The sequence below is a fragment of the Cavia porcellus genome, unplaced genomic scaffold (assembly GCF_034190915.1).
Source record: "Cavia porcellus strain 051 isolate PalLab524CR breed Dunkin Hartley unplaced genomic scaffold, mCavPor4.1 scaffold_21, whole genome shotgun sequence".
NCBI lineage: Eukaryota > Metazoa > Chordata > Mammalia > Rodentia > Caviidae > Cavia > Cavia porcellus.
The window spans coordinates 6,090,169-6,333,961 of record NW_026947504.1 but is presented as its reverse complement, the minus strand read 5'-3'; the positions used below and the strand labels follow the sequence as shown (position 1 = coordinate 6,333,961).

General features: G+C 39.1%; 2 protein-coding genes, 2 long non-coding RNA genes and 2 other non-coding genes across 8 annotated transcripts; 4 read left to right on the top strand and 2 right to left on the bottom strand.

Annotated features, from left to right (window-relative positions):
• Window positions 1-6,095: 6,095 nt before the first annotated feature.
• On the bottom strand, window positions 6,096-178,278 carry Ctnna1 (catenin alpha 1). 2 transcript variants are annotated; one of them, XM_003477407.5, is made up of 18 exons: window positions 178,147-178,278; window positions 146,684-146,790; window positions 144,602-144,797; window positions 105,062-105,228; window positions 104,410-104,529; window positions 98,628-98,894; window positions 96,535-96,738; window positions 41,743-41,823; window positions 40,298-40,450; window positions 25,176-25,268; window positions 22,765-22,921; window positions 16,035-16,235; window positions 15,242-15,393; window positions 10,785-10,895; window positions 9,511-9,692; window positions 9,297-9,402; window positions 7,925-8,059; window positions 6,096-7,236 (listed from the first exon to the last, which is right to left on the bottom strand). In XM_003477407.5, the coding sequence occupies exons 2-18, from the start codon at window positions 146,786-146,788 to the stop codon at window positions 6,949-6,951; spliced, it is 2,718 nt and encodes a 905-aa protein (XP_003477455.2). In that variant the 5' UTR covers window positions 146,789-146,790; window positions 178,147-178,278; the 3' UTR covers window positions 6,096-6,948. The 2 variants fall into 2 exon arrangements, with proteins under 2 accessions (XP_003477455.2, XP_063088243.1); XM_063232173.1 differs by lacking the exon at window positions 178,147-178,278 and adding an exon at window positions 177,611-177,783.
• Window positions 27,781-32,948, top strand: LOC134471898 (uncharacterized). Its single transcript, XR_010041601.1, has 2 exons — window positions 27,781-28,110; window positions 32,752-32,948. It is a non-coding gene; the product is annotated as an uncharacterized LOC134471898 (long non-coding RNA).
• Lrrtm2 (leucine rich repeat transmembrane neuronal 2) lies at window positions 51,003-64,753 on the top strand. Its single transcript, XM_005006944.4, has 2 exons — window positions 51,003-51,550; window positions 51,889-64,753. Exons 1-2 carry the CDS (start codon window positions 51,547-51,549, stop codon window positions 53,433-53,435), a joined length of 1,551 nt encoding a protein of 516 aa, XP_005007001.1. The 5' UTR covers window positions 51,003-51,546; the 3' UTR covers window positions 53,436-64,753.
• Window positions 172,317-172,425, top strand: LOC111753785 (U6 spliceosomal RNA). Its single transcript, XR_002788571.1, has one exon. It is a non-coding gene; the product is annotated as a U6 spliceosomal RNA (small nuclear RNA).
• Window positions 178,279-178,325: 47 nt separating the features above from the next.
• On the top strand, window positions 178,326-197,385 carry LOC134471897 (uncharacterized). 2 transcript variants are annotated; one of them, XR_010041600.1, is made up of 2 exons: window positions 178,326-179,641; window positions 190,295-197,385. It is a non-coding gene; the product is annotated as an uncharacterized LOC134471897 (long non-coding RNA). The 2 variants fall into 2 exon arrangements; XR_010041599.1 differs by having other exon boundaries at window positions 178,326-190,184.
• A 37,681-nt stretch (window positions 197,386-235,066) lies between these two features.
• LOC111753720 (small nucleolar RNA SNORA2/SNORA34 family) lies at window positions 235,067-235,203 on the bottom strand. Its single transcript, XR_002788514.1, has one exon. It is a non-coding gene; the product is annotated as a small nucleolar RNA SNORA2/SNORA34 family (small nucleolar RNA).
• Window positions 235,204-243,793: the final 8,590 nt, after the last annotated feature.

Here is a 243,793-nt window from a genome sequence, read left to right as displayed (position 1 = left end):
AGCTTATGATTAAGTCACAGGTTAAAAAGGAAAGGTAATTTAGTAACAGGTAGTAAGAGAAAAACCCAATGAAAGCAGAAGGAAATAATGAAAAGTAGAAACTAATAAAGTTAAAGATGGATAAATTTGAGAAAATCAGTAAAATTAATAGATGGTTCTTTGGGCCAGAGGAAGACACACATCACCGGCATCAAGAGCAAAAGGGGACCGCACTGTAGACTGCAAGCATCGAAGGGTAAGTGAATGTACTACAAGCAGCTCTAGCTGATAAGTAAGTTGTAAACTCACTATGATAGTGGAAGTGGTAGGAGACTGGTTTTTCACTGTATCAGTTTTATATTGCTGCTGTAACAAGTCACGATGAACTCTTAAAACATCCAAATTTATTATTTTACAGCTCCAAAGTCTGACGCAGTTCTTGGCATCAGACAGAACTGTAGTTCTTTGTAAGCTCTGGGCAGGGTCTGTTTCCTGCCTTTCCCAGCGTCTAGAGCAAATTCTTTGCCTCAGAGACCTTTTCACCTTCTAAGCTAGAAAAAGCAACTCAAATTCTTTTCATATCACAGCACTCTGAACTGTTATGCTCTATTTTCCTTTTTTTTTTTGCAAGCTGAATTCCTCTTGCCAGGGAACGTGACACATCCACCCATCCCATGGATTGGGAGCTGGGCATCGTGGAGGAGCCACTGTCCTGCCTGCCACAAACATGAACTATGACAACTTACTGAAGAACAAATAGATGATTTCTGGGGTCCTATAGCTATTAAAGGTACTGGATTCATAGTCTAAAAATCTTCCCACAAAGAAAACCCTAGACCCAGACGTTTTTACAGGCAAATTCTCCCAAGTTATACAGATTCTACATGATCTCTTCCAAAACAAAATTAAAAACATTTCCAGAGTCATGAAACAAGGTTAGCGTCACAGATACAAATATCAAAGACTGTGAGAAAAACACTCTGTAGACCAAGGAGGGCCAGGAGGTGACAGGAAGGGAGATCCTGGCGACCATGGTAAGGGTCCCAATATCCTCAGCGCAGTAGGGTCCAGTGAAATAGCAAATCAAACACAGCATAACCACGTGGGGTCTACGTCGGGAAGTGAGACCGGTTTTGCTCAAGTCACCTATTGCACAGACTGTAGAAAAAAAAGCCAGAGTCATCTCAACAGATGCAGAAAAACTTGGGGGGCAGAATCCAATATCCATTCATAATAAAAGCTCTCAGCAAATTCAGAATAGAAGAGGGCTTCCTTAACCTTGTGAAGGGACACTGCATAAAACCCTGCACCTGACATCAGACCTAATGGTGGAAGACTGAATCCCTCCACTCTGAGGTCGAGAACAAGGCAGGGATGTCCACCCTTGTAATGCCCTTTCAATATTGTACTGGAAATCCAGGCAGTTCCTTAGGCAAGAAAGTGAACAAGCATACAGGTCGAAGAAAAAAAGACGAAATCCTCACGTGGCAGCATGTCAGCGTGGAAAATCCTACTGCAGCCAGGTATAGTGACACACACTTCTAGACCTAGCACTTGGGAGGCTGACGCAGGAGGTCTGCTGTCAGGTGGCCAGGCGGGGTCATGAACTTGTTGACCCTTGTAAGTCACTGGAATAGCAGGTGTGTGCCACTGTGCCCATCCTGCCTTTTTTTTTTTTTAATCAACAAAGTACTTTTAGTGCACTGTGGCTGTGACTTGCTATTTTAAGGCATAACAGCAAATTTAGCATATATATCTTTTGATTTACAATTTCTCAGAAGATTTATTCTTATAGTAGAGCTTTGCAAAACTTATCCCATGATTTTTTTCTTCCTTTATCAAGTGAAGAACTTTTTGCCTTTTCACTTAAGGGGAGACCCTCACAGAGTCTCTCTGGCACGTCAGAATTGCTAGTGTTACTGCTCTTGCATCTTGGGGTCATCATTAAATAGGCTCTGTGATACCTGATAGCCCCAGTGGCTGCTGCATGACAGACAGGCGGTGCCCGCAGCATGCATACGCTGGGCACGGGATGCTCCTATCGTCAGCAGGACAGAGGTGGATGGTGGATGGTGTGAGTTTATGCTACCCAGAATGACACGTGGTTTCAAACCTGTAGGGAAGAAGTTTGTACAGAATGTAAGGTAGAGATGTCCTGATACAGGAGAGTTCAGGGACCTGCATGGGGCCGAGGGGCGACGCTTTCTTGCTTATGGGGGGTTCCAGGGCTACAGTGGTCAAAATCATAGGCTTGTGCAGCTGAGTATGGATTTTACTTAGTGCAAATTCCAACCTAAATTTTACAAAGGTACTGATTCTGAAGACGCCCCTTTCCTACTTACCACGTCCCAGCGGGACCTGCGCTGAGGCGTCACATACCTGCTGTCCCCAGCTCCATGCTAGGGGCTCTCCATCTTGGCTTGGAATCTGACTCAGCAGCTGACAGGGAAATTGGGATAAGCAATGAAGCCAGGTTTAACATGTTTTGCTGATAGTCTGGATTTATGTAAAGAAGAAAATGTTAATAATACCAATTAAACTTTTGAAGTGTTGTTTATGGTAGTTAACATCATCAGTAGCATTGAAAACGGAGGGAATTGTATGCTTATTTGACAGTTGCTGTCTGCTTTAGCAAAGTGGCCACCGCTAACAGGTGTAACCCCAACCTAGGTTTTGTTTCACTTTCAGCTAACTTCTTAAGGTAAAGCAATCAGACTCATTTGTCAGTGGCAACCATAGGTTGGCTGTGAATACAAGGGTGCGACAAAATTCAGCGAACACCTTTGAGAATCAGTGATCCAGGTGGCTAGATGGGCTTTATGGTAGAGTATTCTAGATTTCAATATTATTTGTAAATTTTGTTGCGATTCTTTTACAGCATAACATGCATAATAAAAAGTATCTCGGCATCCTTTCCTGGCCGCTCAAGGCTACATGCAGAGCAGCATCCGCACCCAAGCCCTGGTCCCCCACCAGCACCTGTGTCCAAGGAGAATGTGCCCCTGGGAAGGAAGAGCAGGCCCGGGTGAAGGGGTGGAACCGTGGCCACCTAGAAAGGTGCAGCAGGAAGGAAAGTGGGCACACACATCCCACTACTTAGGGCTCCGACCTGAAGGTTGGAATCACAGGGCATTAGAGGGACTGGGTCCAAAGACAGCTCAGGTGAGGGGTGTCACCTCTCTGGGTCCCCTTCAGCTGGGAAGCTCCAGGTGTCCTAGGACAGCAACACCTTTCTGGCTGTTCAGAGGAAGTGGGGGGCTGTAGGACTCCGTCCTCATTCCTCTTGGTGGGGAGGGTGCTGGCCTGGGTGGAGAGGCGTAGACTGGGCCGGAGCCTGGGGCATGAGGGAGGCAGTGGGAGCCCTGCAGGGTGTTAGCCAGAGGTGAGCAGAGCTAGCCTGGCGGAAGGGGCAGGTGCACGGGTGGCGGTGAGAGCAGGCAAACTGAGAGGTGCCACAAAGCGGGGGACCTGGGACAACTAGATTCTGTCCCTTGCCCTCACTCCCGCGCTTCATCCTGGGAGGGCTCGGGGCAGGGCTGTCTGCCTGGGCCAGAAGCAAGCAGGGTCCAGATGCAGAGGCAAAGTGGGCCCCTCAGGGGACGTTGCGGAGTTGTGTTCCCCTCATCTTCCACCCAGGCTGTGCCGCATTAGATCTTGGTTCATGCAGACAGCAGGACCTCAGGACTTCGGGGCAGCACCCCCGCTTGCAGCTCAGGCTCTGCTAGCCCTCTAGTGCCTCCCTGGCTGCCAGCCTTTTGCCCTCCACTATCTTCAATCACTTCGTAGTTTGAGACACTCAGCTTGACTATTTGTCAAGCATATGCTGGGCCTTTCCTGGGCTCCAGGAGCAAACAGGACACAGATTTGTTCCCTGAGTGAACATGTGCTTTCTGGGTGAGTGAGGCCACACTGTGAGGCCATAGGTAGGGCACTGAGGACCGGACAGAGGCCCAGGAAGCAAGTGTGGCCCGGTATTCCTGATTGTGGCAAGGGGTGGGTTTTGGCGATCCATGAATATTTACTAAAGTTTTAATATGAGAAGAATGTACTTAGCATGTCAAACAATTTAATAAGACTGCTTCAGAGGAAGCCATCCTGAAAGCCTTCTTACGCAGGCGTGGTGATACATCTCTGTAGCTCCAGTTGCTGGGAGGCTGGGACAGGAGGATGCTCAAACTCAGGAGCTGGAGGTCAGCCTGCACAGTGCAGCATTAAAGTGATGGTGCTTGAGGGAAAGACAGGCCACAAGGCTTCCTGTCACAGCACGGTGCCTTGGGAAATGCCTTCAAAGGGCCAAGCAGGTACAGATGACATGGAAGAGCAGCACATGGCCAGCAGGGCCAGGGGGCAGCCAGAGGACTTTACAGAGACAAGACCTGGCCAGAGGTCAGAGCCTGGAGAGCCCTTCAGAGACCCCAGGGAGCTGCGGGGCCTGGCTCTGCTGAAGGAGATGAGGGCAGAGTCCGGGAGGGACTGGTGGGGGGCACTGTGGCCACATCAGGGGAGACAGCAGACAACCAGGTGGATCTAGCGCTCAGGCCTCGACAGTTTTTGCAGTATGACAAATGGAGGGCAAAGAAAGCTGCGAGAATGTCCCAGAGTCAGCAAGGCCCCAGCGGATGGCAGGTGGCTGGGACACAGTGGTTTCTTCGTGCCCTCCATGCAGAAGTCCCAGGCATGGCTGCGGCAGTGAACAGAGTAAAGACACTGGTTAGTGTGAGGCGCACATGACGGTGACCAGAGGGGCGACAGCAGCCGGAACAAGTCGAGTGTTTCCAAGGAGGTAACTTGAGACGTAGCAGGAGGTGCTCAAGAAAGTACCAGGACTTCTCTGCAGAAGTGCATTCCAGGCAGGGGCGCGTGATGGGACATCATGCTTAGCATGCTCAAGGAAGGACAGGGCTGAGGCACAGAAGCAGAGTGACAAGCAATGGTAAGAGAAGCCAGCAGGAAAAAGAAGCTAGGCCACCGAGAATTGTGGCTTTTACCGAGAGACATGGAACCTGCTGGAAGCTCAGGGCGGGGGAGCCACAGCTGCTTCCAGGCAGGTCCATGTCCTGGAACTAACCTGGGCGGGTCTGCGGGACCAAGATGGGGAAGCACTTTCTAGGTCAGCTCTGAAGAACCCTGTGGCTCCCCTCTGGCTGCTGCATGCTGATCACCACTAACCACCAGCACCAGGGAAGCCAGCGTCTGTGCACTATGCGGCCATGGAGGCCTGCAGGGCTGAGCCAGGCGTCGGCAGCCCTGGCAGTGACCACCACATCACGCCAGAGCTGCTCCCAGCTTCTTCACACCCAGAACTCTGAGGTCGCGCGTGTTAGAGGTGCTGAGTTTTGAGCCAGTTCCTTTATAGTAGAACACTGATGTGATGGCTTCTGCCAGGTGATGGCAAGTAGTGAGATTACCTATTTTTAGTTTTTATTTCCGGTACATGGCCACAGAGAAATGAGAGGCCTGACAGTAGCAGCGCGCAGTGAGTGGGGGACCTGGGGAGAACAGTGGTGGCCGTGGTGCCTGGAAGGGCATCTGGAGGGTTCAGCAGAGACACTTAGCCGTGTACAATCTGGCCGAGTCACAAGATAAAGCACAGGCAGGAACAGCACCAACTACTGACGTGTCTCTTCACAGATGGGCAATGGAGACACCTTCACCGCCACCCTGCCCCGCCTGGGAAGACAGGAAGCCAAAGTGGCTGTGTTTAGGCCCTCCGTGGTTAGGAAGCAGTGTTCCCTGGCACCACTGGTTTTTGAGATAGGGTCTCCTAAGTCAGAATGGGAACAGTGACCACAGGACAGCCATTTCTTCAAGGAGTTTGCCTAAGACGGGGAATGGTGCTGAGAAGGGACTGTTCTTTGTCCCCTAAGGGACAGGGGTTGAGGAGGGTTTTGACTTTTAAGGCGGCTGACTCATGGCACAGTTGATGCTGAGGGATAACACAGAACCAAATGGGGGTCACATGTGACCCTCCAACTTCTGATACAAGTTGGGACACTCAACAGGGCAAGGGGCCGTGCTCCTATGGGCTGGCAGGAGCCCACAAGGCTCTGCGGACACTGTGGTTAGTGAGTCTAGGACTCTTCCTAAAAGGCAATGATGACTCTGGACACTTAGACTTGGCTTCATAGTGGACTTTATTGAGAAAGTTAGTGTAAAAAACACTGGAATTCATAAAATTTAAATAAGACAGCAAAATTATACCTTGTAGCTATAATAATCGCTATAGTAATCACAAATAAGGAAAAGTCTAAATTATTGCCTAAGCAAAAACTACTGTCAGGCTTCAGTTGCAAGCCCACGGCAGGAAACACTGCGATCATTAGAGTGAACCCAAGGATGAAATTTGCATTTGGAGCCAGAAGAAGGGGGGTAAAAGCAAGATCTGACTATGGCATCACAACAGCCTAACCCAAGAAGAGTAACTTTATTAATGTCCTGCGGCAGAGTACATTAGTAATTGTAGCCATGCATTATGACTCTCATTTCATAAAGAGTAATCAGTTTTCTTTGTGATACATTATACTGCTTCGCACAGCTTATCCCTTCCTTACAAGGCCTACCTCTCTAAAACATTCCTTTCCCAAAGACTGTCTCCTAAGATGCCCCGGGTCACCTTTGGTCATTCAGCACAGCATCGCTGACCTCGGCTAGTAGGACCCTCACTCCTGAGCTGCCCAGCGAGCAGGTTCCCAGCAGGGTCCAGAGTGCTACTGACCAACAAATAATGTGGGATTCTCTTTGGTTGTGGAACTTTAAGTTTATAAAAATATAGCTAGAAATGTTTCTGAAGTCTAAAAGCCTTTTGTGACCAACTTACAAACAGAATTTACCAGCGGGCTGACTTCAGCTCTGCTGCTTTCTCTGTGGGAGCTAGCACTAGTGTTAGGTTCTCTATTTAGCAAATGCACTGGGTGCAGAACAGTAACTGATCTCAAGGAGCCCGGGGGCGGGCAGCTGGCAAGCACGGACTCAAATGCTCTCCATGGCTTTGAACTCACTGAGCGCCTGCACAGGGTTCACGTGCTTCTTCTGTGACGCCCGCTTAATCTTGGTCTGTGTCTCATCCTGCTTTTCTCTCTTCACCAATGGCTTCTTCTCAGGCGCCTTCATCTTCCATGACACGGCAGGAAGGTTGAGGGAAGCCATACCCTGAGACTTTTGGTATTTGGTGGAGGCTACGTAGGATGCCTTCACAGTCTGCACCACGGCGTTCATCAAGTTCTTGGCTGCCTGAATCAGGGACATGGCACTGTCCACCTGCAAGACACAGGCACAGTGAGGTGGGTCTGGCAAGAACACTTCCTCCCAGCCCTGACTCATTAGCTAGGCGGGGGCTGTGCTCATCTGAACAGCCCACACAGTGGCGCTCAGATCCTTTGAAGGTAAGATGTTACTCCTGTGCACCCCACTCAGCCCTCAGGTTTCAGTCACTGAACAACCGGTGATGGATGGGCAGCCTCCACTGTGAGCCATCAGCATTATGAAGAGGGAGAGAACCAGGTTCCCCCAGCACTGGATCATGACACGCCCCTGCCCCAGAGAACCCAAACTGCGCTGAAAGGAAATCCTATGGAATGAACAAACTTGGGAGGACTCAGCCGACCACCCTGTTTCCATCTGACTGGGCTAAGAAGGGCCCAGGCTGCGGCCTGACCACCAGGAAAAGGAAGCTACCACCCTGGGTAGGATAGAGAAGTAGGGAGAAAACGGCCTGTGTATGCTTCGCAATCTTTGAACCTAAAGTTAGGATAAAAACTTTTCCCCAGTGAGTGGCCAGCCCTGGGAATGATACCTGTCACCAGCCACACCAGGCTACAAAGATGCAGTTAGGCAGGAAAGCACACGGGCTGCAGGCACTGAGACGGAGCCAGGAGTCCCACACGGCAGCCCTGTCCGTCTGGTGCCGCGTCCCTCTCCGACCACCCGCCTCCCCACTGACACTCACCCCAGAGACCACGAGCTCTCCACCGAGGTTCTGCACCTCAGCCTTGACCTTGCTGCAGATGTTGAGCTGATGGCAGTAGAGGGCTATGCGCTGCAGGTACGCCAGCAGGTCTTGCTTGCAGGCGGAGTCCGGGCACTGTTGGGAGAACAAGCTGAGCACCAAGCCCTCCAGGCTGGACCTAGACTACATGCTAGGCCCAGGCTACTGTGGAGAGAGAGACGGGGGTAGCAGCACTAACTCGCTTCCTCTCTCTTGCTGGAGTGAAAGGCCACAGAGTTGACCATCCCATTACCTGGGGCCATCACACCCCGGTCCACTTTGTTCAGGGCTGGAGCTAAGATTTCGCAGTGACTACTCTCAGAGCCCTCTTCTCACTGGCTCCATAGCAGGGAGGAAGCCGGGCCCCACAGATGAGAAAACACGGCCACAAGCAGCAGCCAGGTATGCAGAAGTTGGAATATTCTGAGCTAGGAACACTGACCATCCAAATCAATGGCTCTACTGTCTCAAGGCACTTTACCTGTCTAGTTATGATGCACACACTAAGCATCTGATGACAGGAGACCAGCACATCACACAGAAGTGGAAGCTACACAAACCAAAGCAACAAAAAGAGAAGCACCTTGGGGGATGACAAACTTGCGCCCAGTCGCAGGGCTGGCTTAGAAGGCCGTGAGTGTTTCTAGCTCTGCACTCCTGCACTGAGCCTGGAGCCTCAGGAATAATGGAGGGGAGGGGAGGGAGGAAGAGCTACCAGGACAGGCCACGGTGGCGCAGGCAGGTGGCCTGGGTATCTGGATTAAGTTGTTGATTGAGGAGGGACCAGAAGGTTTCATGAGAAGCAACCCCATCTCTTACTGGGCTGTCCCCAGGATGACTTCAGAACTTTTGCCGTAAGTCCTGAGAGACAAGTCATTCACCCGAAGCCTAGAAGAGGCTGAGTCTGGATGACTCTCAGGGAAAAGAGCAGGGAGAATTTGTAGCACAGAGAAGAACTATGACAAACGTTAAGAGCATCACAAAAATGTGCTGTGAAGGTTCCAGGAAGCAGGAACCAGTCAAATGAGGAATAAAGGGTCAACTCTTGGTGGCTGAGGACACAGAAGCTTGTCTCTAGAGGACAGCCTTTGAAAACACTGGCTGCTAAAAGGACTGCTGACTCTCAGGCAAGCGGTGACCCTTCTGATTTCAATGTGTGAGGGCCAGGAGAGGCGGTCCTGGCTAGAATGTTTGTTCCAAAGACGGAAGTAGGTAACTTGCCAAAACAGACACAGGCATTTAGAAATTTTTAGAGGAGTGACAGTGTTGTGGCCCATAAAAATGATCATCATAGCCCCCTCAAACAATGGTCCAGGCTAGCTCTGTCACTTACATGGTCTGCAATGGTTCGGCCAAGCTTATCCATCCTCGATCCTGCCTCAGCAATTTTCTTGGCAGCACTGATCACATCTGACGTGTTTTTGAGTGGCCCTTTACCTCTGGAAAAAGACAGTAAAGATCCGGGCCCATGACCTCTCTGCCAGTTAAGAGGGCGGACAACAGAAGATATCTACAACGTAGCCCTCTCTGCACAGGGTGCTGCTCACCGGGTGAAGTCTGTCATCTCCATCATGATCATGCACATCTGCTTGGCCAGCACGATGATGTCGTTGCCACTGTCGTCCCATTTGGACACTTCGGCGTCCAGCTTGCTCTTTTCTTCCTGGAAGCTGGCCACCTGTTCCGCAATCTTTGCTTTTTGCTCCTGGGGAAGCTGAGCCATGATTGCCTACATCGGAAGCACAGAAAGCTCTTAAAGAGAGTATGAAGTTCTCACAGTTCTATTAGCAAGGGTGTTTCCAACAGGCCATCTATGACATAGGTAGGGTAAAGCTTTAATAGATTTCATTTTGCCAGAAGAGCTGTTTCTTATTTCTCTTGGAAGCTTAAAAGCCTAAATTCCTGATCTATTTTCAAAAACAAGTCTCACTGTGGAGGGGAAAGCACATATGAAGGGCAGAAGGCTCAGGGACGCCTCACAGTCACATCTAGGGGACGGAACCTGGCTGACTTCATGTTCTAAGTTCCATCCTCTGTCTCCTGCGATGGAAACAGGGAAGGCGAGGAGGGCCAGTGAATGTTTGCATCCTTTGTCCTGCGGGCTCTTGGTGGAGATTTCTGAATTTTCAAGGTGAGCTGAAGTGGTCCTAGAATGTAAATTCCGAAGACAGAAGGAACAGACCTCCTGTCAGGGCACTTAGCACCTGCAGCCTGACTCTGGTCCACAGGCCCAGGCCGGGCGCCTCCATTCAGCCTCCCAAGTGCTCACGCCCAAGCAGGGTAACAAAGGCCTGCTCGCTGTTCATGATGGATTTCCAAGGAGTGAAAAAACAGACTGCTTAGGAATATTGCTCGGCATTCTTCCAAAAACATAAATGCTATTGATTAAAGATTTAATGACTCAGATGAGTGCAATGGTTCTGACTGGTTTTCTTGAATGTACCACTGTTATTTTTTTAAACCCATGAATAATTAAATAGCTCATGCCCATAGTTTCAGTGAAATGGGCAAAGGCAGCAATCTTTTTCAGATTTCACAATCTTTTTTAACAAATGCTGCATTGACTAAATCCTAGGCTTCTCCTGACCCAGGGCTTTATCAAACAGCAGAGCATCAGGGCACAGCTGAGCCAGCCCGCGTTCCTGCCCTGCTTGGGCTGAGGACAGTTTGGGAGACACCCATGACTGACTAGCAGCAGGTGCCTCAGTGTAGGCTGCCTTCAGTCCTGCGGCCACAGGGAGAGAGAAGAAAACAGTGCCCTGAAGGCACAGTGTTTTTCTAGAGAGAGTCTACAGAATAATAACTTAAGTGTGCTTCTTACCCGGGCACTCTGGCCAGCTATGAGCTGGTCGTCTTCTGTCTGGACGCTTGTCCTACTTCTAACATCAAAGTCTTCTGTCTCAAAGTCGGAGTCATCCAGTTCCTCAGGGGTCTGCCGCCAATGAAAGAAGCCGTGGGTCAGACACAGTGCTGAGCCCTGAGCCATAAAATTCTAGGATTTACGGTGCAGGGTTCCAAACACTTGTGGGTAAAATCACATTACTGATGCATGGACCCCACACCAGCACTTATTTACTTTTGGAGACCCTCAGTGTTAGGTCATAAGTGATCCTTAGCCTCCGGAGTAAGAAGTACATGCCACCAAGCCTGGCTGGATTTCACTTTTTAAACTTTCCTACTTTAGGACAAAAAGACAACTATACAGTCCTGGGCTCTCTCTTAATGCTGCTTTGAGTCATAAAAAGCAGATATATAGTCTGAAAATCTGGTGGCTGTGTGAGTACTAGGGATTGAACCCAGGGCCTTCACACTGAGCTACATCCTCAGCCCTTTTGAGACAGTCTTGAATTTACAGCCCTTTCGCCTCTGCCTGCCAGAGTGCTAGGATTACAGACGTGCATCCCATGTCTAGCTTTTATTTTTTCAATGTTTCTATCAAAGGAAAAGAGGAGATACACAGGTCAGCAGATTAAGTAAATACCAAAGATCAGCTGCTGGTTCTAGATCTCTGCTCTAATTATGAAATTAAATCCTTACTTTGTACCAAGTCCCAGCCTCTCTCGATTATCTACTGCTTTGAAACACAATGTCGTCTTCTGGCAGTTACTGGTAAGGGGGCAGCAGGCAGAACAGCTGGGGCTGGCTCTCAGCCCGGGTGGCCTGTGACAGGAGGGCAGTGAGGCGAGGCCCCTGTCCAAGCCTGGCCCAGGGGCTTGCGGTGGGGTTCAGATGGGAGGACGTGGGGAAGTGCTGCAGAGTCGCTCAGCATCGTGGGTTGTGAGACGAAGTGAAAACAGCAGGGCACGTGGGGCATGCGTGTGTTGTGTGATGTGAGACACCGGAGAGCCACACATGGGGTCCTGCTGGCTGGCTGGAATACACAGTGCCGTCCCTGATGCTGCCCATGTGTTAAGTGTTGGTGTGTACTGTCTTTAGGGAGCTTCCCAAAGGAGCACCCCCAACATCTCTACCCACCACCCCCAGAACCCTTTCAGTCACTCCTGTGCTTGTAGTCACTCATCCAAAGATCTGCTGTTGAGTGTGGTGTGCTGCGCACTGTTCTGGGCCCCAGAGACACCAAATGACTGACACGGACTTTAGACTTCTGCTCTCACACGTACTCTGATGGAAGCAATGGCAGCGCACAAAATGCACCCTCGTGGGTGTCAGAAAACGAGCCATGCTGTGAGCAAGCAGAGCAGTGAGGAGGAACTGGCTGGTCAGTGAGACCTCAGAAGGCAGCTGGTGGGGAAAAATTTGTCACTGGATGAGGATCAGGGAGCCCACTGCCAGGTGCCATAGAGGGGAAGCAGCAAGCAGCTGACTAATGACAGAGAGGCGACGGCTATGGTGTTAGAGGGTCTCACAGGCCTGTAAGGACCAAGAGGCGGACACCTTGGGAGACAGAGTGATCAGGCTGAGGCTGAAAGACACTGTGCTGCTCTTTGGTACAGATGAAGCTGCAGGAACTGAAGGACAGAAGGAAGGAAGCGAGATGAGGGACACTAGGGTGGGCTGCACTGAGTTTCTCTGTCAGAAGGATCTCCAAGAAGACCGGTTGGAGATCAGATCTCAAGGATGACAAAGATAAATCTAGGGAAATCCACAGTTTGAGCCTGAGTAAGCAAGGGAGTTGCTATCAACCAACACACAAAGATTAAGGGAAGGGACCAGGAGCTGGCTCATGGGCAAGTCCTCTACACAAGCGTGAGCTCAGGAGGGTCACCTCAGGAGAAGTTCTCATTTTGATACACCAAGGTGAGCACGCAGGCAGGACAGTGAAGGGGCCAAGGCCTTCCCTACAGCCACCACCACTGGACAAATTGGCAAAGGAGATGGGGGCCGGTGTTGAGAGGTGTTCCACCTCCTATGATGGGGAAAATAAGTAGGCATAACCCACAGTGCAGGGGGTTAAGAGGGGATCTTGTGGCCAGCACAGGCCGTGGTCTCAGGCCAGAGCACTGCAGGGAGGTTAGGGCACTAAGAGCAAAGCAGGCAGCAGGGGACAGATATGCTGACTGTGTTGATGACTTTGGTGGAATAGCAAGAAAGTGGGACAAAGAAAGAAGAGCTTGAGGGTGGGAGAGTGGAGGAAACAGTCCCAGACTCCAGGCCCAAGGTGGGGAGACTGTTCCAGGACCCAGGGCCCACACTCAGCCACGGCCTCGGCAGCCTCCATCAGCGTGGCTGTGTGGGTCTATACAGCACGGAGCAGCACAGTGGGACTGCATTTGGGCTGCATTTTGCAAGACAAGGACAAGGGCTAGAGGATGAGAGCTGGGCTCGAAGGTAGGACAGAGTGAACTTAGGACTGAGGGGCCAAGTTAGAGACGTGTAGAAGAGCAACCTCTGAAGACCCTGTTGGACTCGAAAGACGGTTGAGAGTGACAGTGCTAGAAGGAGCAGCTGAGCACTAGATGGGGGGGGGGGGCAGGCTGCAGACTCCGGGAGACACGGGGCTACGGGGGTGAGGCTGAGGAGGAGAGGACAAGATGTCAAGAACCCGAGAGGCCCAGGTACCAGAAGACAATTCTGAGTGGGACACTAAGCAAGAAGGTAAACCACAGGTGTCTCCAAAACCCCGTCTCTCTCCTGTGTAGGCACTCCTGGCTGGCTTCACCTCTGCACTAAAAGGCCTTCTCCCTATGGCCCTGCTAAGTCTTTACACATGTCTGGTCGTCCAGACAGAGCTTCTGCTAAGACCTTTGTTTTTCTTCAGTTCCAGCACAGCAAGTAACACGGTAAGAAACAGCCATCATATGCTAGGTTCTGTGCCAGAGACATTACCTCCATTTCATCTCAGAAAAACCACCAAAGCCACACTGTTCGCATAGAGAATGAAATGGCACCCCTTGCTGGAAGAGGAGCCCAGCTGCTCTGGGCCTGAAGCATCTCCTACATGAATATACTTCCAGCTACCTGGACCCTCACTGCCCTCACCTCACACACCAACCACACCTCTGTATGAGTAGGGCTTTTATTTTCTTTCTATGTGTTTGCCAGCATGGAAAAAACTCTGTAGAAACAGCTGAGTGCATCATCATTGGAACATGTGACTCAGGCCCCTTTCATCCCACAGTCACTGCTCTGTTTGTATTTATCCATCCCAGCCCTTTCCTGAACATGAATTCTTCCTAGGCCAGCAGCAGGGATACAAAAGCAAAAGCCTCCACCATCCCTAACCCTGACATGTCCAGGAGTGGCGAGGAACAGCCCACACACAAGGCTTGACTGGATCTCTTCCCCAGCAAGAACAGCAGTCTTGCCCGAGTGTTTTATACTGCAGTGTATTAACCAGATCCAGTCTGGTGAAACTCTCTTAGAAACGGCCTCTTTCCAGCTGACTTCGTGGTGAGGTCTGCAGGCCAGGCTGCAGGCATAAAAAGTGTTGCTCCTCCTTGGCAACCATGAAAGCATGAAGGGAGCTTCCTTGCATGGACTGCACAACAACACAGCACCATCAATGTAGCAGGGAGACCCTGTGCTCCAGAGGCTTGCTGTGCAGGGCCTGGCTATAGACCTACAGCGTCATGTAGGTGGCCTGAGGAGAGTGAACGCAGGCTCTGTCTCCAAGCTCCAGAGCAATACGCGAAGGATCAGTGCACCAGAAAGGCAGCTGGGAGTCACAGGCTCAGGACCCTGCAGATGTATTATGGAGTGGCTGGGTGTTTCTGAAACCCCTTATGATAATCCAGAAAGGGTTAAGGACTTTTTTTTGCAAGCAGTGACAAGTGCTGCCTTCTCAGAGAAGGATCAAATAAGGTCCACAGGAGGCCACACTCCATTCAGTCCTTGGAGAGGAGCTCAACACTTAGCCATGAGCCAGGGAGCATCATGAGGGATTGCCAGTCCCTGATCATGACCCCAAACTCCTGGGGATTCTATCTTCTACCTCAGAATCTAGCATCTCCCTTTAAGGAGAAGGGTGCTCCAAGTGAAGGATGACTTCAACCAGCATTATGAAATACTTCTCTGAATTAACTTAAGAATCTGTATTTTCTGTAGTTAAAACTGAGGTCCGACGTTGAAAGAATTGTTTGCCCTAAATTAAGTCATCAAGACCAACTCTTGTGCTAGCTCCCTTTCTTGGCCCAAGTTTGGGCTCTAACTTGCAAATAACAGTTTAGACAACATAATAAAATATATCTCCTCCTAACAGCTTTTAGATTCATGGTTTTAATATACTGCCACTGCATCTGCCGAGTTCCAGAATGACGCATTGCTCAAGTTTAGCAAATGATAAGAAGCTGTTAAAACGTCTGGAATGCAGTTACTCACCCTTATCATCAGCACGGCTTTCCTGATGTCCCGGATGCCATCGTACACGAGGCGGGAGGCATCAATAAACTCATTCTCATCCATGGGCTGGGCAGGATCTGAACTGAGGGCTTCCACGGCCGCTTCCACTTGTTCAGTGAAACGAGGCATGACTAGAGATAAGAGGCAGGGCAGGCTGCACTGGTGAGCAGATGGCATTCCACCAGCCTCTCCAAATCCCCACCCCGCAGAGGCAGCAAGGATCAGAATGAAAGGCTTACACTGCTTCAATGCCAACCATATTCATGGGTGAAATACATAAGGGTAATATTTTATAAAATCTCAAACTATCTTATTTGTTTCTCATCAGGCTGCAATGTAAGGGTTAGAAGCTTGAGAATTTGAAGTGAGACTAACTTAGGCCTTGCTGAACTGTGGAACCTATCTTTTCTTTTGGTCTTTTTCCTTTTTATCGGTACCAGGGATCGAACTCACGACTGCCTGATTGCAAGGCAGGCGCTTATGCTGCTGAGCTAAATCCCCAGCCCCTGATTTACCAATGAGAACTTAACTCATTTCACCGTAAGTACAGAATTTGTTCCATGACCACCGGTGAGCTACACGTGAAAGAAATGTGCTTGTAAGGCTGCCTTTGGCTAGCCAACTCTACACATGCGTGATGTACCACCCAGAACTATGACAAGAGCTGAGTTTTCTTATCCCTGCTTCCCAACTCAGAGTCTGGGCTAACAGATGGTCTGCCCTATCTGGCCCTGTGTTGGGAAAGCACTAGGAAAGGAGACAGTCCACACACCTGTGTTGGAAAGCAGCTTGGTGGCTTCAAGTACTTTTTCTGTGTAGACTCCTGGCTCATAATTGTCCATCTCTGAGGTTACTACATGAATCACCCGGGCTGCTCGACCTCGAATGGCACCAGCTGTGCGATCCAGCCCATCCACATCTTTCTCTTGGAGAGCAATGACACATTTGTTGACATCTTCCAAAATATGATTTTCTGAGGAACAAGCAAAAAGGTTGAGTGAGACAGGCGGCCTTCTACCAGGCTGACCCTGGAACTTGACCTTTAGTATTTACTTAGTGCCAAGTATTGTTGGCATCATGAGTTTGTTCCACAGAAACAATCTGTGATCACCCCAAGTACAATGAGATCAATCAAGAGACTCATATTTGAGCCACCATTTTCCTATAAACCAGGCAGAAAATTCTAATCACAGAAACTTCAGTAACTTTTCTTCCTTTTACATAACTGCATTGCCTTATGTCTCAAAAGTATAAACAAGAAGACTTTCTCACCCAGTCTCCCTTCTCCCTCCAGGATGTGCCCCTGACACTCAGAAGCCCAGACACCAGAGTGAGAAGTGCTGAGGGCACACACTCAGTGAGATATTCAGGACCCTCTTGTGGTATGCAGATAGGCCTGCTGTTACATCTGAAGGGTCCAGGGGAAACCAGTAGGTGCCATTAAGCTAAGTGGCACCTGCTAGTCATAGGGCTGGAGGTGGAAAAATTACCAGACTTTTTCTCCTAAGAGCAAAAAGCCTGAAACTGACTTTCAGAAACACCAGAGCAAAGAGTTTGCTTTGAGCCTCATCTGTAAAGTAGAAGCAACCCTAATGTCCATGCAAAGAGTGGCTAGATGAATTATAGGTCCTGTACAGCTATTCAGATAGCTGAGGCACATCTTTATGGTGGACTCAGAAGAGGAAGAGGGATGCTCTCGTTGAGAGCTGCACAAATGACCAGAAAACAGTCCACGTGAAAAGGCCAAGTGATAACATGAAGTAAAATCCAAAGGCTGTCAACTTGGCCTTCCTGCTCCAAAAAAGAGCTTTCTTTTAGGCATCTAAAAACACATACTTAGAAGCAGCATCTGCTACTGAAACCAAGACAGTGTCTGCCTAACTGGCAAAGACCAAAGGTACTAGCTCCTCTGGAAGAGCCAGAAGAATGAGGATAAATGCAACGTTTAAGAAACATTCCTGGGCAGCATCTGTTGACTTGCTTGTTTGTTTATGCCAGCTCTGCCTATCTAATGCTTTAAGCACGTGTGTCATATCCACGACCACTTTCTGGTTTAACCCACTCCGAAGCTGCTGCCCTTCTCCACAGCCCCGACTAATGTGCTCAGTCACGTTGCACATGGCAGTGTCTGGAAGGGAAATCACAACTTGACTTCTGAAGATGCCCAAAGTAAGAAATTAGCTGTGGTGTGACTTCTGACCACCTCAAAGTGAGCCAGAAGCAAGTGGAACTTAGATGACCTAGAAAGACTACAGCCACTTTGGTACCAGATTGTAGGTGGCATCACCCCTGTGGGCTAAAAGAACCTTTCTCTTTCCAAGAGGCTGCAGGCAGAAACTCTAGAAAAGTCTCTGAGGCTACAAGTATGATGGAAAAAGACGCAAGAGATCTGGTTAAAAATAAAAAACAAACACTTTCAACAGAAAGCCAGGAAGTAGTAAGAATTCCTATTACAGAGGGGGACAATGATTGTCATTAATATATATCATATTTTAGCCTTAACTTAAAAACTGTGAGACATGCTAGGGTTTACAACATTGTACCCTTGAAAGAAATTTTAGAAGGGTATTTGAACCAGTTGCACAAATAAATGACTTCAAGTTCATCACAAACTCTCAGTCAGACACGATGGCACTTGCCTATAATCTCAGCACTCTCGGGAGGCTGAGGCAGGAGGAATGTCAAGTTAGAGTCCTGCCTGGGCAGAAACAAGGCCCTGTGTTCAATCCCCAGTAATACTCCATCCTCAAACAAAACCAAACCACTCTGCATTCTAATCCATACTAAATGAACAGGTAACCAAGGCTGCCCACCACAAAAACACCTTGGGTTAAAACAGCTGCTTTTACTAACCCTAACACAATCCTTATTTATAAGATAAATCTGTGTATTGCAAAGCAAAGAAACCATGTTGCTAACTATGAACCTGTTTTCTCATGCCATTGATTCTTTTTTTTTTTTGTTAAATCTTCAAAGTTAATGCCATTGATTCTAAGACTTATTTCTGTTTCAGGATTATTAATACTTAGGGGGGGAAGATACATCTTCAAATCAATGAAACATGGCATTCTTTTTTGTTCATTAAATACAGTAGTGCAAACCTTTATTCTAGAGACCTATGTTTTCAAAAATTAACTTAAATCTTCTTAAATCCTTACTTTCTTCCAGTAACCTTGAATCAGAGAAAGGTGTGCCACTTAGCAGCAAAGGAAGTCTGCTTGATTGATTGACTGATTGATTGACTGAATTGAGGAAGACTGCTATTTTAGGAGACTGACTGAAGTAATATTCTCTCCCCTTACTAAAAGGCTGTCTTTATGAAAGCCCCAGCCTAGCTGAGCCACCACATATCTGGGACATAACAACAAGCCTGCTCTCTCCACTTGAACCCTAGAGGAAAGGCAGAGTCTCCTACTCATGTGTACATGTGGGAAGTCAGAAAGTACTCACAATATCTGAAATCATATATTCACTTTAGCTTTAACTGAATTTTCATGGAAATTCTGTATAGGTCGTCCATTATGGGTAGACCCACCAAATCAGTACCCCCTTAAAAACTTTTTAATGCAGTCTTATTTGAGATTTGCTTCTAATAAGGAAAAAAACCCAAATGTACATACATACAATAGTCTGTCTATACAGGTGTCCATGGCTATGTGTCAGTGGACACCAAAGGGAATCCTATCATAGATACTACTCTTTGTCACCTGAAAACCTTTCTAGGTCTGCAACTACTGACCCACCCCAGTCATTCTGATGGTTACACAGGACTCTGCAGAATGATGGAGGGACCTTAAGTCATTTAGCCACTCTTTGCCAAGAGATTCAGGTTGAAGAAAGCGTGTGTGTGTGTGTGTGTATGTATTTTATTTACTTATTTATTGAGAGTGAGTCCCACTCTAATCCAGGCTGGCCTTGAACAGTGATTCTCCTGCCTCAGCCTCATGAGTGCTGGGATTACAGGCACATGCCACTACTCCCAGTTTAAGGAAAACATTCTTCTTATACAAGTATTTGGGTAAACATTTGTAACTTCTCCCTGGGGAAAATTTCTAGTAAAGAGATTTCTGAGTTAAAAGTAACTGTACAGTATCTACTTTCTCTCCAGGAATCACACCAACTAGCATTTTCTATAAAGTATACAAGAACTTCAGTCCCCAGCATGTGATGACGGGGCCTACCAATATTCTTCATGTTTTTTAGCCTGGATAACTTCATTGGTGCCAGCAAGGCATCCACAGGAAATGGTACTACTGGTTCACATTTTATGTAGACTTACTCTGAGCCAGGCACTATGCTGAGTGCCCGACACTGAATTCTACTTGTAGGTTTTTCTCCCCCCTCAATCATAATTAACAAATGAAGAAATCAATGTACAATTATGAGCGACTTGCTCAAGGTCACACAGCAAGTGGGCAAAGGAAAACTATCCTATAATTTTCCTTTTTACTATGAAATACAAAACCAAAAATTAAGTATGATAGCTCTTTTATACCCAAATCAGGCCAAAATATTTGGATGCACTGACACTTAAGGAAGAAACTTACAAACTTACAAACTGTTAATGTAACATATTAGTTGTTTCTAAGAGCATTTACTAAGAAATACAATAAACCCATTGCATCTTTTAAATCAAGAAGCCAAACCTACTGTAAACAGAATAAACAAATGAAATAAATTGCCTTTTTATGGATGTTTATAGAATACAACACAAATGAAACTCTAACGGTCCTTATCACTTTGATGAATTTCAAACTACTCTTCTTCAAGGATCTGTCTGCTGAATGCCCTCTAGTGCCCTAAACCATCCCCTGTATCTACAAGTCAGGCCTCTAAGTGGAGGCCTAACTTGGGAAGAAGGGACTCTACTTCCTCCCTAAGGGTAGCAGAATGCTCATCCCTTGCTTTGAAGCACTATCTTTAAAGACAGTGCTGTTATCCTCTTTATTGTATTAAACATGTAGGAAAGTCCCCAAACATGTAGGAAAGGACCCAAGTCCCCTCCTGCCCTGCAATTTCATGTAAAACGCTAGTACCTGCCTAGCATGGAAGAGATCCTGGGTTTGATCCCAGTACCAAACAAACAAATATAATGAATGAATGAAAAAAATGAATGAATGAATGAAAGAAATGCCTGTGTTGGGGCTAAGGGTGTGGCTCAGTGTTAGAGCACTTACCTAGCATGTATGAAGGCCCTAATTCCAAACTCTTTCAAACAAAACAAAACAGAACAAAACAAAAAGCTAGAAAAATCAAGAGCGTGCTCAGGCCTATCTCATACATATTTTCTCCTTAGATGGGTTTTCAGTAAGTCAGCAGGGCTGCAGCAAGTATCTTGGCCTGTTGGATTCTAAGAGGGAACTTGATGATGGAAAGTCATTAGCAGAAGTATTCTATAAAACTCCTCACACTGTCCAAGGAACTCAAGGCTCAAGTACACAGCAAAAAACAACCAGTTCAAGAAGTCAACCAGCATCCTTACTTTTAGACAAATTCTATGAAGTCCATCCACCTTACCCCAGATTCTGTCTGGTAGGCCTCCTTAGAAAAAAACCCTGTCTCACTGTGGAACACTGTGATACCAATGCACAGGGAGATCGGCACATAAAGCAAGTGTAGGTAAGGCCAAGACATGGCTTCTTACCTGCCGCAGCTGACACCTACTCAGGATGTGTGGTAGGTGAGTTAGAAGACATCTCTATACCCCCACGTAGTGAGTTCTAGAGCTGCCATGGGGAGGTAAAAAGTCTGAGGGTATAAAAAGAGTCTGAGTGCTGGAAATCAACTAGAACTCGGCATAGATTTCTGTTGCTTTCTGCGCTTCATCCCATGCCTTGAAAAAGCAGAGAAATTGTGAATAAAGCCTTGCCCTGCAAATTACTTAACTGACATTCCTCAGGAAGCTTGTGACAAACATTAGGAAAATCATACAACTTCTGAAGTTCAGAGCCTATGAAAACACCACTTCCTAAAAGAACAGTTCCAGGTTTTCATTTGCTAAATAGAAACTGTCTAAACTCTACCATCAAGTCAACCCTATCTTAAACTCTCATACATGTACATAAAAATTGAACACATTCACCAGACAAAATCTGTCTGCTAAAGAATGTGATTTTTCTTTACTCCTATTTTATGTCATATACCCTACTGCTAGGTCTCACTAAATGCTGCTGCAGAGTCCCTTTTTTTCTTTGATTTGAAGAATGTTGCATGAGGGACATTTGATTCTATTACATTTTATTTTTCTGTAAGAAGGACTGAAAACCCCATGAGAACAATCCTGAGCCATATCCAGCTAATCTCAAAAAAGGAACTATAAGAATGTGATATCCATCCAGAGGGGTGCTTTACATTTAGATTTCAGAATTTGTTTGCTTAGAAGTGTGCTGTGAAGGTGGAATGTTTTTCTCTAAATCTATGAGAAAGAATAATTCAGTATTTCATTGGGAAAAACAACAGAAGGCCAAGATTTCCCAAAAAAGCCATTGCTGCATTTTTGGCACCTGTAAAGATGTGCTTGCAAATGAGATTTTTGTTTTAAAGTACCAGCACCTGCAATTTGGCAGTCCTGCAGCAACACGGTTTAACCTAGCTTTTTTACAGTTTACAAATTGCCTGTTCCCCACTATCTGAATTAAAGCTGAAGTTACCAATCCCAAGGGGAGCACACAAAGGCAGGAAGCATTGGTATTCGGAACACACCGGCACCCTTATATAGGTCACTGCTGGAGGACTGTGCTGTGCATGTACTAAAGCCCCACCTCGCTTTCAAGTTCCACTGCCACTCACGTCTCCCACACGCTAGCTTGAGGTTCTCTGGGGGTGACAGGTGGTTTTAGCCCTGTAAGAACCCAGCCACTGACTGCTCACAGCCACTGGCCTCAAGAAGCCTGCCACTTCCAGAGAGCAGCCAGGCAGCCAAGGGCTACAGAGGCCTGGTTAAATGGAGAATGCATTTAACGTTACTGAACTCTAAGCAGACAGAATTGAAATTTATCTCTGTGTGATAAACACTGAATTGCATTTGACAGACATTTTCTATATGAATGCAATTTACTATGTCATTACCAGTTTATGTTTATATAATGAAATCAACTGTTTTTGTGAGGTGAATTACACAGATTTATTTTTTGCAAGTTCATAATTAAACGGCACTTAAATATTTCCTCTCTGTTTTCTATCTACATATTGAGCAGACAGAGTCTTCAGAGAAGTAGGCAGTTAAACTATGATTGCTTCTGAGAGACAGAGGAGAGGCTTTCCAAGAAGGAAACAAAGCTTCTGTCTCTAGGATCAAGAGCAGCATTGCCACAAGGGATACAGCTCCAACCTCACCTCCTACTGCTCAGGAGGCAGTGGGAACATTTTTTTGGAACCATCATATTATTACCAGAAAAATTTACCTGTGCATACTTGGGAGTGTCTGATTATTCATTACTGTAACTTAGATGAAAGTAATTATGTACATTCTTATATGTTTCTCTGGGGAACCAGCTCATTACCTGAGACAGCCAAGAAGTCATCAATGGAAGTAATATCATCAACAGCATCCGTGAGAACACGCACTTGTTTTTCCCACTGTTCTTTAAAAAGATCCATATTCTCTTGAGCCAGTTTACTCTGAGGTTTCGCTGCTAAAGCCAATGCAGCATTAATAACCTGCAAAAGATAGTAAGTTCATTTATTAGTCTTTTTCAGAGTCATGCAAATGAAACAGGACAATCTGATCATAGAGCGGCAATGGCTTTCTCTCACAATCACTTCACTAGGACACATGACACCATATGACTTGACAGAAAAATTTGAATTGATGGCTATCTTTCAAAATAAGGAAGGGGTCTGGCCATAAATGGGCTGGAGTGCAGTCACAGCTCCCTTACTGAGAAACAAATGGCCCATGCTGCTCAGTCTGCCATTATCAGACCTATCAACACGGACTATATTTGCCATCCTGACCCTGCCCATTTACACTTTGCAGAGCTGTTTGTGAGCAAGTGCAAGAAGGAGCCCAAACAAAATGTGGAGAATAACCACACCTGAAGAACATCTTTCTACCCAGGATATATACCTAATACCAAGAGTTGTAGAGCAGTGCCAACTAATGCCCATTCCACTTGAGGTTCATTTAGTAGAAGACATGAAACAGTAGCAGGTAGAGGGAGAAAAGAGTTTCTGATGGCAAGGTCTAACCTGTGGCACATGGCCTTGTCAAACATGGTTTATGTAAACCAGTTTTTCATTAGGATCTACTAGACACTTCATGTGATTTTCCCCCTAGATCATTTATATAAATACTCTTGGTAGGTGTGATCAGTGTATGTTACCATCTGTTTCTGCAGATATGTGGAAGCATTGTCATTTTTCAAGCATTTCAAAATCAAACAAAGAACCAAAGATATTAAAAACAAAGTGTTGATAAGGTAAAATGACAAACTTAAGAATGCCCAATTTTTAAAAATCCACTCTAAATCTATTTCATATATTCAGTTATCCATGAACTTTCTGGAGGTGGTGGTTAAATCCACTGCACTTAATATTTACATAGCTAGCAATCACTGGCAGACTTCATAGCTAGGTTAAAATTATGGAAATATCCATCAGGTGATGTGGATTCACAAGCTTCTCATCAAACTACCTAACACTAAAGTAATCACTGACAAACTATATTGGGGAATATTTGTATGAAAAAGCTGAATTAAAGTCACACTATATTTTAAGAATGGTTGCAGACATAAACATGAAAACTTCATTCCTCTGACATCTAGTCTCACTCCACTTCTGTGACTGACTTGCCTGTTTGTGGCCGCTGCCATCTGGCAGGACATGCAGAAAGAGGTTAATGTAAATCGTTAGGGTGTGTCCTAAACACTTACTGCTTGGGAAAATGGAAAGGAAATCTCTTCTACCAAAACACTGCCCATACTGATTAACAATCTCTGGGTAGCAGGGAGGGTCAGGCCACGCAGACAGTGAGCTCCCTCAGGGGCATCAGGAAGCGCTGGGCACTTAAATGGTATTCACTGTCTCACACACTTCAGGGTATATGTCCAGAGTGCCACAGACTTACTACAGTAAGCAGGCTACAGCCTAATCTTCCAACATACCATTAGAGAAAAGTACTCTAGATTTTATTGGCTGAATTATGTTACACCTGTATTATCAGCTTCTTGAGGACATTAGGGAAAGGGTACTAGCTCTGGACTATGGCTTCTTCCAACAGAGACCCCAATACTGGACATTAAGATGGGGTGCAGAGGACATGTGGTCACTGACACTCATTTTCTAGTAATGGAAGTCACTATGCACTTTTACCAAAGTGCAGGAAGTTAGTAACGTGTGATGGCAAAAAGGGGCATTGGCACTGAAGCTTTCTCAGGCAGGTGCAGTGGCACAGCACCTATAATCCCAGCTATTTGGGAAGTAGTGGCAGGAGTATCCAAGTTTGAGGGTAGGTTTGTCTTTTTATTAGCAAGACCCTGTCTCAAAATTAAAAAAATCAATCAATCAAAAGGGCTGGATTTGTGGCTCTATAAAAAGAGTGTACTTGGCTCAATCCCTAGTATCACACAATCAAAATAAAATAAAAAACAGCAAATAAAAAACCACAGAAACTGTTGGATTTTCCATCAGTGATTTGTCTCCAAAATGTCTAGTTAAAAACAAAAAACAAAGCCAGGTATGGTGGCATGCACCTGTAATCCCAGCACTTGGGAAGCTGAGGCAAGAGGAGCATTGTGAGTTCAACACCAGCCTGGCCTACAAAATGAGTTCAAGGCCATCTCAAACTGCACAGCAAAACTCATCTCAAAAAACAAACAAATGAACATCCCAAACTTAAAAGAAAAAAGCTACATCTGCCCTCTTACTTAAACCCAGTTTGGTGGGGCTACAAACACTGCTGGAGGTACTTTACCTGAGGACAGAGGGCTTCTAACTGGCTTGCAGACATCCGAACCAGCTTTACACCTTCTTCATTATTTGAGATGGAACAGGCCAAGTTGGCAACCTATGAGGAACAACACAAAAAAGATCTCTTGAGGATTTTTCTTTTTTGACTAAGGAAAATAGTTATAAATCTATTTATAGGAATATACTCCAACCCAAGAATTTCCAAAGCAGATTAAGCATACACCAGTGGGGCTCCACTTCGCATAATCTGCTTATGGGAACACATTTTAAAACTGTGTACTAACAACCTATACAGACTCAAACATATACATCACATTGTAGGGTGGTGGCCAGGACCACAAAAGATTCCAGAACCTGTGCCTCAGAGGCTGTGTAGGGACTTTATCTGCCTGTATGCTAACTTCAAAAAGAGGCTCTCTGGTATTGGCAGTGCTGTGAGAAAAAGTGAAGGACCCAGGGCATTAAGAAAGCACCAATGGCCCAGAGTGATAGCACACACCTGTAATTCCAGTGTTCGGGAAGCTGAGGCAGGAGTATCACTGCCAGTTCCAGGCCAGCTTGGGTTACATAGTGAGTTCCAGGCTAGCATGGACTACATAACAAGACTTTATCTTTTTGTTAATTATGTTGTTTTTGGTACCTGGAACTGAACTCAGGACCTTGCACTTGCCAGGCAGGCACTTATGCCTCTAAGCTAAATCCCCAGCGCTAAGGAGATCTTATCTTAAAAAAGAGTAAGAAAGAAGACGACAGAAGAAAGTATCCTTGGTATCCACAAAAAAAGAATTTTTAAGCTGTTCTTGAAGGAAGGAAATTAAAAGCCTAAGTTGCTATTCTCATTTTTCACTTGATAGGTGTATGAATGCTGATTTAAGTCAAGATAAGCTTTATTTGAACAAAGGTCTGTTTTGCAAATAAAAAGTATGAAGATGACATCAAGACAGACCCAGGGCCATCCTCAAAAACTGGAAAGAGGAAACAGGGATGATATTTCAGAGAGAGCAAAATTGTCCTTCATCTGGGTTTTCCAAAACATCCATAGCTTTATCCTTTCCTGACCGACAGTGTTTAATCTGAAATAAAATCTTTATCTTCTAGCTAGCATCTCAGTGATACAGCTAATGGAGCCAGAAACCATCTTTCCAAGTTGCGTCACAGTTGTTTGGTTAAAACCCTGGCTGCGCTGAGAATGGTGCTGTGGAGCGACTGTGAAGGTAGTGATCACTTATCTATGTCTCTAAATGAACAGGCTTGTCAATTCTATTAGCAGTGCTAGGGCCCAACTGACTATACAGCACTGAGACACAGCTTTACCCCAGGTGCAAACTGAGTTATGAATGATGAAGGCGTAGGCAGTGGAATATCAGAGGCATTTTCCAGAATCTAATATCAGAGAAACAAGGGCAACGACAATAACCTTTGATTTTTACTCCTCCACCAAACTTGAGCACATACACGCACAGGAAAAATTACACATTATTATGGCTGTTTGCAGTGCCACAGTTAAAGATTATCAGCTTCCTGTGAGATTCTTAACTATCAAAATCCTACAATGCCTGTAACAAAGAGCAACAAGTAACATGCAATTTAAACATAAAATCAGAAAGAAATGGCAAGTCAGATCACTAATGTTTATGGGGCCTTCAAAATAACATGAAGAAGCAACATCTATAGTCTTCCTCTATCTTCTACTGTCAACCTGAACAAAGAGGCATTTCTTTTAAGGATGACAATTTGCAGAAATGATTTCTATTTCTTTGTGTAGTTTGATGATTACCACAAAATATGAACTAAGCTAAATTTTATAAAACTTAAGACTTAAAAATTACCCTCTGCTGGGCAGTTATGTATGCCTGTAGGAGGACTGGGAAAGTAGTTTAGTGGTACAGTATGTAGCATGTGGTCTAGCCCTGCATTCAATTCCCAATACTGGGGGAGTGGGGGGGGGGGCGGGAATTACTTTCAAAGTATGTATTTTATGATGTGAAACAGAAGGCAAAAGCTTAAATTAGATATGTCCATGAAGAATAAGCTACAACTTCTACTGCTGTATTGCCTAAATAAGGCATTCTAAAAAAACAAATTTGATGCTGACCACTGAATTAACAGTTTTATTAGACTAACCAAGTGCCCTGGTGAGGTGATTGGAGAGATGGCCAGCAGCCCCACTCACTCCCATCTTTTAGGAGACCAGCCAGACTTACTAGGATTACTGTCATTCTGATTCTTCTTTCTACTTTCTAGTCACTACCAATGTGATTTTACTTGTTTTATATTTCTTCAATTTTGTGAATCCTTAAAATTCATAAAAAGTATTTAAGAAGCAAAAGATTATGTAAGTACCCTCCTTGCACATCAGTCTGAGACACATGAGGGTGTGGCTAAGGCTGAAATGCCTGAATTCTGTAAACCATCTTTTCTATTTCCTAATATAAATCATAATAAAACAAAAGGTATGGAAGAGTTGTTCTTATGTTAAAACATTAAAATGTTCTGATGTACTGTTGAAGCAGTGATGTTCTACAAGAGCACACTGTCTGTTTCAGAAGGCCTGGGTGGAGGAAGCAGTGCCTGTCACTGACAGTCTTCTCTGGATGAATGAGCTTTAATTCACCCTCCAGGGTCACTTCTAACAATGACGAATGTGCAAATGCAAGCTCCACCACAATTCTGACAGGCTAACTGCATACAGTTGCACACTAGCTTGGGGCCTGACTACAGTGAAAGGGGAGTACGGAGAGGTGTTTCCTAAATGCCTCTTTTGGTGGAAAAGCTGGGGCTCACTACCTTCACAGTTACTCCACAGCACCATTATCTAGAAATCTGGATAACAGTTAACCTGGATAACAAGACTAAAGAAGAATCTAATGTCTGATTACAGACTTGTGGAGCACCTAACTTCCATAGAGGACTTAGCGGAGGGGAGACTTTGCAGAGCAGTAAGTGGTATCTTTCAATTTGTTCTGAAAATAAATATATTTTTGCTACTACAGTTATATTACTTATGTGTTGGCAACATGTCTCTTATTCTTGCTCATCTAAGAGGTGAACTGTAATCGACACTGTAACCATAGCTTTGAGATCACAGATCCTTTCTTGTACAAGTTCTTCTTTGCTCTAAATATGGATGGACCTTGTCGAACAGTAAGTGTCTCTAGAAAACTTTCAAGTCCCTGGTAAAACAAAATCAGCCATGACTTATGCTTATTTCAGAAGTAACCCAGTGACAATCTGAGCTGTCAAAGCTAGGATATGTCAGATCAACAAATACGACATCTATACCACACAGAAAGACAACTTTTCAGACACTTAGGAAAGTTCTATCTTTACTCCAATGGATTGTCTTTAAACAGAATTAAAGTGAAGCTGTCTGTTGCAAAAATATCCCTATTTTCCTCCACTATATCTGATTTTATGACTTTCTTAAACCAAACAAAAGTTGTTTTGATGTCTATATTAACTGCCCCTAGTTTTATATTTGACTGAGTTACTCAACTGCCCCCAACTCCCGAGCCTTTGTAGAAGAGATTTCTTCTTTCCTCTCCTAATGGCTTACATCTGCCACAGGAGTGAGCGTGTGAGAAGAATGGAGGCACAGAAAGCTGTAAGGTCTAAAGGTGACCCCATGACCAAAACAGCTGGCTTGGAGGGAGCTCAAAACCTGCACTGCATCCCATGGGGCCCTGAGAGTCAAGCTACATCTATGTGTTCTTCTTTAAAATGATCTGAATTCCTGTAATTACAAAGTAATAGTAAAATCAGTAACTCAAACTTGTCCCAGCTACAGGTGGTTGAAAATAAGATATAAAAAACAAAGAATGTGTGAGTAAGAGAAAAACTCTAAACCTAGATTGTGATGGTGGCTGCACAGTTCCATAAACTTATTAAAAATCACTGCATTAACCTACAATGTCTCCAATGTTTTGATTTTGTCGGTTTTGTTCTTTACTGTTTTGTTCAATTGTATTATAACTAATGATATAGGCAATTCTATTAGAGATAGCGGGAGGCATTATGGTAACCATTGTTGATCACCTTGTATTATGTTTTTATATTATCTATTATGTCCACCCTTTTGACTTGACCGATTCTGTTCTGTTATGTCACATTTGGTTTTACTCTCTTCCAAAAAAGCAATAAGAACCGTGGGAGCAATGAAATCCAAAATGTGTAATAGTCATTGTACAAAAAAGAGGAAAAGAAAGTGCTCTAAACTATATAACTGCATGTATATTTAAGTGTATAAGATAGAAAATGATATCACAGAGTTTTATTGGATCATTGAACAGAACTGTTTGCAGTATCATTGTTGGAATGTCCACTCTACAAGCTTTAATTTTGTGACTTGAACAATTATTTCTAAGATGGCAATATGTAATCCATTAACTAATGATTTCCTACTGTTCATTTTTTTCTTCTGTAAACCTGTATAACTTGTACCCTTTCACTGTTTTTTTTTCTTTTCTACTTAAATAAAAAAAAAAGAAAAAAAAATCACTGCATTATACACTTAAAATGGCTGAATGTACAATTATCAAATAATTTCTATAATGCTAATTAAATAATTAGCATTCTATAATTAAATACATATATAGCTATGCAGGTGAAAGATTAAGATGAATTATCCCTAAAAGCAGAAACTGAGCACTGAAAATAGTGTCAACCTTGGCGACTGGGGGGAATTTGTGATTGGAACTTGGGTTTTTAATGGACAAGTGCCAGGGGCCTTACAAAATAGGTGTGTCAGAGGAGGGACCCTGCACAGAACTGGAACAGCCAAAAGGTAATAATCTTTGTAAAGAGAAAATTAAGGAAACAAGTAGCCTGGAAAAGGAAAATAAAATAATACTACAGTCAGCATTCACTCAAGGAGAAAAACAAGAAAAGGCCTCCACACTACCCTAAATGTAAACCAAAATATGGCCTCCTCCTCAAGCGTTTCAGATATAGAAACTACATTATCTTTATCTATTTGGCCTGAAAAACTTTTAAGTTTAGAATCCCTGGGCAATTGGTAGAAGCATATAAGAAAGGAAATTTTCTCTGAGAGAAGTTAATTTAGCTGGGCATGGTGGTACATATTTGTAATTCTAGCACATTGGAAGGCTGAAGCAGGAGATCAAAAAAATTCAAGCGCTGGGGCTGGGGATTTAGCTCAGTGGTGTAAGTACCTGCCTGGCAAGTGCGTGTTTGTGAGTTCAATCCCTGGTACCAAAAAAAAAAAAAAAAAAATCAAGCACGACCTGAGAAACTTAGTGACTTAGTGATAGTGCTCAGTTCAATTTTTGGTGGTACTGCCACTGCCACTACCAAGACAAAACAACATCAATAAAACTATTTCTTACATTAACAGAAATAAAGAGGACAGAGACACTCAAAAGCAACTAGGGCTGGGTATGGTGGCTCATGGCTGTAATTCCAGCACTTGGGAGGCTGAGGCAGGCAGATCACTGTGAGTTGAGGCCAGCTTATACTACATAGTGAGACGCTGACTCCAAACCAAACCAAACCAAACCAAACCAAACCAAAAATGACTAGGTATATTTGAAAAGGATCAAAACAGAAAAAAGTAGTAGCATCTACCACTTATGGAAACACAAAATATTAACCAAACATTGCTAAAAAGAGATTTATTTACCTGGAAGGTCAAACTAAAGAAATTATTTGGGAAATAAAAATGTTTCATGATATAGAAAATATAAAATCTGTAAAAGAAATATGCAAGACAGAATTGATGTATTATTTTACTACTAGGAACTTCAAAAGGAAAGAAAGAATGGCAGGAGACAATACTAAAAAGAAAATAGCTATGTTTTTTTCAAAGAGGATGAAATACAATTTTCAGACTTGGGAAGTCAAACAAATTCTACACAGGATAAATAAAAAGGAAACCCATGGTTAGATTACACTGAAGTGAAGTTTTAGGACAACAAAAATTCAGAGATTTTTAAACAGTCATAAAGGAAATATTTATATCCAATGGACCACCCCCCCATAATAGGACAAAGTAAAGATATTAAAATAACAAAGAAACAAACAATCCAAGGGCACTAACTCCCAAGATTTCCTTTCCCTACAACTTCTTAAAGAATATACTTCTGGCTGGGGATTTAGCTCAGTGACATAAGCCCCTGCCTTGCAAGGGCACAGTCGTGAGTTTGATCCCCAGTTATACTTCAGGAAAGAAGGTGATTACAGAAGAGGGTGCAATGTGCAAGAATATGAGGCAATAAAAAGATTACCAGATCGATAGGTTTGAGCAAAGGCCCAATAAAATGAGGCAGACAATCGATAGTGTCTAACTTTTGGGCTAAAAAAATGAGAGACCCCAAATGGTAGATAACAGTAATATTTGAATTCTAACATGACTGAAATTAAAAGCACTCGAAGGCCAGGTGTGGGGGCATACACCTGTAATCCCAGCACTCAGGAGCTGGGAGGATTGCCAGTTCAAAGATAGCCTGCGCTACAAAGTGAGTCCAAGGCCAGCCTGAACTCTGTTTCAAAAAGACCAAAACAAAACAAAACAAAACAAATAAACAAAATCCAACAACAACAAAACACTGAAAACCACAACAAAACAACAACAAAACACCCCACACTCTAAGATTCTAAAACAGTACTATACTGTTTCAGAAGAAGAAAAACTTGCGAGTTGAACATGCATGTAAAAATATTGAGTTTTAATTAATATTACAGAATGTATCACTTCCAAACAAGAGAAAAAACAAAAAATACAAGGGAAACAGGGCTAGAAACATAGGGAAGAAAAAGTTAGAAATGAAGAATGTGGAATGGAAGCAGAGAGCTTGCAATGGATCTGCACTGAAAGACAGAATGAACACAATGGCAAAAATGAATTCCCATGTTAGTAATGGTAACAGATGTACTGAAATCCTCAGTGTTCAGAACACTGTACCAGGGAGACCGAATACCAAATGGTGGATCAATCCCTTACCAGCTCATACCTGGCTTGGTGGCAGCTAGATGTTAGGACGCAGCCTTTGTAGGGTACTTACAAGAAGGAAACTCATGGCTCCATACTTACTATCAAAATACTGAGGACCCTTGATATCTAGGGCTGATCGTTATGGAATACTTATTTGATATTTCTTATTAAAAACTTTACGTAAAGGTTCTTTTTACATTCTGTTCTTAAATTAAGCTATTTCAAGGGAATAGGGGTCATATTTTTCTTCATCCTCTAGACAAGAACTATGCAACTGTGTCTCAGTTTTCCCTTTTGCTCCCCTACTAGTAATTGGGTTTGAAATCAAAACTCAATATGACAATTAAATTCACAATTGTCTACTATTATTTGCTTGATCTTAAATTTCTGTATCAACCTTACTTTACGTTTTTGTTCAAAGTAAGTCATGTCAATTGAATTTCAGGAAGAGGCAGGATGTAAATGGATTGTTGCTCCTAACGAATATAAAATATGATTAGAGATAGTGAATTTACTGAACTAGAATAAACTATTTTAAATAACTTGGCTATTTGATTTTTAAAAAGGTTTTATTTGTACATCATAACTCAGGTAATCCTGTTATTCTTTTCTTTTTTCTTGTCTCTTTCAGACAGGGTCTCGCCATGTAGTTCAGCCTGGCCTTATGCTCACTTTGTAGCTCAAGCTGGTCTCGAACTTGAAACAATCCTCCTGCCTCAGCCTCCTGAATGCTAGGATTACAGGAGTACACCACCTCTTCTGGACTTTTGGGGGGGGGTAATTATTTATTTGTATGATATTCCATGAACCACTTTTTTTTTTTGTCTTTTTTGTCTTTTTTGTTTTTATTGGTACCAGGGATCGAAACTCGTGACTGCCTGCTTTCAAGTCAGGCACTTATGCTGCAGAGCTAAATCCTCAGCCCCCCCCCGCCGCCCCATGAACCACTTTTAAAGTTCTTACTTCTACTTAAGCTATTTTTCTCTCATCACTGAGAAAAAATACCTGACACCCAATATGAAGCAAGGGAATGTTTATTTCTTATAGTTTTGGGGAATTTAGTCCATACTCAGCTGGCTCCAAAGCAGGATGGATGGCATCCTTATGCTGTATGCCAGCTGCACCCTGGGTGACTGCAGCACTCACACCACCAACCCCAGCACCAGACCAAGAAACAATCATGACCATCAGACTCAGATGCATCCATGATTGCATGGGGGGGGCGGGGGGGGGAATCTGAACACAAACCATAACACTGCCTAATCCATAAATAAATCTAGAAAGATGCTGTCTAAATATGAGCCCATCATTAGGCCTATTTCCTGGTGAGAAAATGGAAGGGTTGACACTGTTTTCTGGACCAGACACAAAACTGGGCAGAATGCTTCCTTAATCATTTCTACTATGCTAGAAGAATTCAGAACCCTTGAGAACAGGGTTCACCTAAACAAACTACCCTTATTTTAATATCACTCAAAAATCTGATGGTCATAAAATTCAACTAAAAAAATCTGTGAATAAGGTATCTATAAGACATTTTTGTCCCACATACCCACAAACCCACATGCTTTGCAACTTACAGACCTTTGGAAATGTGAGAAAACCAAGCTGAATATGCTTAGAATTCGCATGGAATCCAAAATCAGAATTACCTCCAAGGCACACCTGATTTTCTTCATCAAACATCATACATATCTAAACTGAAGCTTCACTTACTTTGCTATTTGCCAGAATTTCAGTAGCATATAGAGAAAACACCCAAGATGTCACAAGTAGTGATAAAAGGTTAACGTTGAATTCAAATGTTCTTTTACAAAGCCTTAAAGAGTACACCATATTATCAGCACACCACAGAATAAAAGTTACAATGCAGATCATTCAATTTGCAGTTAAAATACACATTTCAAACCAATAAAGCCGTATCTTATAAAGTCCCAGATAATGAAAAATACCAGAAGGAGGGGAGCAAGTGATAATACAGCTCAAAAGTATACCAGTTACATTTGCTTTTTGGAACTTAATTTATAAGGCAATGCATGAGATACAACCTTATTGTTGCAAATGCATATAGTACAAGAAGTATTTTAATACAGTATGCTGAGGGGAAAAGGATATGAAATTATGTATAGTTTTTATAGGCAGGATTTCATAAATGGTCTTTTTTCCATTTCACTCTCTTGATTCATAAAACTGAAAAAAGACTCAGAAGAGAGTGAAATTAAAGGCAACACTAATTCAATTTTAGCTATTAAGTTGCTCACAGCCAAAGGAAGTAGAAATGGGATGAAACAATTAAAAAGGACACATGGGTTAATATTTGTAACAGCAAATAAAATTTTCACTTCAATGTATTTTAAATTGAAGAACAAAATAAAACATTTACTTGATTGGGCAAAAAAGACAAGAATAAAAGTCATCATTATTACCTAGAAGCACAGCCATGTCATTTTAAAAACAGATGAGAGAAAAGCCCGCCAGAACAGAAAAAAAAAAAAAAAAAAACAAAGATGCACAAGTAGTTGAATCACCCAGTTCACTATTACAGGCCTGAAACTCCTGTTCCTCTCATGTAATGTGGCCTTAAGGACTTATACCGTTAACTTGCACATAAGGAAATGAGCTTTGATACTCTGCAGAGTTACTCCATTGAAAAATGAGTTGTAACGTCAGACTCCCAGAACATAACAGCTAAAGACAGACCTCATATCTAGTATTTACTTTCAAGTAAAATCACAAAAGTCATTTAATAAGGCTCCAACAGGCAGCCAAGACCACACAGTTATTGACACTGTGTGTATGGAGAGGGACTTGAGGGATCTGCTTCTGTAGGTAAAACCTCAATACTATGTGGTTTTTATTCTTGAAACCGATATTCTTTCTCCACAAAGTCATAGACACAGAAGATACCTTAAGAGGTTTCAAATTTTCAGAGAGTATTATCCCTAATACTATTTGGGAACTATTAATATCATTTGAAGCAACTTTATATGACATTCCTAAAAAAACAAAGCACAAGCTTTTTATTCTACTTCATCTGATCCAGGAGGAAATCATTTCTATTAAAACAATATATAACACTCCCCAAAACCAAGCTAGCAAGACCTAACACACCTAACTTTAAATTTATTTTTGGTTATGTATCAAAAGGACACTGAGCAAAATAACAACTTGGGGAAGGAAAAGAGAGAGGTAGATTGCTGGGACCCAAGAAGGATCTGAAAGGAAAATTAGAGCTCACAGAGAAATTGAAGAGACAGACCATAATGCATGACAAGGAAAGGCAAATAGCACTTTTTTTCTGGCTCCTAGCATGTACTGAGAGAAGGGAAGATGTAACCTACAGAGACACAGTGAAAGTGGCAACTTCAGAGGCTTCCAGGGAGAAATGTACCAGTGGAATGGAGCAGTGGAAGTGATGCCAGTCCAAGTGACTGCTAAGTGCTCCAGATGGCATGTTAGTCAGATGGCATTTTAGGAAGGAGCGAACAGAGCCAGGACACAGCGGCCATGGTCAGCTTCATCTCAGGGCTCCCAGTGTTAAACTACCATAGTGACTGGGTGAGAGACAATAACAGGACAGGTCTATGGTCAGGGGGCCATGGGCAGGCCTACAAGAGACAGCCAGAGTGTTATAAGCTAAATGACTCAGGTCTCAATCCCACAACCAGACACTCGGTTCAACCTGAACTTCTGTGGATTTGAAAGTTCCAGAACTAACACCAAGCCCTAATACTACTGCTGGCTTGCTGGGATCATCCAGCACAAACGTAGGTTCTGGCTGTCTCCTTGATCTACCAGGAAGAGCACAATCACAACCTCAACTGGACAGTGCCACGAAACTACAAACCTCAAGAAGATAACCACAGACTTGAAATCACAGAGAAACATCTTTTGATTTTTCTTTTTTCACTTTTTAAAGTTTTTTTCTCTCTAATCATTTGTTTTTGTTTCTTTGTGAAAGTGAACATTACTTGTAGTTTTTTGGTCTTGTTTTGACTCTGTTTACATTTTTTCATGCTTTTCCATCCCTAACTTCTTTATCAGTTTCCTAAAATTGGGTAATCTTGCTGTCCTTCAATCTTACTTCTAATATCTTTTCTTCTTTTATTCCTTTTTCCTCTTCTTTTAATTTTCTTCCCTTAGGATAAAAAAGCTCTACTGAGTGGATATTTACTGTATATAATATTCTCGTTTGTCTTAGGGTTTGTTATTGTTATTGCTGATTGTACTATTTTAGCCAAGATGACACAGGTGCTGTGATCAACTGATTTTCCTTGCATACTAATACCTAGATTGTATGGGGGACATAGTACTACATACAGTCCAGTAGCAAAGAAATGGGTTCTTGGCCAACAGGCTATAACTTCTCTTCTCATCTCTAAAAATCAGAAAAGGCTTGACCCTGAGACAGACTCAAAGGCTAAGACGTAAAGATAAGTAAGGCATACAGAACTCTAGGAAAAAAACTGCATCAAGGCATATAAGAGTCAAGATTCTAGAAAGTTATTTTTTTTGTTTGTTTGTTTGTTGAGACAGGGTCTCACTATGTATGTTAGGCTGGCCTTGGATTCACCATTGTAGCCCAGGCTGACTTTGAACTCACAACAATCTTCCAGCGTTAGCCTCTCGAGTACTAGGATTACAGAAGCACACTACCATCCCTGAGTCAGGATTCTGGAAATTCAATACAAGAACAGCATATTAAAAGCTGTCAGAGAAAAGAAACAAATCATCTATACAGGAAAACTTAATTAGAATCAGTCAACTTCTCAACCTAAACCTCTAAGTTAAGGACAGCATGAAGTGAAGAATTTTAAGCCCTAAAATAGATCAACCTCTAACCCTGATGCACAAATCCCACAAAATTATTTTTCAAAATTAAAAAAATAAGATACTTCTATGATAAAAATCATCTGAATAGCTGTCCATCGAATCAACATTCTGAAAAGTTTTGAAAGATATGCTAGAAAAAGACAATTCCAAGAACACCAATAGGATGAATTCATCAGGTAAGGCAAGCAATTAAATAGAAAAGAAAGACTCAAATAGAAAGTCATACATGGACAAGGACAAGTCATAATATCTATAAATTATAATCATCAATGTGAATGGCCTCAATTCACCCATCAAAAGAAATAGACTGGCCAAAAGGGATAAGAAATAGGATCTTGCTCTAAAGGATATAACTGCATGTATATTTAAGTGTATAAGATAGATAACCATATTACTGAGTTTTGTTGGATCACTGAACAGAACTTTTTGCAGTCTCACTGTTTGAATGTCCACTTTGTACGCTTTGATTTTGTAACTTGAACAGCTATTTCTAAGATGACAATATGTAATCTGTTAACTAGTGATTTCCTACTGTTTGTTTTTTCTGAGATTCTGTATAACTTGTGCCCTTTTCTGTTTTTTTTTTTGTTTGTTTTTCTCCTTAAATAAAATTAAAAAAAAAAAAAAGAAATAGGATCCAAACATATGCTGTATACAAGAAACACATTTAACTCAAAAGTAAACTTACAAACTGGAAGTCAAAGGATAGAAAACAACACTTCATGGAACAAAAAAACAGAAAAAAGTGGGAGAAGCTATTCTATTTGCAGACAAAGTGGATTTCAAGCCAGGACTGACCAGAAGACACAAAGAAGGTTACACCTTGTAAAATCCAGAGGAAGGGATAATCATAAATATATATACCAAATATCAGCATACCCAACTGCATAAAATGAACACTAATGGATATGAAAAAATCAGATAAGCACTAATACAGTGGTAATGGGGACTCTTAATACCCAAATGTTACAAATACATCAACTTAATAAAAGTATCAGCAAACAAATATTAGAGCTCAACTAAACCTTTGAACGAAAGACTTAGCAGACATCTACAGAGTGTTCCACCCAACAACAGAATACACACTCTCCTCAGAGGCACATGGAACTTTTGTCCAAAATAGACCATGTTCTACACTAACAAGTATCCAATGGCTATCATTTAAAGTACAGGCAGTCCCCCTTTGGGGACAATGGCCTTAACCTGTGAGTCTGTACAAATTCCTTATAATTAGTGTCAGAACTCTCACTGGCTGAAGAATAAAGCCTTTCCATTTCCCCCAGAGACTTATTCTCACTAGCTCTGCCCGGTTTTTATATAGCATTATTACTTCCCAGGGACCCTCAGGGAAAATGGGCCTCAGACTAAAGTTGGCCTGTAGATGTTTACTCTAATTAAGAGAGAACTAATGAAAAGAAATTAAATCAAGAGATTTATAAAAACTCACAATTAAGTATTTTACCTTTGCTAAAATATGTCTTTGATAGTTGAGAATGTTTCATTATAATACTACAGTGGTACGGGGAGAAGAAGCACTTGTCGTTTTCTTTTCATGGACACATGCAATTATATATCTCGCTATTATCATAAATGTAATTTAACTGTTTCATAATGGCACTACAAAGCCTACAGTTATACCTCAGGCAATAAAAAGCCAAGTATTTTATTCATTGATAAGATTGGGGGTGGAAGGCATGGCAAGGGATAAAGGTGAGAATTAAATGGTGGGGGAACACCACACTGATGTCTAAGAGAGCGCCTAGTTAGTGATGTTCAAAATGAAATAAAAAAGTATAAGCTTAAAAAAAATCTCCTGGACCTGGAGTAAAGTCTCCAATGCCACCAACTCTTAGGGGGTATCAGGATGTCCACAAGCTACTCTGCTTGGGCCGAATAACTTACTGTTGCGAGAATGCAAGTCAAATGAGCTTAGGCAAATATCTAAGCCTCAATTTCCCTACACAAGAAGTGTAGAAAGTAGAGCGTACTGGTATCAGCAAGTGTCAGCTTCAGTGGGCTGGAGGAGAGGCTGAGAATGACACAACTGGTCCTAACAAAAGGCCCTCCAGCACAGATGAGGGCTGCCCTCTCTTCAGCTGCCCCTGAGCTTGTTACTGGGCTTACAGTGTCCTTGACTCCTGTCACTCAAACTTTCTAATACACAGGCTACTGATACCACAGAAGATTGGTTTCCTGAACACAAAATCATGTACACTTGGAAATTACATCTTGTGCTGTCATGCAACTACTGTGAATAAGATTATACTTAATGAAAACACAAATGAGAAGTCTGGTTTTAGTTCCAAATGCCACAATCATTAACTTGAATAGCAGACTGACCTATGTATTCTGTACATAAATAAGGTCAGAAAAACACTTAAATTAATGTTCAAAGAAAACTAGATATAAAATTAGTAATGCTCTTAAAGTGATTCTGATGTTTTCCTTGAAATATTTTTATGGTATTAACCTCGGCTAATGTCACTATAAATCCAAGTGTACAAGACACATTTAACACAAAAGTCTATGTTCTGCTCTTATATAATGACCAACCTACCAAATGATCTATAGACTTATCTTCATTACATATTTGGTATTTTGAATTAAAGTTACAAAAATCAAATAATTTGAGTGTATGTTTTCTGTGTGTTATGTTTCCAAAAAGCAGACTAACAAAGTAAATAACAAATTCAGTCAGCAAAAGATAAGAGGCAAATCTAATTTACCTGGAAACCAAGTGGTAATTCTTTCTTCTTGTCACCCTACAAATCAACCTCTTCTATACAAATTTCTACTATGTAAATGTATCTAATTAATATAATATCAGAGCTTATACTTCTCATTTTAAAACAGGAAGATTGGTCTGTGTTTATGTCTCAAGTATCAGGCTAAGAAGCTATTGACATATGTCATCTCTTTTGGTCCTCAAAATAGACCAAAGTAGGTATTCATTAGTTTTATTTTACAGACAAGAAATGGGAATTGAGAATGGCTAGACAAGTAGCCAAGATGCAAGGCCAGGCAGTATAACTCCTGGGAGCTCCAGCCCTTATCCACCATCACTTTATACACTGACTTTTAAGTCTAGTATCATGACCTATCTTTATTTCTAATAACATTAAATAGCAATGCTCAGTTTCTAGGATAGAAATTAATACATTAGATAATTAATGTAAACTGACCAAAAAATGGTAGCTATGGATAGACATTCAGTGATGTTAAATGACTTATTTTATATATGTTGTGTATCAGGTGAACTCCTGAAAGTTTTAGCTGGTTAAAACTCATGACACTTCACCAAGTTACTTACAGTTAGTTAAAAAAAAAACTGCTAAAACACTTACCTCAATCAATTTGTTGGCATGTTCACGAAAAACTTGGGCATATTCCTTAACTTCTTTCTCATTTCCATTTTTTGCAGCTTCAATCAATACTAAAAGTGGAACGTTGGTTTCCAGGAAAGAATCTGAAACGTGGTCCATGACAGCTTTGCGGAGCTAATAATTAAAATTGTATAAATCTGATTTTATTTCTGCCAAGAAGCTAGCCTTTTCTGTCTTGTAGTTTTAAATCTAATGGGAGTCTACAACTAATTGGCTGCACTTATATGAGGGCCTCTGATGTAAGCAATGTAATTACATGACACAGGAAACATAGGATCATGGAAATTATACTTTGTACTACAGTCACCACGTTTTAGCAACATAATCTTTTTTTCAAGACAATATTCTTTTCTGTTGAGAATTACAAAACTAAGGCTTTATCTTCAAGGAATAATACAAAGCTGAACACAATGTAATGAAAAAAGCACTTTTTTCAAGTTTTCTAAAGGAGTTCAGGGTTCAAGCTATGAACCTTAAACCCCACCCCTCCTTTTTTGGTAGTGAGACTCAAACTCAGGACTGCATGCTTGCCAGGCAAGCGCCATGCTGCTAAGCAATATCCTAGGACCAATCCATAAAACTTGAAAAGGTTATCTTTATAAACATTTTTTGGGGGTGGGGGGGTGCTATAAATTGAACTCAGAGCCTTGTATATGCTAAGTATTCATGCCACCATTGAGCTATATATTCTCAGCCCCACCTTTCTAAACATTTTTAAATACTGCTGCACCAAAAAGAAAGTAAATAAAGATACATTTTCCTTTATGAGATATGAGCAATAAAATGTCTCTTAACTGATTCATGACTATTTTCTAAATTATTACTGTAACTTTTTACATCTTAATCCATTGTTCTACAAATTCAATTCTTCTTTAAACACTAAAATTTAATTTAAATATGTTAATGGGACTTTTTCTTCTAAACATCAAGAACAAATTCTTTATTTTACTAAACATAGAAAAATGCAGCACAACGAATACCTCTATATCAATCATATTAAACTAGGAGCACAATTCCACCCTAGGTCTAAGGAACTATAAGTGTATAATCAGAATGAGGTAAAACAAATGAGTAATTATGGAATTTATGTCGCTACTCTATGTGAGCCAATATAACAAAATCCTTCGAGGTTGTTTTCACAGGTCCCCAAGTCATCTTTAATGAAATTTCTTAACCTATATAACCTCTTACACTTTTTAAAGCATTCCTGAGAGGCTGTTATCCCATGTCCCTATGAAAGTTTTACCCGCTGAGAAGCTTACTAGCAACAAAATAGGGATAGCCACTTTTCTGTGAAAATCAAGTCTTTCCCCTAAGTAAAATTAAGTATAGTATTTATTAGGATTTTAATTAAAACCATAAAATTGAGAACTCACAAAAGCAATCAGTACTTTCTCCCAACTTACCTGTCTACGCAAGTCCCTGGTCTTCTTTGTCATTTTATCTATCGCAGAATTGAGTGCATCACTTCTTTCTTTACGTCCAGCCTGCATACAAAGTAAAGAAATATCCATTTCAATAATTTACAAGGAATCTTAATGATATTTTATAGCTTTTTAGTGCTTGGTTCATCTCTGGGGAAAAAAAAAAAAACAGTACAGCTTTTTTAATCCAAAAGTAAGATAACATGGGGCAGAGGAATTCTGTGTGGATTGGATCCTTTCCTTGCCTCTTCAATTCTTAGGATCCATATTATCTGATGAATGGAATTGAAAGTTTTGCCAAAGTAAAAGAAACTAAGAGCCAGAGTCTTTTGTCTGAAACCAGGCATGGTAGCCCCTAAGTAATCCCAGAACTTGGGGAGCTGAGGCAGGAGGAGAGCTTTGAGTTTGATGCTAGCCTTGGCTATACAATGAGTTCGAGTACTGTCTGAACTACAAAAGCAAGACCCACAACCTAATGTGTATTATATAACTCAAATCAGAATGCATTATGAAATCACTTCAGTTATACTTTTAGAATTTCTAGGTTAAGGTTAGTGCAATTGTACTGCACAAAAAGAACATATTAGCCCCTCTTGGAGAAGTATATAAAATCACCACTTCAGCCAGGCATGGCAGCGCACTCCTGTTATCTTACCACTCGAGAGATTGAGGCAGGATTGTTGCGAGTTTGAAACCAGCCTGGGCTACAAAGTGAGCCCAAGGCCAGCCTGAACTGCATAGTGAGACCCTGTCTCAAAAAGACATACATACATAAATAAATCAATCACCATTTATTCAGAGGCCCAGGAGTTACACTGAGGTTTGCCTAGGTAATATTCTAATCAGGAAGGGGCAGGGGAGAGAAACCCCTCTTGGTAGTTGAAAGAAAAAAGACAAGGTTTGTTACCCCAGATATAGCTAGCTATGTTCCTGGAAATACCTTAGTGAGATATAAAATGCTCAACATAAAGTACATTAAAAATTCATTTTCACAAAACAAATATGACTCTATGAAACACATTAGTAATCAAGATAAAAAGCAAAGGAATTTAATCCAGTATTCTTCCTTTGGGATAACATTTAAACATTTTATTTCAGGTATGCTGTCAGTACATCAGCCAACAGGACAGATGAATGGGTGGGTGTTATGGTTTATATCTAAAACGTTCCCCAAAGTCTCATACACTCATAGGTGGGGTTTTGGGGAGGTGACTGGATCATAGCTGTGTGACACTCATCACTGGATTAGTTGGCTAATAGGTTTACAGCTGGGCGTGAATTGGGAGCTGAAGCCTGGTAGAAAGAGGCAGGTTTCTGTGGACCTGGATGTATTATATATCCCTCCTGTTCTTCCTCCTCCTCCCTTGATCTCTTGCTGCTTCCTGCCTGCCATACCATGAGATCTTTCCTTTCTGTCCTGCTACTCTGCTGTGCCACCATGCCTTGGAGCCAGTCAACTGTGGACTAAAACCTCTATAGACTGTGAGCCAAATAAGCCTGTTCTCCATCAACTTACAGGTGTTGGATATTGTATCTTAGTGATAAGAAAGTACTAAAGACAGTGGTGGTAAGGATCTGATCGCATGTTTACCATATGTTTTTGAGTAATTTTAGTTTACTTCTCTCCTTTTTAAGTAGATACAATGCCACTTACTCTCATTGCCTCCATTTTTATGGACTACTGGACGGGGAAAAAAGAACTGTTAAGGTTTTTTTTTTTAGCATACACAGAAAAGAAACAACAGGGGACTTATGAGAGGTCTAAACGTGACAAAATTCAGTCACTATCAAATCTTGTTAAGAGTCTCCTTATCTTTTCTCCAACATGCCTATTCATTAAAAATAAAATTAAGTTCTGTAGACCACTAATATTAAGGGGGGAGACAGGCAGCTCAAGGACAACTTAAAAAGTCTAGTGAGTTACTGATTATCTTAAGATCAAAATATTAGGATCTAAAACAAAGATACTAAAACTGAATCAAACTCAAACTGACCCATAATTAATGCTTTAATCTGGAAAGTCTCCACAAGTTCCTTAAGTATTCAAGAACTTCAAGAAAATTTCTCCAAATACTAAACCCAGAAATTTAGAGACTATCTCTGAACAAACTCAGATGCCTACTTCAAGAAAATGTCTCTAAATAAATTGTTCCTTGCCTTATTTTTGGATATTTCTACTCATATGTTCCAGAAATATCTGAAATTTGAAACCCAAAGGTGAGGCTCAGTGATCTTGTAAGAGTCCAAGTCCCTGCCACTCAGAATGCCCAGGAGTTTCCTCAATTTGGACGGAGAGATTTACTGTGAAAGTTATATAGGATCAAGTCCATGAGATAATTCAGCTACATAGGCATTAAGAATAAGGGAGCCCTTACCATGAATCTGTTCATTCTTTTGCCAAAGTACCCTAAAAATCAATTTGTCTTTCTTGTTACTGTGGGAAATAGAAGTTTATGCCGCATTAATGGGCGGAGAGGATAGTTCAAAAGCAGTTATTTACTAAATCTTTTAAGTTACACTAGACAGATCACTTTCAACTCAATATATCTTCATTAAAAAAAAACTATAGGTCAAATAGCAAATTTGGGGCTCCAATTATTTAAAGTATAGTAAGAATAACTACAAATATACACATATACAACCTTGAGCTTGATGAAAATAGTGTTTATCCATCTGGAAAGCTTCTCTTTAAATTAAAGCTGTTATAAGCTCTTGTTAATCATTTTATCCAGGTAAAAATAAAGTTACTCAAACAAAAATTAGGAATAGCAACTCTAGAAAACAAAGGTTGAATAATTCTTGTGAAATGCTTGGGATCAGAAGTGTTTCACATTTCAAAGTTTTTTTTGGTTTTTTTTTTTTTTTTTTTTTTTTTTTTTTTTTTTTTTTTTTTGAGTACTAGTATAGACTTTTTTTGACAGAAAGTTTTGGATTTCAGAGTATTTTGTATTTGGGATTTTCAAATTATGGATACTCAACTTGTGTTCCTACTGCTCAAAGTTGTAAGAAATTTTAAGTGATCCTCACTCAGTTCTCATCTAATTCAGAAACTCCAATTCCTGGCCTTTCAGTTCACTTAATTTTGATATGTGTAACCCTACTTAGCAGTGACAAAGGGCTTCCTAATAAAAAGATAAGGCTTGCTTAAGGCTTCAACATGAAGCTTCTCTTCAGCAAGTGTCAGCTGAGCTGAGAAGCAAAGGTTATTAGCTTAATCAGCTGCTAGCAACACAAGTATGAGACACTGAAGGGGCTTTCAAAACCACCTGTAACATAAGCATGAAAACTACACTCTCCTCCAGTGTAGACAGACTACTGTCTATCTAGATGAACTCTGAACTTAACTTTTATACTTGAAATGGACAAGAATGATCACAACATCTTTTTTAGAAGGTAAACTAATTCAGAATAACCCCCTTTATCATGAAGAGCCTGAAAGGAATTAACAGTAATGTAATAGGAGTTAATAGTAAAACTTAAGCAGAAGAGGTTATATTATAATTCTTTGACTCTAACTCCAACCCTTGCACAAAGAAGAGTGAAATATGGAATAGGGTGGGGAGCTTCTGGTATTGCTGGTGACATTATAATTCCTAAACGATGTAACAAAGGTAGCAGATGAATCTACCAAAAACTACTCAACCTAACAGCAAAAAACCCACAACTTTCTGCCATGATTAGGGGCAGGGGATACTTTTTAAATTGAGGAACTATATTTTGATTTCTTCAGGGCTTTTCTGCCAAAAGCTTCCTTTTCTGACTCTATATACTCACTGAGAGAACATAGCTAATCTCATTACTCTAATGACAGTGGTCACTCTGCCATCTCCCATCCACATGCATTCTGGTCATTCAGACATGCCAATGCTCTCTCTCTTATCTAGCTGAAATATAACTCCTATTTATCCTTTTCATATCAATTCCTTCTAGAAGCTTCCATTGACCAAACTAAGCTCAAGTTGAGTGCTTCACCAGAGGAGCCCCACATAGTCCTCTTCCTCAAATCAGACCTTACGATAATTATCTTTTCTCTTTGTTTACCATCAGACACAGATGAAATGATGAACTCGCAGTCAATTAGAGACATGTTTAAAAGTCACAAGACTCTGTCATTCTCCTTTCTTGTGATTCACAAAAATGTAAGACTTTTCAAACAAATACACTATCTAGTCTTATTTTAATCTGGAAAGGATAGGGCAAGAGAAGAGGGTTCACTTCAATGTTTTAACTCTGAAACATTTAAAAAGAAGACAGTAAGTCTCCTTTAATTTCACAGAAATTAAATACAATTACTCTATCAGCCATCAGAAAAATAAAATTAAATCAAAATAGCATTTTACAAGACCTGAGTCTTTGCCAGACGTGGTAGCTCATGCCTATAAATTCAACACTGTGGGATGCCAAAGGTAGTTGCAAGTTCAAGCCCACCCTGGGCAATTTAGCAGTTTAATGAGACTATATCTCAAAATAAAAAACAAAAAGGGCTGGAGATATAGCTCAATACAAAGGCCACAAGGTTCAATTCCCAGTGAAAACTGACATACATACACTCACACATGCATGCATCCACGCACACCTGTGTCAGAATGGACATCTGACGCCTCCTTCCCAGGAAGGAATAGAGCATCATCTTTACCTCCAGGTACCAAATGGTAATGTGGAGGCTGTCAACAGCACAGTAGTAGGGGTCTTGAGTTAAAGCGTGAAGTATAGAACTTCAGAAAAGTGGTGACCTAGAAGCTAATGATAAGCTAGAGAAGACTTCAGGAAAGAATAAAGACTTTAATGAAAATCTTGAGAAAGTTTTTGGAAAACCTGTTAAAGAATCAAGCCATGTCTTTTTGAAAGTAGGACTAAACATCTTGGTTTGGACTGCGTAACAACACAATGTTGTGCATTATACATTTGATGAGTAATGTGAGAAGCAATTTTACTCTGAATGTTGTGCCTCTGGCAAGAAGGAAAATAGGCATTGCCGTTAAGCTGAATATTTACATGTCATTGGGAACCTCTGGTAAAACTCAATTACTATCATAATCATAAAATACCATAGTTACCTTGACCACTGTTCCCAAATTTCTTTTAAAGTGAAACTTAGCCTTAAATTACAAAAAAAAAAAAAAAAAAAAAAAAGTTTCCAGTGTGCCTAATGCTCCCTATTCCAAACTTTTTTTTTTTTAATGGATGAGGCATTGTAATATTACATAAGCGTCACTTTTCTACTTCATCTCATAGCTCAAAAGAGTGTTATAGTTTGGGTATTTTCTTAGATGAAAGTGCCACCTTTAGAAAAACCATAAAACCATTCAAAAACAAAAAATATGAAGAAACATCTGTGTGTGTGTGTATATATATATATACATATATATATATATGGCAAAGTTAATGTCTTATGTTAAGCAAAAGTACATAAATCTTTAAGAAAACGACCAATATTTGGAGTACAGGGTAGCAATGAGGAAATCTAACATACAGTCTACAAGAAAATACCAGTATCTATAAAAAATGCTGACTCTTATTTATTCTAAAGAAACAAATTAAAGAGTATTTTTTAATCTATCAAGATTTATAGATATTTTTAATATCTGATGGCTTTCTATACTGTGTTAATGGCAGGGAGGAGTAGGTTTGGGGAAAAACAGTTTAAAACTTTTAGGAAGGCAATGTTTATCAATTTTAAATATATATACCCTGTAACCCAATGATTTCATTGCTGGGACTTTACCTTATATGTAAACTTTAAGGATAAATGATGTTAAAAGGATATTTATTTCACATTGTCTGCAAAAACCTCATAAAATTACATCCAATAAATTAGAGCAGAGCCATATGAGGCAAAATTCAGACTCATTACACACATTACACAGGCAGACAACAGGCAGAAACTGTACAGACAGACAGGTGAAACCAGCATCAGGACAGAACCAGGAGAGAAGCCTTAGCCCACTCCACCTTCAAGGCGTGGCAAGTCCTCATCCAGTCTAGTGCAAAACAGATTATCAACATCTGAAAAGCAGATATAATATTGACACACTACTATAACTCTTCAGAAAAAGAAATAATCTTGCTTTCTTTGGGTCAAAATTTTTATCTCCTTTGCACTGACAATCTAGATATTGGGGGGAGAAAGGGAGGCCTCAGGGAGCCTAATACCCCAGAGCCTATTAAGAAGATTCTGAGAAAATTAAATTGCAAAGCTTCAGCAATCAAGAGTCAATATACACGAAATTATCCCTTTTAGCCAAGTGGGTCAGAAAGTCCACTAAAGTAAACAGATTCTTGAAGTGAGCACAAATGTATGTCTTACATCTTAATTCTATGCTGAGAAAATAGTTCTGTATGACCCATGGTAGTCTAGGCAATACAGTGAAATCATGTCTCTTACTTAAAAATCAAAGACACAGATGAAAAAGATGGTAATGTTCCATTGTTTCTGAGCAATTTTCCTTGCCCACAAGTCTGTTATACTAGCACTATAATAATATGGTTTAGATAATTTCCATTTACTAGTATATAAGAGACAGGCCAAGGAGATTACAAAGCAGAAAAGAACTAAGAGTTCAAGGAAGAAGAGACACCTTTCCTTTTAAATTTTCACATATAACTATTCCTAATTGCTTTTCTCTCCATAGTACTAAAGTAGTAGAGGGAAGAATTTAATCTGGCTTCTGCACTGCAAAGGGTTTTTTCACTACAGAGTGTATCTTCAATAAGCTATTTACAACATCTCAAGGGATTTGGGGGGGGGGTGGTACTGGGGATCAAACTCACAACCTTGTGCTTGCCAGGTAGGTAGGAGTTTATGCCACTGAGTTAAATCTCCCCGGCCCTCAAGGGCTTCTCTTTAAGAAAAAAAAAAAAAAAAAAAGACTAAAAGAAACCATCCTATGAGGACCCCACCCCCATCCTCTGCCACCACCAATTAGGGCAAGTTTCTATAGAACAGTGCTTCTGAAACCTAGGGCCACAGACTATAGGAATCTGACTAAACCCAATTCACAGAAACATAAAACAAGCAGTAAAATTTCACAAGCCCATCTATGGACTCAGGTTAAGACCATCTGTCCTAACTGGGGGTGGTAGTGCACATTGGTAGTCCCAACACTTGGGAGAATGAGGCAGAAGGATTGCTGCCTGTTTGAGGCCAGCCTGGGCTACACAGCCTGTCTCAATGTCCCCTTTTCCCCCCAAAAAGAATATCTAGCTTGTAAAAGGAAAATTATAGGAAGGATCTAGGTCAGTGAGAGAGTGGCAACCTTGGGGTCTAAAACAGAATGTTATATTTCTCCCTTCCTAAACTATGCGGGAATACTGTGGGAGTTCTAGTGCAGGCTTATTCCTAAATATGCGAGCAAAAGAATCTCATAGGCAACTTTGCTTCAGGACTTCTGCAGCCAGTGCAACTATTTAAGAACAGCACTGCACTCTGAGACTATCCACATCTAATTTTCTTTCCTATTCTGCATGTCTTCTGAGCTGAATCTATATGGTCCTCAGCTATTTCTACTGCTTTCTCTTTCCCTTATACTTCCCAGGCATTTCCCTCAATAAAACTCATGTACTTTTAAACTCATCTTTCCATCAGTTTTAGGAGAATTTAAAATATATACCTTCATTACTAGAGTTTCCACAGCACATTTACATAGTGTCCTAAGGAGGAAACCTGAGAGTCTTCCAAAACAACACTTTTACCCCTTTAGATAAATACTTTATGTGTAGAGTGTTATGGATTAAACCCAGGGCCTTGCACATGCTAGGCAAGCACTGTATTAGTGAGCAACATCCCCAGCTCCTTTTGTTTTATTTTGAGGTAGGGTCTTGCTGTGCTGCCCAGGCTGGCCTCAAATTTGTAATCTGTCTCAGCCTCCCAAAGTGTGGGGACTATAGGGCTAAACTACTACTCCGAGCTTCAACAATGACATTTTAGACTTATCTGATATAATAAAGCCCTCAGAAGCAGAGGCCGATATGTTCTTATTTATTAGATACCATCAGTAGTTTTGAGACTTCTGCCCTTGGGAGTTACAAAGGTATGAGGAAACATACGTATTCAGGATCAAATCAGTAAGGCGAGATAAGCAAAAAGCCTTACTTTAGACAAGCATGAGAATGACATCAACTAGTGCTAGAAATATCTTTTGCATTTTGTAAAATATTAAATCAAGCTGTACATTCCTATCTAAGGACTACTAAGTGATGATACAATCTCTGATAGAGAGAACCTTAAGTAAGGTCAAGCAAAAAACAAGGTAAACAAAGCAACAGTCCTATTCCAAAGTGTGAGTGACCTTTGTATTTATAAGAAATACAATGTCTCTTATATACTAGCAAATGTCTCTTATATACTAGCAAAAAGAGCTAGTATGAGATTCAAAGTCAGTTCCTAAGTGCCAAGAGGAGCTACTTTGCAAGCACTGTGTTATTTCAGTGCCACAATGCCCCAAACTTGGCATCAGCTGAGGTTTTCAATTAAAGAGTAGGGGAGATTCTGAGGTAAATAAAGGGGACCATGTCAGAAGACAGTCACACTTGAATTATGTGTCTAAAACCATCTGCTCCACTGTTAACACCTGGGTCATGTGTACTACTACTTCTACCCGTGCTTTTCTCCTAGCAGAACATCCAAAAATAAATTCATCATTATTTTTCAATCAGCATTGTATAAACCATTATTATAAAATAGGACAGAAGAGGAAAAATATTTTAAACCAGAGTTCCACTGAAATTCTCAAAGAAAAAAAAATAACAAACCTTTTTTTGGGAAGCTCTTCCCTTCTTCCACGCTTTATTTTTGATTTAAGATGTTATGTTCATAAGGACAAAGGAGCCAAGTTACTTGGTTTACCAATACATCTAATCCATGATATACTTTGATTTTTACCAAGCATGACAACACAGCAATTGAGTAGCTTTTTAAACTACCGGAGAAGCACCACTACCTTGCACAGGCTGGTATTAATAAATCAGCACTTCATAAATCAATCGTGCAGGCTTCTGTCTATTTAGATGATCTATCTCTATGCAGAATCGGCAGTCTCTGGCTCCCACACGCATTAAAAATCATCAGTCTGCTAGCCCAACTCACTGTTCAGATGGAATCTTCTTGAATGCAGTCTTTATTACAACCTCACTGCCGCTTCCTACACTGAAGGAACACCATGTTAAGCCAGGAGATCTTCTTTCTCACTTTATTGTAATCGGGGGTGGGGATTGGAGGGTGGGGGGGTCTTGTAATGACCCCAATACTGTTAAAAAGCACCGTGCTTTTTAACAGTAAAGCTTCTGGAAAACCCAAACAAAAGACACGTCACCCGGTGACGTCAGCCTATATACAGTTCTGTGTGGTCGCAGCACATAAGCAAATCCATTCTTGTGCCGTTTCTCAGAAAGGCTTTTCAGTAAATGCACTCATGCTGCTCCAGGAGCTCTTCTCTGCAACAAGCCGCCCATCTGCCATCAACAAGTTAAGACCAACAGAACTAACGGCTGCAGAGAAGAGACTGAAGCTTTGATGACCGGCAGTCGTTAGAGGAGGAGAAAATTAGTAACTTATACCATTAAACCTATTTAGGAGAGCAGAGCACCACAAAAAATGAAACCAATGCTTTCCAGAGGAATATCCTAAGGAAAAAACAACTCACTCTGACGGATTCAATTTTACTAGGAAAGCTGGAGAAACAGAACAGAAAACTGGTCAAAGGCTCCTGCATATTAGAGCCTTTTACAGACTCACTGCGTTGAGTCTGACAACCTCGACTGAATGCAGCCTCCAATGTGCTCAGAAGAATGGGTAAGTCCATGCATTTATATGTTTTATACAGTCAACAAGGAATCACGCTTAAAAATAAGCCACAGAATTCACACTTTATGAGGGAAATCACTGTCTCATTTTTGGGTTTAAAGGTTTAGGTAAAGGCATATATTGCTGATGACAGGGATATGCTTTATCTTCTTTTTAAATGGTTTGAGTTGTGCTCCAGAGATAACAAGGTTAATTTTTCTGCAGTAAATGAAGTTACATTGCAGTGAAATATTTAGCCATAATGTTATGTTGTGTTTTTTAATAGCCCATATTGTTCTTCTGAAAAACATCCTATCTTCTTGTTTTCCTTAAATTATATTCTGCAGGCTTACATTTCAAGTGGCCATTAGGGGCCCCTATGCTGGCAGCAATATATGCAATGAGTATGGTTTTAAAAATGCTGCCTGCCCTGGGTATGGCGTGTCCACCCAAATGCCGCTGCGAGAAGCTGCTATTCTACTGCGACTCTCAGGGCTTCCACTCAGTGCCAAACACCACAGACAAGGGCTCTCTGGGCCTGTCCCTGAGGCACAATCACATCACAGAGCTTGAAAGAGATCAATTTGCCAGCTTCAGTCAACTTACCTGGCTCCACTTAGATCACAATCAAATTTCAACAGTAAAAGAAGATGCTTTCCAAGGACTATATAAACTTAAGGAATTAATCTTAAGTTCCAACAAAATATTTTACTTGCCAAACACAACTTTTACCCAACTGATTAACCTGCAAAATTTGGACCTGTCTTTTAATCAGCTGTCATCTCTGCATCCAGAACTCTTCTATGGCCTTCGGAAGCTGCAGACCTTGCATTTACGTTCCAACTCCCTGCGGACTATCCCAGTACGCTTGTTCTGGGACTGTCGTAGCCTGGAGTTTCTGGATTTGAGCACAAACCGTTTGAGAAGTTTGGCTCGCAATGGATTTGCAGGATTAATCAAACTGAGAGAGCTTCACCTAGAGCACAACCAGCTGACGAAGATTAATTTTGCTCATTTCCTCCGGCTAAGCAGTCTGCACACGCTCTTCTTACAATGGAACAAAATTAGCAACTTGACATGTGGGATGGAATGGACCTGGAGCACTTTAGAAAAGCTAGACCTGACTGGAAATGAAATCAAAGCCATCGACTTGACAGTATTTGAAACGATGCCTAATCTTAAAATACTCCTCATGGATAACAACAAGTTAAACAGTCTTGATTCTAAGATTTTAAACACCCTGAAATCTCTCACAACCGTTGGCCTCTCTGGCAATCTGTGGGAATGCAGCCCCCGAATATGTGCTCTTGCCTCCTGGCTGGGCAGTTTCCAAGGTCGGTGGGAGCATTCCATCCTATGTCACAGCCCTGACCACACCCAAGGAGAGGATATCCTAGATGCAGTCCATGGATTTCAACTCTGCTGGAACTTATCAACCACTGTCACTCCCATGGCTACAACTTACAGAGATCCAACCACTGAATATACAAAAAGAATAAGCTCATCAAGTTACCATGTCGGTGACAAAGAAATCCCAACTACTGCAGGCGTAGCAGTTACTACAGAGGAACACTTTCCTGAACCAGACAATGCCATCTTTACTCAGCGGGTAATTACAGGAACAATGGCTTTATTGTTTTCTTTCTTTTTTATTATTTTTATAGTGTTCATCTCCAGGAAGTGCTGCCCTCCTACTTTAAGAAGAATTAGGCAGTGCTCAATGATTCAGAACCACAGGCAGCTCCGATCCCAAACACGACTCCATATGTCAAATATGTCAGACCAAGGACCGTATAATGAGTATGAACCCACCCATGAAGGACCTTTCATCATCATTAATGGTTATGGACAGTGCAAGTGCCAGCAGCTGCCATACAAAGAATGTGAAGTATAATATCTACCCATCATCAAAAAAATCACATCAGATAAGTAACCTATTTTACATAGTAGGGGGCTAAATACATATCTAATTTTTACCAATGGTGACATTAAGCCTAATTTTCCAAACCAAGTGGAGACTTAGTTTTTGAAGTGTTGAAGTATTTTTAATTTTTTAATGAAACCATATTTTAAGTGTTTAATGAAGCATTGCTCACATTAACTTGCACTCTTGTTGTAAAGTCTAAAATGCTTCAAAGTAAGACATTTAATGTATGTAATTATATACTATTGTGTGTAAACATTTACACTAAGGTCTCCATTTGCTATTATTTTCTACTGAAAATAGCTGGGAAAGAAGCTACTGAACAGAAACAGATAAAGATCAATACCTGTTTGATCACTGCTCTCCATCTCATGTAACACACTGGCTTGCTGCAAAGTTCTCTTGTATAATATGGTATTTACTCAAATCTACAATACTGCCAGTGTAAGAAGCAGAATTACATGTATTGACCGGCAAATATTAAACACCCTTCCTCCAGAATTTTTGCCTGGTTAGTAGATATTATTAAAGTCCACATCATGAAATCAGCAGTCTTTATATAACTCTAAAGCTGAGGGACTATTTAATATATTTAAACAATGAATCCAGGTGATTGTAAAAAAAAAAGGGCCTCATTAAAATCAATACTAAATAATAATTTCTTATCATAAATCTCTAATTTGACATGTAATAGAAATGCTGATTTCTGTGGCATTTATCCTATTTTAAACTAGTATTAAATTACCATTTTACTAATTAATTTACTAACTCCTATATTTACATTAATATGTGGAAAAATTAGAACTTACTTGCGGTGAGAAAAGAGATAAACTGAGTCAGTTTAACAATACTGACATCTTCCTTTCAGTTTGCAAACTCTCCTCCTTCTCAATCTCTGTCACAATCCATCATCAAAGGATGCCTGACAAAGGGGTCAGTTAAATCGCTTTCCGCTGCCTTTTCCTGATTTTTAAATGTTTAACTTAAAAGAGCCCAATTAAAAATAACTGGCTACCAACAGGCACAATCCTGATTATTGTTACAGTATAAAGGAACCATGAAAAAAATCATTTTCTAAGTATTACATGCTAAATTTTGACCTTTCAATAAGGATACCCATTCTTTGCGTGGTTCCTTCTAAGAGACAGAAAGAATACATTACTGAAGTGAATCTTATGGTAGAACATTCAACATGCCTATGTAGCTACAAAGCAGTAAATGGAAGGCAGCAAAAAGGTAACAGGATGAAAAGCAAAGAAAGCTTTTTGAAACCTGACTCTGGTTTGTTGAAGTTACTAAGCTGCACACAATGATCATAACACAATCTGCACAAACAGGGCAAGGCTTTGGGACCTGTGTTGAAATATGAAGAGGGGGAGGTTCTCCAGTGTAAATATAAACATCCCATAATAATAAGTGGTAACAATGCCACATTTTCATGCAGAAAAGAACCATAAGTATTCAATTTCTTCTATGATTTTTATGGGAAAACTATGACATATTTGGGACTTTAATGTAAGTTACCAATTCATAAAATTTTTCTATTAAGAAGGTTCTGTCTATGTAAAAAACTAAAATTAGAGCACTACCTTCACTTTAGGGGAAAAGATGGGGCTTTTTTGCAACTGTCATTGTATATGAGAAGGTATAAAAATCCTCAGAGGAGAGAGGGAGGAAAGAGACAGAGACTTTTCCTTAACATGTATGTCAATCTCCCCTTCACTCAAGGCATATTTTCTTCACAAGATTGAACTGTGAACAAGAAAACATGTTACGACTATAGTTTAGCCCTTAAGATCTAATTATGAATTTCTCCTTTAATACTGTAAAGGGTACCTATATTTCAAAGATAATGTGTCTCAGTATAATGAAAATATGCTCTACATTTTTTAAATGTAGGCAGACTAGTTTGGCAGAGCCTCAGCTCAGTTCAATTACTTGATTTAGGTGATGCCATCTCATCTCATGTTATAGAGACTTTGGGCATGCTAGGGCAGCAGCAGATTTTCCAGCACAGAGAGCATGCAGTGCAATACTTCCCCACAGAGGGCGAGGATCAGAAGCCCCTACTACTAGTGAGAACTCCGTGGGTTAAAACTCACCAACCCATTTACCAGGGTGGCCAGTCATTTGTCAGGTGAGACACAGCTGTTTCACAATACCACTTTAAGCATATAAGGTTCTGTGAGCCCTGAAGGGTAGTGGAGGAATATTTCTATCATTTCAAACCACACCAAAATGCTTTCAAACTATGAGTAGAAGGGTAAGAAATATAAAATGGGAATCTCTACATTAATCCTAAAAGACAGTTAGTAAAATAGCCCATCAATTGGCAAGACCCTTCATGTGTGGAATTTAGTCATTCAGGGGGAACAGCACTGCCAAAGCCACTGAGGCATACTTTTCAGTTGAAAAATAACTGATTTTTGTAACCCTCCACATTTTTCATAATGCCTACTGAGGAAAGTGAATGACAGTACCAAACAGATATATTCCTTTCTTATTTAAAGCACAAACTACCTTTTTAACTGCCTCTAGAAGGCAGGATTCCATTTGATTGTTGCCTATTTGTATATCAGCACAGGTTTTAAAATGAGATTGTTAGTCATCTGTGCTCTCTTTACCAACTGGCCAGGGTGGAAAAGCATCACAGAGCACTGCAGATCCTGGCTACCATGTCAGGGTTTTTTTGTTTCTTGGTAGGGTTTTATCCTTTTTGTCATCACCATCCATATTTTCAAGGTTAGAGGAAAATGACTATCAAGAAGCAGAGAAATAACCATTTTCCTGGGAACACTGTGAGCTAAAGAAGACTATCATACATAGCATGTCTACCTGGGAACCAAGAAATAGTTGGCAGTTGTTTCTACCCTTTTCTATAGCTTGTGAGGGATTTCTCATCTTTCTGGATAGTGGGCTTATAAATTTGCAAATCCACGAACAATTCTGCCTTACTACCAGCATCAAAAAGCAAAGATACTAATTTTTAAGCCAAAAATCTGTACTAACACATGTCATTTCTTAATGTGCCTTAGTTAATTTCTGTACCAATTCAATGAATGAGATTTACTGAACTTCCCAACTCCACTAATTATTAAAATCCATCTGCTTATTCTAATGCTAGTCATCAAGAGCTAGACTCCATCTTCCCAATAAAAATGAGTCCTATGTAGCACTAGGTCTGAATTACAAAATACAGAACATAAGTATCATTTTCTTAAAGCATACTTCCTACACATAGCTATCAGGGGAGAATAGCTATACATTCTCTATTTCTTCTCTCTCTCTCTCTCTCTCTCTCTCTCTCTCTCTCTCTCTCTCTCTGAAGTATAAATAGTAAAAAAAATTCTTCTTTAAAGAATATTTCTAACAGCTGACTTATATGATCATGTTCGTAATACAGCAATACAGTGACAGACCTATCTGGAAAGTCTGTTTTCTTTTTGTATCCTATTGGTTAAAGTGCTTGAGCTAGAAAAGGAAAAAGAAAAAGAAGATAAGGTCATCCATGTATAATTAACAATTTCTAATCTTGGGCAAATTCATAATACTTGAATATCTGGCCAAAAATAAACAGAAAATGACTGTTTAAGCTTTCTTCCTGCTATTGTGAACAACTGGAAACATCTGCAACTCCTTCAACTAACATTTTCTTCCTTGATAAAAAAAAAGTCTAATATATGGAATGTTTGGTAAACCTCAACACTTGAGACTTGAAATTCCAAGTACAGTCCAAACATATTGTGTTCAATCGCCTTCAAGAGCCATGGGGGGAGGGGGGAACAGATGGGTTGGGGGGGAGAAAATACTATTTGGAGGATGTCAAGGGTGGGTAACATTAAGTACAGTGTACAGGAAAGTTTTGTTATTAAAATTGTGTATACTGTAAAAAGTGAAAGTCTTTTTTTTTTTTTAACTCTTCCCAAATAATCTATCAATACTGACAAGACTGTGACAGACAAGAACCTTTAAAAGTTTTTGTGTTATATTCCTCTATAATATTACCTATCTTTATTCACAGGCTGAAAAAGGGGTGGTGCTGGTGGGGCACCTCTTATGCAGCTGGACAGAAAGTAGGGCTTGCAGGCCCTGGGACTGACTGCTCCTCTCCTCTCAATTCTCTGGCACAACAGACTGCCACAATAGCCTGCACCCAGATACATGCACCTAGCAAAGAGTATCACCTGACACACTGCTATTGGAAAGTCCACAGGAGCTGAATCACACTGGGACCACTAGGTGCCCTCTATGACCTATTCTACCCTGGATGCCAGCTCAGTGGATATAGATAGGAAAATGAAGGAAAGATTTTAACAGCATTCTTCAGTTGACAGAGATATAAACACCCTCACACAAGAAGCTATGTCTGAGGGGCTGGGGATTTAGCTCAGTGCCATAAGTGCCTGCCTTCCAAGTGTGCGGTCATGAGTTCGATCCCTGGTACTGATTTAAAAAAAAAGAAAGAAAAGAAAAGAAAAAGGCCAAAAAAAAAAAAAAAAAAAAAAAAAAAAAAAAAAAAAAAAAGACGCTATGTCTGGGCAGCACTGGGACAGAAACTATACGGACTTCCAGGAGGTGACTGCCAAGAGTTTACCATACTTGCCAGGACTCCCTTCCTGCATTCTGGCAGCACAGCAGTACTATAGTACCAGACGGAGGAATAAACAAGGCCAACGTTTTCCTAACACCCAGGAAAGCTGGGATCAGAGAGGCTGAGACAGCTCTCACATGAGGAACCTTAGCTGTAACTAATGCAGAGGCAGGAAGCACAGCACACAATTTTACTGTCAAGCTCATCCAGTTTTCACTTGCGAGTTACAGGTGGGAAACTCCCCCACTTTATGGAGTTAAAATCAAGGCTTAATACATTTTGATCTTGAAAAATCCCATGTAAAGCTACATTTTATTTATAAGTTAATGTAATTAATTTTGCCTGTATGTCCATAGCATTCTTAGGTTTCTACTCGAACACATAATAGATTTTTATAAGGTCTACTTAAGGAAATCTTTCCCCTACTTCTTTAAATATACCTAACAGCTGGTACTCAAGTCTCCCTGAATAGATAAAATGTACTACAAATTATCTTTACAGAGGGAGAAAGGAAGAAGAGGTGAAGGCCACGTCTATTCTAAACATCTGTTCTTAGCATGAGGGTGATTTTCCTCCTCTCACTATGTTTCCAGAATATTCTTATAGGTCAGATCTTGAAGTTCCTCCCCCACTACATAAAAGCAGCATTAAAAAGAGTAAGAAACCTCCAAGGCAAGTACAAGGAAGCATCTTATCCTGCCAAGTTCCCCAATTAAAGATAGCCCACCCCCTCCTTTCATGGAGGCTTGACGACAAAGTCTAGTACCAACTTCCAACCCAGGAACTCTGCTAGAAACAGCATAAACAACAACCCTGATGGGCAGAGGCCTATGGCCCATCCCTTATATGGGCACCTCTTTTTTTTTTTCTTTTCTTTTTTTGAGATAGGGTCTCACTGTTTACTTCTGACTGACCTTGAACTCACTATATAGTCCAAACTGGCCTTGAATTCTCAATGATCCTCCTGCATTTTGGAATTACAGGCATGTATCACTACACCCAGCTGAGAACCAGATTTAAAGCTGGAGCCCCAGAGGGAATTTCCAAATTTCTTTTTTATAGCTTTAGTGAGACTTCACTGAGAACCACGAGGAAGAGATACACAAGAGCCACACATACGAACTTTATTAAACACCTATTCACAACTGTGTTTAGAGCAGAATTACTCCTCTTTTAGAAGTAATTTGTTATTTGTACAGAGAGTCACAAAAGTTTCAGGCTGCTTTTTCTGAAGAAAAAAATCAGGCAGAAACTATGTATTAGTTCACCTATTTCATTATCATGAAGGCCAAAAGAATTCTTGTGATAAATAAAAACATTTTGCAAGGTGATATAGTTCAGTGATAGAATACTAGTTAGTGTGTGCAAGATCTTGGATTCATTTCCCCAGCACCCTGCCAATACACACACACACACACACACACACACACACACACACACACACACACACACTTTTATTTTATTTTTTTAAAGCTAAGAGCAATGTGTAATCCCAGCACTTGGGAAACAGACAAAGGGAGATTATTTGAGTCCCAGGAGTTTGTGCCTAGCATGAGCAATGAAGCAGGACCTATCTCAAAAAAAGAAAGCAAGAAGTCACACATAGCAGTGCACCTCTGTAATCTCATCACTCAGATCAGACTGAGCTACATAGGTCAATACTAGCCTGAATAAACTACACCTCAGGATCTTGACCACCCCCAAATCAACCTAAATACTTATCTACCTATAACCTGATTCTATAGTTAGGGAAATTTAGAAAAATATATTCATGTGAACAGAATAGCTGAAATACAATGTAAAAATGATCCAAAATGGGAATTTTTTTAAAAAAAGACAGTACTAAGGACTAAATCCAGGGTCTTTGCCCTGAGTTAGGTTTCCAGCCCTGGTTTCATTTTTTACTTTTAAGACAGGATCTCACTAAGTCTCTCAGTTGCCCTGACTGGAGCTGAACTTATGGTTTCTTGCTACTGGTTCCCAGAATGCTAATATTACAGGTATGTGTCACCATGCTCAGCCAATTGTGGAATTTTCTCTTTCTTTTGAGACAGAATTTCCTTATATAGTTCAGGCTGGCCTCACTATACCATGTAGCCCAGAATGGCCTGCAATCACAGTGATCCTCCTGTTTCAGCATCGAGAGTACTGGGATTGCAAGCAAGTGCCACCACATCTGGCCAATGCAGGGATTCTTAACCCTAACGGTTCTGGGTATGTTTAAGAGAATGCAAAAATCTCTTTAAATTATTGTTATGAGTCCAGAGATTTCAATAGATCCTAAAAGTTTTTAATAACTCAAAGGTTAGCTGGGCATGGTGGCACATGCCTGTAATCCCAGCACTCGGGAGGCTGAGGCAGGAAGACTGCTATGAGTTTGAAACCAATCTGAACTACACAGTGAGTTTACAGCCAGCTGAAGTGCAGAGTGAGACCTTATCTTCAAAAAATAATATGAAAATAAATAAATACATAGATGGATGGGTGGCTGGATAGTTAGGAAGCCTTGAGAGAACAACGTAACCGTCCTTTCTAGTATACACCAACTTGGCCTTGATCTTCCTGGTAGCCAAAGCAAAAAACTAATCCAAAAGCTTTATCTGATAAAAATTACACTGGTTTATCTAGAAGAGAGACACTTACGTACAAAAGTTTGTGAATTATTTATAAAATGAGGGCAAATTTAAGAACAATAAGGAAAAATCTCTGTATTTCTAAGGAAGTTTTGTAGAACAGGTACACTAATGCTTCATGCCAACTCAAGTTAAGCAGCCTACACACAGGCTGCTCGCTTTGTGATGACCTGACTTCTGTGTCAACCCAAAGCTGAAGCCTACAAACTCTACAAGAAAGAAGTAGGACTGTCTTGAAGAATAAAAGATCATGTTCCCTCCTAATAGGATTCCAAGCTACGCTGTTCCATCCCCACACACAGGACACCCAGAAAATATCTACTACATTATATTATACATCTTGTAGACTAGGAGCACAATTTAAAATTAAACATATCTTCTACAGGCTGGGGTGTATAACTCAGTGGTAGAGTGATTGTCTATCATGTGTAATAAATACCCTGAATTCAATCTTCATCATTGCAGGGAAACAAACTACCTTTCACTATATTAAGTAACAGAAACTTATGTTTCATGCAGTATCTCCAGTTTTGCTGATAATTGTAAGTGTTCTCCTTGGTAAGAATCTAAAGATGCTAAGTAATTGCCTAAGAAAAAACATATTTTAAAAGATAAAGCAATCATTAGTTTGAATAGCTGTTAGAAATTTTAACTGTCTTCAAAATTTAAAACTATGCTACGAACCATTAGAAAAACCACCTAGGTTTTCAACAGGAATAAGTTCAAAGGCCTGCTTTATACTTGAAACTGTGACTCTAAGAGAAATCCTTCAACTTCTGTGCCCTTTTACCTCTAAAACACAATTTACAGCAGTTAACCACCATAGGGCTACTTATTCATGTAAAATCCTGAGACTTGTACATAGTAAATGCTCAAAAAATGTTTGCTGCTTTTAATAGCAACATATGGAGAACTAAGTGCTACAGATCCATCAGTAGAGAATGTAATCACATTGAAGACATGTTAGACCCATGGGTTGTTCCCTGAAAGTCCCCACTTTCTAGATTTCCTCATCTCATTAAGTTAATGTGCAGTATCCAAAATGAAGATTGACAATATAACAGAGCTTTCAGTAAGCTTCAAAGGCTGGTTATATTCTTCATATCTAAAACTGACATAAAACTGACGACATTATCTCACAGTCAAGATAATTTCCCTTATAAAATGCATTATAATATTAAGTATGACATTACTGTAGTGTTGCTTTATGAATCAAAACTGAATTATTAAAGGTTCAGAACTAATACCAAATTCCTTCTGGGCAGGACAGTCACTTAAAATCAAGTGCTACTTCTTAGATTTCTTGCTCATTAGAATTATATAGAATAACACATACTACATACTATTGTAATTGAGTACTATTTTTCCAAAAGAAATGAGAAATAATCTCACTAAAGTTTCAAATTTCACAATTCTACTTTAGGACAAGCTACAAGACGGAGAATTAAGCACTACTGTTATATTCATTTTTGCTTAGATAAAATATAATTTTTAATAAAATGTAGGAAGCAGTCCTTCCAATTGTAGGAAATTTAGTTTCAAGGCAGATTTATCAGAAGTATGAAGGGATGCAGGCAAGTACACATATCACATGTCTAGTTATAGCAGGATAATGATCCTCCACATTACTCAAATCTATACTTGATACAAAGCTTGCTCAGAATTAACCTATTTGAATGAAGTACATACCTTTTTTTTTCTTTTGCTCCTCAAGGTGTAAAGGGATTTATCAGGCAGAATTTTAAAAGGACATACTCGAGGAAGTAAGAGTGCAGGCCTTCAAGAGAGGTGTTACAGTGTGACAAGTGAAATATTTATGTGCTTTGTGTGTGGAAAATCTGTGATATTTGTGAATCTACAGGAAGTTCTGCCTTTGTCTTGGTTTAGGAGGAAAAGGATGACCTGCTCACAGAAAGATAAAAGGCCTAATTTAGGGTTAGTCTTTAAAAAAAAAAAAAAAGAAGAAGAAGAAGATGGGTGATCCACGATATTTTGCCTAAAACATTCTTTGAACTTCTCCATCTGTTCCTTAATCTTAAAACCAGGTTTCTGTCCCTTAGCAACTAAATTAACTTGTGGATTTAACATATTTTTTCTAGAAGAAAAGACACCTGTAATCTCAGCATTCTGAAGGTTGAGGCAGGAGGATCCCTGCAAGTTTGAGGCCAGCCCAGGAGACAGAGGGAATTTAAGGTCAGTTGAAACACACATGATGAAACTACCTGGAAAGCAAAGCGGAGGATCAAACCCAGAGAACACTAATATAACCTCGGCTGACTTTGTGTTCTAAAGTAGTTCCAAGTCTTCTCAAAAACACCATTTCTAAGATATGATTTTCTTGTCTGCTTTCCACTTACCTTTATTTTTTTGTTCTAACTCATTTCCCCCAGACTTTAACCCCTTGTTCTTAACTGAAGCAAAGGGGCTGAAGGTCTATCTTCACATAACTGTTTCAGGAGGTGGGGGTAGAGGAGGTGACTGCCTAGGCAGGGATCAGAAGTCTTATCCTTACTTATTTAAAGAATGAGTTGTACTGTTTAATAAACAGAAAAGAGCACCAAGATATTAACAAGTTTTACCTTAAAACCATGTTAAACAAGCAGGTGCCAAAAAAGATGGAATCTTTGTGAATACTAGTATCAAAAAGTTATGGAAGTCAGAAAACAGTAGGTAGCATTTGGCACAATATTAACCTCTATTTGTGTTGAGGTAGTTACCCAAATACAACAGGTATTTTAGAGCATAGAGATTCTTCCTTGTTTGTCAAAGAAATCAAATATCCTATTTTAATTATAACAATGGTCAAGGAATAACAGTGGTATCTCGGTTCATGAACACTTGTTTGTGAACAATTTAGTGCAATCTAGAAACCAATCTCCAGGCAACATTTTGTTTTTGTTTGCCAACTTTTTATCAGGTGACAAACACTAATGTGGCTCTTTCCCACACAAACACAAATGTGGACATCTTTCCCAAAATTGTGGAACAAATTCAGTTTGTAAGCCAAGTATCACTGTACTCTATAAATGGTATTATGTTACTGTAAAGTTGGGAACCTGGAACTTGTCTCTTAAGTTTGTAGACCTGAAGATCTTTTGTAGTGATTAGGTCCAGATAATATAAATATACAGAGTATGAGGTAGATAACAGAAAGTAACAAGGATTCTTAGCTACAATGTTTATATTGGCATTTTTGTCTTATATAGGCATATCAATACAAGAAGCCAAATCTTTTCCTGAGGTGTACTTGAAGGTACATTAAAATAACATCATAGGACTGTACTAAGAGCCTGAAGCATACATTTTTGGAAAGGTTTGTGTACAGGGATTCACGGCTTCTTGTGACTGTAAGCCACAGTTTTGCAGGTGTAGCTGGACAATAACAGTAGGGAGGGGCTGTTGCAGAGTCTGAAGCCTCTTTTATAGTTAGCTTAGCTTTCTGTTTAATATTAATTTTCTGCTAATATTACTCTTATTTTATAGTTATACTTTTCTGCTGAGTGTGTAAGGCCAATGCTAACTAACATCGATCAGTCTAACCCCACGGTATTTTTATCACCGTCAGTTAAGGCCCTCAGGGTTACTTTGGGACCATGTTCAGAGTGTCTTTGCTCCTGTACTTTTTCCTTCTATCAGTTCTGTCATTTGCCAGGATAGATTGTGGTCTTGCTTGGACATACTGCCTTTTTTTTGAAAGTGAGACAGATGACCAGGGCATGACAAAGCTAGCTGGGGAAGTAGATGTGGCCTATTAATGACAAAAATCAAAGGAATACATATATAATCTTGGGAGACACAGGCACAAAAAAGTGCCAAAGCAATGCAGCCAGACTTCTCCCAAGAACTCGAGCAGGTTTTCCAAAAGATGGACTACACTCGACCTCAGTCTGAGACTTGAGTCACACAAAAAGGGCGGTCCACGCTGAGTTTCTACCATGTGCTCTCCGGCAGTGGTGGCTACTCTCATGCTGTAGGCTGTGCTTCTTTTCCTGCTTTCTCTTGGCCCAAACTCGATCTGTACAACCTGTTTCTTTTCCTATCTTTAATAAAACTTTGCTACCATTTGCACTTGTCTTGACCAATTCTTTGCTCAGAACAGAAAGAATCTAGAAACCATCTCCAGAGATTCCAGTGCTCCAAAACCCAGTCACAAAACCTTGGGGGACAGTCTCCTTTTCAGTGACCCTTTTTTTGCAAAATGAATACTGGTTGGCTCCTGCCCTCTACAAGGACAAGGCTTTGGCTTGGGAGATTGGGTGAGTCACCAGAGTTTCACGATCTTTTCAGAGCAGTTGCAGTATTTCCTGGGTCCTGGCTGACCTTAGAGGGCAAAGATCAAAATGTTGGATGCCCTCTCAGCCTCATCACCTTTCTTAGCTTTGGTCTGCATGTCTCAGTTTTGAACACTTAGAAGATCAGTAATCCTAGTACTGAAGTGGGAGCAATAGGTCTTACGCAACTGTTACCACTTTTAAATACTAAGCCCTTTGAAATATAAAGTATGACTACAGAACTGCTACGTCTTTCATAAATCATGGTATTAAGAAATATGTACTTACTAAACTAAATTTTTCAAAGCTGGGCAAGGTGGTGCAGCATGCCTGTAATCATAGCATTTGGGAGACTTAGGCAGGATTGCCAGGTTACACCGCAAGACCTTGTCTCAAACAAACAAAGAACAACAAAATGCTTCTTTTTAGCATTATCTTTCAAAGATTATGGACCTAGTTATTCAACAAAGAAAATCACTTTACCTCATCTGTCAATCATAACTTTCTTCCATTTTCCTATGGCTCTTATTCCTCAGCTTCCTATTCTTTATGGCCTCCAAAACTGAAGAATTTTAGTGTAATGTATCTAACACTGAAAATCTACTTCCTAAAAAAAATGGGTTATTTTTACAATATCCCCAACTCCCTGAAACTAACTGCTTGTTGGCAAACTGATTCATTTGCTTTAGAATACAATTAGAAACATGACAATCAGTGAGCTTTCCTTTCAGCTTACCTTTCTGTTCTAGTAAGAGTCAAGTATAAACTCATTTTGCTTTCCCTTTCAAAATACTATGAATACTAGTCTTCCTTTTTGCTTTTAATAATTAGCACTTGTTCCAACCCTTAGACCAAATATAATTCCCAGCACCTTTCACAATTTAACATGAGCTGCTGTTTTCTTGTTTTATTTCAAGGTAGTGTGTGTGTGTGTGTGTGTGTGTGTGTGTGTGTGTGTGTATAAGACACAACTGTGAAAATGTACAGTACCTGGAGTACAGAAATGTACAATTCTTGGGGTGGTAACAGGCAATAATCCTTACTTCCTTCAAAGTTTTGTGAGAATTCCATGGAATCAGACACAAAATGACCTTTCATATAAAAGTATGTTTGCCACAATTTTTGCTCCAAATAGAAAGACATAAGGCTGACACACTAGTAACTATTCCATGCTAGGAAAGTGCATGTGGATCACAGGGGAGGGGAGGGGAGGGGAGGGGAGGGGAGGGGAGAAAAAAGAAAAGAGAATATTATCTGCCATCCTCAGAGCACTCCTGTAGGCAACTGGCATAGTTTACATCACCACCTCTCCCTGTTTTCTCCAGATAATCCCTTTGGATCAGTATAGGATAAAACTGCTCTCTAACACTTGCCATCACCTAGCAACAACTACAGATAACTCAGTCACTGAGTTAAAACTTGTAGTATAAGGTTCATCTGTTACCTACACAAACACATTAACAGCAGGGAGTCAGGAATTTCCTTTCTTTTGATGCAGCATTTCTGAAGTGTCAAAAGATATTACAATGCATAAGACGTACTGTCATCTAGACAATCTGTGCTCTTAGATAAGTGAGTCACAGGCAGGTAATAAAGAACAGGACAAACTCCCAAGGATTTATCTAAAGTCTGGATGATATTAAATCTATCACACTGATTGGTAACTAAAATTATAAACAAAATATACTCCATTAAATATACATATCTCACATCCGAAAACAATGATCAGTATTTTAAAGAACTACTAATGTTTTAAACTTTTTAGGTCAATCTGAGCACTTACACATCTCATTTTAAACTAAGCAAGTACCTGAGGATTAGCTATGACCTATGAATTCTATATTCTTTATCCCTGATGGCAGGGGAGTGGAGGTGGGATTGAGGACTGAACCAAGGACTTCTTACAGAGCTACATTCCCAGCCCTTTTTTGTTTCCCTATTTCATTTTGAGACAAAAATCTCACTAAGCTGCTCATATGAGACTCATACAAGTGATCTTTCTGTGTCAGCCACCCATGTGGGATTACAGGTACGCCACACACCCAGCTCTTCATTTTATTAGTAGCTAGAATTTTTGTTTGACAGTGGGTTTGTTGGTTTGTTTGCTAGTTAGTTGGTGGTTTGGAAATTTTGTTTGTGGGGTTTTGACAGGGTTTTACTATGTAGCTTAGGTTTGTCTTCAAATCAAAGGAATCCTGTCTCAGCCTGGGATTACAGGCATGCACCACCACACCCCACTTAGTAGCAAACATTTTAATTAATTGAATTTTTAAAAACAACTAACATTAAGAAGACTCAAATGGAACAACTGAAAAGGGTAAGAGTAATGATTATATTCAATTTGTGAGCTAGATACAGACAAGGTGGTACACACCTATAATCCCAGCACTCTGAGAGGTGGAGGCAGGAGGATTCCAAATTTGTGCCCCGTTTTGGCAATTAGCAAGAACCTGTCTCAAAATAAAAAATAAAACAGGATTGAGGATGTAACTCAGTTGTGCAGGTCCCAGGTTCAAACTCTAGTACTACCAAAATGAAAACAAAAAACTCTGAACTTTAATTAATGTCAGTATACTGTAATGTTTAGAAAAGTGTATTTTCAACCAATGCTGAAATGCAGCAAAACAAAACAAACACAAAAATGGAAAAATACATGACAAACACAACAAAATATTAAGAGAACCAAGAAAGTGCATACATATGTGGGTGCTCACTGTATCATTCTTTCAACTACTCTCTATGTATGGAAATTTTCATAGTAAAATATTGGTGGGAGGAAAATTGTAATTTAGGATACTGGCACTTTAACACACTATTCCCACTAGACACAAAGTGTTGCATGGTCATTAAGGACTCAAATTCTGATACCAAGCTGAGTTCACATTGTGGCATCTCTATTTCTTGTGGTATGTCAACTTGATGGGATTAAGAAACACCTAGGCCAGTGGTGGCAAATCTTTTAGAGCTTTCAATGATACAAACAACTCCCCTGAGGCATCATGTCAGCACTGTTTTTAGAAAATAAGGAGGTCTATATATCCATCAATAAATGAATGGATAAAGAAAATGTGGTATTTATACATAATGGAGTACTACTCTGCTATAAAGAATAAATCTGAATAATGTGTAGGAAAATGGATGGATGCACCCCGGCAACTGAAAAGCAAGAACTTGTCTTAAGGTAACAGAACAGGGTGGTAACTCAGTGTGAAGAATGGTCCTGGGCTCAGGAGGTGGAGGAGAGGACATGGGGTAGCGATGGACACAGAGAGAGACCGACAAGGGTAAAGAGGGGGAGGAAGGAATAGAGAAATTAATAGCTAGGAGCCTGATACAAAAGCATGACTTCAACATAGTTGGGTGAAAATAGCCAAAGTTACTGCTCAAACAGATGATATCACGTGCCATGAAGTACAGCAACTCTGGGCTTGGTCAAAGAAGAACCAAATTGAGGGTATGCAGTGCAGAGGGGTTGGGGCTCACTGAGATCAGACATGCTGACAACAGCGGCCACTAGGTTTCTGGAGACTGTTGGAATATGACAATCAAAGTAATGGTTTAGGAAGATGTATTTTGGTAATTCTCCTGTATTTTGTGAAAAAAAAAAAAAAACAAATCCATAATGTTCACCCTCAGGAAAGGGGTGGGCAAGGAAAAGAGATAAATGACAAACAGTTACAATGGGCAATTAATGATCAGTTGAGAGAAAACACATGGATCTTTCCGTAAGAGCTTTGCTCAGAAGAAGTGGAAAACAATCTAAGATATGAGGGAAGAATAATAAGTCATTCGCTCAGTAAGACAGATGTACCAAGCTGGGCATGGTGGTACACTTGTATTCTCAGCACGTGTGAGGCTAAGGCAGGAGGACTGCTATTAGTTTTGAGGCCAGTCTAGGCTACATAGTAGTCAAGGCCAGCCTGAACTACCTAGGGAGATTCTGCCTCAAAAAATGAAATAAACAAACAACATATTCCAAAGATAGTCTCAAGAATTACAAGGCTGACTTTCAAGTATCACAATTAATTGATCCAAAACTACTGTATTTTCTAAAGACATTTACTTTCTCTCTAATATACTTTCATACTCACAATTTTCTTTTCAAGTTTCAATAAGGACTGCCTCTCACGAAGTAAGCACAGAAATGGGAAACAAAATTGCCTTTTTTTTTTTTTTTTTTTAATCGGTACCGGGGATCGAACTTACGACCACGCACTTGCAGCAAGGCAGGTGCTTATGCCACTGACCTAAATCTCCAGCCCCTAAAAATTGCTACTTTTATAAAAAGTCATAGACAAAGGAAAAGCTCTAACTTAAATCTTATTAACTCTAGTAAAATCTTTTCCTTATTTCAATCTTACCATGTATTCTAATATATTAGCAATGTAACATTTCAAACTTTCAGGACAATAATTTATGGCTCTCTAATACAATACTAATATTAAATAAAAATGCAACAGCATAATATAGTGATATCCTATTGATTTTACTCCCTTATACTACAAAAAACCCTTATTATAAGGTTTAATTTGTTATTTTCACATATAAAAGGTTTATTAATAGCTTCACTGTTAGAAATTTTGGTGGGGGGGGCTGGGGATTTAGCTCAGCGGCATAAGCGTCTGCCCTGCAAGCAGGCAGTCGTGAGTTCGATCCCTGGTACCAATAAAAAGGAAAAAGACAAAAAAAAAAATGGATAAAAAAAAAGAAATTTTGGTAGAACTGCTGGTTTTATTAAAACTATGCGATGTGGCTGCCAATAGTTTTCATAAAAGCCCCCAAGCCACTGTCCATCTCCTATCTAAATAACAGAAACTGAGGTGGAAAAATGACTTAAGGGTTATGTACAGTGTTTCACAACAATAACAAGTTTCAAGACTTTAGAACATTTTATTCCCTAACAGAATTTAACTCTATCATGTCTGTAGTTCCCTCTCCATAATCAAATACTTTCTCTTCACAAAGATTCCTTGGGAAATCATAAATACTAGAAGTCTTCAACATCTCAAACAAAAGCAAATACTTCTTTCCACATTTTCATTACAATGCAGACTAGCTAACAATTCCAATTGTGTCTACTTAGGCAAACTATGAAAGTTGTCTGATGGCTAGAAAGTAAAATTCTACCATAGTTTTAAAAAACTTTTCATTTAACTAACCCATGTGGGAAGCACCTAACAAAATCAGTTCTTGTTGCTTTTTTAAAACATGTTCTCATCATGTAGTTCAGACTGGCCTCAAACTGGTGGTGATTCTCCTCCCTAGCGCTGAGATTTACAGATTTCTCTAACTTTTAAGAAGAGGAGAAAAGCTTTTCTTCCTGGTAAGATAGTGACAGATTAGAGACTCTGCTTCATAAATCAAATACTTTATGGAAGTGTAGGCTCCCTAAAAACCTCCAGGCAACTGTAAGCAACTACAACTACAACAAGAGAGTCAAGCTTATGTTTTTTGTTTTTTTTTTAAAGAATAACTGTTGTACAAATGTTTCAAATGTTTCAAAAACAGGCCCAAAAAAGCTTAATCCAGTAGTACTGGATTTTTTTTCCTCAGTGCTATTAAACGGTTTCTACTATGCAAGTGCTTCTACTGTGCAAGTTCTTACATACATAGTAGTATCTGTGTAGGAAACAAAGAGCTAACATTATTTTGCTTAGATAAAATATGACAGTAGTCGGTTGAGAATGTAGCTCCAGTGGTAAGAGCACTTGCCTAATGTGTGAGGTTCTATATTCAATCACAAAAAGCACAAAGGTTAAAAAGTCAGTCATAGGTTTGGTTTTTGTATGAATCACTTTTGCTGTTCACAATTCGGAGTCTCAGTATTTTCTCTCTCTCTCTCTAATGGAAAATATCTGTAAACTGCTACAACAAATACTCAAAACTAAAAAGTGCTATGCACCTGTAATGCCAGTACTATGGAAGATAAGGCAGGAAGGGTGCAAGTCTCAGACCAGACTGGACAACTTAATGAGACCCTAATCTCAAAATAAAAAATAAAAAGGGCTGGGCATGTAGCTGAGTGTAAAGATTCTAGGTTCAATTCCCAATACAACGAAGAAACAACAAACCAAAATCATAAAAAAAAAAAAAAAAAGCCAACCAATACAAAAACCTGTAAGAACTTAGTAAAAATATAGTATCTGTGATGGGAGGTATATAAACCACAGTAAATTCAGCATAAACTACAGAGTAGAAAATATCTCTGCATACACAGAACATTATTATACAAGCCATCAGTATCTTTTGTAATGTATAATATCTACATAGAACAAGAGAGAAGAAAAGAGAAAGTTTCTGAAAATGTCCATAGAGAGACTGGGATTTTTTTTACAGTAGACAAGCCTAGTGGGTCAGATGAATTGTGCCCTAATAATCTTTTACTGTATTTTCACTGTCCCACATAATTTCTACATTTTAGACTACTGTAGTCTGAGGGGGTTTATCAAACTGTTATTTTGAGGGGCTGGGGATTTAGCTCAGCGGCATAAGCACCTGCCTTGCAAGCAGGCGGTTGTGAGTTCAATCCCCGGTACCGATAAAAAAAAAAAAAAAAAAAAAAACCTGTTATTTTGTCTTGTACCATTTAAGTTTTTCTTTAGTGATGCTTAGGAGCCTCCTCATTGAGTGTTTTGTTCTTTACTTATTTGGGAGTCCTCAAGCAATTATACTTTTCTCTTAGGTTTAAGACTGTATGAAGGCATAAGCACACATGTTCAGGTGGGAACAAAATGAAAACAAACAAATCCAGATCAAGACAAAACCACTACTATTCACGACAAAAATAAAGTTATCATTTAGCTCTTGTCCAGGTTCTTTTATTTATTTTTTATTAAATAAACTTTGGCTCTACTACTTTACTTTTTGAGACAGGATCTCACTATATAGTTCAAGCTGGCCTCAAACTCATAGCAATCCTGACTCAGCCTTTCAAGTGCTGGGATTCTAAGTGTGGGCAATCATGCCTGGAATCCCTCATTTTGGTTTGAGTCTTGTACTGACCACTTCTATTCAATTAGAACCTCAATATTTATAGATAAGCAAATTTTGCAGACATTGATAAAAAATATTTCATGAAATAATTATTAAAACTATTTACAAGCATAGACATTCTATAGATATGGTGCCAATGAAAAATACATAAGGAAAATTTCATGCATGATGCTATAAAGGAAAGATGTGAAAGCCTTACTAAAACCAGCTCTGCAACTGAGGTGCATCTTCTAGCTATCCAGGTCAAATGGATTTTGACCCTACACAATTAAAATGGTTTGTATGAAAAGAATTGTTTTAAAACCTAAAAGCTCAAAGTCAGGCAATTAATTATTACCTTGTATTTAACTGTCTTTTTTGCAAAGGAATCTATATTTGGAATGTATCAATATATGAAACTCTCATACTAAATGTGAAAATTCTTTCTTCTTTTAAAAGAAGTATATAATAAAAGCAACAGGGTCACATACACTGTTTCATCTGTTTCCATGATTGCATGTAAATCCCTGCTATAAATCTCTTATATACCTTTCCCAGTTGCTCTGCTTCTGTGGTTTAATCCTGAAGGACGACCGACCGACCGACAGACAGACAGACTTCTCTAACTTTGTGTGTTAGACTTCTCTAACAGTGTGTGTGTGTAATCTAAGGTGAGAAAAGACAGTTATATCCACGACTACAACTCCCCTAATCATTAGGCAAAAAATGAGCCACACATGAAAATAAAACAAAAAATATACATAGAAGCCAGGTGTGGAGGCATGTACCTGTAATCCTAGCACTCTGGAGGGTTGAGGCAGGAGGATCATCTAGAGTACAAGGCCAGCCTGGGCTACATACTGAGTTCAGGTCCAGCCTGAATTACCCAGCAAGACCCTGTCTCAAAAAAACATACAATGTAGGTGTAATTTTAGCTATTCATGAGACTAAGACAGGAGAACTGCAAGTTCAACAGCAACCTGGGAAACTTACAGAGACCTTATCTCAAAATAAAGACAAATGACAAGGCCAGAAGTGGTGGCGAACACCTGTAACTCCCCCATATTCTACAAGATGGAGGCAGGAGGGTGAGCCCAGCCTGGGTAACTTAATGTCTAAGAAAGATCTTGTCTCAAAAGAAAAATACACGTTCACCACTTGAAAAACAGGAACAAGGTACAAATGGGCACTTCACAGAAGAGTAAATCCAATGGCAATATATAAAGAGAAATATAAAGTAATAGTAAGCTATTACTTCAGACCCAGCATATATAAATCCTATCTATGGCAAAGCTGCATGTATATAAATTTAAAAGAGGCTAGGCATGGCACCACATACCTCCCCAGCACTCTGGGAGGCCAAGGCAGACAGTTTACAAATTCAAATCCAGCCTAAGCAAGACTCAGTCTCAAATTTTTTGTGTTTTGTTTTGAGACGCTATCTCATACATAGTTCAGACTGGCTTTAAACTCACTGTGTAGTCCTAGCTGTCCTCAAATTCATGGTAACCCTCCTGCCACGGTCTCCCCAGTGCTGGGATTACAGGAGTGTATCACTACACCCAGCTCTGTCTCAAAATTTTAAACAAGAAAAAACAAGTTTTTTTAATAAGGTCTGGGAATGTAGTTCAATATAAAGCTCTTGGGTTCAATTCTCCAGTTATCCCCCCCCCAAAAGTTACCTTTTGCCATTATGCAATGTTTTATAGCTGTACTTGCTAAAGTAACGCCAAATTTTTCATGATTAAAGAGGAAATGTAGTCGATAGGAAAAAACTATAGTAGTAATTAGATTTAATGAGTCTTAGAAAGTGACAATTGTGTATGTAGCTACCCCAAACAAGACATTCAGCAAGAAGATGTACAAAAAATAAAAAGCAGGAAAAAAAAAAGGATGTACAATGAAAAAGCCTAGAATCACCACTGTTTTGAGCACTGCTCAAGAAAGAAGTAAAAGAATGTCTCTCCTCTCAACTGAGCCTGAAAGCAGAAAACACCAGGAAGCTCTAGGCTTCTAGAATCTGATTAGCACTATGGCAGTGCTACACGGGAACACCATGCTAACCAGGTATAAATATACTGTCTATCTCCCCTGCTTAGGCTGAAACCTGCCATCTTCCCCACCCCTAGGGATTTACCTGTGACTCTATCTCCCCCCACCCTTAGGAATTTGCCCCTGGCGCCAAACAAGTGCCAAAGAGATACCAGTGTATCTCTAATGGCCCTACCGCACCACCTTAAGCTTAGACTACTTATATACCCCCATGCGACGTGTCCGCCAGAGAGAAAGCCAGACTCCAGCTGTCGGGGGTGGGGGTGGGGGGGGTGTTTCCTTCTCCGCATTCTCAGAATAAAGGCCTCTTTTATTTTATACTTCTCATCTTTTGGACGCACTATTATAATCTTATCATTGGCAAATGACAAAAGTGCTTTTTCTTTATTTATTTAACAGTTCCCCATGCACACCCCAGAGCACAGCATCCAATTTTTACCATGACTTTAAAAGCAGAAAGTATCACTCAAACTAAGAATAAATGGGAAAAGAGGCAGGGTCAGAAGTTATAGACTGAGTACAGGGCTGCCAAATACATAAACTGAAAAAAGTTATCACCTCTGTTAAAATCTTCAAAATTGCTGAAGTGAAAGAAGGCCTTACAAATGGGAGAATGGTTATAAATTAAATTCTAACGAAAACCTTTTTTAAAGGAGAAAACAAAATGAGCAGAAACCAGCAAATTAGTAAAGCCCATGTCACACCAAATAATGTGATTTTCAACTTAAAAACAGAGATTCTTTCAAAACAAAAAACCTATACAAGCCACCAAATGAAATGCTTCTCTATTAGTATCAGTTTTGCTATTGGTTCTGAAACGACTAACCATTAATCCAATGAGCAAATCCACATACAACATCTGAAGACAACTATTCACAAAGGGGGGGGGGTGTTACAACACCTGCCAACCCACATGCCTCATTCAAAGTCAGTCCTAGAAGGATTTTTCCCAGAGTAAGACCTTTCCCCCTTCAGCCATCTGACAGCTTGAAAGAAAAGAGACTGATTGTAATATGAAAGGAAAAACACAATTTCTAGATCTCACCTGACTGCTCTTATCTTTTTTTAATACTTCAGAGACAATGCCTAACCTTGTTTTGGGCTAACCAGTATATACATTCTTTGAAACAATAACCTGGTGGGTTTATTTTTTAAAGTAAGAAAAAACCCCTTGTTCCTAAGGTTTTCCCTCTATCACGACATTTTTAAACATAAACTAGATAAAAAATATAAACACAACTTACAGAAAGTAAACAAGAAAAGAAACACACCGATGACAAAAATAGTCAAAAGAAAGTCTATCTCAAATGTAATCACCAAATAAATCAGAAATCAGTAGGAACAAATAATGAAATTATATAGATGCCTATTCAAAATTCAATTCAAAGAATGAACATGGATGATTAGAACCTCGCTTTCTCATGCCAGATAACTCAGAATTAACTACAAAGTATGCCAAACCCAAGTAAAATACACAATTTTAATAGTAAAAAGAACATAATATGAATCTGGGAATACAGCCACCAATTTCAGGCAAGACAGTTAAAGACAAACAGAGTAATAACCTCTGGAATACTCAACAGGGGCATACTTGCTAAAAATTAGTTTAGACACTCTTACCAAAATGCACATAAAAACAGTAAACTCTCCCAATGTATTTGACCAATGCTGAAAGAGAAGGGAAAAGGAAGAGAGAAAGAGAATAAACTCTCTCACTCAACAGAATAATAAAATATTACAAAATCATTGGAAATCAGAGTTGTTAAAAAGAAAAAAAAAAGATGGCAAAGTTTGAACCATTCAATTATAAAGTAAATAATTAGTTATGCCAATAGTAGCAGTATTGTAAGAGCAGTGGCTATGTCCTAATATGGGCCTGCTCTACCGTCTCACAACTACACTATCTCTCCACCCCCAGCTCCCAGCTGAAGTAGCAGACTATAAATGTCTGGATAATTTTGCATGTTCAGGGCAGTTGTCAAGTACTAGAACAACCTCTCTATATGGAAAATCCCTTCAACAACAAATTTCTCTTAATGCCAACAGCTTACGTGAATTAATATACTTATAGTTCAAACATCTCTAGAAGAAAAACAAATTTCAAATTAGGTAGATTTTTATCATCCCAGAAACAGGACCACTGAATCCACCTAGGCAAACAAAGTTTTAAAGACAGGAACTACTTGATTTATTTCTAAAAATATAGGTTAACAATTACCGTTCCTGACAACTTCACAGAGGTAAGACTGGCCAATACAATCTGTGCCATTTGGAAGTTTTGCCTTCAATTCCTCAGTCCCAAACAAAGACACCAACTTTATTAGTGCCTTCCTCTAAACAGCAGCAATAACAAAACTGGCACCTGCCCAAATGTTTCCTTTCTGTAATTCACTGAAAATTTACTTGAGGTAGTGAAGCTATCCTTCTTGTCCCAAGACAACAATTTAGAGATATCCCTCCCCATAATAAGCTTCTTAAGCACCCACCCACACAGATCTAAGGGTGACTGTCACCAAAATAGATCTTTCTTATTTCTTAATAGTGCCTGAAACACCATCAAGCCTCTCTCTTCAAAAAAATAAAATAAAATAAAATAAAGCAAATATCCCCAAATAAAATAATGAAAAGGAACGGTATTATGCTTGACTTGAAACTAACACTCTAAGAAATCACGACAGCTTTAAAACAATGCTGTCAGTTCCCTCCTACTTGCAGAAATGGCTTATGAAAAATTTTTAAGACCTTCTAGTATGAATTTGTTTTTGGTGCCTGTTAACAATTTGGTCTGGTAACGATCACTAGTGGGTAAAAAAGTGCCAAAACGTAAGACAAGTTAATAGTAGTGGGGGAAAGTCCTGGAAAGTAAGCTATGGTTAATTTGCACTCTTATTGGTAGCTGTACTTTTATGTTATGCACACAGTGAGACTCATTCCCTACTTACAAAGTTGTTGCTGGCCTCTGTGATGGAAAGGAACTAACTTTTCTGATCTAAACACTGTTGGCAGGTTTGCCAGATACAGTTCATGCTTCACCAAATAAAAAGGTCAGAACTATGGGTTTACCAAAGTTGACATATTTGCAGTTTATTTCCAGACTGGATCCTACCAAATCTCACTAAACCAATACCAGCAACTGGTAGGTACAACAAAAGGCCTGGAAACGTCTGCATGACAAACTCAGATCCACATTGCTAAAGTACAAGTATCACTCATGGAAGCACCAAGTTCTTCTACTATAGATAAACAATATTCGCAGAGACAAGTCACTTCACTTACAATCTCTCCAATATTTTTTCTGCCATTCCTTCAAGTTAAATAGTCCTAAAATAAAGCTCCCATAGGATGCTACTATGTAATTATGCAAAATCTCTCTCTAGACTCACTCTATTCCTCTAACCCCACCCTAAAAAAAAAATCAAGATTATATAATTAACATAAAAATTAATTCTTAGCCAGAATGGTGGTGCACATCTATAATCGCAGCACTCAGGAGACTCTAGGAGGATCGCTCTAAGGGGCTACATAGTGTCTCAAAAATAAAAACAACAACAACAACAAAAATCAATTCTTACTCTTAAGTTCTCTGAGTTGTATAGTCAAATTCTGGGGGATTATATGCAGGAATCTTCAAATAAAAATCTAGTACTGTAAGATATAATAAATTTAAGGCCTCAAGTTTTGCATATTGTACAAATCCACCACTTTTTCACAGAGAAAAGATAAAAATAAAAAATAGTTGCATTCTGCTTTCTGAATCTCTGAACTATTTTTGACTTACTATACTTAACTCAGTATTTTAATAATTTAAATAAAATAGCCACAAAAAATGATAGACCCTTAGTCTCCTCAATACAAAGGCAAAAGGTTAAAGAGGCCAACTTTGTACACAATTTAGGCTTTTAATACAACCTAGTAATTCCGGTGGTATTGAGACACATGGGCCATATTTCAAAATGAGGAAAACATTCTCTACTTCCTATAGCATGAACAAATCGCCTGAATTCCTACAGGAAATATAATTTAAGATACTCATCACACCATTAGCACAAATACATGTGGAAAAGCGAGTATATATATATTTGTTGTTGTTGTTTGTCTTTTTGAGACAGGGTCTCACTATGCAGTTCAGGCTGGCTTTGGGCTCACTTTGTAGCCCAGGCTGGTCTCGAATTCACAAGAATCCTCCTGCCTCAGCCTCCTGAGTGCTGGGATTACAGGCATGAGCCACCACTCCTGGTGCGAGTTGATATTTTAAGTAAGTTTAGGAAAATATATATTAAAATATGAATTTATATCACATAATTCACCCACTGAAAGTATACAATTCAATGTTTTGAGTATATTCACAAACACATGCAACTATTATCACTTTAGAGCATTATCATCCCCTCAAAAAAACAATTCTCTAGCATTTATTTATCATTCCCCTCAGCTCTAAATGTAACTCTCTAAATGTGAATATGTAGTATAGTTTTACATGCTAAATTTTTAAATATCCAGCTATGGAGATCATACTTGGCTTTAAGCTGAAGTTTGTTCTCCTTAAAAGTAATTTTTAGTAAAATCCAGTTAAATTTATTCCTTATACCACCAAGGTCACAAATTTATCATTTCTTCTAAGACACTTCAGATAGCCACTTGTAGAAAAGGGGGACCAGGGCAATAAAAAAATTTATGCCTCTCACATATATAAATGCACATTTCTTTATATCTGCCAACAACTGAACAAAAATACATAAAAACAAAGTGCACACTCACATTTTAAAATGTCTCCTTTCCAATACTACCTTTATTCTGTGCTAAAAACTACCTTTATTCTATGCATGTGCTTTTCTTTTATTTAGTAAAGTAGGGTTCAAACAGGCTCCAAGTCTAACTGTGCTGATCTTAACAGGCTCTTAAGGAATGTCAGACACTCTCTTCCTCCACCCACATTAAATATACACCCCCTAAAATTGTTGATTCACCAGATTCCCGGCTGCCAAAAAAAAGTAAGACTAGCTTTGGGTTTGACATTTCCTTTTGGCAGTCATTAGTCCTTAATGTGTCACTGTCTAGAGGCTAAGTGGAATTTTGTTCTACTTTTGCAGCTCATTTCCTTGAGCCCAGAAATTTATCAAAGGCAAAAGTTATCCTAAGAGAAAGTTGCCAATCTAAGATTTTATACAATCAAAATATCTCTTTCCTTAAGTCTGTTACAACTACATTCAGCATCATTTCAGCTTTGTATACAGTAACTTTCTACACAGGTTTTGGAGGTAAGGAGGGAAGCTGGCCTCCAAACTCAATTATGTAGCTAAGATTAACCTCAAATTCACAATCCTGTCTCAGCCTCCCCAAGTGCTGGGATTGCAAGGGTACGCCATAGTACCCAGTTTACACAGGACTAATTACACTTGCCTAGTGATCCCCAGAACCACAAAAACCACACACCCTTCTTCAAGACTCTCGAAGATTTCCTCAGGTCTCTAATAATATAATCTACCCACTTCTCAATGCCAATGAATGCCAAGTCTTTGTTTCTCTGTATATCATATTTAATATAGACAGTTCTGTATTTGTTCCAGTGTTTTATAATACTGTGTATTTTTACCATCGTTGTTCTAGCATTATCCCTTCTAAGCTATATGGCATCCCTGTTTTGTCCCCAAGAACACCAAAAAAGGTGGTGAGATGGAGATGATGGGGGGACAAAAAAGAGAAAAAAAGAAAGACAATAATAAATATGATGCTCACAGCCAAACAAGGCTCTCTCTCTTGTTATGGGCTATGTCAATACTCAAATAAGGAGTCTAAAATCATACTGGGCAACAAAGTAAGTGTTTAAACTACCTGAAATTCTGTGTCGATTTCTTAATAGAAAATTATAGAAAACAAAATATCTTCTAAAAATCCACCCAAAAAAAGACCCCATCATTGTCATTTCATAAACTCTATTCAATCAAAGTCCATCATATAATAAACATTAACAGTCGGGTAGAGAAAAAACACAATGCTTCTTATCATTCATGATAGAGCTTTAAAAATGACTCTAAAAAGGGTCATGGCTCTGGAAATTCCTAAAAGAACTGAATTAGTGGAACATCAAATGATTAAGCAATAATCGTTTTTGGACATTCTAAGAAAATGCTTACTAAGTTTCTTTTGTTTTGTTTTGGTTTGGTTTGGTTTGGGTTTTTGCTATCAGGAATTGAACTCATGATCTCGTGCTTGCCATGTTGGCACTTGTATCAGTGAGTTAAACCCCCAGTCCCCTAAGTTTTTCATTGTTCAGTGACTATAGAGAATCAAAAACTCTAATCTAGTGACAAATTATCTGCTTCAAGGACACATTCCAGAAGACCTCAAGTACGAGGGGAATTGGGATAGCAAGAATCAGTCAGGATTCCTGGACATTGCTCTGATTATACTCTTCCCTATTGTCAAATAACTACTGCATCTCACTTTCTCTGCTGCCCTAACTAATGCACAGCTGCTACTCATCCACAAATTCATTTTATCAAGATCTCTCATGGCCTGAACTGTACTTAATGTATCATTTTCTGCTTTAGGTCCCACTATTACCTGTATCATTTTTTTTAATGTATTTTACCCATAGAATCTGTATGGGTAAAACAGCCAAGTGTAGTAGCACACACCTATAATCCCAACACTCAGCAGGCTGAGGCAGGAGGGTCATAGAATAGACTAGCCTAAACTACATAGCAAGACTGTGTCTCAAAACAAAAACAAATTCCCAAGACAATATAATTAGCTTAAAAGATATTAATAAACATCAGCCAACCTATAAAGAGTAGGTGAATGACTAGGATAAACTATAGCCTGCAGACTGGTACAAAACACACAAAAGCCCTCCAAAGAGTATAAACATGGCAAAGATTGTGCCCTTTAAACATCTAATATGTACAACATACCAAATTAACCATAAAGATGGTAAGAAAGAAATATGTATTTTTTTCTTAACTTTCATTTTGGAATTTCCAGATACAGCCAAAAAGATTGAGAATAACAAACCACCAACTTTTTGCTTTATTTCATTTATCAGATTCTTCATTAGTATTTTAAAGCTAATCCAACATATCATGACTCATTTAAGAGATTATCATCTTTGTATCTAAATCTAAAATTTGTTCATATCTAGATGTTCAATTCTTGAGTGTTAAGGAAGTTTTCTGTTTGACCAAAACCTTTGTGATGTTTATTTTCATAACCCTAAAATTAATGTAATTCTTGATTCAGAGTGATTTTTTTAAATGGCTAATTTTGCACTAGCAAGGAAAATCTCACTTAAAAGAAATTTGATTTTAGCCTTATCATTTGGCAAAGTGAACATACAGGCAACAAATAAAGGCTGCATCAGTCTTGGAGTGCTTATGATTACAAGGCATGTGGCACCACACCGGGCTGGAAATTGTTTTGTTTTGTTTTTTTTTTTAAAAACAACCATTAAATGATTTTTGATGTGATAAAAGGGCCCCTTCACCTTCCTCACCTTTTTCCCCCTCAGATCAATAGTTTCTTAATTTAGAAAATGGACTCAGAACTTTAGGAATACATTTGTTGGATTTATCTTTTTCAAAGCATTATTAAATTTTGTAGCATTCAGGAAAAAAATCCAGTTCTAAAATTAAATTCCTAATAACAGTTTCTAATAAACACACCCGGTCTGGTTTTATAGTGCAGGCTGGTCTGAACTCACTGGGTAGCCCAGGCTGGCCTCAACTGCCACCATCCTCATGCCTCAGTTTCTCAAGTGGTAAGATTACAAGCATGCACCACCATGCCCAAACCACATTATCTATTTTTCGCCAGTAACAAAGTCCTAAAAAACATTAAATAAACAATATAAATGTTATAATTCTCAGCAAAACCTGTATTAATAAGAATTTTATAGATTACATTTAAGTGTCACTAATCAAGTATTTTTTTCTTTTAATATGGTCACAAGAATGAGAAACCAAAGCATAAATCTTTTTGATTCCTGTAAAACTTTCAATTTGAATCTAGAAAAACAGTATTTCCTCCTCAAAGCAAAGCAAAGTAATTCAAGATGAGTATGCACCACAAGTAAATTTGGAAGATAATTACCAAAAAAAGCCTCGATATGAGATACCATGGTGGACTGTACTTGACAGACTATTACATACCAACAAAGAAAAATAAAACCAAAAATTAGGATATTTGCAAATCAGAGTACAACTAAAGCAGAAGGCCAATCATTTCAACACATCTGAAAATAACACTTGTATATGTTACTTTAGCACAAAGCTAGCATCTTTCTTATATTAGTTTTAAATTGTGCCATTATAAAAAGGTCCTAATGCCATCTTTAGAGCATGAACCATGCAAAAATGGTTCAACAGTTTTTGGTTCTTATTTAGTGACTGGAAAGTAAGCAGCCAACAGATATGAACACAAATTTAAGCCCCAAATAAAGAATGGGACCTTTAAACAGAAAAACAAAAACAAAACAAACAAACCATTACATTCCACTGATTTTTGCTCTTTTAATTTGTAGTCATGACTAAGAAATATATCAAAGTGCTGACTTTCAACAAAACAAGCCTGAGGTCAAAGAGGACCAAACTTTCTTGGCAGTCAGGTGTCTATTCCAGTCTCTGATAGGGATAGTTTGGAGAGTCAGTACTTACTAGAACCTGAATTACCACCATAAAAAGCAAGTGAATGGTTTTTATTTATTACCTATGTTCTCTAAATACCAATTAAAAAGTTAAAAATTCTTAAGATCAATGGACAAAAAGTATTAAAATAATAAGTTATTACTGGTAAATTTTTAGTTTTACATGTTTTTACATGTGGGTGGGAATTCAAGATAAAATATATAAGTAATCTCCCCAAACTACTGGTTTGCTATTTAAATAATTAAAACATTTTAACCAAACATTATCAACTCTGCTGAAAGTAAAGTATTGGGCCCAAAAGAATAAGGACAAAATGATACCAATTTGCACATGTGTAGTATCTTCTTCATTTTAGGTTCACATCAAACACACTGTTCCATTCATTCACATATACAAGGTAGGAGCTGGAAGGGCACACAGATTCAGCTGTTCTTTGGATTCAGTTTGACATGACTGCACCCATCATGAGTCATAACGGCCATAGCTGCTCCAGGATATCCCAAGGCAGTTTTTCCTGCATAGTTTCCCAACAAACTATAAATAGTCAAAACCTTGTGAGCTGGTTTAAGATATACCAAATACATTATAATGAAGATGAAGTCTTACTTGTCCTAATCCACACATATGCGCCTTTCCTAACCCAAACTGCAGAGATCCAGTAGGTCTCACTGCATCTCACAACCATGCTTTCCTTAGCAAGTGTCTCAAAAAAATGCAATCTGTACAACTCTAATCTGACTGCTCTTCTTTAGTCTCAGGTTGCTCTGGGGCCAGTCCACATATTCTAGAACTAGGTTGTTTGGAAATAGTGGTGATGACATACTTGAACTATAACATCATGCAAATTGGAGCTTGAGTTTACCACCTTGGCTGTTTGCTATTAGGCAAAGGACAGGCAATGGACAGAAAACTGAAAAGGGCCTGACATCTGACATAAGGGACAGGTCCTGGAGTCCTTGCCTAAACAATTCCCTGTCCACCCAGTTCTTTCCTATACTTTATAATTAAAACCACCCATTACATACTTCATTATTTTACTTGGGCTTTTCTTGAGTAATTTCAGGCCAATTTAACAAACCCTGGTAGAGAAGTACCTTTTAATAATCCCATTATCAGTTAGAAGGCAGGCTGGGAGGTTATAATACCTGATTTTAAGCCTTTTGAGTCCTTTCTATGCTGCCTCAGCTTACTGACCACATCCCTGCCATTACTCATGAAAAGCACCACCAGTAGTAGTTCTCAACTAAATATCAGTTCTAGACATAACTGTTTAAATGGGTATGATCATTGCCATGTTACTTCATTAGTTTCGGGCTCAGTTTTGAAAACACTGGATTTTAGATTTGGATTTGATTTACTAATATCATTCCACCCTATCTATCCCAATGACTGTTAAGTAAAGACTCATTAGAATGCATGGAGTTGCAGTCTAAGAACTCCAGGAGGTTGAGGCAGGAGGACTGCAAGTCTGAGCCCAGCCTAGGTAACTGTCTCAAAAAATAAAAAGGAATGGGGATGTAACTCAATGAGAAGGCCCTGGGTTGAACCCCTAGTTTAGCAAAGGGTGAACACAAGGAAAGGAGGGAGAGCAGGAACAAGAAGGAAGAAAGGAAAGAAGGGCCCAATCCACAATTACAGTTGGAAACTGTAGCATGCCCTCTCAGAAACCATTAGAACAAGAGACACCTCCATTCCCCCAAAACTCTGTAAAATTACACAATGCCATTATACAATGACATCTGTCATACAGGTCATTTGACAATAGCAGAATACATATTCTTTTTAAGCACAAATAGAATATTCACAAAAGTAACTAGGTCATAAAATAAACCTTAAAAAACAATTTAAAGAATCACACAAATCATGCTCTGGGGCAATATGGAATTAGAATTAAATAAATAAATGACAAAAAGAGATAATTTCCCAATATTCTAAAATTAATCAAAATACGTTTATAAATGATTTATCAAAGACTAAAGCAAACTCAACAGTATTTTCAACTGAATAAAAATTAAAATACAATATATCAAATTTTGTGGGATACAGACAAAGCAAGGTTTAGATATGTACCTGTTCCACTGAATTTTTGTATTAATGAAGAAAGGTCTCAAATCACTAACTGAAGCTTCTACTCAAGAAACTAGAAAAAGGTGGAAGTAAAAAAAACTAACGCAAGCAAAAGGAAGGAAACAATAAAGAATAATAATCAGTGAAACTAAAAATATTAAGGGGTAAAGTAAAAAAAAAAAAAAAAAACCAAAAGCTGCTTTCTTTCAAATGATCAAGAGAATTGATAAGAGACTGACAAATGAAACAAAGATACACATTATCAACATTGGTTATAAAACAGAGAATACTGACACACTCTAAAACATTAAAATAAGAAGTATCTCTGTACATACAAACTTTAACTAACTGCATAAAATGGACCAGTTCCTTGAAAAATCACAAATTTCCAAAAATTACATAAGAAGAAATGCATACCTGAATTGGTCTTATATCCACAGCAAAACCTGAATTTGTAATATAAAACCTTCCAGATAATTAGTTGTTTTAACTATTAAGTTAAGGACTGGCAAATTTCTGCACAAGGCCAAATAGTATTTTAGAATTTGGAAGCCATACAGTATCTTTTGTTGTTATTCGCACAGTAACTTTTGTAATTTCTCAATTCTGGTATTATGGTAGGAAAATACCAACCCAAGATACTAAACAAATGGGCACGGCCATCTTCTAAAAACTTTATTTACAAAACTAGGCAAGAAGCCAGACTTAACCTAGGAACTATAATCCAAAAAACCCTGGGCTAGATCATAACTAATGTCACTTTCAGTTCTAACAGCACAATTCTATACTCTTTGAGTTAATCATTATCTCAAAACGATGAGTCAAGGCCTTTATATGTGAAATCCCGATATATCCAATATAAATAAAGATTGAGCATCTTAAAGTTTCAAATTTTAGAGCATTTCCAGTTTTGAATTTTCATAATAGGATGCTCAACTGGTCTATGCAAATATTCTAGAATCTGAAACACTTATAGTACCAGGTATTTGGGGAATCGAATCAGTGACCTCCAACTTGTTGGCAGGCCAGCCAGGTGCTCAGGCCGCTGAGCCACACTCTTGGCCAGTGATCCTAGGTATTTGGATAAGGGAGCTAAAGGAACTTAGAAATGAACTTAGTGTGTGATTATATAAATGAAACCTAACGTTTACCAGGCACAGTGACACAGAATTGAAATTCCAGCTACTCAGGAGGCTGAGGTAGGAGGATCCAAGTGTAAGGTCAACCTGGGCAACTCAGAATTCTCAAATTAAAATAAAAAGGGCTCAGTACTAAAGCATTTGCCTAGCATCCACAGGCCCTGGGTGAGCGGGTTACACATCCACAGCACAAAAACTTATGGTCTAAGTTTAGTTCTAAACTTTGTGACATCAATATAAGAAATATGTTCAAAAATATGAAAAAATACATAAAATTTACACTGCCCATCACCTACAGACAAATATTAATATTCTGATACAGAGATGATCACCTCAATCTATAAATACTTTTTAAATATAACATCTTTTAAATACTACCTGAAAGCTAAAGACCATGCAAAGTGATAACAAGAACAGTCTAACAGCAATCTCAAGAAAGCTAAAACTCTATCCATCTTCAGCCTGACACTGGACAACTTCTACATCTGCTCTATTATCCTGGTTTCAAAAGATCACTATCAGTCCATTAGGCCAGAAGCATTCCACCTAATACATAAACAAGCAACTTTCTGGATATAAAAGGTTAAGACCTCACCAGTTAAATACTGCAATTCATAATGCTAGGGTAGCATACACAGAAAGTACCTCAACCCCCTTAAAAAGCAACAGAAAGCACAACTTGGATATCTTCCTCAGAATAAAAAGGGTTTTCAAACTCGCCTTGTACCATATGAAAATAACACATATGGTAAATTTTGAGAAATGTGTTTCTGAAACAAACAAATGCTACTATTAGAGACCATGATTGAACCAGGAGGACTTTAAGTAAAATAACAGGAGAAAAATACTTTATCCTTCCTTTATGTGTAATCTAAAAAGCAAATACATAGAAATAGAGAATAGGCAGTTCTCAGAGGATGGGGAGAATAAAGGGCACAAACTTACATACAGGAGAGGAAGTATAGGTCACCATATCACACACGAAAACAAGTAACTGAGATGACAGATATGTTTAAATGGCTTGACTAGAGTAGTTACCCACTGTGTACAAAAATATCACAATGGGCTGATATACGATAAACAGTGGAATAGTGCTTCAGAGATTAGGGTGGACTGTCAATTTGACTGGCTTTGTATCCAGCCCAGGGGCTATCTAGATGAGATATGTAATTGCAGCACTGGGGATGTATGATAGCTCCCTCACCCCTTCCCTTTCAGCACAGTTCTCTGGCTCTGCTTCCCAGTGTCATGAACTACACTATACCCCTCCCCATTGATGTTCCTGCATGGGAACCAACTACCATGGATGGAAGCCCCCAAACCATGAGCCAAATTAAACTTCTCCTTTAAATTGTGACTGTGCATTATTGTGTCCAACAATAGAAAATCCAGAGAGTTCAAGTATGGATAATCCAAAAACAAAAGAAAAAGGAAGAGGAAAAGGGGAAGAGGAAGGGGAGAAAAAGAGAAGGTCACAGATAAACTAGTTTAATCTTTTGGTCATCCCAGGGGCTTTGCGCTGTGTAGGCCATATCATTGTTTCTTCTAGAGGAAGTCTCACAAATACACTGTGTTTAAGGTAATGAATGCAGAACCTGAGTCTCAGTGGAATGCTGCTGGGATAGCAGGAGATTCTTTGCTAAAATGTATCCAAAAGAATGATAAACATGAAGGCCAGATATAGCCACAGAGATTCCTGGGATAGTTAAATAACTAAGTTACCACTTATCTGAAATTTACTTTTCTATTATTGGCTTCTGTTCCTTGTAAAGAAAAGGCTGTAATAAAAAGTCAAAGAAAATTGTAATCTGGGCTTCATCCTAGAGACTGTTGCCACCACCCATCGGGTAACTTTGTCTCTCTCTTGTTTTGGATACCTGTCTCCTCATAGAAGCTAACAGAATAGATGTTATAAATATACATACACACATATTTAGAAATAAGCCTGGAATGCTATGCCCAAAAATGAATAGTGGAATTACAGGTAATATATAATGAAAACAGAATTTGTATAACCAGAAAAAAATTAAGCTATTCTAATCTTGAAGATAAGAAAATAATGCAGTACCAAGCTCTTCACAGAGTCCTTCAAAAGCTGGGAAATTCTGGCTATGATACAGTGATTCCAGGAAATCATTTGCAAAACTGAGAAGAGATTAGCATCTAAATTGAGTGCTTCCCTTCACTACAATAACAATATATCTTTTCAAAAGATCTTTGAAAGTGAACATTAACTGCATACTATTCATATATACCATATCAAACTATTACTGAGCCAAATTAAAATTTATGCTTGATATATTATCATAATCAAACTCCCAAATATGCCTAGTTCAATTCAAAGTTCGTCCAGCTACAGTCTTCTATTGCAGTCCTACAACCACTACTGTTTGGGGGAAAGAAACATTATAGAGTTTTTTCCTTTTTTTTTTTTTTTTTTTTTTGTCTTTTGTTTTGTTTTTTTGTTTGGGTACGGGACTTTGAACTCACGACCTCATGGTTGCCAGACACACACATGCCACTGAAACCAAACTCCTGGCCCCATTATAGCTTTAAAAAAAAAGAGAGAGACATATTTTTTCTTAGTATATGTTTGCAATATTTAGTGTATTACATTCAGTTTAGGGACCTGATTCATACACATACTACATCTTGATTATTTTTACCCTCCTAATCTTCTCCTCGCCTTCTCTAACACAGCATTAAATACAAAGATATATAAGGTACAAAGGATATTATGTATGGATTATCATACAGTTCTGGACATTCAATGAAGAAGGTGATGCTCAATTTATCTATTTAGCTTAACTGGCTGGTTACTCAATAATTAGAATGATTCAATGGAATATAATGCAAGCAAGAAATATAAACCCACAATTTTAATGATTTTATTATCCAGAATAAAATACAGGTTAAAATTGTTCAATAATGTTATTTAAACTAATATATTCATACTATCAATGAGATATTTTTTCACTTACTAAGTCTTTGAAATCTAGTGTGTAGTTTATACTTATAGTATGCTTCAACTTGAACCTATTACGTTTCAAGTGCTCAACAGCCACATATGACTAATAATTAAAGTTGCATGGGGCAATGCAAGCCCACAACATGTGCTTTTTCTTATCAATAGTAACCCTAACTCTATTCAATCAGTCACACATGCCCATAAACTGCTAGGCAAAACTGCTCAAACCAAAATTAAATGAAATTCATTTCAAAGACTCCACACATCTTTGATGTTTCAAACATTGTGTAAAATACTACCAGAATGAGGGGAAATGGTTTGGAGAGGAATGTAGGGTTGAAAGATGTAATAGAGATCATAAAACTTGGTTCCAATAAATTCTACTATTAAAAAAAATCCTCCCCCAAAAAGAAAGGAAAATATGAAGGGTCAGCAAATCCCTGAGTATGATGAAGACTCAGTATAAGATAAAGAACTCAGCTGTTTAAAATGTAAGGCTAATTAGATTATTCATTGTCAATGAAGTAACTTCAGAGAACATTTCAACACACAACTAGGCACCCCAGTTCAATAAATATTTTGTGTTTGAGCTGGGGATACAGCTCACATAGCACCTGCCTGGCAAGCGTGAGGTCCATTCATATTTATATACAGAGTAACATTTTTTCAAATCCAAATACATTTCAATTTCAATGTATTTATTACTAAACTTTTTAAGGTTATAGCTCCTATTCAAAGATGTTTTTCTTTGTCTAGAACCCTTAAACCCAGAACAATTTTAGGCTGACAAAACAAGCAAACTAAACTAACTACATCTCATTTCAAAGAAACCTGAACATCATTTATGGAACTACAAGAATCCACTGGTTGAAGAACCTCTACTGGCATACATCTGTGGTATTTCCATAATGTTAAGTCAGAGTCAAACACATTACTTTTACGTGAGTATCTCTTGAAGCCTCTGTAAGTTAGCTGAAGTCAAGACTACCTGACCACCCTCTAACTTCCAAAGCTACAATGCAAACAGAACATTAAGGCTGTCAGACTCCTAAAACCTAGCATCTTTAAAAGGAAAACTGGCAGTCATGCTACTTTGGTCCAAGATATTACTTTTATTAATTACTGCTTTTTAGTTTGTTTTTTGTTTTTGTTTTGTTTTGGTACCTAGATCAAACTCAAGACCTTGTGCTCAAGAACTCAAGACAGTCGCTTACACCGCTGAGCTAAATCCCCAGCTGTAATTGGTTCAAAATGTTTTTTAAAATGTATACTTGAATGATCTCAGTGAATAGAGGTAAACCACCCACAGCTTCTCCCACCCACCTGCCTTAAAATTCAAAGCCCATAAGGATAATCTTTGGGTTTTCTCCCAAAAGTGTTTGTTTTATTCATTCTCCCAGGTCAACATAAGTTCATTAAGCAAGTTTTCACTGAGTACCTGTCCTAGCATTACACTGGACCTTGAAGAAATACTTTTACATAGGTTCAGTCTTCCAAAACACTAAAACCTAGTTATAGAAATTACATGAATAAGTGAAAAACAAACACAAGAAAGTATACGATTTAGATACAAAACATTAAACACCAAAGAAATAATGGAGGATCGTGTCGTTCAAAATTGGCTTCAGCAGAAGGAGGAGGAAGAGGATGTTAAAAGGAAATACAGATTAGGTTTAAACATGTGGCGAGAGACTACCAAGAACACAATGAAGAACACAGAAGACCTAAGGTAGGCCTGCCCTGAGCAGAACAGAGTATAAACAGGGAACTTGAAGAAAGGTAATGCAATAGGCACAGAGAGGAACAAGCGGAATAAACCAATCACAGTAGTTTCTCTACTGTCAACTGCAAACCGGAACCACACAAAAGCTTTAAAAATCCTAGTATTTAGGCCTTAACCCACAGATTTTTACTTAATCATTCCAGGTTACAACTCTTTTAATGTTCCCCATGGTGTCTACTGTACAAGACTGCCTTAAAAGAAAAAACCAGTGTGACTTGGTACTGATAATAGAAGAGAAAGAAGGAAGGCTCAGATTGTGTTAAGAAAGTATCTATAAAAATAATGCTATTTATCAAAGAGTGGAAAAAATAAAAATAGGTTAGCCTTTTAGATTTTACTACTTGGTCTACAAAGTTTTATACAATAAACAGTTTTAGCTAGACGTGGTGTTATATACCTATAATCCCAGCAGTTGTGAGTTCAAGACCAGTTTGTGCTACAAAGTTAAGTTCAAGGCCAGCCTGAACTGCAGAGTGAAACCCTGTCTCAAAAGAGACCAAAAAAAGTTTTACTTGATGTAGGTTATACTGTAATTACTTGCCTAATATTTTTCATCACAAATAACCCAAAAGTAAACTTAAAAAAAAAAACTCCAAATAGAAAATGTATCTTCTAAGAAGCCTGTGCAAAGATCCTGTCTACTCTGGAAAGGAGAGATCAGAACCTCATTCCTCCTTTTATTTGGTATCCATAACATTGCTTTGCATGTGACACATACTCCATATAAAGTGAGTGCCAGGCAGAGATGCTTGGTTAAAATTGTGACTGTCATTTCAGGTTGTAAATGTTTCTAAATGCTTTACAAGTGAACTAAAAGTCTATCCCTAGCTGTCTCTGCTTCTTTGAACCCTTCCGACACTCTTCAAGTGCATCCAGTGCCTTCTACTTTTTTCCCCTTGCCTTTGCTTCTTGGTAAGACTGAGTCTAGTCACTTCACATGAGTCAATAAAAAGGAAACTACACACAATTTCAGGAAAAACATTCCCAGAGTTCAACTCCTAAAATGTACTTCTGAATCCCCAAAAAGTGTCTTTCAAGACCTCTACCACATACTCAGTCTTCAGGCTAATATCAAGCATTATTCTAGTTTAACCTGAAGAGTGCTTTTTCGATCTCCAAGTTTTCTATTTACTAAATGAGTATTTCTCAGTTTTTCCCACATTCGTATTATGAACAAGAAGTACTTTTTCTATATGAACAGAAACCTTTTCATAGATCCATATCAAGACCAGAGAGTACTACTATTTGCATAGTACTCCAGGAAGAAACCAGAAAGCTGCTCAAAGTCAAGGTTGGCCATGTAGACAGTCTGAACAACCCTAGGACTTAAAACATGAAACTCATTAGGAAGGTCAGCAGATTTATCATATCCTTTCCCTGTCAAAGGTTGTTTCCAAATCACAATTGCACTGGACAGTTTTATGTTGCTTCCATCACTACGCAACAGCAAATAACGGATTACATAAATAATGAGTCTTTGTTCCCTTATGACTCTTACATTGTAAGCCAGTCTTTAACTTATCCATCTTTTTGTATTTTCTAATTCTCAGGAATAGTGGAGAACTTTTTAAAGTGTCCCACATTTTCATCATGATTTATCAACTACATTTTTCCATTTGAATTAACTACAGCTCTAATCTCCTTTCTCTTAGGTAGACTACCTATGATCAAAACATGGCAAAGGCTTAAAGTTCAATATGCTTCACTAATTTCACAATATGGGAGAAACAAGATAAACCCAGGAAGGCATTCATCTTTGCCCTAGGAATTCCATCATGACTCACCATTTTATAAGCTCACAGCCAAGAGAACTAGGAAGAAAATGTTCAAATGGGAAGGCGAACGAGAGAGGGGAGGGAAAAAGGAAGGAAGGGAAAGAAAAAAATGGAAACAAAGCTTTTTGTAAATAAGGACACGAGGAGTTTAAGAGATGGGAGGAAACAGGGAGGGGGTTAGATATATAAGCCAGGCAAAGTGGCACACACCTGTAATTCTAGCACTCGGGAGCTGATGCAGAGCGTGAGTTAAGGCCAGCCTGTACTACAGAGTAAGATCTTGTCTCAAAAAAAAATCCTGGGCTGCATGGTAAGTTCAGCCAGACTAAACTACGTGGTGAGTCCTGTCTCAAAAAAGCAAAAAAAAAAAAAAACAAAAAAAACAAAACTATGTACAGTACAAATTCCCTACAGTGAATGTGATCACTATGTATTTCTAAAATGTACCAATAAAACCAATTAGAAGATACATAAACAACTCCAGACACACTAAGCTACCTTATCTTTGACAAAGGTGCCAAACACATTCACTGGAAGACAGATAGCCTCTTATGGTACTGGAAAAACTGCCTCTACAACACATGCCCAAAATTAAAACTGGACCCAAATCTTTCACCATGCACTAAGCTAAAATCAGAATGGGTCAAAAAATCTTAATAGTAAAACAGAAACATTAAATCTCCTGGAAGATCAAAGTAGGCAAAACTCTTGAAGACACTGATATATGCAAAGACTTTATAAGTAAAACCCAGACTGCACAGAAACTATCACAAAGAATCAGCAACTGGGATTTCACTTTTTGCACAGTAACAGAAACGACCAACAAAGTGAAGAGACAACCCACAACGTGAGAGAGAAAATGTTTGCCAGTTGTTCCTCAGACAAAAGATTATTATTGAGGAAATATAAAGAACTAAAAAAAAAAAATCAGATTTAAAGACCCAATCGAAAAATGGCATGAAATAAATACATACTTCTCAGATAAACAAAATACAAACAGCAAATAAATACATGAAAAAAATGACCAACATCACTCGTCACTTGAGAGATAGAAATTAAAGTAACACTGAGATTCCACCTGACCCTGGAAAAAACAGCTATTATCAAGAAATCATACAATAATCATACAATAACAAATGCTGGAAGTGTGGTGGTAAAAAAAAACACCCCTTCGGCACTGTTCTTGGGAGTGTAGACTGCTGAAACTACCTTAGAAATCTGTATGGATATTTCTTGAAAAACTAGGACTAAAGTTCCATTTGACCCATGTATTCCCTTTCTGGGGAATTAAAAGAATTAAAAACATCATATCACAGCAATATATATGCACTCATGTTCACAGCAGCACAATTTGTAATAGCTAGATCTTGGAAACAACTTAAAATTCCCATCAACTGAGGAATCGATAAAGAAGATGTGGTATTTCTATATAATGGAGTATCACTCAGCAATAAACAAGATAAACTGGAGACTTTATGCAACTTGAGACCATACTCTTAAGTAAAATAAATCAGACACATATGTGTAAACATCGTATTATGTCACTAATGTAAGCTGAAAGAAATAACATATGTGTATGTGTGTATACTTATGTACGTATATGTACGTATATGCACATATAAAAAATAGTTAAGATTACCAATTTCTTTCAGTTCACAGAAGAGAAAGATTCTAAATGGTATCGACATCTGAATGTAAATGTGTTGTGCTCTGGGTGAATGATCTGAGGATGACAATGTGCAATGTATGTACCACTGTTGCCCCGATTGACATGTTTTAAAATTTACTTTTAGGTTTTTTAAATAATCTTGATGATTTTTTTTGGCCTTTATTTCTCCTTGAAATAAAATGGATTTGGTAGAAAAAACTGGATTTTAAAAAATAAATAAAGTGTACCAATACAATTAAAAACAAAAAATAAGCATCTTCCAGATGTGGTGGCACACATCTGTAATCCCATTATTCAGAAGGATACCCATGAATTCAAGGCCAGCCTGCACTACATAGTAAGACCTTACTTCAACAACCCCCCGCAAAAAAGCATCTATGAAATAAAAGTAATGCACAGTAAATGAACAAATAACAAAGGACCAAGATATTTTTTGAAAAGTGTTAAAGAAGCAAATCAAAACCACTTGTGAAGACAACTAATTCATATTGTCCTTCTTCCCTTTAAAATCATTTTGTAATGGCTGATGGTTTAGCTCAGTGGCATACATGCCTGCTTGGCAAGCATGAAGTCATGAGTTCAATCCCCAGTACCAATGAAAGAAAGAAAGAAAGAAAGATTGATTTTACATTATTTTTATTAATTTATTTCTTCCTTGCAACAGTAAAATACTGGGTACATGGTCTGAACTATAGTAACTTCAAGTTAGCATTAACTATCAAGAATAAAAAGAGAAAGTATAAGAAAGGAAAACGAGAGAGCATATGACAATAGAGAAACAACTACTCAGATTTTCTATAGCAAAAAAAGTGTCAAATTTCATAACACTGGTTTTTAATCATAAAGTTTAAAACTTCAAATATATTACTGAACTTGCCTCATATTGCTATATACTGCAATTATCCACTTTTTCAACTTTCTACATGGTTCATGCAGAAAATTTCATAAAAGAGGACAATGATATAGCTCAGCAGCACAAGCACCTGTGTGGCAAGCGCAAGGTCCTGAGTTTGATTCCCACTACAATGAAACAGAGACACAGAGGGACAGAGATGAGGGAAGGAGAGGGGAGGGGAGGGGAGGGGAGGACAGGGAAGGACAGGACAGGACAGGGGAGGGGAGGGGAGGGGAGGGGAGGACAGGGGAGGACAGGGGAGGGGAGGGGAGGGGAGGGGAGGGGAGGGAAGGGAAGGGAAGGGAAGGGAAGGGAAGGGAAGGGAAGGGAAGGGAAGGGAAGGGAAGGGAAGGGAAGGGAAGGGAAGGGAGAAGAATAAACGAACAGAGAGAAAAGAGGAGAGAAAGAAAGAAAATTTCATGACAGAAACAAAGCCATTTTATTTCAAAGAGAATAAATGAGCCAAGCATAGTGGCTCACTCCTGTAATCCCAGTACTTGGGAGGCTGAGGCAGGAGAGTCGCTTGCAAGTTCAAGACCAACCTGGGCTACAAAGTAAGCTCAAGGCTAACCTGAACTGCAAAGCAAGACCCTGTTTCAAAAAAGACAAAAATAAATAAATAAGAAAGAGAATAAATTTCAAAACACATCAGTCAGGGCAACAATCAGTACATACACTGTGCATTGTCACCCCCAAATCATTCACCCAGAGCACAAGACATCTGCATTCAATTGTCTAAACAGTAACAGCACAAATCTTTCTTTTCAGTGACCTCAGTAGTATATCTTGACTATCTTTTTTATACACATACATATATATACATATATATATATATATATATACACACACACACATATACACACACAATGCTGTTTCTTTCAGCTTCTCACACTAGTGAAACAGTATGACATTTACATGTGTCTGATTTAGTTCATTTATGAGTATGGTCTCAAGTTGTTTTGCCCAAGTTTAAATAGATATCTAGTTATGATAACAAAATTTAGAAGTTTATTATCCTAAAGAGATGCATGCTAAAATACATTAAGAGAAAGCATCAAAATGTTTCATGTTTCAGAGAGAAAAAGTACACTGGGACATAAATAGTTATACACCCATGCAAATGTATCTATGTGTTAATTGATGAATCTAGAGAAAGGGCCCAGAGGTGCTCACTGCATGAATTTGTTTAACTTTCTGCAAAATAAAAAGTCAGGGAAGAAAGGGTCATATAGAAAGCTACTTACCCATTTCTTTAAAACTGTGACCCACCAAAAAAAAGCAAGTGAAGAACATGTACTTGACATTAGTAGTAAAACAACTAAGATACAGCACATACATTACAGAAAACTCCTCAGACATAAATATTCACTTAAAAGAAAAATTCAAGCCACACATAGTGGTATATGCCTGTAATGTCAGCATTCTGGAAGACTGAAACAGGAAGGTTTAAGTTGGAAACCACTCTGGGCAATTCAGCAAGGCCTAGTGTCAAAATTTAAAATAAAAAGTGATGGGGTGGGAAAAGAGAATAGCCTGGGGCTGAGGCCCTAGGTTCAATTTTAAATACTACCCAAAAAACACAGGTACAACAAAAAAAAGTTCTGACACTCACATTGCCCATGTATTCTGAGAGCAGGTCCTGCAGAGCTTGGCGGACAGCATTGCACTCTGCCACAATCCGTTCACGTCGGTCATCACGCGTGCAAGACGAGTCAGCCATGAGTGCAGCACCACTAATGATGCTCTCCAGGCGCTCCTCTAGAGAAGGTCTAAAGCGTTCTTCACTGAAGCTCAGAGGGTCCACAATGATTTGTTTCTGCAAAGGAAGTTTTATAAACATTAATGCTCATTTCTGTTACTTCTGTTTCAAGAAGGCAAGGAAAGTGTCTATTAGAAATATCTGGACAGTTCCAATACCTAAAAGAAAATTATTCTTCTTGGCAGACAAAAGTCTATCCCTTGTAAATTGGACTACCATAGACCACTTCCCAAAAAAGGCATTATGTAGCCAAACAGGCCCTGGGTAAAGTATGATATCAGAAATGCAGACACAAACACATACATATGTGTTCATGTTCATACTGCTTATTCTAAACATCTAAACTATAATGTAATAGTAATTCAGATTATCAAATGAGAATTATAATGAAAATAAAACGTCTTTTTTATGTGCAGAGTATAAAACTGCCAAGTGACAGAAACAGAACTGTTTTCACAAAAGAAATTACAACTAAATATGTAACACTAATTTCTACCCCAAAGTTTCATGGAATGATATATCTGTAATGAATTTTATCCATTTTCCTCACTTTATACCTGTTGAGGCAGGAGAATCAAAAAGTCAAGCCCAGTCTAAAAATAAAAAAGCAGGGATATTGGGAATATAGCTTAGTGCAAAGGCCAATCTATGAAAAGAAAAAAAGGGGGATCTTCTTAACAGTTTGTTATAGTTACTTCATATTTAAAGCTTCAATTTGAATACCATGGTCTTTAGATTTTACACCGTCTTATGAAAAAAATTCTAAATGAGGTATTCTTATTAGCAAAGATCACTTACCCAAGCAAAAGAGGTAAGACAAAATAGGGGAAGGCAACGCAAAAGTAACTGATAAAAACAAAAGGTACTCCATTGTTTTGAATACTATACTTTGAAGTGTTCGCATTAAGAAATTTAGCCAGGCGTGATGGTGCACACCTATTACCCCAGCACTTAGGAGGCTGAGGCAGGAGATCACCGCAAGTTCAAGGTCAGCCTGGACTACACAGCGAGACCCTGTCTAAAAAAAAAATTTTAAATATAATATTCCCTTACTTTAATTTAAAAGATAAAATTTTACCCTGACAGTTGGTCTAACATAAACAAAAAAAAATTGTTTTAAAAATCTTAACCTGCTGCCATCTACTGGAAACCAGAGGCATTGTGGGTAGGAATTTTTTTAAAAATCAGGTTGTATACACAGACAGTGCATCAATACCATATATACACAGGACCTCAGAAACCATTTATAAAAGCAATATAGTAAGAAAATACTTTAATTCCAAATATGCCCTCACTTCATTAAATTGTGTGATTATGATTCAAATTAACTCATGGAGAAGTGTATCTAAGTAGACAATTAAAATTAAGATGACAGCAATCAGTATAGTGTTATCTGTTATTTTTCAATACATCATGTGCTCTTAGAGGTCAGAGTATATTATTTGTGCCTATGCATGTCCCAGAGCTTCAAATCTGTTAGAAGGAGCTGGGCACAGTGATGTATGCTTGCAATCTCAGCAATAAAAAGGCTGAGACAGAAGGATAACCAAGAGTTAAAGGCCAGCCTAGGCTTCATGGTGAATTCAAGGTCAGCCTGGAATACATGAGGGTCTGCCTCAGAAGATCAAAACACAATAAACAACAAAAAAAAAAGTCTGCCAGGTCGAAATCTTGTTTGACCCACTCATTCTCAATAAAAAATGACCTCATAGGAAATACATGTTGCATGAAACAATCCAGAAATCTAACTCAAACTGGAAAAAAGATAAATGCTATCATCATCAAGTAGAAATTTGTTTCCATCAAGTTATCACCAAGTAGAAATTTCTTTCCACTTAGATTTGCAATCGAGCTTTCATCAGAAGGCTTGATCACATTTTCTCAAGAACCAGTTATCTTCTAGAGGTTGGTGAAGAGACTGAACTTTCCTTCCAAGTATAACTTACATCAAAATTATTGAGAGCATAGGCCAGTTCTCCTCCTCCACCCTGGTGCTGGGAAGCATCATCTGACGCGGTAGCCTGGGCAGCATTGGAAATGCCTGTGACTGCCTGCTGCAGCTGCTTGTATATCAGGTCCCGGTTGGCCTTATAGGCTGCAACATCAGGGTGCTGTAAGCATGCCTGAGATGCAGTATAGAGGATTGGAACATTCTTCTGCAAGATTCCTCTGGCTGCAGCCATCTGATCGCGATGGCCCACATCCTTCAATTCCTACAAAAGTAAAGTACGAACATTGGAGCACTCTTTATTTGGGTTCCATTAATATGAAAATTTGGCAGTTAGTGATTTGGGGCTGGGGATTTAGCTCAGCGGCATAAGCACCTGCCTTGCAAGCAGGCAGTCATGAGTTCGATCCCTGGTACCAATAAAAACGAAAAAGACAAAAAAAAAAAAAAAAAAAGGAAAAGTTAGTGATTCTATTAATGAATCATTTCCATTAACAACCAATCTTGAAAGTTAATTACAAAGGAAACAGTAGGGTTTAATAGGTTAAGACTGAGCTTTGTAATCACATAGACTTTTTTTTTTTTTTTTTTTTTTTTTTTGTTTTTGTGATCTTACTATAAATGCTATACTCAGTTTCTCTTGTAAAAACAGGTGCAGCAATAAGCACTCTTGTATCTTTCAAATGGAATAATGCATATAACGTAACTAGAATAGCACTAAACAAAAGTCAAATCATAAAATCACTTAACTTTTTGATAATTATATATAACCATATAGAAATTTATTATAAAACTATATAAATATAACCAAAATATTCATATAGACAGGTTTAAACAGAGAATGACTATGAGGAATTACTGAGTTATATGGCTGAGTATGGTAGCCCACACTTGTAATCCTTATGCTTGAGGCTGAAAGTAGGAAGATACTGAGCACAAGATCAGCCTGAGCTACAGAGTAAGCTCACTAAACATGAGCCTCGGAAAAAAACCCAACAATAACAAAAAAGAGACCTGAAACTTAAGTCAGACAAGTTCCACACTCCTCTTCTTTCCCTACCCAAAGCCTACGTTAGAACACAGAATCACACCTTCCTTACACAAGTAAAATCAATCAGTTCACCAGTCACTAAACCTCAAAACTGAAACTCGTGCTTCATGATTTCAATTCATAATTATAATATTCATTATAGATGTAGTCTTTCGGTGTTTTGTTTTGTTTTTTGAGACATGGTCTTGGCTCTGTAGTTCAGGGTAGTCCTGAACTCACTATACAGCTCAGGTTGGCTTTGAACTCACAGTAATCCTCCTACCTTAGCCTCCTGAGTACACATACACCACCACACCCAGCTATAGATGAGGTCTTAAGTGAAAAATGTCCTTTTCAATTTCCTCCATTCCATAATTATAACCTACAGTTAAAAAGACATGAGGTTCTTGGCATAATTTCTATTAATGTCATCTACCTATTAGACTGGGTACATAGGTTTAATGACAAGTAAGTGATACCAATAATAACTAAGATGGAATGGGTGGATATTCCATTGTTACTGAATATGAGGAGAAAGACAAAGAGAAATCTTTGGTAAATATGAATCACCACCAGAGAAAATATGGTTGATAATTCCGATAACAGATTTATTCCAAGTCTATTTATATATGATCATATAATTTCAATGTTAATATCACCAACTGAAACCTAACGTACAAATTTAAATGTCTTTTAAATGAATACTGTATTTATAAACAACACGATAAAACCAACTTTAAAAGGCCAAAGTTAATTACTCAATGAAAAATTTGGCCTAACTACATGGCTTATCTTTCTAAATCAGTTCCTAATTAAGTATCAGAGAAGTCAAACTGGCTTCCTTTTTTTGAAACATCATGTCCATATATATTTTAGGGTCTTTATCTTTATCCAAACCATGAATAATATGACTGCATACCTTTCCTCCTAGAATTAATTTCTAATTTGAAACCTGAATTTGCAAGTAAAAGCTCACAGCACTCCAAATACCCTGGAGCGCAGGAAATTAAGCTAAATATTCAGAAACAGTACTCTGTGGATTTAGAGAATAAGTAACCATTTCAAGAAGGTGAAGCTAACATTATATTTAAACAGCTGAAGAACATGTTCTGTGGGGCATTTCCTAAATGTCTTCCTCTCACCACAATCTCCAGGACTCTGAATCTTCTGGGGAAGTATTTGCCTTTAAGTATTTACACTGTCCTCTGTTTTCTAAAATGTTTTTGCAATCAGTTTTGGCATTCCTTGTAATGAGCATAGCTTCTTAACAATGCTTACCAAACATATTTGTGGTCATCTGAAGTTAAAGAGGTGCCAGAATTACGTACTAGTCAATACCTGACATCCCTAAGTCACTGCTTCATCTGGTATGATAATCTACTTTTCTAAAGATTGTATTAGGTTAAATACTGAAAATAGGATGCTGTGGATTTAGCGAATTTCAAGACTCAATTGTGGCAACACGCTGTGGCTAATTATTATGCTTAAACAGCAGGTGCACATGTTCTGTGTAGTACTTTCTAAATGTCTTGTCTTCACTACAACTTATCTCTGATAGTCTCCTACTTGCCAAGTATGGGAGACACATCTTTTATGAAAATAATGTATATAATCACTTATCCTAACTGCTAAAGTGTTCTATTTTATCTCTTCAAAACTGCTTTTGCCTTAGCACAAAGAAACTAATTTTAAGTGAACATAGGAAACACAATTAAGTGAACACAGGAAAATAGATACTACACTGGGCATCACTATTTATTGTAATACAAATACATAAAAGTATTCAAGAAAGTTGGGCATGGGGACGCATGCCTATAATCTAGCACTTGGGAGGCTGAAACAGGGAGACTGCCATGAGATCCACGCCAGCCTAGGTTACATAAGTGAGACCTTGTCTCCCAAAAAAAAAGTACTCAAGGTATACAACGCTGCTAAGTAATCGAGATTATTGAAAACAATGAGCTATCAGCCTCATACATTACCTTTTTTTTTTTTTTGTCTTTTTGAGACAGGGTCTCACTATGCAGTTCAGGCTGGCCTTGAGCTCACTTTGTAGCCCAGGCTGGTCTCGAACTCACATGGATCCTTCTGCCTCAGACCCCCTCCCACCGAGTGCTGGGATTACAGGTGTGAACTACCATGCCCCGCGCAGCCTAATACATTACTTTAAAAATTAGGAACTCAGGGACTACTTTGGCCTTCAGGATTCCTCAAACTTTACCAAACCAGTTATAGTTCAAGCAGACTCAGGCACAGCCAAACATAATCAAGGAAACAGGTCTAGTCATAAATTTGAATTGTTTATCCCATGCAGTGACCAAGAAATACAAGCTAACTTTAAAACAACCTATAACATTATCGCAACCCAAATACGAAATTTAAGTGAAAGTTTCTTCTCATTTCCTTAACAATATAAAAACTAGCTACAGATACATTTGATCAGATGCCTTATACTGGATTCAAATGACTATACTTAAAAACCAATCCTTGACCAAACAAAGCAATCTTGTCCTGACTTTTTTTAAACAAATAAAACATGTTGACAGAGCCCAACAGGGCACCACAAGCATGCAATCCCAACACTGAGAGGTTGAGGCAGGAGGACCCAAGTTCAAACCCAGTTTAGGCAACTTAGCCAGACCCTGTCTCAAAATAAAATATTTTAAAAAGGGAGGACATGTAGCTCAGGGTGAAGGCTCTAAGTTCAATACCCACAACTGCAAATAATAATAATAATAATAATAATACCACAGAGAGTAACATTACCAAACGTATCTGTTCAACTTTTCAGGAAAATAACCCTGTAAGTCAGTTTATAGACTAGCTAAGAAACAAGAGGCACAGTATTAAGTTCTTTCAAATATGTCAACAAGCTCTTTATATGTGAGGGGATGGAATCTAAACAACAACACACTCCCCCTCCTAGCATGCTGGAAGCCAGGATAGACAATGTGAGCCAGAGGTGGTCCTCCTGGCAGAAACCAAGGTTGATGTTGACAAAACACTTCCTTTTCTAAAAGTTGCTGCAAAGATGAGACAGTCAATGCAGGAGACAAATTATTACTTAATATGCCTGAAGAAAGAAGAGAAAGTCCACAAAGTTTTGAAAAAACAGATCAAAAGAGTTGTTGCATCTGAAGTTCAAAAATGCCTCCTAAAAGTTAATTGCATTAAAGGGTTGGTTACCCCTGATAGGAGCTGAGAAACCAAACAGATCATGAGGGCTCAATTTCAAATGGATTAAGCCATCAATGAGTTCCTAGCTTAATAGGCTTTTGGGGAGGTTCATAAACTCAGTAGGCTTTTAGGCAGGGCCTAATTGGATGGAGCTGGAGTCACTAATAAAAGAGTACACATTTGAAGGGATTATCTGGTCCCTAACCCATTCTTCTCAGGCCCTTTACCTACTCTTCTTTCTGGTTGAAACTACGTGAACAACTTTTTCCATCATTTTCTGTCTTTTGAATCACCACACTACATTCGAATCACCAAACCACTAGTCAAAATAAAACTTCTTTGATTTTTTTTCTGATATTTGGACCTAGTGATGAAAAATTAACTAATATGAGAGGTAAACATCCAGCATTAAAAAAATTCTGTCAAAAAATATGACCAGTTACTAAAGGAAATGAGTAGGCAGTACCCAAATGAAGCCGAGTACAGAAGTATCCAGAATGAATTAGAGGGAGGGGAAGGGAGGGGAGAGGGAGGAGGGGGAGGGGGGAGAGAGGGAGAAGTTTATGAAGAGAGGGTAGGAGCGCTCAAACAACCTCTACTTGCTACTGTGGGTTACTATGCTTTACTTCAAAACACCATGTATTTACTTATTCCAACATTTTACAAAGACACAAAATAGTAACTGGCAGTCTAAATGTTCTTATTCTCAATAGTTGTAAGCCTTCAATAAGCCAAAATTCAATAAAATTTTAAGACAGGATGCAGACCAAACTTTATTTTCTAAATCTAACATTTATTAGCCACTCACAGTGGCACTAGCCTATAATCTCAGCACTCAGGTGGCTGAGGCAAGAGGATCATAAGTTCAAGACCAGCCTGAGCTCCATAGAGTTCAAGGCCAGCCTGAATTACAGAGCGAGACTCTGTCTCAAAAAACAAGAGAACCATTTAGTTCACTTACTCAAATGACAATACATATCAAGAGCATTAAGTAAACAAATTGTGTAAGTAAACATAATTTGGCCAGAAGATTTCAAAGCAACACAACAGTAAAAACACCAAAGGGCTAAGCTTCAAAGAACAAGAATACTGATCCACATACCCTACCGGAGTAACTACTAGTAAAGATTGATAAGAATCACTTAAAAAGTGTCAAAATATGATGTGTGGGGTGTGAAGGAGATATTTTCTGATACCAAGACACCGTAATTCTATTTTAACTTGGTTAGGTTTTTTAAACAACCAAATTAAACCTCACCAATAACTCAAGTACAATCCTTGAACATATACACAACAACGGGCCCCCTGCCAATCCAGACACTAGAGTTATTTTCACTGAAACTGCTAAAATACCTAAAGTAAAATTTTCACAAAAATTAAGACAGGAGCATAACGTGAATGCAACTTAATTATAGCTTCACTTTCACAACACTAGAAACATATTCTGTACTTTAAGTGTTCTAACATAGTTTAGTGTTTGTATATATTAGGAGTACCTTCAGGAAACAGGAAAAATGAGTTTTTCCTGCTAAACAATATAGAACTTTAAAATATACCCAAATAATGACTGTACCTGTTGTCTTTTAGCTGCCATAATGTTCAGCTTATCCACTTCAGGTTTCAGGGCTTTATATTGTATTCCCAAATCTTGTTCATTGCCAGCATTCCTCACCTTCAAGATACCATCTTCTACCTACAAAACACAACCCCAATTAGCAAGAATTTTGCACCATATAAGCAAACATAAAAATGATGGTGCCACAGAAGTCTTCTATCCCTTTTAACAGCTACTCAGAAAACAATCCAAACTTAAGTTCTTGAGTTGGCACGGGGGACTCCTGTTACATAGGTACTTTAAAGGGGCTAAAAAGAACACTCTTGTTGGCCTTCAACTAAAAGTATACAATTTAATGTATACTTGGTTCCTCAGGTCTAGGCTCTCCTAGTAGCAGGGAAATGTATCATCTGTATTCCAGAAAAGGAAGGAGTCAATACTTTTGTTACAAGTTCCTCATCAGAACCAAGACAATACTGGTGCATGGCAGAGTCCTTATCATGTCCACTTGGAACAGAAAGGTTAAGTGGAAATTAAAAATATCCCTGGCCTATTTAGATAAAACAAGTTCAAAACCAAATAAAATTCTAAGGAATGCTGAACTAAATATGGCTTGCACTGGTCTCACTGTGATACAAAGAACAAATTACAAGCACAGGCCTGTACTTACAACTTTCAGCTGAACAAGTAATTTGTAGACATCTGCCATGTCAGCCAAAATCAGCAGCCGGGTAACAGCAGAGAGTAAAGCTCGAGCTGCCCGAACCATGTTGCCTCGCTTCACAGATGAGCAGGGATCATCTGCAAATTCTCCCGCAGCAGTCTTCATCAAATCTCCTGTTTCACAAAATGAAAAATGGGAGGAAAATCTTAGCAGAAGCTAATCTGAATAACTAATCTATACATAACAAAAATAGTTCAAACTTTTTACAATTACATACAGATTTAGTGTTAAGAGTCCTTAGTTATTTGCTTTATTATATTTTATAACTGTTATTAAAACAAGCACCCTCCTATCTCTAGTAAGGGCATAAAATCTGGAAAGTGACTTGGCACTTCCCTTTGATCTAATGATAATATTCCCTTCCAAAAAGAGACTATTATTATTATATATGTCTTTTTAAAAAATCCAAGATTTGAAAGGCAGAAAACATGCATGTAAAGCAATCTACCTACAAGCTGTGTATGGTAGTGCACACCTGGAATCCCAGCACTTAAGAGTGTAAGGCAGAATCACCTCAAGTGAGTTCAAGGCCAGCCTGTACTTCATACAAGAGTGTCTTAACAACAACAACAACAAAGATACAATCTACTCTCACAATCACAGAATGATACAGAAATATGACCACCATTAGGTAGAACCACTATACTTTGTTAAAAACTCCAGCTAGCCACATATATACCCCTACCAAAGCCTTAAGACTTCAACTACTGATTCCTTTATTTTTCTCACAGTGAAACAGCAACAAGCACTCAAATGCTCAACCATAAACAACTAGTCAACTCAATTGTGGTGTAGCATACAACTGCTACACAAATATAAACAAGTATGTTTTAAAATGTTAAGGTTTATGGAAGAATATTTGGCAGAAAAAATTGGGATCAGAAGGTAAATAAGAGTTATCACAAGGTTATAATCTCTGTATTATTCTATACATATAAAAGTTTTTATAATGAACAGATAGCTCATCTAGAATCAAAAAATTAAGGTATAAAAACAAAATAAATTTTGTCATAGTTATAAAGAATGTCCAGCCTATACAATCCTGATTTCATGAATTTTTTGAGACAGGGTCTCACTGTATAGTTGAAGCTGGCCTTGAACTTGTAGTGATCCTCCTGCCTCAGCCTCCCAAGTGCTAAGATTACAGGTATGCACCACTGTATGCCCAGCTAAATAATTTATAATACTTCCTGAAAACTCACAAAAATTATACTTTGGTTCATTAATTTCCACTGATAATCATTTTGGGAGCCTACTATCTTACTCTTATATCTGGAAGTGCAAAGACTAGGACTGTGTCCTGTTCACTGGTTAAACTGAGAGTATCTAGACAGTGATGGTTTCTGTGTCCCTGGAAAACTCCTCGTGCCCATCCTTGGCTGAGGGTGCCCACTTTGAAGCCTAAAGTCCATTCATTCACCTCTTCTACAAATTTGTTTTAAAGAGTATTCTCAAGAAGTACAACTATTTCTCAATAGACCAATCAAACTTCTATCAACTTCAGTTGTATAATATGAGCTTAGGAGGAAAAGTTTAAATTCACCTCAGACTCACATATTAATAAAGCTTACAGGCACTGTAGAGAACTACAAGTAAAGAAAAACTCTTCATATTTGTCAGGTCAGAAATAACAATAAAGAATTTTATACTTAATAGGTTTTCCTAGATCTAATATAATCTCTTATACTTTCAAGGAAGACACTGACATACGGCAATCATTACGTGGATTCATAAAATTAATAATGATATTCCATGGTATTTTAAAAGATGGCACTAACTCAGAATCAACATTGCCCAGAGTAGCTATTTCTTCTATTTCTTTGTTATAAGTTAATTTTTGTTCGCTAATTTACTCTTTAATTACTCACTTTTGTAAAAATGGCTCAAGTTGTTTTATTACTGAGATAGAAAGAAACTACACATTCTGTATAAACTGAATAGATGCACCACCAATGAAGAACCACCAACAGACCAGAAGTGACATAATTGGTTACAGATCAAGTTGCATGACTGCTGTTTTTGTGCACTTAGCAATAAAATTTGAACTTTAAGCAATTATAGTAATTAAATTCTGAACCATGTTTTGAGGAGTATTAGTTAACTACTGCAAAATTTGTGCATATCAGAACCTTGCAAGGTAACAACTGCATGCGTCCACTTCACAAGGTTGCTGTGGAGATAAAACCAAACACTCTAGGACACAAAAAGACAAAGAATGGTGCTTAGAACACTGCCTGACACTCATGTACGCCTCATCATAACTGGAACAACTGAGATTGGGGGTTGGAAAGGCAAAAAGATACTAAAGACATACAATTAAAGAATGAAGATTCTAGATTATAAGCAGGAGCACACAGTTGGGACCACATATAATCAGGCCTAGAGGATGAGGCAGGCAAAAGCTTAAGAGAAGTAAACGGCGGTTAAGAAGTGAAAACAAGGTAAGAAGGCAGTTTGGGGCAGTATTCAAAGATTCCAGTTTTCTCAAAAGGAGGAAATAAGGCTCTTTTCTACAAACTGAGAAGGGTACAAACAGAAAAAGAGACTCTGAGGAGACTAGCTTCGGATAAGGAAAGAACTGGAAGACAGAAGTAAGGACTCAGATCAGGGCAAAAATAGTGACTTTAAAGCAGACCTTAGTCTATAGTCCTACAGTCCATCTAAATAATTAAAATGTCAAAGATTAGCCTATATTCAAGTATGTATGTGCTGGGCCAGGGATTTTGCTCCACAGCATAAGCACCTTCCTGGCAAGCACAAGGCTGTAAATTCAATCCAAAAAAGGTGTGTACTAATTCCCCAAAACAAAGGCAATAATTATGTAAAACATATAATTTTTAAAAATTCTGGGGCTGGGGATTTAGCTCAGCGGCATAAGCGCCTGCCTTGCAAGCAGGCAGTCGTGAGTTCCATCCCTGGTACCGATAAAAAAGGAAAAAGACAAAAAAATAAAAAAAATTCTAACTTAGACCCACGCACATTTTTCAACCAGCATGATATCATTCCAAAATAATATCAAATCAAGTGACAGCAAACAACTCAAATTGCAAGGAAGAAGCCAGTTAAATTAAACATACATATATCTACACTAATCTATTGGCTCAGAGCTATAATGCCAAATCCCTAACTTCATGGCTAACACAAGCTGTTAGTAATGAAAAACAAAGTCAAAAATCCATTGATTAATTAAAATATTCAGATCTCTATTCACAAAACTAAGAACAAATATTCAAGTAAGTCACTAGGCTAAAGACAAAGTCTTCAAACTGCTACACAATGGTTCATTCCTTTAAAAATCGGAACATGACAATAAGATTGAGATTTTTATAAGCTTTCTTATAAAATTAATTACAAAGTAAAGAATGCTTTAAAAAATAAATAGGTAATTGTGAGCCTATGGAGCATATTTCTAAGAGATCAAAAATACTCTTCTTATACAAAAGGGTCCATGGTCATATGGTCATCAGAAAATGAGACTATAACTGGATCTGACACTACAACTGGGTCTTCTGGCCTTGTCTCGCCAGGTTATCTCCAGTCAACCTTACTATACCTCTCATAAAGCAAGATTAAATTTAAAAGAACACACTACAACTATACTATGCCCCATGAAATCCTATCTGTCATGCCCTGGTGTTCTCCTTACACTAAGAGAGTAAAAGTTAAGCGCCTCAAAACAAAGACAAAGGCAAGTGCAAATGAACAACAAAACAGGTCACTATGAGAACAGGATAAGATTAAGGCCTTTCTAAATCATTAAATATCTTAACTACAATTTTCTCTAAGCAATCAAACTTTATAAAGTTCTTGGGAAAGGGCAGCCTTGGAAAAGAAATAAGGGGGTGAGAAAAATGAACATTTAAAGAAAGCTGAGAGTATAGTTTTGGACTAGAGCACTTTACCTAGCATGCTCAAAGCCCTGGGATCAAGCCCCAACACCATCAAAAAAAAAGGAAAAAAATACTAAAAATAAGAGAAGGTTTAGTGAGGAAAGCTTCTTTAGACTGAGATCAAGACACACCAGATAGTCTATTATGTTTTTCCTTTAAAAAGCAAAATGGCTGGGAATATTGCTTAGTAGCACACAGCGCCTGCTTGGCAAGGAGGAGGTCCTAAGTTCAATTCCTGGTACCAAAAAAAATCAGCTATCATGGCTGTCCTCATGATAGTCTGTCCTGCGTCCTCAGGATATACTTTTATCTTGCTCTTTCCACGTTTACTCAAGCCAGGATTATACTGCAGAGCCAGTTTTTCTCTTACTCTTAACTTTTAATTTTTCAAATAAATTTTGGTAAAAAAAAAAAAATCATGCACAGAGTTATATGTCTGGCCCTGGGTCTGTATTTTTTATGAAGGACTTTTAGCTAAACTGGAGTTCCTTCCAGTTCTCAGGAACTAACCATTTCCCTCACCCATCCCATTAACATTTCACACCCCTAAAAGCTGACACCACACTCCAAAACTCTAATGACAGAACAGTTATACTTTCTTCTCTGAAACAATACTAAGGATAACTTTCACCTACTCATGACCAGAACTTTTCTACCTTTTAAATCCAGAAAAAGACACATGTTTTGCAGGCTCAGTATAAGATAGCTATTTTCTACAAATTACATAATTCTCCCACCCAAGGCATCTTTATTAATGAAATTTTTGTCAATTTATACTTTAAGCAGCAGACAAATAACTATCTATACCACAGAATGAAAATGAAGTTCATAATCCATTTAAGTCGTGGGGAAGAAATAGACTACATCAACATATACCAAAATATTGAGTGTATCACAAGGTGGTTGATTTTTTTTTAAATTTTCTATAATGAATATATTTTTAAATGACAAACTAATATATTTTTAATTCATTTGGGCAATATAAAAACTCGGGTTTCAAAAAAATTTTTTGTAAGTTATAAAAAAAGTCTACAGTAGTAGTAGGCTTTTGTACTAGTTTGTTGCAAAAATGAGAAAGTAAAATTAGCAAACATAACTTCACTTTTATGTTTTTATTTTATTTATTTATTTGGGGGGATAGTATTAGAGAATCTGAACCCAGGACCTTTGCACTGAGTCACATCTTCAAGTCCTTTTTCTTATTTTCAGACAGGGTCTCACCAAGTCATCAACTTGACCAGGTTGGGCTTGAACTTGCAATTTTCAGCCTATTCATAGTGCTGGGATTACAGATGTGTGCCATCATACTCATTAAATCTTTTTTTTTTTAACTTTATAAAATCAGTTATTCTGAGAGGCTTACCCAAAATATGGCTACTCATGTGATCTGCAGCCCCTGTTCTCACTGTGTTTATTTTCCATGAACAGCTCATGCAGGAGAGAATTACACAGCTGTTTCCTACAGTAGTAGCATTACATTAGGCTCTTTTTTTTTCTTTTGAGACAGGGTCTCATCATATAATGCAAGGTAGCCTTGAACTTGCTTATGTAGCCCAGGCTGACCTTGATCTCATGGCAATACTCCTGCCTCTGTAAATGCTAAGATTACAGGCATGTGCCATCACATCCAGCTCTATGGTAGACACTTTTTTTTTTTTTTGGTAGATACTTTTTTTGGTTAACACTTCTTATGAGAGCATGTTGTTTGTTACAATTACCAAAAACAGAGAAAAAAGATATTTTGAGACAACACCTGAATGTGCTTTTTGCAAATCAGCAAAAACAGCCTCATGTTAATACGACAGAAACTTCCAGATGAAGAGTTAAGTGCTAATCAACAATCTCAAATATGCTGAAATTAACTCATTGGTTTTATTAACGCATTGGTTTTATGATCATATGGGAAATTACACTCCCTCCTCCTGGATTTCCCAGATGACCTTGCTGAAGTCACTGTTCTTTGAGGTGAAATGCTTTTTTTTAACTGTCAAAACCTTTCTTCTTCTCTCAACTCTCACACTTGTTAACAATGGTGGCGATCAGGTTTTTATTTAAAATTTAAAACCTGTCATTATATCTATTATATTCCTTAAATTTTGAAAATTATCTGCCCATAACAATATTAATATGTTTTTAGTTTGTTGGTACAACATAACATCTTTAAATGTATTATTTCATGGAGGATAGTATATAGCTGCTAAAAATTATGTTAAGGCCAGGTGCTACATATATACATATCTATAATCTTAGTTACTGGAGGATCAAAAGTTCCAGGCCATGCTGGACAACTTAAGGAGTCTCTGTCTCAAAAGACTTGCCTAACTGCCCAGCCTGAGAGGACTGGGTTCAATCTTCAATACCACAAAAGAAAGGGAGAGAGGGAAAGAAAATAAATTTCAAGAGAATACTTACTTAGATCCTGAACATCTTTCAATATCATAAAGTGAAAAAAGATAATCAAGCAGAATATATTTCTACCTACATGAGCATACTCAACATAGCTAGAAGACTTTCGACACAACTATTAACCACTGGTTTCACCTCTTGACTTCCAAAACTAGAGGTGATATTTTTCTATTTGTTTTTACTGTCAAAATATTTGTACCCTACAGGAAAGTTACTTTTATTTTTTATGAAAAATATTTTCATTCTGCCCAGGCAGTAACTAAAGAAAGAAAAAGTACAGCAAACAACTCGTATCACAGAAAATCTTTGAAAAGTGCCCTACACTTAGCAGCTGAGCTGTTACATAGGTCCTAAATTTGAATGCCTAAAATTTCCCATCATTGAATTCCTAATTCTTTATTTTAAAAACAAAATCATCCCACCAACTCACATTTTAAAAAATAATAAAATGACTTGACCAAGACTTTATAAAGTTATTTGCCAATCTCAACATAATCAAAAGTGAATAAATAGCCAGGTGTGGTGGCTCATGCCAGTAATCCCAGCACTCGAGAGACTGAGGCAGGAGGATCAATGCGAGTTCAAGACCAGCCTGGGCTACAAAGCGAGTTCAAGGCCAGCCTGAACTGCATAGACACCCTGTCTCAAAAAGAAGACCCCCCCCCTCAAAAAAAAGTGAATATATATTTCTCACCACAGCCTATCCTTAACTTTCAATTTTTAATTAATTTTCCATGACATGGTAATAAAATGACACTTTCTATACTTACAAAAGAAGATAAACTCAATATAGTTCCAAGAAATATCAAATTTCATAACATAACCCTCTCATGGTAAGAAACTAAATGGAAGTATGTATCTGGCAAAACCCATACACCTCTGGCTTAAGGCAACCTGAATCCTCTCCATCTTCACCTTTTTATTCATAGTAGGAGGCTATTTGTCAAACACTTCAGCCAGTTACAGTTACAGTTACAGAAAAGAGACAATGATTCAACGAATCTCTGACAGATACTCCAAGAAAACTTTATGGAACATGATTCTATTTTAATTTACGAAACTGTTTACCTTTTAAAAGTCAACCCCAAAATAAATTTAATACCAAGTTACTCAAATCTGAAGCTCAGAAGCCTAAAATTAGTGGACCCTAGAAATTCAAAGGGTCCTCCTCCTCACCCCCTGGAAGCTTTAAAATTTCCATTTTTTCCAGTTGACAGACAGAATAGATTTTTTAAAAAGTTAAAATAGGGTACCACACATATTCATGTTCTCATTTTCCTTACTAATTCAAGTGCACCCTGCTGCTATTCAGAAATACTCCAAAGAGAAGCACTTACTTCCTGATTACACATTCAAATAAATGCATAACATGCATTTCATCTTGGAATCACTTTCTTAAGAAATTAACTTGTGAAAACCAAGTTACTGCAACATCATGGTTGAAATCATGCCAAAGCCAAAATTTTAAAATTTAAGCTAACCTCCTCAGCTACACTGTACAAATACATTAAGGCAATAATATTACCCACTGTTATTACAAGTATTAATGTCCTAATTAGTGTTTTTTAGCTTACTAAGATAAACTTAAATACAAAAGAGGAATAATTTCAAAATAACAGGAAACATTAGAATTTAATAACTTCAAATCTTACTCTCTCACTTCCAAGCCAGCTAAACCAGAATTCAAATCTGCAAAGCAGCATATGTTCCCACAAGGGTACTGATGCAGAAGCAGGATAGCATTCTTGACACATCCCGAATCAAAGAAAATACAGCCTCCATCCTAGAGTTTAAGCCAGGCAACCTTAAGACATAAAACTCATAGATGACAACCAGTTAATGATTTTTCAGAATTTATATTTTGCTTTTCCTCAAGTTAAATGAAAAGCAAAAAGAAACTGGGTTAAATAATGAGGCTAGGAAGTATGGAGATCAATGAACAATTTTTAAATTAATCACAGTCCTCAGGGATATATGAAAGGTAAGGTTAGGAAATATAACAGACCAAGCCATAAGGGATTACATGAAAAGATGTCTCTACCCCACCCTTAAAAAAACAAAGAGAAAAAAACTGTATAAAAATTCTACCCAGACAGCAAGTGGAAAAAGGAGGGAACAATTAAGAAGCCAGAACTCAAAGCAAAAATACAAGAAAATATCAGCTGATTTGTTATTAGATTTAATGAAGAAAATTATTACACTAATATGAAGATTTAATAATCTTTTTCAAATTGTTATTTTCCTATTGCGCTTCCAGAGCATCATTAACACATTTTAAAACTAAAATTCAACATTCCAAAGTAGAGATACTTGTCATTTTTCTTCTAAGAAAAATTAAAGAATTCATCAAGCTCACGATCTCAACTTTATTAAAGCCACATGAACCAGACTAAAAAAATTAAAACACAATCTCTCTACCACACAGCCCACACAAAGCTCTGTAAGTCGTGCCTCCCCTCCTGTCTACCTCTGAAATTTTCCTGGAAGCACTCACTGACAGCTGCTTTGTCCTAATCATATGTGCCTTTTAACATCTATTTTCCAGGCTGCCTCCATATTAGATGAGGGTATAGCAGACTAAAGCTGTCAAAATCTACATTGGACAGAAGACCAATTTTCAACCTCCTTCAATCTGACTCTAATCATTTGTCAGAAGAATTATACTCAAAAGCCTGACAGTTTGCGTTCAATATTCCTTTTGCCAAAACTAAAATACATTATTTTCTTTGACACGGTCTCACCAAGATTTGCAATGAAAAAGACATACCTACCTTAAACACCCACACTCCCTACATGTAAATTATTCAAGCTGTACCAAAGATGATGGTATTTGCTCAATCTCACTATCCGATCTCACTACAAATTTAAAATAAAGGAATGTTTCAATATCAATTAAGTTTTTACTAGCCATCCATTCTTGATGGCAGAGTCCTAACAGACCATCAGTTTTATATGATTATTTAATTCTATGCCTTAAAGATTTTTATTTGAAAAAGCTGAGGTGACAACTGCACCATTAAAATATATTAATATTTCAACTGTAGGTCCAGATGCTACTCACAAGTTTGAAGTCTATTTTAACAGCCAAAAAATATTATTTTCTTGCCCTAAAATTAATGTTTTTAAAAAAAAGGTTAACATTAAAGATTTAATATTGAAAAACATTAAATGATTTCAGTGAAGCTAAAGTCTTATTTTTTTTGAAGTCTTATTGTTACTTAAAAAAAAAAAATGCACTTGGATTGTTAGCTTAGTTTACCTAAAATGAAACGGTGACCTAAAAGAGCCAGATCTTGAAAAGTTCCCCTCCAAAATCCTTTTTCCCCAGTATAAGAGATTGAATCCATAGCTTTTCCACTGAGCTACATTACCCAACCCTTTTTTTTTATTTCATATTTTGAGACACATTGCTAAGGCAGGATTTGAACTTGCAACCCTCTTGCCTTTTCAAAGTACTTGAATTATAGGCTATTATGGTTTATATATAGATACCACCCCCAGTGCAAGCCTCATGTGATCACGGACAGGCCAAATCTAGTGTTTGCGATTTTGTTTTAGCAGTGGGATGGGTGGTGTGAGTGCTACGAATGCCCAGAAGTGAAGCCAGCATACAGTGTAACAGCAGGAAGAAGGTGTGTTTTCCTCTCTTTTGCTGTTGGTGCTTGCTGTTTGCAGCCACCATGAACTGCTGCCCCTCTGTCATGTCATTTTTGCCTTGAAGCTGAGTATTGAGTGAGACCTCCCCTTCCCTAACTTTGGGCATCAGGTATTTTGTCTCAACAATGAGAGAGAAAGTAAGACACAGGCTTACACCACTGTACCTGGCTCCAAAAAAGTTTTAAAACCAATACTGCCTAAACACAAACAGACCTCAAAGGCAGAAAACTACATGCCGTTAAGATGCCTGCTTTATATTTACATTCAGTAAAAGAATTTATTCTACCTTCACACTCAGCCATTTGGAGAAGGGATGTGTTATAGGTGAAGGTAGAATAAGTGAACTACCATATATATTGCTTCAGTATTAAGATGCAACAGGCTGTCTAGATGTTTTTATGGTATCCACCATGAGAACAACAGTACATACAGCAGAGATGACTGGCTTTAGTTAGTGGTACGATCATGACATGAAGATTAAACCAAATCATCTGATAGGAAGTAAGAGTCACTAGCTTTGGCTACAACTTTGCTCTGTTCAACAGAACTCAATGTCCCTTCCCAGGACTAATATAAATCCTATCCTACCACCAAAATTTAAAAACTATAGATGCGCATAATCATTTCTTGATTTTTTGTGCTCCAAAGTAATTCTATCTCTGCTATGCCTATAAATTAATAAAGGTAAAACTAAAAGATCGGCATCTCTAGTACAATAAGCCATGTTTCAATGTTTGAAAACTTAGGAGAATTCCAATAAATAAAAGGAGTGGGGCTGACAAACCAACAGAGAAGAATTAATGCTTACAGATACCTATCACTACCTTCAGAACTCTTACAAACACTATGATGTTCAAATATATTAATAACAAAAAGCTCTCAACATCTATTGCCACCAAAGAGCACTTCCCTCTGTTCTTGAGTGTGGAAAGGCAAAAGAACTAGAATAACCAAAACATAAAAAAAGAATAAACTGGGATACTAAACAACCACAGCAATCAAGATTATATGCAGCCAGGAATGATGGCACGTACATCCCAGTATGCCAGGAGGCTGCGGCAGTAAGATCACAAATTCAAGCTCAACCCAAACAACCGTGCAAGACTGTCTCAAAGTGGGGTAGGGAGATTGAGGGGCTGGGGACATAGCTCAGTGCTAAGGCCATGGAGTCAATCCTTCTTACTAAGGGAGAAAGAAAAAAATACTGAGCAATGTTGGCAGAGGGAAGAGGCATAGATACATAGATTAATGGAATAAACTAGAGAACCCAAAGAAAACTATTCAAGGAACCTATTTTTTAAAAAAGCAAGCCAATGGGGCTGGGAATTTAGCTCAGTGGCATGAGCCTGGCAAGTGCAAGGTTGGGAGTTTGATCCCCAGTACCCTGCCCCTCAAAAAAGAAAAACACATTCAAAAAATAAAATAAAATAAAATAAAATAAAATAAATAAATAACAAGCAAGCCAATAGAGAAAGCAATATTTTCAAAAATAATACTCAAGGGGCTGGGGATTTAGCTCAGCGGTATAACCACCTGCCTCACAAGCAGTCATGAGTTCAATCCCCAGTACCGATAAAAAGTTTTAAAAAGTTAAAAAAAAAATAATACTCAAACAACTGTATATCATATGTCAAAATAGTAACAGTAATAATGGGAGTAATCTTAATCTTAGACCTTATATAAAACTTAACCCAAAATGAATCACGGGCTTAAATGTAAAATAAACTATAAAACTTTTTCTTTTGTTCTCTAAGGTCTTCGTTTTTAAAATCCATTTTATTTCAAAGAGAAAAAAACAAAATTTCAAAACACAATAATGATACCTACAACTGTGCACTGCCATCTCCAAATCAGTCACCCAGAGCACAAGACATCCGCACTCAATTATCTAAACAGGACCAGTGCAAACATTTCTCTTCAATGAACTCAGAAAAATCAGTAGTATATCATATATACACATACATACATACATACTGTTTCTTTCAGCTTCTCAAACTAGTAAGACAATATGATATTTACAAATGTGTCTGAATTATTTCACTTGTGAGTATGGACTCAAGTTGCATCCATTTGCCTATAAAATCCTCAAGTTTGTCCTTCTTTATGGTGGAGTAATATGCTATTGTATAAAATACCACATCTTTTTTATCCATTCCTCAGTCAATGGGCATTTAGGTTGTTTCCAAGATCTAGCTATTATAAATTGTGCTGCTATAAATATGGGGGCACATATATCACTGTGGTGTATTTTTAATTCTTCTGGGAAGATACTCAGAAAGGGAATAAATGGGTTGAATGGAAACTCCAATTCTAATTTTTTTTTTTTTTTTTTAGAAATCTCTACACTGATTTTCACAGTAGTTTATATTCCCACCAAGAGTACAGAAGGGTTCCTTTTTCTCCACAGCACCTTCGGCATTTGTTCTTGGCCATTGTTTCTGGGGCAAAGTAGAATCTCAGTGTTCTTTTAACTTGCATTTCTTGAATGACCAGTGATGTTTAACATATTTTCATATATTTATTTGTTGCTTGTATTTCTTCACCTGAAAAGTGTATAGTCATTTCTGAAGCCCATTTTTTGGATTGGGTTTTTAAATCTGAGAGGATGGATGAAAAACTATAAAACTTTTAAAAGGTAACAACATCATAAAACTTCATGAGCTAAAGCTTGGTGAAAAATTATTAGACTGTAACACTTAAATATAGGGGAAAGTGTCACTAAATTGAACTGAATCAAAATTTAAAAACTATTAGTAATATTTTTTGTCTTAGAATATTTCTTTTTCTAAATTTTATTTAAAGAAAGACTAGAGGGGACTCTGGAGAACATGGCGGACAGACAACAGCAACTACTGAACGCTCTCTAAAGGCTCGGCTCAGAGGCCAGGAATGATGCGGACTAAGGAGATACGAACCAGTAGAGATATGCTCTGCTGACTCAGGAACGAACTGGGCTAAGAGAATCCAACTTGGAATACAGTCCTGGCGCTAAAATAGGAACAGAAAAATCTCGGTGTGGAGGCTCGACTCCGCGCCATTGGAAACCGCAGCTTGGATTTCCCGCCGCGCGGCGGCCGGCCACCTCCACAGCGGCTCAGCAAGGAGAGACGCGACCCCCGAGCTCTGGGAATGGGCGTCTGGGAACGGTCTCGGAAACGCGACGGGCAGGAAGGAAGGCTGACTGGTGGCGAGGTGAGCGAGGAACTGACTCCCTACCGCAGTCTGACTCCAGCGGAGGATTTTCTGGGCGCGGGCAGTCCTGTAAGAGCAGGGCGCGGCGGCAACTGCAGCCGCGCATTTCCCTCTCGGACGGGATTGGTGAAAGGTGCCTGGCCGGAGGGACGCTGCTCGCGGACTCCCTAGGCTGGCCTAGCCCAGATCCCAGAGCCTGACGGTGGCCCGGAGGAGCGACCGACTTCCGCGTAGGCTGCCTCCTCCGCAACTCCCTGGGGCGCAGCGGTGAGCTGGAACAACTAGCCAGCGCAATTCGATCAAGCTGTAGCTGACAGGCAGGGAAGCCGGGCCTCCTGTGTAAGATTACATTTTATAAGGAACAGAAAATATGGGGAAGGGAAGCAACAAAAAAGGCTCCTCGACCCCCAATCCTGAGAATCAGGCAATAGTGGACACTGTACCAATATACATTAAGCGCCATTTAGAGAGCCTCATAGACCAATTCAGGAATGAAGTTATCAATGACCTGAAGGTAGAAGTATGCAGAATAGTTAGAGAAATGCTAAGCACCACCCAGGAAAAAGCAGATAGTGGAGTGGAAGAACAGAAAAAGAGGGGAGAATTGCTTGATGGAGAAAACAGAGAAAGCATTGAGTATGTGAAGCAGGTGCAAAGGGACTATCAAGAAATCAAGAAGTATACCCAAGACTGGCATAACAGCTTGAAAGAAACTAAGGACAGACTATCTGAATTGGAGGGCAGACTTGAAACATGGGAGAATGAAATGAAAAACTTCTTAAAAATAACAAAGAAACAAACAGCAATAATACAAAGACAAGAAGATGATAAGAGGAGCCATAACTTAAGGATTAAGAACATAAAAGAAGAAGTAGGGACACAAACAAGTGAACTACAAAAGCTACTCACAGAAATAATCCAGGAGAATTTTCCTAATTTAGCAAAAGGTAAAGATACTCGGATGTATGAGGCATACAGGACCCCAGCTACCTACAACCCTAACAGAGAAACACCCAGGCATATAATAATAAAAATTCCAGAAATTCAATACAAGAACAGAATATTAAAAGCTGTAAGAGACAAGAAACAGATCACTTACAAGGGAAGACCCATCAAAATTACAGCAGATTTCTCTTCACAAACCATCAAATCACGAAGAGCGTGGGGAGAAATAATTCAAGCATTGAAAGATAATAATCTACAGCCAAGATTGAGATATCCTGCACAACTGTCCCTGGAAATTGATGGAAAAACGAGGTGCTTCCAAGATAAAGAGGAACTGGGGGAATTTGCAACCACTAATTCAACTCTACAGAGAGTATTGCAGGATATTCTAAAAAAAGAAAAATACAAAGAACCCAGAAATAGGGGCGGGGAGGCCACAACGAATAGAGCAGAGACCAAAACGAAGAAGACAAACTGACAGCTACTGACAGAAAAAGAGCTCAACAGAAATGAGACAGAGAAGATTGGATGATAGGAACAGCTTTTTTTGGAGAAAATGACATCTTAATAGGTAATGCTGATTTAGTACCATCTTGTTTTGAAGTCTCATCTAGCTTTTGTTCTTCAGTCTCCAATGGTCTAAACAGGTTGTATCTTATTGGATTTTCCTATGTACGATAGTATAAGAAAAAACCTTTTAAAGACAAGGAGATTATACAGAGACCATTGTTCATTTTCTGTTAGTCGATTCTAAATACTCTATAATGCTGTTATTCTCTTAAATGGATTTACATTGTTTTGATATACTTAATGCTACAGTATATGAAGTTGTACTCAAGGACTTCAGGGAGGGAGTCAATATGGTAACTATCTTTGGGTCAGGATTAGCTGGTGGTGAAACACTATTCTGCTTAAATGGTTATGTTTTGATCTGCCCTGATTCGCTGTTATGCCCTCTTTTTTTCTCAATCTCCACAACATTATTTACTTTTTTATTTTTACCCATTTAATTACAGGGAAAAATATAGCAGGATATAATATAGTAACCCACTTTGACTTTCTATTATCTCGATTTGAAGCCCTGTATTACTCTCACCATCTTGTTTTTGACTGAGGTTCCTATATTCTGTTTTGCTGGATAGTATCAGGTTCGAAAGTTTAGGCATCAGCTGAGAAGATAATGAGATTCATTATAACGCCCATTCTCGTTGACTTTTATCTACTTTTGAAGACCTACAATGTCTCCAATGTTTTGGTTTTGTCGGTTTTATTCTTTACGGTTTTGTTCAATTGTATTACAACTAATGATATAGGGAATTCTATTAGAAATAGCGGGAGGCATTAGGGTAACCATTGTTGATCACCTTGTATTATGTTTTTATATTATCTATTATGTCCACCCTTTTGACTTGACCGATTCTGTTCTGTTATGTCACATTTGGTTTTACTCTCTTCCAAAAAAGCAACAAGAACCGTGGGAGCAATGAAACCCAAAATGTGTAATAGTCACTGTACAAAAGAGAGGAAAAGAAAGTGCTCTAAACTATATAACTGCATGTATATTTAAAAGTATAAGATAGAAAATGATATCACAGAGTTTTATTGGATCATTGAACAGAACTGTTTGCAGTATCATTGGTGGAATGTCCACTCTACAAGCTTTAATTTTGTGACTTGAACAATTATTTCTAAGATGGCAATATGTAATCCATTAACTAGTGATTTCCTACTGCGCATTTTTTTATTCTGTAAATCTGTATAACTTGTACCCCTTCACTGTTTTTTTTTCTTTCTTTTCTTTTCTCCTTAAATAAAAATTTAAAAAAAAAAAAAAATAAAGAAAGACTAAACAAAACAAAAACAGATAGAAATACTTCAAAACAAAACAGGTAGGCAAAAACAGGTAGAAAACAAAAACAGGTAGAAATACTTTCAAAGCAAAAATAAACAAGAAATCACTAGTTGATGTTTACATATTGTCCTCTTACAAACAATTGTTCAAGATACTAAAGTGGAACATATAAAGTAGGGATTTTTTTTTTTTTTAAACACGTATCTTTTTTTTTTTTTTTTTTTTTTTTGGTCTTTTTCCTTTTTATCGGTACCGGGGATCGAACTCACGACTGCCTGCTTGCAAGGCAGGCACTTATGCCACTGAGCTAAATCCCCAGCCCCTTAAAGTAGGGATTTAAACAGCGAGATTGCAAACAGTTCTGTTCAACTATTCAACAAAATCTTAGTAATATGGTTATCAATCCTATACGCTTAAACATACATGCAGTTATCCATATCTTCATTTTTGTTGATATTAAACAAACTAAAGTGGGCTAAAATCACTCTGAACAAAGAAGAATAGTATTGGGCTGGGGATTTAGCTCAGCGGCATAAACGCCTGCCTTGCAAGCAGGCAGTCGTGAGTTCGATCCCTGGTACCGATAAAAAGGGAAAAGACAAAAAAAAAAAAAAAAAAAGAAGAATAGTATTGCTGGATTTCACATCATGACATTCTGGGATCAGCACTGGATACTGTAGTGTCTCTTTTTCTTCAAAGTATTTGTTAATTTTATCATGTGTCCTAAGATCAGTTCTTGTGAACTGTTTATAGGTTCTAAAAACCTATAAACAGTGAGTCTTAACATGTATTTCTATCCTTTCTATATTAGAGGGAGAAACAAAACACATTCCTATAAACACATGAAAGGAAAAAGACATAAACCACTGTACAAGGAGTTCTACCATGTTGTCTCGTTATCTTCAATAGAATTGGCTATATCGTCAGACATAATTGAATATCAGCACATAACAGTTAATAAAAACGCAACTTTGTAGATAGTGAAAAACTACAAAAACAGGTAATAATCAAACCAGAATGAGTATCGTAGTGAATCTTATCATCTTCAGTGTAGTTATCTATACTCTCAGACTTGATACTATCAATCATATCAGTTTTGAATAAAATCTGTTGATACCAAACAGCCATCAAACAAACCAGATTTAACCAAGATCAGTGATAATAAAACAGTAAAAGTTATAGAGGGTTCCAATTAAGTTAATAGGAAATTAAAGATGATTACTATACTATATCCTGTTATTGTTGGGACAGCTGTCTGTGCCCTCAGATCTAGTGCAAGTAGACAAACTGGGACAGAATAAAAATCTAAGCAGAGCAGTGCAAGTAATATGGGTTTTAATTCCTGATACACTATTAACAATTTCTTCTGCTGTCTTTTCTAAGACTATTCTTCCTCTTTCACTTACCCAGGGTGCACTGTGCATTTTCAGGTCTCACCAACACCCTGGGTTTTAAATTGGGGGGGGGGGGATCTGTTATTTACCTAAGTGGTTCCGAACCTTCTCTCTCCTGGACTTGAACTCTAGTTGTATACCTTTACCTACAAGCCTGTCTTTCCACCTATCCACAACTACTGGTCTAGTTGCCCGTATTACTCTCCGGTTCACTGCCACATAGAGCATTGTTTTCTCATATTTGATTTTCGGTCCATATACCCTTCCTAAGGTTAATTATATTTCTTATAGAGAGCATCTCAGTGGACCCTACTTCCTGATCTACTCTGCCTGTGATTCTCTTTTTTTTTATTTAGTGTATCAAGGCCATCTATATTAGAGATTATAGCCAATCTTCCCCGCCTCATCTCTGTTGTGCTCTTTTTCTGCTATTATTTGACTGCTTGTGTTCTTCATTCTTTTTTTTTTTTCGGTTTTTTTTTTTTTTTTAATTTTATTTAAGGAGAAAAGAAAAAAAAAAGCAGGGAAAGGGTACAAGTTATACAGATTTACAGAAAAAAAATGAACAGTAGGAAATCACTAGTTAATGGATTACATATTGTCATCTTAGAAATAATTGTTCAAGTCACAAAATTAGAGCTTGTAAAGTGGACATTCCATCAATGATACTGCAAACAGTTCTGTTCATTGATCCAATAAAACTCTGTGATATCATTTTCTATCTTATACACTTAAATATACATGCAGTTATATAGTTTGGAGCACTTTCTTTTCTTCTCTTTTGTACCATGACTATTACACATTTTGGGTTTCATTGCTCCCACGATTCTTATTACTTTTTTGGAAGAGAGTAAAACCAAATGTGACATAACAGAACAGAATCGGTCAAGTCAAAAGGGTGGACATAATAGATAATGTAAAAACATAATACAAGGTGATCAACAATGGTTACCATAATGCCTCCCGCTATCTCTAATAGAATTGCCTATATCATTAGTTATAATACAATTGAACAAAACAGTAAAGAACAAAACCGACAAAACCAAAACATTGGAGACATTGTAGGTCTTCAAAAGTAGACAAAAGTCAACAAGAATGGGCGTCATAATGAATCTCATTATCTTCACAGCTGATGCCTAAACTTTCGAACCTGATACTATCAAGCAAAACAGAATAGGGGAACATCAGTTAAAAACCAGATGGTGAGAGTAATACAGGGCTTTAAATCAAGGTAATGAAAAGTCAAAGTGGGTTACTATAATATATCCTGCTATTTTTTTCCCTTTAATTAAAAGGATAAAGATAAAAAAGTAAATAATGGAGTGGAGATTGAGATAAAAGAGGGCATAACAACGAAACAGCGCAGATCAAAACATAACCATTTAAGCAGAATAGTGTTTCACCACCAGATAATCCTAACCTAAAAGTAGTTACCATATTGTTTCTTTCTTTGAAATCCTTGAGTACAACTTCGTATACTGTAGCATTAAGTATATCAAAACAATGTAAAACCATTCAAGAGAATGACAGCATTACAGAGTATTTAGAATCGACTGACAAAATGAACAATGGTTTCTGTATAATCTCCTTGTCTTTAAAAGGTTTTTGCTTATACTATCGTACATAATAAAATCCAATAAGATACAGCCTATTTAGACCATTGGAGACAGAAGGACAAAAGCTAGATGAGACTTCAAAACAAGATGATACTAAATCTGTATTACCTATTAAGATGTCATTTTCTCCAAAATAGCTGTTCCTATCATCCAATCTTCTCTGCCTCATTTCTGTTAAGCTCTTTTTCTGTCCGTAGCTGTCAGTTTGTCTTCTTCATTTTGTTCTCTGCTCCATTTGTTGTGGCCTCTCTGCCATTATTTCTGGATTCTTTGTATTTTTCTTTTTTTAGAATATCCTGCAATACTCTCTGTAGAGTTGAATTGGTGGTTGCAAATTCCCCCAGTTCCTCTTTATCCTGGAAGCACCTTGTTTTTCCATCAATTTCCAGGGACAGTTGTGCAGGATATCTCAATCTTGGCTGGAGATTATTATCTTTCAATGCTTGAATTATTTCCCCCCACGCTCTTCGTGATTTGATGGTTTGTGCAGAGAAATCTGCTGTAATTCTGATGGGTGTTCCCTTGTAAGTGGTCTGTTTCTTGTCTCTTACAGCTTTTAATATTCTGTTCTTGTATTGAATTTCTGGAATTTTTATTATTATATGCCTGGGTGTTGCTCTGTTTGGGTTGTAGGTAGCTGGGGTCCTGTATGCCTCATACATCCGAGTATCTTTACCTTTTGCTAAATTAGGAAAATTCTCCTGGATTATTTCTGTGAGTAGCTTTTGTAGTTCACTTGTTTGTGTCCCTACTTCTTCTTTTATGTTCTTAATCCTTAAGTTATGGATCCTCTTATCATCTTCTTGTCTTTGTATTATTGCTGTTTGTTTCTTTGTTATTTTTAAGAAGTTTTTCATTTCATTCTCCCATATTACAAGTCTGCCCTCCAGTTCAGATAGTCTGTCCTTAGTTTCTTTCAAGCTGTTATGCCAGTCTTCTATAGACTTCTTAGTATCTTGGTAGTCCCTTTGAACCTGCTTCACGTATTCTATGCTTTCTCTGTTTTCTCCATCAAACAATTCTCCCCTCTTTTTCTGTTCTTCCATTCCACCACCTGTTTTTTCTTGGGTGGTACTTAGCATTTCTCTAACTATTCTGCATACTTCTAGCTTCAGGTCATTGATAACTTCATTCCTGAATTGGTCTATGAGGCTCTCTATATGGTGCCTTATGTGTATTGGTGTGGTGTCTGCTATTGCCTGTTTCTCAGAATTGGGGGCCGAGGAGCCTTTCTTGTTGCTGCCTCTTCCCATGCTGCCTCTTCTTCTCTGTTCCTTATATATGCAAGCTTATATAAGAGGCCCAGCTTCTCTCCCAGTCAGCCACAGCCTGATCGAATTGCGCCAGTTAGTTGTTCCCACTCACCGCTGTGCACCAGGGAGTTACGGACCAGGCAGCCTACGCATCTCCCCTCCCGGCCACCGTCAGGCTCTGGGATCTGGGTTGGGACAGTCTACCAGGTCTGCCGGCAGTGTCACGCAGGCCAGGCACTTTTTACCAATCCCGCCCGAGAGGGGGATGTGTGGCTGGAGTCCCACCGCGCCCTGCTCCCGCAGGACTGCCCAGGCCCAGAAAGTCCTCTGCTGGAGTCAAACTGTGGTAGAGTGTCAGTTTCTCTCACTCACCTCACCACAAGTCAGTGCACACCTCCCTGCCGTTCGCAGATTGCCGTTCTCAGAGCTTCCGCGCGTCTCTCTCCTTGCTGAGCCACTGTAGAGGCAGCCAGCCGCCGCGCGGCGGGAAACCCAAATCGCGGCTTACAATGGCGAGGTTCCAGCCTCCACACCAAGTCTTTTCTGTTCCTGTTTTAGCACCAGGACTGCATTCCAAGTTGGCTTCTCTCAGCCCAGTTCGTTCCTGAGTCAGCAGAGCATATCTCCACTGACTTATGTCTCCTTAGTCCGCACCATTCCTGGCTTCTGAGCCGAGTCTTTCAGAGAGCCTCCGGTAGTTGCTGTTATCTGTCCGCCATGTTCTCCCGGAAGTCTCTTGTGTTCTTCATTCTGCTTTCTGCTCCATCCATTGAGGCCTCTTTGCCACTGTTCCTGGAATCCTGGTACTTTTCTCTCTCTAAAATGTCCTACGGTATTCTCTGTAGAGTTGGATTGGTGGTCATGAATTCCCCCAGTTCCTCTTTGTCTTGGAAGCATCTTGTTTCTACATTAATTTCTAAGACAGTTTTTCAGGGTACATCAATCTGGGGTGGAGGTTATTTTCTTTCAGGGCTTGAAATACTTCGCTCTAAGCTCTTCTTGATTTGATGGTTTGTGTCGAGAAGCCTGCCGTGATTTTGATGGGTTTTCCTTTAAAAGTAATCTGTTTCTTGTCCCTAAACAGCTTTTAATATTCTGTTCTTATATTGAATTTCTGGAATCTTGATTATTATATGCTTGGGTGTAGCTCTGTTTTGGTTGTAGGTGACTAGAATTCTTTATACCTTATACATCTGCATATCATTTCCTTTTCCTATGTTTGGGAAGTTTTCCTTAATTATTTCTGTGAATAGCCTTTGTAGTTCCTTTGTTTGTACCCCTGCTTCATTCGCATTCTTTATTCTTAAGTTATAGATCTTCTTGCCATCTTCTAGCCTTTGTATTGTTTCCTTGCTATTTTTAAGAAATTTTTCCTTTCATGATCCCATACTGCAAACCTGTCCTCCAATTTGCATAATCTATCCTTAGTTTCTCTCAAGGAGTTTTGCCAGCTTAATGAAGTTTTTAACTTGCTGGTAATCTCTTTGAACCTGCTTCATGTATTTTATGTTTCTTTATATTCTTCATCAAACAATTCTCTCCTTTTTTTGTTTTCCTCCATTCTTCCATCCATGTCTTAAGAGATGCTTAGCATTTCTTTTATTAGTCTATTTATATCTTGCTTTAATTGGTGAAATATTTCACTCTTCAACTTGTCTATGAGGTCCTGAAGATATCTATGTCCACTGATGCCATGTCTGATATTACATGTTTGCTGTCCTCAGTCTCTTTTGTATTTACCTTTCCTGGATCAATGTTCTCAGGGCTGGAGGCTGGGGACTTTTTCTTGTTGCTTCCTCTTCTCATATTTTTTGTTTCTTCCATACAAGCATATAGAGGAGGCCCCAGTCTCTTTCTTTGTTGGTTACGGTTTTTCTGAAGCTCACTGGCTAGGTGATCCTGCCCACTCCAGTGCGCTATTGAGGTGCAAACAGGGGCTGCATATGCTGGCCCTTCCCCTCCGGGTCAGTCAACCTGCTGAGGCCTTCAATGTGTCAGTGTGTGCCTTGCATAGGGATTTGGTTTGGGACCACTTATTGGGTCTCAGCCAGGGGCGTGACCCAGGCCAAGCACAGCCCATCAATCCCGTCTGGGAAGGGAACAACTGACTGAAGCCACTGCTGTTCCTTGTTCTTGCCAGTCCTGCCCAGTTTCAAGATGTCATCCAGTTGGAGCAACACCCTTTTCCGTGGAAGGGTTTTATTCCCGGCACTCACCACAGGTCGACGCAGGTCCCCCGCCAACTCAGCTCTCCGTTGGGTCCACCGACCCCTGAGCTCAGTGCGACTGTGGTTCCTGTGTATGGTTCCTGTGAGTCGAAGCGGCGGGAATTCGGGCAGCTCGATATGTCGCAGCCATGAAAGTTCAGGCACTGCAGCGGGAGCACCGAACCTTTAGCTGTTCCAATAGTAGCACTGGACTGCACGTTTGACTGGTTCTTTTCGCCTTAGTTTCTTCCTGGGTTGAGAGGATCCATCTCCCTCTGTCTGGGACTCCCCACGCTGTGTTATTTCAGCATCTAAGTTGACTATCTCAGGGAGCCTCTGTAATCTGCTCTTATCTATCCGCCATCTTTACCAGAACCTCCTATTAGTAGTATTATTATAAGGGAAATTACTTTCCCATCAACAAGTGATACCTATGCCATGGAGTAACCATGTAACACCATCTAGCAATAAAATGTTAAACTATTTATATACACACTAACTTAAAAGGTTCTCAAGGGCATCATGCTGTGTTAAAAAAAAAAAAAAAAAAACTTAAAAAGCCAAACTCAGTTTATACATATGATTTCTCTGATACAATGTTCTTTAGGGGTGGAGGATGGTCCAAGGAAAGGATGGTGGGGATTGATCCCAGGGAATACTGAGCCACATTCCCAGTCCTTTTATTGTTTCATTTTGAGACAGGATCTTGCTGAAATGTCCAGACTGGCCTCAAATTTTGGATCCTCCTGCAACAGATTGCTTAGTAACTGGGATTACGGACATGTGCTACTATACTCGATTTTATACAACATTCTTAAAATGACAGAATAGATGCACTACCACGAGTTTGGGAAGGTGGAAAGATACAGGGATATGAATGTGACTACAAAGAGGCAATACCATTCTGAAAGGCCAAAAGCAGAAAAATAACAAATTTGAGCTCAGCCTGGGAAACTTAAGTGTCTTAGCAAGACCCTGAATCAAATACAAAAGGGTTGGGCAAACAGTTTATCAAGACCTGGGTTTGATCTCTAGTATCACAAAAGGGAGGGAATCTCTGTGGAGATACAACAGTTCTGTGTCTTAATTACAACATGAATTACACATATATTCAAAGAATAAAGAACTATATTCACACACTGTATGTCAAATTCCTGGTTTTAACCTTATAATACAGTTCTGTAACATGTAATTACTGGAGAAAATTGGATGAAAAGTACACTGGACCTCTCTATATACGTAAACCTCTATTCCTTCACAATACTATAGATTGAACTCACAGCCTTTGCACTGAGCTACATCTCCAGCCAGGATCTTCTAGGTTGCTAAATTAATTGCCCAGGTTAGGCTTGAATTTTAGAGCCTATAGTCTCAGCCTCCCAGAGTGCTAGGATTATAGGCATGCACCACCATGGCTGACCTCTCTATACAGTCTTTGCATTTCTTGTGAATTTGTAAGTATTTCAAAATAAAAAGCTTATTTAAAAAACTATCAGTTGATTTTGTTAGTGCAACTACCCACTGAAGCTAATACCATCAAATAAGCAGTTTGAACTTAAATTAAAATGGCACTGCAGACTCCTAATAGCTCTAAACTGAGGAAAATATATTCTAAGTTTAGATAATTCACCCAAGTTCTCAGCACACGTGCCTTAACATGTTCCTAAATGAGTCAAATCTCAGAAAAATAATTACAATTTCTCACATACCACATCCCTTAGTTTTACCAGTTAACATCAGTCATTCACATAACCTAAACTGGCACTTAATTGGCATAACAACTGGTTATTTCCCCAACTGCATCCTCTGTTGTAGCAGTCCCTGTCTAGGCAGCTCCATTTTCTCCCGACTCTAGGCCTCATTTACAGCCTCACTCTCAACTCTTTAACCCTTCTTGCACGCAGCTGAGACTAGACTCCCTCAAAATACTTCTTTTCTTCATATTCTATGTTGCCCAGATGGCAGAATTTCTTAAAACAGGAAGAAAATTAAAAGAGACATATTTTGCTTTAATTTAAGAAGAAAAAAGTTTTAAAAATAAATACAAACTAATACTGGAAAGAGTTGCTTCCTGAGGTAGTAAGTCCTGTGTCATTGATATATTCAAGCATATGGGAAGCTGTGAGACCTCTCACAAACACAGAATTCTTTGACTCTATATCATTCTCCCATTCTTCCTCATTTGTTTAGTTGACATTCCAACCTGTCCTACAAAATATAGGTCCACACATTTTCCTTTCCCCTTGTGCTGAGGATCAAACTCCGGACCTTGACATGCTGAGTATGCACTCTATTATCTAAGCTAATCCCCAGGCCCCAGATCCTCTAACTTCTACCAGTGGTGCTTCAAATGATAGCACTCCTCTACCATGACAGACTTCGCTGTTTCCCCAGGCCCAACCTGCATGTATTACACTTGTCCTGCCTAGATGAGTTTTCTCTCCAATCTTCTCTTTGTCAAAACCTAAAAGAAAAAGTGCAAGCTCAAACATCTTCACGAATATTTCTAATTCCCATTCTTCTGATATTCATGCTAATTTACTCTTCATGTACATGTGACCTGATTGCAAGCTCTAAAATAAGACTAAAATGTTGCCCCAAAAGTCACATGTGGAATGGGCAGATCACTAGGGATATGACCAGAAGAGTTCCTGGCTCCTTCTCTTACTCTCTACTTTCTGGCTGCCAGGGAGTGAACAGCTACCCTTCCACCATGGATTTTCTGTTGTGTAGCCTGCTATTCTTGGACTGAACCCACTAGATATTGTGAGGCAAACAAACTTCTACTTTAAGTTATGGATATCAAGTGTTTTATTTTGCCCCAGAAACAGGAAAATAACTAATACAAAAAAAAAAACTTTACCAGGAGTAAGGTTGTTAATGTGACTATACCCGACCTTGTAGTTCAGAAGCCTCTGGAACTGTCTGCAGAAATGTTTGGAGATACTGGAAGCTATAAACTTATAATGCTGTAAACTAACCTTTATGAGTAGCAAAAGTTCTCACAAAATGAAAACATACTGAAAGGAATGTAAATAGCAAACGCCAGGTTCATGAGGTTTTAGAGGAGAATGAGGACTGTACTGGAAACTAAACTAGGGACAACAGGTGTTATATCCTGGCCAAAACCCCCCAAACTTGTCTTCATTTTGTCCATATCCTAAATTTATCAGTAATACACTACTTTCAAGACATCACATTTACCTGGTGGCATGCATAAGCTGACTACTTTTAACCAGATCAACAGTGAGAAGCCTGAGCAAAGACTGGAGATAAGGAGACACCAAGATGGCAGATTGGTAAGCAGCAAAGAAAAAACCTCTTACAGCAACATAAAAGGAAGACAAGAGGGCAGGAAGTGAGTCCCCTGGACCCAGGAAGGATCTAAAGCAAGAACTGAAGCCCACAGAGAGACTGAAGGGAGAAACTTCAACAAAGGAGGTAGTTGGTGATGCCTTGTCCTTCACACAGGATTCACTGTACAAGAGGAATGGTTAACCTGTAGACACACAGTGACTGATGGCAACCCTAGAAGCTTCCATGGAGATACAGCAGTAAAGGGAACCAGTGAAAATGAGGACTGCGTGAGCTGGCAGTGAGCTGAGGGCTCCTTCCATGGAGACAGAAATTGGCTAGGAGCCATCTGGAAGAGGGACCAACTGAGCTCCGAACAGAGAGCAGATGCTGGCTGTATCTAGCAGCTCCCGGCTAGGATCAGGTACACAGGAGATGCACTGATGGCTGCAGGCCAAATGCGTCTGGTCTTGGTCAGCACATACATGTTTGCTGAGATTATCTAAACCCTACCAAAAAGCTACAGCTGGTCAGCTGCGATAAATCAGCATGGATCAGTACTCTGTCACCACATACTAATAGTGATAGTAGAGAAATACCTAGAAGTGGATTGACTGATATCTCCTCTCCTCTCTCTCTCTCTCTCTCTCTCTCTCTCTCTCTCTCTCTCATTAGGTTGTGTTTTGTTTTGTTTGCGTTTTTTTGTTTTGTTTTTTCTGTTTTTGGGGTTTTGTGTTTTTTTTTGGGGGGGGGATTACTGGGAATTAAAAATCATGACCTTGCACTTGCCTGTAAGGCACTTAGCTAAACCCCTGAGCTAAACCCCAAGCCCAGTCTCATTGGTTTTTTTGTTGTGGTGATTTTTTCTCCTTTTGTGATCTTGATTTTATATGAATGAGAATATGGTTTGTAGCTGCTCTGTGGTTCTTTTTCTGTTTTGTTCTTTTTGTGTCTTCCTTCTCTCTTTCTCTCTGGTCTTCTGTACCAGTTTCCCAAAGTTAGCATGATTCCCCTTTGTCCTCCAGTTTTCTAGTCTCTTCCTCTTCTTGTATCTATTTTTTTTTCTCTTATCCTTTCTCAAGGGTAAAATTCACATACTAAGGACTTATATACTGCATATAATTGTCTGACCTGCTTCAGATTTTGCTATGTAACTATAAATCTAGTTTATAATTTTAAAGGTGGCAAATTAATGGTGACCTCCACCTGTCATTTTCTAGGCAGTTATTGTTGCTGCTGTTACTGTTGATAATACCACTTTAGCCAAAAGTGACATAATTGTCCTAAACAGTTATTCTTCCTGGAATTCCAAGACTAAGACTGAGTAAGGGTCATAGAAATCTCGTGACATAGTGCCAAAGAACCAGGGACTGGACCAAAAAAGGAAGCAACTTCAGTTCTCATTCCCAATAAACTGAAGACACAGAATCTTGCAACAAACTCAAAACCCAGAATCCAGTTACATCTAGAAGATATCTTGGAAAAGCAGTCATTTCCTAAAGGTTCTAAATAACAGCAATAAAGAAACCTACTGTAGGCAATTTACAAGCATCACCCCAGAAATTAAACTTAAAAATGAAAATAAAATGAGAAGACACTTCAACAATCCTAGACATCCTGCTCACCAAAAGCAAACCTGGGAGCAACAAGGTGGGACAATCTGAAAACTACCCACCTGGCCTCTCTAAATAGGTTAACAACAAAGTAACTGAATGAGGCTCTAGGAAAAAAATTCAAATCAGAAATAATTTCTCAGAACTATCTCTGCAGAAATAATTTAAATGCAGAGATGGCATCCACAATGAAAACCATGCTCAGGGACCATACAGTAAACACAGCAAAAAAAAAAAAAAAAAGAGAGAGAGAGATAGAGAATCTTAAGAAATTATGGAAGCAATAAATATTCAGCATAGGAAAGAAACACAATCCATAAGGTAGACACAAGCAGATCTCCATTGAAAGTATCTGCAGCAGATTAAGCCAGTGTGAGGACAGGATCTCAGATACAGAAGACAGGCAAGTAATAAAGGAAAACAATTGTCAATCCCAACTGATGCACCCCACAAAACTATCTCTCAAAACTGATGGAGAGGTGAAATAGTTCCATGACAATGAACATCTAAGGAAATTTATGACCACCAAATCAGCACTCAAAAATGTTTTGAAGAACATTCTAGAAAGAGATAACAAGTTCTATAACTCTATAAACCTCAACAGAAGGAATCTACCAGAAAGGAAAACAGAGAGGGGAATAACAAAATAAAAAGAGGGGAGCCAACAACAGGAAAATAACATGACAAGGATACGTCAATACCTATCAGTTATAATCATCAATATTAATGGTTTCAATTCACCAATCAAGACACAGGCTGGGGCTGGGGATTTAGCTCAGCGGCATAAGCACCTGCCTTGCAAGCAGGCGTTCGTGAGTTCGATCCCTGGTACCGATAAAAAATAAATAAATAAATAAAAATTAAAAAAAAAAAAGACACAGGCTGGTAGAATGGATCAAGGAAGCAGAATTCACCTGGGATTCCACCTGTACGCCCAACACGTGGGAGGCTGAGGCAGGAGGATCATTGCAAGTTCAAGACTAACCTGGGCTACAAAGTAAGCTCAAGGCCAGCCTGAACTGCATAGTGAGACCCTGTCTCAAAAAGACAAGAGAAAAAAGAAGAGGAGGAGAAGGAGGAGGGGGGAAGAGGAGGAGAAGGAGCAGGAGCACCAGCAGCAGCATCTAATAAGAAACACATTTAATTGAAGAAGAAATTCACAGACTGAAAAAGTATGAAAAATAATATTCCATGTGCTAGGAACCCAGAAAAAAGCAGGAATAGCTAGCTATTCTATTTGAACACAAAGTGACTATCAAGGCAAGACTGATTAAGGGGGGAAGGGGAAATCACTACATCCTTATAAATGGAACAATCTAAGAGGAAGAGATAAAAATCATAAATATATATGCAACAAATACCAGTGCACCTAACTATGTAAGACAAACATCATGGAACATGAAAAATCAAACACTAATATAACTGTATTGGGGGAATCTCAATACACTACTGTCACAAAAAAAATCAACTAGACAAAAAAATACACAATGAAATATTAGAACTGAACTAAAATTTTGAAAAAAATGGACTTAGTAGATAGATGTCCAGTGTTCCACTCCACAACATCAGAGTATATTCTTCTCAGTTACACATGGGCTGGTTCCCAAAACAGATCAAATACTAGCTCACAGGACATGCTTAAGTAACTGCAAAGGAATTTAAATTATCCCGTGCCTATTATCAAACCATAGTGCTATGAGATTGGAAACCAGTGGCAAAGAAACCACAAGAAATTCATAAACACATGGAAATTAAATAGCACCCTCCTGAGCAACCCAATGGGTCACAGATGAAATTAAAGAAGAAATTAGATAGTTTCTACAATTAAATGATAATGACAGTACAATATACTGGAACTTATGGGACACAACGAAAGCAGTCCTAAGAGGGAAATTTAAAGTAATAAATACTCATACCAGGGAAACAGAGCAAGTACAAATAAACAACTTATGATGAACCCCAAACTTCTAGAAAAAGAAGAGCCAGCTAAGCCAAAAAGCAAAGGAAACTCTAAAGGTCAGAGCAAAAACTAACGTATTGGAGACTAAGAAAACAATACAAAGAATCAATAAATCAAAGAGTTGGTTCTTTAAAAGGTTAAATAAAAATCAACAAATCTTCATTCAACCTTACCAAAGGACTCAAATCCACACAATTAGGAATAAAGGGTAAAATTACAAACAGTCCCTGCAGAAATCCAGAAGATCATCTACATCTAACTTCAAAACTTGTATCGTTACTCAGCTATAAAAAAGGATAATCTTGAAGCTTTTATAGGTAAATGGAAGCAACTCGAGACCATACTCATAAGTGAAATAAATCAAACTCACATTTATAAATATCACATTGTCTCCCTAGTATAAAAAAATAAAATCTGAAAGAGTAATAAGATTCTAAACAAGATATTGTAATAATGAAAGGGAAAGAAAATGCTCAAAAGCACAGAACAACTGGGATGGGGAAAGGAAAAGATTATATGTATGTTGGTACATACATATGAATGTATGAATATGTATGCTAGATAGATAACTATACTACTAATCTTGGTTAGTACATAAAAAATGTATGAATATGTATGCTAAACTATGCTACTAATCTTGGTTAGTTCATCAAAAAAAAAAAAAAACACTACTGTCACTGTTTGATCACTTTTGTGTCTAGATTTTGTAACCTGAACAACTTCTAAGACAACAATATGCAAATATTAACTAGTGTTAATTCCTTACTTTTTAAAAATTCTGTATCCTTTTTATCCTTTGTCTTTTTTAAATAAAAAAAGACTTGTATTCTAATAAGATGGAAAATGCAGAAGAAACAGGCAGATTCCTAGATACATATGAATTACCAAAACTGAATCAAGGAGATATAAAAATCCTAAATAAGTTCACAATCCCCAGTACAAAAAAAAAAAAAATTCCTAAATAAACCAATATCAATCTATAAAATCAAAGATGTAATTAAAACCCAATCAACAACAACAACAACAACAAAAAAGCAGAGGCCCTGATGAATTCACTGCTGAATTCTACAAGCAATTTAGAGAACATCTAACAATAATTTCTCAAACTCATTAACAAAAGAAAAAGTGAAATCAATATTCTCAAATTCATTCCTGGAAGCAAGCATTATCCTGATACCAAACCTAGAAGAAGGCCCCAGCTAAGAAAGAGAACTACAGGTCAATGTCCCTAATGAACACAGATGTAAAAATCCTCAATAAGATACTGCCAAAGAGAATGCAACAATCATCAACAAGATTATACACCATGACCAAGTAATACTCATCCCTGGATACAGAGATGATTCAACACTCAGAAATCAATAAATGTAATATATCATATTAACAAATCCAAGGACAAAAATCATATGATCATCTCAACAGATGTGGGAAAAGCTTCTAATAAAGTCCAACACCCATTCATGATAAAAACCCTACAGAAAATTGGAACAGATGGTCTTTGTCTCAATCTGGAAAAGCTATCTATTATACATCAATAGCCAATATCAGGAACAAGACAAGGATGACCACAGTCTCCATTCCTCTTCAATACAATTCTGGATCTATCAACCAGAGCAATTAGACAATAGAAATGTAATACACCATATAACAGAATAAACATAGGAAAGGAAGAAGTTAAATTATCATTATTTGCAGATGCCATGATGCTTTACTTAGAAGACCCCCAGAAGTCTGAAAGACTTCAAGATTTGATAACCAAATTCAGTAGCATAGCTAAATACAAAGTCAATACTCAAAAATCAATAGCATTAAAAAAAAAAAAAATAGCATTCCTGTGCACAAACAACAAACCCACTGAGAAAGAAATTAGGGAAACAACACCATTCACAATAGTATCCAAAAAAGTGAAATACTAAGGAGTCAATCTAACAAAGAAAGTATATGTATGTGTGTGTGTGTGTGTGTGTGTGTGTGTGTGTGTGTGTATAAATATATATGGAACTACATATGAAAAATCACAATATTCTGAAAAAGGAGATCAAAGAGGGTATTACAAAATGGAAAGATATTCCATGCTCTTGGGTAGGAAGAACCAATATAGTGAAAATGGCCATATTTCCAAAACTATGATACAGACTTAATGCAATTCCAATCAAATTTCCAACAGCGTATCTCACAAAATTAGAGAAAACAATCCTAAAATTCATTTGGAACCAGAGGAGGGTTTTCAGCTGGATGTGGTGACACATGCCTGTAATCCCAGCACTCAGGAGGCTAAGGCAGAAGGATCATTCCAAATTTGAGACCAGTCTAGGCTACAAAGAGAGCTCAAGGCCAGCCTAAACTACGTAGTGAGACCTTGTCTCAAAAAGATCAAAAAATAAAAACAGCGTGGTACTGCCAAAAACAGAAAATGCAGAAACTCCAGATGTACTCAGTCACCTTATCTTTGACGAAGGTCCCAAGCATATTCACTGGAAGATAAGTCTCTTTAATAAATGATGCTGGAAAAACTGGCTCTGCACACGCTGAAGATTAAAACTGGACCCATATCTTTCACATGCACTAAATGGATTATTAAAGAGCTAAGTAGTAAAACAGAAACATTAGGTCTGCTGGAAGATAGAATAAATACAATTTTTTTTTGTTTTGTTTTGTTTTTTTTGGTACCAGGGATTGAGCTCACGACCTCATGCTTGCCAGGCAGATACTTATACTACTGAGCTAAATTCCTGGCTGAAATAGGTAAAATTCTTGAAAAGGCACTGATGTAGGCAAAGATTTCATGAATAAAACCCTGATCACACAGGAAGCATCACAATCAATCAATAACTAGGATCTCATCTTATTAAAAAGCTTTGCACAGCAAGAGAAGCACCAACAAAGTGAAGAGACAACCCACAATGTGGGAAAATGTTTGCCAGCTGTTCCTCAAAGGACTACTATTGAGAACATATAAAGAACTCAAAAATATCAGACCTCCCAAATTTAATTTAAAGACACATTCCAAAAATGGGCATCTGAGAAGATTACACATTTTTAAGAAGTATGAACCTCAAATAAATATATGGAAAAATGTTCAGCATCAATGGTCATTTGAGAGGTATGAATTAAAACACTGAGATTCCATCTCACACCAAAAAGAATGACTATCATCAAGAAATCAACCAATAACAAATGCTGCAGGGGCTGTGGGAGAAGAATGGACTCTTGGTAGGAGCATAGACATGCAACCATTGTGGAAATCAACATGAAAATTCCACAAAAAACTAGGACTGGAGGTCCTATTCAACCCAGTTATCACCCTTCTATCTTCCTAGAAGAATTAAAAACATCGTACGAGGGATTTAGCTCACTGGTGTAAGTACCTGCCTGGTAAGCACACAGCTGAGTTTGTTTCCTGGTACCAAAAAAAACTGTACCACAGTGATATATGTGCACCCACGTTCAGAGCAGCTCAATTTCTAATAGCTAGATCTTGGAACCAACTCAAATGCCATCAACTGAGGAATGGTTAAAAAAGATACGGTTTTTACTCCACCAAAAAGAAGGATAAACTCGAGGCTTTTTACTGGTAAACAGATGCAACTAGAGACCAAACTCATAAGTAAAATAAACCAGATGTACATGTGCCAACATTGCATTATCAGCCTAGTGTGAGAAGTTGAAAGAGTAAATAAAATCCAAAATGTACAAGAGATACTGTAAAATGGGAAGAAACTTCAAACAGAAAGAGAAACTAGGAGGGAGGAAAAGAGAAAAGGAAGGGAAAAGCAAAAATAATTAAAAGAAAAAATATATATGATAGCTAAGATAGTTATATTACTGTTTCTTAGTTCATTGAAAAGAGGTTTATGCTAATATTGTTTGGATAATTAAATGTCCATAGCTTATATTCTGAATAACTAATGTAAAGATAACAATATGCAAAGTATTAACCAGTTACCCTATTACCTTGTTTTGAATTTTTTTTTCTCTTTAAAATAAATGAGTGGGAATATAGCTCAGTGGTACAGAACCTGCCTAGCCAGCACAAGGTCCTGCATTCAATTCCAGATACCTCCCCAGCTCGCCAAAAATAGTGGAGGTGAATGATTTGAAAAATCTGTAGTTTTATCATAAAGGAAACAACTGTAAAACTAGAGCAAAGGAGAGAAAAGTTACTGAAAAATTAGCACTATAAAGAAGCTAAGTAGTTTTCATCAGGACAACAGGAAAGATGGCTTAAGGGCATCTCAGGAGGGCTGGGGATAAATTACAGCAATACAGCACCTGCCTGGCAAGCGCTAGGTCTTGAGTTTGATTCCTGGTACCAAAAAAAAAAAAAAAAAAAAAAAGGCATCTTAGGAACTGGCCAGATCTTACCTTCTCTAGGCCTAAGGGTGTAAAAGGGTAAACTACTTTGAAAGACTGCCATAACTAGAATATGCTATTTATTTAGGGTTGCTTAGAGAAGTGTTTCCTCTAAAGAAGTATTTATTTCCCTGACTTTAGCCATCCAGATACTCAGAAGTTCCTGCAGCCCAGGTCCAAGAGACCTTGACTACTACGTGGGATGGTGATCCACTTGGTATCATCCACGTGACACAGGTTTTTCACGCATGCAAAACACAAGAGCTATAGGGTTCAAAGAAGCTTTCACAAGAAACAAGCCAGAGAGCCCAGAAAAAAATGACATGGTTGTGGTCCCTTGCCAGAGTAAAACCAAAGATGTACTGGAGACCCCAGAAAGTTGGAGATGACAGAAACAAGGAACATGTGCCAAGAAAACCCTCAGGCATTGAGCAGAGCCAGTCCAATAAAGAGGCCGTGTGGGCTGCAAGCAGCAAGATCATAGGGACAGAATTGGCCAAGTCTTTTGGGCTTACATCTTGCTGTAATGCCCCAGATGCTAGACATGGAGTTACAGTATTTGCAGGGCTCAGTTTTGCTTTGGTGCTAGTCCTTTCTATTCCATTTCTTCTTTTTGGAATGGGAATGTTTACCCTGTGCCATATATGTTAGAAGTAATTTTTTTTCATTTTTACATGGGCTCAATTTGCCTTGAGTCTCAGAGAACATTTGAAACTTGGAACTTTGCAGCAATACTGGAATTATTAAGATCTCCGGATACTCTCAGAGATGAACTAAATGCATTTTGCGTAGTGAGATGAACATGGGCTTTTTTTGCGGGTGTGAAGAGCAATGGTTTTATGGTTTAGATCTAAAATGTCCTCTGCTAAGTCTCGTGCGTTTAGAGATGGGGTCTGGTCAGAAGAGACAGGTCACTGCAAGAGTAATCTGGAAGGGGGCATTCTTAAATTCAGCTTGTCTTCTTGCTGTCCTTAAAAGCTGTCATGTGGTGAGCATGATATCTGCTTTGAAGCCAGCCAAGCATGATTTGAACCCACTGGAAACTACGAGCCCACTTGTCCCTGGAGTTGTGGGTGCCAGGTATTTTGTCCTAGCAATGGGACTATATCCCCTATTCAGCTGAGGGCCCTCTTTTTCTGGTCAGAACTTTAATCAAGAACTCGTCTCCAAGAAGGAAAAGAGGCCAAAAAAAAAAAAAAAAGAACTCGTAATACATTTAGATACCAAACAAGCAGCTTCTACTCTTTATGTATTGTTGAAGTACATATGTATGGGAAGTAAGACAAGGAGCACAAGGATTCTTTTACAGTTGATAAAAATGCTCTGGAATTAGATAACAATGCTAGTTGCACAACTCTAGAAATATCCCCAAAACTATACACTTTCAAGAAGTGAATTTCATAGTATAGGCCACTGATGGCAAACCATTTAGAGCTTTAAATGATAATAAATAGCTAACTGGCACATGTGCCACAGGTTCGCCACCACTGGTACAGGCATTATTCCTCAATTTAAAAAAAAAAAAAAGTTAAGATTATCTACTCCTACTAAGGAGGAAAAAAAATTTTACATCTGAGAAACAAACTCTTTTATTTACAATGTCCTCTTAAAAGTAGTTAACTATAGGGGCCGGGGATTTAGCTCAGTAGCGTAAGTGCCTGCCGGGCAAGCACGAGGTTGATCCATGGTACCAAAAAAAAAAAAAGCAGTCAATTATCGGGGCTGGGGATTTAGCTCAGTGGCATAAGCGCCTGCCTTGCAAGCAGGCAGTCCTGAGTTCGATCCCTCGTACCGATAAAAACGAAAAAGACAAAAAAAAATAGTCAATTATCTCAAGTATGTTAAGTGCCTACTGCAGATCAGGTACCATGTTGGGTATAATGAAAAGGGCCACTAGACTACCACAGAAGCTGTCCTACTAGAACTTGGAAAAGGCCCAGGCAACTCACTGAATTACTGTTATAAGAACTAGGAAGAAAAAGTATAAAGAATGAACCAGTTAAGATGGAGGATATAGAAGATGAGCAGGATTCCAAAAAGAACAGAGCACATCTAAGAAGAACAGGTATCCCTCAGCCCATGTAAGACTCAACAACTAGTTCACAGTGATACCTACAGGACATGGATGTGGATGCCAGGCAACTAACCGATGACCAGTTCCATTCACCAAAGAGGCTCACCTGGCCATTTCATTAACCTTCACATAAAATGACCAAGTTTTATGTAAATAAATGTTTTTCATCACACAGCATTAGGTAATGTTTTAGTGTACCCACAAACATACATGTATTAGTCTTAAAATAAGGAACTTATACATAGTTATTATGCTGCAAAAACTGTATGCATTTAAGTTTCTGGGTATTAATTATACCCAAAGCACAAAAAGCACAGGGCATATACGAATCTAAATACAAAAAGGGGTTCATTTTTGACTCAAGGATGTTATAAATAAGTGTATCAGCAAAAAATTTCAGGGGACAGGAAATCTTTTTGAGATAAGAGATGAGAGAACTATGCAGTTCAGGATGGCTTCAAACTCGCGGCAATCTTCCTGGCTCAGCCTCCTAGGTGCTGGGATTACAGGCCTTCACTACTGTGCCCAGCTAAACAAATACAATTTAACAGCCTGGGAAAAACCTATTATTAGGGAGTTAGAAAACTATAGTCTATAAATCAAATCTAGCTTACCTCCTCTTTTTTTAAGTATAGAACATGGTTATACACTTTTATTTATATAAAGAATTTCTCTGCTTTTACAGCACAGTTAAAGAGTTAAATAGTTTCAAAGGAGACCTTATGGCCAGTAAAGCTAAAATACTTACTACCTGGCTCTTCACCAAAAAATCTGCAGCCAGGCATGGTGGTGCATGCCTGTAATCCTAGCACTCCTGGGAGGCTGAGGTAGGAGACCAGGGCTACACAGCAAGTTTAAGGCAGGTCTAGACTACACAGTAAAACTCTGTCTCCAGTGGGAGTGGGGAAGCATTCTAGTTTTTCATATCTGATGCAATAATGATGATGATAAAAGACAGGTACATTTTTAGTTTGGGCTTTTATTTTTCCTAAAGAGAAGGCAAGTTATGGTAAATAGATCATGGTAAGTAACTATGCTGAACTAGAAGTCAGATGTCTTTGTGATTCAGAATCACATTAAACATTTGCAGATATAAACAAAAGTAACAAGAAAAGACAAATCCAGACACACATTCAATGGCCAGGCATGGTGGTCCACACTTGTTAATCTCAGCACTGGGGAGGTTGAGGCAGGAACATCACTGTGAGTTTGAGGCCAACCTGGAATATACCGTGAACTCAAGGTCAGCCTGAATTATACAATGAAACCCTGTCTCAAAAAAGACCAAAAAAAAACCCCAAAAATCAGATGCACATTCAAAATTATGGGGGTGCCAGATATAATCTGCCTAATCCCGGCACTCATGAGTCTGATATACCAAAATCCACAGTAAATTCCAGGCCAGGGTACACTATATAGTGAGTTCAGAGCCACCCTGTGATACCTGGGGAGGTCCTGCCTCAAAATAATTAATTATTTTTTAATTGTGGGAGGTTTGGAAGGAATTATACTGTACTTGTTATCGACTTGCATGAGAGAAACATCTGAAACATGAAACACAAAGTGAAATTATTACCTACAATAATTGAATGTCTTATTGACTAGATTCAATGAAGACTTTGATCTGTTACTAAATTGATCTGTTACTAAAAGTTTCACCATAAACGGCAATAAAGGTTGGGAAGCAGAACCTTCCCATAGAAGGTAATAAATTAAGAATCATCACGATTTCAACAGATAGCTCAAAAATGCCTAACCTGTACCATTAAACTCTTGATATAAACTCAACAACCCACTGTACTAGGTTAAATAATGACCTCCTAGAAACTCATGGCTACCCAGAACCAATGAATGTGAATTTTTTTAGTAATAATCTTTTATAGATAGTATGGGGTCATACTAGATTAGGGTAGATGTTAATTCTAAATGAATCATGTCCTTAAAAGAGAGAAATGTGGACACAGAAATATACAAAGAGAGTAACATGTGACACCAACACAAAGTTGGAGATGTGTCCCCAAGTCAAGTGACATCAAATATCGCTGACAACCGAAAGAAGCTAGATGGACAAGATGGCATATGCCTGTAACCCCAGCCTTCTAAAAGGTGAGGCAGGAGGATCATCAGAGTTTGAGGCGAGCCTGTGCTACACAGTGAGACCCTGTCTCAAATCAGAAAGAAAAAGAAAAAGAGAACGAAAAAGAGAGGGGGACAGAAGGACTGGGAAAGTGAGAGAAAGGGGAGGAGGGGAGAAGTGGAGAAAGAGGAAGGGGGAAAGTGAGAGAAAGGGGAGGAGGGGAGAAGTGGAGAAAGAGGAAGGGGGAAAGAAGCTAGGAGACAGCACAGAGTAGATTCTTCTTGAGCCCAAGTAGGAACCAAGCCTGCCAACATCATGATTTCAGATTTCTGACTCCTAGAACCATGAAAGGATAAATTTCTATTGTTTTTAAACCACCACATTTGTTCTAAGTAATTTAAGTTATGGGATCCTTAGGAAACTTATACCCACCTCATTCACATTACAAAGTTTTAATAATTTCACCATTTGTTAGTATTACGTATAATTATCCTTAGCCCAAAAATTGAGAAAAATTTTCACTAAATAAAGTTTTCATAAAATTTTTAATTCAAAAATTTAAAACAACAAATGGAAATGTCCGGCCCTTTCTGGATACTATTTACAGGGATGAATTTGACATGAGACTGCAATGGATTATGTGCTTTGCTGTCAGGAACCACAGAATCACTAAGGTTTTCCTAAAGGCCAATAACAGCTGTCCATAATAGCTACATGATTCACCTTACCTGGCTTCAAAAACCTACATCTATGTTTTACGTCTTCCTGTTGGAACACAAGTCTAACACAAAACTACAGGTGTCAAGTTTATCTAGTCAGGCATGGTAGCATATGCACAGAGGATCACAAGTTCAAGGCACCCTGGGCAAATACGTAAGATGATCTCAAGAAAAATAATAAATAATTAAATAAGGTGGGAGGAAGTGGACATGGGTGAAGAGGAAGAAGAAGTAAAGATAAAGGAGAGGAAGGGTATTTATCTTTCACATTTAAAGTCTTCAAACTTGGAGCAATTATGACAATTTTTCCAATGGTAATTACTGGCAAGCTGAGAATTAATAATCACTTTATCTTTTATCAATTCCAAATTTCTCAGAATATGATTTCCCTGAAAGCCTAGTTCCCCACCCCCACAACCCATGACAGCGTCTCACTACATACTCCAGGCTGGCCTTGAACTCACAGTGATTCTCCTGCCTCAGGTTAAGTCAAACCAATACAAGCACAGCTGGTTTAACAAACCAATGTGACAGAATGGAACATTTTCTAGACTACTTTCAAAGTAATACTATTACCAAGTTAGATATTTTCCCATTTTACTATCCCCATATGTTTGGTATAAACTAAAGGGAGGCATCACATCGGATGAAAGGTACACCGTCCCATTTGTTTTTTTCTTGCAAGTTGTATTACTATGCTTCTAACTTAACTATCTCTTGAAATACCCAACAGATATGAATTCACACTCTACAAAGATATACACTTTTCTTTTATAAGCAACTCTCCTGATTAAAAAGTTACCAAACAACTTGCAAATATCAGAACAGTCCCCTTCAAGGATTCCTTTGCAGGAAATGGGGATGTAGCTCAGTAGCAAAATTTGTTAAGTATAACAGACTGGGTTCTTTCCTAGGGCCTTGGTAAAAAGATGAATTTTTCAGAAAAGCCTTCCTGTCCTTATATAAAAAGTGATCTTAACCTACCTTGTTTTCGAACATCTTCTACAGCAGCCACAAGTTCCTCCTTGAGAAACTGACTCTCCTTTGCAATTTTATCCCCCTTCTCCAAAAAATTCTCAGTTGCTTGTTCAACAGATGCAGCCAAAACATGGGCCTTCTTAGAACGACCTCTCTTCTTATTAGAGGGCCCCTTGCTATTGGTGTTGACCAGGGTTGTAACCTAAAAGTTTAATTTAAAAAATAAACAGTAATCATTCAAAATGAAAATAACAGAAATAACATCTTTAAAGACGGTAAAAAGTTATTCCTAAGGAAATGAGACATCACATTTAAAAGATTCCGCTAAGCATTAAATAAAATATCCGCATTTAAAATATATAGCTATGATATCCTAGGTTCCAAAATAATTTAGCTTTCTCAATATGTAACAAAAACAATATACATTTAATTCCTTAAATATCATTCATTATGAGGCTTTTAGTTTGATTTTACAAATTTAAAAATGATTAGAGACAAATTAAATGCCTATTATATGTTACCAAGACATTTCAAAAAGATGTTAACCATGACTTTAGAGACTTACCTAAAAGTTACATTTTGTTACTGATAATGACACAAGACTAATTAGGGTAAGACAAAGCCTGCATGTGGACTTCCTGCAAGAAGTCAAGCAAGTTTTCAATAGGATGGCCTAGACCTGACCTCAGCCCGAGGTGTGGGACCTCAGCAACACCTCTCAGGGCTCACATGTAGAAGTTCCCACAGGTTCTCTCAAGAACTGGACAATATAAAAGAACACAGGAACCAACCAAGGTTTTGCTATCATAGCTTTCCTCACAAAAGCCTGCCCTGTTTCCTCTAGGGTACAGTTTCATTTTGCTTTTTCCTCCTTTACTCATCCCAGGCTACTCTGTGGAACCAATTTCTCTCTCTCACTTCATTTTTACTTCGTTTTCAAATAAACTTTTGCTTTTTGCTAGTTTCATTCAATTCTTTGTCTGAGACAAGACCAACCTGGAATTTAACTCCAGAAGGAGAAGCGAGTGACCCAGAACCTGGTAATATTTATTTGGTGACATACTTTTAGGAGGAGCTCCATGATTACACCATCAATCTTTGCACGATGTTTTAAGATAACTTGCTTCTGCAGAATTTGTTCAGGTTAGTCACATGAATCTTAGCAATTAATTAGTAAAGGCCCTTAATAAAGAAAAGGATGACTGCCCAGAGGCCTTACTTTAGAATATAAACCATCATTAATAAGCGTAATACCAGATGATCTGTAGGTTGAAGATGATTAAAGATTTGTTATAGTGTACATCTGCCAAATAAAAGACCTACTGAGGGCTTAAGAAAGTACACATTCCAGAGTCTTAACTACATACTCCTACATATAGATATATAAAGTACTAGTTTATATTTGAGTTGGAATGCAATTTTTTAAAGGCAGCAAACATCAATAAATATCTCAATCTTTCTCTTTCTCTCTCTCAAAAACTATGTCAAAACTAAAAAATACACAGTTATTTGTAACATTTAATAAATTTCACATTTGTAACAAAGCATATCTACCCTATACCTTCAAACTGAATTACCTGCTAGTTAAGTCTACACTATGAAAAGGGCATTGGGGCTGGGGATTTAGCTCAGAGGCATAAGCGCTTGCCTTGCAAGCAGCTAGTCGTGAGTTCGATCCCCGGTACCAATAAAAAGACAAAAAAAAAAAAAAAAAAAAAAAGACGAAAAGGGCATTAAGCTGAGTGAGGAACCTTAACTAATGGTACAGGACCCAATTTTAGGTTTCCTCTCAAAGGAAGGATGAAATTATCTGCAAAAGGCAAACATTTGGGAAGCTATACTACATACAAACTAATAACCTCTACTACAGGCAATAAGACAGAATATGGCCACAGCTATGCTCTATAAATGATTAAATATATCCATGTATCAATATGCAGTTACTATAGAACCAAATCATCTAAGTGCTATCAATCTAAACTACTCAAATTAAAACTGTAACTATAGTCTTGTGTTGTAACCTAATCCAGGCCTATTGCTACAAAATCATGTTATGACAATTATGTATTTGTGTTTACAAATTCTTACCTGTGTTACAAGAGGCTCCAACAGTCTTTCAACCGCCAGGGTCCTGATCTCCAGACTTTTGGGGTCCCATTTGAAGTTTATGTTCCCAGGGTGGACAGCAGTCATTTCTAAGATAGAAACAAAAATCCAAAGTCATGGAAACATCACTGTGAACTACATAACAAAACAATGTGAACTACATAACAAAACTTCTCAGACTTCAAAATTTTTATATCAGGAAAGCTAGTCTCCACAAAATGAAATCATTCTAACTATCCTGCCCATGAGGACCTAGTAACCCTTACGACCTCTTATACTTAATTTCAAATTTACACTAAGAATACTATAGAAGGGCATTCTCAAGCACACAGAACTTTTTCCTTTGGGCTTTTCTGATACCAAGATGTTTTCAGTTTTTCGATCCAACATAAAAAGTTAAAGTGGATGAAGGGTTTCTTTGGAAGATCCTGCTTTTTCTAAACTACAGTACATTACTGCCTAAAGATATACCTCACTTAATTTTTTATCTATTTTTAGAGTATCTTGTTTCTTCTACTAAAACATAATGTTTAAGTCTGCTCCACTTGCAGTTACAAGTACTGTATCACTCAATGCCCGAAAAAAACGTTAAACCATACTTAATCAAACATCAAATGCAAAAGAAATTTCTTTTTTGGGGATCAGGGTGAGTGTCACTGATACCAGGATTGAAACCAGATCCTTTGCACAGAATTAAGTGAGGGTCTTGCTAAATTGCCCAGCTGGGCTCGAATTTGCAATCCTCCTTAGTCTCACATAGGATTAGGACTAGAGAAGGGGAGAGGGTGCTCAGCAGCATGGTATATGGCATATGCCTGTAAACCCAGCGATGTGAGAAGCTGAGACAGGAAGAACACTTGAGATACTCAAGCTCAAAAATTGCAAAATATAAATAAAAAGTAAAAGAAAACGTATAAAGAGCAAAATAAAAGATAGGCCAGGTATGGTAGTTCAACCTGTAATCCCAGCAGTAGGGAGGTTGAGGCAAGAGGACTGCTCCAAGTTCAAGGTCAGACTGGGTTACATAATGCAAGTTTAACTCTATACCAAGACTCTGTCTCAAAAAAATATCAAAATAGCCAGGCATGGTGGCATATACCTATGATCCCAGCACTCAGGACATTGAGGCAGGAGGATTGCCTCACAGTTCAAGGCCACTCTGAACTACATGATAAGAGTCTGTCTCAAACAAACAAAAAAGTTAAATATAAGTAACAGAAAGTAGGGGGACAGAGCTTTCTCAAAAGAGAAGGCGCTCAAAAGAGATGGGGGAAAGAAATGAGGATGAAAAAGGAACTGAGACATTATGAGATGTACATGTACTTAATCCCCACAATCATTCTGTAACGTAAACGTACTCATTTTTTAAAAATTTTAAGTGAGTATTTTGAAACATGTTCGTTTGTTGTAGTTTACTACATAATCCAGACTGGTCCTAAACTCCTGTTTCAGCCTGCTAGAACCAGGAGTGCATGCATTTGCTGTAGCACTTAGTTCCTTAACTCTATTTTCTGACATTACAAAATTACAGAAGTATTTAGGAAAATTATTTTATAAAGTAAACATTTTACAAGATATAAGGAAGACAACAAAATCAAAAGACATGCCACATTTAACTTGTTTCCCATTTATAAAATAAGACTATCACCTCAATACAACGTGACATTTCACCTCTTAAATATTTTAACATGCATCTCTTAAAAATAGTCATTTAAAATTTTTAAATTTCTTCAGAAGCTTTGTACAGATTAAGACTGTGATTCACTGAATAATGAATGTATAACTCCATGCTAAGATGAATAAAGGAAAACTTTTTCCAAACAGAAAAACAACCCATAAATGTAAAAGGAATACATGCTTAGAAAAATTACCATTTATGAACCATTATAAATGCAAAAATAAAGGCTTAAATTTACTGAAAAACTGAATACTTAAGGCAGTGTCATAGTAACTCCCATTAGCTTTACTTATTTACAAAAAAAGATAGAAATAAATAACTTTACAATCTAGACAACTGCACATAATGCAGTTTCTGGGGAATTTTTTTCACTGCAGGTGGGCAAATTTGAGCTCTACTCACTAGCACTTATGTCAGGCCTTTACATTGGTCTTTGAAGTTTACTTGTCCACTATGCTACAACCTAGGTCAGTAAACTTTAACAGATGAAATGCTCCAGATTCCTAAAAGGCTGCCTGACAGCTCAAACAAATGTCATCAAATGTTACGGAATAAATTATCCTACTCCCACCCCCACCACCCTTTCTACCCCATTTCCTAACATTTCACAGGCACTGCTTCAACAGAAATGACACTAAGAACCTCTCAGGATTGTAGAAGGAGAGAGTCAAGAAGTAGTAACCAGTAAACATAACTGCAAGCAAACATTTAGGTCACATTTGTCTTTGTTTTGCTTTGTTTTTGTTTCCTGAGACAGGGTCTTGCTAGGCAATTTAGGCTGTCCTTGAACTCACAAGGTAGCCCAGGCTGACCTCCAACTCATGATCCTCCTGTCTCAGACTCCCGAGTGCTAGGATTACAGGTGCGTGCCACCACATCTGGCCGGTCTTTAATTATTAAGCAAGTAAAACATATAGTGATCCGCTTTCTCAAGGAAATACACACTTTTTTCCCCCTGAAATAAGGTGGCTTCTTTTGTTTTCCTAATTTTGGTGCTCTGGGTTTAAAAAAAATTACAGGAGGGAGGGGGCAGTGCTGGGAATTGAACAAGCAAATGCTAGGCACATTTTTTACTACTGAACTACACCCCTAGCAATACTTAACTTCTTTTAAAAAGAGGTCGGGGAGGCACCCAAGTGCAGAGTATATGCATAATAATGAATTGCAAAAGACACCTGCCCTCACCAAGTATGGCAGGGGTCTCCCAGGAAGGTCAGGACTGTCAAATGAGAAAGCTTGTGGCCAGTTACCCATGAACTCCAGGCAATCATGACACAGAATCAGTGTTACTAGATCATCTGATTTTTCAAGAGAAGTTAGATAACAATTTTCACATAAATCTCCCATCTTTAATATTTCACTGCTGTGCAGAACAGATGTATGGGTACTGACTGCCACACTGGTCACCACTCCACAACCTCTGTATACGAGTCTCCCCCAAAGTCTGTTCTATTTCCCCTTCTGGCATGCAGGTAGGGAGAAAAGAGCCAATGTTCTTCCCCTCTCTCCCTGCTCCCCCCAGTAAGCAACCAGCAGATCTGAAGAAACACAGGCTGTTGGGGCTGGGGATTTAGCTTAGCGGCATAAGCACCTGCCTTGCAAGCAGGCAGGTCGTGAGTTCAATCCCTAAATAAATAAATAAGTAAAAATAAAAATAAAAAGAAACAGGCTGTGATGATAGCTAATGACGTAAGATACAACTTAATGCTTGTAGTGTTTAGTGTTTCACTGACTCTGCAGGCCTAAAGCCAGTAGTCTGATCATCTATTCAGAGGATAACAATACGCAATGTAGCATATATAGAAAATCTCCTTCTGCAGGTGGTGGCTGGTGTTAATTCTCTATTATCTTGTTTCAAAATCCTGTATCTCACTGCTTTGTTTGGTTGGGTTTTATTCTGTTTCATCTTGTTTGATTTTGTTGTATCCCTGCTTGCATCATTCCCCTGATGGCATAGGCAGCTATTTTGAAGATAACAAGATATATATATTTTTAAAAAGATACAGTATGGGGGCTGGGGATTTAGCTCAGCGGCATAAGCACCTGCCTTGCAAGCAGGCGGTTATGAGTTCGATCCCTGGTACCGATTTAAAAAAAAAAAAAAGATACAGTATGGTAGACATTTTGGATTTATTATTATCTTGTTTTGAAGTCTTGTACTGTATTCATTGTTTTGTTTTGACCGTTTCTGTTTTGTTTGATTTTACTACGTCTGAAGCTATGAGCAGCTATTCTGAAGACAACAAAAGGCATTATGGTAACCATTACTGATCTCCTACTGTTTTGTTTTGAAATCCTATGTCACTTACACTGTCCTGTTTTGATTGGTTTTATTCTGTTTTATTTTGCTTGGTTTTATTCTCTCTGAAATACATTTTTTTAAAGTTTCTTTTATTTCCAAAATTCCACATCCAGTAATCTCACAGAGATGCTCTCCTTCCTCCAAAAATTTATCAGACTCAGTCCCCAAAGGGATTGAAGCAAAGGACTCAATCGCTCACTTACATGGAGAAACTTGAAATACATTGGCACTTGAAAATTGAGAACTCGTTCAAGTATTTTCAAGACTTTCAGTAACTATGATAGAAGCAGATTACCTTGTACAGAAACTTCAATCAGAAACTCTGCCAAAATTGACACTGAACATTATTAAACTATGCTACAACAAAGCCAAGTGATATGTGGTTAACTCCCCCCAACCCCAAAAGAATTTCAAAAAATAAAAAGGCAAAAGCTTAAACTCTAAAGAGAATCAATTCACAAGAAAGAACACCACTTCCTACTGAAAGTTTTTTAGTAAGTTATTCTGACTTTGGACAACTGTCTTCACCTCTCCAGATCGTGGTTTTCTCATGTCATTTGTTAAAAATGGAAGAGTTTGAATTCTATATTCTACACCCTTCCAGGCTGAAATTCCCAATGACGTTTTCATTTATGTTCTCTCATCAGCTTTTGAATTAGTTTATTAAACTTGATTAATTTTCTCACATTTCGTGGCCTTCCTAAGTATATTTTAAGTTTAAGAATGATAACTATGTTTACGCTTATAATTGCTGGCAGGGTATGTTATGCAGAGCAGATATAGGATTAGCTGAATTTATGAAACCTGATTCAAAAGTACTTACAAGTCTACCAAGAAAAAGCTTCCTTAATCTTAGTCATATCTTTTCTCTACAATTAATGTTGTTTAGAGTTACTGAATAAATAACTTATAAAACTCTTGGCAGTTTCCAGCTTTCCAATTAACTTACAGAGCACTCCTTTGCAAAATCTATTACAAAATCTACTACAGCTAGCCAACCTTAATGAATTACAGCAACCTTAACTTTTTCCAGGAAAGATTATGCTTAGTGGAACTAAATAAAAAGTTAAACTGTAGTTATTCAGTCTTCATTACCTTATAAATGGACACTCTGGATATAAAGCAAAGTATCACTATAAATTTTGAAAACAACAGAGATGCAGTAGTTTGGCTAGCAATCTGTATGATAGAAAGTGAAATAGAAGCAACAAGGAGAAAATAAAAGCATAATTCTATCAGAACCAAGGAAGCTGACTGCTGGCAAATTGCCTCATTTGTACGAAGAGTGACATAACTTCTCAAAAGACATAAAAAATTCATTTACAACAGACTGGCCACATCATTCTTAAAATAAATCTGCTCCAAAGCTTTTAGTTTACCTTACCATACTACTCAAAATCAATTTTTAACAGCAAGATTATGTTAATGAAATTTTAGGATGGTTCATTTAAATGCAAATCAAGAAATTTAGAATTATACATACCCAAAGCAATCTAACTATCATACTGCACAAGATCTGGTATTCTAGATTATTCAGTACTGTCATGGTTATGCTAGAATGCATCTGCATTTAATATAACTGTTGGAACCTCAACCCTCAAATCTGGCAACTGTCCAAAAATAGGGTAATTCTTATAATTAGGACTTAGTTTGACAAAGTGGCATACACCTGTATTCCCAGCTACTCAAGAAACTAAAGCAGAAAGATCAAAAGTTCAAGGCCAGCCTAGACAATTCAGTGAAACCATCTCAGAATAACTTTTTTTTTTCTTTTTTGGTATTACTAGAAATTGAGTCCAAAACCACTGAGTTGTATCCTCAGCTCTTCTTTATTTTGAGACAAATTCTAAGTTGCTTGGTTGGGCTGGCTGGAAATTGTAATCCTCCTGGCTCAGCATCCTAGTGTCAACATAACATTTTTTTAGAGGGGCTGGGATGTAACTTAGCACAAGAGTGCTTGCTAAGCATGCATAAGCCCCTGAGTGCAAACCTCAGTACTAGGGGGAAAAATTTATACATCTTTGGGTCACATAAACAAAAAGAAAACTTTTTCCCACAAAATTATAGTCTATTTCTAATCACAATTACAATATTATCATCCAAAAGTGTTCTCAGTTTTGGTCAATACTGAGAGCTACAATATAATTACAGCAAAAGTTTCCTATCTACTGGAGAGCAAATGGGTTAAAAGAGACATTGTGTGTGATCAACCCTTCACATACATTTTATAACAGGCACTCATGGCACATAGTAAAAGCTGTCACTCTCCTTCCAAATAAGGACCTAGTATCATCTGAAAGAGCTTCAGGAGATATACCCAAAGAGGAAATAGGGACCTCAACTTGCCTGGGGTAGGTTCTTGACTTATCACACAAAACCATTTCAGGACACGTTTGTTAGATACGTAGACAGACTGATTAGGCAGAAACACAGGACACATACAAACAGAAAAGAGAATAGTATATGTATTCAGGTTTCCAGGAAAATGGTGGAATGGTAAGCAACAACACTCTCTCTCCAAGACAACAACTTGGAGAAGGAAAAAAAAAAAAAAAAAAGTAGATCCCCTGGAACCAAAAAAATGCGACAGAAAGAGAAACTGAACACAGAACACAGAAAAAGTGAACAATCAATGTGTACGTCCTCCCCAGCACCTGGCTCATGGCTCACAGGAAAAGGAGACAGAATCTACAGAGACAACATGAATGCTAGGGAGTCCAAAGGGCTTCAGGAAGAAACTCAGCAGTGGAATAGACAAACAGGTGCTATAAACTGCAAAAAGCACAGGATTCTGCTCCCTTCCACCACCACCCCAACCCCCTGGCTTGAGTCCTGTTACCAGGTTTTGGGGTGCTACAAACCTCCTTCTGGAGGTGATTGGTGGTGGGGGTAGGGTGTCCTAAACAAAGAAATGGATAAAACAAGTGAAAAACAGCAAAGTTTTACATTTCCTAAAGATAGAAAAAAAAATGTCCTGTAGAATAAGTATGGATGCATGAAAAGAAAAAGTAACAGACCACTGTGAAAAAGAACACAGTGTCTAACAGCTTAATGGTAGTCATCTTTTTTATTTCCCATATCTCAGGCTAACATCAGGTTTAGGCTGTCCAATCAAAAATCTGCCTGAAGTCAGGCGTGATAATGCATGCCTGTAATCTCAGCACTCGAGGCTGAGGCACGATTGCTCTGAGTTTGGGACCAATCTGGGTTAAATAATGAGTTCAAGGCCAACCTAAATTACTTAGAAAGACTCTGTCTCAAAAAATAAATAAATAAAATAAAACAAAACTGTTGACATTCTCACAAGAACTTAAGACAGCACATTCTTTTTAGTGGGTAACGAACTCACGAACTTGTATTTGCCAGGCAGGCGCTTACACCACTGAGGTAATTTTCCAGTTTGAAGACAGCACTTTCTGGTAGAATGAACTCTCTGCACATACCCTGGCATACCCACTAGCCCATCGAGTGGGCCATGCCCTAATCTTTTGCCTCACTTGACAAACAACTGCTAATGCCTCCAGTCCAAGCACCAGTCATATTCTCTGGAGAGACACTGCTCAGATGCCAGTCAGAGGAAAGGCCTGTTGTTTGACTGGCGGGGAGGGGGCACGGGTGCAGAGGCTGGCTTCAAGTTAGGGCTACCAACGTTTAGGTTCCCACAGTCAGGACGGACTGTGATCAGGTAAGAGAGAGATCCCCCTGAGGGGTTTAAATTAAAAGACACAAACCCTACCCCCATGCCCAGAGGCCAGGCTCAGGCTGAATTGCTCTAGTGTATATACTGTTTTCAGTTTTTTAGGGGTTTTTTGGTGTGTGTGGGGGGGGGGGCGTCCTTTTCTTTCTTTCTTTCTTTCTTTCTTTCTTTCTTTCTTTTCGTTTCTTATTTACCAGTTTATTAGCATGTGAGGAATTTTCCTTTGTCCTTCTTCCTTGCTTTTTATCTCTTTTTCTTTTTTCTTTTTAAGTTTCTCCCTTTAATTTTTCCTTTTAATTTTTCTTTAGTTTTACTTTTATTTTCATAATTTTTTCTGCTTCTTGTTCTTTTATCTTGTTTCAGTTTTTTCTTTCATCCTTACCTAATTCTACAAACACCCTTCTACCCAGTAAGGTCCTTTGAAGCACTTCTCTCTTCCTTTTCATGTCATCTAATTTAATGTTTCAAAATTTCTCCCTTGTATTATGAGGTTTCCAAACCCTCTAACAGTGTAACTATAAAGCTTTATTAATTTTTTGATAGTTTATAAAATTACTATTAAATTCTTTTCCACCATTAGCAGAGATATATCTGGCTCATTCAGTATACACTGACTGTAGGGTTGACACACGAGTTGTCTTTTTTTTTTTTTCCCAGGTTGTCTTAATGTTTATACCATAATTGTGGATTTCTTCTCTAGGGATAAAGGTAGTATATGATTGATCTTATAGTGTGTTAATATCCAAATTGCTTTGAACAAATCTGAGTAAATATGGGAAGATAACACTATATAACAACCATGGTTAAATCCCTATCATCTTGTTTTGAAATCTTGTATCACTATTATTTTGCTGTTGTTCTTCTTTTTTTTTTTTAATTGGTACCCAGGATCGAACTGACCACTGCCTGCTTGCAAGGCAGATTCTTATGCCGCTGAGCTAAATCCCCAGCGCCTGCTGTTGTTCTTGATGTTACTGTCCTTTAGCTTTAGTTGCTGTTTTTTATTTTGGTTTGTTTGATTGCCCTTTGACTTTGTGCTTTTTGCTCTTTAAAATAAAAAAATGTAAAAATTTTTAAAATTAAAAAAATTGTTTTGGACAATACTACTGCAGCCAAATCATTTTGGACAACACCACTGGCTTGATATTGTCAGGGTCTAATAATTGGTGGTATTTCTCTGTAAACCAACATTCAGATTACCTTTGTGACATCAAGAAGTGCTAGAATACTTTCCCCGGAGATCTTAGCTGTTAATTACACTATAACCTGCCCTACCAAATTAATGGAAGAGGTCAGATCTACGAAGGACTATAGTTAGCCATATCCAAAGTACATCACTGAAAAGCAATTAAAGAGATCTCTATACTAGCAACAAAGTCTTTAATAGCTCCACAAACAGCACAAAACAAAACTAGACACAGGAGAAGACAAGGCAACAAAATGCCTCCCTAAACTCCCAACTCCACCAAAGCCAATCTGGGGGGCACTGAGGGGCAGAATAGCATAAGCCACACACTCATTACTCAGGATAACTGAGGTTAGAAAACAGATCAAAGAAGTACTTAGCAATATCACAGAAGAGATAACTAAATAGATGATGGAAATAATAACCAAATTGAACCAGGAGCTTTCAGAAGACACTAATAAAAAAATCAGATTAACTTAAAATGACACAAAACACAAAGGACCAGTTTGGCAAAGAATCCAAGTCCATGAAAAAGTTTCAAACAGAAATCCAAGACATTAAAAATTATACTGAAAGTATGGGCACCGAAATGACCAGTGTGAGGTTAGAATTTTAGAACTAGAACACCATGATGCCTTCAAAGACCAACTACTCAAAGACACCTTAAAACCAACAAGAGAACAGGAAAATTCTATCCAACAGCTGCTAGGTAATATAAACACTAAGAGTAACTGGAATAAGTGAAAAATCCAAAGACAGCAAAATGATAAAAAATAATAATAATAACCTAAGTACAGGAAAAGAAAAAAAAAAAAAAACTACATGTAATTGAGTTATGTAGAACTCCAAATAGTCACAACTCTTTGCCCTACACTATGTTTTAAGTACTCTAAGTTTTTCACAACCACAAACTCTTAAGAATTGTTACAAAAAAGGCAGTAAGGCAAACCTGTTAGAAGTACGGCAGATAGCCAGGTATGGGTACCTGTAATTCCAACATTTAGGAGGCTGAGGCAGATTTGCCAAGAGTTTGAGGCCAGCCTCGGTTACATAATGAGATCAAGGCCAGCCTGAAGCATACACACCAAGACCCTGTCTCAAAATTAAAATTTAAAACAAAAAAAAAAAGTGACTCACAGCCAACTTCTCCACACAAACCTCAAAGGCCAGGAATGCTTGAAATGTTTCAAACACCAAACACAACTTCCAACCCAACCAATGTATCCTGAAAAACTTCAAAATTGACAGTGATATAAGGTAATTTCCATGAAAAAGAGCACCTCAAGAAATTCATGATCACCAAGCCAGCATTACAAAATACAAGCATGTATTAGAAAGAGACAATAAAACCATCAATGCCAATAAATCAAGAAGCATTCCCAATGAACACAGCTGACAGAACTAGTGGCTAAGCAAAAGGGAGGAAAGAAGGAAATCAGCAACAGCAACGTAATGCAAGGACAGGAGTGGGCAGATACCCTGCTAAAACTCAACAGTATGGTCTGCATTCCTAAGTCAAAAGACACAGACTGGCAGGATAGATCAAGAAATAAAAAGATATACTGTGTATAAAAAACATTTAATTCAAAAAACTCACAAATTAAAAATCAAAGGATGGAAAACAACAATCTGGGCAACAGAACTCTGGGGGGAAAAAAACAGTAGCTATCCTAATTCCAGTGAATATCAAGCCACAAGAAGTCACTACACATTACAGGAACAATTAAATATGAACATACAACTATAAACATACATGCACCAAATATCTATATGCCTAATTTCATAAAACAAACACAAATGGACATGAAAAATTAAACACCAATAAGATTATGATGGAGGACCTCAATAACTCATTACCACAAATATCAACTAGACAAAAAAAAAAAAATCAACAGAAATATTTTTAAAAATGTAAAGGAGAATTGAGTTGAACTAAACTTTTGAACACACAGACTTATTAGTTACAGAGTGTTCCATCCAACAACAAAATACATTCTCCCCAGCAGCACATCAATTTTCTAAAAAATAAATCATATACTAGCTCATAAAGCATAGTCAAGTAAATGCAAAAGAATCAAAGTACAATGACAATAGAAATCAATGGTGAAAGAAACTACAGAAATTATGAAAACAGAATTTTTAAAATATTCTCTTGATAAAAATATGTATTTTATACAGTGGAATGCTACTCAGTCATAAAGAAGGATAAATGGATATAGACATCACACTCATAAGTGAAATAAACCAGACTTCCATGTGTAAACACTGTATTGTTTCCCTAGTGTGAAAAGCTGAAAGAAATAATACAGATAGATAGTTAAGATAGTTATACTTACTAATTTCCCTTAGTTCACATAGATCCTGGAGCTATTATTGTTTGGACCATTAAATGCCAATAGCTTGTACTCTTGAGTAATTTAAAGACAAAAATAAGTAATGCATTAACCATTGTTACTCTCTAATTGTCTGGTTTTGAAATTGTTTTTTCTCTTAAAAATTAAAAAATATCCTCTTGAAGTCAAATGATAATACTGATATTACATACTAAGACCTTTAGAAACAAGGAAAACAGTCTTAAGGGGAAATTTTATAGTGGTAAATTTCCACATCAGAAAAACAGTGCATGCTCAAATAAATAACCTAATGATGCACCTCGAGGTCCTAGTTAAAACAAGACCAATCCAAATCCAAAGCTAGTACAAGGAAGGAAATTACAAAGATCAGAGCAGAAACTCATGAAATTAAGACACCCTCCCAAAAAAGCCAAAACAACAAATCAAAGAATTGGTGTTTTGAAAGAAAATAGGGGCTGGGGATTTAGCTCAGCGGCATAAGCACCTGCCTTGCAAGCAGGCAGTCGTAAGTTCAATCTCCAGTACTGATAAAAATAAAAATAAAATAAGTAAAAATTTTAAAAAATTAAAAAAAAAAAAAATAGACAAGCCCCTGGCCAATCTGACCAAAGTAAGACCCAAATCCATGCAACTAAAAATGAAAAAGGCAAACTTATAGCAGAATGTGCCAAAATTCAGATCATCAGTAACTAGTTTGAGACTCTGTATTCTCAATAAAGTAGAAAACTCAGAAGTTGATAGCTTTCTAGATACATATTACTACCAAAGCTGAACCAAGATATAAAAATCCTGAATACTCCAATATCAATGAAATTGAAGAAATTTTTAAAAACTACCAAATACAAAAAGCCCAGATTCAGACAGACTCACCGCCAAATTTTGTAAGAACTTTAGAAAAAATCTAAAGTCAATATTCCACAAGCTAATGAAATCAAAAGTGAAGCAGTACTCCCATAGTTATTCCTGGAAGCAACCATTACCTTGACTCCAAAACCAGAAAAGCACTGAGCCAAAATAGAGAACTACAGGCCAATCTCTTTAATGACCATAGATACAAAACTCCACAGTGAGATGCTCATAAATCATCAAAAAGATCATACATCGTGACCAAGCAGGATTTATTCTAGGGATGCAGAAATGATTCAACATATGCAAATCAATAAATATGATAAACCACAGAAGCCAGGACAAATCACATGATCATCCGATAGACACAGAAAACGCATTTGACAAAATCCAACATCCATTCATGATTTTAAAAAATAAAATAAAAAACCACCCTGAAGAAAACAGGTAGTACGGGACATGGTGGCCAGCCTAGGCTAGATAATGAGTTCAAGCCCAGCCTGAACTATGTAGTAAGACCTTGTCTCACATACATACATACATACATACATATAGTTAGCTCCCTCTACCTTCGATACACTACAGTGACCTTGACTATCCTACTGTCCAGACTGTATAATTACTACATTGCACTGGACTGTTTGAGTTAAGGCTCATTCAGTGTTTTAAGATTGTTTTCTCTCCTCTTCAACATAAACACTTTCCAATCACTTTCTAGAATGTAAAGGTAAGGTAACTCAAGATGAGGGCTGACTCTGTACCAACTACTTTGCATGTCCTGCCTTAGCTAGTTCTCACATTTATCCCATTAGAATGGTAGTAAAATACTCCTTTTTGTAGGTGTAGAAACTGGATTTATGACAGGTTGACAGTTTTGTCCAAAGTTAAAAGCTAAGAAGCACAGCCAATATTCTATGTTTTTCCAACATATTATGCTGCTAAATCTGTTTCTGGAGTCTCTTTGGTGGATGGAAGAAACAGGAGCAGTTGAGAAAACAGTGGGCCTGACTTCAAGTTTCAAATAAGCAAGCAAGGAAATGCAGAGATGTTCTGTGAGCTCTCTGACATCTCTTTTGGCCACAAAAAATTCTGGAAAAGGATTCTGAGCTGCTGCTATAGCTGATACCACAGTACCCTGCCTTGCCAAGCCAGACTGCTGAATCTGGACCAGGGAAAGAAGAAATTCCTGGGATACTTACTGAGAGTGTTCATTGAGGGCTGCTCTATACAGTTTATAATTCGTTGTAAATAAGTTACTGATCCTCATTAAATCTACAGGATCATGTCTGAACTTTTGTGTTTGTGTGTACATATGGGGTTTTTGTTTTTGTTTTGCTTTTTTCCTGGTACTGGGAATCAAACTTACTACCTCATGCTTGCTAGGCAGGTGCTGTGCCATTGAGATATATCCCTAACCCCAAACTTTCAGGAGATGAGGATTTCTCTTCTTCATACAGGTGAAAAAGTGGAGCTCTCTTAATTTACCAGGCTTCTTTCCCTGTTAGGGGTTGGATCTGAGAGTGGACTATAGTATACAAACACATGGATCCTGGCAAATGGTGGGGTGAGGGATAGCTAGCAATCACGAATCTCTTTTCTAGGTATGACCCTGAAAGAGTTATTTAAAGACATCATATCACAGTGATGTATGCATACCCATGTTTGCAGTAGTACAATTCATAACAGCTAAATCTTTTTTTTGGAGACAGGGCCTCACTGTGTAGTGCAAGCTAAACTTGAACTCATTTATGTAGCCCAGTGGGCCTTGAACTCATGGCAATTCTCCTGCCTCAGTCTCCCAGAACTGTGCTGGAAATACAGAAGTGTGCCACCAAACCCAGCTTGTAATAGCTAAATCTTGCAAGTTCACCAACAGATGAGTAGACAAGAAAAATGTAGTATTCATACACAGTGGAGTATTACTCCACCATATGTAAGAATAATCTCGTCATTTGAATGAAAATGTATGTACTTTTAATGGATGTAATTTTAAATGAAGTGAATCAAACACACAAGTTTAAACACTGCATGGTTTGTCACATATGACAAATCCAATATACAAATAAAAGTGCAAAATAAAACATAAACAATAGGGAGAAAAAGACCAAAAAAGTTGTTGTAATCCAGCATGGACAAGTAAGTGTGCCTTCCCCAGTATGATGGTACCTGCCTATAATCCCAACACTCAGGAGCCTGAGGAAGGGGGGTCACTGCGAGTTTGAGGTCAGCCTGGTCTACAAAGTGAGTTCAAGGCCAGCTTGAATTGCAGAGTAAGACCTTGTTTCAAAAAAGACTTAATTAATTAATTAAAATAAAATAAAAGTGTACTTTGACTTAGTATAATTGTCCTATGTGAGATATATATATATATATTTTGGCTTGTTAACCTATCATAATTTATATGATAATTAACTTAATAAAAGCTTATAAAATAAATTAATAAGATGCAAGCAAAAATAAACTTTTTAAAGGAGGTGAAGGGGAAGGGGGAAAAGAAGAATTGAGATGTTATATACAAGTACCAATACTCTACAATGAATGTAATCATTATATACTACAAATATGTACTAATAAGGATTTAAATTTTAAAAAACAATACAGGCACTCAAGAGGTGAGGCACACTATGGTCTAGGGTTGATATATATATATGTAGTCTTAGGCATGTCTTCGAAACAGGTAATCTAATGTTTATTTTTTTAGTTATTTATCATTAATCTAGTGCCTGTCAGATTATCCAATTAGCAAAAACTGGCTTCATCAATTGGGTTAAAATGTAAATCATTTGTATGTGTTTGACGTTTACAGATATGGCATCCAATTAATATTGCTGCTTTTAAAATTTTATAGACAAGGAGATTATACAGAAACCATTGTTCATTTTCTGATAGTTGGTTCTAAATACCCTGTAATACTGTCATTCTCTTGAATGGTTTTACATTGTCTTGATATGTTTGGTGCTACAGTATACAAAGTTATACTCAAAGATTTCAAGGAAAGAGACACTATGGTAACTACTTTTATGTCAGGATATCGTGTGGTAAAACACTATTTTGCTTAAATGGTTATGCTTTGACCTGCGCTGTTTTGTTGTTATGCTCTCTTTTATCTCAATCTCCTTTTTTTAATTATTTACTTTTTTATTTTTATCTTTTTAATTAAGGGAAAAATAAATTAAAAATAGCAGGATACATTATAGTAACCCACTTTGATTTCCTATTAACTTGATTTGAAACCCTGTATTGCCCTCACCATCTTGTTTTGACTGATTTTCCCCTATTCTGCTTTGCTTGATAGTGCCAAGTTCAAAAGTATAGGCAACAACTGTGAAGACAATAAGGTTCATTATGACGCCCATTCTGGTTGACTATTATCTTCTTTTAAAGTCCTGTAATGTCTCCAATGTTTTGGTTTTATTCTTTATTGTTTCGTTCAATTTTATTATAACTGATGATATAGGCAATTCTTTTTAAGATAGCACGAGGCAGTATGGTAACCACTGTTGATCACCTTGTATTTTGTTTTTACATTATCTATTATGTCCATCCTTTTGATTTGACTGACTCTGTTCTGTTACGTCACATTTGGTTTTACTCTCTTCAAAAGAAAGTAGTAAGAACTGTCCCAAAATGTGTAATTATCATTGTATAAAAGAAAGGAAAAGAAAGTGCTCTAAAGGATATAAATGCATATATATTTAAGTGTATAAGATAGACAACCATATTACTGAGTTTTGTTGGATCATTGAACAAAACTGTTTGCAGTCTCAGTGTTTGAAAGTCCACTTTGTATGCTTTAATTTTGTAATTTGAACAACTATATCTAGGATAACAATATGTAATCTATTAGCTGGTGACTTCCTACTGTTTATTCTTTCTGAAATTCTGTATAACTTGTACCCTTTTTCTGTTTTTTTTTCTTTTTTCCTTAAATAAAATTAAAAAAATACTGCTGCTTTTTTTTTGAGGATGAAAGTCCATCCAATTTATGGACTTAACAGTACTAGCAGAAAAAAACATGCCTAATTTACAGATTTAATAGCATCTTCAAAACTCCTATGAATTTAGGTGTGAAGAGCCTAAAAGACAGGTCTAAGGGAGAAAATACATTGGGTAACTTTGATTATGTCCTAAAGCTGCAGTTTTCTAAACATTACACTTTTCTTGTTTTCTACTACCTATCTTTATTTCTTCCACCTATGAGAAAAAAAGGACATTTGACCAGATCTTTAAAAATAACCATAGTCAGGCATAGTGCCACACATCTGTAATCCCAGCACTCCATAGGCTGAGGCAGGAGGATGTTTTTGAGTTTTAGACCAGCCTGGGCTACACATTAAGTTCAAGGCCAGCTTATACTACATAGCAAGACTCTGTCTCAAAAAAAAAAAAAAAAAAAAAGCCAGCTGGGATTTAGTTCAGCAGCACAAGTGCCTACCTGGCAAGCATAAGGTCATGAGTTTGATCCTCAATACAAAAAAAAAAAAAAAAAACCCACACAAAAATAAACATAAATACAAATAATAAAAAACTTTAAAAACGCTTATTTTGTCTCTAAATTTTCTTCAGAGCAAAGAAAATGGGGAAATGGAGAACAGTGAATAAAACTTCCATGCCATAAGTATCAGGAAACACACTGATTATAAAAAAATTTTTAAAACACTACACAAAGAAAAAAAATGTAAACCTAAAAAGAGAGGAAGGGACTTATCCACTCATTCAGCACATATTTGAGTGCCTCCTGCGTGTAGTCTGTACAGGCACTATTTCTGACAGCAGTGAATAAGAAAACAAAGGACTCTAGCCTTTAAGCTTATGCAGTAACGCTGCAAGTACACAAATAATAACAGTGCTAGGAAGAAAATTAAGTAGAAAAAAGGTAATGCAATTAGGTTCTTTTTTAACACCAAGTACATTAGAAAAGAATAAAGTATGAAACATCCTATCTTTCCTTAGAAATTAGAAACAAATGACAGAATAAAACCAAAAGCAAATGAAAGAAAATAATAAAGATCAGAAAATATAATTCCTTATCAAAATGCCAACATCATTTTTCATAAAAATACTTTGACTCCTACATTTGTGTAGAAATACAAAAGGCTCAGAATAGTCTAAACAACTTTGATAAAGGAACAAAATTAGAGCTCCAACCCGAGTTACACCAATCATGACAAAACAGCACTGATACACAAACCACCAAGGTACCAAAATAGATACCCACATAACAGACGACTGATTTCTGGCAATGAGGCAAAAGCAATTAAGTGGAGAAAGGATTGTACCTTTAATAAATATACTGGAACAACTAGATACCCACATGCAAAAAAACAAAACAAAAAAACCAAAAGCACATTAAAAAGTATTTCTTAAGAAATCAAAAGTCAACTCAAAATGGTGCACAGTAGGTTAAAGTAAAGGCAAGTATGACCTAAGTTGTTACTCTGGCTAAGATCATTCTCTCTGGGACAAAAAAAAAGACTGAGACAAGGTGTAAAAGGGAAGGCAGAACCCACAGAGGTGTTCAGGGAAGGGAGGCTTGAATTTGCTTCTGGACAGGCCATGCTGATGACAAAGGAGGCCATTATGCTGCTGCTGCTTTTTTTAACTACCTTTACGTTTTTAAACTATCTTAACTGGCTGGGCTCAGTGGTATAAGCAGCTGCCTGGCAAGCTCAAGGTCGTGAGTTCGACCCTCAGCACCTTAAAAAAAAAAATTTAAACTATCTTAACTACTTTTGTTATATACACACACATACATATATATACATGTTTTTTCTTTCAACTTGTCACACTAATGAAGCAATATGACATTTACACATGCATGTCTTATTTGACTAATAAGTATGTTCTCAAGGCATATCCATTTGCCTATAATAGTGTCCAGTTTATCGTTCTTTATGACTGAGTAGTATTCCATTGTATAGAAGTATCACTTATTTTTTATCCATTTCTCAGTCATGGACATTTAGGTTGTTTGCAAGATCTGGCTATTATAAACTGTGCTGCTATAAACATGGGTGCACATACGTTTTTAATTCTCTGTGACATGATGTTTTTAATTCTCTTGGGAAGATACCCAGAAGGAGAAGGAACTTATCTTCAAACCATTCCTTAAAAGGTATTACACAGTGGGGCATAGTAGTAGCCGTCCTGCTGCTAAATAAGCTACTAGGAAGACTGTGACAGTTAACTGATTGTGTCAACTTGAGTAAGAAACTCCCAATTAAATTGGATCTGCATAGTCCTGAGTGCGGAAGACTGACTCTATGGATTGTCATCAGAACAGCACGAAGAAAAACAAAGGAAGGCCTGCTTCTGTTTCTTAAAAGGAGCTCCAGTCTTCACCTTCGCTGGCATCTCCTGGCTTTGGCCTCATGATGCAAACACGCAGGACACTACAGTGGGCTCTAAGCCTTCAACTGGGTCCTTCAGATCTCCAGTGCAGATGGACCTTTTGTTCTCTTCCATATCTGACTCTGTGGGAGGCCACTGTAAGCTGATCTTGTAAATTCTTCTACATCTATGTATCATGTGCTAAATCAGTTTCTCTAGTAAACACTGACTGATACAAAGACTAAGGCAGAATCCCAAATCTGAGACCAGATCTTGTCTCAAAATAAAGACTGGGGATGTAGCTCAGCACTTCCTGTATTCAATACCCAATACTAAGGGAAAAAAAGAATATACACTGTATCTTGAACCTCAATGTAACTGACACACAGCTAACTAAATTCTGCCTTAGAATATGACTTAATAAAACTACCTAGGAAGCACTGTCTTTCACTAGTCTTGACCCAAATAAGCTTAAATTTCTGCATGATGCTATTCTCCATCTCCTAAGATTTTTTTTTTTCCCCTCCTGTTAAAGAATCAAGCTTACGGGGCTGGGGATTTAGCTCAGCGGCACAAGCGCCTGCCTTGCAAGCAAGCAGTCGTGAGTTCGATCCCCGGTACTGATAAAAAGGAAAAACACACACACAAAAAAAAAATTAAGAATCAAGCTTACATTGCATTTAACAACTTCTCTGCAAAATGACAGGTTTCTAAAGATATACTTCAAAGTTAGTCCAAAGCTTTTCTCAAAACAAGATGACTCCAGGTCCCCGAAGATAATGGTAACACGATTACAGGATACCTTTAGGGAGCCTCAGAAATCAAAAATCCCGTAACACTGGCTTGTCTAAAATCTTAACTTCCCCCTCTCCCCCACACAGCACTATCATACTTCATAAATTATGATTAAGTCTAAATTAATAGTGAAGTATTAATATAATGAAATATTCAACGTATCATGGATGGATGATAATAATGCATCTTTGCTTGGAAAGAAAGCATGTATTAGAGCTAGCTACACAGGGCCCACAGACTATTAACAAAATCCTTCATATCACTTAAAATAGGCCACAGTGAATATGTTTTCTAAATTATGACAGCACTCTGAGTTTCAAGAACAGTCTGTAGTCTAATCTGGTTAATAAACCAGTATGAGATTACAAAACCTGATGTTACAAAACCAGAATTTCAAATCACATCTTCAATTCAGAATGCCAAATACTAGTAAAGCAACATAAACTATCAATAAAATATCTGAGAAAACTGATGGGTCTTATTGACAATAACTTTTTTTGATATTTAACAATGAGCCCCTCAAAAAATAAAATCCCAATGTAATGAATGAAATAGCCAAAACTAGGCAACACAGGAAAAAATTAGTGTTTAAATAATTAAGGACTAAAATGAATTACTTTTACACTAAGATTAAACAGCACTAACTAGTTATTACAAAACTGTAACACAACTACAAAGACACTCAGCTATGTTATATTTGACAAAGGTACTAAACATGCTCACTAGAAGGACAGCCTCTTTAATAAATGGTGTTGGAAAAACTGGCTTTCCACATGCCGAGACTGAAAATAGACTCATGCCTATTACCATACACTAAAGTCAAAATGGATCAAAGATCTAAATATTAAAACAAACACTAAATCTACTGCAAGACAAGCTAGTAGAAATCTTGGAGACATAAGGGGTAGTAGACAAAGAATTCATGAACAAAACACAAACCTCACAGGAAGTACTTCAAAGAACCAGCAACGGGGATCTCATCTTATTAAAAAGTTTCTGCACATCAAAAGAAATCACTAACAAAGTGAAAAGAAAACCCACAGAATGGGAAAGAATTTTAGGCAGTAGTCCCTCAATCAAAGGACTTATATCCAGAATATACAAAGAATTGGAAAACATCAAGCCCCCAAATTCAAAGACCCTATCCAAAAATGGGCATCTGAGATGAACACACACTTCTCAGATGAAGATATACAAATAAATACATGAAAAAATGTTCACCATCACTGGTCATTTGAGAAATGCAAGCCAAAACAGCATTGAAATTTCATCTTACTCCGAAAAGAATGGCTGCCATCAAGAAATCAACTGATAAACAAATGCCGGTGAGGCTGCGGGGGAAAAGGAACACTGCTCCACTGCTGGTGAGAGTGCAGACTGGTGAAACCACAATGAAAATCAGTAGGGAGAGTCCTCAAAAAACTAGGATTGGACAGTTCATTCAATCCAACTATTCCCCTCCTCGGTATTTTCCCAGAAAAATTGAAAACATCATACCACAGCGATATATGTGCAGCCATGTTCATAGCAGCACAATTTGTAATAGCTAAATCTTGAAAACAAGCAAAATGCCCATCAACTGCAAAATGGAGGAAAAAGATGTGGTATTTTTATGTAATGGCATATTACTCAACTACAAAAAAGAATGCTCTCGAGACTTTCATAGGTAAATGAAGGCAACTTGAGACCATACACATAAGTTAAATAAATCACACTTACCTCTGTAAATATTGTATTGGCTCTCTAGTATAAAAAATAATTAAAAACTGAAAGAGTAGTAAGATCAAAAATGTGTAATAGATATTGTAATAATGAAAGGGAAGGAGTGCTCTAACGGAGATAACTATGTTTATTTAAGTGTACAAGACATATAACCATAACTAAGTTTTTGTTGGCTCATCAAACAGAATGGTTTGTACTGTCATTGTTCATTTTTTATGCTTTGATTTTGTAACTTGAACTACTTCTAAGATAATAATATGTAATTTATCAACACGTGATTTCTTACTTTTTTTGACTATTTTTTTGAAATTCTGTATTGTTTCTACCCTGTTTTGCTTTTTTCTCTAAATTTAAAAAAACTAACGCAAAAGATAAAAATTGTCTTTTATAAAATCACTGATCTTCAAGGAAAAACTCCTAAAATGTCCACAATATAGTTCCATTCTTTCATTTACTGAGAACAAACAAAAGATGTCAGAAGTTTAAAAACAAAACCAAATCATACTACTCTTACGATAATTATTCCAAATCATCAAATCTTTGTTACAAACATTCAGAACACCCAAAGTCACCCTTTGAATTATATGCATTAGCTCAAACTGGCAGCTTGTGAAAAAGCACAAATTAAACCCCAATTAAAAAGTGAGCTTGGCCAGGCATGGTGACTTATCGTCATAATCTCAGCACTGGGGAGGCTGAGGCAGGAGGATTGACTCAAATTCAAGGCCAGCCTGGGCTATACAGTAAGTTCAAGGCCAGCTTGAACTGCACAGCGAGATCCTGTCTCAAAAAAAGAAAGGAAGAGAAAAAGTGAGCTTTACATGTGACAGTCCATCAACAAGTAAATACAAATGTGGTAATTTCAAGCTCTATTAGAAATGGAGTTGAGTCACACTTGCACATGAAGAAAAAGTATGACTGTTAATTTAAAAAAACTAAAGAAAATAATGAGTAGTTAAGACATTCCAATCGACAAGGGAAATGTTAATATTTTATTTTGAAATGTGGTTATTTTTGCACACTTTGAATTTTCAATGATGGATAATTTGGCACAGTGCTCCCACCACATGAGCAAACAGTAGTCACAGGAAGCACAGGAAGTCAAGCCAGAAGGTCCACCTCCATATACCGTACAGTCCTACTAGGTGACACCAACGTTTTCAAGGTCTAAAGGCAAACTCAGTCACTGGGGCAAGTTACACCTGCAGCTCTGTGCCACTCTCTCAGATGCCTAATGTGTTTCACTTTTTTCTTTAACACATGCATGACTGTCCCAATCAATTGTTACGTTTAGTCACAATATATTTTTTTAAATGTATACCTTTTTCCTCAAGAACTCTACTTCTAAGAGTACAGGGGGGAATGGGGGAGAAACAAAGGGGCTAAAAAAAAAAAGGAATTAAATTGTGTTATACATAACTACTAACTCCACACAAGGAGTGCAAACATTATATACTACAAACATGTATTAAAATTAAAAATTCAAAGAGTTTGTGCAAACATGGATCAGTATTCACAAAACTTTTAAGAAGAAAAACACTGAAAAAGAGTCGGAGATGTTTAAAACAAAAAAAAGTAGTTATCCTAAAATAATAATCAAGGATGGCTGCCCTGGAAGCAAGCATGCTAAATGTCCAACAGAGACATTAAAGAAGCTATATAATGACATCAGTGACATGCCATATCAACACTGTGCAATTAGCCAACTTTTATCAACTCAAAAGCACAAATTATTTCATTTACAAGTCTCTAAAATCTGAATGTCTTATAGATTGACAGAATTTTCTAGGTTAGACAGCTTCTTTTTTACTTGGTTTTTGGTTTGTTTTTTGTTTTGTTTTGTTTTTTATACTGAAAACCGAATCCAAGACCTTTGCACTGAGCTATATCCTCAGACCTTTATAATTTTTTTTTTATTTTAAGACAGGGTCTCAGGGCTGGGGATTTAGTTCGATGGCATAAGCACCTGCTTTGCAAGCATGCGGTCGTGAATTCAATCCCCAGTACCAAAAGAAAAAAAAAGACAGGGTCTCAACTAAGTTGCCCAGCCTGAGTTATAATTAGAATCCTCCTGCTCGGCATCCCAGAATGCTAAGATTATAGACATACACCACTGCAACCAGCAGTATTTGTTTTTAGTATTGTATAAAATAAAAGTTGATTTTATATGACCAGGAGAAATGTTCAGTTTATAATAAGTACAGTCAATTACAAATAAGCGCTCAAAGTAAACAATTTTATAAGGTTATAAAATAGTATGTATCTCTAGAAAAAAAAGATATACACAAAATGTTTACAGTTCTCTCTAGGTAGTTCTAGTAGTTCTTGCTGCGCAGATGTTATTATTTTGATGTACTAGGAATTGAACCCAAGGTCTCATGCCTGTTTCACCACTCAACTATATCCCCAATCCCCGCCCTACCTTTTTGAGACAGGGAATCACTAAATTGCCCAGGCTGGCCTCAAATTTGTGATCTTCCTGCATCAGCCTCCCAAGCAGTTGAGATTACAGGTATGCACCTGCAGTGCTGGCTAAATAAGTTTTTCTTTTTTAAAAAATTAATTAACTAGACATGAAGCCATTCCTCCGTTTTCATACCTACATGGCACAAATCTGTACCTAAATGTACCTACTGTAACTAATTAAATATTTATTGAATAGTACCTGCTATGTGCAAACAAGTCACTCCAGTATCACAGGAATCAGAAAGATACAAAAAAATGTTAATTGCTTTGACAAAAATAGCATCTAGCAAAGGAATTCATGGTCTGCAAGGCTTTTAATGAAGGTATGTCAGCAACTCAGTGATATTTAAATGCTAAACATATCCTATAATTTTACCCAAAGACAATCCTTTAAACCAGGCTTGGTGGTATACTCTGTAATCCCAGCTGAGGTAGAGTTGCTGTGACTTCAAGGTCAGTTTAGGATACAACATAGTGAGTTCAAAGCTAGCCTGAACTATATAGCCAAAAAAAATAAAAATAAAAAGACATCCCTTTAATATGGATAAAAATATGTCCTGTCTCAAGCACTGAATAACTGAAAGAATAAATCAGTGTTTTACCATATCAGAAACTAAATATCCATTATAAACTATTTTATTCATTATGCAAATGACAAAGTTCAAACTCTAGAACTGTCTCATAAAAACTCCTGAAACCATGCTACCATCATAATTCATCAGCTAATACATATATAACCAATGATAAATTAGCAATAACAAGAAATATCTTACAATATAACTTTACTATAACCTGTGATGAAGCACAATTTTTAAACTTCTTTCTTTGCTCACCATGTGCTCATTGTACAGGATGGTAAAGTGGCCAAAAAATAACTAATTGCTGCTGAAAACTAAATCCAGGACCTGTGCACTGAGCTATAGCCTTGTATCTTTTAAATTTTTTTAATTTCAAGACAAGGTCTCCACAGTTCAGATGAAAGGACAAAGCAGCCCTGAGGAAAACCTGTAATACTGAATTTCACAATGATTTCTTAAATATGACACCAGAAGTACAGGCAACAAAAAATAAACTGCACTTCGATTCAAATTAAAAACTTTGCACACCAAAATTAATACCCAAACCATATAAACTATTCTTACAAACTCAGTAACAACCACACATATTGCACATACACGCTTCTTGCCTAGGGTATGGCTCAATGGTATAGGGCTTAACTAGCAGTAATAAGGCCCTAAATTCAATCCTCACAAGAAAAAAAAAAAATGCACAATTCACACAGGGCTCATTGGTGCACATCTCTGATCCTACCAATTTGTCATGTTGAGGTAAGAGGACTGCAAGTTCTAGGCCAGCCTGGGCAACCTGTCTCATTATGGCTGAAACTGTAGTTCAGTGGTAGGGCGCTTGGTTTCAATCCTCAGTAACTTGTTGTTTCTCTAACACAACATACAAACAGCCAATAACAACATGAAAAAATGCTCAATATCTCTCATTTGAGAATTGCAAATCAAAACCACAATGACAAAACTGCCTCAACTCACCAGGATAGCTCTCACCAAAACAAAACAAATTTAAAAATCTGGTCAGAAATGGTGGCACATACCTGTAATCTTAGCACTTGGGAGGCTGAGGCAGGAAGATCATGAATCTGAGGATTGTGAACTACAAAGCAAATTCCAAGCTTGAATTACATAAAAGAGCCCATCTCAAAAACCAAAAATAAATAAAATAGACTGTAACAAGTATTGGTGGAGACGTAGAAAAACTGAAACCTTTGGTGCACTGCTAGTAGGGATATAAAATGGTTCCAGTGCTATAGTCCTTCAAAACGTTAAAACACACAATTATAATCCAGCAATTCCATTTCTGGGTATACTCCCCAAAAAACTGAAAGCTGGAACACAAACGGCATTCTCATAACAGCATTACAGCAGCCAAAAAACAATGGATATTGAGTCTTAAAAAGGAACGTTCTAAAACATGCTTTAACATGAATGAAACTTAAAAGACAAAACAAATACCCAACGATTCTGCATTTATAAAGTATTTAAAGCAGTCAAAATCAAAAAGACAGAAAAGTAGTTGCCAAGCAAAGGAAATATGAATAGGATGTTATTGATTACTTCATACAGAATTCAGTTTGGAAAAATGAAAAAAGTTCTGGAGACACATGGTTGGTAATGGCTGCAATAATGTGAACATATTTAATGCTACTGAAGCATATACTTAAAGTTTAGTGTTCACTTTAGCAGCACATACACTAAAAATGGGAATGATACAGAGAGGATTAGCATGGCCCCTTGCGAAATGATGATATGCAAATTTATGAAGCGCCCCATATTTAAAAAAAAATTTAGTCAGGTGTAGTGGTGCATGCTTGTAGTCTCAAGACTCGGGGAGCTGAGGCCAGAGGATCATGAGTTCGAGGCCAGTCTGGGTTACACAGTGAGTACAAGGCCAACCTAAACTGGATAACAAGGCATGTCTTAAAAAAAAAAAAAAAAAAAAATCCCTTTGGTAATTTTTAAACATACTTTACCACAAAAGAGAAAATTTTTAAAGGTAGTGAAACCGTTATAAAGCAAGTTGAAATTTTAGAATATCAGATAAATACCCAAGCAATGTGATCACAGTTTCCAGGAAAACAAATTAATCAGCCTTTGGAGACAAGAAGCATTTGTTAGATAAGGATGCAACATTCCAGCAAAATGGCAAAGGGCAGTGGTGGCGCACTCCTGTAATTGGGAGGCTGACGCAAAGGGATCTTTACAAGATTGAGGCCAGGCCAGGCTACAAAGTGAGCCCAAGGCCAGCCTGAACCACCTACTGAGACCCTGTCTCACAAAGACCAAAAAAAAAAAAGGAAAAGGAAAAGAAGTGTAAATGTCTGGTAGATGCAGAGGACTAGCAACAATTTACAATAGAAAAAAAGTCTGAAAAAAGTAAGGTCCACAATTAAAGCCCTTGAATGCCAGTACAGGACTCTTTAACTAGCAAAATGATAAAGCAGGAACTTTCTTAAATGAGTGCAAATTTACTTTTACATGTAAAAGACTGGATGGTGGAGAACACAAGAAAAAAAAGCAATTAATTTTGTTAGTTACAAATATTCCTCCTTTGACAGCCTACTTTTTTTAATTACTGAACTTTTACAAACGAAAGTACATTGTTAAGACTTAATGACCTGCCACTTGGACTCAGGATCTTTTTTTTTTTTTTTTTTTTGTACAGTTCTGTGAAGCTTGTTTATAAAGTCTCAGTATGTTTTTATTGCATGATATACTTTGTTTATAAAGCACTGTAATTTTTTGCTGACTACTATTATTATAGTATTATAGTATTACAGTAATGTATGTTGTTACACATTACAATATTGCACACAAGAGTTATGCAAAAAAACCAAGTCATCAAATTGGAGTTTCCTTTGACCATTTCTTTGTTCTGAATATTTACATACCACATACAATTCCTCATTTAGCAACCAACTCATCCAAGACCTACTTGTGGGACTATAGTTCAGTCCTTAAATGAGGAATGTCTGTATTGAGTAATCATAATGTTCCAGGGCCTGAGACTTAAAACTCATGGCAGCAGCTGGATGAATGGCACACGCAAAGGCAAGTAGGGATTTCTGGAGTGCTGATATTTCACCATCTCTTGGTCTAGTCAGTGAATATGGATGGCATCTACTTTGTATTAATAAGCCAAACAGGTAGTCATGATTTGAGCACTGTCGCACTTTAAAGAGTTTTATTAAAGACACATGGGTATGGTGGTACACATCTATAATCCCAGCACCTAAAAGGCTGAGGCAGAAGGCTCTCTGCCAAGTTTTGAGCCCAGCTCAGCCTAGTTACATAGTGAGCTCAAGGCCAGCTTGAACTAGAAAGCGAGACCCTGTCTCAAAAAAAAAGTTTTATTAAAGGTAAAAGACTACCTAGGTTTGGTGACACATAGTAGTCCCAGTACTAGGAGGCTGAGGCAGGAGGAGGATCACTGCAAATCTGAGGCCAGCCTAGGTTATAAAGTGAATTCAGAGGTTAGCCTGAACTGTATATCTCAAAAAGAAAAAAATTTTTTAACGAAGGCTAGGGTTGTAGTTCAGTGATAGATCATTTGGCTAGTGTGTATGAGGCCTTGGTACTACACACACTATCTAACATGATAAATAAGGCAACCACAACAGATGTACCAGATACCTAAAGTGTAGTGTACTGAGATCCAAAAGAAAACCCAGAGGCAGTAATGTCTAAGATGTATTGTGATACTGGGTTTAAACCCTGGGTCTTCCCACTAGTTACACTCCTATCCCTTTTTTTTATTTCTTGAGACAAGGTCTCACTAAACTACTAAATTCCCAGACTGGACTTGAACTCTGCAATCCTCCCAGCTCAGCCTCTCAGGGTGCTGGGATACTAGCATGAGCTATCATACTGAGATTCTAAAGTATATTTTAAGAACAAACAGCACAGCATTTAGTTAAATGAAAAAAGCAAGATTTAAGACAGTGGTGGTGAACCCGTGTGCCAGTGAGTTGTTTGTATCATTGAAAGCTCTAAAAGGTTTGCCATCACTGATCTAAGGGAACGATATGATCTAAGGGAACATAAGAAAAAATGTACCAAACCAAGCCAATAAAAGTTTATCCAAAAAACTTGTTTCCACTGGTCTAAACTACAGTGGAAGCATAGAACAGAACAAGGTACGTAAGTTAGGAAGTATAAAAAGCATTTCATCAGCAACTGGATATGTGTCAAAAGGAAGAAAGGAGAGTTGGAGATGGTTCACAATGTGCCCAAAACAGCAATTTGATACCCTGAGCCCTCCACAATCCACTTTTTTCTCCTTTCAGTAAGCATCTCCAAGATCTAATGCTTCAGGGAGATTTTAAGACTAACTTTCTAGCACTCTTTAGGCAAACAGGGATATTGACAATACAGTACAGCACAATGGAAGTATGCCTTTAAAAAATGAGCAAAGGGCAGTGCCATGCCTATAGTGCCACAATGGCAATGCCTGTAATCCCAGCACAAAGGGAGGCAGAGGTAGGAGGATGCACCTGGGAACTCAGGGAGCTATTGCCAATAGATGGATAGACAGATAAATGGGCTGAGATGTAGTTTGGCGCAAAGGCCCATAGTTTGTAGGGCAGTAGCAGCAAACCTACTGCACATCTGCTGCAGTGGGCATCAGCTGCAGTGGGCAGGCAGACAGCCCTCTCTGTTAACATGCAAGCCCAGTCACCACAGCACCTAAGCATCAGAGAACAGTTCTCTTTCTAATTAAAATCTCAGTATTGCAGGTTTAACTGCAATGTTGGTACTTTATGATAAGTAAATGGTTTTGAGGTTGCAGTTTGGGTTCTTGGTCTCTAAAGGTTCACCATCACTGCCCTACGGGATAAGCAGTTTAGCAGGAAGTTTGTTACCAAATATGAAAATGCTGTAGTGTGTGTGTGTTTGTGTGTGTGTGCGCGCGCGGCTCACTATGTTTTTTAGATGCTCTTCAACTCACTATGTAGCCCAGGCTGGCCTCAAACTAACGGTGATCCTTCAGTCTACCTTTACAAGTGCTAGCATTACAAGGAAGCATCACCACAATCAGCTTGAAAAGGCTGTATCTTAAAATATTACTAAGAAATTGTGAAAGAGACCAAAAAGTGGGGGGCTGGGGATTTAGCTCAGCGGCATAAGCGCCTGCCTTGCAAGTGTGTGGTCGTGAGTTCAATGCCCGGTACCGATAAAAAGAAAAGGACAAAAAAAAGAAATTGTGAAAGGAGGAAGGGCACAAGGAACACATGCAGGCATCAGTGAGGAAACAACTTCACAAAGAAAATTCACATTTTTAGCCCTGACTCATTTCTCCAAAATGTAACTCCTTTCATCCCTATCACCTTTACCTCCACTTTCTGGATTCCCATGTCAACTCCTGGCTTTCATAAGCATACAAATGCAAGCCTTCTGTAAACATTAGCAGGAGTTAGAAAGGTTATCACACCGTGAAACTTCCTACAGTGGATTCTTCTTTAGAATAAAACTGAAACATGGCCCTCTGTGACTTGGTCTTCCTTTCCCCAGCAATCTCCATGAGGTCTTTTCCCAAACCCAAGAGTATTCAAGCTGTACGGATCTCGCTCAGGCCACTAACACCCATCATCTTTCCTGTCTCTGGTCTTAACACCTGCAAGGGACTCTGATCCTTCTGTACAGATCTTCACCAGCACACATATCTACATGGCCCCCAACTATCACACCCTCCTATTACGTCTCACACTGTTACTTTTATTTTTTGAAACATGGTCTCTCCAAGTAATTTAGGCTATCCTCAAACTTACTATGGAGCCCAGGCTGGCCTCAGACTCACAGCGATCCTCCTGCCTCAGCTTCCAGAATTCAGGGGTTATAGGCATACAGAACAGGCTGGGTTCACACTGTTAGTTTCTCAAAGAACTTCCAAGACCAGCTTCTCTAAATCTTCTCATCTGGGCCCATCTTTTAAAATTTTTTTTTTTTTTTTTGTCTTTTTCTTTTTTATTGGTACCGGGGATCGAACTCACCCGACTGCCTGCTTGCAAGGCAGGTGCTTATGCCGCTGAGCTAAATCCCCAGCCCCCGTTTTGTTTTTTTTTTTTAATTTTTTTTGTCTTTTTCTTTTTTATTGTGGGCCCATCTTGAACATGATAAGTCTAACTCAATTCACATTTCATCCAGTTCAAAAGTCACATCCCAGAAGTCTTTCTGTACTTATTCAAATAAATTCATTAAACTTATTAGGCATCTCTCCCTGGCTCCGCAAGTTTTTCTGTTAGCTTTTACATAGCAGTCTGAGGTACACCTGAGTATGTATCTCCTTCATTATATGTGAGCTGTTGGGGCAAAGACCCGTACTAATCACTTGTGAGACCTGAAAACAGAGGAAATATTTTTAATGCGATAAAAGTCAAGAAGGGTGAACAACTGAGCAGTCTATGATCACTCCACTCTTTCTTTTTGTAAAATAAAACACATCTAATTAATATGATTTACAAATTCTGTTTAAGAAACAACTACCTATCAAGTCTCTCAAAACCACTGCCAAAGCCAAAATACCCTCTTCATCCCAACGCCTATCCTGCCACAATACGATGTAAAGACTTCCTTTTTCATTAATGTGGAATATCTTTAACTTGGAAATAATGTATCTCTCTTTTCTAAAATACGAAAATTCTTGCCAAAACACACACAGAAAAAAAAAGAAAGAAAGATGCAGGAGGACAGGAGGGTGTCACTCCTGGCCTCGGACGAGCCCCCGCCTGCATTATTGGGAAGCCATTGCTGCCAACCCAAGGATAGGCATGGATATTTTTCCAACAAGTTGTTCAAACACACATAGGGACTCCTGAAAGTCAACAGCAACAAAATACTTAAAGTGCCACTCCTGAAAATGGTATCTACAAGCGAAATGTGTCCGACTGAATACACAACAGGGCTGAGTAATTTGAAGAAAAGATTAACACAGAAAACCCCGTAAGTCCACGCGGGCGTGGCGCACCTTTCAGCAGCCAGGCTGTGTAAGCCAAGGAAGAGCCGTGCCTTTCTCCGGACTCCGCTCGGGCCGGAACCCGGGCTCCGCCGACGTCCAGACCCGCAGCCCCGGAAGTTTCAGGGGAGGGGGAGGGCAACCGCCGCCGCCACACCAGACAACAACCACCTCCCAGGAGAACAACAGCCCGAACGCGCCCGCCCGGGGACCCCTAGCGGGCGCACCCCGCACAGACGCGGGGGCCGAGGGCCCTGGAAAAGTTTACAAGCCAGGAGAAACTTTTTGAGAGCAAACTCCCGCTGCCTCGCGGGGCCTGTGGCGTGGCCTCTTCCCCAGCCACTGCAGCCCCTCAACTTCCCAGAGCTGGGAAGCGCCTCCACAGTCCGGGCCCGTGGGGAACGTCCGACTCGCGCCCGCGGAGCCCAACGCGGAGCGGCGCCTCCGAGGAGACGGGGCCAGCGAGGTCCGGCTGCAGCCGGCCGTCCCGAGGAGCGCCCCGCCGGGCTGGCCACCCCGCAGCCGCGCGGAGGGAGGTGCGAAGTTACCTGCGGTGAGCTGGGGGAGCGCAGCAGGAGTCCTGAGGCGCGGAGCCCAGAGCCGCCGCTTTGTGTCCCTTCGGGTCCGGCTCCGAGGAGGAAATGGGCCGCCCGGCGCCCCCGCCCCCCGCCCCGCGGCCCGGGCCCCGCCCGCCCTTCCCGGCACCTCCCTCCGGCGCGCTCTTCCCGGAGCCTCCCGCCGGCACTGCACCCGCGCCTCCAGGTCTCCGGACGCGCTCGCTCTGCCAGCACCCTCTCCCCGCAAGGCGAACCCTACCAAGCCAGGCCAGGACCCCAAAGAACCTCTCACTCTCCTCTTCCCACCCAGAGTTACTTCTCCCAAACCTTTGGGGTACGCGAACCGGGAGTGACCCACGGTGAGGGAGGGGCGGTGACTCCTAGAACAGCCGCGCGGGGGAGGGCCGTGGAGGGCAGGTGAGTCACTGCACAGGTGAGTCTCAGGGCGCGGCCCCGACAGACCCTGCCCCCCGCTCGACGCCCGCGGGTCGGGGCGAGGCGGCGCGAAGTCCTGGGCGTGCTGCCCTGAGCAATGGCACTGGTGTCACGGAGTCCCAGGCTCCCAGAAAAGTGCGCTAAGCCCACTCCCTACCTTTTCCAAAGGAGAAACTGAGGTCAGATAGAATATGCCACCATTCAGGGCAGAGTGAAAGAATCCGAGCCTCCTGACCCCTTGGGCTAGGGCTACAGCTCAGTTACTGTGTGCTTGGCCAGCATGAGCAAGGCCCAGCCCAATCCCCAGCACGGTCCTGGAAATCACCTACCTGTCCCATCACGCAACAGATGGCAAAACTGAAAGCCCTCCCAATCCAAAGCAGGAGTCACCCAACACAAATTCGAGGGACCTGACGTACCCCTACTTTCTAACCATTTAGGTAATTTTATTTACATCCTTCTTTCCTTCTTGCTGAATACTCATAAAACATACAAAACAAACCTTAAAAAAAAAAAGCATACTGGAGCCAGACATGGTGCATACCTCCATCCAGTCCCAGCCCCCAGGAGTCTAAAGCAGAAGAATCACTGATGGTGAGGTCAGCCTGGGCAACACAGTGAATTCAAGGCCAGTCCAAATTGCATAGGGAGACCCTGTCTCAAAAAAAGTACTGAAATTGAACTCAGGGGCCTTCACATTGAGCTACATTCCCAGCCTTTTTTTAAAATGTATTTTTCTACAGGATCTCATTAAAAACTGCTAATTTGCCTGGGCTGGGCTTAAATTTACTATCCTGCTTCAGCTTCCCAGAGTGCCTCCAAAGCCCTACCTTCGTGAGTCTATTGTAAAATCATCAGCCCTTGATCATTCTTCTCAAAACACGTCGTTCCTCATGGGCCTCCAGGACCCAGTCTTTAGGATTGTGCTTCAACCTCACTGGCTTTTAAGTCTCATTAAAGCATGCCTTCTCAATCCTCCTGGACTCTGTTGAAGCACTGGTTCTTCTTAAAGCATGCGCTGGGAATCCCTGACAACTTCTCTGGGAGAAAGGTAAGAGCTATTTGCATAATAATGAAGTATTACTTGCCTTTTCCACTACTGTTCTTTGGTGGGTGTAAATTAGAGTGTTCCACAAACTATATAATGTATGGTATGGCATCACATGGAGTATAAAAGCAGATTTGAGAATCCAGCCATCTTTTATTAAGCCAAACTTAGAGATAGGAAAAAGTGCAGGATAACACTTCTCCCTGAGTTTTATTCTTTTATTAAAAATTTTATCCTTCATTAAAGAAATATTGACAGATAAAACTTAGATAAGCTGGGCTAACAGTTTAGCTCAAAGGCATAAGTGCCTGCCTGGCAAATGTAGGGTCCTGAGTTGGATTCCCAAAACCAAAAAAAAAAAAATTACATAAGCAAGAGCTCCATGAGACCTTTAAAATTTTTCATAGTGTAAAATAATTTTAAGATTAAAAAAAAAAACTTAAGAACTACTACTAGAGTGTCCTGCAGGCCCACTCATTTTTCCGTTACCAAACTACTGATGATCTTATTTATTTAGTCTTTTGGCTATACATATGCTGATAGATTGAGATTTACATCTTAAACCTGACGCTTCTCCTCTATTCCAGCTCCCTACTTAGTATCTCTATTAGGATATCTAGTAAATAGTGAAACACCTTAAACTTCACATGTCTGTATGTCCAGAACTAACTTAATACCTCTGTCCAAACCTGCTGACTTCACAGGGTTTTGGTTTGTTTGTTTGATTGGTTGGTTTGATTCGGTTTGTTTGTTTTTTTAAACAGTGTCTTTACTATGTATTTCAGGCTAACTTGAACTCACTACATTGCCCTCTAGGAGATCCTCTGCCTAGCCTTATGATTATGGGGTTATAGGCATGTACCACCACTCCTAGCTTGATCTCACAGTTGTTTTTTGTTTTTTTCCTTAAATTAGTGACTCCATTCTTCAAAAACCTTGAAGTTATCCTTGACTATTTTGTTTCACTTACATTTTTTGCATCTGATTCCTTCAAAATATATTCAGAATCCAGTGACTTTTTAATTTCTCCATTATTATCATACTAAACTAAACCATCATCATTTCTGCCTGAATTTCATAGGAGGCACCTACTGATTTCCCTGTTTCTACCCTTGCCTCACTCAGTCTCACCTCAGTTCAGCAGCCTGAGTGCTCCTGTTAAAGCCTAAGTTGCAACACGTTGCCCCTATGCTGCCAAACCTCCAACAGCTCTCACTAAGAACAAAAGTGACATCCTTATAAGGGCCTGCAGCGCTCACTTCCCCCCACTACTTCTCTGACATAGTGACCTCCTTACTATTCTTGAAACAGCTCAGGCAGTCTCTTGCCTCAGGGCTTTTCCTTTCTGCCTGGAATTCTTTCCTCCTAATACCTTCCTGACTCACTCCCTTGCCTCTGGTAGGCCTTTGCTGAGCTGTCACTTTTTAGTGAGGCTTCCTCTTGCCCACAGTTTCTAAAAATTACAAACCCTGCCTCCGACCCCTCTCTTCCTTATTGATTTTTCTTCTTAGTGTGTATACCTTGACATAGAAAGTCATATTTGTCATACATATATATTTTAATGTATATATTGTATACAAAGCCACATATATTTAATTTTATAGTTCATTTCTTTTTTCAGTCTTCCTTCCATTAGCATTTGTGGAACATGCGGGCCACGTCTATTTTGTCTATTTTGTTCAAGAGGTCCCTGGTACCTAGACTAGTACTTATCACATAGCAGTGTCCTCAATAAATATTTGTTGAATCAATGCATAAGTGAGATCTAGAGAAGATGTCAATAAAGTAGACGGGTAGGAAAGGAATATGATTGTAGACCAATAAAATAAGCAAGGTTGAAGCTCCTGTGTCCCATTCCAGGAAAAAATGCCCTGTACTTTGAGAGCTAGCCAGCTTGGCAGAGGCCAGACTGGAGAGGACTTTGTAAGGCTAAAGCCTTTAGTGTGAGAGAAATGCTAAAGGCTAAAGACTTTAGTGTGAGAGAAATGGGAAGCCATGAGAGATTTTACACAAAAGGATGACATGATCATATTTTGATTTTTTAAAATTCGCTTTGAAAAAAAAGATAGTAAAGCAGTGCACGTAATATTCCATTTATGCTTAAATAATGAGCACATAACTGTTTCAAAGCCATTTCCTCATTGCAGCTGAACTGTGTGTATGTTTTGTTTTGTTTTATTTTGTTGCTTTTTGAGATATGGTCTCACTAACCTGAACTTACTATGTAGCCTCTTCTGTCCTCAAATTCACCTCCTGCCACACTGGAATACTTTTAAGATATGTCATTCTTTGTTCCATTGCTTCCCATCTCACTCTTGAGTAAAATCTTGTTGATCTTGCACAGTCAGACCACTCTCTGGGTTGTTATTGTGGTTGTTTTCCATGTTTTTACTCAAGCCCACCCTGAGGTCCAAGACATTCCGGTTAGTCATCAACCATCCACTTGACTCAAGGCCTTTGCATTTCCAGTTCCCTGTGCTTGGAATAGTCTTCCCCTGGTAACATCACTTCATTCAGATCTCTGGTCAAATGTCACCTTGTCCAAGAAGCTTTCCTGATCACTGTTGGTACAAACGCACCAGCTGCTACTTCCCTTTTCCCCTCCCCATTGTATTTTCTTACTTTACTCTTTGTAGCACTTACTGCCTTGACGTACTGTATGATTATTTACTTACCTATAGCCTATAGAATGAAAGTGTCGTGCTAGGTGCATGGCACATATCTGTAATCCCAACTACTTATGCGGCTAAGGCATAACAAGTTTGAGTCCAGCCTAGACAATTTAGACATTTAGCAAGACCTAATCTTAAAAAACAAACAAATTTAAAAACTAAGAATAAAAAGAGTGGAGAATATAGCTCAGTACAAAGGTCCTGGGTTCAATCCTCAACATCATTAAAGCAGATCTTTTCTCTCTGTTATAATAACTCTAGCACTTAGAATAGTGCCTCACAGGAAATGGGTACTTAATTTAATGAACGAATAGTTACAAGTCTGTAGAGATACACAGCAAAGTGTTACAGTGGTTGCTTGCAGGAAAGAGATTGAGAGGACTTTTATAGGATAGGTACATAGTGTAACAGATAGTACAGAATAGTAGTGAGGGTGAAAAGAAGTGGGTAGATTTGCAAGCTATGCAGAACAGAAGATCCTAGGCCTTGACAGAGGATTGGATGTAGAAATAGGGAAGAAGTCCAGGATGAATCCAAGGTTGCTAGTTCAATCAGTAGAGGAAGCAGCAGAGCTATTTATTTCTATTTACATAGAAAGTCCAAGAGATAAAACAGGTGGAAAATAATGCAGACAGCTAATTTTCAGTCATGTTTAGTTTCAGCATCCACCAAACATATAACAGGAGATCCTGTAGACAGGAGAATAACCAGATGTCAGCTCAGGAAAGGCTCTGAATGGAGCGAGAGATGTGAAAGTCAAAATACTGAGAGAAGGAGCAGCGAAAAGAGATGGAGGCCTAGGATCATGTGGTCTTGTCAGATTTTCTTAATTCTCTGCTGCTATAATTTAGTATTAGTGACTGAAACATAAAATATACCTTTAAAATATTAGCTAAGGACAGGGTGTGACTCACTAGTAGAGCACTTGTCTAGCATCCACAGGGATGAGGGTTCAGTTCCCAGCACTGACAAATGAACAAAAATTTTCAGAAAAAATGAAAAACCATAGACAGAGGGAAAAAAATCATAAAAGTATCATAAAACCATAACATCAGAATTGTCAAAAAAGATGAACTATCAGAAATCAGTTTAGAGATTTTTCCATATCATGGTGACCTCATTATTATTTACCTACAATATACTAGCAAATGGTTTTGCAGAGTACAAAGCACTTTTTCCTGAATGTTACTTCATTTGAGATACTCCTAAACCCTTAAGGAAGTGAGTAAAATCCCAGAACAATGAAGTCAAGGACTGACAAAGCATCTTGTAAGGAAAGCTGGGAAATCTTTACCTCTTGGTGTAGCCACAGAACATGAGCACTCCTCCCCGACTAGGCCCCATAGAAAACATCAAAGGGACTCTTGGTATAGCTTGGGGAGAGCTGACAAAGGAGACAGCAGAGCCAAGTGTATGACTACATTATGGTTAGCTGAGCCTGACGGCACTGGTTGCCTTTCAGCTCCTTTTCAGATGAGTGGGAGAAGAGCAGCAGGCCTTGCTACTCTAGGACTTTTGTTGTGTTAGCTTAGTAAACAGCAGGGCATTTCCATTCTCATACAGCTCAGTAATTCTCAACTCTGACTGCTCATAAGAATCACCTGGAGAGCTTTTCTAAAATATGATATCCAGAAACCATCTCCAGAGACTCAGATTCAGTTGTTCTTGAGGAGGGATTTAGCATTTTTAAAAATTTCCCTGGGTGGCTCTAATGTGTAGCCAGCATTCAGAGTCACTGATGCCTAGACTAAGCCTGAGCAGAAAACAAAATAAAGTCATATACATTCAGAATTTATTAATTTAGTTGCTCATACAATAATTGTTTTAATTTTTGATGACTCAAATAATATATTTACTGTCTTTGGTATATTAGGGCTAAGAGCTTCATATTTTATCAAAGCCATTCCATCACCCTTCAGTAGTTACTACTGTAACCTCATAAGAAAAAAAAGGCTTAGATCATTCTGGAAATACAAAATAGGGCTGGAACCCAGATCTCCCTGAGTCCAAAAGTGAGGAAGTGGGCATTTAGCTTAGTGGTAGTGTGAGGACTTGGGTTTGGTCTTTGGCAGAATAAAAAAAAAATCTATAGCCATGCCCGATTAGTCTCTGAAATGTCAATGATAAAAAAGAAAGAAAGAGAAAACTATTTTATAAAGCATATTCAAAATAGTTTTCATGTCAAGACTTTATTCATAATAAAAAAAAGACTTTATTCATGGAAGTAATTTAAATGCCTTGTAATGCTGTATTTATTTTGTCTTCATGCACAGCTTCTAGCAGGTGAAGTTCTTGAGGGGGTGGGCAGGATAGAAATTCAAGCACATCCCTTCCAGGAGAACTTTTCTAACAGGATGGCTTTGCCTTAACCAATGAGTTGAATTTTAAACAAAAAGAACCAAGCACAGTTCTTTGATACTTACAAAAGATGTGTGAGCTTCACTTTATTCATGTTATTCATCTTTCCTACAAAAACAGGAATCAAGATTTAGTTCTTAAAAATCAGTCAGCAGTGGGTGTTCGTGATTCTTTCTCCTTTGATATAATCAAAGATATATACATAAAAACAAACACTCCCCCTCCATTTCATGTTTATATTTGCGTTAATAACAGTGAGGAGAGAGAACTTGTAGGGGGAAAAGTTAAAGACTGTGACAACCTAGAAAAATTTTATATATATATATATATACAAATGTTATTTTAAGAGGTGAAGGAGGTAGAGGAAGGAAGTTATTTTTTCTTGTAAGTACCAGTGAGCTTTATTATGGAAACCTGGCTCTCTGTATTCACCATTCAAAATACTCTTTTTTGTCTCACATTTTCAAATTTTCATAGGGATCTGAAAAGGGCTATAAAGTAAGATTTGCTATATTATAATATAAATTGAATTAAATGAAGACACTTTAGATCTTAGATGTGTTGGTGGATGAATCACCTGTCTTCATTGTTTCTGTTGCCTGCCAATGTTTTGTTTTTGTTTCTTTAAATTCCAAGAAACTTGGAGAAAAAGAAAATCAGAGAGCTCCATGAGTTAGGAATCTTTATGTATCCTATGGGTCCCCCTATGGCTCTCTGAATAAAGGATTTAAACTGGAAGCCAGAGAGGCCTTTGTTTTTAGTTTATCTGTATTGAATTTGGCTGTGGGTTGGATGGAGTCAGGCAGGCCAAGTTGACTGTGGGATTTCTAGACACTATGAGCTCACAATGGAGTCTGGCAAAGTTTCATTCCATCCTGGCTCCCTCTATCAGCTCTTAGCAGGCCAGCTTTTTTTTTTTTTTTTTTTTTTTTTTAATTTCTTTAGTCACAATAAATTACCCTTATGTCTGCCTGGGAGTCTGGAAGGACCTGCCTACTGCCACAGAAGGCTATTATTGTATTCATTCATTCATCCTTTCATGTGCTCAATCAACACTACGGTGTCCCACACATTGTACTGAACCAAGAGATACAGTGGTGGGGAGCCTTCATGAAATTTAAGTTCAAGAGAGGAAGAAAGACAATAAATAGGTCACAAGTGAGCAGTATGATTTCAGAAAAGGGTCAATGGTTAGGAGATAGGAAGGAAGGGTACTCACTTAAATAGCTGAGCCAGAAAAGTCTTCATTGAGAAGCTGAGGCGGAACGACTGGAATGAGCCTTAGGCTGGGAGAGGAATAAGCCTGGCCTGTTCAAAGTGTGTGGAGGGCGGTAGTTGAGGATAAGAGTAGCTGTAAATGAGAGTGGAAGAAGTAGGGGTCAAATCATGTAAGACTTTGTAGGTGAGGAATTTGGATCTTTAGCTTAAGAGCAATGAGGGGACACCAGAGATACAGCTCAGAGGCACAGTACCTGCCTGGCAAGCAATTCCTGGTACCAAAACAAAACCAAAAAAGAGCAATGCAGGGGGAAGGGCAATGGGAAGCCCCATAGGATTAAACAGCAGAGTGAACGCAACCCAATCTGCAGTTTTAATTACTTTTTAGGGTCTCACTGTCCTTGAACTTGCTATGTAGCCCAGGTTGGCCTTAAAAGATCTTCCTGCCTCAGCATCCTGAGTACTGGGATTACATGTATGTCACCATGCCTGGCTTCTGATCTACATTTTTAAAAGGCTGCATTTTGATGTATAAAGAACGCAGTATAGCCCGGTGCAGTGGTGTGCACCTATAATCCCAGCTACTTAGAAGGCTGAGGTAGGAGGACTGCTTGAGCTGAGTTCAGGTCTGTTGTAGGAAATACAGGGTAGAGCCTATCTAGAATAAAAGAAAGAAGAAAGAAAGGGAAGAGAGGGGGAGGAAGAAGAGGACTAAGGGAACGTCATAATCCAAAGCCTGTCATCGTTCGTTCATTTATTCATGTACTCAGGGACATCACTGAGCCAGCATAAGGCCAGGGGTATATAGTTCCAGCCCACGAGACTGAGGCAAGACTTGAACCCAGGAGTTTGAGACCAGCCTGGGAAACACAGCAAGTGCCAAGCAATGGGTCAAGCATAGGGAAATCACAGTGAGAAAATGGTATTCCTCCTCACAAAGAGTTTAAAAAGTAGCTAGGTAAGCCAAGCGTGACGGCAGATCTTGTAATCCAAGCTGCTTGGGAAGTGAGGCAGGAGGGTCACAAGTTCAAGATCAGACTAGGCAACTTAGCAAGACCCTTTCTCAAAAAATAAAAAAAGGACTGGGGATGTAGTTCAGGAGGAGAGTGCTTGTTCATTTATTAGTCAGCTTTCTCATGACTGAGATATACCTAAAATCCATACTTTAAAGGGGGGAGAGGTATAAATAATTTAGCTCATGGCTTCAGGAGATTCAGGCCATGATTAGAAGGCTTCAAGGGAGAAACATCACAGCAAAAGACTGCGGAAGAGCAAAGATGCTTAGTTCATGGCAGCTGGGAAGCAGCACAGGGAACAGTGCCAGAAGATGAGGGATCAGAGAGACCACAAGGTCGTATCTCCATGACCTGCCCAGACGCATCCAGAAGTGCGCTTTGTTAATCCCTTGGTGGCTCATAAGCTGATCAAGTTGAAAGTCCACATTATCCATCACACCTAACATATGTGAGGCTCTGGTTTCAATCCCAGGTACTATGAAATAGAAATAAAACAAAGCAAACAAAATAATGTAAAATCTGGGCCCTTAAACTAAATTCTGTCATAGGGTTAACCTCCATATGTTATGGAAGCCCAAAGAAATTCATGTATTTAATAAATATTTATGTGCTAAGCTCTTGGGATACAATAGTAAACTAAACAGATGAGACCTATACCTTCATGATATTTACAGACTAATAGGGAAGACAGACATTAACAAAACACTCTCATGTACCTATCATTACCTATTGTGCTACGCGTTATGAAAGAAAAATAACATGAGAATGTATGAGAAGGGACTGTGTGATGATGGAAGCGGATTCCGAAAAGGTGTTTGAGCTGCACCTGAAAGATGAGCAGAAGGTAAGGAGTTAGGCAGGGTAAAGGGAGAGAAGGGAGGACGCTGCGGCCCACTGAGCTCCGATTCCAGCTCTGCGGATTAGGAAAGACTTCCTGACAACTAGGCTGTCCTGAAGAAGACGTAGAAGTTGTCCTGGTGAAGAGGAGTTGAACAGGAAGGAAAGACACCCCAGAACAACTGCAGAGCCCGTGCATGGACTGCAGAGAGGGGGCAAGTGGTTTGATGTAGCAGGATTACAGCGTGGGAAGATAGAGCATAGTCAAAGAAAATGGAAAAACGAGCAAGATTGAAATCATGTCATGGTAGGTATGGTGGCTCAGGCCTGTAAATCCTGACACTTAGGAGGCTGAGGCAGAAGGCTTGCAAGTTCAAATCCAGCCTGGGCTTCATAGAAGATGCAAGGTCAGTCCCAGGACTATACAGTAAGGCCCTATCTCAGGAAAAAAAAGAAGAAAAAAAACATCATGCTAAGATTTTGTTTTGAGTTTCATTCTGAGAGGCAGCAAGGATCTGCTAAACAATTTTTTAAATTTATGTATTTATTTGGTACCAGGGATTGAATTCATGACCTCACATTTGCCAAACAGGCATTTACACCTGCTGAGCTAAACCCCCGGCCCTGCTAAACAATTTTAAACAGGACACTGCCTGGACAATTAGACCATCAGGAGCTGCTTGAGCCCTACAATGTGCCACACTTTGTCGAGAAAAGTGGGTTCTACTGAAAATGCCCATGATGCTCTCTGTGAAAGCCTATTGGGATTTTCTGGGCTAAACAAGGACCAGAGTAGCAAATGACTATAGCCACTCCATTACTGCTTCTTTCCCGTGGACCAGCAGGAGCCGTGAATTCAGAAGGCATCTGCTTTTGATCCCTAGCAGAAAGAAGAAGGAGGAAGATGAGGAGAAGAGAAAGATGAAGGAGAAAGGGAAGAAAGGAAAGGGAAAGAGGAAGGAGGGGCAAGGGGGAAGGCTTCTGCTTGTTATCCTGAGCACTGGCTCCTTAATGCCCCCAGGACTGACACCCCAGGAACTCCAGGTTTCCTTTGCCTAGTAGACCATTGCTAGACCATTAGTAGACCTATACTAGACCATTATCTAGCATACAGGACAAAGTCCCTTTAGATATCAATAGCTTATTCTTTCTCATTCATTCGTGCAAGATATGGCTGACACTCCCGCACCCTGCCAATTCCTGTCATTTGCTCCCAACAGTCTCACCTTCTCTTGAAACTTTCAACCAAGTGCCTGGCTCTCCCATACTGAGAGCAGCTCCTGTACTTCCTAAACTTGTGAGAGTGAGAAGTACAGGAGCCTGTATGAGAGGCCTTAGGCTTAGAGGTGGGAGAAAAGGTAGCCTGTGTCTCCACTGAGGCTAAGGCTCAGGATACCGCTGTGAGATTCCTAAATTTAAATATATTCTAGGCCTGTGGTTTCCTGTCTTGGAAGAACATCCTATGGTTACAAGACAGTTCAAAACAATTTAGCCTGTTCTACAGATTCTTTGGGATCTCTTTCTTTTCACCAGCTGCCCCCTAATCCTGGGGAGCTTTCTTTCCCTAGATCTGCCTATGGTTGCATCCTTTTAACATTCAGGTTTCAACTCAAATGTTACCTCCTCAAAATCCCCTTCCTGACTACTCATCTAAGGTATCTGAATAGTTACTCTCTATTCTATCACTCTTGTATATTTTCTTCATAACACTTGTCATCATTCATAATTGTTTGTCTACTTGCTTATGATTGCTGTTCACCCTCTAGGATGTGATTTCATAGCAGGGACCTTGTCTGTCTTGTTCACTGTTTATCTCAGAACCTAGAACAATGGTCAGCACAGAGTAGGTAGTGAGTAAATAATGAACAAACGGGCCTTGCCTCTTTTTCCAGCCTCATCCCATCCTGATTCTATACTTACTCTGTGAGCGTAAGTGGGATAGAGGTTCATGGAGGTCTTCAGATCTGCCTTGCTAATCAGAGCCCCTAATTCCTTCACTCTGGACCATCTTTCCTTTCTCCCAACTATCCATCATTTTGCTCCAATATTTATTCTCCCTTTTATTACAGACTCTGAAATACTCCCAGAAATATTCAACCCTGATACATACTCTGTCCAGACTCATCTCTCTGTGTGGTAATGGCACATCCACCTGACACCTACCCCACCTTCTGTTAGCTCCAAAAGGAGACTACTCATTCACCTCCTCATCCCTAGCATGCAGCACAGTAACCAGCACACTGCAGGTAACTTCACTAATGTTTGTTGATTGACCAGACAGAATGATGCAGTTCAGAGAAATGTGAATTGGAAACTACTCATTTTTATGGCAGTGATAGGAAGGGTTGTTATGAATATGAACTTAAGCACAGAAGCCCCCTTTCCTATAGGCTACAGCAGGAAAACAACACCATTATTAAATTCCAGTAACTAACATCACCAGAGGTGAGTGTGGCCAACAATCCCAGCTTCTTGCTACCTATGTACTCCCATGTGGAAAGAACAGTTAATTCATGGGTGAATTACAGGAGCCTTGTCATTATCACCTCTGGCAGGATCAAGAGGTCTAGAGAAGTGCCCACAAGTTTGTGCAGTGCTCGCCACTCCACAAGCACATTCTCAACGCTCATCGTTGGAAGCCAAGGACAAGGAAAGTGTTTTCACCTTATTTGTGACTCTCAGAGAGATTGGTGCCCAAGGCGGCACCAGCAGGAGTGAACTGCTGTGTAGCTGCACCTTTATTCTGCTACTTGGAAGCCCTTAACGTGCTCATCCAACCTTCAGTTGCTAAGCTCCTAGAAGTCTCTATAATTATTGTTGTCTAAAATAAAGAACAGCAGAATATATAATTAGTTGCTTTTAATAAAACCATTTGTGAAGATGCTGATGATGATAGCAATTTTGATAATGATGATGATGACACTATCCCTGAAGGCAAGGAGGAGAGAACCCTTACCTTAGAATGGAGCCAGGGCTAGTATTACAGGAAAAGGGCTGATCAGGATGTAGCATTGCCTAGCACCTGAGCTGGACCCCCGAGTGGGACCACCTGTGACCTTCTCAGAGTGCCACTTCTCACTGGCTGTTTGGCCTTGCCAAACCTGATTTCTTCTCTCTAGGTGAAAAAACTACTCACTGAAACCTAGGGGTGGTTGGGAGGCTCTGTTCAAATAATGTCTCCAAAGCATTATTATAGTATCTGTATCACAATAAATGCTAAGCTATTTTTTTTTTTTGAGACAAGGCCTCACTATGTAGTTCAAGCTGGCCTTCAACTCACTATGTATCCCAAGCTGACCTCAAACTCACAACAATCCTCCTGCCTCAGCCTCCCAAATGCTAGAATTACAGACATGAGCTACCACATGCAGGTCAGATTATTACATATAGCATATCTTATGACGGGCTATGTTCTACATATTTCACATATATCACTTATATTGTAACCGTATAAGGCAGGTGCTAACATCATCTCTGTTTTATATTGGGAAAAAAAAAACTAAGACAGAGGAAAATTAAATAATTTGGCTATGATTTCAGAAAGCACCAGAGCTGGGTGCTGAACACAGGGTAGTCTGAGTCCAGAGCCTGACCTCCTAACCATTACATGACACGGCTATGACTGCTATGGGCATACACTGCTCAGAACCTTGTGGGGAGCAGAGCTGGCTGATCTTGGGATTCACCACAGAACTCGCATAATTCTATTCTTCCCCTGAGTCACCCCAGTCACAGGCTCAGGACTAGAATTAAACCATTCCTGCCCAACACAGGACTCCTCTAATGAGCCACTGATATGAAACACACAATAACATAAAATCAACTATATAATCACTTTTCAGTGGCATTAAACACATTCAAATAGCTGGCATTAAACATATTCAAATAGCACCACAACCACCCATCTCCATCTTCCCAAACTGAAACTCCCAATCCATTAAATAATAATCCCTCCACTATCTATTACCACGCCATTCCCTGGAAACTAGCATTCTACTTGTTTTTCATAAACTTGTCCAATCTCGGTGACTCAAATAAGTGGAATCATTTGTTCTTTTGTGACTGCTTAATTTCACTAAGCATAATATCTTCAGAGTTTATTCAAGTTGCAGCAAGTTTCAGAACTTCCTTCTTCTCTAAAGGAAAATAATATTCCATGGTGTATATAGACTACTTTCTGTTTGTTCATTCATTTGATGGGCAACCTTTGCTCAGGGACTCTCAATCAGATTGGCTAAGATGATTTCAGAACTACACCTTAGTCTGAAAGTCTTCCTACCAGTCCATCCTCACTCTGTTTCCAAGTTGTCAGACCTGCATGACAGTTTGACATGGCTCACCCCCTTCTGCTGAATCTCTCCCTCTAGTTTTCCAAGTAATACCTTGCAAGCCTAATCTCATCTTGCTGTTTGTTTGTCAGAGAAGCACACTGCTACAACAGCCTCTTAGGAAACGTTATTTTTTATTATTTCTTGGAAAGAAGAAGATGTATTTAAGGCAAATTTACAAAAACGATTTAGAATAAATTTCTTTCGATATATATATGTATATATTGAAAGACATTTCACTATATGTATAGAAGAATTAGAAAACACAGATAAGTAAAAAAGAGAGAAATAATTCCCCTGCTACTCCACTACCCTGAATGATTTTCAGTCATCACTATTTTCATTTTGAGGTATATCTGTCTAGATTTTTATGTCTATTTATGCAGTATCACATTCTTTTTTAGGAAACCAGCTTCTCCCTTAAGATGAATTGGATGGAATTGACTCTGCTGAGCTTACATTCCAAGCTTAACTTAATTTAGGAACACAGTCATTCATACATTCATTTAAAAAATATTTATTGAGCACACAGAATATAAGACAGATACAACTCTTGCCAGTCGAAAGTGTACAGTCTAGTAGATACTAGAGACATAATTCTAGTGAATTACAGTACACTGCTCTGCAGACCGAGCACGGCCACCCAGTATAAAATGGTTTCTTAATGAGAGTAGTATTTAAATCAAGTGGTATTTAAGTTGTGAGAAAAAACAAGGAGTTAACCAAACAACAGAGAAAGATTTCAAGAGACATCATTAGGCTAGTACCTATCCAAAAGGGACCATATATAAAAGATTTGGTTGCCTATAGAGCAGAGATGACTGTTCACAACCACCAAAGAGGGGCTGGCGATTTAGCTCAGCAGCATAAGCACCTGCCTTGCAAGCAGGCAGTTGTGAGTTTGATCCCTGGTACCGATGAAAAAAAGGAAAAACACAACCACCAAAGAAAATAAATGACTCTGTGTGTGTGTGTGTGTGTGTGTGTGTGTGTGTGTGCGTGCACGCACACGCCACTCAGCTTGAGCAAAAGATAAGATCTTAAGCATTCAAGGGTTCTTGAACAAATTATTAGTGGAGAAAGTAGATACTCAGGCACCTACCAGAGGAGAGGAACTAATTGGTTTTTAACATTGGCTTGGAAATATTGGTTAAGGATTAAGATCTCTGTGGTTAAGAATGGCTGCATTTCCATTGCTATAAAGTCTATAGGTCTAAGACACCACCAGATATCAAGAAGACACTCAGGAGCTTGGGCTATGGCTCCACAGTACAGACCTTCCCTAGCAAACACAAGGCCCTGGGTTTGATCTCTACCACCATCATCACAAGAAGACCCTTTGTTGTGACTGGTACCCATATCTTCATGAGTTTTCAGCCTGAAGAGGCCTTTCACAACAGGAAGACATCTGGATAATCCCAAGCCATTTGGCATCATCCCCAAGCCATCTCTTCTTAGGTGTGTAATTTGTTCAACACAAAATTTGGAGCTTAGAGTCTCACACGTGATGCAGGAAAAAATATGAAAGCTCAGCCTTTTCCCAAGTCAACCTCAGTTATTTATTCTTACCAGCCCTGCCCATCATAATTTCTAAGAGCAGGCTATAAATCAGCAGGAAGTAAGTATTGTTTTGACTAATGTTTGTATATTTATTCATTTATTGGCTGTGCCTTGTATATACTCTACTACTGAGCTACACTTCCAGGAACACTTTTTTTTTTTCCTAATTGGCAGCAGCTGACATCTTATTTCCTGACTCCTATAATTCTTGTTGGTCAAGTTCTATTTTAACAGATGGATATAAATAAAATCATTCAATGAGGTAATAACAAGAGGTCCCTACATGCTGCATGAGCACCAACATCTCATTAAATGTGAGTATCTGTACAGTGTAACCTGTTTTTTTTGTTTTTTGTTTTTTAAGAGGTAGACAACCACAGTGCTGTATTTTTAGATACGTCAGTGAGGCAGGCACCCACACATGCCACCACATTCCTCTTAACAATAAAGACAGCTCTTCTCTTCTCTTCTCTTCTCTTCTCTTCTCTTCTCTTCTCTGGCTCAGAGGAGACAGGGCTGTGATGACCTGGCAGTTTTTCTTCAGTGTCACCTTTTTTACAATCAGCAAGCCCTCCACTCTCATCTCTAAATTCAGTGCTTAGCACAGCAGTTGACAGCAAGTAGCATAGGAAATCCAGGCCCATTGCTGGTCAGTGAGGCCTTAGCAACAAGATGGACAGCAGCACCTCTAGCCCTGGTAGCTGGACCCTCAGAAGCAGACAACTAAAAGACCAGTAATACCCAGGGATATGTAAATGATGCCCCAAGGAGAGATGTCACCACCTTCCCTAGAGACAGGCATGCATGAGGGTCGTCACGGGGTAGGCGAACACTCACTAGTCTTCACAGCCAATTTGGCAGTCAGGATAAAAATATAACACCAGCGCATCATTTTCCAAAATTAAGGGCGATGCTATAGCAAATGTATGCAGATGTATACAGACACAGATGGGAACAAATGTATTTAATTGTAAATGAGTCAGAACGGAGCAAATGAGATTTCCCTTATATTTGGGTTCCAAAAATTACAGAAAAAATGTGCCTGAGGCAGAAACAAACCAAAATCATAAAAGGGTGGGGGATACAGTGGGGTGGGAGTTGTTTGTAGAGGCAGAAGCCTCAAGGGAAAAAAACCTTTGGCATCCAGAGGCTAAGATGGCTTTGGTCCTCTCTGGGAGTTATAAAAATGTCCTAGCTCCAAAGAACCAGATTCCAGTGGCACTAGATGGCTGAAGTGCTAATGGAGTGGACACAGGAACATGTGAGCAGGACTCAAGTACCTTGGCTTCATCCAGCCCGTAGATACCCAAGAAAATAAAGAAAAGTCTTTAATGGGAGAGGGGCAAGCCAAAAGCTAACTTTTGTATTCTCAAGAAACAAGCTGAGGCAGAGAGACAGACAGAAGAGAGGGAGGAATGTCTTTGCCCAGCTCCATATAACCAGAGAAGGGGCCAGAGAGAGACAAAGGAATAACAAAAGAATAGGGTGTGTTTGGGACCATCATTTCTCTTAACATCTTCAAGGAATTGCCAGGCTCTTGGTACACATTCAGAAAATACTGGAAGAAGGGAAGGATGGAAAGAACAATATGTCGTTCTCCAAGTCCCTCCCATTTTGTGGGATGAAGAACCATTGCAGCATTGCAGCAAATTGCCCAAGTGAGAAAGAAATAGCTTCCCTCAGGGTCAGGTCAGATGAGTAAGGCGGTGTAACACATACACCCCGCTGACCTCCTCCCTTGTAAGCTCAGGCCCTCCAACGGCAGCATTCTGGACAACACGTATCTACCTCTTCTGACTGAGCAATTGCAACTTGTCCCTCAGAGAACAAAAAAACAATGGTTTCAACCTAGTAGAGTGACTGGAAATCTCCAGGGACAACAATGCAAAATGCAAGTCAGAAAACTGTGCATGTGGGTAACTTCCAGGGCCTGCACCTCATGGGCATTTAATAATGAATGTGTGAATGCAGCCATGTGGAAATGAGGGAACACAACAAACTCTCCCCACCCAAAATAGGTCTCTGTGATTTGGGCCTTTCCCTTGCCCTCCCTGGACTGTTTCCTCTGTGTACCAACGGCTCTCTCTCTCTGCCTCTCAGTCTGGAGAAGCAGCAAACCCAGCCTTTTTCCTCTGATCCAGCTTCCCTGGCTGGTGAATTCCAGGAAGCCACAAAGTACAAACAAAGCCTGCTCCTGGAGGAAAAGGCTGGGGAGCTTTTATCCCCAGCCAACCCTGCATACTTTGGGTGATCACATGTGTTGCCCTAGTCTTATCTCTCCAGAAGGCCCAGAGGGCTGTGTTTGCTTGGCTGACATCTGGATGTAAGGCCACCACCCACCTTGACCTCTGTATTCAGCTGCTAGAAATTGTATATGTGTGCCTGATATTCTGCAGATGGACATAGGAGAAGTCTAAGTGTTCTGAGTGCCACACACCTGGAGCAGCACAAGGTTTAATGCTGAGGGTCCTTTGAGCAACCCCTTCAGGGGCCCAGTTTGCCAGTTACCAGTGGATAATGAGAGGAGTGTGGCAGGATGTGTCACAACTGTAGCATCTACCAAACTCGATAATTAATTGGAAGGCAGATTTGATAAGATGGAGAAAAAAGAGAGAGAAAAATCTCTGACAGTATAAGCAATAGAGCTGACCACGTGAGGGAAAAGCATCTAGTGGAAGCGTCAGTTCGATGCTAAGATCTGGAGAAGCAGCCCTACTCGATCATCTCCAAGCAAGAACTAAAAACCAACACTGCGCTTGTGTTTGCTAAGAGCTGTCTTTGTTTGAGTTCCTTGAAACAGATCCTGCAAAGGGACTTTAGTACAAATAGTTTATTCATAAAGTGATTCCAGGAGACACTCACAGGGGTGCGAGGAAGTAGAAAAAGAAAGGAAGGAAACCACTAATGGTGTTTTGTTAAGCTATTATATGGAAAATCGGAGCCCAGATCTGATGGGGAACTGTGGAAGACAATGGAGAACATACAGAGGGTTATCCTAACCAATGAGGGAGGAAGCTGCAGTATTCACTCACACACACACACACACACACACACACCCCATTGGTTGAGAAATGCTTCCTGGCTGAGTCATTAACTCTTCTGACACCCCCTTTTCTTGTTTAGAGGCCATGAAGTTTCCTGTGGCTAGAGCAAAACTGTCAGCAGAGACCCAGGCTGGAGAGAGTATTCTGTGTGGGCAGAGATGAGGACTGAGCGATTGGAGCAGAACAACATCTGCTAAGATGCCTGGAGCCTTCCAAACAATATCTTGGGCAAATTTGAAGGGATTTTCTATGCTTTAAAACTAAACAATCTCCCCCTGTATCTCCTGTTTTCCTCAAAGTATCAAGGCAATACAAAGCACCCACACTATCCCTCCTTTCACTTGTTCCTGTTGCTTTTAAATGCCCTTTTTTGTCATTGGAAAATGGCTTTGAATGTCCAGGAAATGTTCTTGCCCTAGTATAAATTACTATACAATTATGGTGGTGGTCTAACGTGGCGGAAGGCCAAAGCAGGGCCCCTTAGCACTCCCCGCTGCTTCTTCGGCCCTAATTGCAACTCCCTTTCCTGTTTGCACGCACAAAGTATTCCAATCAGTTCCTCACACGTTATCAGTTTCCATCCCATGCACCACTTCTGATCAGAGGCCATATAGCCCTCTGCCTTTCTGTGTCTGGTGGAAGGAGACAGTCTAGCTGCCATGGGTTGTGTGTTCCTTTCCACGTCCTCAACTTAATAAACCTGTTCGTTGTGTACTTTTATTTCCCTATTACGCCATAATACTCTATCAGTCCACCATTTGTTTTTCCTTTGCTGTGGACTTGAATTGTTTTCCTTCCACCTGACCTTTTTAAGAACATGTACCACTTCTTCCAATACTTTGCTCAGTCTTTGTTCTGCACCAGTTACACTCTGAGTGATGAGCAGGAATTCCAGGCAGAGGAAGCCACAGAGAACAGCACAGAAACAGGCGTGCTCTGCCCAGCGTCTTCCTGTCACCACGACACAAAGCTCAAGCGCCTGAGTGTGGCACTAAGTAACTTAACCCAATTTATCATTTTTGCCATCCACTTCTGATTTCTCCTACAGATTTAACTAATTGAACAACATTAATCAATGGTTTATTATACACTAGACATGGGCCAGGCAACAGAGGAACACCAGTGAACAAGACACAGTGGCACAGCTCCTGTTCTCAAAGAGGTTACAGCCCCTCAGGGTAGAGACTTCTCTAAAGACTGCCCTTTTCTGAAGAAGAAAGCTTTCAGGAGCCCAGAGCCACCAACCCTCCTCTTCTGAGCGCCCCTCGCCCTCTAAGGGACCAGCATCCAATAATCACTGCTCCTGGTAGTCATATCTCGTGTAGTTCCTTCCTTTACTATGTCAACTTGGTTTTTGTGGCCAAGAGAATAGAGCAGAAGTGATGCTTGCCACTTTTAAGACACTATTTTTTGTCTTTTTCTTTTTTATCAGTACCGGGGATCGAACTCACGACTGCCTGCTTGCAAGGCAGGTGCTTATGCTGCTGAGCTAAATCCCCAGCCCCTAATCACTATTTTTTGGTTTTTGGTTTTTTTGTATCAGGAATCAAACTCAGGAACTTGTACTTGCCAGGCCCTGCTTAATGCCGCTGAGCTACATCTCTGGCCCCTTGAATCACCTCTGAGATTAGGTTCTAAAAGATTCTCTCTCTCTCTCTCTCTCTCTCTCTCTCTCTCTCTCTCTCTCTCTCCCCCTCCCTCTTCTCCCTCCCTCCCTCCTTCTCTCCCTCTCCCTGTCTCTATCATTTTCTCTGGGATTCAGTTACTAAGTCATAATCACCTCTGTGCAGAAACCGAGACTTCCACAAACCAGATCACACCATGACTCATTTTAGAAGTGACTCCTCAAGGCCCAGGCAAGCCTTCAGATGATTGCAGACCCATGCAATGCAACCTCAGGGTGGAACTTTTTTTTAAAGCTGCTACGTTTGGGGATAATTCTTTTTACAGTAACAGATAATCACTGTATCACCTTTCACCCGCTAACTTCCCCCTCAACATCCAGGGCCCCTCTGCTTGTTTAATGGGGTTCACATTGTCCATGTGCTCACCAGCATCTCTTGGTGGGCCCAACAAACAGCGTTACAATATGGTTCTGAAGCTTCTTTCAAAGCTCAGCATTGGCAGAAACACTGTGCTATTCTTTCCCTTGGCAGTTTTTTCCTTAATTTATGTTTCTTTATACAACTGAAAGAAAAAAAGAAGCCATAATTTCCTGATTCATTTGCACTTGCCCCTTCCCTATGGCTTTGTGAGCCTGACATGATGCAGGAGAGTTTATTCTCTGAGTCCCTTAAAGCTCCCCTAGTACAAAAGAAGTTAGCTTGCCAAGAATGAATGGAATTTGGGCCTCCAAAGGTTGGAATTGGATTTTAAATCTGGAATTTGTGTTCTCTGAGTGGGCTCCAAACCTGGCAGCTTTCTTACCTTCCTCTGATTCAGCCTGTCTGCCTCATTGGATTGCTTTTTTCATCAGAGCTATACAAACACTTCCTAGGGCAGTTTTCCCAGAGGACATGATGGAAATGTGCACCAAGTACTGAATTATTTGAATGCCATCTCACAGAATTGTGCATGCTTAAATTGAATCACAGCACTGGACTCTCAGTAGAGGGTCAACTCTCTGGATCTTGGATTTCTCTTTTTTGTTTTTATCCTCAAAAGCATCCAAAAATTGCTAAGAGACCTTAAACTGTCTATGTACCCCAGAGCACTATCCTGGGACTGAGGAATCATTTCTCCTGACTTTGTGATAGTGTAGAGTAGGAGATAAGATTTTTTTTAAAAAGTAGTTTTACTTACTTTAGGCAAATTTGATTTGTTCCTGTCTTTTGAAGTAACTATAAATTGTTCTGAACGACCTGAAGGATTTGGGAGGATATACACTATCAAGCCCCTCCTATGATTGTTTTTTTTTTTTTTTTTTCATTCATTCTTTACAAAACCCAGGAGAAGACGGAATTAACAGATTGTTTGTTTGTTTGTTTGCCTTTTTTTTTCTAGTACTAGGGATTGAATTCAAATTCAACTAGTGCTAAGCTATATCCACAGTCCTTTTTAAAATTTTTCATTTTGAAGCAGGGTTTCCCTAAATTCTCCAGGCTAGCCTCCAATTCATGATCTTTCTTCTTCAAAGGACTAAGTAGCTGGGAGTAAAGGCATGTTCCACCAATTCTGGTTGATGACAGCTTTAAAGCATGACTTCATACTCCTTGATTCTCTTCTCACCAAGTGGTAGGGTCTATTCTATGTTCTGATCCTTAAATATAGGCAGATGGTGACTTCTCTAATCATGGAATATGGAGGAAATGTTACTGTGAGGTTCCCAAACTGTGAGTCCCTACCCTGTTGGCTGTCAGAGTCACTGTTAGAGCCCAGAGTTACCATATAAACAGTCATATAGGCCACCATGCTGCAAAGAAGCCCATGCCATTTTGAGAGGAAAAGGTGTGTTTGTTGACACTAGTTTCTATTCCTCCTAGTCCAGGCACTAGATATGTAAGTAGAAAAGCCTCTAGATAATTTCAATCATTAAAGTTACCCATTTGTATGTCATCTTAATGTAGGAAAAATATAAGACCCAACCCATTAGATGTCAAATGTGCTGAGTTTGTAATTCCACAACATTGAGGAATGAAGTTGTGAGCCAAAGGAAGAATTTAGGAGAGTTTTATTGGAAATAAAGAGATAAAAAATAGCTCCTGAATTTCCAGAGGGGATTCCAAATGGGGCTCTTTGTTAGGGGTATTTTATACAGCAAAATCATATGGTGTGTACAACATGGGTCAAACTGCCATCAGCCTACAGGGTTACAAGTATAGCTGCTTAGCTAACATTGATCCAATAGGAAAGTGAGTCACATAGCAAAGGTACATGAAGAGATCGAAGGCATTTTTGGGAAGGGATGGCTCCAGATTCTTTGGTCATACGCCTGCGAATTGATGCCTGTCTTCTATCTGGAATTATTGCACCAGGTGGTGCTAATTATAATATAATCTCAAGTTGTTGTTTATCCCTTAGGGAGGCATGTAGGCCTGGCCTTTCCATCTTTATCTTGATCCCTGGGCCTTCTTCAGATGTACCTTAGGTCATAATTCTGATGTCTTTATTTTGTAATGACTTTTGAGTGCTCAGTCTGTCTCTGACTGTATATTAATTTTTATCTAACTTAGCTGCCTGTAATATTATTAGCTAAAGGCTCAGACATCATGACTCAGAAACAACCTGCATCATTACTTTCTCATCTCTGGGACAAAATACTATACCTGATACCCACAATTTAAAGGAAAAGAGGTTTATTTATGGGTTATGGTTTCAGTGGGTTCAGTTTATGGTTGGCTGGCTCCAAGGTACAAATGCAGAAGAACATGGTAGAAGAAAGCTTCTCAACTATGGCAGCCAGGAAGTAGCGAAAGAGAAAGGAACCTGAGACAAGAGCATGCCCTTCTGTGTCATTCCTTCAGTGACTCACCTCTTCCAATTAGGTCTTGCCACCTAACAGCACACTGAACTATGAAGTCATCAATGAATTAATCCAGTGATGAGTATAGTGCTCTCATGATCGTATCACTTTTTAAAGTATATGAGACACTTGGGAACATTTTAGATCTAAACCATAATATTCTGTCCCTTACCCCCAAAAGGCTCATGTCCATCTCATTATTCAAAATGTTTTCTGTCCATCTCCAAGAGTCGCCAGAGTCTCAACAGATTCAGCATTGGTCAAAAGTCTAAATCCAAAGTCTTCTCTGAGACTTAAGACAGACTCATAGTTGTGAATCCCTATAAAAATAAAAAATAAGTTAAATATTCCCAACACATGACAGTGGCACATTATCATTCTGAAAGGGAGCAATATGGAGATAGAAAGGAATAAAACCAAAGTAAGAACAAATCCCTAACAGGGCACACATTAATTCTCATAGCTTCATGTCCAGCATCTGGGGCACATGGTGAGATGTGAGTTTAAGTTAGTAGGTGATTAAAAAATGATCCAAACTCAGGTCATTTAAATATAAAACCCCTCCTTTTTCCGCTAGAGATTCAGTCAGGGATGAGATGAAAGAACTAGCTGGATAGGGGCAGGGGATCATACAGTTAACAATTCTTATCTGTAACCATATTACAATTGAACCATACTACAGCACAAGATTTACCTTCCCATCATGGAGGAAGCCCACATACACACTTCAACTCCTGGGACATTACAAAGATCAGTCTAGCATCCTGGATTGGTTGTTGTTTGAAGCTGAGTGTAGAAAGCATGAACAAGATGCCTGGGCCTGGAGCTTTCATCTCCAGCAGCTCAGACCTTTGTGTGGGTACAATATTGACCCATTTTTTCAGTCAGGTTCTGCCCTCCAGGAGATGCTCTGAGCCAGGACCTCTTTGAGGACTGGTCAGAAGCCCTTTGAAGACTGGCCTAAAAATATGGTTCCCTTTGAGGGATAGAGGTGAGGCAGGTTTGGTCCTTTGTTCCCTGTGAAGAAGGAACATAGGATCTGACTTCTTCTCTTCCCTGTTTACAGTAGTATTGAGGGGTTCATTTTATTAGTCTTTACAAAGTCTCTGGAGGTTGTCAGGTGCAAGGTGCTATAATAAGTGTGAAATTTAACTTCTTTTTGATCAAGGCAAAAAAAAAAAAAATCCAGCCTGCAGAGATTCAAGTGCTGGAAATCTGCTTGTGAAAGACAGGGACCCTGTTGTCAACTTTAAATAAATTGCAACTGAAGCCTGATCAATAACCGAATTATCACAGCATGTCTTCTCAGAGCTTTTGCTATCTAGAAAGTGATCTGTAATAAGAACTCCAAGAAGGGAGCCAGGTTGAAGCCACAGCCCTGCAACTCTTACGGATGGGATGGGAATTCCAATGGCCAGTCATTTTCCCCCTAGAATACATGATTCTTCCTACACAGGCTCACCATCTGACTTTGCAGGCCTTATCTACCACCTCCTGCCTGTGTGTCCTTTAAATTTCACCTCCCGTTATTGCAATTGTTCCTGCTCAGCACTGCTGGCCAAGTTATTCATAAACACAACCCTGGGCATTATCTTTTAAAGAGCAAAATGGCCAGTAGTACTGTGCTATAGGGAGTAGACTTTCTATTTACAACTGTTTTTTCAGATCACAAGGTGCTAGATAAAAAGAAATTTGCTTTAATAACAAGCAGGTACTTAGAATTAATGCAGGCAAGAAAAAGTTGTAAAGGAATCTGAGCAAGTAGTGGAAAATTAAGGTCAAACATTGGGTAGCATATAATAGATAGATTCTGGGGCCAAAACTACTTTGACCCACTCCACAAGAAAGAGAAATTTTCATTCTCTGAGTTCTTACCAGGTGTAAATGGTACCATAAATGGGTAGACTGAGGAACAGAAAAATAATTGCCGGGTGTGGTGGCTCACACCTGCACTCAGGAGGGTAAGGCAGGAGGATCGTTTGAGTTCAAGACCAGCCTGGGCTACAAAGTGAGTTCAAGGCTAACCTGAACTGCATAGAGAGACCCTGTCTCAAAAAGACAAAAAAAAGAATTAATTAACTGAGCTTAATAGCCTTGAACACAAGTAGTATGAGAGAGACCTGGGATTCAGACTCAGTTTTTCTTACTCTACTTCTTTATTTCTTTTTCTTTTTCTTTTTTACCTACTGCTTGGCCCAGACATCCCAGTATAAGACTTTTACCTTCCTTAAAAAGGAAAGATTAAAGACATTCCTAACATGTTTATAGAATAGCCTAAGTGAAAGGAATTTTACCAAGTTCCTAGAAGAACAGCTGGTTTTAGAATCTGAAGTCTATGCCATAAAAGCACCCCTATAGCTAGGTGAAATGGTGCATGCCTCTTATCTTAGCAACTGTGAGGCTCAGGCAGGAAGATTGCAAGTTCAAGCCCTAGCCTAGACAATTTAGCAAGACTCTATCTCAAAATTAAAAAAAAATAATAAATGAAATAAATTTAAAAATTAAAGGGGCTGGAGATTTAGCTCAGCGGCATAAGCACCTGCCTTGCCAAGCAGGCAGTTGTGAGTTCAATCCCTGGTACCAATAAAAAAGGAAAAAGACAAAAAAATAAAATAAAAAATAAATAAATAAATAAAAATTAAAATTAAAATTAAAGGAGGAGGAGGGTGCTAACTGCAGGTTTGCTGGGATTATCCAGCATGCATCTGTCCTCTGATTGCCCCCTTTGTCTAGAACTAAGAGCAGAGAATTGGACACTTCCACAAACTGTAGACTACAAAAGATAACCACAGGTTTGAAATCACAGAGACATTTTTAAAATTTGCTTTTTTAAAATTGTTTTTTGTTTTTTCATTAATGTGGACATTGTTTTTAAAATTTGTCTCTTTTGTTTTGCTGTGGCTTTTTTTTTTTTTTTTACTTTTTTTGTTTCCTTCCTCTCTTTTTCACTAGTTTTGTGAGGCTTGCTTCTAATCTCTTTTTCTTCTTTGATTTCTCTCTGTTTTTTCCCTCTAAACCTGTTAAAATTTTCTCCACATAGGGTAAAATCACTCTACTAAATTAATATTTCCAATTTGTCTTAGATCTTGTTATATAGTTGTAAAGCTTTTATCTATGCTTAAGGGTGGCAAATTAATAGCTATCACAGTTTGTCATTTTCTAGTCTATGCTTGATGCTGTTATTTCTGATTGTACTACTTTAGCCATGGTGACATAGTTGCTGTGATCAACCGTTCTTCCTTGTGTGCCAGTACCTAGATTGTCTAGGGTTTATAAACAACAGTATAGTCCAGTGCCAAAGAACTGGGTACTAACTCATACAGGTATCAACAATTCATCCCTAATAAATTCAAGAAGCAAGAAGCTAAAAGCCAACCCTGCCTCTAAGACATGTCTGAAAAATAGTCATTTCCTAGAGAAATCTCAGTGTTAGTAATAAAGCTACCTACTATAAGCAATTTAGAAGCCTCAATGCAGAAAATAAATACATAAGTAAAAAAAAATAGACAATGATAAAACACAGAAGCAAAATGTAACCCATAATCCTAACTCACACAAGGCAAATCAAGGGGCCTTTGAGGTGGAAGAAATACAAAAGCCTTCCAGATGAATTTTATGAAGCAATGGCAGCAGTGTGGAGGACGGCTCTTCTTGGAAGAAGAGCATTTGATTGCAGGAGAAATGACAAAGCAGATCAATAAGTCTCTTGACAAAAACAAAATAGATAAAGAGAAGATGACTACAATGAAGGAAATAATTGCTGAATCTAGAGTAAATACCGTTTAAAAAAATAGAGGAGCTTAAGAAAGACATGGAATGCCCAACATGAAAAAGAACTGGATTCCATAAAACAAACTGAAGTAGGAATCTAGATTAGAAATTCTATGGAAACACATACTCACCAGTGTGAAGGCAGAATGTCAGATCTAAAAGACAGGGTTGTGGTTGGCACTCATCAAATGAAAGACTTCTTAAAAATAGCAAGGGACAGGGCTGGGGATTTAGCTCAGCAGCATAAGCACCTGCCTCGCAAGCAGGTAGTCGTGAGTTCGATCCTTGGTACTGATGAAAAGGAAAAAGACAAAAAAAAAAAAAAAAAAGCAAGGGACAAAAAGAACAAAATCAGTCCAACAGCTGCTGGATGATGCAAAAAAAGACTATTATAAGGTTAACTAGAATCAATGAAGAATCAGAAGATAGCACAAAGGGCATAGAAAACTATTTGTAGAAGTTATAGCAGAAAACTTTCCATGGAAAAAGAACTTGAGATACAGATAATGGAGGCATATAGAACTCCAAATAATCTTGATCAGAAAAAAAAAACTACACCAAATTTAAAAAAAAGAAAAAGAAACTACACCAAGGCACATTAGAGTCAATATTTTAGAAATTCAACACAGAGCAGAATGTAAAAAGCACTGGTTGTTATGGTGCATGTCTATAACCCCAGCAACTGGGGAGACTGAGGCAGGAACATTGCATGATTCAAGGCCAGCCTAGGCTACATAGTGAGTTCAAAACCAGCCTGATAGAATGGCCCCTGCATAAAGATGACACACAAATTTGTGAAGTGTTCCATATTTCAAACAAACAAACACACTCCTGTAATCCTCACACTGGGGAGGCTGAGGCAGGATCACTGTGAGTTTGAGACCAGCCTGGGCTACAAAGTCAGTTCAAGGCCAGCTTGAACTAGATAGTGAAACCCTGCCTTAAAAAAAAAAAAAAACCAAAAGAAACAAATCACCTGTAAAGGAAAACCCATAGAATCACTACAGGCATCTTAACACAAATTCTTAAACTGAGGAGAGCTTGTAATGAAATATTTCAAGCCCTAAAGGAAAATAACCTGCAACTCCCATTGATGTACCCTACAAAAATTCTCTTTCAAATTTAGCTCAGTGGCTTAAGTGCCTGCCTGGCAAAGCAGAATTTGATCCCTGGTACCAAAAAAAAAAAAAATTGATGGAGAAATAAGTTACTTTCAAAACAAAGAACACCTAAAGAAATTAATGGCCACCAAACTAGCAGTCCAAAAATAAAGATATTCTTGAAAAGGACACTAAAGATAACAATTTCAAGAATCCCAATAGAATGAATCCACCAGGCAAGGCAAACAGTTAAATAGAAGGGAAAGAAAGAGAATCAACAACAATCAACAAGGAAAATAATATATTGTCAAGGACAAGTCAATACCTGTCAGTTGTCACCATCAGTGTAGGGAAGAGTTTGGCAGTGCAGCACCATCAATGTGAATGGTCTCAATTCATGCATCAAAAGAAATGGATTGGCATAATGGAACAAGAAACAAAACCCAACAGTGTTCTTCATACAAGAAACATACAACTCAAAAAGAAATTCACAGAGTGAAAGTTAAAGGATGGAAAAAATACTCCATGTGACAGGAACCTGGAAAAAAGCAGGAGAAACTATTCTCTTTGCAGACAAAATGGATTTCAAGCCAAAACTGATCATATGAGACAAAGAAGTTCACCACCTGCTTGTTAAGAGACCAAGAGGAAGAGATAAAAGTACAAATATATATGCACTGAATATTGGTGCCCCTACTGTATAAAACAAATATTATTGGATGTAAAATATCGGACAAGCACTAATACAGTGGTAATGGAGAATCTCAATACACCACTGTCACAAATAGATAGATCATCGAGGAAAAAAAAATATTCAGAGCTGAACCAAACCTTTGAATAAATGGACTTAGTAGATATCTACAAAGTGTTCCACCCAACAGCAGGATACACATTCTTCTCAGCATCCTATGGGATTTCCTCCAAAATAGACACATACTAGCTCATACAAATGCAACCTGAGCATACTTGACATGCTCAAGTAAATACAAAGGAATTGAAATTATCCCATGCATATTATCAGATCATAATGTGATATCTTTGGAAATCAATGTAAAAGAAACCACAAAAACTACATAAACACATGGAAATTAAATAACCTCTGGAGCAACCAGTGGGTCACAGATAAAATAAGAAATTAAGTAGTTTCTGTTTGCTTGTTGTTGAGATAAGGTCTCACTCTGTAGTTCAGGCTGGCCCTGAACTCACTGTGTAGCCCAGGCTGGCCTTAAACTAATGGCAAGCCTCCTGTTTCAGCCTCTAGAGTGCTAGGATTACAGATATGTGCCACCATTCCCAGTTTAGAAGTATCTATAATTAAATGACAATGCCAGTACAACATACAAGAATTTATAAGACACAATGAAAACAATGTTACAAGGGTAATTTGTAGCGTTCTGAGGAATTCCCACATCAGAAAAACTGAGTGAGCTTAAAGAAATAAGCTAATGTTGAACTTCAAGGTTCTAGAAAAAGAAGAGCAAGTTAAACCCAAAGTGTATATGAGGGAGGAAATTATAACAATCAGAGCAGAAATTAATGCAATTGAGACCTACAAAATAATACAAAAAATCAATGAATCAAAGTGTTGGTTCTTTGAAAGATTAAATAAAATGCACAAACCCTTAGCCAACCTTATTTTTAAAAAAAGACATGAAAAGACCCAAACCCATGCAATTAGGAATGAAAAGGGCAAAATCACAATGGATGCTGCAGAAATTTATAACATCAATACCTACTTAGAGAACCTATAGGTCATTAAGATGGAAAACTCAGAAGAAATGGACAGATTTCTAGATACATATGAATAATCAAAGATGAATCAATAAAATATAAAAATTCCAAATGAACCAATATCAGTCAGTGAAATTGAGGAAGTAATTTAAAAACCTAGCAACAAAGAAAATCCCAGTGGATTCATCACTGAATTCTACAAGAAATTTAGAAAAGATCTAATGCCATAACTCCTCACACTCTTTAATGAAATTGAGTCACAACCAGCCTCTTACATGAGCAATAATTCTTTAATGAAATTGAACAGGAAGCAATACTCCCATACTCATGCCCAGTAGCAAGCATTTCTCTGATACCAAAACCAGAGAAGGACCCAATTAAAAATAAATCCAATCTTAATTAACACATATGCAAAAAATCCTCAACAAGATACTGGCAAACAATGCAGCAAATCATCAAAGAGATTATACAACCTGAACAAGTAAGATTCATCCCAGGGATGCAGGTATAGTGCAACATATGTAAATCAATAAATGTAATATACCACATTAACAGAACCAAGGATAATAACCACATGATCATCTCAATAGATGCTGAAAAGCAGTCCAACACCCATTCATGATAAAAACCCTATAGAAAATTAGAGCACAAGGTCTTTATCTCAATCTGATACACGATGTCTATGAAAAGCCATCAGCCAGCATCATACTACTCAGCAACTGAAAGTTTACACTCTAAAATCAGGAACAAGCCAAGGATGCCCACTATCACCACTCCTATTCAATATAGTTCTGGAATGATTAGCCAGAGCAATTAGACAAGAGAAAGAAATAAAAGGCATATGGATAGAAAAGGAAGAAGTTCAATTAAATTTAATGCAGATGACAAAATACATACAAGATTGCAAAAACTCAACCAGAAGACTCCTAGAATTAATATCCAAATCCAGCAGCATAGCAGGGTCCAAAATCAACACTCAAAAACCAATAGCATTCCTGTACACAAATAACAAACTCACTGAAAGAAAAGTTAGGAAAACAACATCTTTCACAATAGCATCAAGTAAAATGAAATACTTAGGAATCAATCTAACAAAGGTAGTAAAAGAAAGACCCATATGTTGAAAACTATGGTACCCTGAAAAACAAGATGGAAGAGAATCAGAAAATGGAAAGATATCCCCTGTTCTTGGATATATATATATATATATATATATATATATATATATATATTGGATAGGCCATATATATATATGGTCAAAATTACCACACTTTCAAAACTTTTATACAGATTTAATGCAATCCCAATCAAAATACCAAGAGCATACTTCACAAAACTAGAGAGAACAACCCTAATATTCATATGGGAACCACAAAAACAATTCTAGGCAACAAGGGTAAGGCAGAAGGCATCACAATTCCTGATGTGAAGTTATACTTCAAAGTTTCTGTGATGGCAACAGCTGGCAAAAGCAAAAGCAAAAACAAAACAAAAGCACCAACTCCAGCAACAAAAACAGACTTGTGAATCAGTGAAACAGAATAGAAGATTCAGAAACAACTGTAAATATACTAAGGTATCTTATCTTTGGCAAAAAGGCAAACACATTCACTGGAAGAAAGATAGCCTCTTTAGTAAATGACTTTTCACATGCTAACAATTGAACCTAGACCCATTTCTCACACCATGCACTAAACTAAAATTGAAATGAATCAAAGATCTAAATGCAAAAAAAGAAACTATCTTTAGGAAGATATAATAGATAAAAGTCTAGAAAATGTAAGTGTAGGCAGAGAATTTATGAACAAAACCCTAATTCCACAGAAAATACCACAAAGGATTAACAACTGGGATCACATCAAATTAAAAGGCTTCATACAGCAAATGAAACCACTCATGCCTGTAATTCCAGCACTCAGGAGGCTGAGGTAGGAGGATTACTTGAGAGTTCCAGACCAGCCTAGACTACAACATGAACTCAAGGCCAGCCTGAACTGCATAGTGAGACCTTGTCAAAAAAAAAAAAAAAAAAAAAAGAAAGAAAGAAAGAAAGAAAAGGAAAGGAAAGAAAAGAAAAAGAAACAACCAACAGACTAAAGAGACAACCATAGAGGGGGCTGGGGATTTAGCTCAGCGACATAAGCACCTGCCTTGTAAGCAGGCGGTCGTGAGTTCGATCCCCGGTACCGATAAAAATGAAAAAGACAAAAAAAAAAAAAAAAAAGAGAGACAACCATAGAATGGGGAAAAATTCTTACTAGCTATTCTTCAGACATGGGACTAACATCTATAGAATATATAAAGAATAAAAAAAACACAGACACCTCAAATTTAAAAATCCTGTAAAAAACGGGTACTTGAAATGAATACACACTTCTCAGATAAGAAATAGAAATAGCAAAATAAACATATGAAAAAATGTTCAACATCACTGGTTATTTGAGAAATTCAAATTAAAACAACACTGAGTTTCCTTCTCACTCCAGAAAGAATAATTATCATCAACAAATCAATAACAAATGCTCATGAGCCTGTGAAAAGGTTATCTCTCCATTGCTGGTGGGAACATAAACCAGTACAATCACTATGGAAATCAGTATGGAGATTCCTCAAAAAACTAAAACTATAGGTTACATTTACAGCCATTCCCTTTTGGTGTCTTCCTGAAAGAGTTAAAAGCATCATGCCACAATGATATATGCATGCTCATGTTTACAGTGGCACAGTGTATAATAGCTAAATCTTGGAAACAGCCCATATACCTATCAAAAGATGAATGGATAAAGAAGATGTGGTATTTATATACAACAGAGTATTGCTGTGCCAAAATTAGACTTCGGCCACCCCATTCAGGGTCCATCCTAGAAATTTAGGAAATATTCTCCTTCTTTTTAATGAAACTTCCCTAACCTTAGAAGGAGGAGGAGGAGGAGAAAAATAAGGACAAACTTGAGCCATTTATAGGAAAATAGATGCACTTCAAATCATAATCTTAAGTAAACTAAACCTGACACAAGATTTAATATCCAAATCCAGCAGCATAGCAGGGTCCAAAATCAACACTCAAAAACCAATAGCATTCCTGTACACAAATAACAAACTCTTGGGTGAGAGACCCAGAGTAAATAAGGAGCATAACGAAGGAGAGATATTGGAATAGAAAAAACATTATCAAATGGGAAGGGGAGCAAAAGGGGGGAGGGGAAAGAGAAAGAAGGGAAAAGGAAAAAAAGAATGGAAGGATAAAATGGAAACAAAACTTTTGTAAACAGTGAGTGGAAGAAGGGTTGAATGGGAAAAAAGAAATAAGATATATTATGTATAGGTTTAAATTCCCTAGGATGAATGTGATCAATATGCATGATAAAATGTACTAATAAAAAATAAACTTTAAAATGACTATAAATATAACTTAGTGTGAAGACCAGGGATTCCAATTCACAGTACTGCCAAGAGAAAGTTTAAAAAGTACAACCATTTCTGTGTCTCGTTTTTGCTCACCCCTCTCAGGCAAACCAAAACATCATCCTACCCATAATGCCTCTCAAGTATCCATACCTCTTTCTTTCCTTTCAGTTCACTTAAAGATGACCCTACACTGGATACAGTGGTACCTGTATGTTATCCTAGCTCTCAAGAGGCTGAGGCAGGAGGATTGGGAGTTTGAGGCCAGCCTGTACTACATAGGGAGTTCAAGGTCTGCCTGGACTACCTAGTGAGACCTTTTCTCAAAACAGAGGTACTGCAATGGCATCTGTCCCACAATGACCTTCACAGGAGCCAAAGGGAGGACCTGAGAGACTCTTGAAGCCAGAAAATGAACTTAGTGATCTTTGAGGATGAGGCATGAACTTTCCTCAGTGGGTTTTGCTGGGTCCTTTCCAGGAGAATCTATACAGAGATATGATACAGGAATCTATACAGAGATATGATATCAGTAATCTTGCCTCTGTAGAAGTCATATGGTAGAGGGACTCTGGGAAAGGGTACAAGATGGTCAGTGACAGAAACCTTCAGCCAAATTCTAGATCTCAGTCTCACTAAGAAACTCCTGCTGTAAAATCCTGTGAATATGGTGTATGTGGAGAAGTCTTCATTGGTCATCCCTTCATAGGCAGATGCGAGCTCACACTGAATACAAACCATAAAACATGAGCATGAAAGAATGGAAAGAAGACACATCTTCCATAAGATAAACAATGTGGAATTGCCTTCCTCTAAAACATCTGAAGAAACACTGAAGAGAAATCGTATAAATGTAAGGAATGTGGAAAGTTCTATATTTTTCTGGCAGACTTGGAAAGACACAGTGGAGATAGACCTTATAAATCTAAAGTGTGTGTCAAAGACTTATTCTCCCAGTTCTTTTCAAATAGACATCAAAAAATCACACTGGAGAGAAACCCAATCAATTTAAATAATGTGATAAGAGTCTAAGTACTCCCAAGCTGAGCATGGTAGTACATGCCTGTAACCCCAGCACGCAGGAGGCTGAGGTAGGAGGACTGTTGAGAGTTCAACACGAACCTGGGCTACAAAATGAGCTCAAGGCCAGCCTGAACTGCATGTCTCAAAAAGACAAAAGAGAGAGTCTGAGTACTTCCAAAGCCTTTCAGATACCCAAAAAAATTTTAAGAGAGAGAAACTCCATGAATAGAAGGTATGTGGGAAAGCTTTCAACTGTTTCAGTACTTTCCGAAGACACCAAGAACTCACAGTGGAGCACCCTACGAGCGTACATAATACGGTGAGACCTTAGGTCATTTCATTTCTTTTTGAACACATGAAAGAATGCATGCTAAGACAAACACTTACTGTGAATGTGAGAATGTGGGAAAGCCTTCATCTTTTCAGGGCACATGAGAATGCACACTGGAGATTGACTTACACATGGAAGGAATGTGTAAAAACATTCATTAGTTCTAGTGCATTACAAATACATGAGGGACTACACACTGGAGAGAAGCCCTTTGAATGTAAACAGTGTGGGAAAACCTTAAAGTAGTACTAGTTCTTTTCAAATGCATGAAAGGACTCACACTGGAGAGAAGCTATATGAATGTAAGAAGTACAGGAAACCTTCAATTGTCTCAGTTTCTTTCAAAGACATGAAAAAAAATCAGACTGGGGAGAAGCCTTATGGGTGTAAGCACTGTGGAAAGATCTTCAGTCATTCTTGTCACCTTCAGATGCATGAAATGTCTCATACGGGAGAAAAGCCCAGAGAGAAGCCCTATCTGTGGCAAATCGTTATATAGTTCTAGTGCCTTTCAGGCTCATAAATGAATTCAAACCAGAGAGAAACCCTGTGAATGTGGGAAAGTCTTCCGTTATCAAAATTCATTTAAAAGACATGAGAGGATTTACATGGGAGAGAGACCCAATGATGGTACAAAGTGTGTAAAACCTTTGGGGATCGCAGTTCTCTTCAAATATATGTAAGAAATCATACTGGAAAAAAGCATGAATGTAACAATGATGGCCATACCTTAATTTGTTGCAGTTCTTTTGAAAAGCATGGAAGAGCTTGTACTGTGCATGGTGTGTGGAATGTTTCCTTTGTGCCACTTTCTAGCATATTTGAGAATGCATATTGGTAAGAAGCCCTTTAAATGCAGAGGATGACAATGCCTTTTGTGTCCCATGAAAGTACAGTGGAGAGAATATACACAGAGGAATATAAGCAGTGTGCATAAGCCTTCAGTTGGCTCAGATTCTTAGAGAAACATGTAAGAATGTGCACTGTGGATGCATGTTGTAGCTCAGGGGTACAGGGTTTGCTCCATAATCACGAGATCCTCAGTTTAGTCCATGTACCACCACTAGAGAAAGGAAAGTCCAGAGATGGAAGGAGAAAGGGAGGGCAGGGGGTGCGGATTTAAAAGTTGGAAATTTGAAAAATATAGTTTTCCATTTTAACAATTATTTTGAAAGACATGAAAACTCCTAATTTAGAGAAATATACAAATTGATGTAATATGAAAAGCCAGATGCAAATTAATATAGAAACAAATTAATATAATAATGCTCTAGAAAATACATGTCTTGAAGGAAATTGTTTAAAAGATATAAACTGATTTTCTTTTATCAATGCCTCATTTTTAATGTGGGTGTTGGGACTATAGATATCTACTACTTCTTTCTTTTTCTCTCTTCTTTTTTTTTTCTTCTTCTTCAGTTTTTTGAGACAAGATTTCCTATACAACCCATGCTGGCCTTGAGCTTACTATGTAACCCAGGCTGTCTGGGGCTCACAGCAATTCTCTTGCCTCAGTCTCTTCCATGATAGGATGACAGATGTACATCACCACGCCTCACCCTATTACTTCTTTCTACAAAGAATCAATGAGGTTAAATAATTCTATAAGTACTGTTAAAGCAGCTGTCTAATAAGCAGTACTTTTTAAAGTACTTAATAAATAATTTTTCTCTGTACATGGTACTGGGGGTTGGACCCAGGAAGTGCTGAGTTTTATCCCCAGCACTTAAATTTTTTGAGTCAAGCTTGAGTTCTCATTAATTTGCCTACACTGGCCCCTAACTTGCTCCTACCTTAGCCACTCCAATAACTAGGATTATAGCCTGTGGTGCCAGGCTCGATTGATAAAATTTTTATCTGTCCATTTTGCACTGTATGGTAGCCATTGGTGAATTGAAATGCATTTTTTGTACTGGAACTCAAACTTAGGACTTTGAAATTGCTACACAGGTGCTTTTGCCACTAAGCTATATCCTCAACCTGAAATGCATTTTTTTTTTGTCTGTTTCATTTTTATCGGTACCAGGGATCGAACTCATGACCGCCTGCTTGCAAGGCAGATGCTTATGCCGTTGAGCTAAATCCCCAGCCCCTGATACGCATTTTTAATGTACAGAGAGGTTTAGTTTTGTTTTTTTTTTTTTTTTTTTTTTTTTTGGTATCGGATTGAACTCACAACCTGATGTTTGCCAAGTAGGCATTTATGACACTGAGCTAAACCCCCCAGTCCTCAGAGGTTTAATTTTTTAACTCTTTTTTTTCGTTTGTCTTTTTGAGACATGCAGTTTAGGCGGGCCTTGGGCTCACTTTGTAGCCCTGGCTGGTCTCGAATTTGCCACGATCCTTCTGCCTCAGCCTCCAAGTGCTGGGATTGCAGGAGTATGCCACTACTCCCAGCCTTTTAAAACTCTAATTAAGTTTAGTGGTACATTTTTAAATATACATAATGATCATATTCATCATAGGGTAATTTTTATATAGTTGTTTGATTCTGTGGTTAATGGCCATTGGAAATCAGTCTTTAATTGTTAGGACTTTCTTACTGGCTTCTTGTGGCAGATTATGAAATATCCCTTGCCCAATCTATATTTTCTTATGGTGAACACTACTTTTTTCTTTCTTTTAAGCATATGGAGAAGTTTACATCTTTTTGGCTAATAAAAATTGCCACAAAATAAGCTTTAAAAAAAATGACCCAAAATCCTCATCTCCTGAGACTGACAGAACACACGCAGCAGCCATTTTGGCCACCTGCATAAAGCTCAGAGGTCACGACGTATCACAGAAGCTCTTCACCCATCAGATTCAGGCCATGGACACATCCCACACCTCAGTCCACTGCTTCTTCAAATCAGAAAGTTCTGCTGCTTTGGCGGCAGAGGGCTCTCGGGGGTCCAGTCTCTGTGCACTTCCTCGGCAGTACTATTAAGGCCTGGGGTGCAGGTCCGCACAGCTCAGGAGACCCTGGCTTTAGGGTTCTTCTCAGTACCTCAGCCTCTGGGGAACCTCCTCTTTTCCCACTCATTCTTAGTACAACCTTATCACTGAGCTTGTGCTTTGGGTGTGGAAAAACAAAACAATACAAAATGGAAACTTTTGTTCATGCCCATTATTTTTTCACCACAGTCAATGAAAACACTGTCGACTCAGTTATAAGCCAAAAACATAAAGAGTTGGGCAGGAGGTGTTGCCCAGTGGGACAGCGTTTGCCTAGCATCTGCAAGGGTCTAGGTTCAATACCCAGCACCCAAGACAAATGAGAACAACAGTACTTATTTTCAATGTCATTCTTTCTCTTACACCGTATAATACTCAGTGCATTAGTCTGTTGCCTCCACCTTGTAAGTGTATCCAGAGTATAACCTTCTCACCATATCCAGAGCACCGAACCACAGTTCAAGCCTCCTGTCTCTTATTTGGACTTTTGCATTTCTGCCTAATCTACCCGCCTCCGTTCTTGCTCCCTTTTGTCTATTTGCAGCAGAGCATACAGAGTGGCCCAATACAGTAGCCTAGCCACATGCAACCAGTTAATTATAAACTTTTTAAAAATTTTTATTTAAGTAGTAAAAGAAAAAAAACAGAAAAAGGGTACAAGTTATACAAAATTTCAGAAAGAATAAACAGTAGGGAATCACTAGTTAATAGATTACATATTGTTATCTTAGAAATAGTTGTTCAAGGGGCTGGGGATTTAGCTCAGCGGCATAAGGGCCTGCCTTGCAAGCAGGCAGTCGTGAGTTCGATCCCCGGTACCGATAAAAAGGAAAAAGACAAAAAAAAAAAAAAAAAAAAAAAAAAGAAATAGTTGTTCAAGTTCCAAAATTAAAGCATATAAAGTGGACTTTCAAACAGTGAGACTGCAAACAGTTTTGTTCAATGATCCAACAAAACTCAGTAATATGGTTATCTATCTTATACAATTAAATATATGTGCAGTTATATCCTTTAGAGCACTTTCTTTTCCTCTCTTTTGTACAATGACAATTACACATTTTGGGTTTTATTATTCCCACAGTTCTTATTACTTTTTTTTTTGAAGAGAGTAAAACCCAATGTGACATAATAGAACAGAGTCAAACAAATCAAAAGGATGGGCATAATAGATAATGTAAAAACAAAATACCAGGTGATCAACAATGGTTACCATACTGCCTCTTGTTATCTTTTTTTTTTTTTTTTTGTCTTTTTCATTTTTACCGGTATCAGGGATCGAACTCACGACTGCCTGCTGCCTCTTGCTATCTTAAAAAGAATTGCCTGGGGCTGGGGATTTAGCTCAGCGGCATAAGCACCTGCCTTGCAAGCAGGCAGTCGTGAGTTCAATCCCCAGTACCGATAAAAAGGAAAAAGACAAAAAAAAAAAGAATTGCCTATATCATCAGTTATGATAAACTTGAACAAAACAGTAAAGAATAAAACCAAAACATTGAAGACATTACAGGACTTTAAAAAAAGATAATAGTCAACCGAATGGGCTTCATAATGAATCTTATTGTCTTCACAGTTGTTGCCTATACTTTCGAACTTGGCACTATCAAGCAAAGCAGAATAGGGGAAAATCAGTCAAAAGAAGATGGTGAGGGCAATACAGGGTTTCAAATCAAGTTAATAGGAAAGCAAAGTGGGTTACTGTAATGTGTCCTGCTATTTTTTATTTATTTTCCCCTTAATTAAAAAAATAAAAATTAAAAAGTAAATAATTTAAAAAAGGAGATTGAGATAAAAGAGGGCATAACAACAAAACAGCGCAGGTCAAAGCACAACCATTTAAGCAAAATCTTGTGTTTCACCACAAGATATCCTGACATAAAAGTAGTTACCATAGTGTCTCTTTCCTTGAAATCTTTGAGTATAACTTTGTATACTGTAGCACCAAACATATCAAGACAATGTAAAACCATTCAAGAGAATGACATTATTACAGGGCATTTAGGACCAATTAATAGAAAGTGAACAATGGTTTCTATATAAACTCCTTGTCTATAAAAGTTTTTGCTTATATTATCACATATAATAAAATCCAATAAGATACAACCTGTTAAGACCAGTGGAGACAGAAGCATAAAAGCTTGATGGGACTTCAAAACAAGATGATATTAAATCAGCACTAGCTGATTTAATGATGTCTTGTTTTCTCCAAAATAGCTGTTCCTACCATCCAACCTTCTCTGCCTCATTTCTGTTGAGCTCTTTTTCTGTCATTTGTTGTAAGTTTGTCTTCTTCATTTCACTTTCTGCTCCATTCATTGTGGCCTCTCTGCCACTGTTTCTGGGATTTTGGTATTTTACTTTTTAAAAATATCCTGCAGTATTCTCTGTAGAGTTGAATTGGTGGTTGCATATTCCCCTAGTTCCTCTTTATCCTGGAAGCACCTTGTTTTTCCATCAATTTCTAGGGACAGTTGTGCAGGATATATCAGTCTTGGCTGGAGGTTATTATCTTTCAAAGCTTGAATTATTTCGCCCCATGCTCTTTGTGATTTGATGATTTGTGCCGAGAAGTCTGCTGTAATTCTGATGGGTTTTCCCTTGTAAGTGACCTGTTTCTTGGCTCTGACGGCTTTTAATATTCTATTCTTATATTGGATTTCTGGAATTTTGATTATTATATGCCTGGGTGTAGCTCTGTTTGGATTGTAGGTGGCTGGGGTTCTGTATGCCTCATACATCTGAGTATTATTACCTTTTGCTAAATTAGGGAAATTCTCTTGGATTATTTCTGTGGATAGCTTTTGTAGTCCATTTGTTTGTGTCCCTACTTCTTCTTTTATGTTCTTAATTCTCAAGTTATAGATCCTCTTATCATCTTCCAGCCTTTGTATTATTGCTGTCTGTTTTCTTGTTATTTTTAAGAAGTTTTTCATTTCATGCCCCCACATTACAAATCTGCCCTCCTGTTCAGATAACCTATCCTTAGTTTCTTTCAAGCTGTTATGCCAGCTTTTGATAGAGTTTTTAGTTTCCTGGTAATCTCTTTGAATCTGCTTCACGTATTCTATGTTTTCTCTATTTTCTCCATCAAACAATTCTCCCCTTTTTTTCTGTTCTTCCATTGCACCATCTGTTTTTTCTTGGGCAGTGCTTAGCATTTTTCTAACTATTCCACTTATATCTTGCTTTATTTCGTTAAATACTTCGCTTTTGAACTCGTCTATAAGGCTCCAGAGACATTGCTTTATGTCTATTGGTGCCGTGTCTGATATTGCATGTTTTCTTTCCTCATTCTCCCTTGCATTCACCTTTCCTGGATCAGTGTTCTCAGGATTGGGGACTGAGGAACCTTTCTTGTTGCTTCCTCTTCCCATACCTTTGTTCCTTCCATACAAGGGGTATAGGAGGCCCAGTTTTTTTTCCTCTTTGTCACAGTTTGTTTGAATTGCACCGGCTAGGTGTTCCCACCCACTGCAGTGTACCAGGGAAACACAGACCTGGGCAGCCTCTGCTGGGTCTGCCCCTCCAGGTCAACCTACGAAGGCTTCACTGCTAGGGTGCACCTCCAGGTGCTGGGACCTGGTTTGGGCTAGCTTACTGGGTCTTAGTTAGCGGCGTCACCCAGGCCAGGCACTCTCCACCAATCCCACTTGAGAGGGGAATATGTGACTAAAGTCACTGCAGCGTCCTGTTCCAGCAAGACTGCCTGGTCCCAATGTGTCCTTTGCTGAAGCCTCCTACTCTATGGAAGGGTCCTTGTTCCGCTCACTCACCACAGGTCAATGCAGGGCTCCCTGCCAGTCCCGCTCTCAACTCCGTTCGCCAGTTCCCACTCTGAGTTTTCACGAGTCTCTCTCCCTGATGTGCCGATTCAGACACAGAAGCAGCAGCAGGACATTCAAATTGCAGCTTCCAGTGACACGGGCTCCAGCTTCTGCGCTGAGACCTTATCTGTTCCTGTTATAGCACCGAGATTGCGTTTCCAGTTGGTTTCTCTTAGCATATTTCGTTCCTGAGTCAGCAGGGTACATCTCCCCCTACTTAGGACTCCTCGAACCGCACCATTCCTGGACTCTAAGTGGAATGTCTCAGAGAGCCTTTGCTGCTATCTATCCACCATGTTCTCCCAGAAGTCTTAATTATAAATTTTGATTAGTCTTTCTTGCTCCATTTCAAGCGCTCAATAGTTACATATGGCTAGTGGCTACCATATTGGACAGAATAGGCATAGAACATTTTTTTTTCTAATCTCTCAGCAATGGGAGGCATAGAACATTTTAATCCTTGCCAAAATTTCTGTGGATAACACTGATCTAAAGTAAGTCCTTTTTTAATTAAAAAAAAAAGTTAGCCAGGTATGTTGGCACATGCCTGTAATTCCAGCACTTGGAAGACTGAGGCAAAAGAATCATCAAGAGTTCAAGGCCAGCCTGGACTACATAGCAAGAGCCTAGCTCCAAAAAAAAGTGTTGAGGATTAAATCCAGAGCTTTGTACATGCTGGGTAGTATTTTACCTCTGAGCTATACTTCCAACCCCTAGATTAAGCCTTTTAATCCTGCAGTCAGATCATATCTCTCATTGCTCAAAATGCTCCAATGATTTCCCACTACTCTTAGAACAAAAATCCACAGAATTAACTGGGCATTGTGACATGTACCTATAATCTCAGTTACTTAGGGTTAAGGTTAGGGTTAGGGCTAGGGTTAGAGAACAAAATCAGCGGAAAAAAGGTTTTCCAGGAAGGAAGGAGCAGAAGTAGTTACAGCAGTCATTCGTCACCTTGCTGATTACCTTGCTTGTTATATCCCTGGAATTAATTGTCCATCTGGTTCTTGATAACTCTTTTTTTTGTACCAGGAATCAAACTCAGGACTTCACTCTTGCCAGGCAAGCACTGTGCCACTGAGCTATATTCCCAGCCCTCTTGTTAACTCTTGACCTAACTCCAGCTTATCTGACCAGGGCCTGATCATCGTAACTGTATTTTGGGGTCAGTCCCTTTCAGCTGTCTGCTGGCTTCCACCTAACTTGCCTATCTAAAATATCTGGTGAGTCTCTGTCTCAAAAACCAAAATAGCAACAATAACAACAAATTATTTTAAAACACTGGAATATAGTGTAGTCTGGAGCATCTCAGGTTATTCCCTACTACCACACATGTACACACACACACATACACACACACACGGGCATGGGCACACAGCTGAACATACACTCTCATATACAAACAACACCAGAACTAATCATGATTTAATTTATATATATTATGTGACCAGGTTCTCTTCTGTGCCTCTTATATCATTTCCCACTGCTCTCCATCTCTCTCATCTCCAGTAGTTGGTCTCTTTAACATCTCTTGAACATACAAAGCATGATTTTTAATCAGGGCCTTTGTGTTTATTGTCTTCTTTGCTTTGAATACTCTTCCCTTAAATAGTTACATGGCCACTCCCTACTTCACATAGATGTCTTCAATTTAAATGTTCTCCCCACAAAGTTTCCCTTCTAAGAAAGAATTCTATCTCCTGCTTCCGTTCTGTCATTCTCTAGTCACTTATTCTATATTTCTTTATAGTACTTCTCTTCCTCGCTCTTTTTTTTTCTTTTTCTTTATTTTTCTGAAGCCAGGGATTGAACTCATGACCTTGTGCCTGCCATGCAAGAGCTTGTGCCCCTGAACAAAATCCCCAGCCCATTCTTCACTCTTTCTTTATAATCTGTCTCCCTGTATTAGCCAGCTTTCCCATTCTCGGGACAAAATGCTCGACTCTCAGAATTTACAGATGGAAAGCTTTATTTTGGCTCACAGTTTCAGAGAGGTTACTACATACATGATTGACTAGCTCCAAGGCAAAAACACCATAGAAGGCTATGGCCCCTCCGGGGGAGAACCACCAGCATCTCCTGAGATCCACACCATGTTGGAACTTAGGACACTGGGAAACCAAGCATCTTGCCTCCCTGGTAAGCAGCTGTGGTGTGGCAGGCTGCAGCAGCCCCAGGGGGAGAACCACCACTGTCTCCTAAGATCCACACCATGTTGGAACTTAAGACACTGGGAAACCAAGCAATCAGCATGCCTCTGTGGTAAGTAATAGTGAACCTACTGGTGCACGGGCTTAGAGTCAAACATCCCACTTCCCCTACCCACTTTTAGCAAATGGGAACCAGAGATCTGAGCATCTCCTGGGAGGTGGACCGTATGCAATATAGCAAATAAGGGGGATTTCCTTCTACCAGCTTTTTGTTTTTGTGGGTTTTTTGGTAGTGTCTTTTTTAAAATTTTTATTTAAAGAAAGACTAAACAAAATGGGTAAAAATAATACATACTTTCATAGAAAAAAATAAATAGAAATCACTAGTTGATGATTACAGATTGTACTCTTACAAATAGTTATTCAAGATACTAAAGTGGAGCATATAAAGTGGGGATTCAAACAGTGAGACTGCAACCAGTTCTGTTCAACTATCCAACAAAAACTTAGAAATATGGTCATCAATCCTATACACTTAAACATACATGCAGTTATCTATATCTTCAATTATGTTGAGATTAAACAAACCCAAGCAGGTTAATATTGCTCTGAACAAAGAATAACACTATTGCTGGGTATCATATTATGACAGTCCAGGATCAGCACTGGGTACTTTAGTGTCTCTTTTTCTTCAAAGTATCTGTTCATTTCATCATGTGTCATAAGATCAGTTCTCATAAACTGTTTATAGATTCTACACATGCATGAGTCTTAACATGTATTTCTATCTTTTATATATTAGAAGGAGAAACAAAACAAAGCAAGACAAAACAAAACATATCCCTATAAACACATGAAATAAAAAAGACATATAAGACCATTGTACAAGGAGTTCTACCATAGTTCCTGTGTTGTCTCTTGTTATCTTCAATAGAATTGGCTATATCATCAGACATAGTATAATTGAATATATCAGTACATAACAGTATTAATAAAAACACAATTTTATATATAGTATAAAGCTTCAAAAACAGGCAGTTATCAAACCAGAATGTGTATCGTAGAGTCTTGTCATCTTCAGTGTAGTTGCCTATACTCTCAGACTTGATACTATCAATCATATCAGTTTTAAATAAAATCTGTCGATACCAAACAACATTCAAACAAGCCAGATTTAACTAAGATCAGTCATAATAAAACAATATAAGTCATACAGGGCTCCAGATTAAGATAATAGGAAATTAAAGATGATTACTGTGCTATATCCTGATGTTTTTGGGATAGCTGTCTGTGCCCTCCAATCTAATGCAAGTAGACAAACTAGGACAGAATAAAATCTATCTAAGCAGAATGGTGCAAGTAATGTGGGTTTGATATCCTGATACACTATTAACAATATCTTCTGTCATCTTTTTGAAGACTCTCCCTCCCCTTTTACTTCCCCAGAGTACACTGTGCATTTTTGGGTCTTACCATGACCCTTGGTTTTAAATGGGGAGAGGCAACCTGCTATTTACCTAAGTGGTTCCAAACCTTCTCTCTTCTGAACTTGATCTCTAATTGTGTCTTTCCAACCTATCCACAAATACTGATCTAGTTGCCCCTATTACTCTCTGGTTCTCTGTCACATAGAGCATTGTTTTCTCATATTTGATTTTCAGTCCATGTACTCTTTTTCATGTTAATTATGTTTCCTATAAATAGCATCTTGGTGGACCCTACCTCCTGATCTACTCCATGTGTGGTTCTTTTTCTTTTAATTTAGTGTATCAAGGCCATCTATATTAGAGATTATAACCAACCTTCTCTGCCTCATTTCTGTTATGCTCTTTTTTTGCCATCAGTTGTCTGCTTGTCTTCTTCATTCTGTTTTCTGCTTCATTCATTGAGGCCTCTCTGCCACTGTTCCTAGAATCCTAGTACTTTTCTCTCTCTCTAGAATGCTCTGCAGTATTCTCTGTAGAGTTGGATTGGTGGTTGCAAATTTCCCAAGTTCCTCTTTGTCTTGGAAGCATCTTGTTTCTCCATTAATTTCTAGAGACAGTTTAGCAGGGTGTATCAATCTGGGTTGGAAGTTATTTTCTTTCAGGGCTTGGAATATTTTGCTCCAAGCTCTTCTTGACTTGATGATTTGTGTCAAGAAGTCTGCGGTTATCCTGATGGGCCTTCCTTTATAGGTTATCTGTTTCTTGTCTCTAACAGCTTTTAATATTCTGTTCTTATATTGAATTTCTGGCATCCTGATTATTATATACCTGGGTTTAGCTCAGTTTTGGTTGTAGGTGGCTGGAGTTCTGTATGCCTCATACATCTGCATATCATTTCCTTTTCCTATGTTAGGGAAGTTTTCCTTAATTATTTCTATGAATAGCCTTTGTAGTTCCTTTGTTTGTACCCCTGCTTCTTCATTCACATTCTTTATTCTCAAGTTATAGATCCTCTTGTTGTCTTCTAGCCTTTGTATTGTTACTGCTTGTTTCCTTGTTATTTTTTAAAAGTTTTTCCTTTCATAATCCTACGTTGCAAAAACTGTCCTCCAGTTTGGATAATCTATCCTTAGTTTCTTTCAAGCAGATTTGCCATCTTTCCATAGAGTTTTTAATTTCCTGGTAATCTCTTTGAATCTGTTTCATGTATTCTATATTTTCTTTATATTTTTCATCAAATGGTTCTCTCCTTTGTTTGAGTTCCTCCCTTCTTTTGTCTGTGTCTACTTGAGGGGTGCGTAGCATCTCCTTTATTAATCTTCTTATATCTTGCTTTACTTGGCTAAATATTTCACTTTTGAACTAGTCTATAAGGTCCCAAAGATATCTCTTTATATCCACAGGTGCTGTGTCTGTTATTGCATGTTTGCTGTTCTCATTCTCCTTTGTATTTACCTGTCCTGGGTCCATGTTCTCAGGGTTGGGACCTGGGGACTTTTTCTTGTTGCTTCCTCTTCCCATCTTTTTTGTTTCTTCCAGGAGGCCCCAGTTTCTTTCTTTGTTGGTTACAATTCTGCTGAAGCACGCTGGCTAGGCGATCCTTCCCACTGCAGTGTGCTAGTGAGTTGCAAATGGAGACAGTGTATGCTGGCCCCTCCCCTCTGGATCAGTCAAGCTGCTGAGGCCTGCACTGTATTACTGTGTGCGGCCTCCCCTCTGGGTCAGTCAAACTTCTGAGGCCTTCACTGTGTTATTGTGCACCACTGCTGTAGGGAATTTATTTCATATAACCTATTGGGTCTCAGCCAAGTCACGTGACCCTTGCTTAACTCACCCCACCAATCCTATTTGGAAAGGGAACAACTGACTGAAGTTGCTGCTGCCCCTTGTACTTGCCAGTCCTGCCTGGTCCCAGATTGTTATCTGCCTGAGCCCCCCTTTCTGTGGTGGCTCCATTGCCATTACTCACAACAGGTCAATGCAGGCTCCCTGCCAGCTCAGCTCTCTGTTCCACTGGCCAACCCCCAACCTCAGTGTGACTGCGCCTCCAGTGAGTTGAAGCTGCGGGACCTCGGATGGCTCGGCAAGTTGCCCACTGCGGTGGGAGCACTGAACTGTTAGCTGTTCCAATAATAGCACCAGGACTGTATGTTTGATTGGTTCTTCTCACCTTAGTTTCTTCTTGGGATGAGAAAATTCATCTCCCTCTGTTCGGGGCTCCCCATGCTGTATTATGTTGAATTCCAAGTTGACTATCTTAGGGAGCTTCTGTAGCCAGCTGTTGTCTATCTGCCATCTTTGCTCTGCACCTCTACCATCTTTTTGAAGGCAAATATTTTTACCACTGTTTTGCTTTATTCTGATTAATGTTACTGTTCTATTCAATATTCTGTTTTGATAAGTTCTATAATGTTCTATACTTCATTTTATTTTGCTATACATAATTGAAACTATTGTGATGATAACGAGATATACTGTGATATCTATTGCTGTTATCCTGGTAACCTGTTGTGAAGTTCTGTACCAATTTCACTGCACTGTCTCAATTGGCTTTATTCTATCTTGTTCTGTTTTATTTTACTACCTTCAAAATAATAATAATAATAAAAACAGCATGGAAGAGAGCATGGCAGGGGAAAACTGCTGAATCATGGCAGCCAGGAAGAAGAGAGATGAAAGACAGAAACTAGAGTGGCATAAGTATACTCTTCCAGACTGCCCGCCACGCTGGTGACCCACCTCCAACCAGGCACTAGGTCCTCACAACACTTTCAATTATGAACTCATCAGTATATTAACCCACTGATGAGTATAGAGCTTCCATGAGGCAATCACCTTCAAAGGCTCCATGTCTAGGACTGGGTATGTAAGTCAATGGTAAAGCACATACAAGGGAGTGGGTTCAATCCCCAGTAGAAAAAGAAAAAAGAAAGGCAAAAGCTCCACCTCTGAACATGAGACTTCAGGGACAGTTTAAATCTAAACCATAACACAAGTCCCTGGAACTCATGGTCTTTTGGGAAAGATATTTTCTGGTTTTCTTCATGACCCTCTTCTCTTGTGCCTAGAACACCACCTGGTGTATAAAAGGACTCAGTTTTTGTTTACAAATTGATTGAATAACTGAATGAATATTTTCTGTTATGCAAATGTCTCTGAAACTGGGGATCACATGACTTGGCTGTGTTCTTGGGGTGGAGAAGAGGAAAAAACGTGGAGAGAAAAAGTTAATTTCTTAATAAATGATCCTGTTACAAGCTCATATTGTAGAATTGGGTATTGTCCTGTGCTTCTACAAGGCTTGTTCAGAAGATGTGAATTTGTTCTAAAGTTATTGATATACTAGGGTCCCAGGTGAATAAAGAGGCAAATTTCATATTTGCTTCTGCACCATTCTTCATCTGCAAGAAACAGAGTAAATGCAGAAAACTGTGCTTGCTGCACCTGCCCAACTAGCAAGACAGGAATCTATAAACACCACACACAATGTGTCTGCATCTGGGGTCACAAGTTCCTGTTGCACTTCATACAGCTTAACTGTTGAGCTGCAGCTCTGCTGCCACCCACCTTCACCAGTGACCTTCGAGTCTCCTGCAAGATAAAGTGCCATGTCCAGTGTGGTCCTTAGGTTTCTCTTAATGATTTAACTTCTGTAAGACTATGTTACCCGGCTTTTCAGATTCCTATCTGGTTTTTTACTGTGTCACTGATACATTTTTCAGAGTTGTGCCCCAACTCCATTTTCTTCATAAGCCTGGAGGGATTTTGCAGAGCTTGGTGATTTTTAGGTGCACACATTTCACCTTCCAACAGAACTGACTGTAATTGGGTCCAGCTACCCTCTACAATAACCTCTGCCAGACAGAAAAAAGCCTTAGGACAGGGACTATGTTTTATTCATTTGTGAATCCTTCAACCCTCTCATGACAGTAGCTTGGCATGGCATGTAATGGATGCTTACAAGATGTTTGTTGCTTCTCAAGCTTCTTTCAGGATAGCCCCATTAGCACCTTGGGAGCATCTTATCAAATTGAGCTTGAGACAGGCTGGCGAGAAAGACTCTGGGAAAAACCTGCCCAGGGAAGGACTTCACCTGCCCAGACCTTCCAGGATCCAACATTGAGAATAACTAACTTATATCTGAGCTGGTTGTAGCAACCCCTCCCCACAGCCCTCCAACCCAGTGCTGGAGAGTCCTCAGAAAGTTCAAGCAAGGACAATACAGAATCCCTCAGCAACCTACACAGCACCCTATGGTTGTGGCGATTTGCTACCAGAGGGCCCTACATAAGACATATTAATATCACAAGAGTTAATGGACCAGAAAGGGAAAAAAATTAACATAAATTACTTGCTGCTGTCTTCCATTACAACACGAGAACAAGTTCAATGTGGTGCCTGAGAAAAATCTGCCTTGAGAAGCAGCAGTCCTAATGGGCTAACATAACACCTTGGGCCCTCCCTGAGAAACAATAACCCCCCAGGCATCGAGTCCAGTAACAAATTACGCAGAGCAAGTGGCGTAAGGAGGATCGATTCACTGATGCTGCTTTCTGGTGGGTCCATTGTCCAGTGAGGGGATAGTAGCTTCTCTGACTGGATGCTGAGGGGCCTCTGCCTCTTCCTGGGGCTCTCCTGGTCCCTTGAGTCAGATTGTGAAATAAGCATACTTACTGAAAGCTACCACCAAAGCCTCTTTGGATGCAAAAGATACATCCCTCTACCACTTCTCATAACACCCCTCTATCCTCCTCAGACGGGGCTTGGATGGGCCACAGTAGGACTGAGAGAAAGAAGTAAAGGGCTGGGGAAAGAGATGTAAGGAGGTAAAAAGTTGGGTATAAACAAGACAGCCCCTGGCATTAGAGATGGGCAGTGGCTGACAGATGTCTAGTGGCAAACGTGACCAATGCTCAGGACACAACTATCAGTTTGTTGGTTTGTATCAAGATGTCCCCAAAGCCTCAGGTGCTAATTGGTGAGGAGAGAGCCTATGGAAAGGCAGGACGTCAGAGGCTGAGTTGGTCTGCCAGTGAAGACTCTGGCTACAGAAAATGGTCTGCAAACTGAGTTTGAGGGGAGATTTGGGCTTTACATCCCAAATTGTCTTTGTTTTTAACTTGCAATGTATACTAGGGCTTTATAGAGAAACAGAATCTATTTAAATGTCTGTATATAGAGGGATACATTAGATAGACTTACAGGATCAGAGACAGAAGAATCCTAATGGCAACTGCAAGATCAGAGGTGGAACAATCCAAAATGGCCGTCTGTACACTGACTAGCCCAGGAGTCAGTTGTAGTCAAAGGTCAAAGGCATGAAAACTCAGTGCAGAGTCAGTCACCAGTGCAAATCTGTGTTGGAAGGCTAAGAGTATGTCTCTGAAGGCTGAAGAAACTAGAGATCAATATCCAAAGGCAATAACAAAGATGAGATCTTTAAAAAAAAAAAAAAATCAGGGGGTGAGGGTTGGAGGACAGCTTCTTTTTTCTGTTTGTACCCTTTCCAGGCTATTGCTTGGCAGCACCCATATCTAGAGTGGGTCTTCCACTCTTAGTTTTTTTGGTCTATATGCCAATCATTCACAGACACACCCTGCTAGGCAGTTATTCAAGTCATTATATGAATGATAAAATATAGTTCATGTAACATAATAGTTACCATTTTTAATTTGGTGGCTTTTAAAAATATGCTATATTCACAATGTAGTACAGCCTCTATAACTATCTAATTACAGAACATCTTCAACACCCAGCTCTTTTCCTAATTCCTGTAACTCTGACAACCACAAATATACTTTTGGTCTCTATGGATTTGCCTATTCTGGATGTTTCAGGATAATTGAAGCATGTTCTATGTGATCTTTTGTATGTAATTTCTTTCTTTTGGCATAATGTTTTCCAGTTTCATCTATACTGTAGCATAAATTCCTTCATTCCTATTGTTCCTAGCTCTGTCAGTCTCTGCTTCAGGTTAACTGATCTACATTCACCTCTGTGTCCAGTTTTTGAAAGGTATCCATTCTGCGATGGATCTAACAAAATATGTTATGGTTTGTGTCTGGATGTCCCCCCAAAGATTCCTGTGGTCATGGGGGCAGGCTTCTATAGTTTATGACTGATTTATGCTCAAATCTATGATTATGGGTATGAGTGCTACAACCAAGTAAATGTGGCCTACATACAGTATAAGGGACAGAAGGAGTTTTCTCTAGGTGCTTCTCCCTCTTTTGTTACTTGTTACTCTCCTTGTTACTTTCGCTGTGTTTTTTTGCTACCATGAACGGTTGCCCCTGTGCCACACACCACCCTGCCTTGGAGCCAGCTGATTATGGGCTGGAATCTCCACAAATTATGAGCTAAATACATCTTTCCTTCCTTAATTTTGGGTGTTGGATATTTTGTCCCAGCAATGAGAGAAAAGTAACTAACACAAAAAATTATTGGTTTTTAGTTTGGTCAACTTTTCTTATTTTTAGGAAGCTGAGATTTTGATAACAAGTATGCTGAATCTATACATGGGCTGGGGGAGTACTACAATATTGTTTTCCATGAACATAGAATGTCTTTCCATTTATGTAAGTTTTAGTTAATTGTTTTTAGCTGTTTTTTGTTGTTTTGTTTTATTTTTCATTGTACTTTTACTCTGTTCTGCCTCAGCTGCTTTAGAGCTGAAGGGTTAAGATGTGAGAAGGGGTGGAGAGGTGGTAACTATCACTATTTCTCAGTCAGGGAAAAGACCAAGACTCTTCTGCAATCATCCGTACCAGTGCGCGACTGTTACCCAAGGTTTCAGCTGAGGTGCAGGGCAGCATGCATTTGGCTCTGAGCTTCTCAGGGTTACTCTGACTCTCAACTCTTGAGTGCTGAGCTGGGGAATCTCTTAGGTTGATTATTTCACTACAGCATCTTCTTTTGAGGTCAGCTGTGGAGCAGCAGCCCTAGTAACTCTGAGGTCTGGTCCCCAGTTCCTCTTTGTCCTGCCAGGAAGGAGAGGGTGCCTACTCTAGGAATGTTATTGGTGGAGAGGGCTACAACCATGAAAATTACGTTTCTAAGCCTTTCCCTAATCAAATCAAAGCCCTTCCCAACCAGTCTTTCAGCCTAAATGGAGTCTGATAATTACAAATTATTTCTAGCAGAAATGCTGACTGTGGGAGAGCAGGTTAGAGCAAATTTGATTCATATTAAAGCCATGGTCAGATCATCATGAACCTTCAGGGTATTTATTTTCCATCAGCTCTTCCCCAGTTCCCCCACCTCCCTTTCTGGCCTGGCTGAGCTGGAGACTTGCCTAATACAAATAACTGCATTAAAATAAAATCATGTGAAAGCTCAGGGGAACACGCCTGAGTTATGGAGAAGATAATAAGCTTGGACAACCACCCCAGCCCTCTCTTCTTACTCCCTCAAGGTAGGAGAAGGTTCACAACTGATTTGGGATCACTTCTAACAGTACATAGGAGGGAAACTAGAGCTTAAATGGTTTAAGGGAAAAAATGTAATAATGTAACAGATTGTTATCGTTCCACTGATCCTCCCTCAGTCCCTTATCTCTGAAGTAATTTCCACTTCTAAATTATGATCAGAGGAGCTATGGGTATTTAACAGAACAAAGAAACAAAGCCATGAGAAACAAACCAAAGCCACAGGGATGTCTTTGTTCACTCAGTCACTCATTTATTCATTCATTCACCCTTTCATTTATCAAACATCTGAGGCTCTGTCCCAGGCATTCTGCTGCTGCAGAAGACACAGAAATTGGGTTTAGTCTCCAGCGCCACCATTCCTTCTTGCCTCTTAGTTGCTCTTAATATAAGGAGGCAGATGTGAAGCCAGATAAGCCACACTACCTGCAAATGTATTGCTTCTAAGAACTTGCCACTTAAGACTTCCTGGCTTGGGTTAGATTGGAGCAGTGGGTGGTAAAGGATGATCACTGCTTTTCTGTCTCTAGGAGCTGAAAATTAGAACTGTTAATTTATCATTTTACTTTTTTTGGTGTTGGGGATGAACTCAGGCCTTGTGTAAGCAAAGTAAGTGGTCTACCACTGAGCCACATCCCCAGCCTCAAATTTGTCATTTTAAAAAACTAAGAACAGCTGTGCAAAATGGTACATACTTGTAAACTCAGCTACCTGAGAGGCTGGGGCAGGTGGATTGCTGGGACCTTGAGGCCAACCTGGGCTACATGGTGAGTTTAAGGCCAGTCTGAGTTACATAGTGAGACTTCATCTCAAAAATAAAAAAAATAAAATAAATTTAAAAAGCAAGAAATAAATGAAAAAACGTAAGAGAAGGAGAAAGGAAGGTAGAAGAGCATCATCTTTTATTAGGAGTGGTTTTCCACTTTTCCAGTAGCTTTGGAAAGGCAGTTAATATTCACGGTCTCAGAGACCCAACTCTTTGGGGATAAGGTCTGGCTCTAGAGGTGAGAGAGCTAATCAGATCACAAAGACAAACCACGAAGGATATGTGGCTCCCAATACTGTGATATTGCTCTCTGCCAGCCTGCACAAGAGTGATTAGGAGAAAGAGAGTGGCCGAGGAGGGCTGGAGGCCAGCAGAGGGGAGATGACAGGGAGCATCGTTCTTGTCCTAGCAGCAAATCAGGTGAGGGCAGCTTTATCTTGGTACCACAAAAACTCTATGGCTTTGTTTCCCCTCCCCCCAGGTACAGGAGATTGAACACAAGGCCTCATGCATGGTAGACAGTCCTGTACTACTAAGCTACATCCCAACCCTTCTGGGGCTTTCTCCTGTTGGGCACAGTTGTTCTTGGCTCCTCTCAGGCTGGGTTTTGGGAGACAGTCACACCTCAGATCTCCTCTCAGTGTGAAATGGACTGCTGCATTTCCAGGGCTTAACTGCCCACATTAGCTAAAAGCTCCATCAGAAATGAAAATACATCCCCTCTTTTTATCAAAAAAAAAGGAAGAGAGAGAGAAAGCGAGAAAGGATAATAACTCAGCCAGCTCTCACGTACATTTATCAAACATTAGCCTCCCTTGTTTCCAAGGACATCTCTGATGTGAAGCACAAAAGACTGCTAAGTGGTTGCCGAGACAAAAATCTAGGGGACACTAGGCTAAAGAGTGACCAAGGCTGCTTTCCATAGCCCATCAGAGTCTTGTAGCTTTCCAAAGTGTCATATGTCCCTCCCCAAGGAATGGGAGGATGTGACTACTCAAAACTTTAAATTCCAGGCTGGGGGAGCAGCTCAGTGCTAGGGTGCAGGCCCAGTGCCACTACCAACCACAGAAGAACAAATCAAACTAAAATTCCTTTGTTTCTCACGGAAGATAATGACAACAGAAATATAGTAACTGTGGCACCTTACAATTTTCAAAGGACCTGCAGATACTCTCCTCATTAGCCCTCACAGCCTCCCTGAAAGACTAGCAGGACAATGCTATTTTGTCATTGTTAAAGCTAATGAAACTGAGATTTAAGGAAGAAAAAGTGACTTACGGTTATGGTTTAGATCAAGAATGTTCCTCGTGCGTCCAGAGGTGAGACTTTTGGAAGATGACTGGATCATGAGAGCAGTATATTCATCAGCAGATTCAGATTAATCCACTGCAGGGTTCAGTGCTGAATGTGCTGTTAGGAGGCGGGGACTGGTTTGGAGAGGTGGGTCCTTGGAGACATGACCTGCAAGGGTGTATCTTCTTCCCAGGAGGCCCCCTTTTCTCTTGGCTTCTAGGCCACCATGACATGAGCAGCTTTCTGCTTCACCAGGCCCTTCCACCATGCTGTTTCTGAGTTTGAGCTCACCAATCATGGACTGAAACTTCCAAAACTATGAGCCAAAATAAATCTCTTTTTCTTTAAATTGTGGATATATTGTGTCTCAGCATGAAAGAGTGACTGAAATACCCAATGTCACCAGTCTGTGTTGAAGTTGTGTCTAATGAGGACTGGGCAGTTTTAGTTTCTAGTACAGGTAGGATTTAAGCAATTCTAAATATTGCATCCAAAGAATTTGAATAAATTCTGCATTCCCTCAATTTCATCTCCAAACCCCCACTTATACAAGTGTTTTACCTACACTGACCTCTACCTAATTCAACCTACCATTCCCTACATTGCTCACTGAAGCCTAATTCTGCTGTCAGAAGCCTGATTTTCTTTTGTCCTGTGGTTCTAGGGATTGAACCCAAGACCTTATACTTGCTATTCAAGTGCTCTGCCACTGAGCTACAATCTCAAGTCTTTTTCATCTTTTGGCTTTGTTGCTTTCTTTTCTTTCTTTTTCTGTCTTCTCTTGGACAGAATCTCACTGTGTAGTCTAGGCTGGCTTTGAACTTGCTGTGTAGCACAGGTTGACCTTGAACTCAGCGGCAATCCTCCTGCCTCAGCCTTCTGAGTCCTGGGATTATAGGTGTGCACCACCATGCCCAGTTTTATTTATTTTATTTTTTCCAGCTTTATTTTTATTTTGAGACAAGATCTCATGAAGTTGCCTTAGCTGGCCTTAACTCTGATACCTCTGGCTTAACCTCCCTAGTAGATTATAAACATGTACAGCCCACATCCAGCCTGATTTCTGTCAGAAATTGGAAGCCCTAGTTCTTCAGTGAGGTTCCATAGCAGATAGGTCTCTCTTCTGCCCAACTCTAAACCAGTCTTAATAATTTGATTCTCTTTGCTAATGACTAACCTAGGAATGAGCACATTAAGAAATTTTCTTATTCTGTGAGGTAGAAAGGGAAATCTGTACATGGTTATGGGAAGGGCTGACTCATTTTAAAGAGTTTGCACTGTTCCTGTCTGCCACTGGACACTGTATGAGGGTAAAGAAGTGCAGGAGACTGGAATTTAGGCAACCATCTTGGTATCTGGAAGGGAGCCAGCCCAAGATGGCTGAACAGGACATAGTCTGGTCCTTGATAGGAGGGTCAATTTGACTTGCCAAATTAACCAACCTCGGAACCCAGCCTCTATAGCCTCCAGATTTCTTTATGTAAGGTAACAAAATTCTGTCATTCACCATTGTTTTTGCAATGTTGGAGCTTAAATGTAGGGCTTCACATACAGTAGGCCAGTGCTCTACTACTGAGCTGGCCCTGTCTGTGCCACTTTGAATTGGGACTATCTCTTCTTTCCACTGACAGCATTCTACATGATACACCTTTCTGTTTCTCAAACTTCCCAAGTTCATTCTCTTTCCAAGATGTCTTCACTTGCTGTTCTCGCTGTTTGGAACATTTTTCCACCAGATGTTCGTATGGTGATCTCCTTGCTATCAGTTAGGTTTCAGCCCGAAGGTCTCTTCTCCAGAGAGACTTTCTAAACACTACCCAATGTAAACAAGTCTTCCAGTTAGTATGTTTTTTTAATGACGTTTACCAGTACCAGAGCTCATTTTTTTGTTTATGTGCTTGCTTCTTTATTATCTATTTCCTCAGTAGAGCACAAGGTCCATGTGAGTAAGGATTGTACCTAGTTTTTTTTTTAAAAGAGAATAAAACAAAACAAAACAATGGGATTTATATTGGATTTAAAAAACAATACAGTAGAAAGTCAACCATAATTACTGTAATGCACATTGTTACCCTCTAAATAGAGGCTGAGACCACCAGACACAGGCATGCAAAGTCAGTCAAGCAGCACAAGCACTAAGTTGTTTCTTTATTTCAGTTACCAACATCTCAAGAAATTTCAGGTGTGTAGCTTCTAATGTGCTCTATGTATATGTCTCCTGGACTTGTTCTGTGGGAGATACAGGCATGCAAAATTAATCAAACCAGGGCCGGGGCTATAGTTCAGCAGCACAGTGCCTGCCTGGCAAGCGTGAGGTCATGAGTTTGATCCCTGGTACCAAAAAAAAAAAAAAAAAATCATCAAATGATAAAGCATTGTTGTGTTTACTTTAGTTGCTATCATTTCAGAAATTTCAGGTGTGTGACTTCTAATTTCTTTTGTCTATGTCTTCGGGACTTGTTCTGGTTGGGCTGGAGGTCTGAGATTGCACCCTGCTCCTTTGTTTTGACATTTTCCTGTGTTTCAAGGATTCACTGGGTTGCGGAGTCCCAGGTGTTTCCTGCATTGGCTGCTTATCCCAGGGTGCAGGAGTTTGGGCTAAACACCTGGGTTCCTCCAGTCCAAGGTCCTGGGATGGCAGAGACAACTCAAACCCAGGGGTGTGGCTTCCTCTCCTCAGGGCTGGCCCACTGGCTCACTGGTGGAGGATGGGTGGGGCAGTGGACAGGGTTTATTCTCCCATGGGCGAGTTGTTTCTTCCTAATGAATTGACCATTACATTTCTATAGTTTTGAAATGCCCAACAGAATATAGAAAGATATCACTTTAGGCTCCTGCTTGAAACTAACAGCTTCAGAAAACTGCCTTTCTTGATTCAGGGCCAAAGGACTGTAACTCCCAGCTCATGGTACAGGGCCTACCACTTTGAGGAGTTCAATAAATAGCTGTCTAATGAATAATGAACCCCAGAGACAGTTTCACTGTGCAGCTCCCAAATCTCCTTCTCCCTCATTGGCCTTTCATCAATTCCTTTTACAAAACCCTAAATTTCAGTACCAAAAAGAAATATAGAAGGCAGCAGAGATGGAAAACATCATAAAAGCAAAATTATTTTAGGTTTAAATGTAAAAGGAGAGCAGGCTGATTGCATAACGTATGTAGATCTATGCAAATTACTATGCTAGTTAAATAGAGGAGAAGCTTAAAGTGGTGGGAAGTCCAGAGTTCCACATTGGGTGTGTTTTCCTTCTCACCAGGGTGTGGCATGGATGTTTCAGGCTCAAAAGTAGGAATACTGATATTCAATGATAGAAAAAAATCAATAAGAATTACGCAAGTTAAAAAGAATTTAATTTAGCTGTCGGGTTTTTTTTTTAGCTGTTGTGTTTTCCGAAGAGAGAAATCAAAAACATTTCACTCACCTACTTTAAATAGGAGGAAAAGGAATCATGAAGCTCACAGTGAAGACTACAGAAGAAAAAAAGAATGAGAGGAAGGACAGACAAGTGGACAGGACAAAGACCCCAGGTTACCCAGATCTTCAGAGGCAAGAACCTAATCTACACATAAATAGTCCTTTATATTCATAGAAAAATAAAAGCCATATCCAAACATCTTCTAGGATTAAAGAAGAGGGAGACAGGTATACATTTTCAAAGTTATTTATGAAAGTTGTTTCAGCTGGAGATACAGCTCAGAGGCACAGTGCCTGCCTGGCAAGCATGAGGTCATGAGTTAAAGTCCCAGTACAAAATTTAAGACAAAATTGTTTCAAAACTTCTACCTAAAATGTAGAAGAAATGATACTCATCTTCGACACCCACCTTCAACAACTATATTTTGAGTATCCCATACCTGTACCTTATCCCAGTGTGGGGAATATCTGACAACAGGGTATGGGCACAGTCTCTGCCTTTATGGATCCTGCATTCTATCACGTACTCATTCCAATTTTCAAAGGAAAAAACATTTCTTACCTGCCTTCCCCCAAAATAAAGGTTACCTGGGAATGCTGGCACACTGTTCTAATCTCAGTACTTGGAAGGCTGAGACAGGAGGGTTAAGAGTTTGAGAATAGCCTTCTTTACATAGCAGGTTCAAGGCCAAGCTGTCTTAAAAATATATATGGGGGGAGGTTGAGATTATTTATTAACTTATAGAGGGGAAGTTTCATCTTTTGGAACAAATCTGAACAATGTCCCTGCCTGGGTTTCCCAGATGTGTGTCACAAAAACCTCAAAGGGAACACAGACCTCATGTCCTGGGCTTTCTAGGACTCACTGATTTCAGATATTCTGAATCAGTGCCCCTCTACTGCCAGCTCTTCTGCTGTCACTCTGCCCCCCCATCTCATTTTGGTTACCGCAATATCCTCATAACTGCTGTCCCTGCTCCCAACTTTGCCTTCCTCCCTCCTGTGTCCCGGCAGCCACAGCCATCCTGTTACAGTGGAAGACGGAGGTCATCTCTTCTCTGCCAAATCCTGAGAGGATGAACTGGGTTCTGTAACAGCCTGCACGTCCTCTGACCTCTCCTTGTGCTCTTCCTCCTGCTCTTGGCTCTGGCCACGCTGGCCTCCTTCCTTCACAAACACCGGCAGCCCCACTCTGCCTCTTCCCAGAGTGCTGCCCCACACCCGCCTCCTCGTGCCTCACTCCCACCATTTGAGATCCTGTCTCAGTTGTCACTTTCCCATCAAGGCCTTCTCCAACTACCTTATTTAAAATCGCAGCCTCCTCCGCCTTCAGAGTCCCCATCCTCTTTCTCTGCTTTCCTGTGAGCCGTTGCTTGTAAGTTCTCTAACTTACTGCACATTGCACTCATGTGTCTTGTTTATTGTCTGTTTCTTTTCCATGGAATAAAAGCTTCATCCAAAAGTTTGTCTGTTTTGCTCATTGCTGTACCCTCAGGCCCTTGAAGAGTGACTGACAAATTAAACACTCCAAAAGTAATTGTCAGCTGGGGATGTGGCTCAGGGGTAGAGTGCTTACTAAGCATATCTCTGGTACCAGGTTCAATCCCCAGTGATGCCCCCAAAAAAGAAAAACAAAGAAACGTATCTTGACAGTCCTTTAGTTTGAATTAACCTAGACTTACAGAAGACATGATATCATTTCTGTCATTTTACAAAACAGACTGTTGAAGGCTCACATGGGTCCTCACATGTATGCTCGAGAGAAGAGAGCCCTGGCCCAGAAGCTGTAAGCCCATGCTGCCGAATCCTAGCTCTGCCCATACCAATGGGTTCCCGTTGGTCGGTTGGTCCTCTTTGACACTCAGCTCCTACCCTCTAGGTGCCTGAACAGCAAATGTCAGAGCCTTCTCCTAAATGCAGGCAGATTTACTTTGCAGACGGTGAGGATGCATTTTAATTTGTTGATGTGAAATCTTAATTGAACTAAACTGCTAGAGGTAGTCTCTGTTCTCTGTCATAGTCTTAATTTAGTTGGCAAAACAAGATATCATCAGAGGAAAATCACAGGCAAAGACACTCTGCCAGAGGGTTTGGGAAACACCCTCCTGCATTTGGAGGTGGGCTGTGATTGGCACAAGCATGAATTCCATCCACATGACTGAAGCCAACCTGGCTTTCCAGGGACTTTCAGTAGCATCACAAGACAAACACACGAGCCCCCCAAAGCAGCCAGACTTCACACGACTTCCCCTCGTGCATACAATTTTCTATTCTTAGTGTTAAAGCAGGGAGGAGGTAAGGCTTCTTACCTGAAGGAACAGAAGTGTGGGAGGTGGCAGCTCAAGCATTTATTTGCCATGAGACCATAAGCAGTCACTTTCCCTGCCTGCACCTCAGTTTCTTCATCTTTGCAACAAGGCACTGGAAACCAGGTCCCTAAGGGTTTTCATTGCCAATGTGCCATGTATGACTTTGCGCAGACCCTCAGGCCTGGCTCGGTATCCAGCCTCAGCTGTTGACTTCGGCCGCCAAATCCCTGCCAAGCAAGAATTTGACCATGATATGCCCACACTGCTAGTCTCACCATCTCCTACAAGGGGGACGGGCCGCAGACCTTTTACTAAAGTCATCTCAGCTCTGACTCACAGAACAGAGGACCACTGTCCTGTCCTGAGAGGGGGCCTTGGAGTCATTCTCTTAGCGGTTGATGTTCATGCCATCCGTCTCCCAGACCCCCGCCACCAGGGCCCTTCTGTACATGCTGCTTGCCTCATACCAGTAGCTTCATCTACCAAACCTGTCCATGGTTGGAGAAGGTCCTGCTGGGTCTTGCTCCACGCTCACTCTCCCTGAGTACCCCAGGCTGGCAGAGACCAGCTGCACGGGGTGACTGGCAGGAACAGGCCCCCAAGGCAGGCTAGCCCAGATTTCTGCATTGTCTTATTCCAAGGAAAGCCTCTACAAGGAAGCACCAGAGACACGACTCAGATTTTGGTGTCTCCTGGTGAAGTACAGCTGCAGGAAGGCTGAAGAAAGATTTCTTAAAGGACAACGAACCTCACCTTTGTGACTCATTGGCTAGCAGAGACAGCTGCAAGTCCCAGACACCTTCAGTTACAAGACCTCATACTTGGAATCAGGTGCCAGGAGGTTTAGGAAAGGGGCAATGCCTCGTAGAAGGCAGATCACAGCTTTGCACAGAAACAACCTGGCAAGTCCCTTCTGTTCACTAAGACTGTTTCTTCCTGTTAGGTGGAAATAATAACAGCTGCCTCAGAGAATTGTTAGGAGAATTAGAGGATACACTGCTTCCAGGGTGCCTAGCCCTGTGCTCGGACCGTAGCCAGTGCTCGTCAGGATTATCAAGGCCCTAGCACAGTGCCTGGATAGAAACATGCTCAATAAATGGAACTGTGACCATCACGGACCAGAGGACATACAGAGCAGCAGAGTTCCTTCCAACTCTTCAAAGATGGCGGCAGCTTGCTGATTCCACCCCTGAGATTTCTCTCTCTTGAACTCTTCTGTCTTTTCTACTTCTCCCTCAGTCTAAGAGGAGGCCAAAGTCAGGAAAGCTCTAATAGCTGTTGGGTAACATGATGGCATTTTGGGGATAAACTTGAGCTCTGCCTCCCTTGAACCTTGGTAGGAGAAAGAAATGGCCTTTTACCATCACAGGATGGAAAATTTGAAGACACAAAGATGGGTGCAATGTGTGGACCTATAGTCAATCCTAGTTACTTGGGAGGCTGAGGCAGAAGGATTGTAAGTTCAGGGGCAGCCTGGGCAACATAGTGAGGCTCTGTTTCAAAATAATTTTTTTTTTTTTGAGACAGAGTTTCACTATGCAGTTCAGGCTGGTCTTGAACTCACTTTAGCCTAGGTTGTCTTTGAATTTACAGCAATCTTCCTGCCTCAGCCTCCCAAATGCTGGGATTACAGGCATGCACTAGCATGCCTGGCTCAAAATAAAATTTTTAAAAGGGGCTAAGGATATATCTCAGTGGTAGAATGCTTGCCTTGCATGCATGGAGACCTGGGTTCTATCCCTAGTCCCACAACCCAAATCAAACCAAACCAAACCAAACAAAACAAAACCAAAAACAGTTCTGTTCATGGCAAATTTGAGATACTTGTTAGAGTTTCCTAGGGCTGTTGTAACAGATGATCATGAACTGGGTAGCTTAAAACAGCAGAAATTCATTCTCTTACAAATTCTGAAGGCCAAAAATGTGCCAGCAGGGATGGCTCCCTCTGTGTACTTGGAGAAAGAATTTGTTTCATGTCAGCTTCTGGTTGTTGCCAGCAACCTTGACTCATAGACACGTAACTCCAGTATCTGCCTCCACCTGCCCGTGACATTCTTCCTGTGTGTCTCTGTGCCTTTCTCCCCTCCTCCTCCTCCCCCTTTTTCTCCTCTTTTCCCCTCTTTCTCCTCAATAGCAATTGAATCTGGGGTTTTACGTTGAGCTATATCCTCAGCCTCCTCCTTCCTTTCTTTCCTTCTTTGATTTCCACACAGGGTCCCTCTAAATTGCTAACTTGCCTGTGCTGGACTTGAATTTTCAGTCCTCCTAACTCAGCTTCCTGCAGTACGGAGATTACAGGCACTGCCAAGCCTGATTCTTCATTGTATAAAGACACCATTGGGTTTAGATTCCAAGGTAGGCCACTATGACCTCCTCTTAACTTGATTACATCAGCAAAAACAGCAGCCCAACACTTTTTTTAAGATTAAAAAGACACAGGAAAAAAACAAAACAAAAAGCAATACAGGCAGACAAACAACAAGAAACCAAATACAAGAACAGTATAGGTTTACAAAACAAGATGACAGGAATTTGACAATGGTTGTAGTATTGCATATTGTTACCTTCAAGAGGGTTGCTTAGATTAACAGATATAGACATGCAAAATTGATCTAAACATATGAGTATTAATTATTCCTTTCCAATAACCAATACAATTAGTAGTATGTCATTTTAGCTACCATATATATGATATACATCATGATATCGTGTATCATATATATCATTTATATATGTACATATACAAATTTATGTCTTTTTCCTTTTCCTTCTTTCCTCCTTTCCCTCCACCACTTTTTTGTTTGTCTGTTTTGTTTTGTTTCTTGAAACAGGGTCTTGCCACATAGTTCATGGCTGTCTTTGAACTCACCATGTAATCTAGGCTGGCCTCAAATTTGCAGCACTCCTCTTGCTTCAGCCTCCTAGGTACTGGGACTACAGGTATGTGCCATCACATCCAGCTAAGGACCCTATTTTTAAATAAGGTCACTTCATAGTTACTGGGAGGAAAAACATATCTTTTTCAAAAACACAGTTCAACACATGACAGACATCAGAGGGTATGTTAAGTGGGCAATAGGAATACAAGACAAATTCAGGGGACAGTTCCAGCTTAGAGATATTAATTATGCAGTTATGGAAAAATAGCTTAAGACTAGATATAGACAGAAAAGAGAAAGGGAAGTAGGTAGAGCTCTGGGACTTACTGACATTTAATTGCTTTAGAGGAGAAAAACAATATAGGAGACACTGAGATGTGGTCAGTGAGATAGAAAACCAGGTGTGCTGTCTGGAAGCCAAGCAGCTTTTGGATCAGCAGTGTGCTGGCCGTTGGTGACCCTGATGTGATGCGTTTCAGTGACTGCTGTTGGGGTGGAAGTCCAATGGGGTGGGGGTGAAAAGAGAATGCGAGGGGTCAAATAAAGGCCCCAACTCTACAAAACTCCTCCAAGAAGTTTGGCCATAAAGCACACTAGAAAAATTAAGTGGTAACAGAGGGAGATGTGGGGTTACATACAAGGAAGAACTGTTGGTTAGAACACTTACGTCACTTTGGCTAAAGTAGTACAATCAGCAATAACAACAGCATCAAACGCAGCCTGCCGGTGCAGTCCATGGTGTCCACCACTCCACTGTACTGCTGTTTCTCTCCATGGAGGCCTCTGGGGTCCCCAGCAACCACAATGTGAGCACAAGTTTGAACCACTCTTCCCATACAGTGAGTCCCAACTCAGGGGCAAGGTGTCAGTCGCCACCTCCTTCTTCTTGGTTGAAGTTTTTCTCTTCACTCCCACTATGGGCTTCAATTCTTGCTTCAGATCCTTCCTGGGTCCAGAGGACCCACTTCCCTCCTCTTCTCAAATTGCCATTTTCCAGTGTCTGGATGCTAAATTTCCAAAAAGCTCTTTATCTTCTGCTCATCACTCCACCTTCTTCCTGAAGTCTCAGTGCAGAGTTGTAGAGTCATGTATGTATGTATGTATGTATGTATGTATGTATGTATATATGTATGTATTTGTCTTTTTGAGACAGGGTCTCGCTATGCAGTTCAGGCTGGTCTTGGGCTCACTTTGTAGCCCAGGCTGGTCTTGAACTCGAAGTGATCCTCCTGCCTCAGCCTCCCGAGTGCTGGGATTACAGGCATGAGCCACCACGCCCAGCAGAGTCATTTATTTATGTTTCAAGGCTGCGATAGACTAGTGAACGCACACATGCTCCTGAGCACATTCTTGTGTATCAGTTGGCCGTTGATGGAAGCAGGGACACACAGTCCACCATTTGTGGAGGGAAAGTGGGTAAGCAGAACCAGGGCTGGGGACACACAGGAGCACCTGTCTAACTGCTTCTGTGGCCTGCATGAGGAATGAGGAAAGAGCATCTGCCGAAGAGTAAAAAGAATGAAAAATGTTTGAGGAGACAGGAAAAGGTGTGAAATGCTCATCTTGAAGAGAAAGAAAGCATATTAGAAGAGGATTGGAGGATCACAGAGTAGCATTAAGTGTCTTCTTAATGTTTCGAGTTTATACTCAACTTGTACATGCTGGGCAAACGCTCTGCCATGAAGCCGTGCTCTCAGCTCTTGGGACCCTTTGTAGGTATCTTCTGGATACACATTTCCTCTCAAGAAAGGGCTCTGGCTGGTTCTGTTTAGGTCATATATCTAATTTCTGGTCCTATCACTGTGTCTAGAGGATAAGGTACTGTGATTGGACAGAACTGGGCCACATTCATACTCCCGTGATTAAAAGGTCTGGTGTTTAAATTTGCAGCCCCACCAGAACCACATGGAATGGTAGAGGGATTGCTTCAAAGAAAACAGGGCTGTCAGATGAAAAGCAATTGCTATTTGTTTGACCCACTTCTCTCCAGGGGTCACTCTGAAGCCCAGTGAAACAATGCCTGTGAAATTGCATTGTGGCTTTCATAGCAGTACACAGTGTAAGGGACCATTACAGTAGCACTTAGTAAATGCCTGGTTCACGTATTTGTTTACCCACTTATTTATCTATTTATTCCCTCTGTAAATGGTTGCTGAGTAGTTTAGGGAGGCTTCATGGTAGGTTCATGAGGGAGAAGAGACAGATCATCTATCAGATGGAATCCTCCCCACCTAGGGATTTGCAGTTTAGCAAAGATGTATTAGTCATTTTTTGCCAGACTATGATGTGATGACAAACAACCCCCAAATATTCATGATGTATACAAACAAAGATTGATTGGTTGGTTGGTTGGTTGATCGGTTGATCAAATGATACTAGAGATTGAAGTCAACACCTTTGCACTGAGTTATCCTCTCAGTGTTTTTTATTTTGAGACAGGATCTTGCTGAGTTGCCCAGGCTGTGTTCAAACTTGTATCTCTTCCTTGCTCGGGTGCAAATCTCTCAGCCTTCTGTCCCAGATCCTTTAGCCTTGAATCCCAGACCTGACTCCTTTTGTCATGGGGTCCTTAGCCTCCGGCTATGAACTTGAAAAAGACAGTTATTGGGGCTGGGGATTTAGCTCAGCAGGCATAAATGCCTGCCAAGAAAGGATGGGGTCGTGAGTTCAATCCCTGGTACCAATAAAAAAAAAAAAAGAAAAAGACTTATTGAAGGCTTCATGTCCTTGGCTGCACTCATGGGTGACTTTACCATGGTTTCTAGGCCTTTGAATGGATTCCTGCATGAGGGGACATTGTTGTGGGATTCAGCCGGGCTGAATTCTTTGAATTTCCAGCACATAGACAGATCTTTTGCACTCTTCTACATTT

Bases quoted from the DNA above. Each gene is read 5' to 3' on its own strand.
- Ctnna1 (XM_003477407.5), bottom strand. From the start codon at position 146,788: ATGACTGCTGTCCACCCTGGGAACATAAACTTCAAATGGGACCCCAAA. The intron at 9,693-10,784 runs GTAAGAAGCACA...CTTCCGATGTAG, and splicing joins TAGCTGGCCAGAGTGCCCGG to GCAATCATGGCTCAGCTTCC. The intron at 7,237-7,924 runs GTGAGTGTCAGT...TGTGTCTTGCAG, and splicing joins GAGAGCTCGTGGTCTCTGGG to GTGGACAGTGCCATGTCCCT.